General features: G+C 45.4%; 3 protein-coding genes and 1 long non-coding RNA gene across 11 annotated transcripts; 2 read left to right on the top strand and 2 right to left on the bottom strand.

The window, feature by feature from the left end:
• Window positions 1–9,680: 9,680 nt before the first annotated feature.
• ACACA (acetyl-CoA carboxylase alpha) lies at window positions 9,681–136,356 on the top strand. 8 transcript variants are annotated; one of them, XM_051635482.1, is made up of 56 exons: window positions 9,681–9,740; window positions 13,899–13,945; window positions 15,514–15,766; window positions 27,206–27,338; window positions 28,147–28,285; window positions 28,517–28,626; window positions 29,084–29,165; window positions 29,596–29,694; window positions 30,267–30,373; window positions 30,902–31,012; window positions 31,462–31,671; window positions 32,203–32,373; window positions 34,650–34,811; window positions 35,111–35,274; window positions 36,087–36,237; window positions 36,707–36,810; window positions 37,212–37,293; window positions 38,437–38,582; window positions 39,524–39,674; window positions 41,011–41,145; window positions 41,974–42,120; window positions 42,628–42,816; window positions 43,144–43,244; window positions 43,802–43,890; window positions 45,252–45,376; window positions 49,842–49,955; window positions 51,414–51,527; window positions 52,137–52,226; window positions 52,633–52,751; window positions 60,078–60,101; window positions 62,725–62,868; window positions 63,495–63,591; window positions 64,926–65,033; window positions 67,222–67,278; window positions 67,584–67,628; window positions 70,505–70,546; window positions 71,137–71,352; window positions 71,871–72,026; window positions 73,827–74,030; window positions 76,444–76,599; window positions 77,195–77,341; window positions 89,193–89,462; window positions 89,822–89,919; window positions 91,120–91,240; window positions 91,678–91,788; window positions 104,313–104,456; window positions 105,211–105,331; window positions 107,692–107,788; window positions 111,420–111,516; window positions 112,209–112,344; window positions 118,077–118,254; window positions 118,840–118,952; window positions 128,482–128,636; window positions 129,349–129,519; window positions 132,426–132,562; window positions 133,817–136,356. In XM_051635482.1, exons 3-56 carry the CDS (start codon window positions 15,540–15,542, stop codon window positions 133,941–133,943), a joined length of 7,044 nt encoding a protein of 2,347 aa, XP_051491442.1. In that variant the 5' UTR covers window positions 9,681–9,740; window positions 13,899–13,945; window positions 15,514–15,539; the 3' UTR covers window positions 133,944–136,356. The 8 variants fall into 8 exon arrangements, with proteins under 8 accessions (XP_051491442.1, XP_051491436.1, XP_051491437.1 ...); XM_051635476.1 differs by lacking the exon at window positions 9,681–9,740 and adding an exon at window positions 9,781–10,904; XM_051635475.1 differs by lacking the exon at window positions 9,681–9,740 and adding an exon at window positions 10,952–11,198.
• Window positions 136,357–140,397: 4,041 nt separating this feature from the next.
• On the bottom strand, window positions 140,398–192,867 carry AATF (apoptosis antagonizing transcription factor). Its single transcript, XM_051635467.1, has 12 exons — window positions 192,773–192,867; window positions 190,204–190,383; window positions 189,110–189,550; window positions 188,334–188,471; window positions 173,676–173,790; window positions 173,126–173,330; window positions 172,227–172,391; window positions 171,373–171,456; window positions 161,079–161,146; window positions 159,065–159,145; window positions 156,203–156,274; window positions 140,398–142,107 (listed from the first exon to the last, which is right to left on the bottom strand). Exons 1-12 carry the CDS (start codon window positions 192,855–192,857, stop codon window positions 142,044–142,046), a joined length of 1,698 nt encoding a protein of 565 aa, XP_051491427.1. The 5' UTR covers window positions 192,858–192,867; the 3' UTR covers window positions 140,398–142,043.
• A 7,259-nt stretch (window positions 192,868–200,126) lies between these two features.
• On the bottom strand, window positions 200,127–206,322 carry LHX1 (LIM homeobox 1). Its single transcript, XM_051635473.1, has 5 exons — window positions 205,538–206,322; window positions 203,976–204,202; window positions 203,481–203,758; window positions 202,682–202,847; window positions 200,127–202,256 (listed from the first exon to the last, which is right to left on the bottom strand). The coding sequence occupies exons 1-5, from the start codon at window positions 205,705–205,707 to the stop codon at window positions 201,877–201,879; spliced, it is 1,221 nt and encodes a 406-aa protein (XP_051491433.1). The 5' UTR covers window positions 205,708–206,322; the 3' UTR covers window positions 200,127–201,876.
• Window positions 206,323–206,896: 574 nt separating this feature from the next.
• On the top strand, window positions 206,897–214,745 carry LOC127392049 (uncharacterized). Its single transcript, XR_007891172.1, has 2 exons — window positions 206,897–206,972; window positions 214,182–214,745. It is a non-coding gene; the product is annotated as an uncharacterized LOC127392049 (long non-coding RNA).
• The last annotated feature ends 25,708 nt before the right edge of the window (window positions 214,746–240,453 follow it).

Genomic DNA, 240,453 nt, shown 5'->3' with positions numbered 1-240,453 from the left:
GGTGGGAGGAAAAGGAGAGGGACCATCGGCTTGTAGGTTTCCTGGATGTTTGGTTTTGGATCTTTTCATGTAACGGTTATTTTGCCTCTGTCTGGCAAAGGAAGAAAAAACATTAGTGAGCAATGTTGAACAACCCTGTTCCTAAAGTCTTAGACCAGTGCTGGCGTTCTTCAGTAACCCCGCACTGCGACATCTCCTGGCTGAGCTGAACTGAAGCTGCAGCGAGCCTGGAGCCTCCTGGAGGCAGCAGTGACATAAAAACTCTTTTGTCTTAAGTCTGTTTGAATGGTTTTCAGCTTAGTAGAGGCCCAAAGGTGTCACCACCTGATGGCTGTTCAATGGCTTGTGTTAAATGGCTCTTCAGGGTCTCAGTTCAATTTCTGAACCTCTCGCTGTAGCACATTTCTCACTACAGTTACGCTCCAAGAAGATCTGAGTAGATAATTTGTAATGAGTAACGTGCTCACTTGCTGCCTTTTTCTGCTCAGAAGTTTTAACAAATGAGGTAATTTTCATTTGCTATTGGAAATTACTTACTGCTAATTTCTGCAAATGAAATGCTCTCAAGTGGTTTGTTCCATATGTGCAACATCCAGAGGGCTGCCCTGAGTGTTGACAGGGCTGAGCTCTCCAGTCTCACCACAAGAGCCTTGTTAGAGCTGGGTGACAAGAAACAGGGTAAGCTGAAGTTAAGTGACTTGATCCCAAGTCACAGTGAAAGGTGGGAGTAGAGTATAACTGCTCAACCTCAGCAGTTCACTTAATGAGGTAGGAAGCAAAAGATTGACTCATTTCTTTATGAAAAGGCACCTTAATAACTCAGGGTTAATTAATTTATTGAGGGGGAAGGGACAGGTCTATCTTCAAGCACAGTAATTGTTGCCTAGATACACCTAAAACCAGGTTACCCTGTGAAGAGCAGAATGGATGAGCCCAGGCTGGCCCTGTCCATCCTCCCCAGCTTCCCTTCCATCTGACTTGGCTCCCTCCTGTCCCTGCTTGTGGCCACGTGCTGGGTGGGCTGTTTGCCCAGGAGGTACTTGGGGCTTGTCAGATGGCAGGGTGGGGACAGCTGAGCCCACCCAGCTTCCCCTGAGGACAGATTTGGCTGTCCCTTTACTACCTAATCAGAGTTTCATAGGAACTTGTGAGTTCTGCTGTACCTTGGTCTAATCTGGTTGACACCAACCTGGGGAAGGGAGGCTCAGACTCTGATAAAAGATTTTGGAGGCTTCTCTTCTGTGACCTTCAGGGAGAGGATTGATGCTACAGTTCCAGCACTCACGGGGACACAGGCTGCAGACCGGCTGCTTCTGCTCCGTACAGTGGTGATCGAGGCAGGGCACTTGGGGAAGAAACAAAAGCAGTCTGGGGTGTGTAGGGGATGGTGGGGACCACCAACTGTTCATAACTAACAAAAGGTTGTTTCTGGAGGGGCCGTGGTACATGTGGCTTTACAGAAGGAAGCTGAGATGTCACAGCCCCTGATGCTTTTTCTTTTCAGTATCTCTCTCTTGTGTATAAACCTTCCACCAGCATGCTTAAATAGTTAATCTTGCAGTCTAGACAACTAGAGGTTACCAGTCCTTTGGAAGTCTTGCCTGGTCTTTTCCGACCCTGAACTGTTCTCCGTCTGGCATCAGGGGTACCTCTCCCAGCTAGCCAGCAGAAGCCTGTGCTCAAGAGCATGATGTTGTTCTGGGCTGCTTTTTTACAGAATTACCTCACATTGACAGTAATAATTTGAGGAGTGGTTGATTGCAGCCAAAAATCAGATGTGCCTCTCATAAAGTAGCTGGGTTGACAGGGAGCTATTAAGTTACTCTGCTGCTAATCTCTGCTGAGAAGAGGCAACAACGTTTCCTCCAGGAAGAGCTGCTCATTTATCAGCAAGTTTGTGAGATGGCTGCAGTCATCATAGTACAGTCAATTCAGGAGGTTTGCAAATCTCAGACTGTCTTTTTCTTGTGTCACTACATTGAGAACACAGCTTCTGTTCATATCTGTAAAGACAGTTCTCCCTGACAACTTGGTAAACATATTTCAGCTCCTCAGCCCCTACTACAGGGCTGTGTTCTGGAGGAGTGTGGGGCATTGAGAGGAAAAGCTGTTATGTTCAAAAACTTACCAGGGGGAGAATGTAACATACAATAAACAGGATACAGCCTGTCACGATGGTGAAGATTAAAATGTCTGTGACAGCTGTTACCATTTGTCTGGTCAGCATATCTTCAGAAATTGTGCATGGAATTCCCTCTGAAATAAAATAGAGAATCATATTTCAGATGTGTTGTCAAGTTTGACAGTTCAAAATTTTCTTCTTTTTGGTTAGTTTGGGCTAAGTTAGGTGGACCAGAGCGGAGGAACGATCCAGAGTCTTCTTTAGGCTTTCACAGGAAGCTGTGAATGTCTCTAGATTCTCAGAAGCTTTTGATTTTAAAATATTTCAAATACCTTTCAGTTCCTGCCTGGTCCCCAGATTAAATTGGTCTGTAAGCCCAGTCCCAGTAGTAAAGTTTGCATCTTCCCACTGAAGTCAAGTGAGGTTTCTAAGGGAAGCCAGGATCCTCCGTAGAGCACATCTCAACATGGGGAGCATCTGGTGAAAGTCACTGCTTCAGTACTCTTCTCATTACAGCCATGGATTCACCAAGCACCTGGGCCAGTGCAGTTCTTGGTAGAGGCAGTACTGCTATTCAGAGAAGCTGCTGCTTGGGGGAACTCATCCAAGGAGTGTGTGTGAAAGCCAGTATCCTTTCCTATCCTTTCCTATCCTTACACCTGCCCCTGTGCTGCTTTTGTGACCCTGGAAGGAGAATTGATACTTACTCCCTACAGTTTGGTTTTCTTGGTGCACATGCTGGGAAGTCAAACCCTCTGCAGAAACGTTCAGGTTGGGAAGCTTTGCTTTTAGAACACAATTTGATATCTCTGTCAGAAACACTGGAAATAATAACAAAAAGAAAAGTTGTAATACTAGATGTTTGTTTCTGTTTAAACTGGAGAACCAGAAGCAGTTGAAGACCAGACTTGCCTGCTGACACTGTTGGCAAGAGGTGGCAGTGGGCCTGGCAGTTAGTAGTAAGGACAGGTAGTTTTCTTGCTGATGTGCAATTTACCAATGCACAGAATTTTCAATATGTATTAATATTGGAAACTATATTTGCCAAACTCCTCTGGCCCTCCCAAAAGAAGGGATAAAACCACCATAGAATTGTTCCAAAACTGGAAGATTTCAGTATTGCTAATTCTGGATCATTACTTTCTCCTAGTGGTGTGGTTTTTTTGTTGGTTGGTTGTTGGGTTGGGGTTTGGTTGGTTTGGTTTTTTTTGAGGGGGGATTGCTTTGTTGTTGGGGTTTTTTTGTTTTTGTTTTTTAGTAACTGCTTAGCTGTCATCTATATGAAATTGGAGACTACCATCTTCTGACATACCTAAACATATATTTGCTACATTGAACTTTACCTTTTTCTACATGAATAAATGTCCTCTGAGACTTTTTGCTGCAGCGTGTTGATAAATGACAGCTGTGGCCAGTAGCAGGTTTGCTGTCTACACTGGTACTGACTTTCAGGCTCTGCAGGATACTTTTCTCTTCTCTCCTTTTTCTCAAATCTCCATGCATCTTCTCCAAATACAAATTTACTTGCATGAGGCTTTGAAGGTGAAAGCATTCCAGAGTGATGACTTTTTGGGTTCTGCTTAAGTTCCCATGGGTTGCTGCTGTCCCTGGAAAAGGATAAGAAACTTTAGAAGTGGCTTCTCTTAAATTATATGCAATGCTTTTTGCAAAAGGTTCAGGCCAGCGGAATTAGCTATGAGGGGACTGTAAAGGAGCTTCAGAGATAGCTCACTGGTCAGTTATAAAGAGGAAAATTCAAGCAGGTTCTCTATGTGTAAACCCTGCAGTTGTTCTTTTTTTGTCAGGCTGACATTTTTCTTAATGCTAATCACAGGAAGTTGTTAAACTCTGGGGGACAATATCCACACCCTCTAATGTTATGGTAACATGTGGGCATCTCCCTGACTAGGCAACAGCCAGACCCCCTTGTTGGGATCCCTGTTGCCCTTGGGGACTCTGAAGGCTGTGTGGGAGCTGAGCCCTTAATTGAGGTGCTTTTTGTTTTTAGCAAAACAGAGCTAAAATTTTGCATGACCTCTGGAATCCTTATTGTTCAGATGGCTGAGGAATAGCATGTGAACCACCCCAGGATGAGCAGTGACAGTTTTCCTCCTCCATTGACTTCTCACCTCGCAGGAAGATGTTCAGGGTTCTTATGCTTTCTGATATTTCTGTGGCATTTTCCACGTGACACTTGTAGTCTCTGGGATCTGAGAGAATGCAGTGAAGGATGAACCACTTGCAATGACAATGCACAGTTCAGTCAGCACTACCCTCTTTTAGCAACTGATTTGAAATGTCAACATTTTTCTGACAGCAAAAGTGGAAGAATTAGAGGTGAGGGTGTTTAGATTGAAGACTTAGTTCAGCATATGATAGAGGAGGACAACATATGAAGACATATTTATTCCTAATATTACATAAGTTAGTCTTAAAAAATCCTTCTCTTTAATCAGTTAGAACTTGCAAGTGTGTGAACAACTCACCTTTTATGCTGAGGTTGTGCACAAATACTAAGCTAAATATTAATACTGTGAGCATAATGATATCTTATCTTTATAATCTTGAAGCCTTTTTTATCTTTACTGCTTCCTTTGAGTAATGGTGTCAAGTTGTTTAAGCAGATACTGAGCTGATTAGTAGAGATCCTTTAATAGCTCTGTAATCATATATTCCTGTTCAAAACTCCTGCACCTTTAACCTGGACAACATATGGAGAGTTTAAAGTTAGAGCCTTAATTCGCTGTAGATTGTATTAATTACTAGTTTTGGTCCAATCAAGAGGAATGTGGAATATGGTAAAAAATGGACCTGAAAAAAATCTTACCTGTTGATCAAATTTCCTTTCAAGGGGTGTGTCACAAACCAGCTCTAGTCCTCAACACGAGTCCCCGAGTTAACCCCTGAAAGGGGTGAAACAGGAAAACGCTGTGTCTTGTGGGAGAGGGGTCTGGGCACCTTGGAGTCCTGATACCAACTGGTTGAGCTCCTTTTAGAATGGAGCCCCATGGCAACCGTTGCTGAGGGGCAAACAAAACTGAAGCCTCCCCCCCGGTCCTGAGAGGGACCTCAGCAACCTTCCTCAGCTGGGGGGGGCGTTGAGCCTCCCCAGGCCCTGAACAGCCTTGGAGCACAGGGGCGGCTAAATACACCCTGCTGGGTGAAGGGAAACCAGCACCTCATACTTCCTCAGGTGGCATCGCCTGTCCTGGCAGCTCTTCTGTGAAGAGGAGCCTTCCCCCTGGCCTAGGGCAGCTGCCAGCAGGGGCAAGGACACTGCTGTGAAGGGTCACAAACACTGGTGGGGTTTTTCACCAGAGCTCTAGCACAGGGAGAAGTGATGGGAAGCTGGCTGGTCCCAGGCCATTCCAGGCTTTTTAGATTATCGATAAAGTCTAAAACTGCTTAGGAGATGAAGGCAGCCTGTCATTACCTGCTGGTCCTTGGTGCAGGTTGCTCCCAGGAACTGGGAGGGAGCCCAAGCTGAGCCCCATGTGCTACTGGGTGAAATGCAGTAGCTTTCGGGGGCAGCACCCTAACCCCCAGAAAATTCAGAGGCAATGCATAAAGTCCAGAAATAAGCGGAAAAACTATGAGGCTACTGTCTGCAGCTTTAATTAAAAAACTCCCGGCGCTGTTTCTTTAAGCTGCTTGGTGCGGTGCGAGAATTGGCAGTTTCTGTGTTAGACACGAGGTGGCGACGGAAATCACTTGTTCCTCCAAAGCCACTGGCTTGAGGTGCTGGATAACCACCGGTTTATGTCCCCGAGCACAGAAGGATAGAATATTGTTGTTCAGTCAAAAAATAACACCCGACATTTCAAATAGCCGATACTCTAAAGTCTCCAGGAAACCTTTCCATAAGAATTGATGGTGCCGGAAGATGTTTAAGTTTAAAAAGAGAGCAAATGGAGTGGTAAGGGCTTGCATGTCAATATTTATTTTGCATGCCTGTTTCATTTTGGTATTCATGGTGGGTAAGGATGGATTTTATTATAAATATTTAATATTTACAATCCATCACGTGGTATAAAAAACAGATTCTCATTGCAATTGCTTCTTCTGCAAATATGAAGACTGTGTTTTTTCCTTTACTGTATTCATCTGCTTTAGGTGAATTATTATTTTTTTCAATTAAAGTTGAAAAGTCGATAGTAGAATTATAAAAAATCCCAAAACAAAAACCAAAAACCAGCCCACTGTGGTAAAGGTGTGAAAGGACAAGGTAGTTCTTGCATTTCAAGTAGCATGGTTAGCGTGAGGAATATTTTATCTGCTCCATGCCTGAGAGGGCTTCCTGATAAATTTCTGGCCCTCATGTATATGATTGTGTTTATTCATAATTAACATCCAGGTACCATGAACTGCAACTTAACTCCAACCATAAAGAAAGAATGTAGCATAAAGACACCAGGGTCAAAAAAATGAGAAGTTGAATCTTCCTGAGAAGTATAAAACCCCACACAATTCCCCCTCCTTAAGTGTAATATAAAGAACATACAGCTGCAGATCAACACATTTAAATGGTTATCCAGTTGAATGAATCTTTTATTTTGGAAGTAGTATACTAATGAAAAAGAAAATAAAAATGTTTACTCACCTTGCTTGTGAAATGCAGTGCATAAATCTCCAAGGGAGACCTGTTGGGATCCTTTATAGATAGGAGGATGTCATCAGCTTGTCAATGAACAAGCAGATTAGAAACACTTTTGTGTCCTTTTTTTAAGCTGTATTTCCACAGTCGATAATTTTAATGCAGCTTTCTCAAGATAGAAATCGTTAAGAATCAAAAATTCCTCAGCCTTCAAATAAAAATTCAAAACTATTGGGAAGAGAATGAGTTGTAAATACTTTCAAACAATGACGTTTATTTTTAATGTGCTTACTCATTCCATCAACAGTGCTCAGTTTTGCTTTCTGATGAGTTCTGCTGCCTCTCTTCCTGGGCTGGGAATGCCAAGAGGACCCCAACTTTGCAGTCCTACCAGACGATTTAGGGCTCTTCCTGAGGCGATGAGAAAACTTAGACAACAGCAGCAACTCTTGTGGAGCGAGTCAGCGATGGCAGCAAGCCTGCTCACTGGGGAGATCCAGGTATTTTGTTAGGGATCATCCTTGAAAACAGGCAGATGTTGTCAGTGTTGTAAGGATTAACATTTCGTTTCTGATGTTTAAAACTGTCTGTAATTTTTCTAAACAGCTGTAACATGATTTTGGTTTAAACAGCCATCTGACTTTTCTGTTTTCCTTGCATGCCAGGACATGAGCTGTGCCAGGATGGATGGCGTCACTCACCCCCCTAACCTGGGATGATCTTTCCTGTGTTTGCACTGGTGATGTTATCAGAGCCTGGAGAAGAAACGTGGAACCCTAACTTGGCATCATGAAAGGTAATAACATTTTCCCTGTTATTTTTTTATTTACTTGCATGATTATGGCTACACTTGCTTTTTGGAGAAGATGGGAGGGGCAGGGGTTGCACATGTGGACAGTGCATGCACCTCTCAGTCATGGAAGAGTAAATAATGTTCTGTGTCCAATTTCTGAACATAATAGAAAAAGACATACATGTAACCACCCCTCTCCCCCCAAAGCAGAAGTACAGACTTCAGTTCCAAATCTGTTAAAACTATTGAAAAGTATGTCTGGACTTTGTGGAACAGTATGTTAGTACTAAAACACACATTATTGCTCCCCATGATTTGAAGCTTGAACACATTTTTAATCAGTCCTTTGTAACTACTTCAGTTTAGAATTGAGGGAAATTTTGTACCCATTTCTGCTCCGATGTAAGTCACAGCAAAATTCACCACCTGTCCTAACTGCAGGACTTTACCCATATGGGCAATAATAATTGCTGGGTATTCCTTACCCTGCAGTGTATTCCAAATCAGTTACTGTAATTCCTCCCAAATTGTCTTCCCTTGTAAAAAGTGTCCCACCAACACTTGTTCATAACGGGGCAGGATATCCTTGCTGGCTTCAGTGGATAAGAGCAGGTGGGAAAAGATAAAAAGCCCAAAGCTTTTATTTGCTTGTGTAAAATTCACAAAATGGAATGTTTTGGGATCTGTGAGATATGTATATAGGTTGTTAACGACTGTCCTTCTGTATGATGTGCCCTAGGAGCCATCTGTGACAAAGCCCAACTATTAATGTGACAATGACAAATGAAGTGCTGCTCTAAGGCCATCAAAGCTGAGGGTGACCCGGGGCTGTTATTACGATTTAATTTCAAAAGTACCTTCCAAATCCATGTTTATTGTCCAGGTTAATGTATTTCATTTTCTATTTCCATGGGTTCTTTTCTCTCTTTGCCCTTGAATGGGAGTGTTGCTACAGGATTTAATTACATGTAGCAATCACTCCTCCAGCAGTATTTGAATGGTATTTATTAACTGAACGGATGAAATGGGCAGGGCAGACAAGCAGTGTGCAGGTTTTAGCATGACCAGAGTACTCAGAACACTAGGCAGGATGAATTAAACCCTTGTCGTAATCTCTGGTTTTGTAAGATGAGTGTATAGTTATTATCAGTGATTTAGGACACGATCCCTCGGCGTGCCAGGCACTCCCCCTCACTTCTGCCTGAGCCGGGATTCAGTCCCGGCTGTGATTAAGCCGGGGCTGATCAGCCTTCTCGTTCCCCGCGTGGGGAAGGCCAGAGCCGTGCGGGTGCTGGTGCGGGTGCGGGTGCGGTCCCTCTGAGCACCGCGGGAAGGTGCTGGCGGTGGGGCCGGGACGCAGCGGACCCCGCGCTGCTCGGGCAGGTGTGTCCGCCGCAGGCACCGCTCCCAGCGGGACCGGGGGCTGCCCGCCCCGCTGACCAGATCCAGCAGCATCAGGAATTCACCTTGCGTTGCTTAAACAGCAGCAACCCCGGGTTGCACTTTAAATCTTTAAACAAAACGAGTACCAAGAGCAGAAGGGCTGATTCTTCAAACCATTGTCCGGCTACGGAACGATTGACTGAGGGTCCGGACGAGCAGGGGGTGTCCTGCCAGGCCCGGGGGGCTGGTGCTGCGGGCCGGTGTGGGGGTTCAGGGGGCGGGTGAGGGGGCTCAGGGAGCGGGTGTGGGGGTTCAGGGGCTGCCCGCGGGTGTCCGGCCCGTCGCTCGCACCAGCCCCGCGCAGTTTTCCCTCAGCTCCTGCAGTGTCGGGGCAGGACGGTGTGTTGGGGTCCTGGCGCGGCTCGGGGGCTTGAACGGCGGAGGGGGCGGGCGCGCGTGCCCGTGTGTGTGCGCGCGTGCCCGTGTGTGTGCGCGCGTGCCCGTGTGCGCGCGCGCCGAGCCGGCCGCTCAGGCCACGGGCATCTCCTCATTGGCCACGCCCCCCCCCGCGCCTTCTGATTGGTCACGCCCCCCCGCCGCGTTCCCGCCGAGAGCCAATGGGAGCGGCGCGAGGCCGGGCCGGGAGGGGCGGGGTTAGAGGGGGCTGACCTGAGGTAACCTCTCGCATCACCCCACCGCGGCGGCGGGGCCGTCCCGGGGGGGCGTGGCCAGGAGCGGGGGGCGTGTCCCGGGGCGTGGCCGCGCGCTGGGGAAGGGGGGGCCGCGCCGCGCCCACGCCCCCGCTGCCCGCGCCAGCCCGGGGCCTGCGCGCCCGCCGGCACCCTGAGGTGAGAGCCGGGCCCGGCTGCCGCCGCCGAGCAGGCCCGAGGGGCGCGTGGGGGCCGGGAGCCACCGGGTGCCGGTGCTGGGCGGGGCCGGGCCGGGGGAGCGCGGGCCGCGCCGGCGGGAGGAGCGGAGCGCCGGGCTGAGCCTCGCGCTTTGTCAGCGCCGGGAGTCCCGGCGCTCCGGGGCCGCCTTGGGCTTGGGCGAGGCGGGGGCAGGAAGGGGGTTTGCAGCGCGGGGATGCGGCGCGGGCAGCCCCTGCCCACCGGAAGAGCCGCCGGTTTCCTCCGGTGCCCGGCGGAGCGCGGGCCGGGCCAGCCCCGGCAGCGGGGGAGGCCGCCCGGGGACCCGCCGTGCTGCCCGTCCCGCCCCCTCGGGGCGGGTGGTCCCGGCCGGTGCCGAGCTGGTGGTTCGGGTGGGCTCCCCGGCCCGCCCGGGGGTGCGTGGCTGCCGCTCCCGCGCCGAACAACAAGTGGGTGGCGGCTGCGCCTCGTGGGGGAGAGTTAAGGCACAAAAAATAAAGCCGGGCGTGTTGGAGCTGGCGGGTCAGCGCAGGGCTGGGCGTCAGGCGCGGGCTCTGCCGGCCCCGGCACCGCTCCTCACGATTTGCATCCCTTCCTCATCGCCGGTGGGTTTTCAGGATCTTCAGGGAGGAGTTTGGGGCCTGGTTCTCAGAGGGGCTTGGAAGGAGCCTTGGGAATGCTCTCCCGGGAATGTCCCCCGGGAGGTGTCATGGGGGGCTTGAAGATAATAAAGGGGTAAAAGCAGATTTGCAGAACAAATCAAATTATTATCCTTGCCTCTCCTTTTGTGGTGTCTTTTAAATCTTCTTAAGAAAGTTTTAAAATGAAATAACAGCAGCTGTAAGTACTAAGCAAAGTGTTTAAGTTGTGCTTGATACTCTCAAAGGATTTAGACAGTCTTGAGTGTTTTAGCAAATAAACTAGCTGTAGATTTTGTCATTTTTTATGTCTTTATGTTTTTTTTGGAAGTGACAGATATTTTGCCTCAGGAGACCTTGGAAGCCCATATTCCACTTGTACATTTAGCTTCATGTGTCTAGTGTTGATAGAGTGAATCTGAAAACCAACTAACCAGAACTTCTGACCTGTGGACGTACAGTTGGTGAAGAACCTTTCCGTCCATTAGAAGCAAAAGAATTTTGCAGGGTAGGTGGTATTTGCTGAGAACGTTTTCAGATAGGAAGTGAAGCAATGCCCAATGATTAACCCGGAGGTAGGGCTCAGGTGGAGCAGGGCTCAGGTGGAGCAGGGTTTGGGTCGTGGCCCAGTGGTTGCATAGATACAGGTGGTGAAGTTTGGAGAGTCTGGCAGAGCTGCACAGCTGGGCTGGCTGAGCCAGGCAGGAGCACTGCAGGTGGATGGTTTGATGCTTGGCCCCTCTTAGTGCAAGAATCATCTCTTTGGCCTGTCCTGCTCTGGAAACTCATGTCCTGGTTGTAGGTGAGCATGTTGCTGAGTTTTTGTGTTTAGTAAAAACAAGCAGTCAACTTTATTTGTACTTTTTTGTTCCTTTGTTTTCTTGTTACCTGGGTTCATTCAGTTAGAGTGGTGAAGTAACACCTCCATTTAATTGTTTTAAAATTATTTGTGTTGATGAGCAATACCACAGATCCCTGGGCTTTAAACAGGAGGCGTTTCAGTGAAACTGGTTTTGTTAATTTCCTTTCTCTATGACTTAGTATTGTAGAGGTTCTATTCCAACTCTTGGAAAGAACCTAGAACTCCTTTTTGCTGAAATATGAATGTCCTTTTTAGTAGTGTAGTTATCTTCAGAATGGGGTGATTTGAAGAAAACCAGAAACTTGATTTCCAACTGATATTGTGTAAGTTTTCTGCCTGGGTGTATTTTAGGATAATAACAATGATCTTTCAAGCAAAACTGTTATTAAAACTTCTAAACTCTAATATTTTTACATGTGCATTTCACTGTCAAGCCAAAACTTTTACTAATGACAGTAGTGGAGCTCTGGGGAAGTGAATTGGTTTTGTTTCACCTCAGGCAAAACCTGGATTGCAGAGTTTTCATTGTTTGTAGCATGACCATGATTTGGGTCTTAAATACCTTGATACTTGCAGAGTTGGGGTGTTATGAAAGTGCTATGTATCTTCAGACCTTCAAGGTGAGCTGATCTCAGGAGGGAGGACAGCATGGCTCAAGTTCTGCGAAGATTCAACTGTGATTCAACCCTTCTCAGTCTGTCTCCTACCATAAATTATTCCTGTTTTTTCAGTCTCTCTGCCAAAGTTAGCTGGTTGGACAGGCTAGTGACACCTGCAAGTATTCTGAGAAAGTATAAATTTAATTTCAATTTATTTCAGACAACGCTGCAATTATTTGAAATAGGAGTAATGAATTTTAGCATGCTGAGAGCAAGCTGAGCTTCTAAGTCCATGCAGTGTTGAGTTGCCAGCTGATTGCAAAACATTAGTGGAATGCATGACTTTGGGACTGGACTACAAGGAGTTGGAAGCCTGTTGGTAAATGGACCTGAACAGGGCTTCATGGTTAATTAACTGCGTTTGGATGGAGCTGTGCAAACAAGATCTTTGAGTCCAGTTCCTTGACCATGGCACTGGGGATCAGGAGCCTTGGTGTTGGATTGGTGCTTTCTCATGGAGCATTTGAGTGAAACACTTTTGCTGCCTGTTCCTCTGTTTCCTTCTCTGCTTAGAAAAAAAAAAATAGCCTTGAAACTCACTCATTAACATCTAACTTTTGAAATTGAAAAAAGTTTTTCTTCATTAAGAAGAAGCTGAAGTTAGTTTGGCTGTTTCCTAGATTCTTCAGCGCTGATAATTGTGCCTGCAGTAAATCTGTCTGGATGAAATTCTCTAGGAATGATCTGATGCCAGGATAAATATATACATAAATATTGTCTTCATGTTTATGTGTGCAAACAAAATTGAATTCAGCTTTGTGCTGTCAGTCCTGCCCAAGCACCTCTGTTAAATAAATCTTCCTGTGTGGTTTAATTTTGGCACATCACAGATAGGTGTGCAGACTTTACAGTCGTGCTTCCCTTTTCCATCTCTACCCTCAAAATGCAGAGTGATCTGCCCTTTTGCTGCCTGTGTCAGATAGATGTTTGTGGCTTTTCAGTCATAAAATGGTTAAGTACATCTCTGTAAAATGAACTGCCCATGGCCTCAGTGAAACGAGTTTGTGGGAGTAGTGATGTCAACACAGGGTTTGATCTAAATAATTCAGTCAAGTATATTCATGGTAAAAGTGCATAAGCCAGTTGGATCAGTTTTTAATTCTCATTGAGATGAAAAGAAGGAGCATGGTGTTCAGGGATTGCACAGGGACTGTGCCTCTCTCTATAAACTCCTTGTTTGTGCTCTAATTAAAACTACGATCTTGTCCCGTCTGTGTTAGAACATTGTCCAGTTTCACTTGTGCACCAGATGAAAGCTGTCATGTTCATATCAACCAATTATGCTGCATCCCTCTACTTGGCACTATGTGGCTATAATTAGCAGGACTGATGAGGTTTTCCCACTGGTTTAAGATGTCATTGTGGCCTGAGAGCTCAGGGTATCAAAACAGTCCTTTCTGCCTAGTGAGGTACCTCTGGGGAGAATGGGACCCTGAGAGAAACGTCCCCTCATCTCCTCCTTGTCTGTATTTCTGTATCATAGTTTGGTTTACACAAACTATTCTGGTTGTTTTCATGTAAAAACGTGGTCTATCAGCTGTGTTTTCTAGCCAGCAGTTTTCCATGAGAGCTCTAATTATCATTGGGATTTACTCCTGACCATTAAATTCAGCTGAGATCAACCCAGCAGATTCAGAAGCTGATAGAGCAAAGTAGACATAAGTAGGCAGCACTGGCACAAAATGTCATTTCTTTTAGAAACAAAACTAAAATACAAGTGGGGTGATGAGGTGTGTGCTAATGCACTGCTGAGAAGGTGCCAGAATGATGGACAAGCAGGAGGTGCCAAAGCTTGGCTTGGATGTTGCATATTCAGTTCCCCCTTTATTCTGTGACCTGGAGCAAGTGACTGAGTCTCTTTTTTTTACCTGTAGCTTTTTTAGAACGGTTTTGTGTTAAAAGACTTTTATAGTTGGGAAAACATGCACAGAATGTTGTTTGAAATAATAATATTTACTTTGTTAATTCTTTTCTTTTCCAGTTCATTTTGGAAGTGGATAACTGCTCAGATTGCAAGGATAGCAAGAGGTTAGTGCATTCCTAATTTGATGATGAAGTGATTTCCAGCTGTGTGTAGTTATCACAGAATTGCATCAAAGTCAGGCAGAGCAGAGTAAATCAAGTGTTTATACCCCTCCCAGCTGCCTTTGTGCTGTGAGGTGCTCCTTTGTTTTTTTCCACCTGTTGTGCTCTTTTTCAGTTGTAATTATTATTTAATTTTTAAGAAAATGCATTCATTCCATGTTGGGACAATGCTGAATTTTTGATACTCAGAGTTCCCTGTATTAAGAGATTCTTCACTATATAGATAATGTTTTTTTAAAGTGGAAAATGGAGACCTGAAGTTTTGGATTTTTCTCTGACAATTCTAGGTCATGCCACTAAGTTTCAGTATATTGCCATAAATTAGATACTATCCCTTAATTTATATGGATGATCTGGGACTAAGAGCTTAAAGTCAGGTGAAGTTACAGAAGATGGCTGAGCCAGTCTGACAGTAAAGGGGAGGTTTTGCTTCTGTCCCCATCATCCTTTACCAGTATTTTCCCATCCTCTCTGCCTTTGCTGCTTCAAATCCACTTGCTAACCTCACAGGAATTTATCTTGTTTTGTTGGTTACAGTTCTGGTGGTTTTGTTGAGTCAGATCAGAGGGTGGTCTGGAGAACAGCAGAGCTGGTGGGGAGTGGGCAGCATGAGCATGTAGCTGGGGAAGAGCTGGGCAGGAAGGGGGTGAGACCTTTGACAGTGGTGGAACTGGCACCAAACAGTATGTGAAAGAAGTTTAAAATTAATTACTTTTTGTGTCATACCTGTTATATTTATAGAGAACTTTTAGATAATTGGTTTTATAAGATACTCTGTTAATCCTGTGGTTGTTCCAGGATCTGTGGATGCTTTTCTTCAGTGAAAAGTTAAAAATTAATCTCTTTTCATGCCATTAAGCCCAGGGGTGCCAGTTGTGATGTGTTGTTGAGCTGTTTTTGAGCTCTTGGCATGGGAAGCTGAGATCATCTTTTGGGGAGGCAAACTGTATGTTCAGTAAGAGATAATGTGTCTTGCACCTGGCAAGGGCTGGGAAAAGGCCATTTTTGACCAATCAAATCCATCATTTGAATATCAGTAAATAATGTTATCTGCAGTAGCTGGCACCATGAGTCCCAGCATTCCCATGCTGTGGGAAGACAAATTTTTAATTACAGAATGGCTGAGGTTGGATGGACTCTGGAAATCATCTGGTCCAATCCTCTAACTGACTAACCAAAGAGTAATAGCAGAACAAAAATGTTTTATTTCCAGTTCTACGTTTGTATGTAGGTTTTTTCTTTTAAGTGGCTACTGCAGCTTTGTCTAAACTAGCAGATCAGAATGGCCACCTGCTTTGATCTCATAGTCCTTGTGCAAATATGAAAGTCAATGATTATTGCAGAAGTAACTATTCTTGATCCTGGATGCCTGCCTGGGTTCAGCTATGGTGCCTTAACATTGCGTTTCCTATCGGAAGTGAATCTTCCTTTGTCCTGCAGTAGCAGGGATTCACCTCAGGTTTGGGGTTTGTTTGTTTTTTTTTTTTTTTGCTTTCTTTTGTCCCTTACAGTGCTGAGAGCCCAATTTGTAGGAGCCATGGAGGAGTCTTCCCAGCCCACAAAACCCCTGGAGGTGAACCCTCACTCTCGTTTCATTATTGGCTCTGTGTCAGAGGATAACTCAGAAGATGAGACCAGCTCCTTGGTGAAACTTGATCTGCTAGAGGAGAAGGAGAGGTCCTTGTCACCTGCATCTGTCTGCTCAGATTCCCTCTCAGACCTAGGACTTCCTAATGCTCAGGATGGCCTGGCAAGCCACATGAGGTATGAATAAAATAGTACTCAGATTCAGTCTTTTTACCCCCTCTGTGCCAAAGATAACCCAAAGACTCAACTTCCTATCTAGGTTTGGCTTCAAATGTTTTTGTTGTGCCAAGACATCTTCCTGCATTCTGTTTCAAAATGATCTCTTGTATGTTTCTTTGTATCAAAACCTTCTGTTTTCCATCGGTTTTAATGAAATATATGTGCCTAAATTCCTTGAGCACCTTTCAGACACCTCAGCTGTTGAGTGTTGTGATGGGCTTGCTTGTATTGCCTCTCTTGTCCCAGCTTTCAGAAAACTGATGTGCTGACTGAGATCTTCATGGTTGTGTAGGTGTTTCAGATGGGCTGTTTTTGTTGAGGACAAAGACTTTACTTGCTTCTTTTGTCTTTGTATGGGATTTGCTGCTTTCTATGTAACCAAAGAATTGGCAGGACCCTGGGTAAGATCAATGACTCCGTATCATTTGGAATGATTTTTGCTTTGGATAGAGAAAATTTTGATGATAGTTAAAGAAAAGATTGATATTCTGCTAAGTGGTGATAAGGCTTAATATGGTAGTTGCTGCTGCAGCTCAGGGAGATGTTGGTCTCACAGCTGGGAGAAGGGCTGTTTCACTCCTGCTCCTAATTTTTTGTGGCTCAAATGAACTACCAAGTTGGGATTTTGAGATCATGGTGTTAATATTGCTTGTCAAAACGCCCCTTTAGTTTTCCAGTGTTGCTGAGTTGCATGCCCCTGGTGGGATGTGTCCATGGGACCTTCTCTGTTACAGGCTTGGTGTCTCGTACTGCTCAGTGTGTTCACAGGTCACAGTTTCTCTGTGTCTGATCAGTCTTGCTTCACTCTTCCATGTCCCCTTCATTTATCTCCCATCTTCCAGGAGGTCCAGTGCCCAGAGCTGTACACAGTGCTGTACTTGAGGCCTGGTCAGTGCTGGGTACTGACTTATCACTGACATCTTCCAGCTGGATACAACTTAACACCTTTTATGTCTGCTAGTTCCTTACAAATAGGTTCTGATTGTTCTGATGCCTTTCAGCCTCAGGTTCTCCCAGGACGTCCTCCCAGTGATCAGAAACAAATCTCAAAGAGATTTCTCTTGATTTACTTTTTCTGCCTGCCTTTTTAAATGTGTCATCCCATTCCAGGAACATACAAGACAGTCTGAATCCCACTATAGTTTTTACTGAGCAATTCCTCACTATCTTTGTTGTGTTGCTTTTGAAGAAATGGTTCCAAAAAGGTTCCTAACTTTTACTGACCAGCAGTAGATGTTTAAACGACCAGCTAATCCTTTCAGCTTGTTCTCCTGTTTTGCTGGGTTCTTTGCTTGTGTAGATGAAAGAATTTTAATCTGTCCTTTTATGGGTGCTTTCCTTCCCACTTCGGGGAGACAATCAGGAAACAAATTGTAGCAGACTCTTGGGGTTGGGGCAGAAGGGAGATAGTCCCTGCCTGACTGAATTGTTAAGGTTATACTGATGGGCATGTTTAGCCAGCTGGCAGTGGTAAAACAGGTGTAAAATCTTAATGCAAATTACAAGGGGATTACCTTTCCAGTGACTGCCAGTTGTAACAATTTGGCAGCACAAAAGGCAAGTTTGAAGCAGGAAAAGATCTAGCCCTGTAACTGCATACATTTTAGGGACAGAAGAAATTGAATGAACACACAATGGGAGAGCAAGAAAATCAAGCAACTTCTAGGACATTGCCTGACATCTGAGAGCTGTAATGCAATAGGTGTGCAACCTTGACCACCTCTGTTGTAACTTGCTTACTTTGGCATCCTCTTTGGAGGGTACTTGACTTTCAGTTAAACTGGAGTGAAATGCCAATTCAAATAAAAATGTTACGGCATTATGGGCTGTTTTTCTAAGATAAAGTAAGATGAATTGAAAGAGTTTTCCAGGATGGCAATCCCTTTCACCAAAAGATTTCCAAATCATGTTTACAGATGGAGAAACTGAGACAAAGACAAGTTCCAACAACTTGCCTGAAGTCACTCTGTGACAGTGAGTTAATGGAACACAGGTATTCTTGCTTCCAGCTTCCTTTTGGTAATCACAAGGGTACAACACTTTCTGAAGTGACAAAGAGAAATTATTGGGGAGTTCAGAACAGTTTGACTAACGGGTCAAGCAAGGTGTGGGTCCAAGGGAGTGTGTCTTTCTGAAGAAGTTGCCAAAAATCTTTCCATTTGCTGGTTAGTTTCACACAGGAAATTTTGGCCAGCTAAAGACAGAGCTTGTATTTGAGGTGAGGGGCTTGCTGCAGAGAAGTCCTTCTCAGGGAACAATTGTGTCTAAAATCCAGAAATCATTCAGCTGAAAAAGGCTTTGGGATTGTACCTGAACTATCCTTTTACTCTTTGTAGAGCATGGCAAGTAGTAATTTTGTTGCTCTGATTGTAAGAGAAAAGAGATTTCTCACAGCACAGGACAGCTGGGAAGCAGGGGTGTCAGCCATCTGATCTACTTGTTTTTTCTTCTTGTGTTCTCTGTGACAGAGGTTTAGATAGTAAAACTTTTTTTTTTTCCTCTAAACCTCTTTTTGTTCCTTTGGGGAGATTGACTGTAAGACTGTCTAGTCCATCCCGTAATATTCAGTGTCAGTGGTTGTTTGCACCTTTGTGCAACAGCTGTTCCAGCACTTATCTTTACATCCCAAGCAGATTTTCAGCCCTCTGGGGAGCACTGTGTCAATATTAAAATGACTTTGATAATTAGAAAGGCTCTTCCTTGGTCATCAGCTCTCCTGAACTGTCATGTTCATGCCACTTTATAGCAAACAAGCTCATTCTAGTAGAGGCCAAATGAGCTGTGTTTGTGAAAGATGCTCAAGCCTGTGATGCTGGGGGGAGGTCTCGTGGCAATTGTGCCTCACATAAAATCTGGTTGCCCTTTGCTAAGAGACATTGCTGCTTCCCCTTTGCTCTTAGACCCCTGTAAAAAGCAACATCCCATTGCCAGTTCACGAAGCACAGGGAGGCCAGTTGACTGACTGGTATGTGTTCAGTACCTGAGAGCTGGGGATGTCCTGTCTGAGCTGGAGGTGTCCTGTCTGAGCTGGAAAACATGCTGAGCCTTATCGCACAAGGCGCTGCGATCGATACATCCTGACCCAGCCTCGGGCAGGGTGTTTCTGCCAACTCCTGCTTCTTCATTGGGGCGTGCAGGGGGTGTGTGCCATGCTATCCCCTTATTGATCCTGTTAAGTGTTGCCAAAGACAGTCTTTCTGGGACAGGTTGTACACTATAGGCTTCCATACCACTAGAGATCTATGAAGACCTTTGGTTGTGCCAGTTGGCTACTGCTGTGTAGGATTGAGAAAGCCAGGCTCTGATAATGAACTTTAAAATTGGTGTGTGGTGCATCAGCACTTAACAGGAATTTTGTGTTGGAACAGTTAACCGTGCAGATTAAAATGTTCTGAAGTCTTTTCATGCTTGTAGTTGTGCTTTATTTAAAGAGTATTAGTAATAAAAATAATGTAAATGTCCTCCTCACTCCCTTAGTTATAGCCTCTAACATTGGAAACAAGTGTTTGTAAGGAGAATATTCTGCTTGTGTACAGTCTACGTCAACAATTTACTTTTTTGTGTTTTGAACCTTTAGATATTGAACTAAACATACTATTTATTTTTTTTTAAGTCTTTTTGCTTCCAGGCATAGTTGTGTTGTCTTTGAGTTCAGAAATTTCCATCAGCACTTCCAAAGGCAGTAGTCCTATTGGGATACAGTTATTGCTTGTTGTGTAGTGAGGTGTTAGTTGCTGTGCTCCTTTCTGAAGTTTTAGGCATAGATTAAATAACTTCTCTATAAATACCACTTGGAAAGTACTTTGGGTCTGTTGGTTTCGTTCAAGAAATTGTTCTTGACTATTGCTAAATTTAATTCCAAGCTTCAAAGATGGCATCTTGTGTCAGATTCTTTTTTAAAATAGATTAAATCCTTCTTGTCTTCTGGTATTTATACATCAGGGCTCTGGTTTCATAAGCAATGAAATGGGTGGATGAAATCACCTGACAATCCACTTGCATCAACTGAAAGCCAAATTTTTTGGAAGCAGCTCAGCTGTTACTGCTGACACTAAGCCCGCAGAGGCTTTAGCCCTTAGTGCCTAATAGCATTTGGACTTCTCAGTAAGTAACCTCAATAAATTATTGAAATCCTAAAGAAGAACTCATCATCTATCCAAGTAATTTTGGAAGAACACCTCGATTTTAGCCAGGACAGTACTGTGTGAACACACTCAGCCTGGCACTGGGACAGGATGTCTGCTTAGAAACCGGAGGTAGAGTAAGTGCACAGAGTGCTGAAAGAAATAAAGGATCCTTTTGAGCTTGTTTAGAATTAAAAAAAAATTCCAGTCCAGCTGTTTGTGGTTAGGAGGTCACACTATGGAGCATTGATCTTATAAAATTACGAGTGCTGCTGTAAGTTTATGCACAGCTTTGTGCAGAGAAATAGCAACGTGTTCTAGTGTCTGCAAGGCTGATATTTTCACTGCCGTGTCCTGGGCTGGCCCAGCTGCACCAAAACGGATTCCTCCTTTCCCAAGCGATCCCTTCCCCTTCCCGGCTTTCTGTGTGCTCCCGGCTGTGGGGCTGCTGCTGGAGCTGAGGGCTCCTCCTCTTGCTCTGTTGTCTGTGCTCTCAGTTGCCATGGAGCTGCTGAGGTTTTTGTGTAGGGCGACTGGCATGGGTTTGCATCTCACTACCAGAAGGCTGTTAATGAAACTGGACTTGCATGCTGCTTGCTGAGACGTTTTCCTTTGGGTATGATCAATTGCTGTTGGCTCAGAGATAGGGGAGAGTGACATTGTCACATGTTTCCACAAGTTATTGAAGTAAAACTGTGCATCTTCAAGGAACCCCTGCCAAAACAAAGGATTTAGTTTTGTTACCACTACTGGCAGTGAGTGAGTGATGCTGTGATTTATATTTTGAACTTCATCCACCTGGAGTGAAAAATTTCATTTCTTCCTGTATCTGTTGAAAAAGAGAAAGCTTATAAGGTGTTTTGGATTCCCAGCTGTTTCTGGTTATACTGATAACCTGTGAGTTACAACTTTTTTCTCCTCCAAAAGCTACTCTGTTTAATGAACAAATATGCTTTAAAGGACTTTTCATCTGTATGCCTCTCAAAAATAGTGTTCTTATTTTGGTGTAACAGATATTTTACTCCCTTTGACCTCAGTTAATATGGAAAGCATCTCTAACTTCAGTAATTTATAAGGAGATTTTGCGAAGATTGGCTGGTCGAGAGACCACAGTGGTGACAGTGCTTACTTGCTTGTTTACCTGGTATTTCTAATTGAAAAGATAATGATGATTCCCAGCGGTGTCTGCCTTCAAGCCAACTGTTCTGTCTCTTTAAATTCAGAGCCAAAAACTGCATTTGACTAACTCCAGATTGCTGCCTCCCAGTGCCTGTTGCCCAAGATGTAGTGAACTATTTACTCCAGCTGCAGATTCTTCATTGCTTGCTGGACCACAGAGATGCTCACTCTTCCTCTGCCTCTTTGTGAAATAAGTTGCAAGGACAGATCTAAAACCAGAGCAGACCTTACAGACACTTCAACTGCCTTTAGTCCTGCCGCCCAGATCAGATATATGTTTGCATCAGCACATACATATTTACAAAACATAAAGCCCAAAATGATGATGAGAGCTGCCCTCTCTCCACACTCTTTACAGACTTAATACAGAGGAGTAAAAAAGAAATCCTTTCTCGAGGGGAGTGTGTGTGTGTGTATGTGCTGCAGTCTCCTTCAGGCTGCCTTTCAAACAAGCCAGCTAATGCATCACTGCCTCTGGAATAAGCTGCAACGTCACTGATAGCACTTGGCATGTTCCAGTGCTGGGATCAATGCAGGCTCCTGGCTGTGATGTGCGTCAGGTACGTGTCCGCAGGGAATGCTTTTCTTTCTTGGAGGCTACACCAGCAGGGAGCCAGGCAGGCTTCCCTTTTGTCTGACAGCAGGCCTGGAATGCAGAGAGGGGGGTGGCTTCCGTGTGATGCTTGCCATTTGGGTTCTGATAGTGTTACATTTAGGAAGTTAGCTTTGTGGGGGGGTGTGTGTCTGTGATGGTAAGTATTGTATCAGTGGGACACATCCTTGTGTAGCCTATTTTTGTAGGAATGTTGTAGCAAATCGTGTCTATTTTTTTTCATAGAGCAGTGAATGCAGCTGATAGAAGGCACAGTGAATATTTTTAACCAGTGCTGAAGCTGCTCCTCTAACATCAAGCTGTGTGTAGCTGCAGGATTTGTTTCCTTGCAGCTACAGAAACTGTTTGGATTGGGGGCTGTGGGTGGGATTTTTTGGAGCACAGGCAAATATTTGGGGAACTTTTCACAAAAACTGACAAGTATAATTTCAGTTATACTGTGTATATATTATAGTATCAAATTAGGATGAAAACCAAGGAAATCTAATGGAATCATAGAATGTGCAAGTACTTTATTTTTTAAATGATGGAATATTCCATTTTCTATATGAATACATATCCAATAGAGTCACTGAATGTCTGTTGGGTTTTGCTGGTCTTACAAAGTGATGGCCAGAAGAGAAAGTGACCCAGATTTTATCAATGTCTGTAGATTCCTGATTCTCTACCCTTATGATAGCTTGTTTGGAACTGGTGAAATGGTGGGTTTGTGGAAGCCTGCCAGAAGGGAAGTAGAAGCCTGAATAATCTGGGAGAGCAGACCTCCATGGCTGGGTGGGAGGATGGGACCCAGAGTTTGCTTGGGTTGGCTGGGAGCAGGGATCTGCACCACTGCTGGGTAAGTGGTGTGGCAGGAGGCCTCTTGAGATGGAGCCAGTGCTGGAAAATATTTCAATACCAGCTGCTTTTCCTTACATACTTCTGTTTTAAAAATGGGAAATGTTCAATGTACTTGATAGTTGAGTAATTCTTCAAAGTGGAAATAAAGTCTGACGGGTGAGAGAGGCATTTAGTTATTAGGTAGATTTATAATGTGTTTTTTTGGTTGTTTAAGCTCTGTTCTTTCCCTGCTGTCTCTCGTCACTGCTGTCTGGTCAAGAGATTTCCACTGTTCTGCCTTCTTCACTGCCGCAGTGTGTCGCTGTCCCCTGTCCCCTCCTGCTGACAATGCTTGAGGAAACTGGATCTGCACAGAATTGTTTGCCTGCACTTTATCAGACACGTGGCACTTGCTGCTGGTTGTTGCTCATGTTGCCTGCACTATTCTTAGTTCCCTGTCTCCTGCCGTGACCTCACCTTGCCCTTTGGGGCTCAAGGTTGCACGTTGTCATCATCTTAATATGACACTTTTCCTTTGGATACTGTTTTTGAGTGATCCTCTCCTAGATGACTGCATGGCTTTTGCTCAGACTCTTGGAATGTGTGTCTATCAAATAAAAGCTTTGCTACCTGGGTATGGCTCTATGCTAGGACAGACCCAATGTCCTCAAATTTAAAAATGTAATCTAGGTGCTGTGTCTAGTTCCAATCCAGGTTTGAGCATTGCTGTAGTTGTTGCCCTTGCTTATCCTTTCCCTACCCCAAGATTTGCCATCTCTTTTTGCACGTGCTCGGTCCTGAGCACTTCCCTTTCTCCAGGGATGTTGTTGGACTCTGCAAGGCTGCAGCACTTTGCTTGCGAGGACACTTATTCTTGCAGCACTTGGAGTGATCTCATCTCTGCTGGATAGGTGGAGAAACAGAGGCACAGAAAACTAAGTGACTTGTCCAGGCTCTCTCAGCTTCCAACCTGGTGTCCGGTGTGATCTGTTGTCTTGTGTCTGGATCACCACTGTGCTCTGTGTCTGTGCCTCTGACTTTCTTCTCCGCAGCCCTGGCAACGCTTTCCTTGTCACCTCCCCACCCACCGTGAAAATCTGGCATTAAATCCCACATGTTGCTTGAATTCTTCGGGCGCTCTGGCCCCCGTAGTCGCTCCTTCGCTGCCGCCCATCTGAGGAGGAGCTCTCCCGCTCCCGGCGTGTTGCTCGGCCAGCGGTGCGCGGCTTCCCGGGATGCAGCGCCTGGGAATCCCCGCAGCCTCGGCTACCTCCCTGGATCCCGGGGCTGTGTGCTGAGCCTCATTGCATAACCTGCTGATCATTTTCTCTCTTTCTTGATCAGCTGCTTTCCTCTGAATGCAGAAGAGGGAAGCTGCTCCCCTCTCTCTGCATGCTGCGTCACAGGAAGAGTGACTGGGAGAGAGGGCTGGTGGAAAGCAAGGGACAAAGGTTAAGAGATTGAAGCAATCTGGGAAGTGCCACTGCTTCAAGGAGAACCGCATGAGTGCAAGAGGCTCTTTGCAGCTTTCTCCTGCTGGGCTTTGAGCTGCAATATTGAAAATAAAATAGCAGCAGCTACACTAGATGAGTGATAAGCAAGCCCGAAATTGTTAATTCCTTCACTGAGCCAGCATGGAGGATTCTGCAGAGCAGAGTCAGGAAATGAGATACCACATGCTGCAAAGGTAAGAATTATAGATATGATTATCTCTGCATAGCAGCAGCTGTCTTGGACTGAGGCAGTTGGGCACTGTATACTGGAAATGCATACTGATATTTTTCCATGTTAATTTTATCCTCTGGAACTTCACCAGTGCATGTGAGGTGTCTGTGCCTGCAGTCTATAAGAAAGATGCTAGAATACATCTGAGTTGGGGAATCAGTGTTAAAGTTTGAGATTATGCACAACTTCTGCCCTCTGTAAACTGAGGGATAGATGAGCATTTGGAAAGTTCCTGTGTAACAAAACGCTGCAATTGTGACCTGGTGATCAGTAGGGATGACTGTTACTAACTCAGCATTTATTCTGTTTTGTTTAGAGCTTGCTGCTCTTTCTTCCTTGCTGCCCAACTTCTGCTTCATCTTACCCTGCAAAAAAGAAAAAATCTCTCCTGTTTTGATTATAATGTGCAGCCTGTAGTTATTAGTAAATAAACTTAATGTTCTTGGTATGCTCACTGTCACACATTAAACAGAACTATACTTGCTTATAAACGAGTGTTTGTGCATTATTCTGGATTATGATCCACTGGTTTTGTTGACATTTTATCAGCAGTATTATCTTTATGTGTGTAATAATTTCTACTTGGCAGCATAGTTCACATTCACACATGTTCACAGATTCTGATCCCAAGATTTTTATCTTTTTCCTGTTTTTGTTGAGACTGCTCTCAATAAACCTGCAATAAATAAACCTGTCTCACTTGTTGGACTGTGCTCCTTCCTTGCCATGCCATAGATTCTCACCCACACTTAGTAGAAGTTGAACCTTAACTACACCTTTCCTCTTTTTCTTGTCTGTTGGCTCCTGTCCTTGAATTCCTGGGGTCAGATAATCACTGAGCCACTTGTGAACTCTTACTGATAGGAGCAAGTTTTAAGTTCAATGACAACATCTATCTCTGAAGTGCAGCTTGCTGGAAGAAGGGAAAGTAGTCAGGGGAAGAATTTCTACAGACAACTTTTTCCTGTACCCTTCTCTGGGTATCAGCTAGCAGATATTTGAGACAAGGAACTAGACTGGAGAATACAATTGATTTGACCTAGTACAGCCACTTACATGTCCCAGAATATCACTGGGAGATAGGCATCTGTGCTTTTAGCATGCTTTAAAATCACCCTGTTTATCACATTTTTCCTGTTGCCTTTGCTTCTCCCACTCTTGGCATCATGGATTGCTTCAAAGCCTTTCTTACTGTGCTTAGAACTGGCTTTCACTTCTCAGTTAATCTCAACATTTGCAAGACTGTTACCTGAAGTTCTCCATGGCCATTTGTCATGGTACCATTTCCTGTGTGGAGGAGAGAGAGCAATGTGTTAATGCACAACATGGGACCTGAATTTCAAGTGCTATGAATGTCTTGCTGTGCTGGAAAGCCTTAGAAAGTCGGTGTTGTTCCACAGTAGGATGTTGCAGCCAAAGTAGATGATGTTCACAAAGACAGAAGGATCCACTCCATCCTGAGTGTGGGAAATAAACATCTTTACGGCGAGGCCTTGACACTCATCTTGCCTTACCTGAAATGTCTTGTTCTAGTACAGTTTCTGGCTGGTTATACCAGGATTTGGCACAAACCTTTTTGAATAGGTTGTGCTAGATGATATGGGTCAAGATCCTTCCTGTCCATGTCTTGCAGAGCACGATGTGGTCTGTGTTAGTGCCATGAGTGTTCATAAGAAAGATGGGTAAAAGAATCTGGATTTAAACCAGATATGAGTTACAGTTTGTCCAGGGCTTCTTTCATCAACAATGTTTTCAGTCAAAATCCTGGTCTGTGGTGCTGCTGTTCTCCTAAGGAAGGGTTAAGGAGGGTCTGTGTTCCAGAGGGCTAGATCTTCATAGGTCATAATGTACTTGTGAGGGGGAATCTGTGTGTTTCCTCTCAGGCTGTCACCAAGCACCTCCAACAGCAGCTTGTTCAAGCTGGGATGCTCCAAACCTTACATGGGACAGTGAACCTCACAGGTGCAGCTCTCAGGCTACCTCTCTTTGGTGGCTGTGTTTAAAAGGTGACCTCTAGGTGTTGTACATGACTCTGCTTTTCCTTGGGTTGTTCCTTCTTGCCCTCCCCCAGTAATTCCAGTCACTTTCTGCTACATCCCATCCCATTTCCCAGTGGAGTTGCTCAATGGTATCAGCACTTCAGCAGTCAATGAGGCCAGAGGTTCCTGGTGGGTTTCCCATGGCAGAAGGGCAGCCAGCAGGGCCTGCCTGGCTCCTGGGGACACATGCTTGATGAATTTTAGTAAATCAAATGCTCTGGTGCTTGCAAAGGCTAAGGGTGATTTGTCTGTGTGTCACTTCTGAGAAAGCTGAAGCATAAGAGAGGGAGGTGACTGTCCCATTACTGCACAGAAAGGCAGTGGCAGAGGACACGGTTGATCTTGTCAGACACGAAATTGGCTTTCACTGCTGGTAGTAGAAGTAACATGATCAATTTGTCCTCTACCTCTTGGAACTTTTGATATTTACAACTGGATGGTGGAAAATTCTTGTAAAATGATAGTGGAGTCTCTCACTTATGCTGGAGACTCATTTGCTGTGGTTCCCAAGTAGGATTTCCTGCAGAGTCTAATCTTAGTAGCTTGGTTCACCAAAGACATTGCTGTCGTTTCCCAGCTCTCCTAGATGAACCAAAAGCAATGTGGTGGAGTAGTGCTGTTCTGTGTTGGGCAGCACACCACTTAATATATTAACATAACCAGAAACTCTCCAGATAACCTGGCTTTTGCAGGGAGGTTACTGGAAGGTATTTGAAAAACAAAGCAATCCCTTTAAAAGCTGAGGACCGGGTGCCACAGCGGCCTGGAGGCAAGGAGTGGATCTGCTTGGGAAACATGGTCAAGGGGGGAACTTTATAAATTATTCACATGTCTTCTCCTACTCGTATACATCTGCACTACCAAGTTGTTATTTTCTGTCTCCTGCAAATTTCCTTAGGCCCAGTATGTCTGGTTTACACCTTGTAAAGCAAGGCCGGGACAGGAAGAAAGTTGATGTGCAGCGGGACTTCACTGTGGCTTCTCCAGCAGAATTTGTGACTCGTTTTGGAGGGAATAAAGTTATTGAAAAGGTAAATTGCTGAGCTTTTTGGCTTTAGCGTGTTGCATCTTGTTCCTGTATCTTGATCTGTGACTTCTCTCCGTATAAGGCTGTACGTTGCAGATGTCAAAATATTAGTGTTCCTGAACTTGGCAGTTGTACTTCTGCACTGGAACAGGCTGCCCAGAGAGGTTGTGGAGTCTCTCTCTCTGGAGACATTCAAAACCCATCTGGACACATTCCTGTGTGATCTACCGTAGGTGATCCTTCTCTAGCAGGGGGGTTGGACTAGATGATCTTCAGAGGTCCTTTCCAGCCCTGAAATATCTAGGACTCTATCACTCTATGTGATCTTTGTTTCTATATTGTTTTATGTGAGCAATAAACATCCCATTGTTTTAGCCTGGTGTGACAGGAAAAAAAAACAACAACTGAGTGAGCTAGAGCACTTCTGCTGATCCAGGAGGATTTGTGGACAGAGGCAACAAAAGTAGGCTGGAAAAAACACTAAACATGTATATAAAAAAACACACAATCATTTAATGGATGAGGTCTCTTCCTCTCAGATATTGAATGTTTTAGACACTTGTTATCCCTATTCTTGTGTGTCCTACTGCTCTTTAATCCAAACAAAGCATGATTCATGAAAATCTTTATGGTTGAGCAAGATCTGACTTGCGAATTGAGTGATGGGCCATTAGATGTTCTTGCTGGATTGAATGAAACTGCACAGCCTCGAAACTGGACGAAGAGTGCAGGGAAAAAAACCCTGTTTTAGTGATTGTTTAGTGGTTTGTGCTATTTAGATTCATCTCATCTTCTGCTTCTGCCATCCTCAGGTCCTGATAGCAAACAATGGCATCGCAGCAGTGAAGTGCATGAGGTCCATCCGGCGCTGGTCCTACGAGATGTTTCGAAACGAGCGGGCGATCAGATTTGTTGTCATGGTGACTCCTGAGGATCTGAAAGCAAATGCAGGTGGGTTGCAAAGACTGTGAGGGGACAAAATCTCCTCCTTCCACTGATCCTTGTGCCCACAAGGATGTAAGAAGTTGAATGTATGTTTGCTGCATGGTGCATTGTTCTGTCAAGTAACAGATTTTCCTGAGAGAAAGTTAAGTGCTTCCAGTACTGTAGATTTAGGCACTTTTAGACAAAGTACTATTTATTAGATTTGCAGTCTAAGTGAGACCTTCTTTGTGTTGGCAGAGTATATTAAAATGGCAGATCACTACGTCCCAGTTCCTGGAGGACCAAACAACAACAACTATGCAAATGTGGAACTCATTCTTGATATTGCTAAGCGGATTCCAGTGCAGGTGAGAAGTGTCAAAGATTGTTTTCAAAACAGGAGGTAATACTAAGCAGTCTTCTCTCCTTAGGTAATGAGCTGTGTTTGGGGAAAAAGACAGGTCAAAGAAATTGAAATGACACACCTACACTAGCACCAAAAGGCAGTGCCTGTTACAGTGCAGTGGCTTTCCCAGTATTAATATCTGCAGGAGATAGAAGGTTGCCTGCACATTTTCACTTCCCTGCACTTAGTTCTTTTTCAACAGCTTGCTTTGGCAGCCTCCTTTGACTTGCCTACAAGATGCAAGACACTATCCCTTTAAACTAAGCATACCATGTAGTTCAGGAGACTGGTCTGGCTTATGAATGTTATGAGGCTCTTTTCAGTGAGGAAGATAAATACTTGAAGTATCTGCATGCCTTCTATTTCTGCTTGCTTGTTTTGCTAAAACAAAGAGTGAATCATGTTATTTTCTTCTGCAGGCTGTGTGGGCTGGCTGGGGTCATGCATCTGAGAACCCTAAACTACCAGAACTTCTTCACAAAAATGGAATTGCTTTCATGGGTGAGGAGATACATACTCCTGATCTAGTGTCTAGGTGGATGGTTTTAATGAGATAGAAAATTCTGGGTCTAAAAAAGAGCCAGGAGGTTTACAAGTGTGAGGATATGTTCCCTGCAGCAGTCAGAACAGCAGAATAGGCTGTCCAATGATGTAGTCTGTTTCCAATTGTTGAACCTAATGAAACTAGACAAAGTTTGGACATCTGCTGGGAAATAATTCTTGTTCAGGAGAAGTTTTGAGTTCTTCAACATTCCTTCGAATATAGTGTGATACAAAATCAGAAAAGATTCCTGTTAGATTGTTTCAAAAGCTGAATGTTTTCAGTGTTTATTTATCCCCCTTACGTGGAACCCAAATCAGAGTTCTGGCCATTTCCTTAGTGTCTCGTATCTCTTGTGTCTCTCTCTTGCATTGATTTTGCTCTTTGCAGGTCCTCCAAGCCAAGCAATGTGGGCCTTAGGAGATAAAATTGCTTCTTCAATAGTGGCTCAGACTGCTGGCATTCCAACTCTTCCTTGGAGTGGCAGTGGTAAGAAGGAAATTGTTGCTTTTGTCAAGATCATTCTAATCTTTTTCTCTTCAACACATCTAATCTTTAAGTAGTGTCTGTGCACAAAAAGGCAATTGAAGAAATGTTCCATCTGTTTAGGGTTTCAAATTTGTATTATCCAAGGCTTAGACATAGAGACTGTGATATATATGGATATGTCAGGCAAAATGTACATGTTGTGTAACGTGCTGTTAGTCTGACAGTGCAGCTGTAATGTCTGGTATTTCTGCAGTCTTATCTAGTGTGTAGTTTTGGAGCACACAGCAAATACCCTGCTTCCATGGAAACTATACAGTTTCAAAAGACTGTAAATAACCTGTTTCTCAGAATTGCACAAGGTAAATGAAGGAGGATATAATTTGTTGGATGAAAAGATCTGCTCCCCAGAAAACAGCGATGTCTGTTTACATTCTCCTTTTCCCTTCTGTAAATGCTTCCAGGCTAGCGCCTTGTGGAGATACAACTGCTGTTTGTTTTGCCAGTCTCTGGTGTGTGAGTTCTTTCTGAGCCTTGCAGCAGAGTGGACTTAGAAGATGCTGCTTGTGTTTCAGGTCTTCGAGTGGACTGGCAGGAAAATGATCTTCAGAAGCGTATCTTGAATGTTCCTCAGGAGTTATATGAAAAAGGCTACGTGAAAGACGCCGATGACGGCCTGCGGGTTGGTGACTGGCACTGGGGGGTATCTGAGGTCTTGCTGCACGTACAGCTGGAAAGAGCTGGAGGTTTAATTTCTTTTTACTGGTAGTGCAGACTAGAGCTAGACTGTCAGCCTCACAGAACTGAGTCTTAGAAGGTGATCTTTTCCGTATCGCCTTTGGGCCCAGTCTGAAGAATTAGGTGAGAATTAGGAGAACAAGATAAATATGGGAACAATGTTTCATTAAGGGCTTTCTGTATTACAAAAAAGCTTTTTGGTGACTTCATACATTCAATGGCATGAAGCATGGACAAAAGATTTTGTGGTCGCTTTGAGAAACTAGAGTTCTCTGTAGACACAAAATCACGGCTTGTTTTTCCAACTATTCTCAAACTGGAATATTTGGTTTCTATCCCATTTGTGTCTTGGTTGCTCAACAGAGTCAGAGAGGGAAGCTTGGACACGAGTCAAAAGGGAAATAATGATACCATCAACTTCATTTTGCTGACTTTTTATACTTACCCATGTTTTTCTGCCCAACTTGATCAGGCTGCTGAGGAAGTTGGCTACCCTGTCATGATCAAGGCTTCTGAAGGAGGAGGAGGAAAAGGAATCAGGAAAGTTAACAATGCAGATGACTTCCCCAACCTATTTAGACAGGTGACTTTTTCCACTGATTTGTACTGTCTTGTTCTAAATGTTCAGGTTGAGTGATTCTGAGAGCACTGAATCAGAAATGCTTAGGAACTGAAAACGTCTGCATTACGTATCAGAGCCTGTTTAGCTACTTTGAATTATGTGTTCCTGTTCTCTCTGCTCTGCATGTTGGTAGGATTTCAATCATAGGAGATGCTGAATAAATCCAAGTAATGGAGGGCAATTGTAGTGTAACTCAAAAGTGTAGAGGGACATAAGCCTTTATAGGTTAGTCAGGAAATCCAAGAGGGATGAAAATGTCACTTTAATTATATACAAGTGAACACAGGGTATTGTCAACCTCAAGTGGCACAGGGGAAATATTATGCATGTTCCTTGCTTCAAAGATGAAGGTGGGATGATGATGGCTAAGGTTGTTAGCAAAAAATGATCTGCCTCTTTATCTGCTGTAGGTTCAAGCTGAGGTCCCTGGCTCTCCAATCTTTGTCATGAGACTAGCCAAGCAGTCGCGCCACCTGGAGGTGCAGATCCTGGCCGATCAGTACGGCAACGCCATCTCTCTCTTTGGCCGGGATTGCTCCGTGCAGCGCCGGCACCAGAAGATCATTGAGGAAGCACCTGCCTCTATTGCCACTTCCGTGGTGTTTGAGCACATGGAGCAGGTGAGAGTGACTCTGCAAATTCTTCCTGGTGAGACTCCAGAAACAGGCAGGACTTTTTCTTTTTTTCCTCACACCCCCAAGACGTTTGCATTGTTGCACCTTTTCAAGCAGCAATATAGGGGTGTGTGTCTTAAACTGCTTTGTGTGGGCAACCACTCACATTTCCAAAACTGAGCCCACCGTGTGTTGACAAACAGCTGTAGAGCTCCCTTCAAAAATATGTGCACTCCCAAAATAGGAGGGAAGTGTGTTTTAAATGTATATTGTCACTTCATAAACAAATTGTGCAAGTTGTATGAATAGTCTGATGCTGAGTATTATAAACATCTGCCTTCTATAACTTGTAAATTAGCTAACCTGGAAATCAAAACTCCTGTGCCACGGGCTTTGCTTTGAGCAGTTCTCAGACCTGTTAGAAGCTTTTGAATGTTTCAGAATGCCAGCAAAAAAGTCTGCAGTGGGTGGGGTGGATGAACAGGTGGTAACTGAGCATGAAGTCTGGAAATCAGGTATTTTTTTCCTGTATCCTAGTGTGCAGTGAAGCTTGCCAAAATGGTGGGGTACGTGAGTGCAGGCACTGTGGAGTATCTGTACAGCCAGGATGGCAGCTTCTACTTCCTGGAGCTGAATCCCCGCCTGCAGGTGGAGCACCCCTGCACTGAGATGGTGGCTGATGTCAACCTGCCGGCAGCACAGCTCCAGGTGAGTCAGTGCCAGACCCAGTCGGTGCTCCTGGAGCCTTTCTGAGCTCCTCAGACTGTGCTGTGTTGAAGAGGCCTGAGCATGAAAAACCTGTTCTGCTGAAGCTGCAGTGAAATAGAGGGGCCGACTTTTGTCTGAGTCACAGTCAGGGTTCTGTGTTAAAACTGAGTCACATGCTGATATTATGCAGATGACTAGATGTTGTTGCTGATAGTGGAGAGAATATAAAAAGTGTTAGAGAGTTCCACTAAATATGGCCTATATCCTCATGTACATATAGGTGATACCTGGCTCCCCCACATTTCCTGCTCAACAAAAATGTCTCATAACTCAGAGGCTCATTTTGGTACTTTCTCAGCTTTGGATTTATCTTCTGTGGCTGGAGCAAAGCTTCATTTAGTATTCCAAAATATTTATGGATCTTCTGTTACAACTCTTCCACTAAATTTTACCTCTGCCATTTGGCTCTTTCTGATTTGGAAAGCAAAGAGAGGTTATTTTCCAGGTGTTTCTTCTGGACTGCTCAGGTAGACCTTCAGTTAAAAGAAGTGTGAAGGGAAGCAATAGAGGAATAAAACATAGAGGTAGGAAAACTGATTTAAGGGAAGGTTGTGCGAAAAAACCTGTCTGAAGATGCTTTAGCCATGAGTAGTTCAACTTTAAGCTCTGAAATTATTTTCTGAAGCAAGTTGGTTTCTGAGGCTAGCAGTGTGCTCCAGTGCTGTGCCAGTTCTGAGCAGCACATTGCCCACTCTGCCTCCAAGTGGCAACAGCCTCTTCCACATTTTCTAACGACAAAAGGAAGGGTAAAAAACCTAAACAATTGAATTTTTCATCTTTGGGCAAATTCAGCAGTTGTTTGAAGTTTCGGAAAGTGACTTGAATCCTTTTAATTTTGATGAGCAGTTCCTGACTTGCAGAGCAATTTTTTTTCACTCAAGGCTCTCACACATCACAGATGCTTCCTCCTCCTCACTGAGGTCCCTGCTTCTCAGCCTGTCTACAAAACAGGATTTGTGGTTAATAATTAGGTGTTTGAATAGATGTGGCAAAGTGATAAAGAATTTTGATTTACTGCTTTTTCAAATGGAAGTCATGAGAGTGAGTGACTGTTACGGCTTGTGTGAAAAAATAGGCTTTTCATTGTTCTGATCTCCAAAGGTGTGAGGGAATCCTTCACATGTCCTGGAGGAAGCATTTGTTATGTATGCTGTGGCTCATCTGTCCCTGTGCATCCCCACTGAGCTCCCTTTATGCTCTCATACCATCTCCCTCTTCTCAGCCCCCACCTTTTCCACTTATGGATGAATAACACGGTGCCCTTTCTGTCTTGCACCACATTAAAGCTTCTAGTTGTTTTCTAGTTCCATTTTCTCAGCCCTCTCATTCTAACACTTTTGCTTTCTTTCTGGTTTCTTTCTTCTCCCTGCTGTTTGCATTTTGGAGTTTATTGCATAGATGGTAGAGGAAACAAACAGTTGAACAGTAACATCTTGTCGGCAGCTCCGGGGGCTGTTTGACTTTGGCCTGAGCCTTCTCTCAGCAAGTGGTTCTAGTAGCTCTATGTCTGTATTTGCCAAGCTTGGTGAGTTTTGTAACTGGTCAGATGCTCTCCTCATTGTTTGGGCACTGTTCTTTCTATTGCTGTGCTAGGTACAATGTCACAAAACGGTGCATTGATTTTGTAACCAGTTTGGTCTTTTGTCTCTTGATGTCTGGCTGAGAGACAGCTGAAATAATTTTTTAAGCTAATGCTCAGTCTTTTTGAATTGTATCTGTAGAAAAGTATCCCAGCTAACAAACAGAACAAGTGGGACTTTACTCCAGAAGGATAGAGCCAGCAGCCAGTTCTGCAGGTTGCTCTCTCCACAGTTTGTAGCTGCAAAATTCCACAGTCTCCTGTAACCAATTAGAGACCTTCTCTCTCACTGGGACCTTAGTGTATTTTTAACAGACCTAATGTGTGGCCATCCTCAGCTGACCTGGCACTGGCCAGCTTTCTCTGGAGCCTTTTAATCAGTCAATGGAAAATACTGGCTGAAGGGCTTAAGGTGGATATTGCACTGAGCTTGGCTGTCCTGGGAAATACGAATGTTCCTAGGTGTGCTGATGGGGAAGACTCGCATCAGAAAACAGGCACACATATTTGCTGTACTAGAACTGCTTCTATAGAGAACTGGTGGAATTAATTCTGAAAGGAACAGGTTCTCTGTGTGAGAAGAGAAACTTGCTTAGTGGTGGCTTCTTTTATGATTTTAATTATTATTTTTCCTTAGATTGCCATGGGGATTCCCCTCCACAGAATCAAGGATATCCGGGTGATGTATGGTGTGTCTCCATGGGGAGATACATCTATTGATTTTGAGAACTCAGCCCACGTCCCCAGTCCACGCGGCCACGTCATCGCTGCCCGTATCACCAGTGAGAATCCTGATGAAGTGAGTGTTTTACATTCTATGGGTACTGACCACAGTCTGATAACTGTAGGCTTTACACCTGGGTTCAATCCCTGCTGCTGATCCTGAAAGTGTTGGCAGCAAATTTAAAATACTCTTCCCTTGTCTCACTTAGCTGATGGTTCTGTAGCTCTGGTTAGACACAGCTTTAACTTACTCATGTATTTATCATGCTGCAGCACAAAGAGGTTCTCCAGTCTTCAGAATTCTAATAACTTCCCTAATTCTGGACTATTTACTTTTTCATTAGGATGTATAGCAATGTCTGTCTGTCTTTACAGGGATTTAAGCCCAGTTCTGGTACAGTTCAGGAGCTGAATTTCCGCAGCAATAAGAATGTCTGGGGCTATTTCAGTGTTGCTGCTGCAGGAGGGCTTCATGAATTTGCTGATTCTCAGTTTGGTCACTGCTTCTCTTGGGGAGAAAATCGTGAAGAAGCCATCTCGTGAGTAGTCAGAAAAGTTATAGAACCTTGGACATTGCTTTGTTTTGTCCTCTTTGATCCAAAGTGCCATGGGTAAAACAAGACTCCTTAGTTCTAGGAGTTTTATGTGCAATTTCCCTCTCTTTACCTTGTCCACATAGTGATCAGGCTTCTCATCCTGTCTTGCTTTGCAATTCCCGTGTGTTGCACCTACATTTCTACACTTTTTGCTTACTTTATTTTTTGCCATTCTGTTTCGTTCCTGCCTTGTGTACCTGCTGTTGGGTATGATACAGCTACCATTGTGTATTTCCCTCTTGGAAAGCATTCAGGTGGAAGGCTTCTAACAGGAAAAACATTGATAACTTGTTATGCCAGTTCCTTGTAGTGGTTTATAAACCATTGAGTGCCCTTATGTGGTGTGGGATGTGAAAGCATCTGGTCATAAGACAGGACTGTCTGACTTGTCATTCATGCTGGTTTTCATCCAGAGCCTTTCCTTTGTTCCATTCTGGGTGGGATGGAGACCATGTCAGTCTGTCATGTAGTTCTGACATGTGGTGGGTGCCAAGATGATGATAACAGTGGGAACTCCTGATCTCATAGCTTGTGCTGGCTGAGCTGCTTTTGTTCATACCAGCAGCAGATTGAAGAAAATCAATATTCTTTCATTCCCAAGCATGTCATGTAGGATCTTGCTCCAGTGCACATGCTCTTCTGCTATTACCTTCAGCCTGTTTTTTCCCAACGGCTCATGGGGAACTATCTAGAGTTACCAGCCTGCAAATTACTGGTAGTATGGGACAGATAATAGGTATTATTTTCTCTTTCAGAAACATGGTAGTGGCTTTGAAGGAGCTGTCCATCCGAGGGGATTTCCGAACCACTGTTGAGTACTTGATTAAACTGTTGGAAACAGAGAGTTTCCAGCAGAACCGCATCGACACCGGCTGGTTGGATCGGCTCATTGCCGAGAAGGTTCAGGTGCGGCTGCGTGGTCTACAGGGCTGCAGGCAGGAGGGGAGCTGGCTGAGGGGGTGGCTAATTCCCACTTGCCACTTTATTCATGAACATTTCCACTGGCCTTAGTTCTTATTTATATCAAAATCCTAAGTCATCCCTGTCAGGGAAAGCTGGTCTTAAAGTTGGCTAGAAAAGCATCTTGGTGTAGATGTGACTTAAGGCCTAGTATTGTGGTTTGCAGTTTGGGAGAGATGATGGTGGGAAAGTAGGTGGAGCCTCAAGATTTGTTCCAGGAATTAAAAAAATGTGGTCCTCTTATCAGGAGTTACAAGGGTTATTGCCTCTATATAGTGTTTGCATGGATGCTGCACCAACTTAATTTTAAAGAGGGGCTGACTGGGAATGAAATATAGAGCTGAGCCTTTTGACTCTGCAAGTGGGTGTCCAGCATGGACTGAAGCTAAAGGAGATGTGTACCCTTTCTTTCTAGGCTGAACGGCCTGACACCATGCTGGGGGTGGTGTGTGGAGCTCTGCACGTGGCTGATGTGAGCCTCCGAAACAGTGTCTCAAACTTCCTACACTCTCTAGAAAGGTAAAATTCCAAGCTGCTCTGGTAGGTAGCTGATAAGCAGATGGTAATTAGTTTTGATTTACAAGTTTTGTACAGTCCAGAGATGCACAGAACTTGTTACCTGCTGACTGTTCTCTGGCCCCGGGAAGCTGTTTGTCTACTGGCCTAAGAAAATGGGCAGATTTCTGTGCATCTCTGCAAAATATTCTCTGCTGTTTGAGCAAATTGATTTGGTTTCTGGCAGTTTTGGCAGAAGTTTCAAGAGATGGCTCAGAAATGTGGAGTTGCTCCTCTCTGTGGTGCCAGGGAGTCTTGAATCACCAGATATTCTCTTCCACCTGTATTGAGGACTGATTTAATTTTCCAAATTTGACATAATTTTCCAAATTATGGGAAGACCAATTTTGTACTTCTCTTTTAAGGGGCCAAGTCCTGCCTGCTCATACTCTGCTGAACACTGTGGATGTGGAACTCATCTATGAAGGACGGAAGTATGTGCTGAAGGTACGATGCCCTGTGGGGGATCCTGTCCTCTTGCCACTTTGAACTGGAAATGTCTGTGTTTCTGCTCTGACTTAATCTTTGTAATGGGTGTAATTATTGGAATTAAATCTGTGCAGGATTTATTTTCTCTGCTTTAATGGGGTTAAGAAATCAGTACAATCTCCCTTATGGTAATACCTCACCTCGTCTTTCCATTGCAATATTTTTGTGTATCTCTGTAAACATTTTAACCTTTCAGGTTCAAGAAATGCTCTGCAGAAGGTGAAGAATACTTTGTTGTAGGCAAAGACTAAAACCTGTTTGTTGACCAAAACTTTAAGTTGATGTTTCTGAATATGTAGATCTGATCTATTGGGTGTTTGAGCCCAGTTTGATCAGCATGACAGAATTTGTAACCATTTTCCCCTTCTGTTTTGCTTTTTCTTTGCTGTGTGAAAAAAAAAAAAAAAAAATTAGAAATATTGTTTAGAGGTTGTGAAATTTAGCATTAAAAAGTTAGGAAATACTAGACTTAAGATTGCCTGTGCAATCTTAATTAGCTTCCTCCGGCAACTGTATGATGGTGAAGCTTTTAATGACAGTTTTTTGCAGCTCTAAGTATACTCCACCTCCATGGTTTTATCTTGGCACCCCTTTGATGAGAAATAGAGGCACTGAACAGCAACCAAAGTGTGCTTTAGGTGGTTTCCCCAGCTTTAGGTAGGAACTCTGGCAGGTACTGGGATAGGGTGCCTTTTTCCATGCATCCAGGAGACAATCTCTCTTCCCCTTCCCCCTCCAAACTCTCTCATTCATTATGCAATTCTAGTATATGACTGTGACCTGTATGTAGATTGCGGTGAAAAAATGCTATATGGTTGTATAATTGAACCTATACAATTAATGCATAGGTAGGAGACGATTACATCAAAGTTGATGGTCAGCATTAGTTTTGGCATCTCTAGACTGCTAAATCCTTGGCTTTGTGATCCCAGGTTTTTTGACATTGTTTTTTTCCATCTGCCATGAGAAGAAATGGCTCTGGTCCCCTTCTTTAGTTCCCAGTTCTGCAGTGTTTGGAAAACTCTGCATGTTGTGGCAACCAAGACACTACTAATGCTGTGTTTGTTTCATGTGCTGTCCACCATTCTTGTGGATCCACAGGTGACCCGACAGTCTCCCAATTCCTACGTGGTCATCATGAACAACTCGTGTGTGGAAGTTGATGTGCACAGACTGAGTGATGGGGGGCTGCTCCTGTCCTATGATGGGAGCAGCTACACTACCTACATGAAAGAAGAAGTGGACAGGTGAGCAACCTGAAAAGATTCATGTTTAACATTTAGATACAAGCCAAAAGTAGGTTTATTGGTAACTTTATGTTTCCCAAAGATCAGCTGGGAATGGAATTCTCTACTAGGAAGAGGTTATGAGATACATTATGGATGAGTTTAAAGGGAGAAGTTGCCTTCGCCTGAAGAACAGATCTTGGTGATTGTTAAGAGAAATATCCGAACGTGTTCCAATGTGGAGTCCTGCTGGTTCTTTAAAAGTGCCCTTTTGGATTATAATAAAACTCAAAAACCAGAAAGTGACAATCTTTAAAATCCTTGAAACTCCATAACTGCTTTAGGGATACGAGATTTACTACTTCAGTGCAATCCCTCAAAATTCCCGGCAGGGATCATAGCAGTGAAGTCAGTAAATCTCCAGCTTCTGGAATGTGAAGCACTGCCCCCTCTGCTGGTCTTTTCTGTGGCAAAGGTAGCAATCCTGGCCAGGAGTGCAAAAGGAGTTTGGGTAACCTTCTGGGTTGGAAGATGCTGTAAAGTCTCAGCCTCTCTGACTGCCACACGGGCACATCCTGCTCTTTTCAGCTTTGCTCTGCATGCAGGAGGATTTTGCATGAGGTGGGCGGTTTGGTTAATGCCTTGTGTGTTGTGCCTGGCAAGTGTAATCTCCCCTAACATCAGTTTTTGTTTTATGTGAAATATTGGAAGATAGATGGTTGGAAGAACCAACTTCATTGGTTCTGGTTCTGACAGTGAGTGATACCTGTTGTAGAGAAGAAGCCCAGAAGTATTACACATACAACCTTGCTAATACACATACAGCCACACCATTCAGCTCCTCAGAGTTGACTGAGGTGATTTTGTTGAGTTCTGCTTTGAAGTAGAATAAGGAAAGAGAGAATGGATTTTCCCTTCCCACAGGACATGCTGCTGCAGTGATTTGCCCCCTTCTCTCCTAGGTATCGCATCACTATCGGTAACAAGACCTGTGTGTTTGAGAAGGAGAATGATCCCTCCATTCTGCGCTCACCTTCGGCTGGAAAGCTTATCCAGTATGTGGTGGAGGATGGGGGGCACGTGTTTGCAGGCCAGTGCTTTGCAGAAATAGAGGTAAAAAAGTCTTAAGAACTGACCTGGCTGCAGATACTGAATCTGCCCAGGCAAAAACTGGGGGGCAGGGGAAGGTGAATGCTTTGGAACTGGGAATTCAGTGTGAGGGATAATTCACAGTATTTCCTTTTCCATCTTAGTCTGTGTTTTAAACTGGACTAATGCAGGAATCAGCAGTGAGACTGGTGGGGTGGAGAAGAAATTACTCAACAGCTGAAATTGGAGTGTTAATGACTGTAATACCAAGTGATGAGCAAAATTTCTCATCAGTGAGACTGTGCTTGTCGTCTTGGTGTGATACTGAGGGAGAGTGGGATCCATGTGTACTATGTTTTCTAGCTGTGGTGAAGACCTTCTAGTTGTACAGCACTACTTAGTACTAACACAGACTCAGAAGCTGAGATATATGCTAGGATTAAGTAACAAATTAAGACTTCTATGATTACCTGATCTTTTATCAGGTTGATTGGATGAATTAAGTGTCATCTTCTCCCTGGGAAGTTACTTAACTTTTAGAGAGGAGGAGGATGAACAATTTCTGCATCACTGTGAGGAAAGCAGAAGAGGTTGTGTAGGAGTGCAAGGCTCAAAACAGATTTGAGGGAGGGGAGGGTGTGTTGACAGAGGGGCAATTAAACCCATTAGGGACAATGTGTACAAGAAAAACATCAAGCCAGAGATCCAGGTATTTTGTATAACTCATTTTACACTGCAGCAGATCCATGGCTAAGAAGAAAGCACCTACTCAATTTCTCTGTTCCCGTTTATGGTGCACAGTATAGCAGTGGTAAAACTGGGCTGCCTCCACTCCTACCAAACTCTTCTGCAAGAGCTTCCCTGTTTGATCTAAGGAAGCTTGTGAAGAGTGTTCTGAAACCTGTGACCTCTAGAAAGTAATCCTAGCTCCCTCTGCTGGAAGCCATTGCTTTCAGCAAAGGCTAAAAATGTGCTGCTGTAGCTTTTGAGCGTGGCCCTCCCACTTGCAGCCTTCATAGTCCAGCAGCTGCAACAGTAAATTGTATCTTCTTTGTTCATTGTCTTGAATGTGGGGCCTTCTTGAGTACCTGTGGGTCCGAGCAGTGTAGAACAGGGGACCTTCCTGAGGATGGCCTCCTGCTGTGCTAATTTGTGGCCTAGTAATTTGTTCTACAGTTCACTGAAGTGCTTGGGATTTAATTCCCAGTGTGTGTGCTTTAAGCCTTTGAGAAAGCCTGAAAGCAAAAGGTGCTCGTGCAGGTCAGTTTGTCTGTGGTAGGACACTGGCTGCTGGCTGCCAAAACTGGAACCATTTGGCAAACATGGCAGCTGTGTGTGTAACCTGTTTTCCTTGCTACAGGTGATGAAAATGGTGATGACACTAACAGCAGGAGAATCAGGCTGCATCCATTATGTCAAACGCCCAGGGGCAGTCTTGGATCCAGGCTGCGTGATTGCCAAGCTCCAGCTGGATGATCCCAGCAGGGTTCAGCAGGTGAGAAGTTGCAGGAAGCGCAGGTTGTTTGTTGTGTTTTTAATTGAGGAGTGATGTTGAGAGTGGTATGATCTAGTCCAGTGTACTGAGCTAATTTCAGATTTGTGCATGATACTGGAATTGTCATTTAACCATTTATTTGTCTTACTTGAAGACTAGGACTCGGGTTATTGCCTCTTTTTCTGATTCAGGCTAAGCTTATGTACTCTTCTTGTTCTCTTCTTACCTCAGCACTCTTGTGGGTGCATGGCTGGCTAGAATATTGCAGGTTGGCCCAATTTTTCTGTCTGCTTTACCTCCTGTGGAAGTTTATTTAGCTTCTTTTTATCTTGTGTTCTTTAAGTGACCCCCTTTGGGAGGATGGGAATTGATAAACCACTCCAAGAGTGGGACCAGGTGAAAGCAATTGTAGCAAATCTGGAAAAAAACCACAACAAAACATAGGACATGGATCTTTTTTTAGGTGAAAGGCAAAGACGTATCGATTTAGGGATAGGAGTCTGGCACGTAGGAAAGCAATTGTCAGCACCAATCTGTTGGCTTTTCCTGTGCTTTTCTTGGAGATTTTTGGTCATCCTAGTTCTAAAAAATAAGATCAGCCATAAAGTATTTGGGAGAGAGGCTGGAAGCTTATTTTGTGGGTGTGCAACATAGAACTGTTGGAGATCCAGCTTATAACTTTTCTGTCTCTCAATCCAATGCACTTTTCACTCTGTGAATTCTTCCAAGTTAAATCTGAGCCTCCAGTCAAGGGTAACTGGATGTGACCAGCCTGGATGATGGCAGCCAGGAGGGTTAGTGCCACTGTGCTGGTCTCTGTGTTTCCAGGCTGAGCTGCACACGGGCGCTTTGCCGCAGATCCAGAGCACAGCGCTTCGAGGTGAGAAACTCCATCGCATCTTCCATTATGTGCTGGATAACCTGGTCAATGTGATGAATGGGTACTGCCTGCCAGAGCCCTACTTCAGCAGCAAGGTACTGGTTCTTTCTTGTTTCAGACTGCTCAAGGGTAGGGCTGGCTCATCTGCATGTCCCAGCCAGAGGACCAGGAATGAGAGCAGTGCTACCCTGCTAGTGCCAGCTCAGCTCCGTTTTGCTTCTTAGACTTTCTAATAGTCACCAGAGAGTAAGATGAGGGAGTCCCACCTAAAACATCTAAAACAAAGCCAAAGGCAAGGAGTTGAGCTTGAGCTGTACTGCTCGTGCCTGCAGCCTTGTGCATGGGAGCTGCTTGCACAGCTAGCTGTGTGGTAGAAGTCTTAGAGGGAGGAGGAAAGAAGGTGGACAAATCTGATTCAGTTGTTGGCACAATGTAGCACAGCAGCTTGGACATCTACACCAGTTCTTTCTTTTAGTCCCTGGACTAACTGTGTGATGTAACAGTAGTGGAGAAGACTACAATGATAAGCTTTTCCTTTTCTCCCTTCTTGCTGCTTACTCTTTTCCTCATGCTTATCTTCACACTGCCTTGTCTCTCTCCAGGTGAAAGGCTGGGTGGAGCGACTAATGAAGACACTGAGAGATCCATCTTTGCCTCTGCTGGAACTTCAGGACATCATGACCAGTGTCTCTGGACGGATCCCACCCAATGTAGAGAAGTCCATCAAAAAGGAGATGGCCCAATATGCCAGCAACATCACATCAGTCCTTTGCCAGTTTCCCAGCCAACAGGTGATCAACCACACTTATATAGAGGAATAAAAAACAATTTGTGTTGGAACAGAGAGAGGAGGTTGCTTTACATTCTCTGGAGGTCAGAGTAATGAGATAAGGTAATGAGATGTTGGAAGATGTTTTCTCCAGTATATGATACTTCACATTCATTTTTTGTATCATGATCAGGACATTAACTTCCTTAGCATTTTAAGGCTTTGGCCTTTGCTGGAAGATACTGAAATTCTGGTCTGATCTGTCTGGAAGTTCTTAGCTTCCCTGCTGGTTGTTCAGCCAGATCATCCCATCCAGGACTGGGACTGCCATGTGATTGCTCTCTTTCAGATTGCCAACATCTTGGATAGCCACGCAGCCACCCTGAACCGCAAGTCGGAGCGCGAGGTCTTCTTCATGAACACACAGAGCATTGTGCAGCTTGTACAGAGGTGAGCCATTTTCAGGGCTGCCCCCTAAGCCTTTTTGCTGCTGCTTCGAAGACCTGAGCCTGCTTATCTTTAATCAAATGGTTTTATTACAGTTGAAGTCTAAATCACCAGGAACAAGCCTGCATGCTTCTCTTGGAGGTCAACAGCAAGGGACTGTGTGTGTGCGGCCCCTGGCTGCCTGTGTGAAGGACACATGCAGATCCTTCCCTTTTTTTCCCTTTGCCATATGAAAGAAAGATTTAACTTCTGTCCTGACACTCACATCTTGGCTGTTTCACCAACCCACTGGTGTGCATTATGCATTTTGGTGTCTAGACTTTTGAGTATTTTTAGAAGAAAAAGGATGTTTTGATGCAAAACATCGGCCATGCTACCCCATGACAGTAATGGCAGCGTATTCACATAACAGCTGGGATTTTCAGGACTAGGTGCACTTCTTTTTTAACCAAACAGGCTTATCCTGCCACTCATGTTGAGTGCTGTTCACCTGCAGGTCTCCAGAAGCAGCGCTGTGCCCATCTCGCTCAGTGCTGGGTTTGACTTCCTTGCTTCTGCAGGTACCGCAGTGGTATTCGGGGTCACATGAAGGCTGTGGTGATGGATCTGCTCCGTCAGTATCTGAAGGTGGAGACTCAGTTTCAGCATGGTGAGTCTAAGCACAGCAGGAAAGGCATGGAGCTGTTGGAGAGGGTCCAGAGAAGGGTCACAAAGATGACCAAAGGGCTAGAGCAGCTCTGCTATGAAGACATGCTGAGAAAGTTGAGGCAGTTCAGCCTGGAGAAGGGAAGGCTCCAGGGAGACCTTAGAGCACCTTCCAGTTCCTGAAGGGGCTCCAGGAAAGCTGGGAAGGGACTTTTCACCAGAGAGGGCAATGACAGGACAAGGGGTGATGGTTTTTAACTGAAAGATGGGAGATTTAGGTTAGACATCAGGAGGAAATTCTTCACCGTGAGGGCAGTAAGGTGCTGGAATAGGTTGTGGCTGCCCCATCCCTGGAGATGTTCAAGGCCAGATTGGATGAGGCTTGTGCAGCCTGGTCTGGTGGGAGGTGTCCCTGCTTTTATGGCAGGGGAGTTGGAACTTCATGATCTTTAAGGTCCCTTCAAACCATAACGATTATGATTCTGTGAATTTTCTGAATGAGCAATATTTGGTCCACATGGACCCACTTTAAGACAGAAGTGTTCCCTCACTGTGTCAGCAGTGGCTGAGCATTGGAGAGCTCCCTCACCTGAGTGTTCCAAGTGTAGAAACTTCATATTAGAAGGCTGATTTTTATTTCCTGATTTCTTAGCATTTGCAGAAAAAAACAGAACCAGAACAACTGTTTAAACTCACCACATGATTTAGTTGTCTTGGCTGTTTATTACATTCTATAGTAAGAAAGTCAACTACAGTAAAAAAAAAAATAAATGTCACTGAGTATTTGTAACTGCTGTAAAATACCAGGAAGCTGTTTGTGGTTCTTATCATGAGAAAAAAGCTCAAACAGCCTGAAACAGAATTGAAATAAATGCATTGCACTCCTGTGTCCAGGCACAAGATGGCAATGAAGCACTAGCTGATTTTGAGGCTCTGGTTCTTCCAGGTAGTTCAGATTTAGTTCTACTTTTCTTTTGTCCTGTTCCAATACCTGCACCCTGCTAGTGGTACTGCAGATTCATTTCCACTTCAATTTGCTGGTAGTAGAGGATGGTGCAAGTCTTTCTGCTGTTATTTTTTGTCTTCATTTGAATGAGAGGCTGAGCCCACCATTCCTCTCTCTGCGTTCCTTGCAAAGGCATATTTGATATTGGAACTGTTTTAGTAACAGTAGGATGCTTGAATTAAACTCCAAGGGGGTGAGAGGGAAATGCTTCCTTCTCAGAACTGATTGTGTGGACAGTGAAGTAGATTCTCAAAACGTATGTGTAAAAATATGTTTTAAAAATAAAAGAGAAGTCTAGTTGTGTGTTACATGCCACAGAGGTGTGGAGACTGGAAAAAAATGTGCATTTGTGATTGCAGGTCACTATGACAAGTGTGTCTTTACCCTTCGGGAAGAGAATAAAAGTGATATGAATGCTGTGTTGAACTACATCTTCTCTCATGCTCAAGTCACTAAGAAGAACCTGCTTGTTACAATGCTCATTGTAAGTTGTCTTTTGGTGCTCTAGAAATTTGCATCTTCTTACCGTTGTATGTTTCATGCTTTGAAAGGTGCTGAATTGGCAGCTCTCATCTTTAAAGAGAGAAGCCTTCTAGCTACAGAAGTGGTGCCAGCAATGTGGAGTTTCCTCACGGGTTCATAGGGCATGTAAGCCACGTGCTAAAGGAGACCCAGAGTGTACTGTTCCTCTCAGTGTCTGTGCACCTTCTGGGTCATGACTGTCCTGCATTGATTGCCCATCAAAGTGCAATGAAGGCTTATTATGCAAGTGATTTGTGAGCATCTGTGGGGAGATGAGAATGCAGACTTAGCTCTTACACTGGGAGAATGCTAAAGTTGAACTTTCTGACACTAGGCTGTGACTTTATATTTGGTTTAGTTTGCTACTTCATCTTCAGTGGTCTCAGAGAGGTCCTGTCTTTGTATAGCTCCTGGTACTCAAACTGGAGTTGCTTGGAAAGCAGAGCAATATGCTACTAGCACAAAAAGATGATTATTTTGTGGTAATAATTCTATGATTGCAGCATTTTTATGGTCCTTCATTACTAAGGAGGGTGACTTCCTGGTAGTGCATGGTATTAGCCAGCCCATATGAAGGCCCTTGAGGGGCTTCATGTGTTCTTCCTCAATGAGCCATAGTTTGGTCTTACAGGCTTGGCAGTCGCTCACTCAGCTTCTTCCTGGTTATCATCTCAGAAATTCTTCTGAGTTCTGTAGTGGTGCTTTCAGGCTGGCTGCCCTCTGGGCTGCATGATGAAATCTGACCAGGACTCAACATCTCAGCACAAAGCTGGTCACTCCAGATGAGGCCTCTGACCCTTGGGATGGTGTGCAGTTGTCCAGGGGTCTTAGAAAGTGTTGGGGGATCTCCTGGGGTGGGAATTCCTCTTGGACAGTAGAATTTCCACCCTAGAAACACAAATGAATCCTCATTCCAGGACCTGCCATCACCTTCTTATGTTCTTCTGATCATGTTCTTCTTCATGATCTCAGTTCTCATTGAATTCAGTCCCACTGAAATGGGTAAAACTCCCAGTAAATTACATTTCCAGGAAAAAGAATTAAAAAGGAACAATTGAGCTCTGCCTCTTTTTTCCTGTTTCCTAAAAAGCCTCATGAAATTCTGTCCCACATAATGCTTTGAAGCAGAATGAATGCCCAGCTTCCTCAAGGCCGGATGAATTTAACTGCAACATGATTTTCAAGAGACTAGAGTTAGGAATCCTGCTTTTTAAGAGGCTAATTACATTACTATCTCTCTCCCACCCACTTTTTCTTTTTTCTTTTCTTTTTCCCCCCTCCTTCCCCAAACATAATGAAGTCTGTTACTGCCAAAAATATGTCCAAAGTAGCCGTCCACAAAATAACTCTCAAAAGCTGAAAAAGAGTCATAATTGTCCTAGGCTGAGGCTGAGTTTCTTAAATTCTAATTTGTAAGATATAAGGACCCTGGCATTCTTTCTTTCTGGCTCTCCTATTTTTTTTTTCCTTTCCCTTTTTGGTGTGTGGTGTGATTGTAAGTAACGCTTGCCTTAAGAATCTCATTATTTGAACACGGAGCCATATTTCCTCTGAGAATTCTGGAGTAGCTTTGAGCCGAGGCTGTTCATTTCTCAAGTAATCATGCTGGCGTGATGGAGAGAGAAAATGGCAGCTGTTCTCAGCTCAGGCCTTCAATTTTCTTCAGAGTCCAGTCACTCAAGTGTGTAATTACACGGGGGTGCCGGGGAGGCGTTAGGCCTTGTCAAAGAGCTGGTTTGAGGCTTTGCTCGCTGCCTTTGCCAATCAGTGCAGGCAAAAGCCAACGCAGCGCCAGCTACCTGCTTTATTTTGCTGTTGTCATCCTGATTATTTCTTGCTAAAGTAGGACTGAAACTTTTTTTGTCTAGTTTTTCACCTCCACGCAGGCTGAGCCTTGCTGGGGCTGCACGTTGGCTGGCGCAGTGACAGGCTGAGGGAGTGTGGGGTGTGCTGGGAGATGCAGAGAAGCTGCGTGTGGGTGTTCTTCCCACCACTCTTGGTTGTTTCCTCGCAAGTAAAGGCTGAAATACCAGTTTGCCAGAATTCAAAATGTCCTGGAGGGCGCATCCTGCACAGGGAGGAAGAGCAGGTGGGTGAGGAGCAGGAGGCGGGAGCACCATTTGTGTGGCCTCCACCAGCGCCGTGCATGAGGCCTTCCCACGGGTGTCTGTCCTCACATGAGCACAGTGTCACAGGGACTTCTCAGCTCAGATGGGTAACGGGGGCTCCAACGTGCCTTTGGTCACAGTGTCATCTCCAGCAGGGCTAAGGATTGCTATCAGGTGAGCTACGGGCCACACTGTTAACCAAAAGGCTCACTTCTCTTTCTTCCCACTCATGTTCCCCTCGTGTCTGAGGGACCCTGTGGCGCATTTGGTGTCATCGTGGTGAAGGCTGTGGCATTTTATGGGTTGCTGGGCTATTTATGTGGGATGGTTTAAGTTTGTCCTCCAAGGGCACACGTCATGTCAAAATACTTTGATGTTTATGCTGCTGTTATTGATGTATCCCTAGGAATCCATTATTAACAAGGGACTCTGAGGATGGTTCTAGTAATAGTGTTATGCTGCCATCATTCACCTTTTTTAGCTAGCAGGCGTTTAAGGCAGGATGAGAACTACTTCATCCTTCATATATTTGTTGAAATATAGTGTGATTTGAAGTGTATGTTCATTTTATGTACTTAACTGACTGTTGTACACTCATCCTGGCCTTAACTGGACAGAATTGCTTGTGGCATGGCAGATGTCCTGTGTTCTATTGGATTTTTGTTACCTTGAGCAGTAACATTACAACATGCAGGAATTTGTATTTCAAATACGACAAAGGCAGTTCTTGAGTTATTCACTGTGAATTCACTCAGTGACCTGGAGTGGATAAATGTACAGAACTTTATTTGGGAACAATCAGTGTAATGTTTGCTGGACCAAGACTGGTTAGTAGGGGGCACAATCCAATTAGAGTTAGTAGCTTAGAATTTTTTTTATTTTTTTTTTAATAAAAGTGATTTGACTGTGGTGTCTCTCCCTCGGAGATGTACACCATCATTCCTGGAGTGGCATGGAGCTTGAGTGGAGTTGGGGAGAAAGGGGTCAAGAACAAAACCTATTTAGCTTTGGAATTGCCTGTAGTGTGAGCTGTTATTTGTTAGCCTATGGGAATTGTTTATTTGTTTCTTGTTTTTTACTTTATTTTCCCTGGAAAGCTTACTAATCTAACCTGCTGTTCAGATGTTTCCCCTTTTCCTTTTCTGTTCCTTGGATCTTCAAAGGGCCTTTTCTGGACTCTTAAACTTTAAGGCACAAGCTCTCTTTCCTGTTGCAAATCCCTGTTTCATCTCCCAGTTTTCCTCCTATGATTCATTTACCAAGAGAAAACCTGTTAAGTGCTGAACAAACAAGTGCTGTTAAAGGTGCCTAGAGGATTTCCATCTTGGAAAGAGGGAGGGAAGAGGCTCACAAACCAGTGTCAGTAGGAAGTCTGTGGGATTATTCATGGAAATAGAAACTATTTTTGGAAGAAAGTCTTCCTGAGAGTGCACCTCCTCTGTTCAGGAAACAAAACACCTTGAAGTCTTTACTGTTAGCATTCCTTTGAATGGCTGAATCTAAAGGAATTTTGAAACAGCATTAACACTGAAAATGATGGTGTTCAGTTGGATTGTTTTATCCAGCCAATTCAGACAGTGAAGTAGGCTAGTGAACTTCCTCAGAATCCAGACTGTCTGTTTAGAAGAAATATTATGGAGTCAGTCCTGTAGTGTGGCAGGAAACATACAATTTCTGGGTTTACTTGGCTTTGCTTAGCCTTGTTAGAGGAATGATAGGATTTATTTTTTTTTTCCAGTGTTGCTGAAGCTGTACAGAGCATGTGTATGGCTTGGGGTTGTGGAGTTGTGAGGTTTTTTGGTTTTGAGAGTTTTTTTTTCAAGTGGACTTCAGGAGGTTCTCCTGGCAGTTAAACTCTTTCTGTTTAGTCACATTTCATGGTGAAAGTTTGCTAATCTTTGGATGCTACATAAGGTATTTCACTACAATTAAATGTTCTTTGAATTTTGCATTGATGCCAGGGGAGACTTCTGGTACAAAGCTGAAGTTGGGTAATGGGAAATGTTTTACTTGAGTCTCTCTGACAAGGCAGTATTCTTCATGTGTTTGGATGCCAAAATACATACTACAAATAAGAAAATGGGTGATGGTGCCAATCCCTTCTTTCCTTTATTCATATGTGTGAAATTATTGAAAGCCTAATACTTGTACCCCTGTCAGCACAGAATTACAGAATAATTTAGAGCAAGAGCTCTAGAGGTGTTGTGGTCCAGCACCTGAGTGCACGTGTGTATGTATTTCAGGTTTAACCTCCATTGTAGGAGGACAGAAGATGGTTTTTTCTCTGTTCTAAACATTTTCAGTTCTCTTTATTTTTAGGACCAGCTATGTGGTCGTGACCCCACCTTGACAGATGAGCTCATTAATATTCTGACTGAGCTGACCCAGCTCAGCAAGACAACCAACGCTAAAGTGGCCCTGCGAGCACGGCAGGTAAGGGAGCGTGTTTAGCAATCCAAGCTGATCCCTGCTAGGGACAGACTGTGTCATTGCTGATCAATGCTGTTCCCACTCAGAGCTCTCTTTTGGAAAGTCTATGCCTCTTGATGTTTATTTTGATTACTATGCAAATGTAAAGAGTAGTTTACTAACCAATTATAACCCGTTGTGACAGTCTAACAAAGATTGCAGTGGATTCCCAAAATCTGTAACGTAAAGATTACATTCCTTTGTTCCTTCTCCAGGAAATTTTGTCTGGCTCATAAAGGAGTTAATTGACAGTAGCCTATGTGTGATAGAGGAAGTCAAAATACATGGTCACTGTGCTTCCTTCTGGCATTATAATCTGTGACCCTGACAAGCACAGGCTGCCTGGAACATGCAGTGGAACAGGCAGCAGTGCAGTGAACAGCCAGGACATGCTCTCCGGGCTCATCAGCTACCTTACAGTTGTGAAGCAGTGTGTGCAGAGAAAAAAGAGGACAAGATGTTCTTTGCAACTGCTAAGGAATTACTGCAAATAATTATGTTGGTGTTTGCAGGGTTTCTTCTAGCTTTTTGAGTTGTGTTCTGTCTATTTCTTTTTCAGATGAAATGAGTTGAAAAAACTCTTGATACTGTCAATTCCAAGAGTCTAGTAGAGATAATAATTTGAATGTCAGATATCCACCTGGATATTATTGTGAGCTTCCTCTTTAGCAATTAGTCTGTAGATAGGAAGGAGTGAGAGAGCATAATCCTTTCACCATGATGCTGACCCTGTAGTCTGATCACTCTCTCACTCCACAGTCCCTTTGGGGTTCTCTCCTTTTATTTCAGACCTTGATTGTTCAAAAGGAGTGGGGTGTTTGAAGCTGCTCAGTGACCTTATGTTTCCTTCAGGATTGTATTTGTGTCCTTGAACCATTCTGTTATTGAACTTCTCAGCAGCACGCTGGGGATGGTGCTGCAGTCCTCCTGTATGTCTTTATGTTGCTCTTTCACTTCATTTTCCCCTTCAAGCTGCTTCCCCTTCCTATCTCCATGTCCTTCATGTTGGGCATTTAATACCTGGCACCAGTGTCTCTTGCTTCCTCTGCTGGGAAGCTGTGAAAGGCAGTCTCTGTTGCTGGCCTCCCCACAGCTGCTGCCTGCCAGATCTGCTTTCCAATTAACAGCCGGTCAGGCAATCCCCAGGACTAGCAGCTCTGCAGTGCTAAATCACATGCACTGATGGAACTTGATTGAAGCTGTTCCTCTTCTCCATGGGGAATTGCCAATAATACAAACCGAGCAGATACACAAATGAGGCTGGGGAGGGGAGCATCACCCAGGTGCCACAGAATTCACAGGAGAAACCAGTCACCTCTTCTGGGATGAAGCAAACTCTTGCTGCCTTGGAGGTAACAGCCTCCTGCTGAGGGCCCCACGTAGCTCCTTTCACTGACACTCCTTGTGTTTGCTCTTTGCCAGGTTCTTATTGCTTCCCATTTGCCATCCTACGAGCTGCGTCACAACCAGGTGGAGTCCATCTTCCTGTCTGCTATCGACATGTATGGACACCAGTTCTGCATTGAGAACCTGCAGGTATCTACCAAACTTCTCTCCTTACTTCCCTGGTTTCGTCTCACTGCTCTTAATGTTCCTGTATTAAATCTCACCTGTGGTCCCAAAGTCTCTGTGGCTTAATATGGTATTTTTCTGGTTTCTAGCTTCCCCCTCATTTTTGTTTTCATTCCTGCACTGATACCACAATGACCTCATCATGGTCATGTTCTTCACTGAGAGAGTGGTCAGTCATTGGAACAGGCTCCCCCAGGACGTGGTCATGACACCAAGCCTGTCAGAGTTCAAGGAGTGTCTGGATGATGGTTTTAGTCATATGGTTTAGTTTTAGGTAGTCCTGAGAGAAGCAGGGAGTTGGACTGGGTCATCCTTATGAGTCCCTTCTAACTTGAGATCATAGAATGATAGAGGTTCAAAGGGACCTCTGGAGATCAACCCCACTACCAGAGCAGGATCACTTAGGGCAAGTCACAATGTTCTGTGATTGTGTGATTTAATATAAAAATTGTTGATGAACAACAGGATAAGCATGGAAATCAGAACTAGTGAGGCTTGATTTGGGGTTTATTGCCTGACTGTATTTGCAAGACAGGCAGTTCTCAAAACTCTGCTTAATGTGATCTCTTCTAGAAACTCATTTTGTCTGAGACATCCATCTTTGATGTGCTACCCAACTTTTTCTACCACAGTAACCAGGTGGTAAGAATGGCAGCTCTGGAGGTAAGTTTATTTCCATTGAAAATCTAAATATTTTAAATTTTTCTGTGTGTTTTGTTTTGAGCACTAATGTCCTGCAAGATTAAGAGAGCTGTAGGTTGTGCAGAATCTGGCATTTAACAGCATTAATTGTCATAGTTGACTGAAATTTCAGATTCAAATTGTCTTTTTTGCTTGAAGAAGACTTAGGTGGTTGAAATGATTGAAAGTGAAACTGCTGTCAGAGAATGTGATCAGCCTGCCCTGCGTGCCTTGTGCTGATGGCTGAAAATTCTGGTTGAATTACAGTTGTAATTTGGAGGTATCAGTTTGGGTTTTAATATTTTTGATGTCTCTGGTGCATTGTGTCTTCTTTCTCACTTTCTGCTTCCTTAGCACAGTTGAGCTGACTGAGTTTCTCCCTCACCAGGTGTATGTTCGAAGGGCATATATTGCCTATGAACTAAACAGTGTCCAGCATCGCCAGCTGAAGGACAACACCTGTGTGGTGGAGTTCCAGTTCATGCTCCCTACCTCCCATCCAAACAGGTCAGATCACGTGTTCAGATGCCTTTGGAATCAGAGGGGCTACATCCCATCTTGGCAAAGAAAACTTGTAATAGAGTTGGTGGAGAAAGGGAGTCCCAGTGCCTCAGATAAGCACAAACCATTTTGGATAAATCCCTACATTATCCAGTTCCTTTTAAAACCTCAGGACCTGTGGGTAGTTTGTGCAGTTTGGATTAATTGACATATGATACAGTTTTCATGTATTTTCTGATTTTGAAGTTCACCTTCTGTAGTAACATTCCTCTAGAACTTCAGTTCTAGCTGAATCCCAAGCCTTCCAAAAGATACAGTGCTAGACAGGATAATGAAGTACTTGGAATCTTAATGAAGAGCAGTCGAACAGTCTGTGCCCACTCCCTGCCAGCCCTTTGTAACTGGGGTTCTCTCTTCTTTCAAACTTGGCTTTATGGGATAAGGTGAAATCTTTTCTAGCCTGTGTTTTTCTGACTGAGGAGACCAAGATGCATGTATGAGTGTATCTTATACACAAGTGCTGGAGTTGACAGACTTTGGTTTTCAGTCAGTGTGTTTCACTTCTCGTGATTGCGACCTAAGCACCACCTACTCGCTTCCCTGTCTTCTAGAAGAGCACATCTCCTAGGGTGTGCTAAGATAATTAAAAAAACAAACAGCAAAACACAAACAAACTTAATTATCAGAACTTTTTCAGCATCCATCAGGTTAGTCAGTTCCTGTGTTTTTTCCTTTGCAACAGGAGCTCAGGAGGGTATTTTAGACCCTATTTTCTTGTCCCCGGCAGCGCAGTGTGTGCTGGAGCTGAGAGGCGCAGTGAGCTCCGTGGCCACCGGGTGCCACTCTTGGTCTGTGCTGCTCTGGCACTGTGGGACCAGTGCTATTTTTCTCCTTTGTTTCCAAACATCTTTTTCCTTATTTTATTTTTGGTGGGGCTGGGCGGTGGAGTCCAGTCTCGCTTCATTGAGAATCCATCAGTACATTATATGAAATGGTTTTCAGAATCTGGTTTGCTAGAAACGAATGACTGTCCTCAACAAGCAGCACAAAACACTCATGATACAAATGGGACATGCATTTGGTCTCATCTGTTTCCTACATTTCTAGAATATTTGTAAATAATTGCATACTATTTTTAGTATACCCCTTTATAATACTCCCTCCCTGCCCTCATTCTTTCTCCATTTCTTCTCTTTGCTGGTTTCAGTTACCTCTGTTGCTTGGGGCTTGTTTGGCCTGCCCGTGCTGACCACTGCTCTATTACTGTGCACAAACTTAATTGGACAAGGTCGGCTGGAAGAGGATAACTGTTACCTGCTTGGGGAACAGCTTCTTTGTCCTGAAATCTCCTCTCCCCTTGAAGCTGAATTTGCTGGGGCAATGTTCTGAAGCTCAGTTCTGCTGACTGAAAATACATCATGGTCCTTGCGCGGAGGCGAGCAGGCTTGGGGACAAATTCCTTGCTTGAATTCAGTTCCTTTGAGTTGCACCTCCATCTGTTAGTGATGAATTTGGCTCCTGTTGCTTGGTGCAGCTTCTTGCAGTGTGTACCTACTTGTGTGGCTATTGTGTGGCTGGGTGCTGAAGCACAGCCTGTAGCAGGATACTTAGGAGCTTAAAATAAGCACCAAGTGGGTAGGTTTAAGCTGACTATAAAGGCAGGCCTTAAGTTCAGACCAAGACACAGAAATTTCAAAACTCTGACATTGTCTTTCTTGAGTTGTCTTTGTTGTTTTTCACCATGTTCTACGTCCATCGTATGTTTTTCGTACGTAGCATTGAGATTTTAGACTGAAAAGCTAAAATTGCTTTCCAAGGGCAAGCCCTAAAGCCAAAATATCCCAGGTGACCAAAGCAAAACGTCCCTTTGAGGCTTTGCAGGGTTGGGTCCTGGTGAACCAGGAGTAGATACCAGAGAGCATTGTTTCTTGGAGCTGGTGATGATTGTATGATGCCACACATTTTTCAGCACTTTATCAGATATTTTTAAGCCCTTGTCCCTTTTCTGTCTGATTTCTGTGAACATTTAAGGGTCTGAATTTTACTGGAGCAAATATTCATGTAGAGAAGATAGTAACTGATAATTGTGGCTATATTTAAATTCTTTTTTATTGGTTTTTAACCCTGGTATGCCTTTACTTAATTGTAATAGAAACAATCACAGTCTCTACTTCTGATCTGACTAGTCACAGCTAGACACTCAGACTTTATATTTTTGGTCACTGAATGATTGCCATCAACTACCCACAGGAAAGCTTTACATGGAAGCAGAAAGGAGAGCAAAGCTGTTAAATCTGCTAACAAAATCATAGAAATGCAACCTGCTCCTGGTGGGTTTGGCAGGCAGAAACTGTTTTGGGAATTATTTGTTTAAATTAATAGAAAGCATCCTGTTGTAAGAATCCCACTGATTCTGGTTGCAAGGGTAAGACATAGGGAGAAAAACTGCTTCTAATTGAAACCGTAGAGAGCTTGATAGATCAAACCCAGCATTCCTTGTTGCCCAGTGCATGGCAGATGAGGAGTACAGTGTAACCATCTGGTGCCTTTTGCAGCAAATGGAGTTTGGAAGCCCTCTCCAAGCAGAGGAGTTGGGGTAATCCAGTCTGGAGGAAGCAATCCGAGGGTATCTATGGGATGCTGATGGCTGTGTGCTGCAGCAGGGTACTGCAAACAAACACTTCAGTGCAGAGCCCCTTGCATTTGGATAACCTGCCTCTTTCAGTCATCTAGAGTCCTGGTGAGAAAAGATGGGAGAGAGAAATGAGCCCTGTTCTGAGCTGTTCTTTGCTTCCCTCTTGTTCAGACTGCCCTGCTGAGATGGGAAGCTGGTGGAATATTGACTGGTGTTTAGAGAGTTCAGCTTCCTTTGTGAGAGTGGCAAGCCAGGTGACAGACACTGAAAGGCCTTTCTGAGGTGTTCAGCACATGAAACAGTGCTTGCCTAATCTTAGCTTAAAATCTTCTGTTCAAAGAAACATTGTGTGTCTAGTATAGAGAGAAGGAGAGGGAATTATAGTGCTTTTTTCAAGTCAAGATTTTTTTTCTAATAATCCCCCTCTCCTGCTTTCCAACAGCCTTTCTTATGTTTGAAGCTGTAAGGTTTAAATTAAACTGGGACATTGTCTGCTGTAGCCAGCTTTTGGAGCCTGCTGCACAATTGTGCTGCTGCACTGCTTCTCCTAAAGCATCCCCATTTCTCCAGCTCCCTGCATTCCCTCAGCCAGGTTCAGCTGCTCTCCTGGTCTTTCCTTCCCCAGTAGCAGATGTGCTGGAGGATCAAAAGGGAAGAATTCAGAGGTAAATGTGTTTCCACAGAACAGATCCCTCTGTTTTACTTAGAGGTAAATGTATTCCCTTTGTCAGAAACTTAAGGCAATTGCTGACAAGGGTGACCTAGAGATGCTGGATATATCTTTATTTTGGGCTATGGCAGTGATATCACAGGGCTCTACTTTCTGAATAGATTAAGCCACAAAGGAAACCGAAATGCAACCCAGACTGTTTTGCTCATTCTGATGCCTTAGCCATGCCTTCCCAATCCTCCCAGGTGCCACCCCTGACTGCCACACTCGGCCTTGAGAGGTCCTGGGAAGTGTAGAGTCAGGATGTACCATTGGGAGGTGGAGGTGAAGGAAGGTTTTAGCACTGCAGATGAAGACTTTAAGTTTTGAGAACTGGCTTAATACCTTTAAAGCAAGTGTTACTTTTGAAACTTGATAAACAAGATGTCTGATACTGGCTAGCCCCAGTCACCTTTGGAGCTGGGAATGCACACAACTTAGCAATCATGGACACAGAGGCAAATAAACGTCTTACTTAGACTCGGCAAGGTTGAATTCATTTTTGGGACTTCATCTTGCTGTCTGTGATACTTCCAAGGGTAGAATTCAAGTCACTAGTTGCTTTGTATTTTCAAGGGTATCAATATAAATGCCTCAACTACCTTGTGCTTGGTTTTGCCCAGTATCTCCTCTTTCTGTTCCTGTGGATATGTGTTTGACCCTACCTGGACTTCGATGTTGCTGATCTCAAGGCTTAAGAGTGATGCATGATCTCTCATTTGCTGTCTCTTCATGTTTCATCATCTATGGAGTATTTTGGCTGTTCTTTTTTTGTCAGCCTCTTCTTTAGCTTACAGGTAGAAACCATTTTGAAGTGTGAAAGCCAAATTAAATATTGCTCTTTCCAAACAGTGCTTTTTGCAGAAGAATAAGAAACCAAAGTTCACAGTTAGAGCAGTGTTTGTAGGTTCCTTCCTACTGTCCTTTTACAATGATATAAGATTTTAATTTCTGACAAAATGGAAGTGTTTTCTGTGGACTAGAATAGTTGCTTAAACAGCCTCTTGCATCTGTCTTTGGATTGCTAGTGTTGAATCAGTGGTGCTGCTTTGGACTCTTAACCATACCTGCCTGGAGACCTGAGTGTATAACTCGTAGCTTATCATTAGGTAGCCTGAGGTCCCCTCCTTGTTGCGGGAGACTGGCTGATATCAGGAGGGAGGAGGGGAAAATGATTCCAGGACACCTGTAAATCCCTGCAGTTTCATGCTGAGGGTTTGATGTTAATTAGACAGCAGGCAGCAGTAATGTGTTGCAGTTCCCTTGGCTTGCCTGTTTCAGAAAGGGCAAAATCTTCCAACAGAGCAAAGAAGGGGCTGTTGAAGGGGCAGCAAACTGAATGGAACGATGATAATTTTATGCAAATTGGACTTCAGTAGCAGATTCAGCTGGGCTGAATCACAGAGGGAGGAGAAGAATAAGGAAAGAAAGAGGGAGAGGAAAAACCCAATCAAAATGTATGGTTTGAGGCATGTTTCACAGCCTTCTGTTTAGATTCTTCTACAGAAATGAAGAAACATAAGAGGAATTCCACTGGTCACAGCCAGTGGAATTGCTCTTTCTCCTGTGGTACTGCTGTTAATAACTACAAGTGGGTTATTCAGCCGACCTCTGCTGATTCCGCTTTGCTGCCTGATTTCAAAAGCTTTGCCCTGCACTGTCACTCAATCATAGCTTGATATAACCAGTGGTGCTTTGCATGCATTGCCATCGTTTTCATAGGGAAGCACTTATGCTTAAAAAAAAAAATAATAAGGGAGGGGCAAGGGAAAACAGATTCAGATTCAACCAGGAGGTGCAGAGGGGAGCTAAGAGGATTTTTGCTATCTGGAGCAGAGGGAGTAATCGTAACAGTAGAGTTTGCATTGGTATGGAGCAGATTCCTAGGGAGATCAGTTTCCCTGGTCAAGAAACCTTTTTAAAAGTTCAAAAGAGCCAGGGAGAAGGGCAGGGGGCTGGTGTGGTGAGAGGGTTTGTGATCCTGTGCTCAGCCCTGTGGAGCTGGCTGTGGAGAGCACTGTGGGTGTGTGCTCCATCGGCTGGGCCTTTATCCACAGCCCTGGTGCTGCCGTTGCCACCAGGCCCAGCAGGCTGCCCTGCAGCAGAAGTTTTTCCAGTCAGAGCTGTGGAGGTGTAGCTTAGGGAGTGAATTGGATTGCCTTTTCACAAGGCTTGGTTGGGCCACAAACATTAAACCTTTACCTCTTAGTGCATTTTAGGGACAAGTGACAATCCAGCTCATGATGCAACAAAGCCCTTCACAGCCACAATGAGCTGGAAATGCAAAGCCAGGCCTATAGTGTGCAGCTTGAGATGATTCCTCCCTTCTTTTCTGACATCTCCAGCCACTGGGTCTTCTGTTTTCCTCATTGTGATTCTTGCCATAGTCTCTTCAGCTCTGTACTATGTGCTGGAGGGCAGTTCCTGGAGCAAAGCAACAGGGTGCTTTTTTTGGGACAGAAAGGAACATTTGTTATGCCTGTTTTTTTCCTGTCTGTTCTCTGAAAGCATTCCAGTGGCCACTACGCAAGTGTACCTGTAGGAACTGCCAGTCCTCTCCAGACTATTTTTTCCAACTGAAGTAGATCACATGCAGCTTTCCCACCATTTGCCAAGCTAAAAAAAAAAAGTCTCAACCCTCTGAGGCCTTGTGGCCCTTTTGGTCCTACCTACAACCTCTGCAGCACAGTGTCTCTCCTCACTGCCTCCCAGTGGATAAATTGTGTTGCTTACCATTGAACAGGTACATCTTTAGGCCATTTTGTGCCATCTTCTGTACAGCTTAAGGAGATCATGGGAACTTAATGTGCCTCTACCAGTAATGCACCAGACCTACGACCTTGTAGTGAATATGGCTCTGCTGTGACAAAACCAGTTTGGGAACAGGACTAGGTGCAGTCAGTATATTTAGCAACGTGACCATGGAAATACATTGGTTGTTAACTATCAAGACTTCATGCCCAGTAAGCTGGGGTCTTGCCTGTGATCAAGATTTTAAGAAAGTCTGTGGTTTGATCTCCTACAGCTTTCTTCAGGGAAGTGGAGGGTGAATGTCCAGTTACATGCTCCTTGAAGCTTTGCTTTCAATGTTTTCATGCTAGCTAGTCCCTTTGCACAAGCCTCCTGTGTGCACTTTTTTTTTTCCCAATTTAATCTTTACTATTTTGTATGTCACATCACAGCAATTTCTACATCTTGCATGGAGCAATACACTACCTTATGCTTTCATGAATGTAGCTAGGAGGGGCTAGACTGTGCTGTTCTTAACCTGGTATGAAAATGTGCCCACCACCACCTTTCTGTGCATCACTAAGCCCTTGTCTGCATGAAAAATGTGAAGAGCTGGACTGATGTTATGAAAGGAACTGTAAAATTTTCTTAAACTTAGCTTGAAGTTCTCCTTGTCCTTTTTGGTATTCAAGGCCTTGAATGCTGAAAATGCAAATATGACATGGTATTTATGTGTGTGTTTGCTTTGTTACTGCATTGTTGTGGGAGCCAGCACGTGGGCTGCAGCTCAGCCAAGAGGTTTGGCAAGGAGAATTTGGTTTGCTTTCCTCAACCTGCTGCAACCTCCTGTGTGATGTGGCCACTTCCAGCATCTGGGCTGTTTGCCTTTCTGTCAGGGAGTGCAAGCCCCCTGCTCTGCTCTTGCTTGTTTATGCAAAGGGCTTGTAGGGGGGTCAATAAGAGATGCTGTAGAAATGCAGAGGACCTTGCAAATACAGTGTGTTTTCCTGGGGGGTGTTATTTGCATGTTTTGCCTGTGGTGTGTGCTCATTCCCATGGCAGCCGTGGCAAGTGAAGTCAGGTGGTGGGTGCCATCTCAGGGTCAATGAAATTGAGTTTTGCCTGATACCCGATGGTTGACAAATTTTGGTTTAGTAAATTGTAAACTTGTAGCTGGTCAGTGTATCAGCTTAATGATAGTTCTTTATTATGGCTTTCACTAACCAATCTGTAACTAACTGTGGTTGTTTGATTACAGAGGGAACATCCCCACGCTAAACAGGTACGGTACTTGTCATCTTTTAAAATTTGAAAAGACAGACTAGAAAGAAGTAGCCTAATACTTAATGTTTTAACATGTTTTGTTTGAATGCCCTTACCTTTACTTGGGAAGCTCTCAAACATAACTCCTTCCCTTTTCCTCTCCCTTTGTCTAAAACATGTTTTCAGCTTTTCTTTGCCCTTTAAAAAACCTTTGCATGCAGCAATTCTTAAAAATGAAATTTGCCAGGTGGCTCAGCTCATCTGCAGTATGGTACACAGTCAACTTTTAGCAGAATGCTGTTTCTAGGGTCTCTTTTTTGGAACTGGATTCCCAGCTGTTGACCCTCTGCTAGGGTGTCAAAATGAAACAGTCAGTTATTCCTTAGCTGATAGCAAACCTGTTTGTTGCTGCTCTGGTTTCTTGCAACTAGTTTAGAATCTGTTGAGGCTGTCTCACCTCCCTCACACCATAGATGAATCTACATCTCAAACAGCTGACAGCATGTTTTGTTGTGTTTTGGGTGCTAATTTTTTCTCCCATGTCTCAGTTGAAAAGTATTTCTTGTTTTAAATAATACATTAAAAATGTCTGCTGTCTTTTTTGTTTAGTTACTGTTCTGTGGTATTTTTTGTATTAGTTGTAAGAAATGTACACCAAGGCATGTCCTGAAAATTTTTTCTCTTTCAAAATATGAATATCTATTATTTATTACTGCTTACAAGCCTATTTAGGAAGAAATAGTCAAAATGGGCTTGAAAGTCTCATGGCTCTTAATCAGAGATAAATTATGGAGACATAGAGTGACTTTAAACATGGAGAGCTATTAATCAAACTGATGCTACTTGAGATGTGTTAACAATATACTTAGGACCATATCACAGTGGTTTTCTCTATGAGGAAAGAAAGAAATCTTAGTGAAGCTGGTAAGTAGCAGTGTCAGAAACCTGCAGATAGGTCCTGGTTGTGTGGGCTGGGCCCTGCTCTGCCCATTGTACCACGGGTGTCTGATCCAGCGTGGCACCTGAGCAGCTCTTTGACTTTACAGGTTGGAAATAAAGCACGTGCTGTGCTGAATCAGTGCCCTGATTTTTTTTTTCCTCCATTGCCTTCTGCCTCCTGTTGTGGCACCAGCTGAGGAGGACAGAAACTTCAGTTTGTTACTGTCTTCCCAAGCCCAGGGGAGAGTGAAGCAAATGCAAGTGCACTCACTGTTCCTGGGACACACAGCACTGCCAGGCACCAGCTCAGCATTCCTGTCTCCTCAGAGCAAGCTTGAAGGGCTCACCATGGTGCAGGGAGATTTGGAAGTAGGTCCTTCAGTGAATGAAGATGACTCTGTAGCACAGTTCAGGAATTGTAAATGATTGCAGAGAAGACAAAGCCCAACTCTAGTAGCTAAGGAAAGGATGTCTAGCTAGTTTCATACTTTTTGTTCACTGTGTGAGAAACTTCTGCTAGTCCTCACCATAACATTGTGGGTCTTTAAAAAAAATTATAATAACCCAACTCCCCAAAACCACAAGCTATGTCACAGCTGGTGTGTACTGCCATAGCAGTTGAACTGTGTGAGAACTCAGTAATACTTTAATATATTCAGGATGTTGCCCTATGCCAGGAAGGAATGCTGACCTTTAGTGCAGGGTGCTCCTGCTTTAACCACAAGTGTCTTTCTTAGTGCCTTCCTCTGATTTTGTGTGGATCTGTTCCAGCCCTCCTCACTTGAATAAGGACTTGGTCCTGTGTGGGTGATGTGTGTACTGGAGTGTAGCTCAGTGCTTGAACAGCAGACACCAGGCATTAGCATGGCAGTAGTAAGTGTCTGGAGCTCTGCCTTCTGTGCTCCTTAAGATAGATGCATTCTGTGGCCAACTGCTTGGATTTAGCAGCTGCCACCTTTTAGTGATAAAAACTAAGCAAAATCAATGAGTAGGGGGAGTTGCAATGTTTTTAAAGTATGGATTAAATTAGATGGAGGAGCACATTAATTTGGTCAGCAGTAAAAGTGGAAGGCACTGTAGGAAGACTTTATTTAGGGTAGGAATAGTGGGCTAAGACTAGAAAACCCCACTTCCAATGTAGGATTTCAGAGAGGTCACTGTACCACACTGCATTTGAGGAGCATAAATTATAGTAGGACCAGAAAAATTGTGGAAGCAGTAAGAAAATATCGCTTGGTTCAAATCAACTTGATTTGTAAAAATTTACTAAATCCTTCAAGTGTCAAAACTTAGAATTATTGCTGTTTATCCTAGCATTCCACCTGTAAAGAAAAACATATGTACAGGAAGAAAGATACATTCCTTTGCATAGTCATAATTCATCTGTCATTTCAAGAAAGTCCTTAGGAAATACTTGTTTAAGAGGGTTATAACATTATTTTGTAACTGTTCCTCCTATACATTGGGACAAGGTCCAGGTAAGGGCATTGATGGCACCAGAGGCTGCCAGCATTGCAGGGACTTTGGAGGAGACAGCACAGCAGGTCTCTGCTGAAGAATCTACCAACTGATGTAACAGTTAAGTTGCATAAACAGCCACTCTTCAAGTGGTCAGAGCACACCTACCTGCACAGATCTTTTTCCAGTGGTAATCTTATCTTCCTTGTCCCTACTGACTGTGATCTTGTTGAATTGCTGTTTAGAATGTCCTTCTCTTCCAACCTCAATCACTATGGGATGGTCCATGTAGCTAGTGTGAGTGATGTACTGCTGGACAATTCCTTCACTCCCCCGTGCCAGCGGATGGGCGGGATGGTCTCCTTCCGCACCTTTGAAGATTTTGTCAGGTATGTGGGAAAGGGGGATGTTTTTTTTGTGTGTGTGTTGCTAGCTTCCTAGGTGGGCCCAAATGGAACTGGACAAAATCTTTGCCTTGTCTAGAGTCAAGTTTAAACTGGTTCTGAACTTGTTTGCTAAGTTCCTGGAGTTTCAGGTGGAAGTTGGTTTAGAACCCCTTGTCTGTGTCCTTGAGGTAGCTGAAAGTTTCAGACTGCTGTGAGAGCAGTTTGCAGGTAGAAGGATCAGCATCTTGGATTTCTGCCGATTGGAGATCGTTTGCAAATGTGCTGATTTCTTCTGACACTCTAGTTCATGCCTATCTATGTGGGAGGATGTGTTCTTTACGCTTTCAACCTTCTAGGCATAGGCAGAAAATCTCAGCAGAGCCCAGAGCAGTCTTGAGGGTGGCAACCATAAGATCTCTGACAAATTTTAGAAGATCCAGGCCCTGCTTTGATTTGAGGGGTGGTGAGGTGTTGCCCCCTCATCTTTTGAGTTTCAGTGCTGCAGAGTGAAGGAGTCCTTTTCTCTCCCTTCCCTCCTTAGTACCATGATTTGTGGATTTCAGTGCTGTATGCTTCCAGTGTGCTAGCAGCAGTGTGTTGATGACTAATATTACTCTGGTGTATTTCAGAATCTTTGATGAAGTGATGGGTTGCTTCTGTGACTCTCCCCCCCAGAGCCCAACCTTCCCTGAAGCTGGCCATGCTTCCTTGTATGATGAAGACAAGGTACAGTGGCTTTTCTCTTGAGATTGCTCTCAGGTTGTAAATAGAAGGCATGCAGAATGCTGCAGTGACTGCAGGCTAGATACTTTTCACTAGTTTGAGCGCTGGAAGCAGGAGTTAAAAGCTTTTTGTATTTTATGGATGTGATTTGTTTACTTGTTCCACAGCAGATGATTCAAAGTAGGTGGCCATTTTCTAATTCAGTTCTAAAACTGTGGCTAAGTCTCTTACTCTCCATATAAATTTAGTTTGTACCTTTTAACATCAGCAGAATTACTGGATCCACAGTGTAACTAGGAGTTTAGGCCCATTATTAGGTTTCCAGACCTTCTCTGTACATTGGAGTATTGGAACTGCTTTTCAACTGCCTTTAGCTTAAGTCTGACTTGCCACATTTTCTGTCTTGCACCCTTCCTAGTCACATTGCATCCTGATTCTTCCCTCTGTCCTGCCCCTTAGAACTATTTTTAGGAGGAAAAGATGAAAGGAACCCCTCAACTTTTGCATTGGTGTGGAGAGCAGGTGCAGGGGAAGCAGATGGTTTATATCCTTAGTGACAGAAGACCTGTTGCCCTTTGAGACACAGGTTGCTGCTCCACTGCTCTGTCTTGACCCCAGCAGTAGGAAGGTCTTTTGGAATACAGGTTGTGTCCAGAATAGGGCTTGGTTTTAAACTGATCCGTCAATCTTGATGTCTGTGAGTATTGTAGCTGTGTTCCAGAAAATTACTGTCAACCTTAATGTCCTAAGATCTCTCTCTTTACCACCCCTTCACATAATCAAGGATGAATTCCTGTGCATACTCAGTTTTTCACAGTTAACCACAGACTCTTAAATACTTAATTTGTCTTTTCTCAGAGCTCTAATTTGATTTATGCCTAAACATTTATTTCCTGTTGTTGTAGATAGGAACAATATCTACTCATTGTTTTGCTCCTATACTTTGATTTTACTTAATTTCATTACTTTTCCTGATGCCAAAGTCCTCTATTGCATCTTGTAAAGAGAGGTCCTGGCCCTGCATTCTTTCTGCATCCACACGAAGCACACTTGAGTTAACCAAGTCAGGTGTGACTGTGTCAGAATTGGATTCTTCAAATGAAGGTCCTGTTTGCTATTTGTGGACATGAACTCTTATTTCTATGAAATTACAAATTCATGAGGCTGCTTGGTCAAGGATTTTCCTCCTAGTTTTCCCTGGTTTACACATGCTCTGCTGAGGTTATTTTTTTCCAAGGGCATCTGTGTGTTAGAGGTATATTTGGGGAGCCTCTTTTGAGAATTCCCAGATATTAGGTTAACAATTTATTTATGGAGGATGTTTTCTTAACTTGCAGGCTGCCCGTGAGGAGCCCATCCACATTCTTAATGTTGCTATTAAAACTGACAGTGATGTTGATGATGATGGGCTGGCAGCCATGTTCAGGGAGTTCACACAAAGCAAGGTAAGTTGCCTTGATTCTCTCTCTAGAACTGAGTGATTGTTCAGGATGGTTCTGTCTGCTTTGGGAAAAGTCAGTATGTTCCTCATAGATTTTTTGGTTTGTTTTCAAAACAAATACATGCAACAGTTGCATCCTTAATTTATCCCATCTAAAACCTTAATACTTCTTTGACTGGATCTAGCTGCACCTTTCTGAAGCCTCCAGGTCCTTGTTTCTCTTTGCTGATCTCATTCTGATCCATCAGGTTGGGATTTCTTCTCTTTAACTTTTGATAGGGTAGAAAACCTTTAAGTTTTTGAACACATCAGATCAATCTTCAGTATCTGTCTCCAGATGCTCTGAAAAATGTGCTGTATCCCTCTCCATGGTGGTAAAGTTGTTAGACAACTAGGAGAGGCATGGAAAGTGACATTAAAATGGTCTGTATCTTCTGTATCATGATTGTCTGAATGCGATTAAAATTTGTTCTCCTTGTTATGAGTGTGCTGGAGCATCCACCTAGTGTGATATTTCTGGCACAAGGTGGAATTGGTTCAGTATGTTCTGTTGGTCCTTCATAAGGGTGGGATACACTTTAGACTTACTCAGTGTGAGTGCACTGGTCAGCTGGGAGACACCATGTGTTGGGGGTGGCTTTGTGTCCAACCTGGTGCCTGCCTGCACTTCCTTTTCTGGTTGGTGTGAAGATTGCCTCAACTTGTGGGTGTGAAGAGCCCATCAGGCACTGGGGCTCTGCTGCATCTGTGGTACCTGCAGTGACCTGAGCTAGTCACTTCTTTGTTTACCAGTGTGTGAGGTGGCAATACATGCTGAAAAAATGAGGGCTTCCAAAATGGGGCTGGTATCCATGTGACTGCAGCAGCTTCCTGTCTCTTTGAGCAAAGGAAAGGATCAAATATAAAAATTAAAACTAGTTTTGCTTTTCATCTGCTTGATCATGCTCCAGGCATTTTATGGGAGGGGATAAAAGGAAAGAAAGAAAAAAATTCCAAAACACATTAAACTATCAAATAGGTTGATCCAAATTGTCCAAATAATCTTCTAGTCCCAGCATGTTGTGTGTGGGTTTTTTAATAGAAATTAGGATCATATACTTGTAAATGACTTGTGGAGGAGATTGAGGCAGTCAGTGTAAATGGAGTTTCTCCAGGTGCTGATGGCTAATCGCTCTGTAATAGCTGTGGACTTGCTGTGAGACCCACATTATTACCATGTAATCAGAATCCTGTTGCTATGCTGTTATTGTCTGCCACTTGTGGAATTTTAAAAGCAATAACAATTTTTGCTTTTTAAATCATGGCATTATTAAAGTTATTTTCTTCCTCTTGCCACGAATATAGTCACTGATGCTCATTTTCAAAGGGCTTAACCTTAGTAAAACATTTCAGTCTGTGCTGAAAGGGATTGTTTTGTCCCTGTTGTAGTTGAGTTCTTGGTTTGTTTTTTTTTTCCTTTGTCTTGTTTCCTTTGCTTTTAAATTGGAAAAAAAGGAAGAAATGAGAAAGTTTTAAAAAGAGGAGCAGAATTCTGACATCTTGACAGTTTAAAAGATCAGTGGTTTGGCAAGTACTGATGGCAGCAGTCCCCTGAAATGTGGCTTAGTGCAGTTTGATAAAGAAGCTACTGGAGTGGATATTCTCTAATCTATTTGAAAAAACTAAGTATCACCCATCGTTTCTCACCTTTGCAATATTGATACATCTGCCCTTGGGTCCTGCTGGTCTATGTGTTTATTGTGGCCAAATGAAGTGTGAGCTACATGTTTCTTGGCTTAGTTTCTTTAAAACTCATTTTCCATCGTTTTCCGTGGCCTTACCATGTTTACGCTGTGTTCCCTTCAGAAAGCAACCTTTGCAAAACAGACCAACTTGCTTTGCAGAAATGAACAAGAATATTTCCTGCAAGACTTGTAAAAGACTCTTCTGCTTTCCTTGTTCACAAGGCTCAGCTGGAATACTCTGTTCTTGGGATTTGGTTACTAATGTCTTCAGATTTAATGTATTTGCATGTGTGCTCTAAGTTGATCATCAGATGAGGAATTTTAGCTGTGTAGTGGACTAGGAACTTCCAACAGAGCTGCAGAAGGATCTGTAGAGCTTTTCAGTTCATAGAAGACAGTTCCCTGGCTTTGTTGTGTTCTTGTTCTGTTAATTCAGTCACCTGATTTCATCCTTGCCTCTTTTTACAGAAATCAGTCCTGATTGAGCATGGGATTCGGAGGCTGACTTTCCTTGTAGCACAAAAGGTATTTTGATCTCTCTCATGCTCTTCAGAACTCTTGGATTTCTAGCTCACAGTAGCATTCACAATGTGTTTTTTCTAAATTAAATGCTGTATTAACTATATTTAGTTTTCTCTTCGCTGTTTTTAATCTCTAAAATTGGAGATGGTTTTGATGAATTTGCTTAAGAAAATTAATTTACAATTGTAAAAAATCTTGGCACCTCTTGTATTCTTGAATTAATTAATTTTTGATTTTCATCCTAATTGGTAGCTTTCTTCTGCTGTTTTTTTTCTTGTCTTCCTGTGTTCCTATGTTTCGTTTGTAAGGACTTCAGGAAACAGGTCAACTATGAGGTGGATCAGAGATTCCATGTAAGTAAAAAGGGCCTAGAACATGGTGGTATTCTTGACCTGAGGCCAGGAGGTCACAGAAGTGACTCTGGGCTTCTCATTTGGTTCTTAGTCAGGCCATTTAATGCCAACATTGGTGTCAGAGTTGAGTGAAGGATTTAAACAAAGGTCTAACTTCAAGAACAGGAGTGACCTTTTGCATTCGGGGGGGCCATTCACATGCTGAAGTCACTCTCCTGACCTGGCTGAGCTCATGGCTGCCACATCAATACAGATCTTGTTTCAATATTGTTTGGTGTTCCAAAATCTAATGATACAATTAAGTTTTTTGTATTTCTTGTGTTGTATGGTGATTTCTTTAGGTTTTTCACTGATTTTAAAGTAACTTAGAAGAGTAATTGAAGTGACTTGCTAAATTTTGCACAATGACTTAGTGATGTGGAAAACGTTTGATGCTCTTACTGCTAAGGATTACTATTTTTCCCAGGGCTTGGACATCAGCAAGGGCCAGGATAGCCCTGTTTTCAAGGTATTAAGGTATTTCAAGTATTTCAGGGTGGCAATGTAAGGCACAAACCAGATTTTTATCCCTTGTGTATCTACAACTCTGGAAGTTATTAGGGGTCTTGAAAGTGCAGGAAATTCATCCTGTGCTCAACACAGCTTGTTTAGCAAGCAAAAGGAAAAGGAAAGGAAGGAAAGGAAAAGAAAGGAAAGGAGAGAGAGGAAAAAGAAAGGAAAATTAATTTACAAATCAGCAAAAAGTTATAACTGAATACATGTGGGTATCACCACGTGGGAGTCACTGCCCACAACACAAATACAGACATGTATCCATCAACAGCTCAGGTAGGAAAATTGACTCATTAGAGAGGTGTTTGGACCTTGAGCAAGACAGTCCAGGCTTTAGATTGTTTAAAAAAGCAAGTTTAAGAGAACTGAATTGATACTTGGTGAACAAAATACAGGAGTGTATGAATAAGCACTGTAGCATGTGTCAGTGGTCAGAAAAGAGACATAAAGAATAAAAGGAATCATCACAAAAAGTTTGCCCTAAGCTGCCATTTGGAGCAATGGACTGTTAGGATGCTCCTGGTTCCTGAGCCAGAGGAGGCAGCATGGTGTGTCATCTGTTTGCAAAGTTTGTAGAGTACCTCTGGGATCGTCTGTGAGTGTCAGTGTTTATTACTATCTCTTATTCTGTTTATTACTGGACCAACTATTAACTTAGCCAGGGCTTGGGCTTGGGTTTGTTTTTGTTTTAATTACAGTCTATATAATTAGTTCCCAGCATGTTGAGGTAATAGAGAGTTGCTCCAGCAAGCTTCCAATTTCCTCATCTCATTAGGTTTTTAACGTGATTATTAGTATAATAATCAACTATGATGATTTCTGTTGTAGCTTTTCACATTCTGCAGTTTGCAGGGTGTCTTGATTGGCTAATTTAGGCAAATTATTTTGATTGTCTTGATGATGGTTGGTTGATTAGAACACAGCAGGGGTATAATTCTTTTGCCTAGGAAATGGAGCACTCTTTTGGATTTTGGTACCAGAGCACTGAGAATTTTTGTGTGTGTGCACATCTAATTATTATATTTGCCCACAATGCTACTCAAATGCCTTGGAAACAATTACATTAGTGATAGAATGAGCATGGATGATGAGGAGAAATTGGCAGCGTGCAGAGGAGGGACAGGTAGGAGGGATTTGGAAGTGAGGAAACATGGAAGTGGTTGTTTTCTTAGAGTACAGTTGATGCTCATAGGCTCACCTGATACACCCATTGCCTGAATATTCAGGCAGGATTTCCTGTACCATTGGTTACTCCAGGCAAACATAAGTTATTTTGCTCAACTGAGAGTCATCAGGTGAAGTTCTGGGGACTGTTTTTTATAGGAGGTAAGGAAAATGACCAGCCAGAAGATTACTTCTAGCCTTAAAAGCTGTGTTGCTCAGTGGAGCCTTATGCTCTGTCACCATGCACTGGTGTGCTGGATCAAGCTAGGGTTGCACTTCCTTATTGATAGTGATCCAGAAGTTCAGTGAGTCCAGGTCAGATGCCTTCTTTTTTTTCTTAGTAAGACAGCCCTGGCAAGTTGTGTTTGCTCTCTCAGGTCACCTTTAGCATAAAGGCTGGTATTCTCATGGTGGTGCAAAGCATTCACCAAAGTTCCTCTGCCCAGTAAAAGTGTGATTCCACAGAAGTGGGTGGCTTTGCTCAAATGGAACTGGAGGGGTAGGTAGAAGGATGGGTTCAGTCTTTTTCTATTCTAAGACGTGCAGTGCACCCCGAAAATGTAAATCCCATGTCATTTGTAGGGTTTTATCTATAACAGAGAAACCTAATAATATTTGGGAGACTTTTGTAGAGAACTATTTAAGGATAGTAAGGATATTGAAGGATATGTAAGGATAAAGTTAATTGATTACAATTCATTGTTTTCCTTGGGAAAAGAGTATTTCTAGCAGTAATAGTATGAAGAGAGCTATTGAATAGAGACCATTGTTTTGTGTGCATCTGCTTGCATAATGGAGTGTTAATATCCTTGTATGGCTCCCAAACATTTCCACAGTAATCATAATAATTCTAGAACTAGAAGAAGTTTCCCTCTTCTGTCTGGACAGTTCCATGTTATTGTCTGTTAATAATTGATGACAATAAAAAAAAGCCAATCAAGTAGCATCTGTTGCATTAGCAGACAGGTTTAAATGACCTCTGCTGCCTTCTTTAGAGGAACTTGATTTTTTATTATCCTTTGTGATGTTGACAAACTAGCTTGTACCAACTTCTGTCATCTCTGCTGTGGTGCTACCCCAGGTCTCGCCTGTGAGCACTCTGCGTAGATCAGATGTCTTATTTTTGAAGGGCTAACAGCATTGCTTTTATTTTCAAACAGAGGGAGTTTCCAAAGTTCTTCACATTCCGTGCCCGGGATAAGGTAAGTTGTATATTTTAAATATTTTTCTGTTAAGTGTTGCCTTTATCCTTCTTTCACGTAGCTGTTCCTTGCCAGTCCAAGAGGATGGGAGGTACTTCAGGCCAGCTTCACATGGTGTTTTCTGTTCCCTCACTAGGCCAGTCTGCACACACAGAAATTTGTCAGTCACAATGATGAGTCTTTGATACTTGGGGATGATGCATTTGGAAGCCTGACCTGAAGCTCCTGTTCATGTAGATTTTAGTCACAGTGTAAGAAAGGAGCTCTAGAAGCAGTAAAATGATCCAGTATCAGACTTTCTGGCTTCAGTGAGAAAGAGGGTTTTGGGATGAGTGAGCTTGAGATCTTGCTGTCTTGCAGCTTGTTTTCTACTTTCAGTATTTCAACAATTTCAATGCAGCTCTTAGTGCTGATGACTCTGCATGAGACAGGAAAACCTGGGCTGGATTAATTTGAATTTTTAGTTTTAAAATTACATACGAAATTTCATAAGGCGTGTTGTCTAGTTCTCCCCATCTTCAGTTTCGGCTTCTTAACCCTCCCTCCTCTTTTACACCCTTTTCTACCTGTATGTTGCTGGGTGCCTCCAGTTTGAGGAAGACAGGATTTACCGTCACCTGGAGCCAGCTCTGGCTTTCCAGCTGGAGTTGAACCGAATGCGCAACTTCGATCTGACTGCCATTCCGTGTGCCAACCACAAAATGCATCTCTACCTGGGAGCTGCTAAAGTTGAAGTGGGAACAGAAGTGACAGACTACAGGTTCTTCGTGAGGGCTATCATAAGGCATTCAGACCTGGTTACCAAGGTGAGTTTGGTCACCTGTGCAAGGTGTCTCTTCTTCAAGTGTGTGAAACACTGCAAGTCGTTCTAAGAACGTGCGGACGTGTTGGCTGTGTGGAGCACTGTGGAGATGTGCCTGCTCTTGCTGCTGTTGGCTCTGCAGAAGCATGTCTCCAAAGCCCTATTCTTCATATGCTTCAAGGAGATTTTTCTGTGGCCCGAGTGGATAGTCAGAAATCTTTGCATTTTGAGGCAACACTTGTTTCTCTCTGTTTCTCCTGCACTACTGCAGTGGTGGTTTGCCCTGTCTGGTTTTGCATTTGTGCTGACCTAAACGAGGGCACAAGTCAGCTGGGTGTGTGAATCCAGGCAGTGGGAATATTGGCTCTGTGATTGTGATGGATCTGTTTGAGGGTTGCACATCTCCTGAAACTAATGTAACCTATTTTCTCAGTCAGGTCCTTATGCAGTTTTTCAAACACTGTATTCTTGGGCTGTGATTTTTGAGTAGAGAGTAAATTATATGTTGACAATATCTGGCAGGAAGCCTCCTTTGAGTATCTGCAAAATGAGGGAGAGCGATTGCTTTTGGAAGCCATGGATGAGTTGGAGGTGGCGTTTAATAATACCAACGTGCGCACCGACTGCAATCACATCTTCTTAAATTTCGTGCCTACTGTCATCATGGACCCATCTAAGGTATGATCTTTTTCCTAGCTCTGAGCTGTTTGTTTTTTGTGGGCTTGACCCACCAGAGTTAGATGGTCTTTTCTTGCCTTTTTATGCTATGGAGCTGCACCTGGTCATTGATTACACTTTAATACCGTTTGGTGAATGAGAGACAGTTTCTACCAGCAATTTTATAACAGAAAGCTCAAGAAATTGGGGACCATTATTAGAAGTGGTAACACAAGGGTCAGCTGAGTTATCCTACAAATACTGGGGTTTTGCTTTTCAGTAAAGAAAGTGGAATCACATAACTAATGGATGTCTAACTGAAGATTGCTTGTTGAGCTGGTAGAGCAACTTATCTTCAAAAGCCAAGAGAATATATTTTAGATAGTTAATGCAAGCAAGTGGTTTGTTTCACATTAGGAACCTGTTTGGCAGTGAGAAAGGAAGAAAGCTTTGTTTATTATTCCAGTCTATGAAGACTTCAGAGCTAGCAGAGCTCACATTTTTAGTGGAGTAACAGAGTCCTTCAGGCTGTGCAGCTCACTTCTTCTCTGTAAGCTAAGGAAGTTTATTAAAAACAGGTTTTGTGTTTGTAACTAAACTTATTTTTTCATTGTGTGTTTGACATAAACAATTGTAATAAGGAAATAGCTTTAAATGCTCTTCTCTTTGTTACAAAAGTGCAGATTCTATCCAAATAAAATGTGAGATAAATAATCAACTTGAAAAGAATTTGTAAGTTCAGCTACAAAAAGAAGTACCTAATTTTCATTCTCTGATACAAAACCACAGAGATCAACATTATAAATAAATGAACATTAAGCTTTGTAGATGCATAGATGAAAGTGTTTAGGCATAAAGCATGTTTCTGGTTAGCAGAACCAGCACAAAGAAAGTCCCAAATAAACTGTAAAGGCTGCATTTAGTTGGAAATCAACATTCTGTTCATGGTTACTGAAAGATGAGAGCTGACCTTTCCTTACGAGAATAACTGAAAGTTTAAGAAGATGAATTGGTTATCAAAATAAGTATCTCTTGCTTGCTGACTTTTAAATCATGATTAAGAACTGGTGGCTTAAATCACTTTTGAATAAATCCTCTCCTGGCACATCTAAAATCTTTAGTTCCCAGGAAGTTCAGAAGAAGCTGAGATATTCAGCCGCTGGAAGTTGGGCTGCCCTCAGATGTGTATTGTGAATTTTCCCTGAGCTGCTGTGGAAAAGAGACATTTTATTTTTTAAAAGAATGTTTAAAACAACCTATAAATTGCCTTCTTTTAATATGCGCTATTTGCCAATAGTAGTATATTATAAAGTGTAATAGAACAGCAGAGGCCGAGCTCCAAGTAGTAATTGCTTTGTTGATTTAAAGCACCATACCTCATGTGTGGTGAAACATGATTATTGTGCATATAAGTGCTATAAAACTGTTTGTCAAGGGTTTCACTTTCCTGCATTTTGTAGCTCTTAGCTGTGAGCTGCGCGTGCAGGAGGGGTGGCAGATGGAGGGGAGGCAGTGGGCACCCTGTGCTTGGCTGGGCTGTGAAGTGCCATGGGGGAAAAGGGAATCCTTGTCCCTCTCCCTCAGCAGTGCCCAGGTTGAGTTCAGTTCCTGCCTGTCCCAACGCTCTTTAGGAGGAGAAAGATGGACCATCAAGGTCCTGTGACAGCACTGAGGATGTGCTGCTACTTGGTGCTTCCCTCCCTTTTCCTCTGGGATGACATGCTGGGGTACCCCTTTGAGCAGGACCTTGCAGGGTGGAGAGGTGACAAAGTGGGGGTTGTGCCCAGAAAGGTGAGGGGAATTCTTCTTCTGTGTTTGCAGATCGAGGAGTCGGTGCGGAGCATGGTGATGCGCTACGGGAGCCGCCTGTGGAAGCTCCGCGTCCTCCAAGCCGAGCTGAAGATCAACATCCGCCTGACTCCGACTGGGAAGGCAATTCCCATCCGTCTCTTCTTGACCAACGAGTCAGGCTACTACTTGGACATCAGCTTGTACAAAGAAGTGACAGACTCCAGGACAGGGCAGGTATGGCTCCTTATGGCTCCACAGTTAGATGAGGAAGTTACTTGGGGGACACACTTTACACCTGATGAAGCTCCTGGGTGGTTTGGGGTGTTCTCAGGTAACATAAAATTGCTGTTCGACTTTGCCAGAGGAAGGAGGATGCACAGATCATCTTGCAATAGGCACCTGGGTGTGCAAAATGTAATCAGTTATGTAAAAGTGTGTACCTCCTAATTGTTTTGTACACACCTTCCGTCATTTGTACATCTGTTTTCCTCTGTGGCAGAGTGCTCAAAAAAGTAATAGAAAAGGGATCCGCTGTTGGTGCTCATCCTGAAGGTTGTAATAAAAAATATTATTAATTATATGTTTCCTTGAGTAGATAGAGAAAATCTGTGAACTTGTCTTTTAAATTCTAAAGATATGGGGAATGACCTGGGTAGTAGGATATAAAATTATTAAAGGTGCTTTTATATCATTTTTATGAAGTATAATGGGCTTTTTTATAATGGTTGTGGCTGTTCTGGTATTTCTGCTTTTCATGGCATAGGAATAGTGTGGTTAACTGAAATACCTACATATACTAAAATACATGGAGCATAGGATGCATGAAAAATATTTGAATACAGAAATGTTTACATCTCCCTCTGCAATAATCTCTCTGCCATGCAGTAACAGCAGCAGAATAAATCACTTGGGCACTGTTAATGTTGAACACTAAGTGCTGAGTCACCTTTTCTCCATCTTCTCCATTTACATTTTTCCAGCAAGCTGCCTGGCTGTACAATTTGTCCAGTTCTGGAGATCGTAGAACAGATAGTGTCTGTATGTTTACTTCATTTCTGCCTTTGAGTGGAGGTGAAGAAAGAAAAGAACATTTTTAATAATCTCCAGTAGCTGAGCTTAACACTTGAGATTTTTTTTTAGTAATTTGTGAAGGTCACCTTTCCTCCTCAACTCTGTGATGAACTTTATTTTTTTGAAGCTAGGGGAATGTGCTTTTGTCTGTCCAGCCTTGAGTAACTTTTCCAATATTGTATTTTTTTAAATTTGATTTTTTTTTCAAGGACATTAAGCTAGCTTCTATTACAAAAAATTGTACTGATAGGAATTCTTTCACTTAACTCTTTGAGTAGTTGAGAGGAAGGCTTGTCTTACAAAGCTTGAAGGTGCTGATTTTCAGTAAATCTTCCTCCCCCTCACAATGCAGGTTTATAGGATGGATTCAGATCTGTGTATTTTTTCCTGTGTTTTCAGAGGGTAGTTTTGAACTTAGGTAATTCTTTGAAAAGAATGCAAACATTACTGATGTACTGAGTGCTGGGCACTTTCATGACTTCTGAAGAAGGGAAAAATAGATTCATTGTGAGAGAATGACCCTGATTGCTTGATTTGCAGCTCCTGCAGTCATGAGTGATGATGCTCACTGCTGACTTCCCAGTTCTCCCAGTGCTGCTCAGAGGCTTTCCAGAGATTTAAGGAGAAGTGGGCCCCTGGTGCAGTAACAGATCCTAACACAGGCTGTGAGACAAATACTTGTTACCCTGAACAAATATTTCTCCCATTGAAAAAGCTACTTCACAAACCAACATTTGTGAAGACTGAAGAGAGCACAACCTACTATTTTGAATTTCAAAACAAAAATAGGCTTTACTTACTGAATTGTGTCTTTAGTGCAATTATTCAGTTAAATAACCTTAAATCAGAGAAATATCTGCCATTTGCCCCATCAGATCTGATCACCATGTTATTAAAAACAGCCTGATCATGTTGCTGTTGTCAGGCACATTTGTGCTCAGCAGCACTTGTGCCGTGCTGTCCTGGCCAACAGTCCTCCTGGTGTTCCTTAGTTGAAATAGATTTCCTTTGGAGGCCTGGCTGGGTGGAATATATAGTGCCATGAAGCATGGCAGCTGATAATTCATGTTGCTACTCTGGGAAAATCTTTTAAACTTAGAATATCAAAACTTCAAGCCAAATGACATATGCAAGTCTTGACCTAGCTTCCATGATCAGTCAGTGGAGATACGGATACCGCACTGTTCGACTACATAAATAACAGAGTTCTCCTCTCTGCTCCCAGCTATCACAATCCATCGGCATAGATACGGCGTCAGGGGAAATACTGGTGGATGTGAAGTCATCTAAGTCACAGGCTTTTTTCTGTGGGGATGTGGCTCTGTTCACTTGGCTTTCTGCTGTGATGTGGTAATAAGTCAGCGATACTCCGATCCGTGCAGTAATGGTCCAGCGCTGTCTCCAAAGGGCAGTAATGCGTGATGAAGCACAGTGTTACAGGATGTGCCAGTATTAACATATTTGTAGGGAACAGAAACAAGCCTGGGATAGCCTGATGATTTTGTGTAAAATCTGGAGGAGACAGGTGTATGGAACAAGTGGATTAAACTGTAATTGGTCACGTTTTGTGCTGCAGATTATGTTCCAGGCATACGGGGATAAACAGGGACCACTTCATGGGATGCTGATCAATACCCCATACGTGACCAAAGACCTGCTTCAGTCCAAGAGATTCCAGGCACAGTCTTTGGGGACATCATATGTCTATGACATTCCTGAGATGTTTCGGCAAGTAAGTGTCCGTAAGGCCTGCTGGGTTGTTCTAAACTTTTGTGCCTGCAAAGCATTTCTATCAGTTACCATCCTTGCTTGGCAGGGAAACAAGTGGCCTGGAGTGGCTAATAATGGTCCCCCAGGGTCTACACAGCTATGGATTGAGACTACTTGGAAAGAAATTAGGACTTCTGATACACTGTTGTTGTAGTTCCATTAATAAGTCAAACAGTAAAAGTTGAAATGTAAAAAAAACTTGTGCTTCTTGGTTATGTTTCTTGTGTTTTCCCACCGTGTTATCCAGCCTTCATAGAGGGTTGGACAACATGGGGGGGATAGTTCCTGGGACAGGGCTCATACATCATTAAATGTGTTAATGAGTTGCAGAGCTGGTTGTATATCTGATTTGCTGGGTCTTTCCTGAACTGCATAATTTGAATAATGCTACTTTGTGTTTCATGGTTTAAATTCCAAAGTAAGTGATATTCACTGAATATTGCCAGTCAAACTGGAAGAATGTTTCAGAGTGTTCTGTCTTGAGTATTAAGTCACAGTGGATTGAAAAAAAACTATTTACAGACGATATAACAAAAATTTATCTTTCCATCCACCAGTCTTTGATTAAACTCTGGGAATCTATGAATGAACATGCATTCCTGCCAACACCACCGCTGCCTTCCGACATCCTAACATACACTGAATTGGTGCTGGATGATCAGGGCCAACTGGTGCACATGAACAGGCTGCCAGGAGGAAATGAGGCAAGTTGCACTTACTTTAATGCTACTTTTCTTTCCATGTCCTGTGGTACATTGTGTTTTGGACTAGGTTTGACAATTGTAATGAAAATTTACCAGCCAGGCACAAAATCTATTCATTCAGGCTTTCACAGATGAAATCTCTTTCTTGAAAATGAGATTTTTGTTTCATTAAAAATTAATGCCTTCCATACAATGGGTATTTTAACCTCCATAGTAAATGATGATTCCATTTCAGACCTGTGCCCATGCTGGTTTTTCTTCATAATTAAAAAGTGCTCATTCAGCTATTCCAGGTAACTGGAGTTTGTATTTGAGAAAAATGTTTTACAAGACTAAACAGAAATGTTTTCATTTGCTTAAAAAATGAAAAAACAATTTTTTCCTTCCATTTAAATAGTCACCATGCAGTGTTTGCTTAGCACACTGGCAAGGTGTGTGCAACATCCCCCTCTAGTGAATTATTTACTTGAGAATAACAACCTGCTCATGCTGTTGGGATAACAGTTACTCCTTCAGCTCAAGCCAGGAGGAGGTTGTGCTGTTGTGTTTGGCTTCTGCTGGTGTGTTATTAGCAAGCCAAAGATGGCAGGACTTCAATGACTGGAGAATGAAACTAACTTGTAGAAGATGTGTTTATTTCTGGTTTTGCCTAGGCTAGGTGGGATTCAGTAAGTGAACGTTGCTACAGTGATTTAAATTTAAACAGTTCTAAGTGGTGGTATGATTTTCTTTTTCCCTTGGCATCATTGAACTAGATGTATAACTTTAAGATTTGTAAAAGCTCTGTTCAGAAACATTAGGTCTAGTGATGAGAGGAACTAGGATTTCATCACTCTTTCCTGCATGTATCTTGTCAGGGGAAGGTTTTGAACATGATGTTTTCAAATTGAACCTAATCAGTAAATGGTGACTCTGGGAGCACTATGTCCTTGTCTTTTGCTGGCCTATAGTAGAAATGTTTTAACTGGTATAATTAAACCTGAAATGAGCTATTCCCTGTGTTCTTGGGGAAAGCTGAGGCTGCAGTGCTGTGGAGGCTTATGCCATCATCTTTCTCTCTTTCTCTGCTCTCATTCAGCGTTTGAGTGGATGGTGGCTGGGGAAATAGCAAAGTCCCTGAGGGACATAGCTCTGTTCTTTCTGAAATTACAAGCACAGAGCTGCCTGGGCATGAACATGTAGTGTTTACTCTGCCAGTATGAATACAAATAGTCTTATTATATGAGATTCTGTACCCAAAGACCACCAAAAAAAATTAGGAGATTTTTTTAACCCTTCGTGGACTTAGTTGTGATCAGTCTGAAGAAAAATTACATGGCTGTTGTGGTGTGTGTGGTGTTGGTATCTAATGCTCAGGTTCAGGCCCTGCCTCTGTGTCTGTTACACTGAGGGGTCGAGTCACTGGAAAGTGGGAAAAATGAGGGGAAAATACAATGTTCCCCCCATTTCTCTGGCTACTGAAGATCGCTTCTTGGGGAGGTATGGGGCAGACTTGAACTTGCTTTTTAATGAATTCCCAGAACTGAGGTGAGGGTGCTGGCTGCAGAGATGAAATCCCAGCCCAGGGCTCAGTGTCCTGGGCAGTTCAGGCCAAGGAGGCAGCTCACAGCTGGGCAGGCTGAGCTGGCAGCCGGCCTGGCCACAGCTGGACACGTCGCTGCAGCTGCAATGAGGTTGGAAGCATTGGGATTGAACTCTGTTACCAATAGCCATGGCACACAATAGTGCTCATTCAGTGGGGAGAGCAGACAATCTGAGGAAGACGTTCCAGCAGCAGTCTGAAGGACAGGTGACGTTCAGGAGGCGACGAGCTGCCAAACAGATTCATTCCTCCGCGCTGCGCTTTCTTTATCTGGATGAGCTGACTTTAGGCTTTTATGGTTTAATTTGTTCAGCCGAGGAAACAAATCTCCACAAACATGTGCTCAAGTTTCTCTTTCCAAAGAAGATGGCTGCAGGGGTGGAGGAGGAAGAGACAGGATGCTAGATAAATCCAGAGCATAAGCCTTTTCTTTGTTAAGGCTGTAAGTGGTTCCATTCTGTTTTTTATGAGAATCAGTCTGCATAGCGTCAGGGCACAGAAATACAGCATCTTATCTGCCAGGAACCAAAGATCCTTGGGGTAATCCATCTATGTGGCAGTAGCTGGTAGTATTGCATAGGAAGAGGAGACATGCCACAAGGAGCAGGAGAAAATGTTAATTGGTTCTGCACTTGTTCTGTGTGTGACAATGGTGAACTGTTCTTGGAATATGGCACATTTCCTTGGCTCTCTAAACTTGTCTGAATTTCTTAAGGAAGAGTTTTGTCCTCAGATATATTTGAGTTCAAAATGCCAGAAGCCCTTATAAGCTGAAAATCATGTTACAGGGGAGGAGATCCCTAAAGAAATTAGTACAAGGGTTCCCAGGCTTTGCAGGGGCTTGATTGGTAGCTTTAGTCAGAGTTTTCACTGCTTCAGTTTGTTCATATCCTAATAAGACGGGATTGCTTTGGGGTGTTTTCAGGATGAATTAGACAAATGGGTATAGTCTGTACCCCAGAGCTCCAGAGGTGTGAGCTGTTTCCAGTTCAGATGGGTGGGAGTGCTTGGTAAGAGCTTTCTAAGTAGGTGTGATTTTTAATTTTTTTTTTATCCAGCCAAAGCTGCTGATTTTCTGAATCCAAAGTCTTTTGAGAGATTGTACATCATGCATTTTTTTACTGAAGAGGAAATTCTTGTTGAAAACTTTTGACTATAGTGAATATAGCTGCTGTTTTGTGCATTTAGGTTCCTATTACTGTTTTGTGTGGTTTAGATGAGACTCCCAACACATCTCTTCCCCCACTGCAAGTGAGTGCCTTGCCATCGTGGTATCAGCTGTTCTGAGGCAAGGCTTGTCTTTCCTGTTGGAGCTGTGCTTCACACTATTAACAATTACATTTTCCTCTATGTGAAGAGGGGTCAAGACACTCGTCCTCTTAAAGCATTCAGCTGAGCTGAGTGTCCTAATTGTTTTAGCTAGCAGGTGAAATTGAGAAAGCAGCATAAAATCACGGAGGTTTGTGGTCAGCTGGATATCAACAACCAAAGTTGCAATCCCTGCTCTAATACAGGGCAGAGCAGGAGCTCTAAGCTTAGTTCCCTCTGCCTTCTCAGAGTTTGCAAGCAGCATTCTGAGCTAACCTGACTAACCTGACTTGTGTTTTCAGGAAATCTGTGAAATGGGAATTCTCAAGAACTTCCACAATACAAGAGGTTTTTCTCTGATTAGTTTGTGACCACTTCATGTAGCCCACCACCTCATTTGGCAGTAATTATCTCTTTGCTAATTGTCTCAACAAAGAAGCCAAGGACTTAATGGACCATGAAAATACAACTTGCTCTTTATTCCTGGGCAGTGCTTGCTCCTTCTGAGCAGAGGATCCTGTGTTGGTCGTGGCCACGCGAGGGAGCTTGCAGTGCTGCTGGCCCTGTTGCCTGCTCTGGCAGCACAGAAGACATTGCTAGTGCAGGGCCTTTTTCCATCCTCTTGGTCACACACTGCACCCAGAGTTCTCCTGAAGCATATCTGCTCTTCCTTTGGACTGCAGATAGAATCCAGAATGTTACCTGGAGCTTTCTGCTTGATGGTGTCTTGTTCTGGATCCTTCATGTTAAGCTCATGAACTGTGTCCTGGTCTCAAATTACTCCTGTTTTGTTTAGTTCATTGGTTGGGGTTTTTTTGTGTGTCCTCTATTACTAGTCAGGCTGCTTTGACACCTCTGCTCTCTTCTGAGACTGTACAGATGAGCTCTTTGTGCTACCATAGGATTTCAGTAAGCCACCACCCTTGACAAGGCTGAATCTTCCACAGTAGAAAAGTTGAGAACAGTTTGTAAGTAATTCTCAGAGCCTGTAGGTATAGAAGAAAGCTGAAAACTGCAGTCCTTTATCAGCAGAATCAAATACCAGTAGATAGCTCCCTTCTAGTGCTCCTGAGGACAAAAGGGGTATAATTTATTGTGCAACTGTGAGCACATCAAGAACTAAGCACCAGAGGTGGATGCTCAGCCTGACACCAGTCTGACCCTTTAAAAGAGACATGGACCATCGAAATGCACAGAGTTTATATAGAAGGGAGGAAAAAATCCACAGGTAGTTTTTTGTAATCTTATGCATTTTACTCTAAAATGTCTTTAAGATGAAAATTTTAAGTTCATACCACAGCCTGCTTGCTTATCTAGATTATAACACCAGACCTTTAACATTTCTGCTTTTAAAAAAATATTTTTAAACAAGTAGAAGCCTTTTTCTTTAGTGTAATGTAGTGACACCCTCTTGAAATGCCCATTGAAGGTGGCTTTGTTCTGAAGATTAGCATATTAGCTGAAATCTTACTGTGAGAAGGTAATTCCTTCAGCCTCTTGGATAACTCAATGTATTACTTGTCATTCTTGAGCTGGGCATTCTGATGTTTTTCTATAGCACTTTATGTAGTTTAACTACAATTTACCATGATCGCCTGGCACTAGAACTGCACCATCTGCTGATAAGACCCAACTGATCTTCAAGGACAAGGAGAAAGTGAGTGTAAGGATTGCCTGCAGCAACACCCCTCATTGCCCTTCAGCCTCACGCAGTGTCCCTCTAAACTCTGTCATTTTCCCTATTGGCACTAGATGTCACAGTTTTTCTTTCTCAGTTGTGTGTGGATCAGAAATAATCCATAATCGGAGCTGTTTGGTGGTGCCTTGGCAGGCACCTTCAGCCTTTCCTGGGAGTGTGGGAGGGTTTGGCCAGGTGAAATCCAGGACAGCAGTGGGCAGAGGGCTGCTCAAACTCTGCTCCAGCAGCTCCCTGGATTGCCTGGGGCTGAAAGGTGTAGCTAATGAATATTATACAAGCAAAGCTTAATAGCTGAACTGCATGCTCTGCTTTGTCATCCCATGTTCCTGCATTTTATGACAGGTACAGGGTACTAAAATATCCCTGAGCTACTTCTGGTGGATGGTAAGGACTTGAGAAGAACCAGAGAATGGGTGATGGCAAAGTCAGAGAATTAACATGAAGGTGAAGGAAAGCACCCGTGCATCTCTTCCCCCCTGCCCACAACCCCACCACTTTTTTCCCCAGAGATTACTGTAAAAATTCTTGTTTCTCTTTGGATTTGCCAACCCTCCTTGATGTGTTCTGGGAACAATCCCTACCTGAAGGCTCTTATGGCAGTAAGAATGGGTTTAAATAACAGGGAAACTGGACAACTGTTTGTGCTGCACAGCAAGTGGTGTCTCCTCATCTGCAGTCATCGTGATGCAATTTCAGAAGGTGATCCTCCGTTGGCAGGATAATTTCAGCCCCTATCAATGAGATGCTGAAAGGTCACAGTGAGATGTGTGGGGGTAGGGATCAGGGCAGAGCATGTTTTTGTCCTGGACTGAAGAGTGTTATTTTTAGTAAAAGGTGGAATGTCTTGTGACAGGCGGGATATAATACAAATTAGAAGAGGGTCCCCCTAGCATCACTGAAAGCTGGTTGGTTTTTTGCTCACTTACATGCCTAGATCATTTAATGTAGCTTTAAGAGTAGAAGGTGTGTGCATGGGAGGATGGGACTGGTGGGGGGTCTTTTGAACTCTGTTAGGGCTGGGGTGGATGAGTTGTCTCCATGAATATGGAGCATCTCCTCAGCTGAACAGTGGTTGTACAGTTAAGCAGGGGTATTCTGCAATACCTTGAATTGTTTGAAGGGCTAATGTTCATGCAGATCAGTATCTTCACTCTGCTGTTTCTAGGACTTGTAAACACAGTATCTCCCATGGTCTGATTTTTGAAAAGGTACCTGGGTGCAATAGCAATACTGGATGTCCAAGATCTGAGGTTTTCCTGGCAGAACTGAAAGGTTATGAACCTTCAACATATACCCTTGAGTTAGAATGTATTATAATTATTTAAAAGGTGAATTTTTGGAAGGTTATAAATACATTATTTTAACGTATATCATCAGATCTGATTGATACATTTTATAATGCTTATCAACCAAATACAGAATTGTAATTTTGTTACCTTCCCAGTAATTCTGACTTTTATCAAATGTTTACATTTTAGTCACACCACTAAGTGTCTGTGATACTTTTAAACACTTGACAAATGTTGCACTCTTGGGCAGAAAATAACCCCACACATCACAGGTGAGGGTCTCGGAGGACACTGAAAGCAGTGACCACCCAAATCATGTCTTATTCAGAGAGCAACTAGAGCTCCAAGTTTCTTAAAGGTTTTTAAAATCTTCAAATCCAAGCATTGCTAGATCAGAAAGACATGGTGGTGCAGTTTTGTTCAGTAGTTTGATAGAATTTTGTATTTTGAAGAAAGTTCTTGCCTAGGAGAAATTTTCCAATAAAGCTTTTCTGTCACTCTCTGTAATACATCTTCATCTGTCTGTAACTTCACCAGCTGCAAACTGTTTCAGCTGAAGTTTTCAAGCCTTACACTCTGCCTAGGGAGAAGTTAGTTATTGTTTAGTTTGGGAAGTGTCATCAACCATGCTTTTGTTTTGGTGCAGAAGCTGGCAGTGTTGCTCACCGTTGACTTTGTGGGCTTGCAGCAGGAACTTGAATTTGATAGAGAATTTGGTTTGGGTTCAGCATTGATGCCTTTTGCTATCCCCCAGGGACACTCTGCAAGCTTGTTAACTACAAAACTCAGTAAAATCTATTTCTACACTGTCTATAACTGGTGTTTTTGAGCTTTTCTTTTGGTGTTTTCTGTGTCTATCTGCTGTTCCTGAACATCACCAGCCTTTTGCTGCTTTGCTTCCTGGCTCACCACTCGGGTGCCTTTGGTCTAGTGCAAGGAACCAAAACAGCACAAATTCACATCTTTAGTCCCCTGTGCTGCATGGAGCCTTGTCCTGAGCAAGCCTCTGTCATGTCTCATCCTGGAACCATTTCTTCCCATCTCTCCTCTGCTTGGCCATGTGCTGTTCAGGAGAACTGTGCCAAGGTGTGCTTGGCTGTGCTCCCTGCCACCACGGCTTTGATCGCTAAGTGACACCTTTTCAGAGCCAAGATGGGAATGAAGGAATCCTACGTTTTGGCACTTCACCCTTGTCAAGGCATCAAGTCTGAATGCCTCTAGCAAACCATGTGCATCATGCCCTTGTTCTGGGAGTTGATTCATGCTGAAGAGCACATTTTTATGGCTTTTGGTGACAGTGTAAGTGCAGACAGCCTCTCTTTTACATCTGAAGTTCCAGCCATCAGATTAGAGTGATGTAATACCAAAATTATTGTGTCTGCATCAGGTACAGGTTTTGAGGATGTCTTTGTTCCCTCTCTAAAACACACCTTGCCCGTGGCAGTGCAGCATCCTGGGGTCAGTGGACATGGGTTTACATCCAGAGCAGGCAGAGGTTGTGAAGGGGGAATAAAGCACCTGGCCCTTGATTTGACACTGCCAGAACGTGCCTACACAGCAGGGAAGAAATGTGCTCTCAATAATGTTCAGCTTCAGCATTTCCAGACTGCTACAACTGTTGCATTTCCTTTCTTAAGACAACTTTATGTAATAAATACTAACATACAAATGTATTCATGTTTTATATGTATATACTTTGTGTATAAAATTTACATGTGGTACAGATGCAACAGAATGGGAGCAAGACAGAAGTGTTGTCAGGGTTCTGTAAGTTCAGTTGTCCTACTTAGAGATTTCGAGACCCACATTCAGGTTTCCATATGTAGACATAAATAAGATGAAGCATGGCATAAAGTACCTGGGCTCAAGCATCATCCTTGTGAGAGAAGCAGAATAATCCAACACAATTGGCATGGCTCAAGCGTAGCCACTGTCACATAATAAGCTGTTCTTGTTTACATCAGATTTTCTGTCAGCTCTGCTTCTCCAGGAGTTAGAGATCCTGCTAGAAGGAGACTCAGGAACTCTCCCTGCCTCACCTCCAGCCGCCATTTCTGTTGGCTTCCCTTCCTTTGAAGGCTGTTCTGCTTTCAGGAGGAAGACTGGGATCTGTTTCTTTCCCACTCCCCTCTTTGCCTGTTGTCAACAGCTCTGGCTGCCACTAGCAGTCAATTTGTAACTGCATCAGTATGTGTATTACTGTTCACATCGATAGTGCAATTAATGTTGAAGTCAATTTTGGTGTTAATTTTAGGCCATGATTAGTGTTGACACTGTGTGTCAAGCTAACGGCGTTTATGAGCACCATGAAAACGAACGTTAGTTAATATTGTGTTTTTACTATCTGTTAATGGTTACATTAAGGCAAAGATCTAGTGGGAGAAGGTGTGTATAAAATTATAGATATGGAACTTGTGTGTAATATATGTGTGTCATGCAATTCTGCATTGCTGGTGCTATTCAAGGAGCAAATGACATCTGAGCACTGAATCCTAATCACAGTTTGGAACATCAGAAATAATGATCACTTCTGATCGGAGGCTGTGAATAATTCATCTGGTTTGATTTTCCCGTTCTGTCCAGTGATACTTTTCAAACCAAATGTGTTCCTACAGGAGAATAATGGTCCCACTTCTTATGGAAATACTGTGGCACAAATCATTTTGCCAACATAAAAACAGTTAAATAAGACGGGTCCTGCTTTTATTTTTTTCTCCATCTCTTCTTCATTCCTGGGTGTGCTGCAAATAGAGCTGTGGCAGGAGAAGCACCTCCAAACTGTGCTGGCCCTTAAAGAGCCTGTTTTGAAGCCACTGCTGCTAACCATCACCCATTATTGTTCTGACAGTGCTCTTAGGTGATTAGCTCTGCCTGTCTAATTAACCTGTGAACCCTCCATTTTTTTGGCATGCTGCCGTTAACTTAAAATTATAATGATTTTTTTTTTTCCTGAAACAGAAAGCTGTCCTCCACTGCCTGTAAATTTAAACAGAATCTACTTTGTACATAGCAAAAAAAATCCTTAGTTGTGCCCTGTGATTTTTATTACTGGATAAATGGCACAAAACACGTTCTGTATTGGGGAGGCAAAGACACACAAGTTAGTAAAGTGGTGCACTTCAGTCTTTCTCAAACTGCAGATGGTTGCTCCATCTTTATCAGCTAGAAACTATTTCCAAGAGTTTGTGTTTACTGTGCCCTGGATAGAGAGCTTTCCTGTTCTACTAGTGAGCACTAACAGAAGGGGTTTTATTTGTGTGGAGGATACATGATCCTGTGTTAGGGAACTATTCCAAAACCTCTTGTTACAATCTGAATTTTCTAAATAGGAAATGCTTTTCATTTGCCTGTTTTCTGTACTGTCAGAAATCATCGCGCTGATAAAAGTGAGGAAAATCACTCACATTTTGATAGATGAGACAGTGTGGGACCAGTCCGGGGTACTAACCAGGATTAGTGACTAGTCCTTAAGCCCTTGGGCTCATCTGCTTCCCACGTGAGCTGAGGGTGCTGGGATTTTGCTTCCAGTATGTTGTGGTTATTGTGGAGGTTTCTGGCAGAGTCTTTGTGTGTTTCTATCTCAGACTTTACTGAGCTGACAAGTATTCAGCAGATACAAAGCCTGAGCGTTTCTCCACTTGCTCATGTGGCTTATGGTCATCTAATGGTGCTTGAAGCTTCCTGCTGTGGTTCTGGCTGATGGGATCAGTGTAGCTGTAAAGAATTGACTACTTAGGCAAAAACATGTGCATTAGTGTTACTTGTATGCTATTTTGGAAGAGGCTTATGGTGCAGTTTTAAAGACAATATTGCCTCAACTTCCTCGGGGATTTCTATCAATAACTGTAACTGGTTTCTGAGGTGGTATCTGAAAGATTTGGTAAGCACCCATTTAAGGAATTTTAGTTATGGCAGGCAAAAAAAAAATAATGGGTAAAGAACTGAGCTGTAGCAGGTGACAGGGTATAGATGGACATCCCTTGTTTCTTAGAGGCTAATCTTGAAGCCTTTAATTTTGAGTTTGCAGACTTTTTTAACCTGCTGTTTCTAATTGCAATCATGTCCACAGTGAAGAGTTAGTACAGAGACACAGTATCCAGCCCCTGGCATCTCTTTTCCTGCAGCAGTAAGGTCAGAAGGACAGAGCAAACTGTTCTTCTCTTTTCACCTTTCTTCTTCCTTTTTCTGCTCTGAAAGTCCAACAGTAGAAGAGCAGTCCAAGGAACCCCCTCTGGCTGTGTAGGTTTGTTTGGGATGAATTAGGTTGCCCTTCCAAATGAGACTGGTTGTCTGTGTGACCCTGGTGTGACATTTTTGGTCTGTGTGCCTGACCAACAGCTGCATCCACTTGTTTTGCTGCATTACAAGTTTTCCCTGATAATACCGATATTTTAGCAGAGCATCCCGGTGACTTCTAGGGATTTGTGCTCCTGTCTTTCAAACTGCTGCAGTATCTCTCTCTTCCAACCACTGCAGTTGGATTCTAAGATGTAACTGTAAATCTGCAAATCACAGAATCCTAGGGGTTGGAAGGGACCTCAAAAGATCATCCAGCCCAACCCCCCTGCCAGAGCAGGGTCACCCAGAGCACATCACACAGGAACGTGTCCAGGCGGGGTTTGAATGTCTCCAGAGAAGGAGACTCCACAACCTCTCTGGGCAGCCTGTTCCAGTGCTCTGTCACCCTCACAGTAAAGAAGTTTCAGAGGCAAACAAATTAATCCCTTACGAGTCAAAATAGCAGTGGATGAAACTGAGACCAAGGAGAAGGTGAACTGAAGCACCATCATTCTGTTAACTTGCAGTCTCAGCTCTCAAAAGGGGAGGTGGATGGGAAGGATCACTCAGTAGCCAGTTGTAATATTTTTTGGATTGCTGCCTGCTTTACTTCCAATGGCCCTTTGATTAATTCCTCTGCCTTTTTTTTTTTTTTTTTAATGAGCCTATTAAGGCATATCTTATTGCAGATGCTGATTGGATCTCAACTGTGTATTGTGCCATTTTGATTTGGATTAAATGGCACATATCTGTCTGCTGCTTCTCCCCTCTCCCCCTCCCGCTTTAGTTCATCATGTTCAGAATTCAGAGTCTCCACAATGAGAGTTTCAACCCTCCTGATTGCAGAGGATGTGCAATCGGCTTGAGGAATGTGTACTCAGAGCTTATGATCCTTGGGCAAGCAGAGACTGGGTGATGCATGTGGCTTTCAAGGGACACTGCTATTTCCATCTGTTAATGGCCTTCCAGGATGGCCAGCTCTCCAGCGCAGCGCTACGTGGCAGCTGAGGGATGGGAGATGCAGGGTACAGATGTTGCTGATCTCCATAAGATGGGCCAGAGGAGATCATCTGGTGATTTTAAATAGAATAATGTGCAGCAAAAAACATTGCTTATCCAGGCAGGTTTGGAAAGAAATTGCTGTAATATTTGTGAAGGAAAAAGGGAAGAGCCAAAGGAATGAGAGGACAGGAAAAAAAAGAAAAAAAAAAAAGGAATTAATTATGAAACAAAAGGATTATTAAAATGAGGGCAGGGTGTGGGAGAAGCAGGGTGACGAGGTTCTGGGGTGCTGTCTGGATAGCCTAAGCAGATGGTCAGGAGTCCTGTACAGCAGCACATCCATCCTCACCCTGGGAGCTCTGGCACACGGAATAAACACAGCACCCTGCCAGAGGGGCCTTTGCAGAATGTGTTTTGGACTTGTGACAAATCTCTGAAAAGGGAGGGCCAGTATTGGTGCCTTGGGTGCAAAAGGAGCGTTGGAGGATGTGCTCCAGTGAGTGTGGAACGGATCAGGTCCTGCCAGCTGTGCTCCACACTGGCAGTGCATGTCAGAGCTGCTGTTACTGGAGTTCCCAAAGAAAATATACAAAGTGCAGCACACATAAGAAAAATGACCCTTGTGTGGTTCCCCTCTTTCACATCTTGAAGATACAAATTTGATTTTTGTTGTTCTCTGCTTCTTGATTGCAGATTGGGATGGTGGCCTGGAAGATGACTCTCAAGACCCCTGAGTATCCAGAAGGCCGTGATATCATTGTCATTGGCAATGACATTACGTACCGGATAGGTTCTTTTGGGCCTCAGGAGGACGTGCTCTACCTGAGGGCTTCAGAGCTTGCTCGAACACAAGGCATCCCCCGTGTCTATGTGGCTGCCAACAGTGGAGCCAGGATTGGTTTGGCTGAGGAGATTCGGCACATGTTCCACGTAGCTTGGGAAGACCCAGATGACCCATACAAGGTAAGGAGGTGCAGGAATTGAAATGTGAAACTGCGCAATGTCATGGAATAACCTGATTTTTATACTGCCCCTTTTAATAGATGTGAGGGTAAATACTTGCCAGATCACTGGGTCCAAAGTTCTTCTTGGAATTGGATCTCTCAGGCAAGCAGGATTGGTATCCAGAATGAGTTAGTGTTAAACTCTGAGAACATCCCTAGATTTCACTGACCTCAGGTGGAGCACCCACATTAAGAGAGGATGTTCTTACTGCTATCTGGAATTAAATTGTGCTCCCTTGAAACTTTATTTTTGGACTATTGGGGATCAGGAAGGGACTACAGAAGGGAATCAGATTAATGAACTCTTTTCCCCTGCAGGGATACAAATACTTGTACCTGACTCCTCAAGACTATAAGAAAGTCAGTGCCCTCAACTCAGTTCACTGTGAGCATGTGGAGGAAAATGGAGAGTCCAGGTAAGCACAGATGGGTCAGTATGAAAAGCTTTCTGTTCATCCTTGGGTATACAAAGTGATGTGTGTCATGTCCTTGTCTTCAGCCAGGACATCCTTTAGCATCCAGGTATGTAGAAAGCCATAGCTGTCTTTGGTCAGAGCAGGAAACAGCAGAGTTAAATCTTGTATCATGACATGTCTTGTTTGAGGTAATGTCATGTTTACTCCTGCTGTCTGGGGTCCCTGGTCATGGCTGAGGGTCCTGCAGTGGTAAGCACTGAATGACCAGGACAATGGTTCCTGCCCAAAGGCTTGCAGTCTAAATTTTGAAAATTGCTTTTCTGCCAGATTCTGTAGAAAGGATAAAAAATTTCTGGAGTGAAGACTAAGTTCTTGGTGCGTTTTGAAAGGTTGGGCTGCAGTGATTGTACTAATCTGCTTTATAGCCTATAGTTCTCCACGTGTCTACTCCAGGTGTCTGCATCTTCTCAGCAACATCCCAAAGGTAGCACATCTGAAGATGAGGTGCTAAGAAGCTTTCAGAACTACACTGTAGCTGTAGTGGTGCTCCTGGGCAGAGTTAGGAGGATGTGCTTAGAAAGAAAAAAAAAAGCCAAAACCTAGTCTGCAGACTGACAAGCTCTGAAAGAACAAAGGGATGGGGCTGGGTGCAGGGATCTGAGCCTCCCTGTGTGTGTGCTGGGGAGGGTAGTGGCTCTCTCCAGAGAAGCACTTAAGCATGTGCTCAAGTACTTTGCTTAGCAAGGGCCTAGTGGAAAAGATAGAAACCAGCCTGAGAGCTCTAAGAGGGGACCTTGCTAGGGAAGGAATGCGTGAAAGAAGAAAGTAAAGGTAAGAGCCTCATTATAGCCTCTTGTTTGGTTTCTTTTTCCTTTTGGCTGCATTCTCTTCCTTTATTGCCCTTTTTCCTATAATTGGCCTGTTCCTCATGTCTTCTGGACAGAAGAACACTTTCCATGGGCCTTCCTTTCCCTTGGTGTTTCCTCTCTGGAGTGGTGCTTTGGCTGCTCATATGTAGGACTGTTCCATGGTGTTCAGCAAAGCTGCAGAATGAGCCCATGTACAGGTCCTGGCCAGGTTTTATGCACATTACTCTTTGGAGCCTTAATGATATTTAGTCACTTTTCATTTTCTTCATAGCAAACTGATTCAGCAAATCACTGGACCTTGTGACTTAAAGGCTGTATGTGTTTCCCTCAGGTATAAGATAACAGATATTATCGGAAAGGAAGATGGACTTGGAATAGAGAACCTCAGAGGATCTGGCATGATTGCTGGAGAAACGTCTTTAGCCTACGATAGTATTATCACCATCAACTTGGTAATCCCCCACTGCTTTCTGTTCTTCAAACTGTTGTCTATTTCAGCTAAAGATCCTGTCATGATATCCAGAGGGTACATCTGGGATCTGGTTGATGTAAACTGCCTCCTGTAGGCATTGAGCAGCACTACTTGCATCATTACAGGGTTGAGTCCTTTCAAGTTAAATTTAAAATGTTTTTAGAAGACAGTCATTTGACTTCATGTTTGATCAGTCTATAAGTTACTGCTTCTCTTTTTAAAAATCCAATACATACATGTTCATGTCGTGTGTTTTACGAAAAAATAGATTCTGGAGTTTTGCAGTGAGAGTAGATTTTATAGCCTCGTAATCCAAACATGTCTGGTTTTATCTGCATGTTTGAATCAATAGGTTTTGGCTGTTTGGTAGGACAGAAATCAATGTGGTTTCCTTTCTTTTCCCTTTTTTTTCTTAAGGTTACATGTCGGGCAATTGGAATTGGGGCTTACCTGGTTCGGCTGGGGCAGAGGACTATCCAGGTTGAGAACTCTCATATAATCCTGACTGGCTGTGGAGCCCTCAACAAAGTAAGTTCTTGCATTTTGGTCCTCAGAGTTACGTGAATTGAACTGGTGTTTCTGTGAGTTCTGCTGGAGACTCAAGGAGCTGCGACCCCTGTACCTGTCATTGCACATGGTCTCTTTTGCTTTCTCCCTTTTCGAGCTCCTCCTGATGGAGGAGAACTGACACAGGGCAGCAGCTGTGAAATGTTCATGCCTTTGCAGTCTTTTTTCTCTCTGCTCAGTCCTTTCTTGCACCTGGTTTTCTTGACAAGAACATCATATCGACAGCCAGAGGCGCTATACCAGGCATCCTGGTTGGAGATTGACAGGGGACCTAGGCAGAACTGCAGATTTAAGGGCTTGAGCATGAACCAGGTGAAGGGGAAGAGGGAGCAGCAGCTTTTAACGTAGGTTGTGTGCAATGACTAAATGCCAAAAGTGGAGGAGCCCACTGACTGGGCAGCATCTTCTTCCACCCACTGTGTGCTGTGACAGAGCAAATGGGGCTCTTTATTGGGTCTGGACAACCGTGTTTCAATATATGTGGGCCAGAATCACCCTGAGCCTGCAGCCATCCAGAGCATTGCATTAGCACTGGGGGAGCACTGAAGCCTGTGAAAGTGTGTGTGGATGGTGATTTTCCAGGGGTCAGACCTGCTGGAAATCTCAGCTCTGGGGGCAGGGAGGAATAACTCAGCTGTAAGAAAACTTACAGCTTTCACTCCTAAAGTGGCTCTTCTTTTTTTTTCCCCACCAGAGGTGGTTTTTCTCCCTTGCTGCCCCAAGCCTATTAATATCACAGCCTCCAGCTCCTTGTCTGTAGCAGACATGGCTCGCAGCCGACTCCGCTCTTGTCCCTCTCACTGAGGGCTTTGTTTATGTGGGAGTTGGGATTGTGTGGGCACGAGTGCCCTTCCCCATTGTGCAGCTTTGTTCTCAGGCACTCTCCAGCACCTGGGGTGGTTGTGCTTCATCGCAAGCTGCGTTTCAAGGAGTGCCTGCCTGACAATGGGAGATAAAAGGAAAATAGTCTCTCGTTGAATTATTCCCCTGAATAAAGGGGGCTCTGCAGAAAATGAAGCATTGATCCTATCAGCTCTAGGATACAGCACCCTCAGTGTAGATCTCTTACACACATAACACACCTGCATCAATGGAAGGAAAAGAGGCATTTGAAGATCCATCCTTTAAAAAGAAATTGAGTCAGTTTAGTGCTTGCTGAAGTGGAGTAAGTTGCCTGGTTCCAGCTGTCATTTATTGGGGATCGGGGCCCTGTGGAGTTTCCCAGATGGCAGAGCCAGTCTGTTTAGTCTTCCTCTTCTGCTCTCTTCTTTCCAGGTTTAACTGCACTCTCTATCCGTGGAGTGACTGTTTGTTTTTATAGGACTAGATTAATCTCACTACATTTTAGACACTTAAAAATTAAGGATTTAGTCTAAATGAAGCACCAGATGTCTGTCAGCAGGTATAGGCTGAAAGAGATGCTTTCTGGGGGTAATTTATCCCATTCCAAGAATTTCAGTGGGCTGAATAATCCCATGTGTCCTTTTCTCTCCTCCCTGCTCTGTTGGGAGGGCATATATTGTTATGTAGACACTGAACCTCTGCCTGCCTAAAGGTCAGGCAAAGGAGGAACCTATGGCATCCTATCCAGCTTTCCCAGTAAAACAGCTAAGCCCAGACCCAGCAGTAAGTTTGCTAGTCCTTGAATAGTGAGAGACTTGGATCAAAACTCCATAAGGGTCTCATGGTCTTCATGGTGGAAAACTATTGTAATTTATCTCTGTGGAGTGGGTTAGCCTTGCTGCTTCTGGCTCCCTTTGAGTAGATGGTGAGAAGACCCAGTTCAGCAAAGTCATTGCGTTGCTTTGTGGAGATTAGAATGTCACCAATCCAGCTGGCAGGGACTTGAGGAAGGATGATGACTGAAATAAAAATGAATGGAAACGTGCCTTACATGACAGTTGGAATGGAATGGTTTCTAACACAGTTACATACAAATATTCCTTTAGCTTTTCCCAATTAGTTGTCAGAGATTTAGGACAATTTTTTCTGTTACTGACTTTTAAATGTTCTCTTCACAGAGGATGCTGTACAAAGCTTACACGTAGTCTCGTGTCTGCATACACATCTTCAAAATGTCCTCTCTCTCCAAGAGGAGAATGTGCAGTGCAAAAATGTTTCTGCAGCAATGGAGACAATTAGGCTTTCAGAGAGTGGGGAGGTTTGTTCTGGAGAGTTGTTTGATTATTTTTTTTAATATATTTTTTTTTCCTTGTGAAATACCAAATTATTTTTAATTTACAGGGGGAGCAGAGGAGGACTGTGACAAACATTGCATTTGCAGCAGATCTGTTGCTGCTCTTGTTCATTATCATTATGTAAAACCAGCCTGAGGGTTTAGGTGTAGAGGGAAAGGTCCAGCTGCCAAAACCAGACTGTAACCTATAACTTAGATGATGAGCTCAAGGTCGGTATCATTTTGAGCTGAAGCTAATGTTTGGTTCTGGGGGTTGACTAATCATGTGCTGGCTGTTCACTGTGTCCGTGTCACTGCTTTGTAAGTAGAGAGGTGTATTACTGTAAGACACCTGATATCAGGCAGGTTTAAGGATTCTCTCAGCCCTGTTGCCTGTCAGGGGTGACAAGAAACTGCACAAGAGCTGTACGAGGTTTCCCTCTGCCCCTTATTAAGCTGTCTTTGTTTATAGTCCAGACGGATGGGCAAGGGAAGGACCTGGGGAGAAGGTGTGATGCTCTGTGGTGGGGACAGTGCTCTGCGTGTGGGGGGCCAGGGCTGCATTTCATCTGTACCCCTTTTGTCTCCACTGTTGCATTTCAGCAGGGGGTGGAGAGGTGGAAATGACATTTCATTCCTCTCCTGCGAGCGTGTGCGCGCGCCTGTGCTGAGCCCGCTGACCCCCCTGAAAATTGAAATAATGATAATGCGCGTCTCCTGACTGCATCAAAGTATCAGCACATCAAAAGCCAGGAGGCATGAAATGCAAATGATAAAGTGAAAGCAGATGGATTGTGCATGATCGCCTGATGCCCAATGAATTTTAAAAGGTGCCGGTTCACATGGGGAGAGGGGCTGAAATAAACACGTTATCCCTGCAATTTTTTTTTGTTCTTGCCGCTCACTCCTGACAATATTTTTTCACACCCCAGCGAGCAGCCACTCCATCTCTCCCTCCCTCCCTCTCCTTCTCTTTCTCTCCCTCTCTCTCTCTTTTGCTGTCTACCTCACACACGTCTCGGGTCATGTCGCTGCAGCTCCGGTGGAAATAATAAGATATAAACCACGAGGTTGTTATTTGCATAGAAATAGCATGGAGCCCCAGGCAGCATGGGAGAAGGACACAGAGATCATTTGTCTAAAATTTTAATGAAAACTTTTGCTGAGGCAGAGATTCTTTTTTTTTTTTTAACTTAACCTGCCTCCCCCCTTTTCCACCCTCAAACCTTCCTCCACCTCCCTCGACTCCCTTTCCTTGTCGTAAGCTAAAACAGGGTGATTTCACATGAGGTGGGTGACATCCTGCCACCAAGCACCAACATTTCCATTGGTTTTCTTTTTAAAAGAAGAGAAACTGCAAAGCCCAGCATTCCCAATTTATGCACTACTTGTGTGGTTCAAGCTTCCAGGACTACATTTCATTTCAGTCCTCACAAGGATGTTCCCAAGTCTGTTGCCAACTTATTTTTAGTCAGTTGGCTCCTCCTGGTCTTCGTGTCTCAAAGAAATCCTTGTCTGTAAGCTTGTTTTGTTAATGTAAACAAGTAGTTGCTTGCAGTCACATTTTCTCTACATACACGTGTTCTAGGCTTTTTCTAAGGGAAAACAGATTCTGCAGTGATTTTTCAGGAGCTGCTGCTAGCCTGATAAACCTCAGTTCATTATATAGATGTTGAATCTGGTGTCTCAAACAGTTCATGTTCTGAGCCGTGATGAACTGTCCCACACACTGGATTTCACAGTAGAACATCTATAGTGGTCACTTCCAGAGGTGAAGGGATGAATTGGTAGATTGTTCTGTTTCTTCTCCCTCCTGTTTAGCTCTGTTTCCCCCAAAACTCTCCGGGCTTGACCTGCCCAAATGCTGCATCAACCTGCCCTCCAGTGTGCTTGTCCCTGTGCCCCCATGGCACTGTGCTTTTGGCCTGGTTTGTCAAGAACATCTCAATGTACCAAGCATGAGCTTGACAAATATCACCTGCCAGGAGTATGTGTCTATGTGGGGAAAGGGACAGTGAAGATGAAGCAGCAGAAACCTCTAAAATAGGAGATGTTCAATGCCTAGATGAAAACCAGAGCTCCTGGCTTGATTTTCCAGTCTGCAGCCAGCTGCCTGTCTGCCTGCTGGTGGTCTGGCGTTTTTTATCATAATGGGTATAAAGGCAGGTACCTGCTGACAGCTTGGGCTTGAAACCTTAGTTTATTTATATTTGCAATGTGTTTTTTGAGCCCATGAGGTGGGAAATACCTGCCAGTGGTGCATTGCCAGGGCAGGTGACCCCATCCTCAGAATTTCTTTCTCTATAAGTTTTTGCCTTCAAAATCATCTTAATTTAAACAATGTGTCTGCTTCTGTAGCCTATTCTAGATGTCAGAGAGCTCAGAACCCAATTTACCAGATTAGCAGTTCACTGCTTCTGCCACTGTGAACTGGTTTTTTTTAGGGGGAGAAGACATCTTTCAGGAACAGCTTTAAGAGGAGCATTTGTGAGATGAACTGATTAGTGGAAGCTTGATGGCTTGCTAATGCAATATGTAAATATCTAAGGGCTTTCCAAGCCAAGTACCAGGAAATGTCTAGTGACCTTTCCTGAGTACCTCCTTCATTCATGCAGGCCCTGCCTGTGCATGGTGAAGACGTTAACGTGATGGGTGCCAGACTGTGTCAGGGCAGCCTGGTGTACATGTCACTCATGTGACGGTGGATGGCTCCCTCAGGACTTGTTGATACAACAGACCATAATTGCTGCAAGGATCGTTTTGACAATCTGCATTTAAAACTAAACAATCTCTTTGCATGGGGCCAAAGGAGAATATCCTTGTCTTTTAAATTCATCCCTGAATTGTGCCGACTGCCAAAGCCAGCACTGAGCTCAGCTCCTGCTTTGGAGGAGGTTCATGGTTTTGTTGGTGTAGACCTGGGGTAGGTTTGCAGCTGAACTGTGGGAGCTGGACTGTTAATGTTTGGGGGTTTTACTATAAAATACCAAATGTGGAAGGTCCTTCTTTTTTAGATTCAAGGCAGGGATAGCTCAGTATCTGCTCAAGATGACTTCAGTCTTGGGATTAGATCAAAGCAGTCATGTGAGAGCAATCATGTGAGTTAGAACAGCAAGTGCCATCCCTGTCATTCAAAGAAGCATTATAATTATTAATGCATGATATGAATCTTTCTGTAGTGGCACAGCAAGACTATTAGGAAGATACGTATGGGCACAGGGTGTTGGAGAATGCTAATCAAAGAGGGGCTAGGAAATGTCAAACAGAAACTGACACTTCAGCAGCATTCCTTGTCAGGTGGTTCCTCATGTGGATCTCACCAAGGTTACCCTGCTCTGGGCTCCAGTGATGGCAGAAGCAGGAGGGCCTGCTGTGTTGTGCCCTGGGTGGTTATGGCAGATGATGTGGAGAGAACAGGGGTGGCCTCATGGGTGGAGTTTGTTTCCTTCAGCTCTCTTAGAACCAACTCAGGACCTTGGTGTTGGTGGAGGCCTCCCTGGTCACCACCACTCCCAGCTCAACAAAGCCAGTCTGGTTTGAGAACCAAGATGAGGTTAGAGCTCTTGTAGGTATCAGTCTCAGTTTAGCCATATTTGGCAATAGGAGGAGAGCAGAATTCATTTCTTTTAATGCCAGCGAGAGGCATTGGCTGCTGGGGGTGTCTGGTTGGCGGAAGTCTTGGCAGCACAAAAGTCTTTGCTCTGTGTAAAGAAATTAATGTAAGCAGGATGGATGCCTGGACTCCAGACGAGTGCAAATAACCAAACACCGCCCTCCATTTCTGCATTTTATTTTTAATTGCCTTTCTTTAAGTGGTGATATTTGTGTATTGTTCCCATTAGAGACAATTTACGTTCCAGGCATTGCATTATCAGTCCCTTTATGTTTGCTTAGGGAAGAAAGTCTAATAGATTTCTGTTTACTTTTTCTTTTCTCCCTCCTTCTATCATTTTTAATATGGATCTTGATCAGTTTATCTATGTGGATGGTGCCTGTGCTGTGGGGGCTGTGTGTGTATTTATTCCTGCTAGAGAGGAGTTTAGCACAGTGGCCTGTATTTTGCCTATCTAAATCTCTTCCTGCACCTTCCAGGGACACTCCTGCATATTCTAAACCCTGAATGTGTTTCATGTAACCAGGATTGTATCCCAGTTCCTGGTGATCCTGCAGGGTATTTGTTACTGGAGTATTAACTCTAGAACAGAAGGCACTTTTCAAGCATGTCCTGTAATAACTGTTCCTGATCTCCCCTCTCATGGGGGTCCCCAGGAGGATATCAGGGTGACCTGCTTGTGGGTCTTCTCTGCAGTGAATTGCAGGGAAATTATCTACTTGAGTGGGAACTCTAAAATTGGCATTGGAGAACTGTCTAATCTCATGATTAACCCGAAGCCCATGCTACAAAGTGAGCAGAAGTTTCACTCTCCTGTGGAAGAGATACCTGCACTGCAGCCTGTTCCCATGGATGGTCTCTGAAAAGGAGGGTTCTGTTGGGGTCCAGAAGGTGACCAAGAGAATGACCAAAACAAGAGCTCTTAAGTGTCATGGAGACAATCATTACTGTTGTTCACAAGGCTAGTGTCTAGATTAGGGAACCCTTGGCTGAGACAGGTGGGATTTATGAGTGGTTGCACCATGTAAAATAGGGGGCTGTAATTTTAGTTTGCAAAGTATGTTGAGTCCTTTTGATTTGCCACTGACTGATGGAGTGACCTTGAGCAAAACATCCAGTCTCCCTACACAATTCCTAGGCAAGAATTTTTTTGACAAGACATTTTTCATTTGAAAATGCCAGTTCACTGAAACTGGGGCTCTTCAGGAAAAAGTATCATTTTTGATGGATTTCTCCTTTAGATTTTTTTTTTTGGGGGGCGACAAATAAAAAGTTGGGGGGTTTTGTTTGGTTGGTTTGCTTGTTTGTTTGCTTTTTTTTCCCCAGCTGACTTCTCTCTCAAAATGTTTTTTTATTTCTAATACCCATAACAAATGTTTCAGAAATCAAACCCAAACATCCTGACCCTGTTTGGTGTTTGTTCGGAACTCAGAAATGCAGCATTTTCTTTCACAATCCAAAATTTTTCAAAAATGATTGCAAGATGGAAAAAACTGTTTCCTGTTGCCATCTGGAAACAGAGAGGAGGCCTCTTTTGCATCTGCTCAGCTGTGGAGCCCTGCTCCCTTTGTATTGGTAGGGTGCTTTGGGATCTCCAGGCAGAAGGTGCTGTGCAAAGGCCAGCTGCAGTTGCAGTGTCCATCTGGATGCACTTCCCCTGCTGCCTCTGAGGTGAAGTGCAATTGCTTTTTTCCCCCTTCCCCCTCTGATCTCACCAAATTAAAGCAAGAAAAAGACCCCACCAGCAAGACCTGCTTCTGGATTTGCAGTCAGTAGCCATCTCCAATAACCGTCAGGCTGTCAGCTTCCCCCCCACCTCCCCCTACCTCCCACCTCCCCCATCACTCACCAAAGGAAAAAAAGAGCTGGAGCCACAGCTTGAAATATATCATGCAATAGTGTATCATGAATTTCTTGTGAATCACATTGGTGAAGCAGGTTTATTTATTTCTGAGACTTTAAATCAATACAAAGTAGGTCTCTTAGTTCTGAAGCTGGGATGGAGTGTGAAAAAATGAGCCCATTGTACTCTTAAAACTTTGGGGAAAGGAGATGACAGCTATATAATTCCATTTACCAGGCACTAGGGGCTTTAATGTGAAGGTGACAGGGAGCTCTTTGTGCATTTAGAGCACCATATCTTCTAAATAAAAGATCTGCAGACTTGATAGTGGAGTATAGCTCTGACTTTAATAATCTCCAAGCATTAGACCAAGCCAATATGTTCCCAAGTCAGGAGGGTCCCCCACCGAACGCTCGTAAATTAAAAGTGCAGGAACTGCACAACGTTCCAGGATTAGAAATGCAAGAAGTGCTGTCGGTCTCCAGGCAAGGAGGTGCCAGCCTTGCAAAGCAGGCTGAAGACCTGGGAATGGGGCAGCTCAGCAGCACAGCTCTTCCTGGTGTCCTGCCTCAGCTTGGTGCTCCTGTTTGATGTTGCTGCTGTTTTACCTTCTAATGACATGATATGTGTGGGGGAAGAGCTGAGTGATAGGGATGAACACTCTGAGGCTTGACTGCACATAATAACAGTCAGGTTTTAAGTTCCTACATTGTGTTTTCTGATGAGACATTCATTCTGATCATTTCTGCCTGTTTATGAAAAATAGGCTATTTATAGTATGTGCATGTGCCTTTTCTGCTTCAGGTTTCTGGCAGATAATATAAATTGTGGGATAGGAATTGCAATTATTGAAATTATTCAGATAAAAATCTGGCACTTATATTTGATATAAACACATGATATGCTCTGAATAATAACAGCACTTATGTTACATAATGATTCCCATTCAAGCCCTCTGCTGTCATTTTTTTCAGATCTTTCCTCTTTGATGAGACATATGAGCCAATCCAGTTTGCAGCCAAACCAGCTTTGCAGTGAATGTCTTAACTAGCTGGCAGCTCAGTTTCTGAAAAGGAGCATACAGAAAGCAGCTGGTCATCATGGTTTTGAGTGCTGGAAAATGATTAATATGCAGATGACATGCCTATAAACCTGTTGAGGACGGCCTTTTGAAGGCTGAAAAGGCTGCTAGAATTCCTGGCTCTCCTTTGTACTTGCCAAAAGATCCTCTGAAGTAAAAAGAAATGCGGGTTCCTGTTGCTGTAGGGAGAGGGGCTTTTGGAGCACCAGATGAAATAAGTGTTGACAGTTGCTGCCTGTGTGTTTTGTGAGCATATGGTAGCAGAGGTTGCATTCTCTGGAAAGTGGTGTTAGTGCAGTCACAGGCTGAGCTTCAACACAGGCAGTTCTAGAGCTAGTGTTGCCTTCTGGCCACTTCTCTGCTGGCCTCATCCTTTTGTTGAGAAGGGGGAACAGAGGAAGCAGTTTGCTTGGGAGGTTTGTCATCAGGAACCAAGGAAGGGGAGACTGAGCCAGCTCATCCAAATCCAACCATGGTCCCTGGTGACCAGGAGACTGGTGTCAAATGCACAGGTGGTGCGTATCACAGGTGGTGATAGCATGTCAAACTCCAGGTGGACAGAAACATGGCTTCTGGGTTTCTGTGCTTTCGTGGGGTGGAAAGAATTTGAATTTAAAGCAAATTTTCTGATGCCAGAAGCTTGCTGTCTGGTGCTTTGCTGTTCATGCTCTTTTTTTGTCTGTTTTTGCCATCAGATTAAGCACAAGCTCAGAGTTCAAATATTGCCAATATTCAGGTAGATGTGTATTGTGTATCTCAGCTTTAAAATCCTGGAACCTGTTCTTTCCTACCCCTCTGGCTGGACCTTTCTTGATCTCTGGTCTACACAGCTGACTCTGGTAGCTGCATCTTTGACTGTTCCCTTGGGTGCTAGTAACCTTTCTGCTAGGAAGGGGCTGCTTTGCAAATTTAACCCTTCGTGCACATGTTTGCTTGTTAAGCAGATGCCTTCTATAAGCTGAGAGCTAACGATGCTTTCACTTCTTAACCTCCTGCTTCCTGTGCCTCAGTGGACCTCCCTGCTGGACCCAAATTCTCAGACTTTGATGTTTACCGTTTAGGCAAATCCTGGTCATATCAGATATAGGTTTTAATCCTGTGCAATCTTTTCTCCCACAAGTTTGTTTCTAGCATCACCTGTCTAACTGATTTAGCAACATTTCTACCTCCTCTCCTGCCTCTGCTGACCATGTGTCTTACTGAGGAACATCTGAATCCTTTAATTGCAGAAGCATCAGGTTTGGATTTCTCCAGCAGATGTATTCTCTTTCACCCTTGGATATTTTCCTGCAGAAACATTTATACAGCAATATGCATTGCACCATTTAAGATTGTTAATTGGAGATTGAATTACTTGTCAGCCTTTAAAAATGTAGTCCTCTGAGGTCAGAGATGAGGTGGTTAGCAGAGCTGAATGGATGAGCTATTGCATTCATTTTTTTCTCAAGCCAAATGATCATTGTCTGTAAGCTGGCTAGCCCTTCAGTGCCTTTTCACCTCTGGCACCCCATTCAGTCTGCAGCTGCATGTGTGGAACAAGTTGGCAGGACCTCTGATGGGTCCTGAGAAGACAGAAGAGCACACGGTTAGGGGACCAGCACCCAGCCTGGCAGTGTCCCTGGAAAACAGCCTTTTTAACCCCTCAGCTGCACCCTGCACCAGGGAGTGGAGCAGTCTGCTTTGCCTTTGAGCTGTGCTGAAGTCAGGGTCTGATTTAGAGCTTGTGTGTGCCCATATTACATATCCCTCCTCCTGCTCCCAGCCCAGGTGCAGGTGCACATGTGTGGACATATATGTCATACAAACGAAGGCAGCCAGAGGTCGGCCCTGCAACTTTTAAATGCAGCTTGGGACTGCCTTGCCACTGCTGACAAACACTGACAAGTAAATACTTCTCTGGCTCGGTGCTACACAGGGATTTCATTTGCACAGCCCCTCACAATGCTCTGCCACTTCACTGAAATGTCTGGAGCACTCGGGAAAAGGAACTGCATATTTATCTTGATCTCCAAAAAGGGATTTAAGGGCGAGAGCAGGCGGTATATTAGACTGTTTTCATTGCCTGTCAGCAGTGGTAAACCCAAGCTGTCTACAGTGTCTCTAGATAAGCAGCAGCAGAGGCCCATTTTGCATGTACATATGTTTGCATTAGTTCATAGATGGGGAGTTTAAATCCTCTTTATTTTTATTTTCCTCTGTGGAAAGCATTTAGCTGGGCTTGTGCCTGGCATCTGGAGGCCTGTGCTTTTCTTTTCCTTGAATCTAAATCTACACTGCTGTCTTTTCTACCAGGCCTTTTCATGGCACTGTTATTATTAGAGGAAGATTAAGGTGTTTGAGCTCAGAAGGAAGGCCCAGGAACACCTCCATGCAAAACCACAGTGCTGACATTGACTTCTAAATTTTTGGGCTAGTCGCACAACTTCTGGGCCTCTGTTTCTCCTTGTATGTAAACCTTGACTGACATCTGTCTCATGGAGAGTTTTGTGAGGATCATCCAGTGCTTGTAACATGGAGAGTTTTGTGAAATGCCAGACCACCAAGCCTTTAAAGGAAAATTAACTTGAAGTTAGCAAATGCCACTGGTTAGGCAGTGCTTAAGACAGGCACAGCAGCTCCCTGACCCCAGCTCTCATTAACTGACGTTGTGCAGGAAGAAAAACACTTGGTCCAGTGTAGTTTTATATCCTATCTTTGTATCCCTTTAGCACCTTCTTACTTTCAGCCCAAAAAGTTAAATACTGAGAAATGTGGAGCTCCTCTGTACGATGGGGAAGAGGAGTTATGTCCTAAGTGCCCATTGTAGGATATGGAGATGAAGATGAAGTCAGATCCAAACATCCCTTCTGTGAGGACCAGATTGCCTTGGGCTCCAGCTCCTCCTCTCCTGGGATAGCCCTTCTTCCTAAACCGAGCTGTACTGGTTGTCTGGTGGGGGAGGCAGGTTGTTTGTGTGTGTTTGAGGGGTTTTTTTAAGATCTAAATGAAGCAGGTATGTAATGCCCTCTGTCTGTTAGGAAGACTCAACCCATAAAAATAACAAACGGCGTGTATTTGCTAGAATGTCAAAGTTATGAGTTTATTTTGTAATGATGTGCTCCTGCCTTCATGAGGTAAACTGGCCGTGGCAGAGGTGTTATTAGTAATATGGACTCAGTGGAGCAGAAATCTGAGTGACCGAGAGATCAGTGTATCAGTCAGTGAGAGGGCAAATGGAAAGAGACAGGAGGAGAATGAGAAAAGAGCCGCTGTGCCTGGGCTGAGATTAGAGATGGAGCCGTGCAGGAGAATAGGAAGCCCAGCAGTCAGAGTCTTATTCTTTCTAGTCTCTCTAAGGAGCTGGTGGGGCTTTGTCTTTGCTATACTCAGCTGTACGCATGGTGTTGATTTTTTGCCCAGTTTAGGGTTTAAATAGGTCCACCTTACCACTTGTCTTCGTTGGAGCGATTTTAAATTCATGAGCTGAGCTGAGGTCAGCACCCAGAAGACTTGGTCACTTATCAGCCCCGTTTGCTGCTTGGGGAAGGGCAATTCTTTTGCCCCTTTTCCTGCCTCAGTTTCCCCATTTGTATCATTCCCCTTGGGCATCACTATTCATAAGCTATCACCTGCCCATAGGGCTTGGGAAGGTCTGTTGTCAGTGGTTTGCTCCACCCTTTGGTATTAAAGTGATGATGACTTGCTGCAGGGAAGGGCTTCTGAGTATCTTCTTAGCCAAAACCCCCTTGTCACATCCCATCCTCTGACAGGTTTCCTGTTTTTCTTTTGACAGGTGCTTGGACGGGAAGTTTATACCTCCAACAACCAGCTGGGTGGGATCCAGATAATGCACAACAACGGGGTGACACACAGCACGGTGTGTGATGATTTTGAAGGAGTCTACACTGTTCTGCAGTGGATTTCCTACATGCCAAAGGTAATTCCTGGCCCTGCAGAAGCTCAAGGTTGCCATTACCTATTTGCTTTTTTCACAGGGTTCTAGGGGGTGGGGGACTCTCTGCACCTGTGGGTTTTTTCTGTGGTTGGATGGAGCCAGCAAAATGGTTTAGGCTCATGATGGAGGCTGATGAGCATTGTGGTTCTGAAGTACACAAAACAGTTTTGTCTTCAAGTGCTGGAGGAGCTGGGATGTGGGGCAGCCTGGTACTGCCCGGGTCACATTCACATTGCTCCCCTAGTGTGCTGCCCTCATGCCTCTGGGCAGCAGGATGCTATGTACCCCATGGATTGTCTCATACTGAAGAGACTCAAAGTTCCCCTCTGAGGGGACTTTGTAGGAGTTGATGTATATGTGTAAGCTGCTCTGAAGCCAGGAAGGCAGCAACAAGAACAGGGAGGTCACCTTCCTTCAGGAAAGAGTGTGTAGAATAAGTCAGGTGGCCTGGTCACCTTTCAGAAATTAAATTGCAACCCCTCACTAATGCTGGCTATGCCTGAAGTTCAAGAGCAGATGAAGTACAATGCATGCCATGTGAAGCCAAAGGAGGGTTTAAGAGAGTGTATGGAGCACACTGAAGTTTTCTCAGGCTCTTGCCAAGTCTCTGGGATCCCATCATTTGAAGGGTTGTACAGTGTGGGGGACAGAGGACTCCAACCAGGACCTCTAGAGGTGGTGTTTGGTGCAAAGCCATGCAGGAAAATTACTTCAATCATTCTTCTTTTTCTCTTAGAATGTATCCAGTCCTGTTCCTATCCTCAAAGTCAAGGATCCTATAGACAGAACCATAGACTTTGTTCCTACCAAAACTCCCTATGATCCTCGCTGGATGTTGGCTGGACGCCCAAATCCAAGTATGTAGATCTTTGGTGGCCAAGACACACGATAATGCATCTTGTTTCCAGACTGTCCAGGCTTTATGTCTGCAATCCATATGTATTTCAGAGTTCATAAAGTAGATAGTTCTCAATAATTTGAATATAATATATTAAAATAGCTTGTACATTCTGATTGCTTGAGGACATTTAACAATTATTAGTTACTTTTATAGATTTTCCTTTTTTATTTTATGGTTCAGAGGGAAGTCCATATTCCTGCTGATTTTGAAGGATAATTATATTGGAAACGTTTCCAACCATTGAACCTTTTAGGGTTGAGCAGCCTGTGTACATACAAGCTGCAAACTGGGTGACCGTTGTGCCTGCTGGTATGAATGAGTTTGGGAGGCTGAAATGAGATTTGTGATAAACTTAAGTTTTCTGGTTTTGGATAATATTTTTTCATCATCTCTCAAGTAATTCATTCAGCTGTCTGAGTGCAGCCAACACTGGCTTCCAAATCGAGTGACTTCAGATTTTAATTTAGTGGAAGCGTTAAGGAAAGCAGATGATTCCCTGTGATAAGTTAAAGCAGATATCTCCTAGGTGAAAAGTTAAAGCCATTTATTAGGAGAGATATTGCCGTGATATTCTTCAAAGTGACGCCCGACACGAGGCCAGAATCTAAACGATCAGCTTTGGGCTCACGATAAAGAGATAATTTTGAAATGGATGGTCACATTTTACAGTGGGGCCACAGAGGCAAGGAATGTAGAACACAGTAATTACAAGTTTGGTCTTGATAAAACACTCTCCATCCTGTTTAAGTCAGCAGAGGTTAGCTTGCTTAGATCTCCACTTTTAATTGGTTTTGGACTTGGGTTTGCAGAAGCAGAGGTGCTTGTTCAGATTAAAGTATTCCTTAGAAGCTGTGTGCCAAGGGCTAAAGCTGGGAAGGATTTTGAGTGGGGGTTTTTTGCAGAGCTTGGTGAAGCCCCAGTGGAAAGCAGGTGCCCTAGAGAATTGCTGTTTCTGTAGTTGCGTGAGGGGAGTATCTTGATGCCTTGACTTTTGAATAAGCAGCTCATACAGGCTAGAGGACTGGAGAAAGAGAGCTGGCTGGACATGTTCCTCATCACCAGGGGGTCCAGTGTCAGCAGTCAGCCCCTGTAGGGTTCAAGCTGAAATATAGGAAAACCTTCCTGCCATGGTCTTCCAGTCTGGAGAGTGGAAGCAGTGCCATGCCACCGTGCAGGTCAGCATCAGGAGACTTGCCTCATTCGTAGTGTCTTTTTTGTCCAAGTAAGGGACACACGTGGAATGTAGAGAAATACACTGTAAACTGCTGCCCTGCTTCCTGTAGGGGTAATTGTTATCCTCAGCATTTTATGTGAAGGAATGTCTGTGGGTTGCTAGTGTATAGATGTGTCATCACATCTGTGAGTGGAAAGGTACAGTCGATATGTTGGAGTTTGTGATGTAGGAGAAGCCCCAAACTTGACACTGCCCTGGCTTTGTAAAGAGCAAATAAAACTAGTTGATTGTTGGCATGATTGGGATAACCAAGCCCTTTGTACTTCAAGGTAGAAGCTGCAAGGGTCAGGAAAAGTTTATTCTCTTAGAATTGCACAGTCATCTTGGTAATGTGCTTTTTGGGAACAGCTGGATTTCTCCCAGGCATTCAGAAGCTACTGCCTTCTTTGGGCAAGGGAATAGGTCTGAGAGTGTGTGGGCTGATCTAGGATAGGAACTCTGGAAGCAAGTGTTAGTTTAGAGGGAGCTGCATCGTCTGGTGTCTTTGATGGTGCAAGCAGGCTTTTGCTGTCAGAGTGTTTCATTTCAGTTTGTCCAAAAGAATGTGTGAATCATGCTCAGACGTGTAGTCTAGTTTTAAAATACCACAGCAATTTTTAGATTTAGTTCCTGAATTTCTTCAGCATTCCTTCTTGGGCAGAATCAAGAGGAAAAAAAATGTGAGAAAAGTTTTAAAATAGAAAGAGGCATTTCGAAAAACATCTTTAATGACTTTACTGCCTTTTGACAAATGTTTGTAGTGTCTTGAAAAAAGAGTTATTTATTTAAAAGCGTGTGAAGTCCCTCTGGTATCTGAACCCCATCGTTTAAGAATAAATGATGCTTTTGCTGATAAATGGCTGTCTTTATGTAGACTAGCAAATGAAATAAGACATGATGGCTGAAGGCAGACAAATGCTCAGCTGTCTAATGTTCCCTTGTATTATAATCGATTTTAAAATAAATAAATAAAAAGACAGTGCTAAGTTCTCCAGTTGGCATTTTTAAGCAAATTTCAGTTGCTCCTTTTATAGTCTCTCTTTCTTCCCTCCCTCCTCCTGCCTCTGATATTTCAATTTTTTTTCCCCTTTCTTTCCCTTCAGGCCAAAAAGGACAGTGGCTAAGTGGTTTCTTTGACAATGGCTCATTCCTGGAGATCATGCAGCCCTGGGCACAGACAGTTGTGGTTGGCAGAGCAAGGTAAATTCAAAGAGGCATTATAGACATTTGTAGAAATCAAGTTTTGTTATGCTTGGTGTTTCTCTAGAACCTCCTTTGAAAGTTGATGGCTGTAAGTAAAACTAAGTACTTGAACAGGATCCTTCTTTATCACAGGAATGAAGCATAGTCTGATTGTTCTGTTTTGCTTGGAGCTGACAGCTTTAACATGCACAAAGGCCAAGAAGAGAGCTACTATTAAAAATTATGGCAGACAGTGTGTGGTTCCCCAGGTACATGGTTGCAGAGTGAGGCCTGCTTGCAGCTCTGACTTAGTTTAAGAGGTATTACACAATTTATTGTTTTGCAGTCTCATTTCACTTGCAGGAGAAGTTCAGCTAAAACTAGAGCAAATTGCAAGAAACTCTGCATACAGAAGAGCCTAACATTGAGGTTTGTGTGGAACAATGTGCAGTGATTTCCAAACCAGCAGCCACCACATCTGATCTTAGTTGTTTTTTATGATGCAGAGATTTGAAGCTCCAGAGACCTGTGACACTCACCTCCCCCCAAGGGGTGTCCCTTCCTCTTACTTTGCTGCCAGGTGGCACCTGTGCAGAATTCTAAAATGTTCCTTGTTGCCTTGAGATTTAGATCCTTGTCTTGAAAATATTTGCAGCCTGGGTCACTGTGGCTGTTGCAGGTCTGTGAACTATCAGAGCTGGCAGGAAGCAGGAGCCTGGACACAGAATCCTGCATTTTGACAGAATGCAAATCACAGCTGGGCTCAGAACCCTCTGTCACCTCTTTTCTAGTTTCTTTAGTTTTTTTGCCCCCTCCAGAATGGCACTGTGAGTTTTGTGATCTGATTGTCTACTTCCTCTCAGAACAAAGCCATTTTGAAGAGTACATTTATCTCCCTTGAGTTTCCACCTACAAGTGCTCGAGCTGTCCAAAGGCAGCATGCTTATCCTCTGTCACTCCTCATTCCTCACACTACTGCCAGCTCTCCTCTCCAGACAGTTTCATCCTCTTGCCTCCAGCAGGCTCCCAGCTCCTAATTGATGTCAGTTTTGGTTAATTGTCAGCCTTTTTTTGTTTTTTAAATTTTATTTGAGAGGTAAAAATCCTGAAGTGCCAGAATAGAATCCTGCAGGCTTCAGGTGTTACTGAGATTCAGTCATTCCTGTGAAGACATAAGTTCAGAGTGCCTTAGTTCCTAGGAGAAGTCTGCATCAAAGAAAAATCTTCACCTCCCATATTGCTGGGATCACAGTGCCAGCAATCCAGTGCCAAATTACCTGATCATGCTAAAATCTCCTGGAAATCCTGTGGCCACCCCTGGGGTCTGGCTCCAACAGCCTCTGGCTGCACCAAACACAAGGACTGACTGTAGCACCAGGGTATCCCCGGGATGCTGAATTTGATTTCCAGAGCATTCAGTGGGAGACAGAACAAGCCACCACTGTTCTGAAACATGGCACAACTGGGATGGCCAGCTGGGCTCCCAGCCAGCGTAGCCGTGAATCAATGCTGCTGCTTATCTCCATTATGTTGATCACACACGTGGGTCCGGAATATTTGCCACTGGGAGCTCCCATTTCTCTTTTAGACCCTTTAAAGCCACAGCTCTACAGAGTCCTCCTGATGAGGGCCAGAGAGGCAGACAGCAACACTTGAGGCTTTCACTAGAGCTCCCGTGCGGCATCGCAGGGGATTGTGTCTGTTCTGGACATCTCTGGACATCTACCACATCAGGAGCTGTGGTAATATGTTAATGAAGGAGACTTCCAGATACAAGGGCATGCTCAGCAAAATATCCCTCTGCTGCTCTTTTCTTAAGACTTTTGGGGTCTTAGGAAAGCTCTTGAGCTGCCCAAGCCCAGCTAGAGACAAGCTGCTGCTGAGCCAAAGGGATTCCATGTGCCAGGGCTGCTCAGCTCTGTCTTCATGAAGTGCCACATCTTTGCCCACTGCTGGTCCCAGGGCTCCCAGTGCTGTTACCCCTGCAGATCCTTTCCATTTAGAGTATTGTCTGATCTTCATAAATTGTTGAGAGGAGCCAAACATACCTTCTGATTCCACTGCTAATTGCAGCACGTAACCTTGGGATGTTGTGTGATCTTTTGATACACTTTAATACTTTTATCTGCCATCCTATAGTAATTTAAAGGCTTTTAGACTAAGCAGTATAACTGGGAGGAGGAAGAGGGGGGAAATCAATGTATGGGCAAAGCTAGAAGGTCCCTATCCAGGCCCTAGCTCAGCTTTACTTGCAGCTCCTTTCTTCTGACAAATTCCAAGTTCCTTTGGACTCTGAGGTATATATAATACCAATGAAACTGACTTCTTTCAAAAGCAGTGGCATTTTGAAAAAAACAAATATGAATGTATTCTTCTGGGATTGTTACTGTAAGTGCTGCCAAAACTCATCTTTTGTATGTATGTTTGGAATATGTGTGCTGTTGGCTGTAAATTGTCTTTTATTATTCTATGGCAACTTGTCCAGGGACACACTATAAAACAAGATGTAGCATCTTCATGTGCTAGCCTGATAAAATTTATATGAAGTATAATGGAAAACAGAAGTTGTTTTGAGCTGTTTTCAAGTTCAATAAATAACTGTAATACTTGGATAAAGATGTTCTTTATTAGGTCACATGGGCCCTAATATAGAAGTTATAAGTTACCGATTTAAGACGGCTTCTGCAATTACAGGTTTCTAGGCAGACTCTTAATCATAGTGAATGGGAATATTTTCAACCCCCTAGTGCACATGGGCCTTGTCGCTTTCTCTGCCTGCAGCACGTGTCATCCAGCTTGAGGTGGTTGAGGAGAGAGCTGGGACTCCTGTCCTGGGAGTAAGCACTTGTCATGGCAAGTGAGATGCCTTTTGTGTCAAGGAGTGGTTAGACTCTGCAGGAAGCAGAGCTGAGCATCCTCCCTGCACTCCCTGCTCATCACCCCATCCCTGCACCCTTCCAGCCATCCTGCAGCTGTGAGGTTTTCGGGAGGAGGCAGATGGACAAACCCAGAACTTTCCCCATTGTTCACCCTAACCACTTGGGACTCACCATCCCTGGATGTGTTCAAGGAAAGGCTGGATGTGGCACATTGGTCTAGCCAATGTGGTGGTGTTAGGTCGTAGGTTGGACTTGATGATCTTAAAGGTCTTTTCCAGACTTGGTGATTCTATGATTCTATGTGTGAGAAGGAGTTTTAATAAGCTGTGGATGTTCAGGGTGGCCAAGACATCAGCGTGGCTCAGAGATGCAGCCCATGGGTGTGTTTCATCAGCTGACACTCCTTGTCAAAACAGGGCGTGGGAAGCCTTGGGTCTCCATGGTTATTTTTAGTGGTCAGGACCATTGGTATCAAAATCTGTGTGGTAGCAGGTGAAGGGTGGTGGAGGTGTAGCTGTATCATTCAAAATTTGGGCTTTGGTTTATTCTGTTTAATTTTTAATGAGGTGTGTGTTAGTTTTTAGACCTAGATTTTGCTTTGAGAGCAGATATTTAGCCAAATGCCTTATAAACTCTTCAAAAAGGCCAGATTGCTTCTTCTGCCATTTGCTGCATTGTTTGTCTCTCGAGTATTTTTATGCAAATTGCAAAAATAGTCTATTTGTGTAACAGTAGAAATATGAATTTTGATTTGTCTTGCATGGTACCAGGCTGGGAGGAATACCTGTAGGAGTAGTTGCCGTAGAAACGAGAACAGTGGAGCTCAGCATCCCTGCTGATCCTGCAAACCTGGACTCAGAGGCCAAGGTAGGTTGGATGTGTGCTTGGTTGCTTGTTTGTCCTCTGGGAATGTCTCTGTGGAGAGAACACTTCTTTTGATGGGATTTTTTTTTTTTCCCCCAAGTGTGGGACAAAAAGTGTAGCTGTTCCTTGGGGGGCTGATGCATGGCAGCTGCTGGGAGGAGTGAATGGACAGTTGTGTTGGCCATCCCTGCAGGAGACCCATTCCCCTGCAGTCCTGCTTCTCTTGGGGCTTATTTGAGGTGCAAGGAAGGGAATCTGGCAAGCAAAAATAATTTCCCTTCCCTTTGGCAATGGCTGTAGTGTTTCATGTCCTTTCTGCTCTGACATTTTGCTTTTTTCATTCCTGGTGTCACAGTTCTGGCCCTACATTATCCTGGGTCTTCTCCTTTCCATATCTTTTTCTCTTCCTTCACCTTCTTGCAGCATCAACAGTATCAGACTTCCCATGCCATCTCTCTTCCTCTTCTTAACTGAATCAGTGGGGACACTCCTGTTGATGTTGGTGACATCCCAATTGGATCTGTTGGTGATTGTCCTGATTTTTCTGTGGGCAGACAGATCCCAAGCATTCCATACGCTGCATTCCTCATTGTTAATTCCACATCACAGCTCTTTTTGTGTCCATTTCTTTATTTTTATGCTAACTCTTGTATTAATGTGTTTCAAGGCTTAACAGTCTTTTCTGTTCCCCCCAGATAATCCAGCAGGCTGGTCAAGTCTGGTTCCCTGACTCTGCCTTTAAGACTGCGGAGGCTATCAAGGACTTCAACAGAGAAGGGCTGCCTCTCATGGTCTTTGCTAACTGGAGGGGCTTTTCTGGTGGAATGAAAGGTAACCATTGATTTGGATGCCCTTGCAGTGTTGTCTCATAGAGTGCATTGTCTTCTGCTGCTCTGGGCATGGCTGCTCTTCCCTGCCATGTCATATACCCAAGTGGCACCAAGCTCCTTGGGTTTAACATTCTGGAGAGGTTCTCTGGGGCCAGGCCAGCATGTGGTGAGGGACACAGCAATGGAATTGTATTTGTATATGTACCCTCATACAGTTATAGGAACTGGCCAGCTCATCTGCAGTGAGAACAGTGTTAGCAGTGGTCTGACAGAATTTGCAGCTCCAACCTGGGCTGATTGAACACTAATCTCAGGAAACCCCTTCTGCTTGCAGAGCATTATATCCTTCTGCCTCAGCTTAAGGGGGCCAGAAAAGCCAACATTATTGCATATCAAAAATGTATTGGCATCTTCTGTCAAGTGGAAACATTGTGTCATTGATGATTTTCCCCACTGTAATATTTTCCTATCAAGGACTGTCTCCTAGTTGACTCTTTTGGTGCTAGTGATGTTCCTGTGAAGAGAACAGTTATAAAACTGCTCAGTTAATATACCAGCAGTTACATTTTTGCACCACATATTGCTACTTTAAATTTTATGAAGTACCAAGAATGTCAGATTGATACTGTAACATTTAAATACCTAAAAGATTATGGCCTGTTACCTGCATGTGGCACTTAACAAACACAGAAGAAAAGTTACAGGTGCACTAACAGAGTAAAAGTTCCTTGTCTGGAAAAGCTGACCAGTGATAAAAGGTGTCCTGCTCTGCTGTCTCATCAGCTGGGTGGGAAACAATGCCATTGAGTGTGCAGAGGCAAAGACAAAGATGGCAAAATTCTTTCCTCTGGACAATCCCTTTACCTTTTAGGCGGGGTTTCTCCTCCATGTGCTGTTACTTCTCTCCCTTTGTGATTTGCTTTCCCTACTGCAAAGCATAAGGGAAAGTTGTTGATGTCACATTACCAAGCAGTCGTGCAATATTAGTTTGCCTTCCTGTGTTGAGATCTGTTGGCTTTGCTGGGTTCCTCAGAAACTGAGTTAAGCTTTGGAGTTGGGACCCAAAGCCCAAGGTAGGAAAAGCACTTGGAGGATGCTGGTATTTATATCACATATCCCCAGCTGGTAGCAGGAGGAGGAGAGAGCTGCTGCAGAGGGGGGGAGAGCACATCCATTGCAGTTTGCACCTTGGACCCTTCATTTCACTGCATCTTGTTTGCTGGTGGGGCCAGCAGAGCCAGCGTTGGTCTCTCCTGACGCTTTCTGTGTCCCTTGGGGAGTTGTTTGCAGTTTTGGTTTCAGTGCTGGCTGGGGGATTATGCAGGGAAGGAAAATAAACAATTATGCCACCCCTCAGTGCACACAAACACACTGCCAGGAGCCGACTGCACTGTGGGTAAAATGACTCCAAAATTGTGTGTAATGAGTAGGAAAAGATTAGAGACAGCTCTTGCTATGCTGAAAATTGACATTAGCAGAGGGGGGAAAAAAACAAGAGAGGGAGAAAACCAACAACCCTCTCTTTACTAGTCGGCCTAGGAGGTCTAATTCAAGCTGTAAAATAAATAAATAACTAACATAAATAAAGGCATATCACAATGGTATTGGTGGTTTCCCCAATGAGCTCTATCTGGCCGGGAGGCTATTCAGCATAATGCAAAATTAAATTATAAAAACTGGCTTGAATATTTAGATGGAGGAGCCATTTGGAAGTAGTTTATTTAGGCGAACCGGCAGTGACCCACGACGGGGAGACATCAAGCGTGAAATTTACTGGAAATTAGCACCAGGGTCTTGGACTCGGCATGAATAGTTTGATAACATGCAAATCCTCACCACATTAAGCTGCAGCACTGCTTGTGCTACAGGGTCACTCGCAGTTGGTTTTTCATGTTTTACTTCTGATATTTTTTTCCTATGACAGGTTATAAACAACAACAACAACAAAAAATATTCAGCCGAATGAAAAGACTGTTTTAAATCTCTGATTACCTGGATGTGGAATGACAATGTTGCTTGTATGTAATGGGTTTCTGAGGGACATGATGTGTCTGCAGTCACTCCGTGCCTGGTGTTTACCTTCAGGTCCTATCTGATAATCCAGCCAAGCTGATGAGATCCGTTCCAGCTTTGGAGGTTTCAGGGCAGGCTGCCCGACACTATGGGAATGCAAAAAGCTGTCTGCAGCCTCTCTAGCATGCTTGATGCATCTGACTGCCAATATTTACACACACAGTGTAATGATAACAGCTTCTAGCAGATTTCATGTCCGTGTTTGCAGCTGCTGGTGCACACTGCAGCTGAGCAGGCAGGGAGCGGGCAGTGTGCTGCGAACGCCGCTGCCCGACAAGAACCAACAGCTCTGCTCTTCCTAGAGGTCTGCTGCAGCATTCCTCTCTTGCAAGCAGCTTATTATGCTGAGCTTTAAATTAATACAGGAATTAAATTTGGCCCAGAAATGTAATATTTAATTTTAATTTATCCAGTATCAACTTCTTTGCAAGAGCAGTTGTGCAAACAGCCTGATCTTTAACTGTGCGTGGTGCTCTTTGCTGCGCAGATGATGATGGAAGCAGTTAGGGTTTGTTTTAAACATAGTGTTAGTTACAGTAATATTAGTTTATAAAGTCTGCACCCCACCAAGGCACTGGAGCTTCATGGGGAGCTCCAGCCCAGAGTGGTGGGCACCATGGCACCTGCAGCAGTTACATTTCCTGCAGTTTTCCGTTGGTAGAGCAGAGAATGCTACAGAACTGCACATAAGGGGCAATAGTCACTATGGCAAATGTTTCATAGTTTCACACTCAAATACAGTATTAAAATAAATCAGGGAGGTTGTGTGTTCTGGTGATTGGGCACAGGGACTACAGGCAGGTGTGTTGGGCTGTCTTGGTAGCATTTTTATGATCTTCATCAACTCTACTTATATTTTATCTCTTAGAAATACACATTCATTAGGAGTTCCCACTTTGCTGACATGGTAAGTGTAGGCAAATTGAACCATTGAGGTGGAGGGAGGAAAAAACCCTGCAGAAAAGCAGGAACCCTCTGTAGCCTGTGGACATTGCAGTTCCCCTTGGCTTGTCTCTGGAGCTCAGCAGCTTCCATGGAACTTCCATGGCCTGGAGCTGTAATGGCACTGTGGGGATTCTGCAGTGGTGGCAGTCAGGTTGATGGTCTTTTCTTAATTGAGCAAAACTTGATCTCCATTAGTGGAATTCTTCCCCCACAAGAAAAGGGGAAATCCTCTACAGCAGAGGAGTTCACAACCAGATCTGAAAGTACTAAGGTGTGTCTGCAGCCCAAGAGTGCAGCAGCAGCTCCACTGACCTCAGGGAAGTTGTGGGTGTGCAAGAAAAGCCAGCAGTTGATGGAAATCCTTATCTAAAATATCAAACTAAGGCTGCTGGGATGTTCAGGAAAATGAAGTGCTGTATTGCTAGATCCCAAAAGGAGTAATTGGGTACAGAACCACATAGCAGTAAAGTCCATGCATCTGGACAGCTGCTCTGACAGTCTGATCCTGAAGGTCTCAGAGGCACAGAAACATTTCCCTGACCTTGCTGATGCCACTTGGGAAACCTGAAAGAGATTTGAAGCACAGAAAAACATCAAGTTTCTCTCAGTTTCTCTGCTCCATCTCCCTCTGCCTTGTTCAAACAAGTAGCTCTTCTTTTTTCTACACTTAACCTGAGTAAAATATATACCCTTGGCAGGAGTGAAAAATCTATTGCTAATTACACAATTATTTTATTATGTAGCACTAGTAAAAAATGTCTAGTAAAGAATTAATTCAGTTAAAATAATTTGAATCAAGCAATTATTTTCTTAACACTAGAATTAGCTGAAAGTACTTCAAGTGGTTTATTACTAGCACTACATAATAAAATAATTGTGTAATTAGTAATAAATTTGTCACCCCTTTTAAGGTCTTTTTCTTTGCTCAGGACAAAGGAGAAGGTTGGAGTTTTGTTTGGTTCTCAGTCCCCACTGTCTCTGCTAGAATTTATGTTTATTTGCAATTAGAAGAAATAAATTGTTCTTCTCTTCATCAGCTTTTGACATTTCTTAAATAGCATGAAACTCTTTTTCCTGAGCACTTGGACAATGACCTTGCAAATGAGCTAGAGAAATTACATCAGTGCCTAGGATGATTTTTTATATATACACACACACAGACTTTATATACACCTCTCTCACTTGCTCCATAGATGTTATTTTGTGTATATATATGTAAGAGTGTGTGTATATTTCCCAAATAATTAAATGCTTAACTACATTAATTTTAGTGCTTATCATTAGACTGGGGTTAAATGACAAGGGGACCTGAGCTGGCATCTCTTTCTTCCCCTGGAAATGATGGCTTGCTCAGGTGGCTGTAAGGATTTTAGATGATTTAAAGTGGCTCAGACTTTCAAGACTGTTACTGAAGGCAGAGTCTGTGTGTGGTACATGCATGAAACCCACTGAGTTTTTCTCCACTATGCACTGGTATTTTAATGGTCAGAAAAAATTAGGCAAACTGGGAGGTGCTAAGTGGAGAAGGAAAATTATTAAGGGGGTTGAAAATACTGTCCTGGGAGACATGAGAAATGAATACCTATAGTCTAAGGAAAAAAAACCAAACAACACTGGAAAGCCCACTGGTATTTATAGCAAGCCCAAAGGAGTGGAGAGATTATGTAGGGTGATGTAAGGAGTTGTAATATGAAATTAATGTGGATGGGGAAGGAAGGGACATTTGGCTGAAGACCGTGGAAAATTTCATCTATTTGGCTGTAGAAATGCCCCTAAAGAAGGGACAGATTTATTGTTTGGGATTTCTAAACAAAAGCTTTAAAAAGCACTGAGAAAAAAACATTTTGGAGTCAGTCTTGTGTGAACAAAGAGATGGACTAGATGATCCTAATAAGTATTTTTCATTTATTGTATATATTATTTGATACTTCTACATATAATTACGTGTAACAAAATATATTTATTTGAGGGTGCCTGTTTCCATTACAAACTATATCCATTATAAACTATATCATCTCATATAAATTCTTTTTGCCTTCCTTTTTTCTCCTTGATTTAAATCACCTTTGGAGCTGGTATTTTCAATGTACTGCCTTTACACAGTGGAGTTGTTCTTATTAATTTTGGGCAAAATGCCTTAAAAAATTTAATGCAAGAAGAGAAGAATGCTATTTCACATCTGAACCCTTCCCACACACTAATTTTTATAAAGATATGCAAAAAGGTCTGCTGCTCTTAGGTGTGCTGGGCACATTACATTAATCTTGTTACAGGTACTATCAAGAAATTGGGCAGCTTGTATTAAGTACAGAAATACCTGACCTGATTTCCAGAACTCCTGGAATAGTTGTTGGCTTGGCTGGAATGTAAGAGATGGATTATCTCCAAGACACATGGTGTAGGTATGGCTGGTGTGAGCTGAGAACCCTGCAGTCCCTCTTTGTGAGTAGATGTGGTTGCAAAGCAAGTTACCCAAAACCAGATTTCCAGAGTCTGGAGTCTGTCCAGGAGCAGGACTGAGGTGGGATCATCTCTGTTCTCAGACCATCTTGCCATCTCAGACCATCAGATAACACCAGCCAGAGCTTGCAGTACAGTAGCAGGACATGGTTAGATGAGCTGAATGACACTATTTTTTTTCCCAGCTTGGCCAAGCATGGCAGGGCTGAACCACTGACGTGCTGTGACTTCAAGCGCTGTGTCCTTTTCCCACAGACATGTATGACCAAGTGCTCAAGTTTGGTGCCTACATTGTGGATGGCCTGAGGGAGTATCGTCAGCCCGTGCTTATTTACATCCCACCCCAGGCAGAGCTGAGGGGAGGATCCTGGGTTGTGATTGACCCCACCATCAATCCTCGTCACATGGAGATGTACGCGGACCGAGAGAGCAGGTATGGCAGCTTTCTCCTTTCCTCCATAACCAGCTACCTGAGGAACAATTATTTGGCTGAGTGAGAAGCTCCCGCTTCAGAGTGTGGCAGTTGGTTACTGAAAGGGGCTGGCCACCTCCCAGGGTGGCCACCTTCCACCACTCACAGCTAAAGACTTGTAGTGATTTGATTCAACAAGCCCAAGTTTCAAATCACGTGCTTCTCTGTCTTTGGCCTGGGAACTGGGCAGGATCTTTGATGACAGTGGCTGGTTAATTGGTTGGTTTCATAAAGCTTGCCTAGCTTTTCAAAGAGCTTTCAGGTCACAGCTTAAATGAGACTGCTGAAGAGCATTGCTTGTAGCAGGCTGTGCTGCCTGCTGGTGGGTAGCTGTGGTTCTGTGAAACCTGGTGTGCATTTGTGGCATTGGATAAACAATAGCTAAGATTCTTTCTTTCTTCTTCTCTCTTTCTCTTTGTTTTGTCTCTCTCCCCCACTTCTTTCTTTACATACTTTCTAGATAACATTGAACCATTCCATTTTGTGTTTCCCCTTGTCCGATGACCTCAAAGTGCCTTTCTTTTCTCTTTTCCCATCACTGATCAGAGGAGGAATCCTGGAACCCGAGGGGACAGTGGAAATCAAATTCCGCAGGAAGGATTTGGTGAAGACGATGCGGCGCGTGGACCCCGTCTACATCCGCCTGGCTGAGCGGCTGGGTAGGTCTGCCTGGGGCTGGTGGAGCAGGGGGCCCTTGGCTGCTGGCTAGTGGGGGGGTTGAGAGACCTTACAAAGGGGCACTGGGGCATTTAATCAAATTCATGATCATTTTTGTTTACTTGGGGAGAAAACCAGCTGAGACGAGCTGCGTGTTGGTATGTGAGAGAGGTGACGTTGATGTGCATTTAACACACCAAGGGGGGGTGTGATATAGACAACATCTTTTTCAAATTCTTTTTTTTTTTTTTAATTGCATGGGTCTTTCAACAGTGTAGTTTCCATCTCAGCAACTGCTCAGCTCACTAAAGGTTTGTGGGCCAAACCCCCTCAGCTGGTATCATTTGGCATAACCAAAGAATTTGGTCAAAGAAATTTTGGGCTGCAGGACTTAGTTTTGAGTAAATGAGAGCTCTCTGCACTTTGGATTCAAGGCAAAAAAACTAGTTCTTCACCTCTTCAGTAAAATATGGGGTGATGTGCAGTGCTCAGTGGCTAGGACATCACTGCCTATGTTGTATTATTACTGTGCCTTTTGCTCCAAATGATCCCAGCACCTGGGATACACCCAACAACCCAAAATACAGAGTGTTCAGCAAAATGCACTTAATATCAGATAGGTCTCTCAGGGGAACTGACTCTTTAAATAGTTCTTTACTAGCTCTTACTATAAGAGTATAATCTTACAGAGCCTCTTTTTACCTCCAAAATTGACTACATTTCAGTAGTGGAAGAGGAATGCTATGTGGGGATGCTTTGAATTTATAAAGCCTTTTGGGATCCTTCAGGAGGAAAAGTGTTCTGCAAATGACTGATAAATCGTAGCTAATTCTGCAGTTAGGTTTTATTATTTGGCTTTTTTTAATTTATGAAAGTGCAACAATTTATATACAAAACAACCCTTCTGATATACCTTGGGAAGAGAATAATAATTGTAAAGGGTGCAGAAAGTGTTGAGAATCAGACTGCTGAAAACCAGTTACTTATTGATGGCTTTGATAGCTTTAAAGACATTTTCTCTCTCTTTTTTTTTTTAATGATAGTATTTTGACACTCTCTTTAGTTTTCTCTCACTGTGGCGATTGCTCTCTGGGCAAGCAGCAGGTTGGCAGGTGGTTGAGTTTTGCAGACCCCACAAGGCAGCAGTTTGATCAGCCTTCAGATCTTGCTCCCGTACACGACATGTTGCTGCGTGAGGGAGCGGGCACAGACGCCCCAGCGGAGGGATGTGGTTCTGTCTGCCTGTGTGTGGTGGCATTACAATCCAGTTCTACTGTTTGTAGCTGCAGCATGGAGATTCTCTTCACAAAACCTCCCTTTTGACCTGTGTTAGGCTTGATAGTGTCCCTTTAGGAGCACCCGGGTAGTGTGACCACACCAAATCGTGGAGACCCAGCACAGAGTCCCAGCCCGTGCTCTCCTCAGGTGTCACCCGTCCTGGTTTGAAGGCTGCAGTTGAGCTCCTCACACAGTCAGGGCTCTCAGCTACAGCTCCTGTGGGTGTTCCCACCTCTGCTTCAGAAGCAGGAGAGCTGCATCTTGGTGCACCAGCCTCCGGGGGAGGGAGAAATGAGATGTGTGGTTAGAGAAGGCAAAACGCTGAGCAGTCAGCTCCGCTCCATGCAGATAAATGGCACTACGGCAGGAGAGCTGCTTCTCAGAGTATTTACCTTCACCCTGCCATAAAAAGGACTGGCTCTGCAGTGAGCAAACCAACCTGCTGCCTCTGCAAAGAAACAGAATCTTCTGTGCAATGACTGCTGGATTAATCCTTTCCCAGGAGCAGTCACTGGCTGTGGACAAAGAGGGCTGCAGGAGAGCTGAAATCCTGGAGCGGTGGAGGAAGGGGTTGAGCAGAGCAACACAAGGGTCCATCACGCTGACTGGGTGCAGGACACCTGCAGAGCACCCTTGAATCACACCCCTGGGGCCCACACCAGCATCCCTGGAAAAAAATAGAGGGAGAAAGAGAATATAGTTTTCTACCAACAGTCAAAAATCCAATGCCGCTATGTCAGGAGACAGGAGCCTGTTCAGATTTTTTTTTCCCCTCTTCCTCTACAGGGTAATTACTCCCAGCAAACTCCATACACTTTAATTAAAATGACTGCAACACAAGAGCAAGTCACTTACAACTGTACATACAGAGAGCTCTAAAAGCTTCAGTCACTGATAAGCATCTCACTTAGATGGTTCGTAATTGCTCCCAACATCGGGTGATCATTGCTGTTGTTTTGCCACTAATTCCTACCATAGCAGGAAAGCCAAGATTGCAGGACACACTGAATTGCATAATTTTTTTTTTTTCTATTTTTTAAAAAAACTTTTTTTTTTTTTCTGGTTTTCTTTCTGGCCAATTTAAAATTTGTCAAAGTCGGTCTTCTTCTGGATCACTGCCCTTTGATATTTCGCGCACTCCATTTGCCACAAACAAGCCGCAGGGCCGCAGTTCATGCTGACTCCAGCAGAAGCAGAGAAAGCTCCATTTATCTTACACTGCCTGCTGAATTCTTACTCATTAGCTGGGGGTTCACTGCCTCTCTTTAACCCCTGAATGGCTGTCATCCCTCCCCGGAGCTGCTGAGGAACCAGGAGAAGGGAGATGCTCTCCCACGTGCGCCTGTTGCCGAGGGGTGGGGAACAGGGCGATCACAGTCTCACTCCAGGCATCTGGAGACATTGGGGTTGGACTTGGAATTGGGGAGTGTGAGAGCAGAGAAGGCTGGCAGATATTGAATAATTTGACATAAATCTGTTCATTATCAATTCTGCAGCGTTATTGCTGAAATGTTTATTAGCCCCATGTTTTATTAAAACGTCACTCAAGAGTTGTGTTATTACAAACCTGCAAGGAGAGCAGGGCAGAGGGCAAGGGAGGAGATGATGGCCCTTCCCCAGCTCTGGAGCTCATCTCCACATGGAGTGAGTGTGCAAGGAGAGCAGTGATTGCCTGGAAATGTGAGAAGGGTTCAGACTGTAAGCCTAAGGCTGTGGTTACAGAGCTTCAATTCTATTTTATTTATTTATTACAATTAGAATATGAGGAGTGGAATAAAACTTAGCTTTGTCATGCAGATTCAGAGCATGGAATGTGTCAGATGCTTGGTGGAATGTGACTGAAAGGAATGGCAAAATGGCTCCAGTTGGAGCAAGATGGAATATTATATTTTCACTTCTCACCTGTCAGGTATTTAACACGTAGTGAAAAGGAAGCACTTGCATGTCACCTGATATATGTTGTCATAGTGTGAGTATCCTCAGCTGCTGGTCCTATGAAATAGTTGTCTGTTTGCTGGTCTGCATCTTTCATTTTGTTTGCAATGATATGCCCATCTTGATATGCCTGGGCAAGGGGCAGGAGGGAAGTGTCCAGCACTTTGGGACGTGGCAGGTGGTGGGTGTTTTCTGCTCAAACACTGATGCTATGGACAACCCTCAACTTCCCACAGTTGATATATATTACCAGACTGTCTGTACTGCTGGATTCTGACCTTCTTTGCACTTTATTTGGCTAAAGAGCGTGCAAAACCTGTCTTAAATTTCCAAATAATGAGTGAACACTGAAGTGTTGAACCTGTAACTCCACTTCAGCAGAGCAGTTTCTCTCTGAAAACAAACGTGCTGGGGTGTGGCACCAGGATTGAACCCATGGGTCCCTTTTGGCCCCAGCTGCTCAACTTGGTGAAGACTTTGCTGCTGACCTGGGGAGAGCTCTGAGGCAGCCTCGTTTCTTGAGTGGTTGAAAACTTCCATCCTGTGACCCCTCTGTTCCCAAACTTTAGCTTGGAAAGTTAAATTGCAGCTCTGAAGTCTAGTAATTCTTTTCTGGGGGGAACTGTTTGTTCAGTGTTGTAATTAATCAAAATGCTGGTGGTCTTCTTGAGCAACAATGTAAGAAAAATGCTGCCGTTGTGATTCCATCTCTCATGAAGTCCGGGACAAATGCAGTTGAAACTTTGTCTCTTCAGGCAATGCTGATTTCCAGTAACTGCTCCAATCTGCAAGTGCTGCTGCATGTAAATTGTTGTTAATTCCCAATCATGAGTCTAGAAGAGCAAGGACTGCTTTCTGTCACCTCCTGCATGACAATATGTCTTCCCCAAAATAGGAATGTTCTGGAATTACGTACCTGCCACCCTTTGCCTGTTTGCTCTGATGCCATTATGAGGCTTCAGGAGCCAAGAGCTGGGGAGGACCAGGATGAAACATCACACAGTGCAGTTGTACAAGGATATTTCAAGCCATGTCATGAGTGTGTGTGACCTTCACTGCTATTTCATATTGCTAAATCCTACTGAATATTTAGTGAAGCAATTACAAGCAGTGTCATTTAAAGAAACAAGTGACAATCCAAAAATGCCTGTCTCTCTGGGGATGTGAGAGGCTCTGAGTGACCTTTCTTCTCCCCTCTGGAGCAGTTCCCTCCAGCTGGGGTGGGAAACGTGTTGCCTGGACAGCCCTCATGCTGTTGGCATTCCTGCTGCCTTTGCTGATGTTTTGTCTGGCAAGAGCTTTGTTAAAGGCAGAGGAAGAGAGGGTGAAACTCAGGTGGGAGGATTAGTGTTGTAGGTGTGGAAATTAGGTGGGACAGTTGTAACCAGGGTTAAACTGGACATTTAATTGTCATTGGATGCAGAGCAATTAGTGTACTTCTCCAGAGTTCATTTCCTCAGGACCCTTCCAGCACATGCTGCTGTGGGATTTAACTGCTTTACTAAAAGAGTGGCCACAAGCAGGTGAAAAGATAAATTGAACTTAATGTGGGGGGGTTTTTGGTGGTACCTGGGGGAAAAAAAATTCCCTAAATTTGCCTGTAGTAATTGTAACACTGAGATATTCATTATTAATGCTCCTCTGTAGTCTGGAGAGACAGCTACTATTGGTGTTGTAAAAGTAATCTTCGAAAATTGTAGGTATGGGGTAATTTGCCTGAGTCAAACATGTATGTGAGCAGCTGAGGCCTGGCTGGAGGCACCAAGGAGGGTCACATCAGATCTCTGCAGGGTCATGAGCACATCCTCAGCTTGTTGTTCAGAGGAGGTGGCCTGCTGCCATGGCCAAGGGGAATCCGTGTCTTGGGTACTGGTGTCCTGCCATGTCACTGGCTGGGTGTGACAGTTTGGGGCCTGGGTTGGAGCCATCTCCTTGGCTCAACACAGCGTGTGGAGCCTGAGGGCAGTCATGGAGGTTCCACAGGGCCAGGGGCCTTGGTGCTGGGCTTTGCCCAGGTCTTTGAGTGCATGTTTGTGGAAGAGGCAAGAAAATGGACATGGCCATGCTGAGACTGTGTGCCAAGAATGAGAAAATCCCACATTTCAACAGTTTAGAAACCATAAAGCATCAAATTGATTCAGAAGCTGCCTGGCTTTCTGCAATCAGAGGGAACCTACAGTAACATTTCTTCAAGTCATTTTGTCTAACCTGTTAAACTGGTCATATTTAAAAAAAGCACTTTGCTACTAAATGTTATGGGAAGCTGTGATTCATGGTCCTGCTGAGCCATCTCCATCTGGCAGGAACTCCATTAAAGGAAGCCCCTGCCTGGCCTCTCCAGTGGCCACATCCCTGCAGGACACGTGCCGGCCGCTCTGCCGGGCACACGCAGCCGAGCGGTGCTGGGGGACCCTGCCTGCTTCACAGGAGAGTTTGTCTTTAATGGGGCACAAATCAAAATAGTTTAGATGTTGCTTTCCTTGCCGTGATGCTTTCTCTTAACTTTTGGAGAGGAGTATAAATTGATATTGGGTATCAGAGCACTTTACAGGAAAGGTCTCTCCATGGATTTATTGCGGCGGCTTTTCCATTTGTCTGCGCGGGGAGGGCGGCTCCTCTGAACCTTCCCCCAGATCTGGGCTGTAAAGCGCATCTGCAGGTCCCTGAGGCAGCTTCCCTGCAGGGTGGTTAAAGGGCTTGTTCTGGCAACCAGAGGCTTTGGCATTTACTGTTCTGTGCCCTCAGGGCACTGAGAGCCCCAGGCTGAGGCCTGGGGGCCTGTTGTTCATGAGGAATGTTTCTAGGATGAAGGGCATTTTGGCAAGGCCTCAGCCGCTGCTCTTTTGGCCTCTGATCTTTGTGGTGCCCCACTGCTATTGCTTTCCCAGGGCATTTTTTCAGACACCCTAGAATGCAGAGGTCTTGGTGTGTTTACTACTGTGGGCTTTAAAGGTGTGTAGAGCCAGATCCAGACCTTCACCTGGCCTCTCTGATCATGCCCAGGGCTGGGATCATACCAGCACTATATATAGATCCAGGCGAGACTGCAGAGCAAACTGCAATCCAAGATAAATGTGACATTTTACAGCACTTAGAGCGCTGCCTTAGAAAGTGTCCTGTGCTGCCTGCCAAGTGAGGAAGGTCACTCATGTTCTTCCTTCCTTTAAATTGTCCTCTGGTCTTCCCTGCCTGCCCCAGCTGCGTGCCAAAACCCGCTGCGCTTTGTGTTGGTGTTGGAATGGGGCTGTTTCAAAGTGCTGCTGCTTTTGTTTCTCTATCGATTAGCAGCCAATCCATACCTAGAGGTCTATAATGTTCCTATGATTTAAACTTTTAACAATTTCATTAACTGTCAAGTACCTTTAGAGCAAAGGAATCCCATATTTTAACTCCCCTCTCCTTGCCAGCACAAGATTTGTGGAAGGCAACTTCTTTTCCCGAGAAATAAATAAATAAACCCCCAGCTTTCTGAAAAACCCCGAGGCCTCGAGATCTGACTAGGAAAGAAAGAAAACCATTCCAAGATATTTAATTGTACAGGGGGCTTACAGGATTGATCGAGAGCTTAGCTTTTTACAATAGTCCAGTGAATAAGAAATGCTCCTGACAAACGATCGATGATGGGATAATCACTCTTTATCCCCCCTCCTCATTGTTACCTTCTTTCTTCCAGGAGAACAGGGTTCAGAAGTCAAAAATCTTTATAGACGCTGCTTTTAAATTAAGCAGAAAATAGACATTGACATATTTGTTAATCTCACCTAAATCATTACTGGGCCTGTCTGGTTTGACTGTACACAGTGAGGGTGGCAGAGAGGCCAGAATACGTGAGTATTCCTGACTCTGAAGTGCACACATTGCCCTGTAAAACAGGGAGGTGGAGGAGCCTGTGAATGTAACATGGATAAATACAGATAATTTTTTATTCTGAAGGTTGTAAGGGTAGCTTCTCTTAATTAAAACCTTCTTAACTAGCAATTGAAAGGCTGGGTAGCATTTGTATTGGTAGGCACGTAAAAACATTCCTTCCTTAGAAAGTACCATTGGATGGCTGGCCTGGGGCTTGGAAACATGGAGGGGGGGTGTTCAGACCTTTCTGACTCGGAAGAGAAACTCCAGAAGGAAATGTAAACACAGGTAGTGTGAGATAGAAGAGAGCAGGGCCTGCCTGCCATGGGGGTGAGCCCTGTGTCAGGGTGCTGTGCATGAGCTGCTGTGGTGCCGCACCCAGCAGTGAGAGCCACTGAGGTGCCCAGCCCTTGGGTCCCTCCACCCTGGATCATCCTGACAGTGTAGGTCAGCTCAGAAAGAGCAGCAGCATCATGCAGATGCAGTGTGGTTCTTTCCCCAGGGTCTCCTCTCAAGCTTCCAGCAGTCCTGTGGTTTTGGAGGCTTCCTGAGAACAGATTCGTGTCTGCATCTTTGTACTTAGAGGCCTGTGAGGGACTTTCTTGTGTGAATTTTGTCCGATTGCTTTCTGTGAGCCCATGTGCACCTCTGGTGGCAATGAGGCCATTTGCTTTTGCAGCTGTGTGAAAGTGTTCCCTCTCGTTGGGGGATTGCAAAGCTTTTGCCCACAAATTTCATCTGGTTTTGTTGGGAGGGGCTTGGATTCCTTTGGCTTCCTTCTGCAATTCCAGAGCCTGCTGTTGTCAGACTGGGCGGTTGGAGCTGCTGAGGATGCCCAGTGCTCACCTGTCCTCCTGCCTGTCCCCAGCCATTGCCTCCCCTGTCACCCAGCTGGGGAGCCTGGCAGTTTAACAATAGTGTTGCTGTGATGGTAGATGTTGCATTTAATCCCTTGACTTTCCTTTGTAAATGATAAAGATTAAAGCAAACAAAAAAGCTTGATGGTGTTCACACACCTCAGAACACGGTTGTGGTACTTGGGCTACAGGAGAACAATGCAGGAGCAGTGTCCTCTGGCTGAATCAATGTGCCAGCTTTTGTTCCAGGTTCTCCAGTTGACTTCTTGTGTTACTGGGCAGGACACCTCTTTGTTTTAGGTCTCAGCTCCCCTCTGCACACTGAAGAGCAATATTTTGTCTCTCCCAGGCTGTGGGTGGTTACATTAACATTTGAATGGAAGGTGCTGTAGGACAGTTGAATGTTACAACCCACCAGTGCTTGGAGCAAGACCTGGCCTCAGATTGCCAATGACCTCTGCTTTGAAGAGGAGGCGGGATGGGAGCAGCTGTCTCTGAGGCCATGAACTTGCAACCAGGGCTTCTGGTGTGGGTGGGAGGTTAAAAAATGGCACAATTCAGCAGAATATCCAGTACCGTATAATTTGGTTCAGACCGCAATCTTTGCTTAAATTGAGCTAAGATTGGCTCTAAATACCCCGGCTCTGCTCAAGGGCCTCTTCCACATGTGTCGGGGAGGCAGCGTAGGAGAAACATCGACCTGCTTCTGGGCCAGCTTTGACCTCGTGTAAATTACTGCAGGTTCAGTGGAGAGTTGCCCTTGTGATTCCATTTCCTGTGGCTTGGTGCAGGGAGAAGAGGGATTTTACATTTGTGGTTTGATAACGGGGCAGCTGCAGGAAGTGGTGGGAGCTGCAACGTGTTCCCCTTGCCTGGCTTAGTCTGGGTCAGGCAAGTCCAAAATGAATCAGAAATGGTTTAATGCATGTTTTTGTTTTAATCAAAGTTAATTTTATGTGAGCTGAATGCTTTAAAATGAATGAAAAATTCCGAACTCCACAGGACACTTATTTTCTTGACACAGTTTTATTTTCGTCCATCATGGTAGCCTGGGATGGAGACTAGTGTGTACTGATCACTGGTGAACTGCACGTGAGTGGTTTTGGCATCTCAGGCGTAACTGGTGTGTTTTCCTTAACAAGGCAATGCCTCTAACAGCTACTGGCAGGAATGAGCCTGCAGGAGAACTTGAACTTGTGTAGGTGGTTTTACATTGTCCATGTTTCTCGCTAAATGAACTGTGTGTTGGGACATGACTCCTTTTTAGGAGCAAGTCCAGTAAATGTCACTTAATGGAAGGCTCAGCTCGTTGGCATTTAAATGGAATAGAGTTTCCATGGTGAAAACTCCTTCAGTGCTCTTGCCTGAATGTCAGTGGCAGGAAATCTGGGCTGGAACAGCAAAATTTGACTCCAGGCTTTGCTTGGCATCGCTGGGAGCTGATGGTCTGGTGTTTGTCCTGGCCAGAAGCAGGCTGGGTTTCACCTACATGCAGGAACAGAAGAAACCCCCCTTCTCCCTCGGGCCCTTCCCCCCTGCAGCAGTGCCCTGTGCATCCGCCCCAGTGCTTGACCCCCAGAGGGCTCTGACCTGTGGCTGTGCCTGGTTGCAGGTACCCCCGAGCTGAGCGCTGCCGACCGGAAGGAGCTGGAGACCAAGCTGAGGGAGCGGGAGGAATTCCTGATTCCCATCTACCAGCAGGTGGCCATGCAGTTTGCTGACTTGCACGACACACCCGGCCGGATGCAGGAGAAGGGAGCCATCACTGTGAGTACTAGGGATCTTTCCTTGGGGACTTCATTGGAGGGTTTGGCACATGGGGAACAGCAGTCTCCAGTGGGACAGGCTGCTGCTGGAGGCAGCCTGCAGGCCTGCAGATGAACCCCTGCCACCGTGACGCTTGCCACAGGAGCAAACCCTCCCCACCCACCAGCTGTTTTCTGGTCCCAGAACACAAGCACATCATGTTTTCTAGCACCTTCACCTGATCCATGTCCCTGTGTGACCTCACATTTTCTGGGCTTCACCAGTAGCTCATGAACAACCACAGCAAAAACCCACGGAGCAGCCTGGCCTGGCAGAAAGGGGAAGGGGTGGTGGTCTGTACCCATGGGGACCTGCATGGTGGGCAGGGCTGCAGTCATGTCAGGGGTGGAACCCTGGCCCATTAGAGCATCCTGGTTCCCTCTCCTGGATGTCAGTATCTTGGGCTGTGCTGCTCATCTGAGGAGCTCTGTCTCCCTTTGCAGAAGGGAGCAGATCTGAGGAAACAGAGGCTGGTTGTAGCTTCTGATGCCTGAATAGTATGACAGGGTGGAAGTCCTCAAAGCTCAGACAGGGGAGTCTGTATGTCTGTTGTGCAAGTGCTGTAACTAAGTATAACTAAGCAAGCCTGGTTTTGCCCTTGGGAATCAGGCATATGTATTTCTCCTCATAAATGTTGTCATTCATTTCTCCTCTCTGCTTATGTCTTGGGCAGGACATTCTAGATTGGAAAACTTCCCGTACTTTCTTCTACTGGAGATTAAGACGTCTTCTTCTGGAAGATGTGGTCAAAAAGAAGATTCATGATGCCAACCCTGAGCTGACTGATGGGCAGATCCAGGCTATGCTGAGACGCTGGTTTGTAGAAGCTGAAGGGACAGTGAAGGTAAATGAAAAAGCAGTTTCACCATAGCCTTAAAGTTCAGAGGAGTTTGAGCTCTGATTTTTTAATGTGCAAAAACATCTTAGGTGATGAAAGAATTTTTGGGAATGTTCCAGGTCATGAGTTGTTTCATTGAGACACTTTTTATAGCAGGGCAGAAAAGCACAGCAGGTTTTTTCCCAAGCATGTAGCACCATTGATAAGAAAACCTGATCATCTCACAAGGAGGAACAGCTCAAGGCAGGGCAGTGTGCGGGACAGAGGCTGCAGAGGTGCTGCTGCCTGGCAGAACCAGCAGCAGAAAGCCTGGGAGCCACCACATGTGCTCTGTACACCAGCCCCGAGTGTCTCCATCTCCTTGTCTCAGTGCTCAGTGTCTAAACTAGCACCATGGGGCTACTACAGAGGAGCAGGCCTAGCTGTGCAGACCAGCCCCTGCAAACCCCGGGGCCCTCTGTGATGTGAAAGTGGGATTTTTTCATTATTCTTACTGAATAAAACCCTCAGTCCTGCTCTGTCCCCATGATGAGAAGGGTGTGGGGATTCACTGCTTTTACCCAGATGTTTTGGGGGGCAGATGTTCAGCTGGCCTGCCTCATCCACCCATGCTGCTGCTTGTGGAGCAGACCAGGGCTGTGCTGTCCCCCCTTTCCCTGGGTGGCCCCTCACCTGCCTTCCCTTTCCTTGGGCCATGAACTTAGAGATGGTGGGGACAGACCACATGTGCCTGGGGTCACCACTGCCACATCTCGGGCCCAGGAGCCTCTGCCCTTCCTCCACCGAGTGTCCCATGTCCCCTGGGCTGCACAGCCCCTGAACTCCAGGTGGAGCTGTTTGCTCCAAGATGTCACTGCCAGGGCTTGGGGTCAGGGTGGCCTCATGTGACGTTTTCCTTCTTTTAACTGTGCGCCAGCTCCACAGCTGGCAACCTCTGCAGAGCAATCTCTGGAGCTGCTCGTGGGTTGTTTTTGTCGCAGTCCTCCAATCTGAGTTCTTTATTTTTATTTTATTCTATTCTATTTTTAAAATCATGAACAGTCAGGGGTTCCAGAAAGGGGGGGTTGTTCTCTGGAGGGCAGCAGGCTTTCCAAGGTAGTGTCTGAGTGTCTTTAAAAGCAGGCATCTCGTTAGCTAATACATTACACCAATCAAGGAGAGTTATCTTAAGCCACAATTAATCTGCTCCCTGGCATATGTTGATAGGAAAGCATCATGCTGTTTCTTAATTAAAAGCAAACGGATTAAAAATGATTAATAAGAGTATTAAATATTCTCCTAAACTAAAAGCTTTGGGATTCTTGGGTAAATCTAGCTTTATGCGGGTCTGCAACCGTAAGGCAGCTTCTTGGGGTGGGTGGGTTTTTTTTTTCCTTTCCCTGAAATCTTCCTAAATGCCCTGCTTTGTATGCAGGGAGCATTGCTGGTGTGTCTGGGGGCAGCAGCAAGGAGCAAAACCTAACGAGTTTTAAAATAATAAGAGAAAACAATGAAATAAGCAAAATCTTCAGGCTGAAATGACATCACTGACTTAGGACATCTCGTGGGTCGTGGTGAAGAAAAAAAAGAAATATCCTGGTTTTATAATCAAGTGTCAGGCAGGAGTGACAGGGGGGCTGCAAGAGGGGCTGCACGACCAGGGCAACGCAGGGAAGGAACGTGGCTTGTGAGAGTCTGGGGAAAAGGGAAATGGTTTCTTGGACTTCAGGACCTGGTAATTAAATATACAAAGCAAGGGTGAGCAGTGAGGGGGCTCGTGGGTGCAAGTGCTGCCTTTGCGCTCCTCTCTGGAGCAGGGAGGGAGGAAAATCAGCTTGGAAGGGGCTGGGGGCTGCTGAGGGGAGAGCTGGTGGAACCCACTGTGAGCCAGGAGGGGAGGGTGCTGCTGCCTTCACTGCTGCTGCTCCAAGGGCCTTTGCAGACCCCCCTGCTCCCTGAGCAGCCCCTGAAATTGTCCTGCTGCAGCCAGAGGCAGCACGAGGAGCAAAGCTGTGGAAGGTTCCCCGAGCAGGGGTTGCTCTGGGGGTGCTGGGGGCTTTGCCCACCCCAGGAGGGTGCATCGGTGCTCTGAGCTCATTGTCATTCTGACTTTGACTTCGTTAGTGATAACAGGGAAGGATAGTGCACCTTTAAATGACGAACTTTGTGTTTAATTACCCAAATAAAATGACATAAATATGAATGAGTGCTAATGGTGGGACTTGCTTTTCCGGAAACCATTAACAAAACGATTCTTAAATGATTTGTAAAGAAAATGAGAGGAGAAGAGAGGAGCGAGAAGGCTATTAGGCATCTAACACACTCCTGAATTATTATGTAGTTGACTACCTAGCAAATATCAGGTGAAATTATCTTGGGAAATAAAAAAAAGGGGTTTGTTGCCAAGGCTTTTCAGGTCTTTGGAGGCCCCAACCTCAGCTGTGTGCAGACCTGCTGAAGGGATCCTGTGAGTTTTTGGGGAACACTAACACTGGGTCAGTTTGTAGGTGACAGGGACTTGTGGGTCCCATGACAGCTTAGCACTGGGAGAAGGCTGAAGATCAGCTGTTTCTCTGACCACCCTCACCTTTTGGGCAGTCAGGTCTCAGCAGAAGTTGGGCATCTGAGCACAGCAGGAGGCTGGGGTTCACCTGGGACAGCTTCTAGGGCCGGTGCAGAGATCTTGGTGGCATCTGCTGCCCCCCTGCTTCCCCTTTAGTCACATTTATGGAAGGAAATGCAAAAGAAATGTATCGTTTGACTTTTGCTAATTGTTAGTTGTGTTTATAAAGCCACACACACTGGGAGAGCTGCCAATGTCCTCTACCCACAGCTGCCAAGAACTGCAAGTTAAATTTTAGGAACGGTACGCGGGGATGGGGAGTGTGCCCAGCATGGGGACCTGCCAGGTGACACTTATGGTTTGTTGGCAGGCCTACCTGTGGGACAGCAATAAGGACCTGGTGGAGTGGCTGGAGAAACAGCTGACGGAAGAAGAAGGCGTTCGCTCCGTTGTGGATGAAAACATCAAGTACATCTCCAGGGACTACATCCTCAAACAGATCCGGAGGTGAGCCAGCCGCGCCGCGCCTGCGGAACGGGGCTTTGCTGAGTCCAGGCTCTGATCTTGGCCATGTGCACTTCCCAGCTCAGGGAAGACATTTCCACACGCACTGCACATTAACTGGCAAACATACAGGGTGTGGAAATGCAGTTTCCTTCAGAAATGCAAATACGGGAGCAGAAGTGGAGCTACTGTGAAAAATTCTCCATCTCCTGTTCTCCTGCACAGGCTGTAGAGCCTGTAGAAGCCACAGAGCAGGGCTCTGCTCCAGCCCTTCACCAGAACGGGAGCTGAGAGGAGTCAGGGCACAGACACTTCACTGCTAGTGGGTCTGTTCTCTATTTGAGACAGAGAATTGTTTTAGAGGGCTGCATAATGCGTGAAGCAGGGAGAGAGAGCAGATCTCTGAGCCGGGCTGCTATCAAAGTGGTGTGTTGACAATGCATGGCCAGAATACCCTTAAGGCTTCCTTCCCTTTGTTTTTCCAAGCCCCAGTTTTCCCAGGCAAGTTAACTAGTGTCTTTGTTGCTCAGTGTTGTAATTTGCCCAGTTCATTTTCATTGCAGTTTAGAACTACACCAAATAACCCCCCAAACACTAAAACAGGTGGAGTTTCTCTTCCTCCTGCCAGTAAGAGTTCCTGTGCACATTTGCAGACATTCATCCAGCAGAGCCACTTAAGCCTCATCAGCCAAAGGCTGTGCTAGATGTGAACTGATCTAACTCTGATCATTTTTGTCTTAGACTGGAGGTTTCTTACAGCAGCTTTGCCTCTGAGATAGCTGGGGGAGGGCACTGAACTGTGGAGTGAAGCTCCTCTGGTTTCCATGTCCCATGTCTGACTGTAGGATGTCTTCCCACCATTCCCACCAGTTTCTCCATCTGTGCTGTGGCAGCCAGGAGTGTGTCATCTGGGAGGGGGAGATGTGGGTGCTCTCAGCAGCCCCTGAAGGTGCTGCTGGTGGGATCAGGGCACATGCCAGCTCTTGGCTTCCCCATGTCCATGCTGTGTCCTCACGCTCTGGCCTCTCAGGATTTCAGCCTCTATGGTGCCAGAGCTCTGCCACCAGCAGATGTCATGCCACCAAGGCCCGAGCTGCTCCTGAGCTGCTCCATCAGCTCCCACAAGTGCCCGCTGCCTCGTCCCATCTCTTACAGGCCCTGTATTTGAGTCCTGCCCTCCAGGGCCTGACCAGGAGCTGTCAGACATGCTCTGGTGCAAGTGTCAGGGCTGCTCACTTAACTCTTGCCTCTTTCCAGCCTGGTCCAGGCCAATCCGGAGGTTGCCATGGATTCCATAGTGCACATGACCCAGCATATATCACCCACCCAGCGAGCTGAGATCGTGAGGATCCTCTCCACAATGGACTCGCCTTCTTCAACATAAGAACATTGATTTCCCACACTCCCCTCTGCCCGGTACAGTGGAGGAAAAAAAAAAGCAGCTCAGAATTGCCCTTTGCTTGACTGTGACCACTATACCAAGACGGGGAGGCTCAGGGAAACACTGGCAGAGTGACATTTTTATTTTTTCAAATCAAGACTGACCAGAGGAAGCGTGTTCTTTGGCTGGAGACACAAGGAAAATGTATAAACACAAGCGCCTGCAGAACTGAGTTACAGCTGTCTAACTACCTTATTTATTTAACAAAGCATGACTGGACCAAGGCAGCGGTTTGCTGTTCGGCTGCCACCCGAGCGCTGCAGCCAGGCAATGAAGGGTGCTGCAGCACCCTGAGCTCTGGCAGTAGCAGAGCAGGGGCTCATTTAAATTACACCCCTGTGCCCCTGCCTACTTCTCTGTTCCCATCCCTACTGACAAGTGCCAACATCACCCCCTGCGAGAGAGCGGCTGCAGCCGAGGATGGGCTCTGCCTCCCTGGAGTGGGTGGGAGCTCAAGGTCCTCCCACCTGGCTCGAGCCCCTCATGATCAGCCCTCCTGTCCCTGTCAGCCTGGTGCTGAGCTCTATTTCAAATGTCTCTTGTTACTTACAAGTAGAGGAAAAACAGTGTGTAAGCCAGGGTGGCCAGGGCTGTCCCTGTGCCTCAGGGGAGGCTGCAGGGAAGGCTCCGGAGATTCCCAGCACTGTGAAGGTGGCTGTGGTAGGATTTTGGAAGCTAAATCCCTGCTTGCTTTGCCTTTGTGCCCAATTGCTGTGCAACAGGTCAGTAAACTGTGTGAAAGACCCTTCTAGGAAGATGTAAGAGGCCAAAACGCAGCTGCTCTTCCTTCCCTATGTATTTTGGGGATAACAGATGTGGGGCAGCCCCACTGCTGTGTATCCCCCACGTCAGTGCTAATGCCTTTCATGTGAGTAGGTAATTGGAGACAGTGTTTGCCAGGGTAAAGGATGGAGTCAAGTACCCTGATGGGGTTAGAGCTGTGAAAGGAAACCTCAGCCTGATACAGCTGAGCAAAGCTTCCCTCCATCACCCACCTGTGTGCCAGAGCTGGCTCCAGCAGAGCTGCCTGTGCTCTGTGTGTGGTCAGGAGGGAAGACAGAAATGTAAGAAAGGTTTATTTTGGTATTTCCCTGCCTTAGCACCAGCTGACTTCTGTAGCCATTCCAATGGGTGCTCTTTGCAGCCAGTGAGGATTAATTGTCTTCAGTTTGGCCAGTGAGCACAGCGCCGGCACTGAGCCAGGCTGCCCAGGTCGGAGGGGTGGCAGCAGTGCAGGGCACTACAGGCTGACCCAGCCCAGGTCCCTGGTTTATTCCTACACTTTTTTATTTTCATGGGCTTCCTGACCATGATCAAAGATGAGAGGAGATGAAACTCTGAAGGGAAGCACAGTCAAACCCTAAGCCACAGATCCTGGGATGGAACTTGGTATAAGCAGTACTGGAGAGCTTTCACCAATGATTGGCTTTAAAGTATTTCAGATTTTACAATTCCTTTTCTAGTAGAGCATGACTCAGAAGGGATGTTTTTATGAGAGAAGTAATTAATGATGATGCCAGTGCCTCACACCTGTATCGTTTCCTTCTGCACTGCAACACAGCCCCTTGTGTGTGGTGCCAGAGCTCCTGTGAGATCCCAGTGCTCCTCCCCAGTGACCAGCAGCAGCACTGCAGCCCTGCCTGTGGCCAGCGGAGCAGTGTCCTCCAAAGGACTAGCTTTTTTGTAATAGTTAAGAACCCTAATTTGATTTAAAAGACATTTTTCCCGCTAGAGCTCCCTGAACAATCCCCAAAGATGCTTTTACTTATGCTGATGAGGGCCACAGCAGGACAGAGAACATCTCAGCCAGACAGGACCATTCTGGGGCATCGTGGCATGGGTGATTCGTCAGGTTCCTCCTCTGTTGTTACCAGGATTTCCTACATGGTGGTGTCATAGATCAATCCCTTATCCCAGACGTCTGCAGGTGTTACAGGAAAGATCCCTGTGCCCGATCCTTCTGCTGGGGGTGGGAGCTGTTGCTGCCAAAGTCTCTTCCCTGCTGGGCAAGAGCAGACCCCCTGTTTCACTGTTACAAGCGCCAAGTTCGGCGCCACTTAATTAGGGGGTAAAGTAGCTCCAAAGAAAGCCCAGCTGTAGTTAACGCTGGAGCTGGTCCAAGTCTGGCACTGGCCCTGGGAGCCCTGTGGAAGTCAGTCCTGGTGGGAGCATCATGGCAGTGTCACCAGTTGCTGTCCCAGCCCCAGTGGTCGCAGCAGCACTGGTGCTGCAGGCATCCAGGTTGGTTACCACGGGGCAGGGATGGTGGAGAAACCACCCTCTGTTCGTACGGTTCTCGCTGGTGCTGAAGTATTTCATTTACCTCAATTTCTTTTAATAAAAAGAATGAGTTACACCTCTGTTGCCGGGAGTGGAAATCTGTACCCCCTTGTCCTGAGCACCCCTTGGGGAGCTCTGCTGCTCCTTTCATGTGGCACCTCTCGAACAAGGTCTGGTGGCTGCTAATGCCAGAGCATGGAGCTGAGGTACATGAGCTGCCCAGGCTCTCACCAGGCCCCTAGTGCTGCTCTTGTTCCTACTTGTCATACAAATCAGGTGAGTCTTCACCTTTCTCCAAGCTTCATTACAACCACTTGGCATCCTTGGTGGCAGGAGGAGCTGGATGGCCATCAATGAGCTGTGGAGCTGCAGGGGCCAGGGCAGAAGAACCAGCATCTCATCCCACCTCACACTGTGGTCTCTGCCCAATGCTCTGGATTAACCTCCCAGCCCACAACCACCATCCCAGAGAGTCCTGTTCCTCCTCCATGGATTTACTATTGTCTTTACCATTACAGTGACTGAAGCAAACAGACAGGAAAAGCCCAGCACAGTGATGGCATCAGGGTGGTGGAAGAGCTTCCACAAATCTTCCCCTGTGCTGTTCCTGTAGGCAGGGACCCAGTCAGCAGGAATCCACCAGGAAGGAACAACTGGGACCTTTGGGTGAGGGCTGTCCCCTGTGCACCCAGAAGCTGGGGAACACACCTTCAGATGTTCCCCACATTAAAGGTAAGTATTAGTGTGTGACACGTTAAATACCAAACACAACTCCTGCAGTTACTTTTAACGTGTTTCTCAAACCAGAATCCTGATGGTTAAAACCAGAAATGACTTTAACAAACAATACAATTGGGTAGTGGGGGTGAGGGGAAGGACCCTAATGAATGCCAGAAATTCCTTTAAAACTCTTTAGCCTAAAAATATCTACATATTAAAATGCCAAGAAAAAAGTACCAAAGCTGTAAGCTCTCAAAAGCCCAAGATCAAAGTGCCATCATCTTTTAATGTAAACCTTTTGTTGCATCAACAGTCTTAGGAGGGATGAGAGACATCAAAATAAAAACTGAGACAAACTGTGGCTTTGTAGCTGTTTTTTGTTTTAGTCTCTTCTCTCAATTTGGGCCATGAAATAGGTCAGCTCCATTACTGATCAGCCTGCCCACAAATATTTAAAACAAATTGAATTGCACACCCAATACCCATCACAATTACGCCAGGCACAATAACTAAATTAGCAATTCAACAAAATAATTGGAAATGCGATTCTCTCTATTCCACAGCCTCCCTCAGGGCTTTGGCCGATCTATGGGGGGAAAACTCTGCTTTACTAATTCTGCAGCTAATTAGAGAGACACTTGTAAATGAAGTTGTTTGTCTGAAAGTTGAAATTCTTTGCTATTGTGGGGTGTGGGGGGGGGAGAAGCTGAACACAACCCCTCTGTTCCCACCCCCAGTGAACACATAATTCCCCAATACACCGTCTAGTCGCTGGGCAATGTTTTGCAAAGGTATTTTGCCCATTTGTGTAGGTTCTCATTAGCAGCTGTATGATGAATTAATAAAGCCTTAATATTATATTGGGAGGGGTGGGAGAAAATACTTGCTGTTAACTGGCAGTATTAGGAAAACTTACGAGGAAATCATCCTGGTTATCTGTGCCCTTATTAAAGAACAGACAAAGCTCCTGCCTGTGCCACAGCCCCAGCCGGAATCGCCCTGGAGCTGCCAGAGCTGCCACTGGGCCATGGGGTTCACCTGCCCTGGGGGTGCTGGGGTGTGAGGCACAGTCCAGCTGCCTCCTGAGCACATGGAGTCCATTCCCCAGCTTTTGTGCATGCAGGGAGCTGTGAGGCCTCAGGACTGTCCCCAGGGCTGTGCAAGGTGCCCACCATCACGGCTGTGTGCTGGGGAGCCACTGGCTGGACACAGGCACATCCCTGCTGGAGCCTCTCTGGGCACTGCCACTGATGAGCTCAGGGATTACACAGGCTGCACTTGCAGCATCCTCAGCTCTAAGCAAGGGACCATTTTCATGCCAGGAATAAAGCACTGCCCTTAGCAGCAAGGTCAGCAGATGAAACAGGGGCCTCAGAAGCTGCAGCTGCTGGCCCAGGTTCTCCCCGGGTATCACACTACCCAGGTGGTGGGGGATGGCGGGGAGAAAAGCCTGCTTAAACACTGATAAGTAAATTCAAAAGCATGCTTAGCAGGGCTTTGACTCTTATCTCTTCAAACAATACAAACGAGAAGTTATCACATTTAAAGTGTTTCATATTACCCTTTTAACATTACATCCAGCTCACTCTCAAAACCAAAAAAAAAAAAGGAAAAAAAAAAACCCTGAAGTGCCCTGGTGCTCCAGCGTTAAAGGACACAGAAGTCAAACACAAAGGGGGTGGCAGAACTGCAGCCTGTTCTAGCAGCCCTCAAGCAAGGCTGGGCAAACCCAGCACAGCCAAGCCTGGAACAGGACAGGGACACAGCACTTTCCACTGAAAATCCTTAATGCTGGCTCTGACAGCGCGCGCAGCATGAAGCCATTCCACTGACACAAACTTTGGAAGCAGCTAATTTACTCCCCCTGATGTCTTTCAGAATCGTGGTTATTAAACCATGAGATTTTAATGATGTTCGACAGCCACCCAGCTCTGCTGCTGCTCAGAACATCAGCACAGGTACAGCTGCAGGCGTGAGGACACACCTCAACTCTCAGCAGGTAGATTGGACCAATATGGCATGGTGGAAGGTGCCATCTCCTTATTGCTGGGGAGCTGGAATTATCAGCAGTGATGGAAGGAGGGGACAGAACATGACATTTCCAGGATTTACCATGGGAGATGGGTTACACCTGGAGGACTATAAAAGCTGGCCTGTTGGTTCAGCCCTCTGCACTGGAGCACACTGATGGGCATCACACTGAGCTAAACAAATTGGCATGCTAACAAACACAGGATTGCTCACCACACCGGGAGAGGTGTCTCAAAAAAATAAATACCACCATAAACCCATCCCTGCCCCAAAGCCCTGGAGCCTTTGGGCCTTCTCCTCATAGCTCCTCAGACTCTGCTTTGCCTCCCACTCCTGCAGCCGGTGTGAGCTGCCCTGAGATGTGCAAGGGTGGCTGCTGGGCTCTTCCCTGTATGTGAGGGTGTTTGTTGGTGGGACCCTAGAACAGCAAGGGCAGCAGAGAGGAGCCAGTAGTTACATTTACTGTGTTTCCACCTGGCAAATTTTGACCAGAGAGCTACAAGTCAGAGGTGTAACAGGAGAAATCAATGCACTTCCCCCGAGAGCTGCAGCTCCCACCTCGCTGCAAGCGCGCTTAAGGATTTATTCATCTATGATACACACATTTTCTGCACAAAGTCAATACTCACCTTGGCACTTACTTTCTAAAGCCAAGAAAATGCTGCAGTCTTCCATGAGGCAGGGAGCCTGCCTCTGCTGTGCTGCTCCCCACGTTGAACCAGAGGGGCAAGGCCCAGCAGCAGTGAGAAACCATGAAAAGCTAAGTGACGATGGCTTCGTAGAGCTGCTTTGTGCAGGTGGAATCTAGCCAGACTCACAGCTGTACACTGTTGTGCCTTTTTTTTCTCCTGCTTTTAAACCCATTTTTTTCACACTTGCTCAAGCCAACTCTCTACAGCTGAGCTGGTTCTTCTGTTCAAGCCAACTCTCTACAGCTGAGCTGGTTCTCCTGCTCAAGCCAACTCTCTACAGCTGAGCTGGTTCTCCCTCTGTGGTGGCCTCTGCTCCATACAACACTGAAAGTATTGGGAAGCTATTTACTGAAGCAGGTGACTAGAATGGAGACAAATCTGTAATGATGAGGTGCAAAAATGATTAATTAGTATCAGCTCTGCAGACAGCTCCAGGGACACAGTGAAGTGAAACGATGCAGCTACAGGGAAAGTCTTCTAAGAAAAAAAAAACAAACCACAAGGATAAAACTGTTGCTGCTTGTCCTGTTCAAGCAGCAGAAGCAGAGGGAAAGGGGTGATCACCACTGGGAGATACATGGTGGGACCATCTGTCCCTGCACTGGGCCTCCTCTGCTGAGGAAGCACAGGGCATGGAGTGCGCATCCCTCCTTACACTCTAGCCTGTTTCATACTTTCAATCAGAAATTGTATTTTTATTTAAGCTTCATAAGAAAAAAAATATTTTAAAAGTAAAATTCAGCTGCCCACTGAAAAGCTGACTTATGCAGGGTAACCCCTCCCCCCCCCAAAAAAAAAAAAACACACCACCAAACAACAACCCATCAGTTCAGAAATGGGGCTTTTCAGTTGGTGAACAACTGTTTCTTGCAAACCTTTAGATGTTTGTGATGTTGTGCTGGGTGTCACTGAACCAGCACCCACTGCTGAGTTGCCTGGAGGGAGCTGGGCAAGCCGCTTAGTGGAGATGAGCCCCCAGCACACCATGGACACTGCAGGCCCCTGCAGCAGCTTGTGTCACGAGTGGGACCTCATAGGCAGAGGGGTTTGTTCCACCAACACCCTGATCCCTGAGCTGTACCACCTTTGGAGCCCCTGCTCACCCCAGGGACTGCCAGGGGATGAGTTTCCAGCTCCAGTCCCACAGTGCTCCAGCCTCTCCATCCTCAGAGCTCCCTGAATGTCTTGGCCACTTGCACCTCGTGCAGCTCTGGCTCTGTGCTGACACTGGAAACACCTGATAAAGAACATGGTGCTGGTGGGGCTGAGAGAGGCTGTGCCTGCTGGAACCGTTCCTGCACTGATCCCACTTGGACAACCCCTCTACAAAGCATTTTAATTAGACTGCAGAAAACACCGAACAAAGATGGGTCACAAGCAACAGCCACCTAAACACACATCTATATGCACACATTGTATACACAAGATATCCTCCATTCCAGGTTGATCCCTGCAGGCTAATACCTTCTCCTTATGGGGATTTAATCTCTGGCCTCTTACCTTTGGCTATAAAAATCCCACAAACCCCCTCAAGTGAGTCATCTCCTCTGGCCACTTCACATTTGTGCTGGCATCTCCCAGCACTGTGTCACAGTGATGGTGAAGGCAGGATGGCTCTGAGTCACCATCAGTAGAAATAACTAGGTGTGCAGAATCAATATAGGGCTGAAAAATTCACCAGTATGTTCTAACTGCAGAAATATCCCCACGTTGTGCTCATCACCAGTCAGGAAATGTCCCTACATGCAGCGAGAGCTCAGACACGGGAGTGTGAACTGGGAGCTCTGGCTGGCTGCAAGGGACAGCACCTTTTCTCTGTTTTAAGGCCATGCTAATTATGTAAATGATATTTAAATCCTCTTGACTTGGTGAAAAATAAAGTCACACATTCCAGATATGCAGCCATCGACCAGAACAGCACACTTAAACACTCCCCTCCCAATCCCCCAAATAATAATCTCTCAGGATTTAACACAAACGTGGGTGACCTGATTGCAGGGGGGGGGGGCTGGTGGTCCCTGCTGGTCTGAACTGCATGTCCCTCCCCCCAGCAGAACCCTGTGCCTGTGCTGAGCAGACTGCAAAATCAAGGTCAGGAATTTGAAGAGAATAGTTTAAAATGGATTGTCTTTAGGAGGAACCAGAGTTCATTTTAAAACCAGGGAGGAGGGTGTTTAGCCAGGCTAAATGTCTTCCCCTCCCTTCTTTCTGAGCCTGTGTCATTTAGCAGTAACCGTATTTGATGTTCCTTCAGTGAGGGTTTTAGAACAAACCAGCAGCTGCTCAGGCAGAGGAGATGTCCTGGTGTGAAGGCCTGATGCTAATTCTGCTCGGGTTCTTCAGGACCTGTGATTTTTCCAAACAGCGAACGATAAAGCTCCGTCCTGGGGATAAGAGGAACCAGAAGGAAAAGTTACTTTTCAAGATCAAAACTGAAGCAAGAGGCTGCCAGCAAAACCATCCACTCCTTAAAATGAAAAGGCCCTAATTAAGAATGCATTCAACAATCTTTATTAATAAATAGAGGCAAAGGGGAGAACTTGCACAAGACCAGTATCACACACAGTACAGAAATATGTAAATATTTCAGTGTGGCTGGATATCGTGTCTCCAGAGAATGAGGTTTTCTGTAAGTTTGCCCTTTACAGACAGGCTCTTCAAGTAAGAAAACAAGATTGAATATTTTAATAGGATGTATGAGACCACAGAGCCATAAGGAGGATTCAATCAGACAGTCTATGTGGGACTATAATTTAGTTTTCATACATTTTCTTGGACTTGACAGTACTTGAAAAAAACCCAATGAAAATGACCCAGCAACAAGATTCCAATTAATATCACATGCAACAATTCTGATAAAAGGAGCGTGTTTCCATTAAAAAAAATAGTAATTGGGCTGGTGTTACTTATCTAATTTTAAAACCAAAGGAACCTGAGAGATGGGGGAGAGAACATTTTTATAAATCAGGCATTTCTAGAAAGCCAGGAAAAGCAACAGGGGAGCCTTAGTTTTCTACATCTGCACTTTCTAAAGCAACAGCCCATTGTGAGAGGATGGCACACACAGAACAGAGTGTTGGTGACACAGAGGATGGACCTGTTCCTTCAGAGCAGGGTTTTCTCATCAATAACCAAATGATCCCAGCACCAGCATCTCGATGGCTAACAATATGGTGGACACCATGTTTTGTGTGCAAAGCTCAGCTGACCCCAGGAACCCTCAGATTTCACCTGTGCTACATCAGGAGTGTGCACGAACGTTTGGGCAAGTCTAACACAAACACAAAATCAAAACACTTCTGGAAAACAGAACTGATACTTGAAAAGCTGAAAACTTTGGCATTTGAAAGAAAAAAAAAAAAGATGAATGTCTTAGCCAAGCCTATATTTTCCATCTTTCCTGACCATTAAAAGATAAATAAAACTTGCTTTTGCTGTTTTAAGTGAGAAATCAGGTGGCAAATGGCACAAGGACATTGCAACTTTGAGGCTCTGTCAAGAGATCAGAAGGACAATGCTATCTAGTCCTCCCACAATCACAGCCTTCCAGCCCTGCTCTGCCAGCTCCAGACCCATCACTGCCCTCAGCAAATGTTTCCACTTGCACTGCAATCCTGGGGAAATTCCCGGGCAGTGCGCAGCCGCTCCCATCCACAGCCGGGTTCATCTGTCGGAGAGAGAGGGGAAGGCCAAGGCTGGTGTTTTGATGGGAGATGATTTCACACTCAGGTGGGCAAAGCTGACAAACACGAGCCTGAGCGACGTGGGTACTTCCAACAAACATCACCCGATTTGTCCTTTCTCCCCTCTCCCTGTTATAGGCCTCCTTTTAAATGGGGCAACTAAATTGCACGGAGGAAATAAACCTAAGGAAGAGAAATGACACCCCCAAACGCAGCAACTGAGCGGGTTTCCAGCCCATAGTGGGAGCAGCACGAGGCCCCAGGCAGCTGCCAGAGGCAGACCCGGCCCAGTCCCTCTGGTGCCACAGGAAGTAGCTCCATGAGACCAGCCCTCCCAGCAGTCAGCAGGATCTTGCCACTGTTCTCAGGATTGTTTCCATTTTCCCTTCCACCATAGGGATGCTGCTGCTGTCCCAGCTCAGGTCTTGAAGCCTCCAGTCTGTGCAGCTCCTGCAGTTTGTTTGTTTCAGTGCACGTGCTGGGCACTGGCACCAGCCAAACTCGATTCTCAGCTGTAAATAACACACGCAACTCTCACACCCAGACTCACTCCCAGCCCTCCCTGCTTTGCTAAGGAACACACGGTTTCTGCACATTTCCAGTGCTCCACAGGTCCTCCAGTACAGCTTCATAGCCTAGTTCTGATCCATCCTGTGGCTCTGCACACACAACCGTTGCCTGGGAGGATCCACTGTTTGCCACACACACACACACGCACCTGCCAAAGGCTCCACTGCCCCCATGAATCCTCCTTTGGAGCAGGTATAAGCACTGCCAGGGACACGGATCCACTCCCTGGTAGATTCTCTTCAGCCTGACCACGCACACACTGCATGCCAGTCTTCTCCTGCTCCTCTGCCACACCTTGGGGCCAGCAAGCAACAGAAACAGCTCTTTTTAGCCCACAAGCCCCACTCAGGTAACAGATTTCAAACCTTCTGGCTGCAAGAGTTTCCATCATTTCCCAGTGATCAGGCAAAAGCCAGAAGTAATGTTTCTTTGCAGCCTTCTCCCACACTGGTGGAGAACCAGTCCCTGCAGATTTTTGTCTTCATGTTTGTTTTTTGATAGTCTTCTGATGGGTATAAGAGTTCAGGGGTCAATGCTGAAGTTGCTCCAATCCTACAGATTTTAAACAAACAGTCATTTTTCAAGCAAGCAGAGCCCAGGGAGACTTGAAGCGAGAATTTGTCTTCCTTGGCAGAGAAATGTTGCCAGCACTGACAGACTCTGACATTCATGCCCCAGGTTTCATGGGTGCAAGGAGCAGCTGCACCCACAGCTGTGGCCACGCAGGTCCCGCACTGCCGAGCCCAGCACCCCCAGAGCCCCCATCCTGCCTCTGCTGGAGGAAAAAAATTCCAGTGCAGCTGTTTGGCTACTAACACAGCATGGGTAGACAACCTGGCAGAGTGACAGGAGAAGGAGGGAGATCAGGTAACCCCACCACCCCCAAAACAGAACAAATTTTTCACATTTTTTCACCCTACTAAAAAAAACCACAACCAACCCAATCTTTTTTATTTTCCTCTTCTCATCATCTAGGCTACTCTTCTTGTACAACACCACCCCTCAGCAGGATTTAACCATGCAGAGAGTAAAACTCATCAATCCTCCAGGTTTAACCTTGTCTCTGTTTCAATTCACCAGGGTAACTGTGGATTTTAATACTTGCAGCCCCCTTAAGGCTACGCATAATGAACCTGGATTTTGGTTTAAAAAAATATGAAACTTCTCTCCTTCAACCACTTATATTAAACATCAGTCTTGAGCCACTGAGTTGAAACAACCCACACCACTGCAAGTCCACTACCTTCAGGTGAAGGAAAGGTGACTTTAGCAGAGAGGCACCAGTCTCAGCAATGTGCTGAGGAATAGCCTATGTGAGTAATTAACAGCACTTGCACCTCAGGTAGAGGCAGAAGCAGGTCGGTACAGGGGTCTTCCTCGAATTAAAATTTAACTTACCCTTTATTGCAACCTACAAAAGCAAGTAATGAGCACTAACATTTTTATTTCTTTTAAACTGTCATTTAGGCTGTAGAGGGGATAATTACCTATTTCCACTGTAGTAAGGTTTTATCACCCTTAGTGAGGCATTTTCTAATTTAATATTTTTACTATATTATCATAAAACCTGTTTCTGGAAAAAATGATCACGAACCACACAGCCATTTGCCATAAAACATGTGTGTGTAAGTACCTCGGCTTAATTATTTATGCCTCTCTTCTGAGCTGATTCGAGGCAGAGGCTGGAGTGGGTGCTGGGTCCCCCAGGAATACTGTGCCCAGGCATTCATCCCTGCCCAGCTCCAGGCCAGCTCCACAGGCCTGGAAGAAGTTTTCACAGCCCCTTCCTTGAATGCCCCAGCAGTCTGAGACAAAAGGTGTTTGTGAGGGAGGCATTTTGCTCTGCTCTCTGCACCCGAACCATTAGAAGGATCCTGTTTCCAGGGCAATTTCCAACTCGGTTGTGACTACGCTGCTTTTGTGGGAAGAGCCAGGAAAGGATGCAGCCCTCACCACCCCAGCCATGCTGCAGACCGCGGGGCAGGCATTCCCAGTGCAAACCCCAAACTGCTGGACTGTCTTCCCATCTGCAGCTTCCCACTCACACGGCCTTGGCACGGTCACAGCCGCGCTCTGCCTGCCCCACGCCCCTCGCAGCCACAGGGTCTGGCTCCCCCTCAGCAGCTCCTCCCTCCATGCACACTGCTCCTTTCATGTCAACAGCTTCATTTTTAAAAAAACTAAATAAAAGGAACAGTTACTTCAGACAGTGAGCTCTGTGTACTAATTGACAGTGGCCTTCACCGTCCCCCCCAGATCCCAGGTATTGCTGCTACACTAATTTTATAGGCAAAATCCTTGCAGCAGAGAGCAAGGAAACATGCACGCAGTGGGCAGGAGTGCCCTGGGAGCATATTAATAGCAACAGCACATTTGATAAATATCTGAACCATCAAAATATAAATCAAAACCTGTTAAAAGGTCCGCAGGAATCTACCCTGCCCATCTGTAGTAGCACTACTCCACCAAATACACAAAGGGGAAAACTAATATATATCTGTATATGGGAGGGGAGAACAGCTGATGCTGTACTATTTTCTGCAATTATAGTCATATTACTATTTTTTTTCTTGTATTGTTCTGTAAACTAGTAGAAGAACAACATAAAGGGGGGGAAAAAATTAGCTTCTGGTGTTTTGGTGGGTTGTTTTTTTTTCAGAGCGCTATTAATACAGCAATGCTACATGAGTCACTTCTTAGCTGTGTTTATAAAAGCAGCCTCCAACAAATTTCTCTGCTTTTCCCATGTACCTTTTACTTTTTCTCTTCTTCCAGGGCAAAAAAACCCCAACCAAACAGATAACTAAGAATATGCCCCAAGCAGTACAGAAATAACTATACCTACCCCATTCCTACTGACGTCTTCCATTGGGAACAATGAATTTTTAATTCACAAAAGATGGTGAAACATGCAGCATGAACACCCATAGAGAAAGGCAGGATGAAAGACCTGATGGAAACTGAAGCTGGCTGTGGAACAGGTGGTTGATAATTTTCTTGGAAATCTTTCTGTCTGTGTCCTAAGGAATCTCTTGCCTACCAGTGTGAAATTCAGATTACTAGGTACCCAGCAAGCAGAGCAAGTACCCAGGAAGAGAAAAACAAGCAGAAACCCTTTATTTCTCAATTTCTAATCAAAGGCATTACTCTAAATCAGCACGTGGGGTGTGGGATTTGGTTCTGTGTTCACATACCTTCCAGCACACATTCCCCGCTCTGGAATTGCTGCAGTGACAAACCCACGCTCCGGTCGATGACAGGGAGCCAAAGGAGCAGCATCAATCAGCAAAGTAGAGTTAAAATACCCACGTTTTTTGAAGTGAGGGGCCTGACATGCAGAGGAGAGGGCTGCTGGGTGCCCTGGAAGCAGCCCCACGAGATGGCACTCTCTCACTCACTTCCCCACCACAGCCCAAAAACCAGAGCGCTCAACTCCAGCTATAAATTACCCAGCCAGACGGCTCTCATCACCATGCCTGGTGCTTGAAGGAGATCCAGAAAGGTCTGCTGCAATTCCCTCTCGCTCAGGCAGGTCAGGATTGGGTCCTTCAAGTCCTGTGCAAATGCTTTTAGCCCCACGGCTTTAAATTATGAAAGGTGACATGTGACCTCTGGTTTGTCTCATGAGACCAGGCACAAGATTTATAAATATTTCAGAAAGCTGGTTCTTGCCCTAAACAAAGAGACTAGGCACATTTTGTGAGGCTGGATCTGGGGATGGGGAGCAGGAGGACAGCAGAGAGAGAGGAGGGCTGCTGCTCAAGGTGCTGTCCCCCAGAGTTAACTAAACCTAGGGCTGAGACCTGCCACCTCTGTCACGGACTCTGAGCATTTCCCCCTCACACCAGCACACACCTGCCTATTCACCAGCCTTGAGCTCAGGGCAGCATTAATGGAAACAGAGATGGAATTTCTCTCATCCTGATTTTGGTGCCAACAGCATCCACGTTTTTCTTAACAGCTTTTACAGCACAAAGCATAAAAGAGGTGGACAAATTGCTGGAGTAGTAGCAAAACCGACGGAGGTTGAGAAGCCTTCAGCTTCCTCCACTGGCACGCTTTCCAGAAGCTTTAATTTCCCCATGAAATTAATAAAATGTGGCTTTCTCAGTCTCTGTTTTTAGATGGGTATTTGAGCAGAGCAGCCACTGAACTGCTGCATGTGAAGTGCCCCGCACAAACATGCACACAAGCACACGGAGGAGACCATTCTTTGTGTACCTTAACATCCCATATTCCTAGGATGATTTCCTTCTTTCACAGCTTGCCTGTTTTATAACAGATTTGATGCAGGAGAAGACAAATTGTCTCACAAAGGAAGGACGACAAATCATCTCGCAGCTCTTAACAGGTTATTTTTTTTTTCCCTTTAAAAAGGAAATTTCCATAACAGAGGTGTCTGTCTTCTTACTAGGGATGTCAAACATCAAATTTTGGGACACGATGATCTCAGCCCATTGGCACTAACCAGGGTCACGTACAGCACTTCACTGCTGCCAGCTTCAAAACGTACAAAAACTCCTTGTTCAAATACAAACCCCTCTAACAACTATGGTTAAAAGTGATGTGGGACACTTAACTGCATCTACATGAGCTGATGTCTAAGGCTAAGTCAAAGGTTAAGGGGATAAAATCCACCAAACAAACAGCACACAAAGGGCAGAATAATACCAAACCCATGGTGCCTCAGGACCAAAAGTCCATCCAAGCAGGTTTAGTTTCACAGCTCAAAACGTGGTTGTATCTTGGCCCCCAGTAATGCTCAGGGATAAGGCCCCCACTGAGCACCAGCCTACCGAAGCGGCCAGCTCAGGGTGGCAGCAGGTCAGACATCCCCTCCACAGGAGAGTCCCCACATTTCCCCTGAGGGACCCAAAAGGGTCCCTGCCATGCCAGGGGGCTCTTCCAGAAGCCATGGAGCCCAGGTGGGCAGCTTGCCCTCCCACCCACTTTCCCTAAAATGTCAGAGGCTGCCCTCCACATTAGCGCTACTCCCTTTTTTTCCCAAAACAAAGCAGCGCAACCTTTCTTCCAGGCTGTGCCTATATCCACTTGGAAGCATTTTCCTCACACCAACATGGTCACCCAAGGTTTGTGCTCTGCAGCACAGATGCTGCTGGTTCAGTTGCTGCAGAAAGAAAGAAGGGCTCTGCCTCCTCTCAGGGACTTCTCTCATGGTGAACATACTGGACTGACAACCACAGAGCCCAAATTCCTCCATTAATCTAGTCTCATGGTGTTTTAATACCCAAAGTACAAAGTGAGCTAAGTTAAAGGCTGCTATCTCACCAACTTTAAAAAAATTACTATTTTTTAAAATATTAAACTCTTATGACATATAAGAAAATTAATCTTTTAATACCAGGATTTCCTAATACATATCCCCCTCTGCTTGCAGCAAGACACACTGTGACAAAGCAACTGCACTAAGCCCAGGAGTGAGAATGCACATTGGGAAAATACACAGCGTCCTGGCTGAATCCAAGGGATACACTCTAATCCAAACCTCACTGGCAGCTGGATAATCTGTGTCTTAATTCAGCTGCCCAGCAGGCACTGGTCTGCTCGTCCAAGAACAAGAGTGGGCTGGATGCTCTTCTACCAAACATGATCAGAGGCCAACAGGACTGCTGGAGTCATGGGCTTAATTTCTTGCACTTGGCTGTGGAATTTCAGGCAGTGATTCCTGCTGCCATGTCAGTCTGCACTTCCGAAGTCAAACACAACTCCAGAAGTGTTGAGAGACAGTTTATATACATATGTATGTATCCAGAGGTATCTATAGAGTAATGCTAAGTAATTACCAGTGCACTGGGAATACCTGGTCAGGACTTGACCACATGCTAAAAAGGGTTTTTTAAAAATGCAAAAGAAATGCCCTGTGACCAGCCCTGCAATGCCTGGGCAGTCCACAGGAGCTAGGAGGCAGGGACCAGCTCAGTAACTGGTGACAACCACAATGCTGAAAGATCTGAGAAGAGCAGCAGCAATTTCCCCAGCTCCTGGAAAGGGTTCTGTGCCTCATGTTGGGGGTGGAACTGCATTGTTTGACACAGTCCCATTATGGCCATCTTCTTCCCTCTCATTTGGCTCACATAGGATGCTAAGTCCTCCTCCATAATGAAGAACCATTTGTTGAGGTAAAAAGCAACCTACTCAAAAGCTGGTATGTTCTCCCTCACCTTCACCCAGTTACAAATCCTCATTTTGATTTTCAGCTTGCACTTGAGAACACATCTCTTTTGTCCTGCCTGACTTTACTGCAGAAAAGGCTCCTTCTGCCTCCCATTTCTGCACTGGGTGCCATCTTTAATGATGATGTATGGGTGTCCTTTTCCTCAGTGGTGCTGTGGTGAGGGGGTCAAACATGTGACACCACCAGCATGTGTATCAACAGCAAATTATAAACCATGTCAATCCAAGTTAATGCAAAGCTGTAATCCTCTTTAACAAGAGATCAAATCAGTGCCATGAGTTATGTTCATTCTGTAATCTGATAAGAAATAGAGTGAGCCTCTAATAAAAGAGTAATGAGAGCCCTTAATGATGCTGTTAAAAGGTAGCGCCAGTTAAAATATTGCTGTTGTTCCAGCTGATTAGATCACTGTTGCATATTTGCACAATCTTGTTTTACCTGTCAGAATAACCTGAGTTGTCTTGGGAGATAAAGGTGTTTGGACCAACATCTGTGTCCCTGAAGAACAGCACTCCTGCAAGTTGCTGTCCTCCAGAGATGAAATAATGATGTTCATCAAACTTAGCAGTAATTTGATATGATACCTTTTTTTGAAGTGTCTGTGTTTAGTCTCTGTTCCCCACACACACGTACAGTGCAGAGATCTGAAGATCTATACATCAAAGCTGACAGAGAGATATAACAAAAGCAATATCCACACACGGCTCTTCCCAGGAACACAGACTTTACCTGACCTTGTCACAACTAGGCTATTTATAGGACCCACTCCCACAAATACGGCATCTCTGCACGTACTGAAAACACTCTCACTTGCCTCAGGACCCACAGGCCTTCAGCAGGAATCTCCACCCTCTGCTTGCCCGTGAGCTGCCCAGCACCAGAGCTTTCTGGGAGAGCACAAATGGCTGACCTCCTAAAAACGTCAGGCTGTTGAGAGCTGGGCCAGTAACGGCGACTGCACTAAACATCTGGCTTCGACTACAGCTTTAGCCCAGCCCTGCTGTCCCACCTCTGGCAAGTCACTGAGGCTCTTGACTCCTGGATTTCCAGACCCAAATGTCTCTTGAGATCCAGGGTATTGTTTCTCTGGGCCTTGTTTCCTAAAGGGTAAACCAGAGAAGACTGGTATCTTCCCAGCTCTGATGCACAGGCTGGTACTGAAGGATGATGACATTAAAGATTACACTACAATAGATAGGGGAGCAATGGGATTAGTGAGGCACCCTTGGTCATGAAGATGGGAAAAGTGTATTACAAGGGAAGTCCAAGAAGTGGCACCCACATGATGCCACCCTCAAGCCCAGGCAAAATCACAACCAGGGAGAGATCAACGCTGTTCCAATCCTGGGTAATTCATGCCTACTGTCTCCTCTGGACCACAACCACAGCACACTTACACTCGAGCCTTTGCCTTCAGGATCCTTGCTTTAGGGCAGGCCCATTTACACAGCAATGACCTTGGGCCGATTAGAAAAACCTTCGCCCAAGAGTACAATAAATGTATTTAAGTATATAAACATATACCCCGAGATAACCATAAAAATCACTTTCCAGTGTATGTTTTAAAATACTACCAAAGAGGGGTTAAAATAGAGGAGGGCTGGAGGCCACCAGTGTCCCACACATTACAACATAATATATGTGAGCACAAGGTTAAACAGCCATGCTCATGCGTAGGGTGCATGAAAAACTGGCAAGTGGAAGATTAATTGCCTGCACAAATGCTATTATTCCAACCAGCAGCAAGAATAGGAAGGAAAGTGGCAGTGATGTTGACAAAGGCAGTTATTACACTTGTAGGTTTCCTTTCTCAAAATCAGGCTGTAAAAGAACTCTGGAGTGACTGTTCATCCCTTTCTTCACGCAGTGCTCAGGCTGTTTCTCGAGATGGATTTGCTCTTTGTTTCCCCAGCCAGTTGTGGTGGCAAGTGATAAACTTGATGCGCCAGATCCCTGGAAGTCCTGGGTGTCCCACAGCCATGAGAACACCACACAAGGACCTCCAGGCGAGTGCTAGGAGTTCCTTGTGCTATTTTAAGGTCTCTGTGCACAGTCAGTTGTGTAAAATGGCTTAAAGGTACAGAAGAATCAGGTCCCACATGTATTCCTAGGCTGCATCAGCTACTTAAATATACAGAAACAGCAAGGTATTATAGTGCTGCTCAGACTGGTGCCTTCAAAAGCACTTAAGAGTGAGCAAAGGAAGAAAAAAGTCACAACTTCCCTCTGCTTTTGCCCCAGTGACAAAGGCCTTGAGCAGCTCATCACAGAGAGTGAGGACCTGGCACAGCTGAATAAGAACCAGAACTGCTCCACCCTGTGCACCCCCAGACTCTACACCATCCCCCAAGCTTCTGCCCATCCACATCTGCAAATACGTATTTATTTACTGGCATTTTCCAGGTATCCACCTGCTACTGTAGCCACTGGTAGAACGGAAGGGGACTGTTCTGCCAGCTCTGTTTCTACAACCCTTTTTTATATACAGCTCATTGACACTTTAAAATTTCTCACATTACAACACAGAGCACCCTGTTGTTCAGATGTGTATTTATTTTGGGGTCATGTCTTTTAAGTGCCTGAGGAGAAAAAAAAATGGCTCAGAGCATGATCATATCACTGTGAAGTGAATACTTGCATTTTCAATCCAGTAATTCACACTTGCAGACAATAAAATTACCTCCTTCTGTCACAAAGGAAAGCTGTTATCATTACTGCTTCCCTCTCGTGGCGTCCAGGACTGGTCCTTTCTTTCTAATTCACCTGCAGTTTTAAGGCAGATGTTGAATTCTTCTGCCTTGCTCAGTACAGCTGTGTGCTGTTAGGGAGGTACTATGGCCCATGCAAGGGCATTTTAAACAGGGATATGAAGTGAGCCCTGGAGAATGGCTGTGATTTTCAAAAAATAGACTGATAGCAGCAGATATCTTCATTTTGGGAGAGCTGACCCAAAACACCTACAGAGATGTAATTTTTAGACACTGGCCACTCTAGTATTTTGGATATGTTTTATGTCTGGATGCAAACACAAACGGTGTAACCTGGGAGGGAAGGAATGAAGGTAAGCTGAGCAATGCCCAGGCTTCCAGTGTGCAAAGCAAGAATGCCCACCCAACCACGCTGCTGCAAAGAGGAAGCCAGAATCCATTTTTAAAACCCACATTGAACAGGACAAGAAATAACAGGCCTAAATTACAGCCAAGGGAAATTTAAGATCAACATTAGGACTAAACAATGCCAGAGCTCATCCCGTGGGGAGGAAGCTGCAGAAAAACTGCTTAAAGAAGACTGTAACGCCTGCACTAGGCAAAGGTAAGGCATTTTCTTTGTGTTACAGGTAACCAACCAGCAGGCATTTTGTCAAACAGTGAGGAAAGCTTAGGCCCTCTATTTGTGTATCTGATTCTTGTCTGAAACAACAGCTTTCCTGTGTATGTTCAGAAATTAAATACTACTGCTACTACTGTTACTAAACTGCTGCTTTTTCCAGACACTTCTCAGCAGCAGATCTCTGTTGCTCAGAAAGGGAATCAAGGGTCACAGAAACACAGAGTGACCTGCTCAAGGTCATCCACGAAGCTACTGGCAGACCTAGGAAAAGAACCTGCCCAGCCTGCTTTGGCCATTACCCCATCCATGTCCAGGGGTTGCTTGAAAAAGCCTGATCTTGGCAGAATGGGATCCAGCTGCCCACATGGTAGGATCCTCAGGCACACTTGCTGGTGTGCAAACCCATCAACCACCACTCTCACTCTAGATGGCTGAACCAACATCAGGAGGTAAGTGACTAAAACACTATTAACAGCAAGTATGGCAGGTCTCCAAAGTGCCTAATAAACTTAATGTAAGAAAGAAGTTCCCGCAGTCAGACAATGAGCAGCAGCAGCTGCTGCCACCAAAGACTCAGTAAAACATGCAAGTGGTGTAATAACCCACTCAACGCAGAGAAAACCCCTGGGAGACACTTTCAGGAAACCAAATGTCAAACGGTCTGTCCCTGCCCCAGTGATAACTGTGTCAGCATAGTACAAGGCAGACAGCATCCCATTAGCTGGTACAGCTTGGAGGGGCAGCCAGGCCCCTGCAGCCTGGGGTGGACTCAAGGAGCCTCCTGAGAAACAAGGGGAATAAGGGTTACGACGATGGCAGCCCAGAGCAAGTGTCACTGAGGCCCAAGAGGGCTGTTATGCAGAACCCCTCCACTGTCCCAGCTGTTTTGCTGCACTTCACATCTGCACTGACCTTTTAGAGGATTCCTGCTCACAGAATGCATTTTCTATGCAACTTTTGGAAGGTGGTGGCAATGTCACCTCTGGGGAGAGCAAACGTAATGTAACTCCGAGATTATAAGGATCAATCTCACTATTATTTTTCACCTTCCTCCCCTCCCACACAGCCTACACCAGCTGAGTTTGCCTTCTTTCTGGGGACAGAGCAGGGGTCTGTACACCTGCCTAACCTGTAGGACATGGCAGTAGGTATTAGAGACAGAAAATGACAGACACTTCAACCTCATTCAAAATTCTCAAAGCAATACTAATAACTAGTCAACTGGACATGATGCCAAGATGAAGAAACACAGGAGTTAAGCGTATTATTAATGCATAGGGTGTGAACTGGTGCTTCCCAAACATACATATGGCCACCTACAAATTACCCTCAGTCAGGAAGATGTGGAGAATAAGCAGCACATCCCAGAACCATTTCTACCAGATGGTACAACTCTACTAGGAATGTGTATCTATCCTGCCCCATGTTTGATTTGGGACGATCTGAAACAGCAGACACCAATTCCATACAGGTAAGGAGGTGCTTGACAGCTGGGAAGCACAGGGAGTTGTTAGTTCAGGCCCTGCATATCAGGAACATAAATGCACTTGATTTAATTGCCAGATAGAGAGAAGCGTGTATGTCTAATCTCACGGTGCCCAGGCCACTTCTGTCCCTCTCTTCCTATGACTCAGGTAAGGGGGTGGAAGAACTAGCCACATGACATGGCTGGATGCATAACTTTCACCCTACACATCCAACACATTTATTTTTGTGGTGAGAGGATCTAGAAAATATTTAGAAATCAGAGAAGTTTTCTCTCTTGGGGAAAAAAGAAAAAAAAAAAAGGAAAGAGTAAAGGAACCATGAGAAATGTACGATGAAACAGCACAGGTCCTATTATGGACACAAAATGTCTCAGTGGCAGCTCACCGGAGAGCTCTCATCCAGAAGGCTGTGCAACACTCTAAGAACAGCAGGTATTTGGTTTCCATTTCACAAACAGACAAATGGCATCTCTCTCTCACAAAGCACAAACATGTTCCACAACCCAGGGGAAAGATGTTTCTCAAATCTTCTACATCCATCCACTGGAAAAATTACTCTACCTCTTTCCCACAAAAAGATGAGTATTTTTAGATTTAATTTAAAAATGTAATACTTAAGAAATATGGGTGTATTTGTAGAAAAACTATGATAACTATGCACAAAGCTTCATTGATATTTTCTTTACTAATTAGCACATTAAAACATTATAATCTTCCAATAGCATTCTTCACTCTTAAAATAGACATAAATACAAAGAACAAGTAGTTCCTGGGTGAATCTTGATTGAACTATTCCAATTATTAACTGATCTAAGAAAATGTCCATTAAACACAATTTAAAAGAGTGGACATTTCTGTTAAAAGACAAATTCTTTGTAAATTTCTATTGTACCTAAAGACACCAGATAACTTGGCTGTCTATTTCCAAAATAATTCCAGAAAACCAGAAGATTTCAAAATCAGAGGAGTTTTAAAGCAGGAACAAAATGTAAGTACTGAGATTTATGAAAATTTCTTGTTTGGTGTCTCAGTAATTACAAAGTGAAAGCTCAGACAGACTGCCTGGACAGATGTGGCCAAGACACCCAGGCTATGATGCCAGTGACAAATGGTTAACTGATAAGAAGAAATGGAGGGGGCGACAGACTGAAGAACAGGTCAATATCATGCTGTCATGAAGCCATTTGAGAAACATAATTAATCTATTACTCACCTGGCATCATCATTCATTGTACAGTGGTCAATAGGTGCCATGAAGCTCACCAGCTTGCTATGGACATGATACCTGAAAAGTGCAGGAAATAAGCAGGCAGCACATTAGTAACTACTAATGAAAGGGAAATGTTGCAGCTTGAATAGAAACATACCAGTCCCTGAAATGCAAAGCATTGGCTTTCCTGATGGCTGATAACTAATGAGTCACTAGTTGTAGCTGGCAATTCCCCCTCCCTTCCCTCCTCCTCCTTTCTTATAACATGGACAGAAGAATAATCAGATGATACAATGCACTGAATAGCAAGCAAATCCTTTTTTATCACAGCTAGAAAGAGGACATCCAGCATCCATTAATTGTGTGCAAGTACCTAATCAGACTCCCAGACAGACAACCCTGAAAAGTCAGAGACAGAGAACTCATTTTCAGCCTTCATTCAGCTGGTGTCTTAATCACTTTCTGGAATTTGTGCTCAAAGACAGCAGAAGCATCAGACCTTCTCAAGCATCCATCTGCTATCACTTCTGCCATGCTCTGTGGTATCCAGGGCCCTAAAGAAGATCAAAATGCCACTCTGCTAGCCCATAGTTGGAAAGTCTAACCCTGAATAACTTACAAGTGGAGCACGTAAAAATGAAGCAAAGGAGACAGGAAAAAGGTCTGTGCGAAGAAGAGATGGGGCATGTCCCAGGTGATACAGTGCTGCACCTATCTCAGCTTCTGGTCCAACAGAATATTTCTGCAAGCTGTGCTGCACCTTCAGAAATGGGTCCCCTTTCTTGTTTCCACATGGGCTAGGAACTTGCAGTAGCTTTTCATGACTTATATTCAAGGACCTGACATATAAAATTTATCTACAGTACTGAAAAACTGAAAGAAAAGGTGTCTTTAAACTCTAACATCTAAGGGCAGGGGATTCCAACCCACTGGCTGTTGGTGTACAATACCATGCTGCCTACCCAAGTCTGAAATGTTTTATCCAAGCTGCTGCTATTTTTAGAGCTTGACAAATAGCAGGCAAAAGGATTCACAAGCCTTTGCCCAGAATCACCTTTCCACTCTATCACCTCTGCACTCCCTTTTGTTTGCTTATGCAGGAACATTCCCTTGAGGGGATTTTCAGCTCACAAGACTATTTCAGAATAGCTTTTCAGGCACAGCACACACTCACCCTTACACAAGGACTTCTCTGCACTATCATGGAAGCAACTGCCCTGGTCTAAGGCCACAATGACCAGGTCAGGGGACAGACAGAGCCGTGCAACCAACAGCAGGTCAACAAAACAGTTTGCTTATGATTTTAACAACTGATGGGTTCATACAGATCAGAGCCTGTACATCCAAACATGCTACAATATTGAAGGTTTGCTAAAGGATTGCTAGAAAAGGAAGAATTATGGAGACAGATGAAACTTAGTATTTGATACTTTGCTCTCTAGGATCTCAAAGTCCTTCATGAAAACAAATCTAAGCACTGCTGCCCCAATTTTAGAGAAGGAAAAAAAACAGAGAAGTGATCTGCCTGGGGTGACACTGAGTCTCCCAGTGGGAGAACCAACTATCTAAAAGGAACCATTTGGGCTCTACTGGACTGTCCAGAAAAGATGCTGGAGCTTAACTGCATGTTAATCCTAAACAGAGACAATGACATTTCTTTCTTTTATTGATATTTTCCCTGCAGGGTCAGTGCAACTTTTATTTAAAGCAGGGGAAAAAAAAAAAATAAGAAGGCACCTAAGATCTAAGAGGCAATTGACTTGGCAAGATAGCTGATATCTCAGGAATGCTGAAGCTCACAGATTGCACACAATGAGAGACTTCCCCATTATTCCTGGAGGTTTACGAGTCTGACTCAGTTGTGTGATGTTGTCAGTAGTTTTGACTGAATCATGAATATATCCAATTATGTGTGATGCTGACAGAAAAGAATATTGATAGTCAATAATTACAGGCTTTTCAGGCCAACAAAGTAGCTCTTCCCTCTTTTAATAAATTATCTTATGACATCTATCTTAAAAATTGCTATGCCAGGCCTGACCCAGACTGACTCCACTGACTTTCTATCAGATGCCATCTAAACTCAGGATTTATAGTTTACTCACAAAAGGATGGTTAATGTTGCGGATTTTTCAGGAAGCAGTGCAGCTTTTCAGCATGCCTCCCTGCCACAAACACCTCCTCCCCTACAAATCATGCAGTCATGCTAAACTCAGGGAGATTAATAGATCTGCTCTGCAAAGGGGAAAAACAACCAACCCTATCCTCTCCAGACTGCTTCCCTTTCCACCCTACTGTGTGGAAGATTCTTCCACTGGAAACACAACAGGAGAGATCAACCTTAATTAGTGATCCAGGAGTCACCATGTGAAATGCTCTGAAGCTAAAAGAAAGCTGTGAAGTGTCTTAAAAATAAAGAGAGATTAGTCACCAAATTCCAATTGATAGTCAGTGGGAAACAGACATCTACCTCAATGAGGCATCTCTGCACATCTTCCCCTAAAGCTGCTAGCCACATTTTAGTCAGCTAAATATACATTGCACAAGAGGTGTTTAATTGCTTTCACTGGGAATTACGGCCCCAAATCGCTCAGGGACACTTGAGCAGCTCTCTCCAGGGTTTCCTGAGACCAGTGAACACTCTGGCCAAGACTGATCTGGGCAATGCGCACAGGCTGCATCTAACCAAGCCCTTATTTTAAGCTCAAATAACATTAAAATTCCCCAGTGTATGCCCCAGGGCAAGGCATCTTGCCCTAAAAGGCAAGAATAATCCTATCAATGCACCCCAGAGCCAACCCAGAGCAGTCAGACTTCATTTGGCAAACCCAGAACTCCTGATTGCTTGCAAAAACTGTCACACACCGGATCCTCCTTCCTTTGCTGGCTTTTCTGTCCACTTTCTTCTTTATTTTGCTTCGTAACTTCTGGATGGTCAGCCACTGCCTAAGGAATGCAAAATGAAAGTTATACAATTTTTAGAACCACTTGGCAAAAGAGCATTAGGTAACAGTGGGGTCTGAGGCCCTTCCCAGCCCTTCTACCTATTGTATTTACACAAGTGAAGGAGATCAGAACCTCAGGAAAATAAGTATGGACCTTCAAATGCCAAGGTACTGCTTCACTCCATGAATATGGCATTTAAACAGCAAGCGTTTCTCCTGACTCCAGCCACAATAGGACACACAGACCAGACCTGCTGATCCCAATGAGACAACTGCTGTTTGGTGAGAATATTCCACCTGCAGGGAAATCTGTGGAGGCCATAAGCTTGGCTCCATTTTTTGTATTCTTTCTTGATTACTGATGGGCTTCTTCTTAAGGATATTTAGAATTAAAAAGAAAATCTTTACAAAATATGTTATAATCTGCAAGGAAAGTGTTTACAGTTACTGCTTTTTTGTTTCAGCCCTGATTACTACAATGACTTCTATTTTGCATACAGAAAGCCTGTAACAGAATAGAAGATCTGCCACAACCCAAACTGATTCCTTAAGTGAGACAGGTTATGCTATCAAGAACAGAATTCCCATGATGCAGTAGATGCTCTGAATTTATTTCCTCCCTAAGTTTTGCAAAGTATACTGAAAATTATAAGTGAGTATTTCTCCCCACCATCTCTGACTCAAATCTGGCAAATCCAGCAAAGGCCCAGTATAACTATTACTATTACAACACAAAACTACAAAAGAGAGAAAAACAATAAACACTTTCAGAAAGTGCTGTCTGATCCACTGCTGTAGTATTTAGAAGGGAGGCTTCAACACTTCAAACAGAACTTCATAAAGTTAAGTAAGTTTTCAGCAGGAGAAAACTTCTGACAGTTATAAATGCTTTTTTTACAAAACCAAATGTCATCTCACCTGATTTATACAAGGAAAACTCGGCATCAGGGAAAAAAATCTAGCAAAATCCAATTACTGCAATCTTAATATAATCTTAATTACTGTAATCTATTTTATTGTAAAGTCAGATAAATGTACAATGTAATCACCACTTAAAAGTAATTTTGTCTATATCATGTTAAATTATAGTGAATAGCTTTCCATAATATTCCAGACACACACAAAATAAATTTGACACATTGCACTAAAATTTGGGTAATATTTTACAAGAATAAAAGTTATTTCACCATCACAAAATTTCCTGATGCATCTTCTCCCCATACACATAGCTCCACAGCACTTTTTCAGTGGAGAGCCTTACTCCAGCATTTTCAGCCTTCTTCTGCTTTTACACTGTCCTAAATTCTAGTTCATGGCTATTCAAATGTACATTGTTCATTAAATGGCATTTGGAAGTTTCTTTATTTTTTAACAGTAGAATTTAACAGTGAAATAAGAGCTTCCCTGCATGGAATTATATTTTACTTCTGCATGCAGGAAACATTCCTTGATATTGTTTAATTGTATAGTATCTTTTCTTACAGTGGGGAGAGAGAATACACAGGAATTGCTTTAACTGATCTCAGAACACGTTTGCTCCTCTAAAACCATGACCAATCAGAGGTCATCATGAGAAAAGCCAGATTTCAGCAGCAGGTGGTCACTTTGTCTAGTTCCCCCTTGATAGGGTTGGTTTAGACACCCTCTATGGATTCACTTAGTGCTGCATGAACCATTGAGAGAAATATCCAAAGTCTGGAACAAGCCTTTGACAACTGGAAAGTATCTTCAGGGGATCACAGACAGACAAGGCACAGGTCAAAGCCTAGCAAACTGGGAGTCAGCCAGTGTGATCCAGGATGGCTTTCTGGCTAATGTCCTACTGGTTTTATTTGTTATGCATGTTCTTACATCCAGATGCTTTCTCCAGAGTAATTAAAAACCTTGCAGTGCTGAGGTGAAGCTAGTGATGTTACAGACAAACTCCTACTTACCGGCCCATTGCTACCTGGTCATTGGGGTCCAATGAAGTGGTTTTACGTTCTATAAGTTCTCGAAGAAGCTGGAAGAAAGACAGCAAACCCATTTAAAAGCTCAGTAAAGACACCTTAATGCAAACAGGCTCATGGGTTTCTCAGAAGACTGAAGAAATTAGCTGCCAAGTTCCCAAGGGAACCTGCATGCCTCATTTCTTGAAACTTTCCAGAAAAGCCCAAACCAAGAACCAAGGCTTTTCAACATTTCCTCTGCACAGAAGTTTTCCAGGCTGATGGCTCTGAACAGGTTCAAGCCAGGAAGCATAACCCTATGTTAAAGTTTAAGTAACTGTAGATCATCCCCCTCTTCCAAAATCATCTCCATAGAATATATGGCTGGAGCAGGCCAGTTCAGAGAGTTTCTGTATGTAATTTCAGGTGAGTCTATGAGTGACATGTAGCCTTGTGTCATTTATCTGAAGAGAATCTAAAAGGTTACGCAGAGCCAGAGGGGTAGAACTTTGCAGTATCATGGACCAAGCACAAGTAGCCCCACACGGGCAAAACAAACTAATTATTTCCAATCAAAGCAACAGCAAAGGACTGGAATCCCAGGGGTGCTGCAAAGCCCCTCTGGGACTGTCAGACGGGCAAACTATTTGGTAACTGCTGGTCCCAGGAGCCCAGAGCAAAGTGTAACAGTCCCACAGAGGCTAAGTGACTAACTTGTGGAGATTTGACCATCTGAGCCTGACAGAGATGGTGGTTTCTCCCCTAGAGGGGCAAAATGAAGAACTCAGTTTGTATTTCTGAGGCCAGTGCTGTTCTTTGGGCTTTGGAAGGAGAAAAAAGGCTGGAGCATTCAGAGGTTTTGTGTGCACAACTCCTGTGGGCACGAGGCAATGTTCACAGGCAGCTCTGCAGTAAGACCTCTGGCCCCCAGGACTCGCCCTGCACTTCGAGAGGGAAGGGCAGGGGGGAACCAAAACACTTCACCAAACACAAGTCAAGCATTGCTGGGCAGTAAAGCTCACTCTGAGGAACAGCACAGCAAAATATTTTTTATAGCTAAAGCAGGAATGTTCAAGCAAGCTTTTCTATTTCTTTTCATGACCTGAGGGTTGGGTTTTGTCCTTTTTGCTTCCTGCAGCCAAAGAATATTGTGAACAGCCTTTTTGAATACTTGACCAGTACTATATGTTTATCACCACTCACTGTGAAGTGTACGTGCTGTGCCTTGGGTATCAGCCAACATATTAACACAAAGAACAGAAATAAACCCTCCAAAACCAAGGGGCACAGGCTGCCCTCTGATGCTGACATTTCACTGACTAGCAAAGTTACTGCCTCAGTTCAGAAGGGGCCTGAAACAGACCCTCCAGGAAACTGGGAATACTTTCTCATCTTAAGTACACCACTGGAGTGAGACATGCACCCCACAAAAGAAAAATGCCATAAAAGTAGATGGGTATAATTTTATTACTCTTTTTTAAATTTCAAATAAGAGACAATAAAGCAACAGCAGAGACAATATTTATACCTTTCTACATCTTTCCTCTCCTTGAGGCATACAATACATCATATAACGAAAAAAAAAATGATTCAAGCATAATTAAAAAGCTGCCATGGCTTTTTTTCTTTTTGCTTGTTTTTGGAGATTATTACTGCAGCAATTACATTTAAAAATTCCAAGAGAGGCCACTGGTTTATTATCACTAGAAAACAGCAAGCTACTTCTCTGTCCTGTTTATCTGATTGATTCCCAACATCTTTCTGGCACACAATCTATCAGTTTATCTCTCCCACTTCATCACAGTCACTTCTGGCAGCTAAATACAAGATCCAAATCCAGTGTTACACAGACATATGACATAGTAAACCTATGTAACACCGCCACTCTGTAAACAGCTGCCCTTAAGGCTAAGCAGAAATGGGATTTTGGTTTCTAGTCAATATTCTGTCAAAAGCAAGGTGGGAGGGAAGGTTTTAAGAGCAGCAAGAAATGGTGCAGCAAGGTTTGAGTGGTTTCTTCCTGTACTGGCAATAAGGTGTGTTTACTGTCTCCTCTTATCTTGCCTCCTTGGCACGATGCAGAAAAAACTGCTGAGTAGCAATGGCAGAGGCAAAGTCCAAGAAGACAGTAATGTCCAGATGTCCTACACCCTCAGAGAACTAAGCAGCAAGACATTTTCAGCAGGACTTACTCTTCCTGGTGGCCCACCAAATCTGCAGATTTGTAGATCAAGGAGTGCTGCCAAGGTCATAAAACGACATTCCCACTGCTCAGAATGAAGCATTTTTAGGGCAGGTTCCTAATGCTACACCTGGGAAGTGGGCAGGATCTCGTTGGGCAGGATCACTCCCCTTTTAGCAAGGCATTCCTTCCTGTGGCAGCTGTGAAGGGCAAGGAGCTGAGCTGCATGACATTTAGCAGGGCACCAGCAGGAATCCCATTATTTGCTGGGGGGCACAGTCTCTCCTCTGTGTACAAAGGAGCCTCTCACCAGAACTAGCAGGGAAAAGCTTTGTGCAGCAGCAGGAAACTAAACCCTGCACACAGTCACCTCCTCTGCACTAACTAGGCCACCAGCCAATCAGCCATTACTTGAGGCAGAGATGATTTTGTTGACCTTGGGGCTGACAGTGCAATGTTCTTCCAGTGCAGTGTCAACTGCAGGACTGGGAACACTGCTGGGGAGAGGAGAGGGAGATAAAGACAAGGGGGAATTAAGAAAAAAAAAAAAAAGGGCAAGAAGAAGGAGGAAATTAGGAAATAGAAGTAAAAGCTGCAAAGCATCTTATTACGTCTAAATAGTGTATGTCTTAAAGCTGAAGTTATAAATCATACTAACAATGGTTACAGTAAAATAAAAGTGGATGTAGCCAGAGGCTACCACTGAAAAAGTCAGTCTAGACCTGCCTCGCTGCCTTTGGTCTTTAAGGATTTGATTAGTTTTTCCGCTTTCTAGTTCAGAGTCTTGCATTCAGCCCATGCTCCAGAGCCAGCTACGGCTCCGGATACAGAATGAATGATAAATTCATTTACTGAATGAAGCAACACTGTTTTCACAGCACAAGACTTAAAACACTTCTGAAGCTATAATATTTCATTAAGCTTGGCGATTCTGGTTAAAATTTATTAGTCAAAACAGAAAACTCTCATCAGACCCCATATATTCCATTAGGAGTGATATATGGTGTCTCCCAATGTCTAATTATTAACTAGGAAGTGTAAGTAAATCACCATCAGCATTAAGCCCTGACATGTGAAGACAGAGTTTGAGTTAGGCAATTTCAGCATCAAAAGGCTTTGATTTGAAACATATCCTTTTTTGCTTTCCTTCCTTCACCTCTTCACATCTTCCCTGAACTTCAAAACCCTAAGCTTGGTCTCCCACGTAAATGAACACAATTGCCTATCTGCAACAAAGTGCAACCACATCCAGCAGCCTGAAGCAAAACTGCCAGCTCCAAGCTTTCCCTACCAAAAGCTGGAACCACAAGAACAACCTATGTGCAAAGCAGAAGAAAGTTGCTAATTTAAGTTTTACTTGTCTTTGGAACAAAGCAGTGATGCTTGCCCCAAGTGCCCCTGCATGCAGGGGTTTCTGAGCTCAACAAAGTTCCACAATTAAAACCAGCCTAATTGGACTCCCTAGTCAAAGCCAAGGACTACCAGCCACACAAGTGATGAAAAGCATGCAGAGGTGACATGGATAGCCAAGGCCCATAAGCTGTGTTCACGGAGGGCTGGGAGCAGGCAGGAACTGACTTCTTTCCTGTGTCCTGAGCACACAAGAGAGCTTAAAACCTGCCCCTGCTAACAAAGAGCAGGGCAGAGTTCCCTAGGACACGTCCAAAGGCAAGAGCTTCAGAAGTAGTTAGTAGTCTCCTCACCAGTACTCCCCTGCCCTTGCCAACACCAAAGATACTATTAAAATTTACACTGTAGTCAATGCTGTGTGTGCTTTCTAAAGAATTCACCTCGAAAGGACTCCCCTCTCTAGGCTACCTACAGAGATGCACACAAAGTACATGGTACAATATTAGAGGGATTTAGAAATACCATCAGGGTGTTGTTCAAGGATAACAGAGATTCATTTCTCATTTTAGAGGTCCATTTTCATTTTAGACGTTAGGTCTCATTTTCATGCGCTATCTATCTGTGTTTCTAATACAGTTGCTGATCATTCTGATTTGCAGACCCCTAAGAATTTTCAGTTGAGACAAAGAGCTATGTACAGCTGAAATAAGCCTCGTGTCAAAAGGCTCTTTCCTCAGCCCTCACACACCAATTCAAATAAACACCTCACAAAGTTGCTCTACAGTCTGTCACAAGAAACAGTTTAGTTTACCAAGCTTAGAAATACCAGAACAAAAGAAACACTTTTTCTCTGATGTTATTAAACTCTTCAGAAAAGCCAGTGAAGACACGGGTCATCTCTGCTACAGTGCATCAAAGCCAGCTCCTCTGCCTTCCAAGTGGCACTGCTGCCTTTGAACTGGAATTTGAGAGGGACTGGCTGCTGTATGGGGAAGTTGAAACAGTCCGACTGGGCTCCCTGTGCCAATAATAATATCAAACAAGAGGCCAGTGATGTTGGAAACATGTTTATAACAACTGGAAACAACGGAAAAGCAGAACCTTGCACCATTTCTGACATCTGAATCATTTGCTGAAAGCAACAGGAAAAGATCCAGCTATCTGTGGATTCTGAAACAATGTGAAAAATGTGAGAAACACAGACTCCAGGTTTACCAGCAGCTGCTTACCTTTACCAGAACACTCTGTCACCCCTTCTGCTAAAACAATACTCAGTTTGCTAGTGAGGAACTCTAAATATCTGCAAATTGCCTTTGTGGGCTTTTATAGCTGAACTTGTATTTACTAGAGACAGTAAACAAACAGCTACTGTGGTGTGAAGGTCTGCTAAGGTTGCTCCGCTGTATCTTAACACAGAATCCTTTCAAAAGCTCAGACAAATTATCTTCATCCTACCCTTACAGAGCCATGGCATGTCACATTAAAATAATCTGTTATTGTTATCTTTTAACAGTTTAAAAAACAGTTTAACAAAATCACTGGGGGAAGCAAAAAGAGAGAAGTGATGTACAACTTGCCAAGTCCAAGTAAAGATTACAAACACTAAATGCATTCCCTCTTTCCTGCTGAAAATGCAAAGTCATTCCACTACTGAACAGAAGTTTACAAAGCTGCGTTTTGTCACTAGTTTCAATACTTCCTAATTTAACTTTTTTCTCCTTTAGTCTTTGGAGAAACATGGTAAGTCAAATGAATTTTTCCTTCTGTTTCATATTTATACACCACACAATCACTTAAAACAGCACAAATGATGAAAAGGTTGCTTCTAATCCAGGACTCAACAGCACAATTTCACACTGCATTCTGCCTGGATGGAGAACCAAGTTGTTCCTTTTCCTCTTTCAGGCTCCCACACAGTAGTACCATAACACCATTTGTATTTCTAACACCAGAGAAACTGGTGTTAGACTACAGCTGAAATATAATTTTTAAATCCCTGGAAACACCTAAAAAAAAAAAATTAATTCTCTGCAAGCTGCTTATAATGTAAAAGCCTAAGCTGCAAGATTAAATCACTGGCCAGCCTCATTTTAAGAAACATTTTACTAAAATTCAGTTTTGTATAAAATAGGCATTGACTTACATATTTTCTAATAACCCATTAAGAGAAGTTTCAAATCAAGCTTTAAAATGTGTTATTAACCATCTACCCAGCCATTTCAAAGATACATGCCTGTGATAAGAGTATTGTATTGCCATTAACCTGTGGGATGGTTTGAGACATCTCTTATTCACACAAAACTATAAATGCATCTAATTAAAGCCACAAGATCAGCTGTCCATATTAATCACTCACAAGTTTAATTAAGGTAAACCAGCTTGTCAGAAAGCCAGTCTGCTTTCTATTCTTCACCATTATCGACTTTTAATAGTTCGCTGGATTAGTAATTACTTGTTTATGGCATTATCAAATACCTGGGAGAGAAAACCAGTATGTGCCCAGGAACTTCTTCAGACCAACTCTTGCTTGGGACATGGAGAATCTAGCCCATCAAATAAAGTTTTTGAAAATGCCATACAATGTGATTTAGACACAACCACAACCCAGAAGAGAAACAAATCGAGCTACAAGTAACTTAACAAGATTCAGACTAGGAGGTTCATTGTGTGGTTACTCCTATTAACACAGGCATTTTGAACACTAAGTAAAAAAAAGGAAGTGAATAAAATCTCTTGCTCACCTGTAAAAACCAGATCTGACATACAGAGTGTCAGGAGTGCGCAGGCACATACAGTGCCACTCCACAAGGGACAACAATAACAAGTCCTACCATTAAACACTGTTCTCTACAGGATCAACTCCCTTCCTAATTAACGTGGGGATAAATAAGAAAGGTAGCAGGTCTCTTTCTCCCTCCTCAAGCCAGTTCCTTTCAACATTGCATTAGCTGAGGGATGACAGTCCTCTCCAACCTGCTGGCAGTGCTGCCTGGCAAACTGCTGCCATCTCTGCTTGACCACTTCAGCCTCCTGTTCAATGTTCCCCATTCACTCTGGCCCTGCTCAGGCCCTGGAAGTTGAGGTGATCACAGATAAAACTGATGATTGCTGATTATGGTGACATAGAACACAACCAAAATCAGGGGGAGGAGAGAGCAGGAGAGCAGAGAAAAAAAAGGGATTATGCATATTGCTAGTTCTCCTTAGGCATACCTGCTGCCATCAATGATGAACATTTGTTCTGGGAAGAGCTGCTACCAGTGGAACACTTAGCATATGAACACTAACCTAATTCCTGTTGGAAATAAAGCAATTTCCACTCTCTCCTTTACTAGGGGAGTATTTCAACCTAATAATAAAATCTCCACTGTAGCATGTCAGGCCAGCAGCTCTCTGGTAGCCGGCTGGAATTTTAAGTCTTAATGCTGCAGTATCAGCTGTAATGAATTCTACGTAAATATAACTTCTAAAAATAAAAAGCCTTTTTCTTTCCTTAAAGCCATGTGTGAACGAGAGCCTAGAAGAAGCCATTCAACTTGGGCTACTCCAATAAAAACTATAACTGCTTATAAACAAGTGAAGAATATTACAAAAGGCAAAGTGGGACGAAAAGGACAAAACTAAAACCTTAATCACTGTAAAATTCCACCAGCCCCATATGGTGAATTCCACTGAATATCAAGACCTGGACAAGAAAATTCCTTTTCCACAGGAAAAACAGATTAATTCAAGAGTTTTGTAGTATAATCTATAATAAAAGAGTACAGCTACTTATTCTGCAATCATTAACTTGTGCATATTCATCAGATCTTGTCTATTTTGCTTAATTTCACACTGAAATATACAGGAAGTTGGTTTCCAGCCTCCTTTTTTACCCTTAATAAACCATAAACAGTAATAGAAATAAACTAATCATTATAAAATGTTATTTAGAAAAATGAAAGTGATACTAAAAAAAGTGATACTAAAAAAAAGTCTGCCTCTAAAATTAAATACAAAGAAAAAATCACCCACTGAAATGTACATACAGACTTTGCAATAAGTATTATGCACAGAGGTCAGAGTTTCCGAGCAACCTGAGCTTCAACAACCGGAGATGTTACTGCCTGTTACTCTGGAAAAAAACGGTTCCCCTTCTACATTTTATTGATACGTGAACATCCACACGTGCAATCTCACATGCACACAAAAGCACTGCACAGTTATGACTCATCTGAAAGAAAACACATTAACCGTATTGTCAGCGCCCCATTGTAATGCACTCTAGCCTTTCTGAATGCAATGTTCAGCTTCAGCTTACCACCCTGACAAATAAAGGAAAGCGCTTTATGAAACCAATTTAATTGGGAGGTGACAGAAAACATACAGCCATTTTCTTTAGCCTTATCACTGAATTGGCTTCAGCTCCAATCTCTGCCAAATCCCACTCAAGAGAAGACATTAACCAGGTCAGCGGAACAGGTGCTGCACGGTGTCTGGCAAGGGGCTGGCATGCCCACAATTACTTGCACACAATGAAGCAGTAATCTTTACAGATCATCTCTCCCAAGAAGCATATTGGGAATGGGAGGAGAGGAGAAGGGTGGAAGCGAGGGAGGGAGGGAGAGAGAGAAAGAGGGAGGGATAAAAAAAAACCACAAACAAAAAGCAAGAAAGGAAAATGAATGTGTAGCTGCCTGGCAGCTCAGCAGATGTCTGTGCGTGATGTACGAGGCCAGGATGAGCTGTCGCAGCCCGCTGCCAAGGAGTGGTAAGTGATTAAAGCCTCCACCAGGCTAAGCACCATATTTAGAGTCTATGGGGTTTCACAAGTTGCACCCATTCCTTGCTGCTCTGCCAGATGTTGTTGGCTGGTCCTGCTCCTGTTTGCTGTGCGCGGGAGGCGGCAGTTGGTACAGCAAGGAATGCAATCTGGGATGTTTCCGGAGGTGCTGTACATTGAACCGGTGTCACCCATCCTTCACCTCTACCCTGTGCTGAAACAACTCCAATTTGCTGCCACTTCCCTCTTGGGAAATGGCCAAGATACAGTTGTGCCTGGCAGACCCATTTGTTTTACTCAGGTGGTTCTCTTCCCTCAATGACCTCTATTAGTTTAAGTTTTAATTTAGATTAACCCCGGCACCCCAATTAACCAGGGAGGGGAAAAGCTAAGCTGTGACCAGTCATATTTCTGAAATCACGATTTATCGCAGTTAAAGTTATTAAAGGGAAGACAAGCCATTCCTCTATCACTATTTTTCTTTTAAAAATGTAACATTTTGTGGCCAATAGCACCTTCTCTGCACAGGTCTACGTACTGTCAATCACAGCTATTTCTCCTCCACCACTTCACAGTTTTGTTACACTAACTTCATTTGTTCAGTGTTCTTGGGGACCACTTGGCCCTCAATTTCCACCTCAGGATTATCTCATGGCGTTACAGATTTGACCCCTCCAACCACTGCTCCCAACAAGACAGGCACTCTCTGATCTCCATTTTAGAGCCTACACAGATGAGCCTCACACCTTCTTCACCTGCCCAAGTGATGCTGCTCAGCTCACAGCAATAGCAGCAGAGATGCTCTTACAATAAGTACCCAGCCTGAAGAGGAGCTAGTTTGAAACATATTCCTGGTTCTGAGCCAGGCTGCCTTGAATAGATCCCTAACAAACATTAAATATTCAAACTGACCCAATTCTCCAGTTGTTGGTCTACTGCAGATATGTGCTTGGACATCTACAGCAGTAGGGTCGGAAGGGTGTTGAAAACCTTCTCAGAGGGAAAACAAGGCAGCTTTGAAGTTCTCTGTATTTCCTATCCATAAAACACGGATAAGAATTACCAACTTAATACATCCTTGTATTCATTCTTAGTCCTGGCTCTGTATATGAACACCCAAATTTTGAAAGTATTCAAGTGCTTCTGGTTAAATCAGAGCACAAGCACATGGCAACAGCTCTCCTCCACTGCCATAACACTTCACTAGCCACTCTAATAACCATTCAGATCAGAAATTTCTGCCTTTCTAAGGATATACTGATATTTGTTTAGTCCTGAAGCTAAAGCTCTCTGTGGATCATCAGAACAAAACTAGATTTTCATGCACTGGGGACAAACTTAAGAGTGAATCATACTCCTCAGTATATGGCAATTTCAGTATTTCATAAAGCTGGCACTGTCATTTACTGACTAAAGTACAAAACAAGGTTCCCCTAAGCTGCAGCCTCCATGCAGATTCCTTGTTTCTAAGAATTTTTCAAATAAAAAAGAATAACTGGCTTAAATCCAAGCTGGCACAGCTCCAAGAAAAGTACTAGAGAAGCCCTGCAGCTTTTCATTCTGTAGGTAGATGAGATGATTGAGGTTGAGATGTGAGTAACTCAGGTGCTTTTGAGGATCTACGAGAATAATTTTTCATAATGGGACTCTACCCACAGAGAACAGTCACCTTCAGAGAATGCAGTAATTTTTCTCTTGTGTAGCAGTGTTCACCAGGGAGAACTAGAGGCACAGACCTCATCCTGCAGCCCTGGCTCACTCCAGTACAGCAGTGCCAGTAACAGGCAACAGTTTATACCCACAATGCAAGCTTAAGCTCACACAGCTCGATATAGAAAGTTGAGAGTAAAGTTCTCTGAGGTATCTACAGAGATATGAGATGTTAAAACAGGAAATTGAGTTTCACTGGTAAGAGAAATTTAGAGCACAGAACCATCCACATTAGTTCTCTAAGTATTAAAAGCCAGTTGGAACCATAATTCTAACACAGATTTACCATCACCTACCTGGTGATAAAAGTCATCATCATCAAATATCTCCTCATCTATGTCCTTCAGGTGCCTGTTGGAATCTGACTGAGGGAGGACTTCCTAGAAGCACAAAAGGAACACTGAAAGCTCACGTGTGTGTATTTCTGTCCCCAACTCAGACGACATCATGTGCAGCAGCTTGTAAGCACACTTGAAGATATGAAAGAATGGAGAAAAGCTCCCAACATAACAAGCTGTTAAGGACTAGGAATACATTTAAAGGCAAGGCAGAAATGCTGCCAACGCCAGAATAGATTTATGATACCTTTACTGGGAAATAAATAGGACTGTACAAAGTCTTTCTGGCAAAATACTACAGATATTTTTAATGTAATGGCAAAAATATATCTTGCAAGTGTAGTAATTCTACATGATCTCTCAGAATTGACTATTTATTCATTCTTAAATACTAAATTAATAACACACATACTACTAACATATTCTGTAGGTTATATGCAGTATGATTTTAGAAGTAACGTTCTGCGCTAAAGATTCTAAACTACAGAGTAAAAGCAAAGTTTTTTAGCTGCTACCTCAAAAAGCAGATTTAGTGAGCATTAGTTCCTAGAGCACAGGAAGGGAACAATCACAGCCCAAATCTTGTTTTCCCCTGTCAGGAACTGGCACATGAGATAATACAAACACCATAAAACTGGAACTGAAATGTCTACATCTTTTTCTCAGCCATTACGTTACAGGAATCAATGCTCAGAAATCTTTCATAAATCTCTCACAAACAAGAATATTGCCTGCTAAAGGCTCAAACTAATTGTTTTACAGAGAGTTTCACTGCTGCTACAGGATGAGTAATATAAACAAAATACCCTTACCGAATTTTCAGGCAAAGATTCAGGGACTGGATGAGATTCCTCTTCCTGCTTTCCCAGCACTGTGTACACTGATCGCTTGGTCTGTGTCCGCCGTAGCAATCTCTCTTTGTCCATCATAATATGATCAATCTGAGTCAAGATTGAACGCTCAAAGGCACCAAAACCCTGCAACAACATTAACTAGTATCAGATAATGCAGAAAGCTTTTCCTCAAGGCAGCAGTGTTCCTCTATCTTTCCATGTCAGTGGATAAGCAGACAGCATTCCATGAGAAGGGGGTTTGGGTTTCAACGCAGGGATTTTTGCTAGGATTTTTTATTTGCTTCTCCCTCTCTCTCCCTTCCCAACCTGAGGCAACCTGACGCCTGCTTAATAAAATGCCTGTGCTGTTCTGGTTCAGATGAACTTCTCAATGATTAATACTAACTCCCAGATGTCAGGAGACCCTGGATTTTCGGGTGAAATTACTACCCATTGTATTGAAGTGCACTTGATGGAGAAGGGGAGCCACAGAAGCCCCTAGCTGTGGTATAAAACACAAACAGCTTGTTCATCAGCAACAGTGTCATTTTCATAGAGCTTTCTTGTTGCTGGAGATCGGCTATGATGACATCTGGTTGGGAGAACACCAATACTATCCAAGAGGATGGAAAAAAGTCTTGGGAAACCATTTTCCCCTGAAAACCTTTTTCCTGCCCATGTGCTCAAAACAAAATAAAGCAGTTTATGCCTTTGAAATTTGAGGGCTAAGATTGTTTCAAAACTCCTATAAGGTTGAGGAAAAGTGTGTACCTGTGTATTTAACTTGGAACATCCATGATATAAAACTTTCAAATCAACTTGTTCCACAAATCTCTGCTAAGCAATAAGCATGTCAGCACACATAAACAAAGACTTGCCTTTCCCATTTTGCCAGATGCCAGCTTTGTCTTCTCATGCCACTTCTGCAAGACGTTGTTCCGGTATGTCCTGAAGTCAACATAACGTTTGGCTATGAACTCTGGGTAGTCCTCCAGCTTTAGCTTTCGTTTGGGGAGGCTCCTTCTCTTCTCCTGAGCCTTATCCACTTGCTCTTCATCACTACTGCTAGGGATTTCATCATCACTAGAAAAAAACACAGACTACACACTCTGCACACAGGCAACCTGTGTGAACTCTCAGTGGCCCGAACACTTCCACCCATGCTTCTTCCACACCATGGGGATTTTTATGCCAGAAGACCCACAGTTTAGCCCCTCCTAAATGATCAGAAAAATTACAAAACAGACTTCCCACACTGACAGAGGGAATTCAAATGGTCATTTGACCAGAATGTCTGTGACCCAGATCCAACAGCAACTGAGAGAACAGCAGAGACTGAGTATGGTCAGGAAGACAATACGCTGTCCTGTTTGCTGGAGAGCTGGAGACCGAAGGATTCTGAAAGGTCTTGTCTGATTTTGTATTTACCTCTCAGTTTTTGATTGCTTTCCATCTACCAGATGCCTTGTGCCTGGGTATCGATAAAGCAGCTCATCCTGAAGTTCCACTAATACTTTCAGCAATGCCTCCAGGGCTTTACAACCTGCAGAACAAGAGACACGAGTGACCATTTCCCACTGACCCTTGCTTCTGCTGAAGACACAGCACTGCACTGCTTAGTTTCTCATCTTGCATCTGAATTTCTGCCCCAGCTACTGCGTGTGCCATTAACTGCTTTTCTCTAACCAGTTCAAGATGTGGTTTTATCTTCAAACTGATTTATAGCTGTTAATGTCAAACAGCACCACCCTGGGAAAGAACACTTCTTTCCTAAAGAGAGAGGGAGGACTGCCTTCTAAACATCTGTCTGGCTGCACATGGGGAGTATACTGATCTAATCTTTCATGGACAAACATTCAGGCTGCAGAGCTAAAGGATTAACATGTTGAAGAAGCAAGTGCTGTGTTCAGAAGTGTCTGATGACACTCGCATATGACAACAACCATTTTTGCTGACTAACTCATTTCTCTGCTGGGCTAAGTTCTGCAGCACAGGCCAGCTTCAGTTGAACAGTACAAAGCAACACAAGGAAAAATGTATATATATACATCCCATCTAAACTTGACCTCTGACTTGTCTTTCTTGTATATAATGTGCATGCTATAATGAGCAGAAGGAGGTAGGGCAAGATGAAAAACTGAACTCCTGCAGGGCTGTGACTACTGCTGGTTTCTATGCCGCTGTGCTCACCACGCAGGAGGTATAAGAAATTAGATTATAAGTAAAACTAAATGTAGCAAGATCTGATCTATGGGGGAAACTTAAACAATGACCTGGCAAGTTTAAAGAGAAGATTCTGATCAGAAAAGCAGAACTGCAGGCCCAGAGATCCTTAGAATGAAAGTGAAGAAAAGACTGGGGTGGAGAGGTGTACAAAAGGATCAATAAATGGTGTGAAAGTAATTTTTAGGGGGATAACTTGCAGACACAAATCCCAAATGGAGATCTGATGCTCTGTATCCAAAGATGTTCATAGCTGACAATTTTCCTGTAACTATGCAGATAAAACTCTCTTTTCCAAGGGCCTTACATTCTCCAAGGACATACAGTTGCAGCTGACTCTGGGAAGGGTTAACAGCACACTGTTGCAGCATCTGTTCTTTAAAAATAGTTCTTTTGTGGCAACCAACAAGCCTCCCTGCAGAGCGCTCTGATATAAAACAAGTGTTTGTCTAGGCCTACACAAACTCTCCCTTTGTACATTATTACACATCAATCACATGGCCAGCTCTTACAGGTGAAACACTTTGTATGCTTCTACCCAAAAAACCTAAACTGAACTTTACACACATTCATTTATATTTACCTGACACTTTTACAGAGGCACTACAAAAAGGAGAAAAAATGCACTGCCTGGAGGAACACAGCACACCACTTCAGGATCTGTTCCCTTGCAGGATATGTTCACACAGGCTTGGTTTCCCTCTCCACACCCTCAGAACAGGCATCCTCACAGGCACCACTAACCCTGGCTGAATGACCAGGTGGATTTGTCTGGAAGGCAGGAGGAGCACTGCAGTGGGAGGACATTCTCCAGAACTTCCCCTGGTGCCTCCTTCTCCCAGATCCTCCACTGACATGAAGTCAGAGGGACTGTTTTCCTTAACTCCCAAGCCTGTTTCTTTCTTTTGAGTTACCACAATATAATGCAGGCAACTTTTCACCACTTGTTTTTTTGCTATTTTTAAAATGGAGGACACAGAGATCATGGGTAGAGTGAACAGCAAATCTTCATCAGCCAGACAGAAACAGTGCAAGCAGGAATCAGCTCAGACATTCAGAGCTCTCAATCTCCCGCACGTTACCACTGTGATATTGCTCGGTTGTCACCATCTTCAGATAAATTACAGCCTGACCTCAGTACCAGGAAAGTCAAGGAGAAGATCCTTTAATATTTTTGTGGCAGATCAGCTGTTGGACTCATGCTCCTCAGCCTGTGGTTCATTATAGATACATTCCGACAACTCTTCTATATAAACCTATTAAGGGATTAGGTTTGCTGTACTTGTAAAACAGTTGTGTGTTAGCATCAAAACAATTCCACCAAACACACAAAAGCCTTTAAAAATGCATTTGTTGTATCTGTCTCCAGCTAAAGCATCAATTGCAAAAGGAAAGTGCCCCCACCCTAGCTTGAGTGCACAGCTTACAACAGCAAAATCTTTCCCACTGCCTGCAACACAGCTATATGTCCCCAGAGCTTCCAAAACTGTTTATTTTCTCCCCGCTGCCTACCCTCCAGCAGCAGTGCTAATGCACCCCAGGCAGCTTTGATCCTGTCAATTACAACTGGAGTAGCACTCCAGCTCTTCTGGGCTATAGCAGGGCCACGGCAAGCACGCGAGGAATAAAGACAGGCTCAAGCTCCCCCAGGCTGAGATATGGACCCAAACAGAAGTGGGGATGGGGAGCAATTTTATTTGGAGTTAAGGGGCTGGAGAGGGCAGGGAAGACAATGACCCTGCGTCTAACCAGGTGGGAGGGCTAATTATTCCAGACAGTGGCTTCATCACGAGCCTCTTACAGCCAGGGTAATTTCCCTGCTTTCAGTTCTTTGTATTTAATAGCGTTACTGGATGGCATTCTCATTGTTCCTGTTGGTTGCTTAAGTGTGCTGTAAACCCAACTTCAAGAGCCAAGTGTCACCCTCCCCTGCCCTCTTCCCATGCAGCCCTACCCTACCCATTTCATGGTTAATTCCAGCAGGGATTGTTTTCTTCCCAGTCTCCTCTCCCTCTTAATTTTCTTTTCCCTCTAATGCCCTCATCTGCCTTTATACCATCTGCTTTGGGGTAAATACTGAATCCATTTGTGAATGAAGGAAGCAAAAAACAAAGCCGACACCTTTAACACTGGGCCATACACCATGAGAGAAAAAACTCCAAATTACAGCTTTTTCCAGGAATTACTTTTGCATGCCCACCCTGTGTTTTTTGAGGACAGGTGGACCAAAAGTAGCTGGATCCCTTTATGGCAGTTCAGTATGAGTAACTGAAATCCCCAAAACAACAACTCACACTCTGTGTGTAGGAGAAGCCAACTAACCCCAAGACAACATGCCACCCCTCCTTCTATTAAACCTTTTCAAATTTGCCCTTAGGGAAAGAAAAAAAAAAGATGCGGAGTGGGATCCATCTGCAGCTGCTCGAAGAACAGAACAAACGTGGTTTGAATATAACTTCCAGCTTAAGTGGGACTCAAGAGTGTCTGTGGTGAGATGTTCACTTGTAAGAGTCTCTTCTAAGAGTCCATGGGAGCCCCTTCATTTTGTGTACAGGAGTGAGAAAGTTGTTCCAGATCCAGCAGACAGCATATCAATCCACCAAGAAAGCTGGGAGCCAGTATCAGTAAATCAAAGAGTGCCTTTCTGTTAATACTCTCTCATACATTCTCATTTTATACATCCTTTCACCCAGTCAGGAAGTAGCCCTGGAGTATTTAGCTGCATTCAGGGATAGCACTGCCATGTATCAAAGTGTCAAGAGACCCACCAGAGATGAAATCTGTCCTACTGCTCTCAAATCACAAAAATCGATGTTGTCAATGCCAGTGGTTATGGACAAACTGGCTGTCCTGCAGGCATCCCCTTCTGCGTGGGGTGGCTCCTGGCTGCAGGGCCCCCACCCCACCAGGCACTCCCACCACCACTGCACCTCCCACCTTCTCCTCTACACCTTCACTGCTGCTGAACCCCCAGCACTGCCATTCTGGGGACCTGTAGGTACAACAGCTTCTGTGCTCACCCAATCTAAGCTCAGCATTTCTGAAGCAAGGCAGCTTCCTGTGCAGAAAAAAGATCTGTGCTCTTTTTTCATGACCTCTAAAAATGGGGTCTCGTTTCATCTTCCGAGGCAGCTGTGGAGAGCAGCAGCTGGTGTGGAGCAGCAGGGAGCGGCCTCATGCAGGGACACGTGAAGTCTACGGGCAAAAAAAGCCGGCGCCTCAAGGCCAGGCTTTCAGAGGTATTTACAGAGAGCCAACCAGGGGGATTCCCTAAACTGCTCCACCAGGCAAGCTCCTCCCCACCTTGCCCCGTGCATCCATCCAGCAGATTCGAAGTACGATACTCCCCATTAAATTGGGGGAAAAAAACCCAGGATTTTCACGATATTGCTGTATGTTCCTGGCACCTCAGAGGGCATGACGGGCACTGCTGTAGCAGTGCTTCCCCAGGGAGCAGGGCCTGCTTGTCACTGGGAACACACCACGAACAGGAGCATCATCCCCTCGATGTACCAGCACGGAACACCGCACGCACAGGACACAGCTGAAATTCAGAGCCCACGCCAAAGCTGGAAATTAACTACTTTTTCCCCTCAATTAAATCTGAGGATCTGGCATCACAGGAATAGCGTCAGCAGGCAAGCTTTTAATTTCCCATGTACCTCCACAGGCTGTACAAAGTACTCACACAGAAAAGCTGGAACGCTGGTGTTAGAACAACAGTATGCAGAGCAAAAGCTGAGCTGCCAAGTATCAGGAGAGTTCCCCCTGCCACCGTGGAGAGCCACCCTGTCACCACTGCGTGACCAGGCGCAGTGCCCAGCGTGCTGATCACATTATGCAAATCAAAAGGAGAGGAATCAAACCTCTTTTATTTTAATAGCTGTACATAATGAAAAGTATCTTTATCAGGTAGGCACATTTATCCCGGCATTCAGATGAAGAGGGGAAATTTTCACTCCTTTCAAATGACTGTGGGACAGGAGTTAAACTACAGGTCAAAATGGCACTCAATACCCTGGCCTGAGAACAATACTTCTCATTCAATTCCACAAGCCAGCCACTTGCACTAGTCATCCCCAGCAATTAATCCCCCAAGAAACACGTTTGATTAAATCTTTTCAAGCAAATCCTTTGCTTTGCTTTTGTTAGTTCACTTCTTGTCAACATCTATTAAAATATGCCTTTAATTCTCCCACAATCTTAAAAAACACCGATTCCACTGTCTTCAACTTTAATCAACTGTATGGCCGGCATTTTTCATTTCATAATAATGTGCTGTTTGGAATTCAAGAGGCAGGCTCAACATCAATCATTCGGCAAGAATTTTTCCACTGCAATAAATATGCAAATGAGGAAAGCCAGTCAGTCGTATTTCAGGCCCGACTTGCTAGTGTTTTAAAAAAGACACAAATTTATTAATTGCCGTTGGCCAGCGGAATCCTATTACTTTGGGCATTGATTACAAAGCTGTGTGAGTGATTATTGTGCAACTCGCAGGCTATCCAGGCATGAGGAAAAATTATTAAAGCAAGGCAGAGATTATCAACTCAGAATAACAATAAGCCTTAACATTTTAGGCCTCTAACTTCTTCAACAAAGAATTACACCCCAGCTCCAGTGTATCATAATTCTGAAGTCTGTCAGTATTACTTTTGGAGCTTGCTCTATATTCCCAACAGCAGAGGAATGTTACCAGCCCGCAAAAGGCGGGGGGAATTCCTCCAGGTATTGCATCTTAAACATGAGGCTTTGGACAACAGCTTTTCTTTAATTCCCGCTGCATCACTAACTGTAGGAGGAACACTGTGGTGCACTCAGGACCTGCAATGTCTTCAGATTTGCACTCCTGTATGTCCTGGTGCCCCAAAAGAAGACAGCACAGAAACAAAAGGGTACTGATAAGCATAAGGCAGAAGGTACAAGAGCTTAGGCTAAATTACAGGCTAGCTGCAAGCCCTTTGGCAGCAGAGTGATCTGATTTTTTTAGAGGTGGTGTAGTTATGTACACAACTCATGGATTTCAGCTGAATCCTAGCACAAAGCACTTGTAAATCCATCCAGGTTATTTTAGGAAATGACAGGTGTAACATTCCCTTCACACTTCCCAAAACACTGAGCTCCTGGAATTTTACCAAATGGCAGTAGGAAAAAGGGTGGCTTTTCTGCTGATTGCAATAAAAAGGTCTGCTCTTTACCCAAGGCCCAATTTTCTGGTTCCATTGGAATGCAAATGATGCAAAAACCTTTGCAGAGGGGAAAATTGTATTCCCTCAGCACAAAGGAGCCAATGCTGCAAACCCCTTTCACACAAGCAGTTCAGCTGACTCCCAAAGAGTTACAGAACAGACTCAATTTAGTCCTTTCACTCTAATATTCCTGCATTTGACAGTAAGGACAACAGGATCAGACATAGATGAGTTTGCTAAAAGTAAAGAAAATAACTAGATGCAACAACAGAATAAAAAGGCTTGGTATTCAAGGATTTTATTAGTGGGGACTGGAGAACGGGGAAAGCTGAGAAGGGAAAGAGAAACCCTTCCATGAAGTTCACGCTCTACTGATTCGCCTCAACCGTCATCTTTTGATATCAGCCCAAACCAGGGAGAGGACGGGGCTTGTAAAAATGAGATTTATAAAAACTGATGTTTTACATTACTGTAAATGTAAAGAAGCTGACAGTATGCATTCCCAGCTCTGCCAGGCAGGAATCCCCAAGTACACATGCAAGAATGAGAGAGGAAGAGGAAACGTGAAATTTCATAGTTATTTAGATATTAAGGCCAGAAGGGAACATTAGCCCATCTAGACTGACCTCCCCATATAATACCAGGCCATTAATTACATTTATCATGACAAGCACTGAGTTTCCATCTCAAGGTAACCAATTGCCAATTAATCCAAGTTAGCTGACATTTGCACGTTTGTCTGGATGCTTTGCAAGCCTTTGTTTCCCTGCATCTTGTTTGTGGAGTACACAGACTAACATGCACAAGTATTTAGCTAAACTTAATTTAATTAGCTATTCATTATCTTGGGAAACTCAAATGTACGCAAACCTATTTGATGTGCTTGAAGTGTGGTATAATACCACAGTCCAGAGTTCAAGTGTATCAGGTCAACAACTACAGACTCTCCTACCATTTCTTGCACAAGAATTTAAGGCAGCTTTAAAATAAACCTCAAATGCCAAGAGGGTCCAGCATTTCAATTTTACCACAGCTATACAAGAGAGGTAGACAAAAATTCTGCTCAAAAGGCCTAAATACCACAAGCTAAAAGATTTGGCCCTAAGAGGGGAAAAAAAACCCACCCAAACAAACAAACAAAAAGAAGCTCGAAATTGCATGTTAAAGAAATATCCTGTAATTCTGCACTACCTCCCACATAGCATTTTTGAACAATTCACAGACAGTAACAACAAGCCACAAAATATTTGCCTGGCACCTCAGACAGCCCAAATTCTGCACATGCACAACATCCCACAGCCCCCATTACCCAACTCCACATGCACGCAAACTAACAGAGCTCCAAAACCACAACCTGTGTCTTCGTCTAAAGCTTCTCACTTTGTATCTCTTCTCTCTCACTTGCTGGCACATCCACAGAATGGTCACCTATAAGCCAGGGAGTTTCTCATCATTACTGACCTCAGTTCTTACCAAAAGCTCTCCACAGCATAGGATCATTACAACTAAATCTACAAAAAAGGGTCTGCTTGATGCATTTATTTCAGTTGAGAGGAAAGTCTTCTTTAATGTCAACAGGCTCTGTCTGGGTCAGTCCCAAAAAAGAGCTGAATAGATTCTTCATTAGATCAGAGAGGAAAGGTGAAATTTGGGGACACCTGCATCCACATCAATTTAAATCAAATCCAGCCCTGCATGACTTGACAAGCACAATGTTTTTTGTATTCATAAAGTGTCGAGACTAATACAATTCAATTAAAATGAACTACCAGTTTTAAGTGGGCTAGATCTGATCACAATAATTTACACTCAGGCTTGAAACCCAGTTCTGCTGTCACACATTTGTGCAGGTGCCCAGTAAAATCTTCAAAGCAAGAATATATTTAAGTCCATGATCTTGCCTAGCACCAATTAATCCTGTAACTGCTCTGTGTCTCTGGAAACTGTATAATCTGCCTGTGTCTCAGCTCCTCCCCCACTCCCCAGTGACACCTACCCTGCTCTATATTAATGCATTATCACCTCCAGATGTACATATGGATACATTTGAGTTTTAGAAGTGATCCATGAATAGAGATGATAACAAAACTATGAGGGAATTATTGGCAGCTGATTCCTGCAGGCTTCTCCAAAAAATCCCAAGCCTGTGTCAATAAAGCCCATTTCATCTGACAGCTTTTCTCTGCCCAGATGTGCACAGTGACAACCAAGTGCAGCAGAGGAGCAAGGCAGAGAGTGAGCCCATCTGACAGAGCACACTGCACAACCGGAGAGCAGGACACTTTGCCAGACACCCTTTCTCACAGGAAGAGGAACAGGTTCTCCAGTACCTAAAGCAAACTGGATCTTATTCAAAGTTAGTCAGTGCTTAATCAGCTTCTTCAACATGACTTACCTGGATGTTGCATAGGATGTAATTTACTTTTTTAAAGATCAGGAATCAGAGTAAGAGAATTCAGCAAAATTCCTCTATCAGAAAGACACTGAGACCATACAAACAAACATACACCAAACAGAAAATAAATAATCTTTCCCTCTGTCTTGAGTCCCTTTTCAGCAAAAAATTACAGAACTAAGCCAGAAGAAAATATAGATATTCAGTGTGAAGCATTCATACAGGAACGTTTAATATGCAAGCATGTAAAGCCAGAAGACACATGGCATCTTCGGAGGTCTCCTGCTGGCAATGAATGTAAGTGGGATTCTTAATCACATCCTAAAGAGCCCCTGTCCAGAAACAGGCTGTTTAGTCACAAGCCACAGATACGTGTCACAGAAGCGGTTACCAACCTGGTGTACCATCAGACAATGATTATAAAGGTCCATGTAGCTGGAGGCAGAAGCACAGTCCTTTACCACCACACCTACCAGAAAGGCACCCGTTTCCACTTCAGAAACAGACATTTCTGGTCAGTCCAAGTGTTTGGACTGGACTGTACTTTCTAGGAGTACCAAACACCCAGCCTTGCACAGTCCCAGGCAAGTCCTGCAAAGTTTTTTAAGTGCTCCTTTACACTCTGGAGGGATTTCAAAGGGGATAATATAGAAATTATAAATGAGGGCGGAGCCAAGGTTTCTTCTGGATAATATATCCTCCTTGAGCACAAGGAATACAGGAATTGTATCCTGTGCATAGATGCAATGCCACTAACTCATGGCCACAGAGAATGTGCATGGTTTAATCACCTAGAGTAACATCACACTGATTAGGAAAAGAAGATACAGTTCACTATAGAAAATATAAATTAAAGCTCAAACATCACTGTGAGTTGAGAATTCCAGTAGAATTTTAAAAGCTGTACACAATTTTGTAACTACTGGCAGCAGACAAGGCACTGTGCTGAAAAGTTCAGGCTGTTGCTGCTGCTCCATTAATACATTAATAACCCAGGCAGGTTTGGGGATAATGGCCTTGCGAGCACATGGAGCATTTAATTTGATTTTTTTTTTTTATCTGAGTCACTTTATGCAGGTTTATTTCCTTATTGATCACAAACCTCCGTGTAACTTCTCCACAGCTCTACAAAGTGTAAATAACAGTTAATATTTGTTGTCCCCACTTTTGCCCCTTCAATGAGCAAATCCATTCTTACAGACCTGCATGTCTACCTTGTACCAAAACCATTTCTCAAAAAACCCTCAAACTTATATTGAGCTTATGCTGAAGAACAGAAATGTGGGATTCCAGCATTTGCTCTTAATCCACTTACAGATGGAGTCAAAGCAAAAAACACCAGAAAAACTCACTGGTAGTTTGCATTTCAGGGACCTACTGAACTTTTGGAAAGTGAAAACATATACATATGAAAATATATACAGCTACTCAGCTCTTTAGTCTTTTGGTTTCCATTAGCATCTTGCCTTCTGCAAGAGCCCCAGCTGTGTTGCTATGTTTTTAATTCCTCATCTTGCCAACTAAAAACTGAAAACAACATATTGTACTATTGAAAAGTTGGAATTCCCAGCTCTTTTTCGTGAAGCAGAAATTATTGCTGTCCAACTGCTACTCACTGAAACATTCCGAGCTCAGTATTTTGCAGAAACATTGTAAAACTAAAGTAATACTTTTAATTTAAAGAAATTAAAATAGCAAGAAGAGAACTCTATGACCATATTGGGAAACCCAGCTACCCAGGGCTCATCTAACAACAGATTCTACCCTCTGTTGATTGAGAAATGTAATTTCTAAAGCTCTTAGTGCTCCCCAATTAGCTGTGGGGATTTTTGTCACTGAATCAAGATTTAACATAACAAGTCCCAAGCCTAGGAACTCTAATTCCTGACACTGGATGTTGTTGACTAATGTTGCTTTCACCTCTTCTTTGGCTCTTTCTTGCCCTTGAGGTAATTTTTGGTGACATTTTCATGACATCCACTTCTAACCTTCCCTCTCCCTTGAAAACATACACAGAAATATGAATGGCAGGCATGCAATCTTTGCGGAGCCACAGCACAGAAACTTGCACCTTGCACGCTTTTTCTATGTAAATAATGCAAGGATCCTGCGGGAACATGCCAGGGATTGGAATTTTTAATTAATGGGTCTCTTTAATGTGCAAATCAGGAGCAGATTGCAAATTCTGACTTGCATTGATTATGAAAAACATTAATTGAACGTGCAAGACCCCAAACAGAGGCAACATCTCAAGCCCTGGACTAGACTGGAAGATATGGTGCAAGAGAATACAAATGTATCTTAGAGAAACAGACCACTCCAGGCAGCAGCACCTCAGAAAGGGAAGCTGTGGGAGTTCACATGTGCAGTGCATTAAACATTAAACATTTGCACTGCATTCACAACACAGCCACTCTGATTTCAGTAGTAAAAACCACTCAGACTTTCTCTGTGGATGCAAAACAGGAATAAACATGAGCTCCATGACCACAGTTTGGGTCTCTAATTTGTACATAAAAAGGGTGACAGAAAAAAAATAATCTGGAATATAATTAAAGATTAAAAAAAAAATATGAAAGAAAAAGTAAGGCAGTGCAAACAAAGCAATGCTGTCTCTTTAAACAGAAATTCATCCCATATAAATTATGGCCATAAACTTTTCCTGCAGTGCAGCCTAATTAATTCTTGTTCTATACACAAAGGGAAATGCTGGGTGACAAATGGGTGTGAAGCCTGAAAGCTGCCAGGTCTGCAAAACATTTTCTACTTCAATTTATAAGCAATTTTGCAGTAAATCATCCACCAGAACCTGAAATCTCAGGAATCCAAGACTGTCCAAGGCACGTTGTATCATTTAAAAAACAAAACAAAAAAACCCCCACATAAAATATTACAAAATAAACACTTGAGGTTTTGTAACCATCAACCTCAAAATCTGGAAAACAAGCATGACCTTACCATTTTTTGCTCAGATTTGGCCTTAAAACTGCAAGTGTATAAAAACACTGCTGTCTATCTACTCTTCAACACAATTATAATCAAACCCTTAGGGAATTTCACTACCACCACTAGCAGTACAGAGGGTTGTCACAAGTGGGAGATAGCAAAGCAGCAAATACATGAAGGATCACTTCCCATTTAAAAAAAAATCATCCCTCCTGGGAGCACAGAGCAGAGATTTCATGAGCAATGGAAAGATTTGGGGTAAATTGTGGATAACATTCTGTGACTGCTTTCAAAGATATCCAAGGGACTTGTCCAGGACCTCAGAAGCTGAGAGCTCTCTGTGCTCTCCTGCCCTCAACAGGCTACAGTGTACACCCAGCCAAGATTTTTGGCACCAACTACTTTGTGCAATTTGAATACCAAATCTTTTTGCCCTATTCAATGACAATAATTAAAGCAAGCCAGACTTCTTCTGTGGATTTGGAATGAAGTGCTGAAGCTCCTCTGAAAGGACAGTATTATCCAGTCCAAAACAGTGTCAATGTCATGATTTTCCCAAATCCTGTCCAAGACTGAAGAGCATCACATACAATGGAACCACTTCACCATTCAGTACTGTCTTCCACTCATCTTTAAAGCTTTCTCAGGCAAAATTCTTCTGATTTTTCCTGTCTGGGGAATGGGAGCCCATCCATAAACTGGTAACAAAATTGGGATGAGAACTCAGGAGCCCAGAAATGTTTACCCAGTCCACTACACCCACTGTTCAGAACCGAGCAAAAAAGTTTATTTTAATAGAAGCCACTAAACTACTTGATCAGCTAAAATTAGAGCTTTTATTGGAAGCTGATTTATAATAAGATTATTTCCCCCCTCATAAATCAAGGCACATCAATTAACAAAAGAACTTTAAATATATTCTGATGTATATTATCAGAAAGGACTGAGTTTCACTTCCTGGACTGACAGGTCACAGCCCTGCTACCCTGGCAAAAGCTCTGTGAAGGAAGATGTAACATAGCTCAGGCTGCAGAGGTAAACATGAATCCCTCTCAAAGGGACAACACAGCAAAGTGAGAGGGAAATGGGTCTCATCCCTAGTCTTTCATAAGATCTTCATGTGTAAGTTTACTCCTTATTTCATGCTCAGCACTTTCAAACTTCTGGAAAGATCAGTTTTTCAGGGCAGTGAAAGATAGCTGCCTTGGACTACAGAGCAGCTTTTCAAAAATTACTAGCTACTGAAACCTACTTGATTGCACTACTACAGATCTTGCTTTGAAAACCAGACATAAAAAAAGGAATAGAACTTTGGTCCCTTAGAGAACACCAGAAAACACTAAACAAGTGTAGTAGTAGTAAAATGTTCCTAAATTGATTACTTTCTGTCTGCTTCCCCTGCTAACTTTGCCCAGGTCACTTCAGCTATATTTCCTTCCTGTCTTCATAGATGAAATACAGAAGACAAATTCAGGCTATCAGGAGTATCAGCGTGCTACTGCAACTGTCCTGCTCAGATTAGAAAAAGAGGGTGGGGAGGGAATCACTCAACACTTAACAGTGGATTTCCCTTTAGCATTCTGGGCAACTGAAAGATTAACCTCTCTGCTGTACTGCATACAGTGTTATACTCCATGTTCCTGGATGTATTTTGCTATGGGAAATATCAAAATGTCAACCTTTGTTTCTATTAAAGGTCTTTAATGATACTGCATTTTAGACCTGTAATGAAACATGGTGCTCAGTGCAGTTTGTAATGCATCTCATTAAATACATTAATAACATGCATTTCACTGAAAGGTCAGCTCAGTATTGTCGGGAGTTTGCCTTTTTTTTCCTTAATCACTTCATTTAAAGCAGCAGAGCTAACTTTAAAATATGAAGTACCTCACCTGCTGTAACTCCAGATAAGCTGATTAGCTACCATGTTGAGATCAGGTATAAAATCAGGTATAAGCTGTAAGATGACAGTCAAAACTTGCTGTAGGGGCAAGATTCAGGGTCAGGTTCAATGATGGTGGAAGTTCCTAATCCAGTCTGAACACGACTCATGCCAGCCTAGCCCAAAATTTTTCAGTCCAGCATGAATAAACTGGCACGTGGTGTGGCTGAATGGATACACAACCACAGCAAACCAGACGTGCAGGTGACATCTCTGATGTTTCATGTGAACGGCTGCAGACACTACTACAGTGTTTCCAATGACTGGTGCACACAAAGGGGTTTCATGGGATCCTCCATGGGGTGCACACATGTGGAGCTGAAACATTCTGGAAAGGGAGCAGTATCTCAAGATTGGGAAAGAAGAAACAGAAGTGAAAGGGTAACTAACCTGGCAAGCTTTAAAATGCTACTGGGCTTATCTGTATTATTCAAACTCACTGGGAAAATATCCTATAAGGTTCATTAATTTCTGATTAGTGAGATTAGGAAAGAAGAACAATCTGTGCATAAACACTGGCAGCTGTGGAGGTTTTGACAGCAAACTACAAACATGTCAGGGAGAAAAGTACACAAACTTACACTTGCAGTAGTCTGCATTTATTCCTAAGGGTAACATACCAGACATTTTCTCTCCCTGTGCATTTATCTTACGGCCAGTAAAAAAGGTGTCTAATTCTAAAAATTAAACAGATCCACAACACTCTGAAGTTCAGTACTTTGCCCTTATCAGCTGGAGCGTGCACATTATATTTGCCATGTTGGAGAATCTTCAGCAAATCTCATCAGATCAATATCATTAATAGTGATCCTAAGAAACAAACAGATGAAGCAGCTCCAAGCTGAAAAGATATTTGCTGTTGATTTAACAGTGCAGGGCCTCTCCTCTCCTCTGTGCCTCATTACTAGTGGTTAAGGTAGTATCTGCAATCACTGACCCAGCACAAAATTGGTACCACAAGGTGTCTCTGGACAAAGCAGCATCCCAACTCTACACCAAACAGCAACAACCAAACCAATTATTTCTAGGATCCAGCATGAAACTTTGATCTGATAAGTGAACTTCAATCCCCACATGAACTAAAAATAGCAGCAGGACTTGGGCTGAGTCTTACCAACATCAGGTAAGTGACAAGAGACCACCAGCAGAGATCAACTAGGCATCTACAGATACGGGTCATAGGAGACGTTTTCTCTGCCTGAGGTAGGAAACACTTTCTGGTTTCTGTTTGCACAGTGGCTGATTAACGATTAAGGCAATGCAAACCAACAGCTAATACTACAGACACATGCAACTCAAAGCCCTCACTTTGCCATTAACACTTCCCCACACAGGCAAAACATACTGGCCACAGCAGTCTACCCCAAGAAGAGAGATTGAAGAATTCTTACAGTTCTGGACAGCACTGTCAAACTCTTGTCCACCTTCCTTCCTGAAGAGTGGGTAAGTATCTGGCTGTGGAAGCCGATTGGCTGTTATGAGTGCCTTCTGCATCTTGATTCTCCCTTCCAACAGTTGATCACACAAAGCTTCATAACAAAGAGAAAATAAAACAATTATTCAGCAAGCCACTGCATTTGCTCCTTGAGAAGGAGCTGCTGATTTCACAGCACAGGCCCTCTCCTTTGTGCTCCATTACTCCTGCTTAGGGCAAATCTTTGCATGCACTGACCCAGCACAAAATAGGTACAAACAAGGTGTCTCTGGAAAAAGCTGCATCACATCCTATGATCCAGAGTGTAATTCTGTAACCCACCCAAAAAATCATCCCTTTCCTTTACTGTTTAAAAGGACATTCTGCAAATGGAGGTTTGATAGTTTAACAGGACAGGTAGGAGTAAACTGCATTCAGTATTACATTTTGAAAACAGAAGCAGTATCAGCATCACTGCACAGCACTACCAGTGCAGAAGTCCCCATCCCCATCAATACTACAAGTATATTCAGCACTGGTTCAATTAAGCCAGTGGACAAATAACACTTCATAACATGAGCTTTTGTACCAGCAGTGACACCAGTTTGTATAGATTTGGCAGAACATTTGCAAATCACTAGGGCTGCTGTAGCATGCACACACTGTATGTTAGCAGCATGTTAACATGCTGAACTTTCTACGGTGTCAGCAAGGTGAAAGTCTTGTCAAAATACAAAGCAAATGTGCACAAACCTAGCTGGTTCTTCACAGCTTTTCCTTTCTCTACTTCTTCATCCTCTTGTCTTTTTGAGAATGTCATCACCCCCCCATCATCTTCACTGTCTTTAGTTTCCTCTATATTGTTCTGGTTTTCAATCCCATATTCCTCCTCTTCATCACTTCCTTCTTCCATGCTGGCATCATTTTCATCATCATCATCATCATCTTCATCCTCCCCTTCGCTGCTTCCTATGTCATCCATACCCTCCGTAAATCTCTCAAAGTCTGTGATATTCTGGAAACTGAACTTTGGTGCCTTGGCCTTGACAGACAGATCTGTCTCTTCATCTTCTTCTAAGTCATCCTCCTGGTCACTGCCAGCACTGCTGGGCTTCTTCTCTGTTTTACTGCCTAAGCTGCCATTCTCTTCTGAATCTTCACTGCCGCTGTACCACTCATCTGATTCTTCTTCAGCTAATAATTAAAAGACAAAAAAAGTTATTTACTTACCAGTAAAATGTGGTTCTTTGCAGTATGTATCATCAATAGCTCCTGGTTTGGGCTATCCCAGGTCCAAACTCTGTTTTACCTGTGTATGATGTTACTCTTTGTTTTGGCTAGATAATGGAACTGCAAGGCCACAGCCACAGTAAGATCCCAGCTCACACTCCCTGTGGCAATGACTAGTGAATCCATGGCTTAGCTTTCCCATGGAACAATGACATGATGAGCACACAGTGTACTCAGAATTGTTTATACAGATTTTTAAAATTACAATCTTTATAGACTAGCAGTCCCCAAGATATATTGGCTTCAAAATGGGAGCTGTTTCTTTTCCTCCACAGGACGTTCAGTCAGCGCACCGAACCTCACTTTACATTCAGTCACACTTGTGCCTTCATTCGGAAAAATGACCTCTCCTCCAGGATTTCCCCTTCCCTCAAGCCAAAAAACGTGGCTTGAATTTCAGAAAGGCACTTCAAGAAGGTGTCCAACTTAATTGTACCTCTTTATTGCCTGCCCTGTAACAGGGACCTGAAGTTTGTCATCCCAGTTCTGATGGCACGAGCTCACTAACATCAAATTTTGACTTGTCTAGTGAAAATGGGAAAAAAAATAGGTCTTACCTTCAGACAGAGCATTTCCCCAGAGCTCTTCTTGCAAGGCTTTGCGTGATGTAGCTTTTCCAATGTACCTTTGATCAGCTTCCAAGAGAGAGGCTGAAGTTTTTTTCCGTAGATTACCAACAGGGAGAATGTCATCTGCAGTTTCATCCTCAAATTTATCAATGACTTTAGCAACTGTAGCTGTGGGGGGAAAAAAAAAAAAAAGAAAAAAAGAAAAAAGAGGAGGCATGTTTATCCTGAACTGAATTTCAGATTAGAAGTAGCTGCAGGACGGAGCCATGGGAAACCCCTCATGCTCTACAGATTAAAATATACCACAAAGGTGAGCTGGATGGCAACCCAGGCTCACAGAAGAGTCTGGTTTTTAGGCTTGGAGGGGGAACAAGGCAACTTCCCTGAGTGCTGGGGAAAAGCCTCATTTCTGCAAAGGGGAAAAGGTTACTGGGGGACCTAAGTCAGAAAAGAAGCCTCACAGCTGGGCCCTCTGATCAGCACCAGTCCTTCCTAGGAGCTACTGCGTACAGTTAACATTTAAGATCAAGCAGAAGAGATAAGACAGCTCCAAGGGTATTTTTCAGAAAACATCCTGTGACTTCTCTGCAGCCAGAAGAGTTCTTCCAGCTGCCAGGTTACCTCTGCAGGAGGAAAGAAGATGTTACATGAACTGAACAATTCCAGCCCCCTGTCAGTACTCTGGACTTCACCACACACAGGTTTGGTACTACAGGGCTCACCTGCAATACAGAGGTGGATGTTACTAACAAATATGAGAAATCCTGCTGAGTAAGTTTTTTAATGAACATTGCCTACATCCAGACTTTCTTCCCTGCCTATTCTTTACTTCAGAGAATCCACACAAAGCACTAGACCAGGTAAGCCTACCCAAGCCCTTCCACAGATTCATGAGGGTCTCACGAGAAGTGTAATCCTCCAGGTGGAAGACTGTGAAGCTCTTCACTCCCTTCACCCTTACAGACTAAGTAAGAAAAACTCCAATTCAGATGCACTTTGGCCTCTTGCTATATATACGAGCCACATAAATACAAACATTTTAGAATGGCTGAAGAGAGAAAATTTCACTGTGGTTAGTACCCTCTTTCTTACCTACCTTCTCCAGGACACATAACAGAGCATTCCAGTAAAGAGAAGGCACCTACCATACTCCCTCCTTATTTTCATTCATGTGTAAGACACCCTGTATGCAAAATTACAGGGTTAGCTTTGTTCAACCAATTGAGTAATCCAAATGGCTGAACATTGCTAAGTGCTCTTTTAATGTGTGTTTGGAAATGTTAATGCCTCACATATAGTGTTTACTTGAGGCAGGGGGGAAGCAAAAAAAAACCACCAAAAAAAAAATCTCTTGCTCATAATCAAAGCAACAAAATCAGCTGTAAATATAGTCACTCCAGCTACAAGATGATGTCAAGATGCTCAGCACCAAGGAATGACTGGGCAAGAATGACCTGTTGCACTCGACAGATCTGGTGTTTTCTCAGCATCACTAAAGCATAAAGTCTGAAACTAATGATTACTAAAATAGGAAAACTCCTCTGCTGATGGCATTCATTTCCTCAGTGGGTACTAAGATGTTGCCTTCAAGATACTATTGCTCTCACATGCACACACTTGCACAGAAGAACCAGGCTAGCTGGCACAATATTCACCATGACCTCCTAAAGCCAAGCACTGTCAGTATGTGATGGTTAACTTGCTATCTGGAGAGATCAAGTGCAGGAACTGTGTGACAGACATGCCCCAGAGATGGATGTGTCCTGCCCCATGGTCTACTGACAGACCGGTGGGGGAGACTGCTCTGGAGAGGCTACATCCAAGAAATGGCAAGCACCAGCCTGCAAACTTAGAAGATGACACCACCACCTACATGTTACAAAGAAAAGGATTAATGACTCCAAAATCACAACTAAGGCAAAAAAACCTTGATTTAAAAGGTAAGTTGGTAACTCGTCACTGGCAAGCATCAAGCAAGCTGCCCAGCGTGCTGCGGCCTGCTTGAAACACCCGGTGCGCCGGAGGGGGGAGGGTTTGCGTCTCCTCAGCCTCCTCTCGCTGCCTCAGCCGCACCTGCCGCGCCTCCCCGGCTGAGGCACCAGTCCTGCCCCAGCCCCGCGAGTTCACGTCTCTTTTTCTAGAAGTTTCCAGCCGGATCCGCTCCCCAGCCTGGCTTGGCACACTGCGGCCTGTGGCGGGGCCTGCACCGGGGCAGCTGGGCCTGGGCAGCCTTGAGGGAACTCGGCGCGGAAGGAACTCCAGCCCCGAGCTCTGAGGTAACGCTGATCCCGGAGGGAGCCCCAGTCTCTGAAGTACCCCCGGGGCCCTCGGTTACCTCAGCCCCGAGCCGTTCCGGCGCGGCGGGCCGAGCACCGCTGGCCGAGGGGCCGCCCGGAGCGGCGGGCACCGCGGGGAGCGCCGATCCCTGCGCGGGGCCGGGCCCCGATGTGCGCGCAACCCGCCACGTGCGGCCGGTCCGGCAGCGCCCGATCCCACCCCCTCCCGGGGCCGCCCCGCCGGCCGCGGGTGTTCAACCCTCCTCCCGGCCCTCCCGCACCTTCCTCCGCGTCGTCCTCGGGGTCCCGCAGGCTGGGCCGGGGGTCGAGCAGCTCCTCCAGCTGCCGCGCTAAGGGCGCCGCCATCTTCTCGAGAGAGGAGGGAGGGAGGGAGGGAGGGCGGGGCGGGGGCGGGGCCCTGCGGGGTCCTAGCGCCCGGTCCCGCCGCCGGGGGGGGGGCTCTCGGTCCCCTCCAGCGTTGAAGGGTAATAATTAATACAAATAATTTTATACATCGGAGTGGTGCTCCGAAGCCCGGAAGCGCTGGGATTGCAGCGGAATAAAAGCCCCACTATATCATGCAAAATATGACGGCAACCTCTCCAAGTCAGCATCACACTCTTTCTTTGGCACCGCTGAACTGAATTAATGCTTTTCCTGCCCTACGCGTTAAACACCTCGTGGTGTTGAAGCCACGGGCCCAGGTGCTTCCGTCAGCCCCAGTCCTTGTGCACAGATGGATCCTTACACCGTACTTACACCAGACAGATCCTTGAACCAGAGTTACACCAACCTCAGCAAATCCACACCAGCACCAAAGCTCCCAGGGCACTTTTGCCCCACTCTGGCCTAGAAGCAGCAGCACAGTGTTACAGAAGTGACCTGCTGAGAGCACTAACAAGAACAGGTTCTCATGGGTTTGCCTGCTGACGGCTTCTCCTGGCACCCGGGGTGGGGGGGAGTGGTGTGGCCCCAAAACCACAAAGTTAGACATGGAATCAGGGAACGGCAACACAGGTTGGAGCCTATTTTGTTACAGGGAAGCAGGGACCCAAATCAGTTCTCGTATCAACATTGCAGATGTAGGTCTGAGCTTCAGAGCCCACAGCGAGCTGCTACAGGAGGTCAGCCTGGACTCCAGGATTTTGGTTTTCCCACAGCTGGCGCTGGGATCCTGCCTGGGAAGGGGCCAGCAGCAAGCTGCAAACTCGAGCTGGGCACCGGCTCAAGCCCAAGCTCAAAGACAAATGACACAGGCTGCTTGTTCATCCCCTTCTCGTCAACGCAGGACTCTTCCCTCCTTATCTGTTTTGAAATGCTATAAAAATGAATCCAGCCACGATTTCTAATTGGAAGGCAGAAGGGTGCGGGCCCGGCGCAGCGGTGCTGGGTGCAGGCAGGCAGCTCTCCTACAGAGGGCAGAGGAATATCGCTCATCGCCGCCGCCTCCAGCAGCTTCTGCGCCTGCCACCAGCTTGGGAGGGGGCCTGGGGGTCCTGAGGGGCACCAGGGATGGAAGCGTCCGGGAGAAACCCAAATACCTCACCCCCCTCTCAAATGCCCTAAGACTGTCCCTGTAAAACTGGGTGATACTGTGCGGTGTGCAGACAATATGCTGTTCAATTTATACAAAAACTAATGTTTACTGAAAATGCACATTGTCATTGCAGGCAAACTCCTTGGATTTCAGGCTGTTGAGTATTTCAGTCCTATTTCAACTTTATTTTGTAGTTTGTGTTCATTTTTTCATAGCATGATCGACAGCTGTAATACTCTGCATTTCTATATCATGTGGGTTGGCCATTGCCCCAGCAATATGAAACTAAGCACATTTTTTTTCCCCCCGTAAGATACGCTTTTCTAAAACAGGAAGCTTACAAAGCAGGAGATGTGTACAGGGTGTCTTCCCTGCTTTCCTTCCCGTTTGTTTTTGTTTTTTTTTTTCCCATTGATTTTGTAGGTATTTTGCTTCCAGAGTAAAAGGTGCCATTATAAACAAAGGGAGGAGCCTGGAGAAATAAATCTATAGAAAACTAAGTAGCAGAAAGAAGTGCTTACCTGAACAGTTACTTAGCAGTAACTAACCACTCACCTAACCAAAGAATTAGTGCCAAGACCCCCCCCACATTATTGCATTTTCAAACCTCTGCACTCTTGCAGAGTGAAAAAGAGATGGTCTCTAACCTAACAAATAATAAATGGCCCTGTTAATAAACACAGAGAGGCTTTTAGTGGTGGTTAAATAAAACATACCCAATATAATTAATAAAAAATACACAGTGAGTTGCATTAGATCTTTGGAGTAAAAAAATGGGCTTCTTGAAGTCAACAGCATTTTTGCCGCTCACACGGGTGAGATCAGGATTTCACCCACTGAGACTAATGGGACAATAGTTTGGTATAAATCCCAAATCCAGCAATGCATTAAAATTCACATGTGCACAACTATAAACTTGAGGGGTTCTGACAGAGCTTAGGGACCAGTTTCTTTTCTGTCCCATGTCCATCACATCGGTGCAAAGCAAACAATTTTTGATAAGGAGATTCAGTCAATATAAACCAACATCAAACAGAAAATGCTGTATATAAAAGTCATGGATTGTCAAAATATTTCACCAACCGAGTCTCCTTCGTCACTGTTTATTCTCTCTCTCTATTGCCTTTCACTTAGCCGGGTAATTAAAACAGACTCTCAGGCTTGGTTTTAATTTCTGGTTCACATGCCCTCAAACCATGCTGCTGTAGTTTGGACTCATAATCATGTGGGGGAATATTTGTACAAAAATGATATAAATACATTTTAATTTAAGACAATCATGGAAGCCTTTTTTTGCACCACAGTATGTTCTGTAAACTATAAGCAGAAGCCATCAAACTAACTGACTTAATGTCTCTGGCATTTTTCCTCTTAATTTTACTTTTTATTTATGTGCTTATTTGCTCAATTGAAAACAACACCCTAAACACAGAGCAGATAAACAAGTGAATTTTGAATAGTCTGTACTACAAAAAAAAACAACCAACCACTTTCAATTTCTCACACTCAGCTTCTTTTGCTCCTGTTTACTTTTGGAGCTTGTCATCTTTTAGGAAATTGTTAGATTAGATGGTGGCTTTGGCAGTGAAAGACTGTATCATCCTTGAGTGTCTGCGTAATTACAGGTTATTAATAAGAATCTGTTTTTCAGAGCATTTCTTTACTTAAATACATCAATCAATGTGTTGGATCTCTCAAGCCATCCGGACACGCCGGCCGAGTCACTCGCTGCTCCTCGGCACAACCTGCGCTGAGCAGAGCCAGGTCCCTACGGCCGGAGCGGGCTGGGATGGGAGGCAGGAACCCGAGTGCCCGGGATTCCCAGGGACATCCACGGGAATGACACGCGCCAGAGTCGCCTCGACTGAATTTAATTGAATTGCATTATCAACGGCAGAATTTGACCCACATACAGAGGAGTGCATGCTATCCAAAAATAGCTACAAGCCGGCGCTGAGCTTATCTTTCTAACACTTTGGCTAGCAAATGTAATTTTCCAAACCAGCCTTTTTCATTTCAGCCATACTATTTCATTTAAAAATCTTCTTTTTAAATCAGCAACGCAATTTGCCAGTGAAAAATAGAAAAAAAGAAAAGGAAAAAAATACGGAGAGAAGCAGGAAAGAGCACACATAAAACCTATCCACTAAAACAAATTACTTAGCAGGAAATTTAGATTATCTACATTAAAAACCACACTCCTTATAAATATTTATTACTATTTTTCTTCCCTGATTTTATTTACTTAAGTATTTCTGATATTCCCGATCCGTCACTCATTCAAAGAACACAATTGTTTTAAAGATTTAATCAACCCTAATTGTTCTTACATCTAAAAATACAGTTAATACAGTGTGCCTGAATAGATGCCCAGCCCAAAGATGCTTCCAGCAGATAAGAATTTTAACAGCCACCCAGAGACCATAAAAAAACTAGAAGAAAACTATTCTTGGACAGAGCAAAAAAATCTGTTTTTCAGCCACAAAACAACCTCCCTGTGCAACCCTGTGTGCCCAGAAGGCCTGGGCAGAGCTGCTCCCGCCAGGCACCGGGTGCCGGCAGCTTCACTCCGGCCATTCCCCGCCACACCTCGCTGTGCCTCTTCCCCTGCTCTACATACATCTGGAGCTGTTTTCCAGCTCATCTGTGCTGCATGACAATGCTCACACCATACAGGGACCTTTCCACAAAATCCCACCAGACCTGCCCTGCCATCCTTGGTGAGCAGAGCTGAGGATTTCATCCCAAACCATAGGAGACACCGCCAGCCTCTCTAAAGGCTCATGTTCTGCTGGAAACAAGCTGGTATTAAAACCAATCCAGAAAAAAAAAAATATTAAAAAATACATCTCGTTCTTAACGTTTCCAAAAATGCTCTGGAAACTGAACCAAATGCCATTGAGATGGAGCTGTTCCTGAGTCTGAAGACAGCCTGTACCTAAAGACCGACAGGAGAGCAGCTGCGGCCCAGCCCCAGGAGCCTGTGCAGGGCCAGGGGATGTTCCAAGATCCCAACCATCATCCAAACAATAAAAGCAGGATGTGCAGCAGGGGCAGCCATCCCAGGCACAAATGGTGACAATGCTACAGGAAGATGAGAAGCCCTACGAGCAGCCATACCCCTCCAGTCACAATCACCCCAGCACAGAGATGAGGGCAGCTGAAGGTCACCTCACTGTGAGGCCACGTTAATTCTGCAGTTTCTGCATCACAATTCTGCATTTAGGGGATTAAAAACTCTCCAGACAACAAAAAACTCCACTTCCTAAGCATCACCCCCTGCTCGAGAGCTAAAAGCACCACAAATGCTATTGACAAAGAAACAGAAGATAGCAATCCCAGAAGGATTTCTAACCCAGATATATTTATAATGGTCGCTTTAATTTCATTTATAACTTCATGGGTATTTTGTTGGCATGAAGAAAGCTAAGCACCCAGTGCCATGGCAGACACAAAGATCTTCCAGAACCTGCTCCAGCATCCTAATTCCCTGATCCCAGATAAGTGAACATCAACCACATTTCAGGATATGTCGCAATTGCTTAATCTTAACATATGTGAATTTATCTACTGGGGTAGTAACAGAAAGGAAGACTGCAAATGCTTATATTGAATACTGTAAGAACATGCAAAGCTTAAATACAACCCTCTTGTTCAGGGAAAAAATCCAGACTATGGCAAAAGGAATCATTCCTGAGAGGACACTGCAACACTTCCTAGGATGGCAAAAGCATGTAAATCATCACTGATATTTTTAAAGCATATTTATTTATAGATTTGTATCATGTACCCATCGCTCAGCATCTGGGTACACATACATATATTAAAATAATATGTATAATTTTTCTAAAAATTGTAATTTAAGTACATTCTTACTCCTAGGATACAGACTTTTCCAAATCCTGCACCATGCCCCAGGCAAATGCCTGAGTGATCAGACACTAGCAGTGCCCAGGGCTGAAGGGGAAGGGCAGGGAGAGCATAGCATGGTGGCAGCACAGGGGAGGGGACCCTTTGGGCCAAAAGTGGACTTGTTTGGATGCTGGAGAGTCACAACATTTCAAAGACACTTTGAGCAGCCTTTAAAATATCTCCTTCAGGTAGATTAGCTCATGAATAATACTTACGATGTTTGTCTTGGAGGAGAGTGGTCTGACAGGTGGGGTTTGCACAAGCTGCCGGTCTCGTACGTTCAAACACGGAGCCTCCCTGGTCTGTGCTGGGAGGGCTCGTGCCGCTCGCTGAGGCCACGGGTACCATCCCAAACTGGGAGCAGCACCCGGGCTGCACCTTCTGCTGGGACACAGCCACAAGGTGAAGGTCACCGAAACCAGCAGCAGTCAAGGAAGGGAAGATCAAAAAAGAGTTGTTACTTCTAGAAACGCTTTTGCAATTGCGTCGCACACACGTGCAGATGCGTGTGGCACGTCCATGTCTCTGCAGTGAAAGGAATTAACACGTATATGTAAAATCCACCCAAGCAGCACATGTTTTTTGAGACCCTTCTCCTGCAGACCTCTATTCACCCAAGTAAGGCTGCTGAAGTCAATGGAAATGCTCTTGTAAACAAGGACTTACAAGAACCCAACGTGACAATGATTTCAAAAGGAGTTTTGACTGTGCAATTGTTGGTGGATTAGGGTCTTCAGAAACACCCAGCTCACTCTGAAGAGCACAGAATTCAAATCTGCAAAGTGCTGGGGCCTCCGGAGCGGATCCCGGGAAGCACTGAAGGACATGCTGAGCCTTAAGCATGGGAACAGCTCCTGGGCTCCTCCCAGAGAGGGGCAAAACCCCTATGGAAGGGATGGGAGCATTGAAAAAATACAGGCTCTCCTCCCTGCCTTTTATAAACCACTGACCTAATCTGAACCATATCACATCACTGCCTAAATTAACAGGGAACAAAGTGTACAAATACCTCCTTACCAACAACAACAAAAAAAGGAAAAACAGAAAAAAAGCCCCAACCACTTGGCAGACACGTTTTCTACAAAATAAGCTTATTTGGTGAAATTCTCATTTAAAATAATTGATTCAACAATAAACCAGCAGCACAGACCAGAAGTGCAAACAGCAATATTTATCAATAGCACTTGCCCAGATAAGTAAAACTTTGTAATAAATAGATCCCCCATTACTTTGCTTATATAAATGCAAAACAGAGCAACAAAACATGGCAACAATACAAAAGACAAATAAATGAGTTAGACACAGAGCCCAGGAGTTTAAGAAGTCTCCCCTGTATTTAATAAAGCATGATTTTTTTTAGAAACACTAACAGATCCCTTGCAAATAGTTTTTAACTTTATATTATTATATAAGACATTCTGTGTTTAAAGTGAACTATTGCTTCATCTAGATGGCCCCTCTGCTGGGCATAGAAACTAGGCTGTGAACAAAATTAAAAAAAAAAAAAAATCACCATTGAAAATTACAAATCATACAACTTTAAAGCATTTTGATAATTTTGTCTTTCCCCTCAGTACAAAGACAGAAATAACTGAATCGCTAGGAATGTAGAAGTCTGTGGTTTAGCGTCAATTTCTGCATCTATAGAAAATAAGAAAGAAGCCAGACAGAGTCACGAGTAGTTGAGAGATGGAGGAAAAGATGCAATTATAACTCATCCCATCCTATTAGCTCAGCAGGTGGAAAACATTTAAACCAGCGAATTTCAGAACCGAACCTAATTCTCTGCTTCTAACACAGGTCAAAGTCCTCTTGGAACCAGTGAGACCTTTCCTTTTCAAGACGTGAATATTTGGGATTCTGCGATCATTTATAATTAAAACATTAAATCTGTCATTTCACAAGGTTCTGGAATTTTTTGTTTTGCTTCATTTTTCTCCAAGAAAATTAGTATGTATCTAGTGCAAAGCACAATATTCTCCCCGCTGCCCTTCAGAGATCTCCAGCTACACCAAATGCTATTAAACAATTGACTTTGTATCAGCTCTAAAAAAAGATTAAAATTACTTTCACAACACTGAGATTCCAAACCATCCAATTAGGAAAAAAAACATTAGAAATTACCTTTGGAGAATTAATTTACCTAAAAAATGGATCAATTAAAAACGGCACCTTTTTTTTTTACGTTTACAATACATTTTTGTTTCTGCATAAAATAAGCATTCTGAATCTGTTTCAGTACAGACCAAGAATAGGTTCATATATTTAACAAGTTGATTCCAATTTTGAAATATAATGTACAGTTAAATTGTACTTCAACAACGGATGGAAAGAAAGGCTGGAGCTGCCGCTGCCGGTATCTGCATCGACACCAGGGTTTAGGCTCCCACCAGAGCAAAAGAGCTAGACAGGATTATCAGCAGAGTGGATCAGTCTTTCTCAGGGCTATTTTACTCAAGAGAATCCATTTAAAATTGCTTAAAACATCAAATGAAACACGAGTTATCTAAACATCAGATTTTCTAATTTTATTAAAAACGCACAAATTTTATCCAACATGTTTTCTTTCATACAGTGAATGGTCTAATATGCACTGGAGGTCACACAAGCTTAGGTTTATTAGAACAATAAAAGACATATGAGAAATTTAATATATAAAGAAAAAAGTAGCAGCTGTTGACTGCATATTTGACCATAAAATTTAAATATTTTGGACTTTTATTTTAAAGACACAAAAATAAAACCTGTGTGGGTCTATATAAGTCATATTAACAATTCCATGAATGTTCAACAGGACTAAAAATTAGCAAATATGTTTGTTTGTTTTTTAACCTTGTAACACTTTTTAAACACCTTCTCGGGTTGCTGGTGCAAAGCACCTTACAGTATTTGTGCTATATATTTACTTTATTTGGCAACTGTCTGGGTTTCGTGGGTTTTTTTCTTTGCCTTCTGTAAACAACACCTTTTACAAACTAGCACAGTGAACCACAAGCCCTGCAATCTGTTATAACATCTACAGAAAAGAAAAGGAACTATTTTGGTTGGTTGCTCAAAATATTTTGCTTTTGAACAAGAGGTTCTAAAACAGGATTTATTAGTAAAACATTGAACTCCTGAATTTAACATTAGACGTAAACAGTTGACTGTTTTTAGTTCAATAGAGTCTTTTTGTTTAGCTTTTCTCTCTCTGTGAAGGTAGAATACTTTTTGTTTGCTTGCTTTTTTCAAGTCATTTTCGTTAGAGGTCTGGGTGGTGACCTTTGCTAGGATGAGGAGGTTTTGTACGAGTAGCTTTGTGAAGGTAGAAGAGTTGGTGCTGAGGGCTTAACATTTAGTATTTGCTATTTTGGAAAACAAAACAAAAAGAAAGGAAAAAAGAAAGTTGTCCCACCTGATAGTCAGCAGGCTGAAATGGCTGAAGCTAAAAAGAGTTTCTTGTTGTCGAACTTTCTGAGAGACAAAAATTAACAAATAAATTCATAATGCCAGAACCATCCTTAACCGGGAACGCTAGAGTTCTTGAAGCTTTTTTCCCCCTTTTCTTTGACCTTTCCTTCATTCAATTATTTTTTTTAATTACTTTTTTGTTTGTTTTTAAATTAGAAGTTTCTAAGGATTGTGGCTCTTAGGATGACATCCAACAGGGCAATCACACTTATGCCATCCTACAGTATGGCAGCACTTTACTGTACAGCTTCACCAGTTTCTCTGTCAACGGTACAAAAAAAGTCCCCTTGCTTGTTTGATACAACCATAACAGGAAGATTGTCCTGGTCTAGAGCAAAGCTTGCCTTGGAGCGATTTGGATTCAGTTCATTCCCAAGGTAATATTGTCTTAGGACAGGAGAGATGTTATATTTATTCATTTCTGTACACCATAACAATAAGCAGACTAGATGATCATCACTTACTTAGACCCAGTTTGTTTTAAAGCTACCACACAGCTGCTTCGTTCATTTCTGGTGGATGGGACAAGTGATTGCCATAGTTAGCACCACCGTTGACGGATATTGAAGAAAAAGGAGGACTGGGGCCAAAAACTTCTGCGGACATGGAGTGCAAGGACCCGGGCAGGTTGGGTTCGGGGCTGGGCGAGTCTCCTGGGGGGTGTGACATGATGTCAGTGAAGCGCTGAGCCTCACTGGAGGGGTGATGTCCGGGGAGGGGGTGATCCAGGGCCCCCAGGGGGGTGCCTGATGGCCCCGAGGAGGGCACGAATGGGAGATCCACGGGGGTCTGCGCTTGAGATGATGGAGGTCCTTGCGGAAAGAAATCGTAATTGCTTCCAGGGCCGTAATACTCGCTCTGATAATCTGGTGGACAAGGAGAAACAGAGGGAAGGTAACGCACAGGCAATGCAACCGAGTGGAAAAGACACGAGTGCGTGCTTCAACGGCAGTGCCTCCAAATGTCACCCAGAGCTCGCTGAACTCAAGGGGGAAACGTGCCAGCGGCTCGGCCGGGCTCTGGCCGATTCCCGGGGATCCCCTTCCAGCGGAGCCCGGAATGAAGCACCGAGATCAAACGGCCGGGTTAAAAAATGCCGGCGGCTCAGCAACAGCACCGCGGGCGGGGAACCTCCCCCGGCGGGCTCCGAGGGGCGAGGAAACCCGGCTGCGGCCCGGGGGGGAGAAATTACCCCGGCTGTGGGGAGATGGCCCCGGTGTCGAGCGCGCGGAGCGGCCGGGGGTGCGGGCACCCCAACACGGGGTGTCGGTGAGGGAAGCGCGTTACCCACCTCCGTAGAAGGAGAAGGGCCCGTTAGGGATGAGCTCGCCGGGCTCCAGGCGGTCCACGAGCGGGCGCATCCTGCGCGGGCTGCGGAAGAAGGCGTGTCGGCGGGCGCCTAGCGCGCTCAGCTGCTTCATCCGCCGCTCCTTGGAGCGCCGGTTCTGGAACCAGACCTGGCGGGCGGCGGGAAAGGTACCGGTCACGGGAGCCTCGGCCCCGGGGGTCCCGGTCACGGGAGCTTCGGCCCCGCCGCGGACGATCCCCCCACCCCGGTTTCCTTCGTTCGGCCCCGATCCCGCTCCTCCCGTTACAAACCGGGCCGAGTGCTCCCCGCCGCCCGCAGCTCGCCGGCTGCAGGTCAAGAATGATTGAGTTAATTCTTATTACCCTGACAAGATTACTCCTAATTACCCTCACACTGAGACTCTCCAATCTAACCTCGTCTTTAATGGTCCTTTAACCCCCCATTACCCCCAGCGCTGCGGGTTTATAAACCTTTTAATAATTCCGGCGCATTGTCATTCTTATTTATCCATTAACTCCTCACATTTATGGTTATTAATTTCGATACCATTTACAGCTTCTTGAGGACTTTTTCTAAAACTAACCGACAGCTCAGCCACCGCCGACCGGCTGGGGTGCCGCGACCACCATAATTTAAAACGACGGCGGGGCTTTCCCCGGCCCTGCAGTGCGGGGGCTGCCGGCCACCAGTCCCTCCACGGCTCCGCATCCCCAGAGACGGCGGCGGGGCCGTGCCCGGTGCCCCGGGGGTCCGCGCGGTACTCCGGGGGGGGCCGCGGTACCTGGATGACCCGCATGTTGAGGCCGGTCTCCTGCGCCAATTGCTCCCTGATGTGCCGGGTGGGTTTTGGGGTGGCCGCGAAGGCGGCTTTCAGAGTCTCTAGCTGTTTGGCTTTGATGGTGGTGCGGGGTCCCCGCCGCTTGGCCCCCAGGTTCTGGTCGTCGTTTTCGTTGCTGCCCGTTTCCTTGTCGGAGACGTTGGCGCTTTCCGAGTCCTTGGCGTCGTCCTGGGAGGGGTCTTGGGAGTCGGGGGACAGGCTGGGGTCACTGCCGGTGGTGGCTGGGCGAGGAGAGGAAACCGGGTCACGCTCAGCCTGGAGGCGGCCGGGGGGAAACAGCGACGGCGGGGGACGGGCCGGGGGAGAGGAGGGAAGAGACCAGGAAGGCAGAAGAGAAGGGAGAAGGCAAGCGAGAAGGGAAGGACCGGCTCTCAGCCCGCGGAGGACCCGGGGCTGAGCGCATCCCCGCCCTGCAGCGCCCCGGCCGCGCTCCCTCACCTGAATGCAGGCTGTTTTCTTTGGCAGTATTGCTGTTATTTAGGTAATCTTCTTTGCAGACAAACTTGTTTTCGTCTATGATGTAGAGCTCCTCGCCGGTGGAGAGTTGCTTGTTACACATCATACACGTAAAACAGTTCAAGTGGAACACTTTGCTCCGCGCCCTGCGGACAAGGTCGCTGGGGGAGATGCCCTGGGCACAACCCGCGCACTTGGTCCCAAAACACCTGCGGGGAGAGACCGGGCAGGGGGTCAGCAGGGCCCGCCGGAGCTGCAGGACTCGCCGAAAGCGGCCGCAGTCCGGCCCCGGGGCCAGCGCACCCGCCGCGCCCCTCACCGCGGCCTCCTCCCGCCCCGCCGGCCGGCACCGCTTGGACATGCAACATGAAATGAAATTAAATAAAATAAATGTAATTAAACGAAATTAAATAAAGCAGCCCTCCAGAGCGTTCTCGCTTCCAAACGAACGAATGCCGGAAATCATATCTTTAAAATATAAAAGACTCGATCGGCACAGAGGACAAAGTGCTGCGGGATTAATTAAACACCGGGGCTGCGGTGTCCAGGATTCCCTCTCCGCGCCTTGGCACATTGGTTAAAGACACTCTAATAAACATTAATCAGAAATTCTTATACGTTATTAATGGGTCACGGCCGCGCGCTGGCTAGAGGAGCCGCTGGTACCGGCTTGGCCGGCGCTGGGAGCCGGGAGCCAAGAGCCAAACCCGCACCGGGGTCGGTGCTACCCGCGTTCGGCACCGACCGGGGCTCCGGTAACTGGGCCCGGGGCAGAGCTGGGCGATGCTATGTGCTCCGTGACGGGCTCCGTGGCCATCCCGGGCCCGAGTCGATCTTTGCCATTATTGCCGGTGTGCTGAGGGCCCCGGCCGGGCACGACATAGGGATCCCTGCTCCTAGCCCGAGATTTATTCCGGCATGCGCGGCGCACGCGGTGGCGAGCGGGTGTCGGTACCCGCTCCCCTCTCCATCAACCTGCCGGGGATGGAGCGCGGTTCGCTGCCTTATGCGGCGGCCTCGGCCCGGTGTGACGGTATGCGTTGGGCCCGCAGAGCTGCGCACCGAGCCACAGAATACCGCCGCACCGGGCTCCGGGAACAACGCCGGGCTCACGGCAAGCTCACAGCCGCAGGATGCCTCGACAAGAGCCGCTGCAACGGGCCCGGGACTGCAACGGGGCCCGTGCCGCACCGCCCCTGCTCCCGCTCCGCCGGTCGATAGTTTCGAGGCAACTTTGGGAACTCGAGTTCGGCCGGTGCCCGCGGAGAGCGGCCGGGCCTCGCCTTGCGGGCCCCGACGGGGCACCCAGGGGCCCTTTCCTCGGGCCTGACCCCCGCCCGCCCCGGGAGATCACCTGGAGGAATAACAACTGGTTCGGGGGTGTCTGCGTGTGCACGGAGAGGGAAAACAGGAAGGAAGAGTCGTTTGTAGGTCACATTGAACAAGGGGAGAAAACAAAACAAAAAATAAAATAAAGGGGAAAAGGGAGATGAAAAATGGATGCAAAGGGGCAATGGCTCCGGGCAGGGGGGTCCGGTACTTACCGAAAGAAGTCGTTTTTGCAGTAAAGCTTGCCTTCTCGCGAAAAGCATTTCTCTGTCAAATTGCATTTACATTCACAGCACTGAACACACTTCACATGCCAAGCCCTGTCCAGTACATTCAACAAAAACCGGTCCAAGATTGGCCTTTTGCAGCCTGCACAGTGAACCATTGTCTTTGGTTATTTCTGAGAGTGGGGGGTAGTGGTTTCCCAGGTGTCGAGCAAACAAAAATAAATTAAAAAAAAAATATTAAAAAGACGACAACACCGGCGTAGGTTTAAAATTTTTTGTGTGTGTTTGTTTGAAAAGCCTTGGAGAAGTGAAGGAGAAGAAAAAGTAAGGGCGGAAGAAAAATATCTTCGTTCGAGTGTCCTAGGAGGGATACACAGGAGAAACCACCCACTGCCCGAGGAGACCAGCGCTTCGACACAACCGCAGAATCCCGGCCGCTACCAACCGCGACAGCAACAACAATAATAATAATATTTATAATAAAACAACAACGACTATAAAGATTTGCACTCATAAAATTTAAAAAATAAAATAAAAACAAAAATAAAAAACCAAACCAAAAGCAAACAACGCCAAAAAGCGAGCGTGATGAGTTTTTCTCAGGTCTGAGGTAGAGCAGTCAGGAGTCAAAGTGCTTTTCCCAAAGAGAAATCAAAAGAGGGGGAAAAAAAAAAAAAAAAAAGAAGAAAAATAAATAAGAAAACGAGACATGGAGACCCGGCAGCGGTCAGACGGGCTGTGGCTGCTGCCGCGGCGACATGGCCCTACGCGCCGCGGAGCGGGCCGCCGTCCTTACGCGGGGGGGTGGGGGGGGACGCTCCGCAGCTCCTGGCTCCGTGTTCTCTCTCTCTCTCTCTCTCTCTCTTTCTCCCTCGACGTCTCGGCGGTACCGTCGCACCCGGCTCCTACCTACCCCCGCGCACCGCCCTGCGCGCTACCCGCAGCGGCCGGCCGCGTTCCCGGCATCTCCCGGCGCTGCCGGCTTTTGTTCCGCCTCCTGTGCCGGGCCGGGCCGAGCCGTGGTGAGGAGGGCAGGGCCGTGCCGGGCCGTGGCGGGGCCGGGCAGGGCAGGGCAGAGAGCGGCCGCCCGCACTGCCCGCGCCGTCCCGCGCTGTCCCGCGCTGCCCGCTCCGCATGTTCCCGGCAGCCTCGCGCCCGCAGCCTTATGCACCGCGCGCACACGTCACCGCCCGCCCCGGCCAATCGCCGCCGCCGCTGCCGCCGACCCCCCCCCCCGCCCCCCCCACCCCCGCCGACTCGCGCCCGCCCGCGCCGTCGCCGCCGGACGGGGCGTCCGCGCCCCTTTATAGAGCCGCCGGGGCGCGCCCGGCCCGCACCGCGCCGGGACCGACGGACGGACCGAGGGACGGACCGAGGGACGGACCGACAGACCCACCGACGGCCTGGGAACGCGCCGCAGAGGGTAGGTGTGTCGGTGCTTGGGGGGAGAACGGGGCCGCTCGATGGGGTCTGGCACCCCCACAGGGTGACGCATCCGCTATAGGGACCCACCGACCCCTTCCCGCCGCCGGAGCGGTTGGCTGGGAAGAGTCGTCAAACAAAGTTCCCGGTTTAGTGTGGTTGCCCTCTCCCTCATCATAAACGGCAAGCCCCGAGGGCGGGTGGCCCGGAGACCCTCCGTGGGGGTCTGCCCGAGGAGCAGCCCGCGACGGCTCTCCTTTCCCGCGGAAAATGTGCCGATGGGCCGGGACCGCGGCCCGCGGTGCTCCGACGTGCCCGAGGGGTTCCGCGCCGGCGGGGAGGGGGCGGCGGGGCACGGTGCCGCCCGGCCTCCGCGGGCAGAGGGAAGGAACCTGTAACGTTGCGGTGATTCCGTTACCGGCGCTCGCAGTGCTCGTCTAGGGCCGATCGGCACCGGCTGCCGCCGTTGTATTTTTTTTAATATTATTATTTTGGCAAATAAAAACGCATTTGCTTTTACCTTCCAGGGGCTCGGTCGGTGGCCGGGGCGGTTGGCAGGGACGTGCTTTTTCTTTCCTTCGCGCTTTGCTGCCGCTCCCGGGAGGTGTCACCGCCCGGTAGACGCGGACCGGGCCCCGGACCCCTCCCAGTCCCTCTGTGGCTGAGAACCCGCTCTCACCCTCCCCGCGGGATGACTGATCCCCTGGCGGGGAATTAGGAGGGAAAACGACGCATTAAATATCCTGAGCGTGCCTAAAGGTTGCTTACACACAGGACTGCGAGCCGGGGCCGGTACGGCGGGGCGCGCACCCTCCGCGGCCGCGGGGGTTGGCAGAATCCCCCGCCTCCCGCGTCCTCACCCACCGTTCGCGCTTTTACGTCTGTTTTCCTCGTCCTTTAGAGGAGGGGAGTTAGGGAGGGAGAATGAGGGACGGAGAAATATGAAAATAAAATTGAAAACCAAGGCAGGAAAACCCTCTTCGGTGCCGGGGCTCGGAGCTGCCCTGAGGAGTGCGGAGACTGCCTAGGCCGGGGGAGCCTGCGGAGCTGTCCCCGTGCCGAGGTGCTCCTGCGGGTGTTTAAAAGCCCCGTGGCTGGCTCCGCTATTTGTCGCCCCCCTTCCCCACGCACGTCTCCGTGTACGCCTGGAGCCGGCCATCCCCGCCCCGTCGGGGCCGCGCAGGGCTCTCCGCGTCCCTGCCCTCCCCGCCCAGCTGTTGGTTTTGCTTTACCGCCGCTTGCGGGGATCAATAGACCCCCGGGCACCCCCTGCCCGCTCGGGCCCCCCGCATATGGGCCGCTTCTCATGCGGGGCGGAGGGGCTGAGGGGGCGCGGGCTGCCTGGCTCCACCGCCCGGGAAGGCGACAGCTGTGGGCTGCCGTCAGGGGACCGAGGGGACCGCTTCCCTTTGACCGCGGGCCCCCAAGTGACATGTGTTGGTGGGGATGAATGAGGGGAAGGAGATGAGCATCTTATGTCCATCAAGCACCAGTTTTTCATAGCATTTTTTTTCCCCTTTCCCAGGCGTTAGCTAAAGCATCTGCTTGTCCCCTGCCCCCTCCCGCCCTGCAGGGCCCGGGGACGCCAAGGCAGGCACAGACCGCTGTGTCCACCCCTCTCCCAGGGCTGCGGGAGGGGAGCGGAGCCCGTCGGCCTCGGGTACCCGCCGCACACTGCGGTGGGGCGGGCAGCACGGATTTCCCGGCGGGGGTACCTGCCCCCTCGCCCCAGCACACGCAGATCTGTCAGACCCTCCGCACAGGAGAGGCAGCAGCGCAGAGTGAAGGGAGCTGCTTACCCGGGCGGTGGGGACCGTGGGGTGTCCCGGGTCCGTCTCGCCCCCAAAGGGCGAACCCGACTCAGCAAGAGGCAAAAATGCCACCGCTGTTTGCGGCAGGCTCTGAAAATAACAAGTCGACAAGCCCGAACTCCCACGGGGCTCCTCTGCCCCGCGTGTCCCGGCGTGGGGCACCCACGGGCCGGAGGGCCGCGGAGCCTAAGGGGATGGGGGGAAAAATCTCCCACAGCCCCCGGTGATGAAGGGCACGGCAGCACTCGGCCTGCCACCGCCCCTTCCAAGGGCAGTGCGCCTAGGTTAGTGGTTTTTGTTTTGGTGTTCATTGTATTTTGTAATTCGCCCGGGCCCGTTCCCGGCAGCGGCCAAGCCCCCAGCCCCGGGAGAGCCCATCCGCGCCCGGGGGGAGCCGGCCGGGATGTTTCATAGCCAAGAAACCCTGACCGGTCCCAAGGCTGGAAAAGGGGGAAATTAGAAGAATAAATAAAAATAAATTAAAAACAAATTAAAAAATAAATTTAAACTCCCTCCAATTTCTTTTAAATGTAATCTAGAAGGGGGAAAAGTCCCTTTAAGGTGAGTTGGAATTTGCATTTTATTGGTGTCGTTCCCGTCTTTTTAGTTACACATCACCCGGTTTATCATCAGCCTTTCTACACCGCTGCGCTCGGTAATGGGATTTCTCTCTCCTTTACGGGGCACTCGTGCTGTACGAACACCGGAGCCAGCTCGTCCCCATCGTCGGTGCTGCCGGCCGAGCTCCGGGCACTGCGGTGCATCCCCCCAAGCACCCGAGAGAAGCCGAGAAAGAAACTTCCCTCTCACCTGGGCACAGGCACTTTCTTTGCCGTGTCCGTCCCCCGGCAGCACTTAAGCTTTTTTATTTTATTTTTCCCCCTTCGCAACGCTGCACAACGACCGCGCCCGGAATCGGTGATGTTACCGGCTATAAGCGACCGGCGGAGCCGCTTTCGCCCACGGCTTCTCGGTCCCTGGCCCCTCCGTGGCCGGTAGCATCCTCGACGGGGAGGGTCGGGGAAGGCAGCGCCGAGCTCCAGCTCCGACCCTTCCGCATCCCCCCGCAAGCGCCGACCGGAGCGGTCCCCGCCGTCCCGCTCAGCGCTTGGCAGGGGTGCCAGCCCGTGGAAGAAGGTGGGGGTCACACCTTTCCCCCCCCTTCCCACCCCCGAAGTTTTCCCCGGTGAGCTCCTCCGCCTGATGAAATATATATGCGGCTAATGCAGTAAACAAATACTGAAGTTGCGATGTAATTAAAGCGGTAGAACAATCCCCCCGCAATGAACCCATTGCTGGACGGGATCCATCCCTGCGCCCCGCGCCAGGTTTGTTTTAAGAGAGCTTGGGAAAAAAAAAAAACACACAACAACAAAAAAACCCAAACCAAAGCAACAAACAAAACAACCGAAAAGATCTGTAAATTATGTATTAGTGGGTCCCAGTTTATCCTGCCACACTCGGGTCGATGCTGAGGGTAAACACGCCCGAGCGATCCCGCACCGTTCCCCCCCCAGCTCCGCTCGTCTTTTCTTATTTATTTTTCTGCCCCTCCTCCCCGCCACCCCCCCCTTGATTAGCCCCCCTCCGGATTGCTTTACACGTCGCTAAATGTTGTCGCTTACATTCAAAGCTCATGCATTGTTTATGGGAAATATAGTTAATAAATAATTACAAATCTGAGGTTTCTGCGTTTGACTGAGAGCGGCCGGCAGAGACGGGAAAACACCCGGGAAGGGACCGGGGCCGAGCTCGCCCGGGAGCGGATCCCGGAGCGGGGGTCTGGGGTTCGGGCCGGGCCCGGGCAGGGGGAACCCGGCTGGGGGGCCCGAGGGTGTGACAGCTGAAGGGGTTTCTTCACGTTGTTCAAGAGAGAAAGGACAGATAAAAGACGAATAAAAGAGGAAAAGAAAGAAAAGAGGTGGCGGGGGCGGGGGGAGACTATAAAAAAAGAGGGTGAAACAAACCCCAGGAGGATGCACCGATCCCGGCTCATCCATCTTCATTGTCTCCGTGTGTGCAAAAGCAACTCCAGTATAAGGAAAAGCCACTATCAAAGCCATGGCTTTATTTTATATCCTATAGATCAGGAGGGAGGCAAAGCTTTATTTTCGCCCAGAGACAGATATTTTATTTCTCTCTTACGGTTTTATGTGTGAGAGATGTCAAAAAGGTAAAATAGATTGCTAATGCATAGGCAAAACGAAGCTGTTTTGGCATGCTCTGTGTCAGGAGGTCTCCCAGGGAGAGCAGGCTGGGGATTTAGGACTGATGGGAGACTCGGGGGGATTTCTGCTAAAACATCTCTCTCCATAAATTCAGCCGCGTGGTCAGCTCGATAGGGAGAAAGAGTTTTAAAGGGGAAGAGTTGGAGCGCGGCGGAGCAGAGCGCAGCCCCGCGGTGCCCTGTCTCGGCCCGGCCGGCGGGGGAGGACCTGGGGCGGCTCCGGGGGGTCACCGCGGTGGGGCCGATCGCTTCTCTCCGTGGCGCTGGGGACCCGCCTGAGCCGCTCCCGGCTCGTCCCGCCCGGCAGAAGCGCCTGTGCGCACCCAGCACGCTCACAGCTCCGCTCCTTACCCGATTTTAAGGGTTTTTTTCCCTTTCTTATTTTTTTCCCCAAAAAAAACAAGCCCCCCCGACGGTCGGTGTAAACTCCGCGGCTGCAGAGCGGCAGCCCCCGGCTGCCTCCGCTGCTCCGCATCTGCCTCCTCACCGAGCCCTAACAGCGGCTTTGCGAGGATCTTTTGCAAAGTTAAAATATATCTCCCCAAGCTGCAACAATTTTCATACTTTTTGACCTCGGGGATTTACTTAGCCCGCTAAGTTCAAGGCTCAGAAGCCCAAGGCTATTACTCATGTAGGCACTCCCACCACCACCACTTTTCACCACATATTTTATCATTTGACTTCCTGGCTTAAATTCATGTTATGGCAAATAATGGATGGTAATACTTTCCCCCTTCCCCATGTTAATTGTCTTGTCTGACAACCTCTACATTTGAAATGATTTAAAGCAAACAACCGGGAGACAAACCAGCACAAAACATCTGCAGGAGCCCTGCAGCTCCAGCTCTTCCCTTGCAAGTTGGTGGCTGGATCCAGGGACTGGATTCAGGGCCAGCCCCCCTCAAAGCATCGCTCAGCTCTTGCTGGGGTTATGGTGGTGCTGAGGAGGCTTCTCCCCAGTGCTCTGCAGCCCCCCCCAGCCTCCTCTGGCTTTGCTGCCCAAATTACTGCTCTTCTTTAGGTGGCTGAAATGGGGAAACAAACCAGAGTGCTATTTGCAAATTAAAAAAAGCAAGGTGTAGTTGATTAGCAAATTAATTATTCCAGTACCCCCAGGATTATATTGTTTTTCTAAGTTCTGTGGGCCTGTGTAATTTACTAATTTCACAGTCACTGAACTTCCCTGGGAGTAAGAGTCAATCTCACCCACCTATCTAACACGTCTCTCTGGCTGTGTGCAGAGCCTGTCGGCAGCATCAGAAGGAAAAAGGGTGTCCAGACCTTTTCCCCTGCTCCTGCCCTGACCTGCTGCATGACTTTGGCCAAATTCTTTGTTTTTTCTTATTTCTGAGGGTGGACAATACCTTCCTACCCAACAAGAATGTATCTTCCTGCTTAGAAAGAAGTAACTGCACGGACTTCCCTCTGCTGAAGGCTGCCACTGGCTTCCCACATGTGTACAGAAAAGAGCTGCTGCATTATTTGTCTTTTACAAGCAGTTGGAGAAGAGGGTTCCCAATGTAAGAGGTTTTTTTTGTCATCAGCTTGTGGTGTCTCACATCACCATCACGCAGAGAGTCTGAGAAAAATAACTGAAATTAAAAAAAAATAGGACCATCCCAGTAAAACATTGGGATAATGCACCTACATTGATGGGAAACCAGCACTGCCCTCTGCCTACCTGCTGCAGGGGCAGGAGCAGATCTCAGGTCAGGGTGATAAAACAGCATCACCAGGTATCACAGCACCCCAAACTTCCCTCTCTGCATGTGAAAACAAATCCAGAGCTCCTGGCTGTATTTATATCTGTCTGCTTAGTCCCAACCTCTGATTAATCATCTTCTATACATAGATTCTGTAATTTGATACGACATTACTATATAATATCCTATGTCACACCCTATTTATATAGGCTTCTATTTTAAGGCTTCTGACAGGCCGCAGAGGCTCTGGCCAGCGTGCCCTCTTCTCTTCCTGCTTTATCACATGCCCACAAATAGAGGCAGATGCCTTCATGCTGCTGGAGGTGTCTGCAGCTCAGCACAACATTTTCTTTGCCCGGGCCAGGTGGGCAAGAGCCAGGTAAAAGGCAGAGGCTGCGTGGGAGCTGGTGACTCAGAGTGCTCACACATCCCTCCCTCCCTGACGGGGGTCACTGGCCCGCACCTGACAGGGCTGGTTAGCACTGCACAGCACTGCACTGCTCTGGCACCTGAGCTGCTAACTGAGCAGCTGGTTTCTGCAGGGTCACCACTGCGCTGCCATCAGTCTGGGGCACTGCAATAAGGAGATGTGGTCAAATGTTATTTTATTTAAAAAACGCACGTATAAAACCCTGGTTCCCTTCCCCTTCTTTGTACAGCAGTGAGTGACAGTCTGTGTTTGGCTGTACACACGTACAGCTCATTTCAACACTTCAGCAAGGAGATGGCATGCACAGCCACAAGCCCATTACTCTGAAATGCATCAATATACCATTTCCAAGATGAAAACCCCAGATAATTTTGTTCTAGAACGTGAAATTTCACAAGTTTCAAATAATTTTTCCAGGAGAAGCCAGGGATAGAGCTCAGTTCCCACCAGGGTCCTACCCAATGGGGCTGTCCTGTCTGATGGTGCTCTCCTGTGCCCTGCTGTGCTCCAGGGCAGGTCCCTCACATGGGGCAGAGCGGCACACCAGCATTACCAAGGACCAATTCTCCATGCTCAAAAGTTGACTTTAAAAATTGCATATAGTTCTAAGAAATCACTCCTCAACATGGTTGTCTCCAGCTGCACTTGGAGATCCCTGCCAGAACTGCAGTCTTGGTGAGGCATGGGGCAGGGAGCAGCTCATTGAGGGTCACCCAGATGATCAGCACAACCAACATCTCCCAACTCTCACACAGATGCACTGCACCCTTTGGATTCCATCACCCCTCAGCTCCATTCCTTGTTGTGTTGCCTGGTGGATGTAGACCCCCGTTTCATCCAGACCCCATTTGCATTGCCCTCCCCAGGGCGCTGCTGTCGAGGGTTGGATGAGGCTCCAGTGTTGGGCATCACCACTCCCCTCCTTACTGATGGCCTGTCATAACTTGTCAGTGAGTTGGTCACTCACAAGTTACCAGGCACTGAAAACTTTCATCAGCCCTAGTTCCTGTGTGCTCTTCTCACCTCTCTGTATCCACAGGTGAAGGTGGCTCCAGGGAGCAGAGGCTGATGCACCCAACCCCAACTCAGCGCCACCACAAATGCACAGGAGCTGGTTCTGCCTACCAACAAGTAAACCTTGGTACAAATGGAGTGTCCCTATTTACCTACACTTCCTTCGGGAGCAGCCCCAAACCCTAGTGGACAGTTTTACAAAGCCTTTCTCTCCTGACTGTGAAATGACATGATTTTCACTGCTAACAATTGCTGAAGGAGCTGTTCTGTGCTCATCTGCCTCGTGCTGGGAGCGCCATGTCACGTGCGTATAAGAACAGAAACTTCCTGAGATGTTGGGACTCAGAAACTCAGAATTCCCTACCAATGTTTTTTTTTTTCATTTGATAAAATAAGATCTCGATTGCTGTAATTAGTTAATATTTGTAAAGCCTGTAAGATTCCAGAATAAATGTCTGAAAGCAACTCAGATGGCTATTAGAGAAATGTGTTAATAATAATGAGGATGGCTGGTGAGAAGACATCACTCCTAATGATGTATGATTTATTTCCTTAAGGGTGTGCTAATAAACAAAACTCATTTTTAAAATCTGGCACATTTATTCCACATATGCTCTCACATCAAATAAGTTACCCTAACTACAGCAGGGTCTTCCCTCTTCTCCCCTCTCTGAAATTTCTCATTAACTCTCTGGCTGCTGATTACAAGGAAAAGTGCATCTTCCCATCTAGCACCCTAGCTATTAAACCTGGGTCCTGGGCTACCAGCCTGCCTGCTGCCAGCCAGAGGGACCTCCCCAAGGGTCCCTTCTCTGCTGTGAAGGATTTTGGGTGTCTGTCCTCATCCCAACCTGAGCTTTGCAGGGAGATCCTAGATGGATCCCTGAGTCCCAGACCAACTCCCAGACCAACCTAAACCCCACCACATTTTGTCTGTAGGCTGTCATGACTTCTCTTGCAAAACTAGAGGAGCTCCTCCATGGCTCACGAAGTAAAGTGTTTCCTTTCCCTTGGTGGGGTCAGCCCATGGTGCTGTGACAAAGTGAAGCACAGCAGGTGAGCAGAGTCAGGCTCTGTGGGTGCTGAGGGAGCTCTGTGGGTCCTGAGGGAGCTCTGTGGGTCCTGAGGGAGCTCTGTGGGTGCCTGCCATGCCCTGCATGTCATCTACTCACTGCTCTTCCCTCACATGGCTTTACACAGAATCAATAAGGTGGTAACTCAAATCTTTTCTGCAGACGTGCAGGAGATGTGTGCCTGGCAGAAGAAAGCACACGGAGCAGTTCTCTCCCCACCTCTGTCACAGCCTGGCTGAGCAAACCCACAGGGCAGAGTCCTCTGCTGCTGCAGGATTCCTCCAAGCTTTGAGAAATGGTTTGGGACTGTGTGTGCTCTGGGAAGACCACTTCCTACTGTCACTTTTAAAACCTCAGACTGATATTCTACAGGGCTGGTTCTTTACATGGGAGGGAAATGCCATTTCCAAATACTGATAGGGTCTTCAGTTCCCTGTTTGAATCCAGGTATTTTCATACCTAAGATTCTGACTTGTTTAGCTTTATAAAGGACCATGGAAAACCTTCTCCATACCTCCAGTGTATGCACCACCACCACAAAGGGCTGTGCCAGCAGGCAGGGTGGAAACACTTAAAACAAGTCACCAGACAGGGACAGTCATGTTTGGGGACCTGATGCCGTCCAGGACAGCAGGGTGGGACCTGGGGTAACTTGCTGCAGAGCCCCAGGAGGCCAGTGGCCATTGCTTTCACTCTCCAGAGGAAAAGCAAGTGATGGTAGGCACCAATAAAAGATCCTGAACTTTCAGTTTTGGGTGGAAATCCCTGCCTCGGACACCCCGGGGATGTGCTGGGGCAGCTGGACATGTCTGTGGAGCCAGGCTGCTGCTCACCTAACATGCCATTATCAACTCCGAGTGTTTCAAATTTAGAAAGAAAGGAGAGGAAAAATGTTTTAAAACAGCAGTTTGAGAATTAGCAGAAAATACCCTTTTCCTTGGAGGACATCCCCTGCTCTGCCAAGCTTCAGCTTGGGCCAGGGAAGGGGCCAGGCAGGTCCCCCGAGGGGCTATCACCTGCAGCAGCCTTTAGAGCCCAGGGTAAGAGAGAGGGAAAATTGCTGCTGCTTGCCCCATGCATCTTGAAAATACACATTTTTCTTATTACTACTACAGTCAGAAAATCCATCTTTGGGGGTGCCCAGGCTGGGTCTGTCCAGGCTGTGGGGTGTCCAGGCAGGGACCCCCAGGCTCAGAGGACACATTATTTATCCCACTAACACTACAGCAGCAGTGACAACACGCAACAGCATCTGAAATCCAATTCCAACATTCAAAGAGGAGGAGAAGGAAACATGCAGGAAGAGAAGGGCAAGAAACATCTTCTACAGGGAGAACCGAGGCTGGCTGTGAGGCTTCTTCATGCAGCGGAGGACAAAATGTGATGGGTAAGACTATCACACCCCCGGTCTGACAGTGCAGCACACACAGCACAGGAGTGATGAAAGATTAAAATAAATAATAAACACTTCCAATAAAGAAACTCAAAGACAAAGAATAAAAATGATCTGCAACAGAGAGCCATTTGAAAACGTGTGCATCTTTTCCTGCACTTCTTTGTTGCTGATTTTTTTCTTTTTTGCATCTGAAAAAATCAACTAAACTCCAGAGTTTTACATGAAAACAAAAAAAACGAGTTATAACACCTCTGAAATGGTCATACAACCAAAATATATGTATTAGATGTTAGACCTTCTATCAGAGAGCTCAGCTGGATATATATATATATATTTAAATCTGCAAAATATAATTAAAGCGGTGTTGTTAAAAAAAAAATAAAAATGATAGCCCAGTCCAAACCCTTATAAGGATATTTCAGACATGCTGAGGTTCCTTTTCCATAAATGTTAAGCAGACATCTGTAAACATAATTGGAATTTACTGCACACGTGAATAACTGCATATAAATTAGCCTGTATCATTGGGGTTTAAGAAAGGGCTGCAGGTGCCCCCACCTTGTCGATAAGACGCCAGCGTTTCCAGCACATCCCAGCTCAATTCCAAATGTCAATTTTCTACATTTTAATTTTTTTTTTTTTTTTTGCATAACTGTTGCCTTGTTCCATTTATCACAAAGCCTCTACAGATGAGCCATTCTGCTGAATTTTGTACAGTTCCAGGTTTGTTTACCAGGCTGATAGTTATTCTTTTGGAAAATGCAGAGTGGGATTGCCAGGGATTGCTTAATATTGACGATGGAGACCTGAGCATCTGAGGGAGCTGAACGAGCACAACCTCATTTCAACACTCCTCTTTTTTTCTTCCCTATTTCCCCCCCCTTTTTTCCCTGTCTTTACCTTCTCCTTTGTTAAGGGCAGAACCTCACAAGCCCTCCAGCCCTTACCCTACAGGGATCTGAGGGCAGGTCCTCGCCAAGTCAATGAAAAAACTTCCAACTTCCATGGGTCAGGATCAAGCTTTTAAGAACCCACTTAACTTGATGCATGAGGGCTGAGAAGTACTAGTTAAGTTGCAGTGAGTCTGCACCAGGATGGGAAGGAGCCTCCTCCTCCTCATTTCCTTCTCCATCCTCCTGTTCCCACCCAGGTTCAGTGAAAAGTCAGGAATCCCTTACCCAGAGCCCTGGAGAGGGCAGGATGGGCTCAGGCAGCCACACTGGCTGTGTCCAGCATGAAAAGAGGTGTCCAGATCCTGGCAATGCAGCTAAACCAAGGATTACCTCGGGTTTGTATTGAGTCAGGCAGGAGCAGGATTTACATGGAGCCACCTCATGGAAAAGCACCATTTTACGCACATTTAGTGGAAACAGGGTTGAGGCACTTTCAGGGACATGCTGACACCCAGCTTCTATCAGCTTGGCTTTTGAAGGTGAATTTAAAGGAGCAAATTCAACAAATCCTACCAGTTTTAAGCAAAAATGATCCTGAAAGCACCTCTGGCACATGGACCTACACATTCCCAGGGCCCTGTGGCTGCGTGGAGAGAGGTGAACCCAGGAGGAGAAATTGCTCCGACTCTGGGATAAACCACTGGATCAGGCTGTGCCCCTGATCCCAAATCTGTTGAATTCCAGGGAAACCTAAACACAAGTGCCTCTGCATCAGGCACTCCAGGTTGGTGGGGCCAGGTTTGGTGGAGCTGGATGGATGCCACATGCTGATAGCCATGGCTAAGGGGAAACACCAGTGGTAGGTGATGCCACCGGATGAAATTCCACACAGAAGAGACAGCTGCACCAGCAGTTTGCATTTTAACGATAGACACCCCAATTAAGGGGAGGTCCATCAGTGCTCTGTGAGTCAGCCCCAGTCAGGTGGGCAGGGGACAAACCCCCTGTGGCAGGGGATGGTCCCAGCTGCAGCCTCCCAGCCCCCGGCATCCCCCTGCCCCTGCCACGGCACCATCACAGCCGTTCCCAATGGTCCTTTCTGATAACAGCATTATCAAGTGTGCCAACGGAGTAACCGGGTGATTTATGTCATTGTCACTCTTCAAAGGCGCATTTGTTTGCCATCCATCTCTCACCCTCAGCTTGCCATAAGCTCTGATTGCTTGGAGGGGGCCAGGGCTGTGACCCCCCCGGGGGAAGCCACCCCTGCTGCTGTTCTCACCTTGACTCCGGAGTCCGTCGGGCATCGGCAGCGTGAGGATCCCTGTGGCTTTCCAAGGGATACTCGGCAGAAACGTGTGACTGGGGAGGGCTGACCTGAATTTAACCTTTCTCTGTGCCCCCCGTTTGGTGGGGAGGGGAGGGATGCAGCAGCCTGACCAGGGCTGGTGACAAACTTCTGGTGGTTCCTGGGCTGAGGCAGATGCCAGGGGGGGGAAGACCCACAAGCCCATCCCACAGAGCTGCCCCGCAGCTCAGGGGGGCTTTGAGCCACACTATTGCCTTTTAATAATGAAGGTGTGGTACCTCACTGCTCTTTAGGGAAAAATGGAAGAACCAAGAAAACAAAAATGAGCAAAAATGAAACAAAAAGCTTATTTCCTTGCTGTTTTTTTTTTCTATAAGTAAAAAAAATTACAGATTTTTAATCCAAACTCGCAAGCCAATCTGGCCCCAGTCTCACCAGTCATGATTTTTAATGGTGCCAGACCCAAATAAGCAAGGAAAGGCTCCAGCAGTGCCATTCAGGCAAGGATCTCAGATGGTGGAAACCATAAACCAGCCCAGACCCAAGGAGCTGTGGCCCCCAAGGACACTGCCCAGGTCACTGTGCCCGAGGTGCCGGCAGCACTTCCACCAGTTACGCACCAAAGTGGATGGAAGTGACGGGGAGGAGGAGGAAGGGTGTTTGCACCATGACTGGGAGAGACAGCCCAGGGGACCCTGCCCCACGCCTGCCTGCCTGCCTGCACAGGCAGCACCTCCTCCCTGCTTGTACCTTGCACCAGCCCCTGTGCAGGGGTTGTCACCACTCGTGGTCAGCACCAAGCCTCCCTGGCCACCCTCCTATGACACAGTGGTCACTTTGTATCTCAAAATTATTGACTAAGCATTTTTTTCCGGGCCACTCCAATCACTTTCAAACACACCTCTTTGATTTTAGTGTCAAAGAGACTTTCTCTCTATCTCAAGCTGTTTTCACTTAAAAAAACCCCAAAAAGCCCCTGGAGCACCAGACAGAATATAAGCAGACTCAGTATTTAGTCATAGAATGACCTGAAATTTCTCTGAGGAAACACATTTTTCACTTAAAAATATTGGAAAAAAGATTTATGAAAGTTTTTCCTTGGCATTTTCTTGGTTTAGAGGAAACAGGACAGCAATTTTTCCCCATCACTTTCATAGTTTGTTATTTTTTTTCTCTCTCTCTCTACTCATCCCCAAGAGTTTCCTCCAGGATGGCCAGTCACACAAGGAGAGAAAAATTAGTGTGATGAACAAGGCAACACCTTAATTATTGTATTTTCTTAGGTAGCTGCTGCTGGCTGCTGCTGATCTGGATTGGGTATCCACTCCCCAGATTTAAAGCAGGAATCTGCTGGAAATGCTGGGCTCTCACACTCACATTTTGCTGGTCTTTGAGGACCAGTTTTTACCTTGGCACGGCACATGCTGAGGCATCACACCACAGGCAACAGAATGAGAACCACCTACATTGCATGGGAGAAAGTCCAGCTCAGCTCCTGGCCCCTGGGAACCCACATCCAGCTCCCATGGGAATCCAGCTCCCAGCGAGTCACCCAGCTCATGCTGGGATGCTGGTCCCCACTGAGACATGTGGCTGAGCCAGAAACCAAAACCAGCTGCTTTTGTCTGGGTTTTTCACACCCTCCTGCCAACCAAACATCGTGCCAATTCCATGTATTTAAATACATGGAATTATCTGTTACAATGCTTCAATATTTATCACATAGACTTCGCTTTAACTGCTTTGTAAATCATAGCAGAAATAACAGCCTTCCAACTGAGAGTCATATGCCATAATCAACCAACAGAAAGTCAAGATTGTAATTTAAAGTATGTATTAAAAAGTCCTTATGTGAACATTTTGTTTAAATTAAGAGACGGGACATGATTCAAACAATGAGGCCTCACCACAGATAATTTTTCCTAGCAAATCAGTCAAGGGTTTAGAGGAGGCTCAGGGAGTGCGAAGGAGCAATCTTGACCTCCCAAGGCTATAAATATTTTTTGTTGTCAGATGATTTGAACAGAAGACTCTGCCCAGCCAGCGTTGCCTGTCTCCAAGCAGCACCTCGGAGGTTTTGGAGCTGTGTTTGCCTACCCGGTGGGGCCAGCTCAGCAGAGCTGGACACCAACCAGCATCCTTGGGCCATGGCCAACCACCCCCAGGCTCACTCCCGCTCTCCAGCCCCGTCTGTCACATCCGTCCCCAGCCCTGACTCGCTCCGTCTGCTGCCCCAGCACTGGGCAGCTCTGGTTCCACTTCCTGCTGCCAAGCTTCCCACTCACCATCACAAACCCTCTTCTGCTGCAGTATGAGGGGCCCCCCAGGTCATGAAGGACAAATAATTACTGGAGAGAGTCCAGTGCAGAGCCACTAAGATGATGAGGCGACTGGAGAATCAAGCATATGAAGGAAAGTTGAGAGAGGAGAAGGAGACTGAGAGGGAATCTCATCAATGCTTATCAATATCTGAAGGGTGGGTGTCAGGAGGATGGAACCAGACTCTTCTCAGTGGTGTCCAGTGACAGGACAAGGGGAAATGGGCACAAACAGGAAACAGAAAGTTCAACCTAAACATAAGAAAAAACTTAATTACTCTGAGGGTAACAGAGCACTGGAACAGGCTGCCCAGAGAGGCTGTGAGGTCTTCTCTGGAGACACTCCAAACCCACCTGGACATGTTCCTGTGTGATCTACTCTAGGTGATCCTGCTCTAGCAAGGGGGTTGAACGTGGTGATCTTCAGAGGTCCATTCCAACCCCTAAATCCCCCATTCTGTGATTCTGTGCTGTTGTGTCCCTGAGCTGTGCCACCACTGCCACCAAACCCATGGCAAGGTACCCAGCTCCCCACTACCACCTTGCCATGTCACACTGCACACACCTCCCAGCCCTGAAGCAGAGCCCTCCCTGCCCAGGGACTGGCAGTTCACTGCCTGCCCTTCCCACCCACAGAGGACCTCTTGGATACAACTGCCATCACCATTTGAGGAACAGTGCAACCCTATGGCGAAGCAGCCAAAAGTCAGGGTACATCATCCTGGGGATGCCCTAAGGACCTCATGAGTAGGACATCTCTGAGAGCCTTGTCCCGGTGAGTGTGAGAGGTTTGCAGCCCAGGTCCATGCAGAGATCACCAGGCATTTATGAGCTCAGTTCTCCTCACAGATCACAGTATTCCAGTATTTATGAAGCCTCCTTTCAATAATTATCACGCTGTTACATTGGTGAGTTTCTTGATAAGTTATTAAATCATAATTTCTAATTTAAATGCCAGCTTTTGGCGTGCATGCCTGCTCAGGATAAGCTCATTTTCATTTTTATTAAACATCACCTATTAAACACAAGGAGAATTTTCTTAGGAATAACAGAAAGCACCACAGGTGCCTTATTTCCCAGCTCGTGTTGTTTCAAATGGTTTCAAATAATTCCCCAAACACGTAACCACAACAAAGGAATTGTTATATGGCTGGGTGAGGACTGACGTCTGCAAACACCCTTCTCTGGCTGAGTGGGTGCTGGCTGACACCTTTCCTTGGGTTCTCCTCTTTGCCAGCCCTGGGAGGTGACAAACCCCCACAGCTGCAGGCTTTGCATCAGGCCACAAAGCATCTCCACCTTCCAAAACCAAACCAACCCCTTCCACGTTCTAAAACCCAAGAGCACTCAGAAAAAACCACAGGAAAACTCAGGATATTTGAGCTACAGTACCCAAAGCACCCAACTTCCCCAGATATTTCAGAGGCTTGGGACATGGCAGTCATACTTCAGTGCACGCAGGGCTTGGCTTTTCAAGCAGATGGTCAATTAATTATGCTCGTTTGACATTTATAGTGCCTGGCCCGGGCCTCAGTGTCCAAGCCACATACCCCCCCCCCCACCACAGGAAGGACTGAATGGTGATGCCAGCTCCATCCCACCCCAGGTTGTCCGCCCCACCCCAGGGTATTCCCCTCACCCCAGGTTATCCCCCTCACCCCAGGTTATCCTCCTCCCCACCCTTGGTTGTCCTTCTTGCTCCGCTGAATTTACAGGGTGAGGAGCTGCGTGTCAGCAGCGCCCAGCACTGAGTCCACAGTGTGTGGCACAAACCATCCAAAATGGGGACTAGGCAGCTGTTTTCATCTGAAAACAGGCAGTCAAAGGAAAATAACAATGCCAGTGCAAGGGTGAGATGATCTTCAAAACCATCCCCTGGGATGAAGGGTCATGCACTTGGCTTAGCCCTTCTCTCTGGGCTGGATTTTGTGCTAAAATGCTGACTTACTTTGGGGCTGATGGGAAAGGAATTATCCATTTCCCTCAAATGATTTCCATCTCCAGACTACACATTCTCTGTGATCAGACTGATTAGTTAAATAAATCATCCTTACCTGAAGATAATCCATTTATGCTTTTTAATTAAACACAATTATGACAATTTGTTCTGCTGCCTGCCAGCTTGCATGTGCAATTGAAGCCGAGGGCAGGAGACTATTGTGGTTGTGTTTACCACCTGGCTAAAAAAGAGCAGAAAAGTACCAAGAATGCACCTTTTGATGATGGTGCTGAAGATTGGGGGTGAAAAAAAACAAGGGGAGACCGAGGAATTAGTCGAGATGACCAGTGTCCTCTGGAACAGCCTGGGCTTCTCTTGAGCCATGCCTGCTCTGGAGCATTGGGCTGGATCCCTTCCACACTCCTGATGGGCACAGGAGGAGCTGGATTTTGGGGCAGCACATCTCCCCTGCCAAAAGCAAAACCAGGACTGGGCACTGACATGAACATGGCAGTTTTCTTGTAACAGTGCCGTGTCCTTTTCACAGCCCAACATGACAAGAAAACACCTCCTGTTTATTCTGCCAAGGGCTTTTATTCAGATCAACTTCCCTTCAACTTGCTCGCACCGAGTGAGAGACAAAATAGGACCTAACGAGCCAGCTTAAATAGATGTTAGAGACCTTCCCGTTTTTAAAAAGCCCTCTGTGGTTCCTCTCTCTTCCCCTTGCCATCATGTGCTCAAGTTCAACTGCAAGCAAGTACAGCAGACTATGTGCTGTTTGTTTTGGGTTCAATGGCATCTCATTTACACGTGTTAATTGCAACTAATTGGCACTAATTGGATGAACAGGAAACCCTCTGGGAGCACTCATACCTTTAATTTGTAGTAAATATCATTAATTAACATATGCTAATTAGAGCCAATTAACATTGATTAAGGGTTGCCAGCTACTTGGAAAGTACAACTATCCATGTTGTATGAAGTCAGCACAAAATATGATGCATGCTTGAAGTATAAAAGAGGAGGGAGCAAACATGAGGCCACGTCTGGGCTTGTTGGCTGCTGGCTGGACACAAGCAGTAGCCGGGGCACGCTGAGCTTTTGCACCACTCCCACCACAGCCCCAGCACCCTGCAACCTCCTGCAGCCAAAACCAGGGGAGGGGAAGAGCGTGCTGCCCACCATGTGCTGTGCTTCACACCTCCAGACGTGGAGGAAGATGAATTGCATCTCCAAAAGGAGTGGTCACTACCCAAAATATGTACAAATCAACATTTGGGGGAGCCAGGGAAGCTGGACACCTCTTTGCAAGTAGGTCTGGTAAAGGGATCTCTGCCTTCAGAACAAAAGTTAAACCAGCACTTCTCCTGCCTATGTCCAATGGGTACTGACAGTTTTGTGGGATTCAAGCCCAACACATCCCACAATGCTGGCCCAGATGGAGCCACAGGCCTGGGTGCACAGAGCAGAGCAAGGGCTTTGCCAGCTGGATGAAGGAAAAGGGTCCAGCTGCTGTTGGGTGCCATGCCACATCTCTGTGGGGCTGCTAGGAGAACGACAGCAGTGCTGTCCTCAGAGAAACCCACCTCCTCACTGCGTAGAGCCCCAAGAGGGCTCCTAAGGGATGCTCCTGCCTGCCTGCGCTTGGTAACCTCTCCCTTCCTCCAGGTTAGGGACCTTATGGAGTGTTCAGCCCACATATTTGCACAGCCACCAAGCTGGATTCCTGCTTCGACCAGTTCTAGGGACAGACGGGTGTGAAGATGGCCTCAGGCCACTATACCTTACAGCAGGGCTTCTGCTGAGCACAGCTATTCCTATTCCATCCAGGCAATGTGGGTCACTGCACTCCTGGGGTCTGCAAAGTGCCAGAGGCTGCTCCATGCAGGGTTCAGCCCTGCTCGGTGCCAAATGTGCTTACCCAACAAAACCTGGAAGGTATAAAATAACACAGCAAAGCTCCCACAGGGTCAAATCCTGCTGCTCCTGCATCAGCTGCATTTTTGGGTACAGATAATGGCAGCCTTCAGCCAGGGATGAAGCTCAGACCCCAGAAATACCAACGATGATACCATGGTACCATGGCACCCACTGAGCCCCAGCACCAGGACAGGATGCTGAAGCCAGGACATCCCCCAGATTCCCCTGCAGATCCACTGGGACATTGGTGCTGGCATGGCCAGGCCTTTGGGAAGCACCAGGGGAGTGCAGACCCCTTCCCACACAGACCATTCTGCTAATTAATGAGCAAACCAAAAGAATATGTGATAATGGCATTTTCCTGAGGGGCAGGTTATTTCTAGCCCTACTTTTGCCACTCAGAGAGCACCACTGGGCTGTAGTGCCAGTGCTCAAGTCCACAAATCCCAGAGAAAGGCGGAAATCCTGGATGCAACCATTGGCTCTTACAATTAGCGGAGAGGAGCAACCTGAGGGGTGTCCAGACATGGCTGAGTCAGTCACAGGAGACTGAAGTTCAAATACCTCTTGTTGCCCTAAAGCTTTTGCATTAAAATTATTACCAACCCGTTTACTCTGCTATTTACCATTTCATTATCTGATGAAACAACTGCTTATCAGTTTGGGTAAGACCGAGAAGCAAAGTGCTTAATCTTAACAAACACCAGGGAGGAGACACGATTCAGGCTGACACCAGGCCTGCTTCCCAATTTCCACGTTTCTAAAAGGATTAGCTTTTTACATTGAGAAAACAGAGGCCAGGATTGAGCCACGGCCAGGGGAAGATGCACTGCAAATGCCTTGAATTTCGTTGTTTGGCTCCAAACTGCTTTGTTGGCAGAGTGGGAAGCAAGAGGTGCTGGTGGAAGTGACTGCGTGGCCGCGTGTCCCCGCGCCTTCCCTTCCCAGCTCCTGCAAATGTCGCTTGTGCAGGATGGGAGCTCTGCCTCTAATTGCAAACTGACCCTATAATTTGAGGACTGTAATTAAAACATAGTGTTTGAGGCCTCTTTCCAGCACGGGTTTTCACTATTTATGTCGCTGGCTGCCACAAGAAAAGGTAAAAGGACAGGAAAGGGATGGGGAGATGCTGCAGCCCAAATCCCGCTGCTGGAGGCCAGACCAGGCCCCGAGAGAATCCAACCCAGAGCGGAGCAGCAGGCCCGGTGTTATCGCTCAAAGACCTTTCCCTGTCCCCAAAGGCCACTGCAGAGCAACACTGCTGAAGAGACAGCAGGGTTTATGGCTGTATTTTTTTCAAGCCTGTTAACAGGCACAGAAAGGTGAGTGCTGGGCAAGCTGTGCTGCTCCTCACAATTCTGGGGGAAACCTCCCTGCACCAAAACTCCCCATTCGCTGGGAATCATTTGAGGAAGTGTTAAAAAACTCTGTCCTCAGCCTGGACACAGAGCTGGGCTGACATGAGGCCTTGGGGAAAAAAATAGGTTTGTGTGTCTGAAAAAGGGCTGTAAAAATTCAGAAAACTGCAAGCAGAGGGGAAGCCTGAAAACCCAAAAATGTGTTTTCCATGAGTTCAATAAAAACATCTGTTGGAGAGGAGCATCGTTGACATATTTAAGGAAGTACCAGAAAGCTGATAAGATAAAACCCTCAACATCATACACACACACACATATATATATGGACACATAACCTACCCCTCCATGAGGATGTGCTCAATAATCCAATAGGTCTGTTCCACCTCTAATTACAGTGATCCCACAACCCAGTATTCCTAACCAGGGCTTTAAATCTGAGCTTACAGTATTTAGGAAGCATTGTCAATAGTGTTTACAGTGAATTAATTACTGAAGTGATTTTAATTTATTTTCATTAATGATAATCTTATTCACCAATTAATTAAATCCAAATACAGGGTGCAACATTGTTTGGTGGTTACACCCTGGTAAGCAAACAAGCAGCAGAATGATGCTCTCAGCAAAGCAAAGCAGTGATTAGGGAGGACCTGGGACACCAGGTGGATCCTTCCAGGGGTTGGATATTTTTAGGGTGCTGCTCCCTGCCACTCCATCCCACTCCTGTTTTCTCACCAGGCACTGCATGGCTGGGTAAAACCCACCTAACACCCACTCAGCTGCAGCAACAGTTTTGTTTTGTTTTTTCCCTTGGGACTCCCTGAGACATTAAAAACTTCATTCAAACACCCTCCCCCAGAACTCCTCAGTGCTGACCCATTGCTGTTCCTCACCCCTTATCCTGGCAATACCCACAGTGGGAGGGCATGAGATTTATACAATCGTGGCAAGAGAAATTCAGGATTATTTGACAAGATACAGAGTGCAGATTCCTTGGTGAAACGACACAAGCTGCATGAATGACTTAACCACTTGCAAATTCAAGATCTTGTTTTGGTTTATGACCGCCTTAGCATCCAGCCACACATGGATACAACCCCCTTCAACAAACATTATGCACAGGATTTATTACAGATGTATACTATTTACTAGGGTTTATAGTGATATATAGTCTCTCTTCATCATTTGAGCAGTAAAGTATATTGTTCTGACCCTTCTACTCCCTCCATTTGCCTAAGACTCCAGCCACTTGATATTTTTTCAGTTCTGACATTTCAAACATGCAATGCCATATGTATTGCCACTTTCAGGTAATTATCACGTAAAATTAGGCTAGTCTTGTACATGAAACTAGCAATTAGCCAAGGATTGAAGGTCAAAGAGATCTCATTTATAGAGTCTCTAACAAAATGTTAAGTGTAAATTTGTGTCAGATGGTCCAGGATGCCGGATTATATGGGGTCATGACAACGGGTCTGAAGTGTCATCAAGCACGATGTAACCAGTCTGTTGGGCACAGCAGTACAATCTGGGACTTATCTCTTTCAGCCTTATCAGAACCTGTGCTAAATCTAGGACATGGCCTTAAAGGAGTTTCTGCAAAAAAGAGGAAAATGAATCACAGCCCATTGTTTCCCTCACTAGGACTTTGGAACGAGCTGTTCTTTATTACAGCGCGCCATGCGTGACCAGCCAGGTCCTCATCTTTCCAGGACGTGTGTGTGCAAGCCAGAGCGGGACTGTTGCTCCCATTTGGATGAGGCCAGGTTTAGCCCTGACCATGTGTAAGGAGGGGCAGCCAGAGCTGCTGCTGAGGAGGTGAATGGGACAGGGAACATGCGGGGTTGGCTCCTGCCCCAAGCTGTGCCATGGTCCCCATGGTGCTGTGGCTTGCTCCTGCATGGACACTGTGGGGCTGCAGGTCCCACGCCAGCTCCAAAGGGGTTCTGCCGGGAACAGATCAGCTACCAGCACCTACCCATCATCTTTTAATGTCATCAGAGTGGGGTTATCCAGAAGCCTGAAGGCATCTGCGACCTTAAGCAGGTGCTAATTTGTTCAGCCCTTGTGAAGGGCCTGATGCAGGGTCTCATCCTGCAACACTTGGGAAGGCACAGCAAAGCTCCCAGGGACCTCGGAGCCCTATAAAGTCCAGGCTGTGTAGAGAACTCAGGGATGCTTTCATGTCCATCTTCTATGAATTTTATTTAGGTGTTTGTGGCTGAAATCTCTCACAAACCTGATCTCCCTCTTTGTCCCTCCCCTGTATAACACTATCCCACTTTCCAAGTGCACTTGGGCCAAAGGGATGGAGCACAAAAGACAAGGCAGCAGCAGAGGCCTGTGCCAGGACCATTGCTGAACGAGAGCACCTCCTTCTCCAACAAGGAAACCAACTGCACATGAATCAGGGCGTTAAAAAAAGCCTCCTTGCATAATTTTGCTTATTTTCACCTGTATAAATATTTATCCTTTCTTTCTGCCACTCTGAAAAGGAGGGAAATAATTAAAAAAGTAATTTCTTCAATAACCCAATATGCTTTCCAGTGGGATACATCCTCCACCAGTCCTGCCAACTACTCCAGGTCCTTGCTGTGTGTCACCCCTCCCCAGCATTAAGTCCCTGTCCGTGTTACAGGCAACTGTTACATCTCACCACACATCCCACCGCATGTTGGTGGGGATCGTGGCAGATGCCTTTCATGCTCTTTCCCCTCGAAGGCAGGAGAAGCAGAGGGCTGGCAGCATTTTGCTTCCAAGTTTTCCTCCCCATCTCTTCCCCATCCCTCTGTTCCCCCCCCCCCGTGCTCTGGCTGCTGTCGCCTCCTTTGCTTCTCCTCCCCTCTCCCGCTCCGCTTCCCAGCCCGCGCCCCTGCTGGCTCTGTGCCCTGACTACCAATGATGCTCCCAGCCCTGCTCTGTATTCCGGCCGGAGGCAGAGGTGGGGACAGGCTGCCCGCCCTCCCCTCGCCTCCCGCACAAATGCTGCAAGGAGAGAGATGAACGACTTCCCCATTTGATCCCAACATGGCGCCAGAGCTTTTCTAATTGCACGGGAAGGAGCCCACAGGCACAGCCACGACCCGGCGGCGAGTGGCACAGCCTGGGCCCTCCCTGTCTCTTTCCAGCAGGGAGGAGGGATGGATGCTCCATGTGCCAACACACGGGAGTGCAGATTCAGCCCTTGGTTTGCCATCCAGACCCATGCCTGCCAGCAAAGCCTCAAACTTCCCCGTCTCTTCCTCAGCCCCGGCAGCCCCGGCTCTTCACCTCCTTTCTCCTCGCTGAAGCCCAGGTCTTAGCGGCACTTCGCTAAATTCTGTAACTGCAAACAAAGTGTGACAGCTTTATTTGTAATTATACTGCATTTAAAGGAACAAGATGAGCTTAATGAGTTAATAAAGTGGCTGCCTGTCAAAGCACGGGCTGCTTTGCATAGGCGCCCGGGTCCCTGCTCGGGGCTCATGCATATGGAGGTGCAGGAGGTGCCGCCGGCCATGGCAACGCGCAGGTAGCAGCCCCCGGCCAGCTGCCCCCGTCCCAGAAGACTTGTCTGGAGTGAAGACTTGTGAGAAGGGAGCATTTTGTCTCCGCACACTTGACAAAACAAAGACAACTCACTCCTCTGGTTTCATGCCACATTTTTTATTCATAAACAAGCTGTTGGCTGTAAAGACATGATAAAACTCGAGCTCAGAGGAGGCTGGTGAACATTTGAATGCAAATCCTCAGCTGCTACAAATCCGTCCTATTATTCAGCCGATTTTTTTTTTTTTCTTTCCCCATTTTTGTCTTATGCTAAGCTAGGCAGGATCCCAACCAGAGATATGTGATAAACTCTGGTCAATGCAAAGAAAGGCACTGGCATAAAAATTCAAAGTCTTGCCTGGGAGAGGGGAGGCAGGCAGGCTCTGCGGGGCCAGGGAGCGCGAACAAAGGCCACCGTGCTGCTGGGGGCTCTTTGGCGGCAGTCAAAGGTTTAGCTCAACATGCACAATATTGCCCGTTGTGATCTTTTTTCACCTCTTTTTTTTTTTTTTGCTATGGTTAGGTAGCTTTCTCCCAGAGGGTGTGTGGGGAAAACGTGGTGTGGGGAAGTGGCAGGGAGGGCTGCTTGAGTGCTGCAGTGCTGCATGGAGGGGCCCCAGCCCGAGGCAAATACAGCAGCAAACCCCAGCAAGCAACAGGAATATCTCACGGGGAGATGCACAGAGGGGAAGCTAAAAGACACAGTACGGGTTATTTTTTTTGAGATAGGAAAGGCACAGTAATGTAGTATTTTCCTCTTCCACCCCCAAACCTTCCAGTGATGCACACCTGCTACAACAGTGCTCAGACACTTTGCACATGCAAACCTCCACGCATGGGATGAGTCTCTGTGACCAGCACCCCTGCCGGCCCCAGCTGCACTTCTGGGCTGAGAAAATCAAGTCCCAGTTTTGTGACAAGGCTGGTGAAGAGCAAGGATGGCACAGCAGCCAAGCCTCAGCATGCAGTGCCTGGGACCTCAGAATAGAACTTAAACCCAGATGTTCCAGCACCCCAAAATGCTGCATCCCCACTGCTTTCCATCCAGATATTTCACAGAGCCCAACTCTGAAGCTTGATTGCTTTTAGGTTGGACCTGACCTGGCTCCTGTGCAGCTCCCTTCCCTTGTAGACATTTTTGCAAGTGTTTTAACCTCCACAGCCCGTTTTCTCAGCAAGCAGGGGGTGACAGCCCTCCTCTCTGCAGACCCTGCTGGGGTGAGAAAGGCTTGTGGCCTTTTGCTGAAACATGCCTCGCCAGAGCCAGCAATGCACCCAGGCTTTGCCCTTGGCCATCACAGAGGGAATTTCCTCAGGGAGAAGAAAAAAGTTGAGAGGAGATACAGCTCAGAGAGATGAGTTTTGCATGACAATTGGAAAATAAAGAAAATAAAAGTTAGGAGGAATTAATTTGCATGAGAACGCAAATGAAAAAAAAAAAAAAAGGCAGATTATTTCTTGCAGCCTCTATCTAATAAATTATTTTGAGAAGAAAATGCACCAGAGGTCGAGAGAGCAAGCAGGAGGGCTGGGGGTCACTCAGGGCTGTGGTTTGCTGCTCTGGATCCTGGCTGATAGGGATATTTGCATTTCTGGGGTAATTCTGCTGCACTACCAGATCTGCTATCACAGCATTGCAAGACACCACGAACCCTCCGCAGAAGCAAAACAAGAAATCATTCAGCCCAATCCCTTTGCCTCTCTGCAAAACAGAGCTGACTGATGCCGTGTCCCTAGCTGTGTTTCCAGACTGAGCTAATTTGTGGTGGCACTTACGAGCCGTGCCCACAGTCGGGACATCCCAGTGCAGGATGTTTTTGCTGTTTGTTCAGCCACGTGGTATGAGGTAGATGCGGAACCACAGCTGAAATTATAGCCAGGTAAAGTGCTCACAGGAAACAAGTGACCCAACAGAAACAGTTTTTCATTCTCTGAGACAAATTACAAGGCGCAAACTTTGATTTTTATGAATGCAATCCTTATTCTTAAGCATTCAAGTAGGTTTTGGCACGTGATGTCACCGTGTGGGCTGGTGGCTAATTGAAGCCTGTGAAGTGGCCATCACTCATGGCAAGGCTGGTAGCTCGGGAAGGTTCGGTGTCCCCCAGCTGGTGGGCACCCCTAAACACTTCCTGTGCTGCAGCAATGTACAGACATGCTCCAAACACCTATGGGTAGGGGTCCACAAACAAACCTTGTTCCCCCCATCCACAAAGGCAAAAATCCTGCTGACTTGAAAGCTGGTGGAAAAGGCAAAGCAGGGTGGGAACAGGTTCATCTTGGAAAATGATGGAGGACGCGGGGAAGATATTGGTGGATATTTCTGCCAGCTTCCTTGTAGCTGGAAGAGGTCCCAGTGCTTCGATGTTCATTTCACCTTCAGCCCGTGTTAAACCACAGCTTTGACTCCCTCTATGCTCCCCTACCTGGATTTCTTAAGGTACCACTTCATATAAATCAGCATCAATGCTACCATGTTGGCTGGGGGCCTGGTTCCACAGTGCTGAGCCCAGGGAGCTAAGTGATGGCACCTCCCAGCTGGGCACGGGCTCCAGCTCTCTCCCTGCCACTTTGGGCAAAGCCCGGGTTTCTGGCGCTTGCAGCCCGATCAATGCAGGGCCCCTGGTTGTGGACAAGAGGAGAGACTTAATTCTAATCTGTATTGACTGCTCACTGCTTTGTCTGCCAATTTGCATCATGGACTTGTCTTAAACAATGATGTGGGCCTGGCAGGTTCTCTCACAGTAATCTATACCAGCAGGTCAAAATCTCTGAGCACTCGTTAAAGTCCATACATACAAAATGTACATTTAACTACTGGAAGGATACTGAGGTGCATCTGTCTCAGTATTTATCCACCTTCATCTGTAATCCGCTTCAACCCCTGGAATGGTTTCAATTTTTAGCAGCAGAAAGAGGCCACTTTATGCAGTCAAGAGCATTTCTATAAGTTTTTATTCTAAAATATTTTGCCATGCTACCTCACATCCAAGGAACAGGTCAATGGAGGTGGATGGTAAGGAGGGAGGGATGCCCAAAGGGAGTGAACTCAGTCTCCTGCTTCCCACAGCACCGTAAGTTCAGCTTTCCCCTATTTCCACTCTCATGTTTCCCCCAGTTGGTAGCACAGGGGACTGGGGAAGGGGGTGTCCCCAGGTTTGGCTGCTCACGGACCCCCCAGATCCACCTCCAGCCACCACTGAGCTGGAGAAAGGCTTTGATCTGCAGTGCCAGACCAGCACCACTACCCACCCCATCTTGTAAAGGCCCTGACTCCTGACGTATGGAGTGGGGCCAGGAAACACTGGCAAGGTTTGGGGTTAAATATTGAGCTGACAAAGATGTCGCTAAGCTCCAACGCCCAGCCCGGGCGTGCACTTCCACAGATTTTGATAATGCAGCGTGTCAGCAGCCGTGGAGATTGAGTGATTAGGCTGGGGACACGGACACTTGTCTGCACTTCGTTTGAGCTTTGCCACTATCTGCCTGCTTGTCAGCGGAGGTTTAGGGCTGCAGTGAGGGGGCAAGTGAGCGTGTGTGAGTGTGCAGACCACTATGCTTGTCTGTGCCCTGCATCCTGGCTATGACTCCAGAGCCACTTCGGCTTCTTCACATTTAGGTGACAATTTACAGCCACCATGACCCCGGCCACAGTGCTGCCAAATGCTGTGTCCAGCCAGTGCTGCCTAGCCCATGACTGCGGCCCATAAACATGATTTATAGGCAGCCATGAGGGAGAGCCACTGCCTCTCCCATCATCTCATTGCTCCAGATGGACTGTCTGCTACTTCAGTGAGGGGCTTCAGTGGCACTCAGGTGACCAGGGCACTGCCCACCTCCCTCCATGTCCTAACTAGCTGTTAGATGGGGTTTACTACCTGTCAATAGGTTTCTGCTATTAAGAATTACAAAATACAAAGCATTCAGCTATGTGAGAAAGAAAGGTCTGAGGGGAAACAGCCACTTTACTCGAGAATAAAAATAAATAAATAAATAAATATTCCACTTTGACCTCATCCCAGTGACACTGGGGTGGCAGGACTGCCAGGGACAGCTGCGCCGCTGGCACTGCCACCTGTGCCAAGAGGGGCCACACTGCACTGTGGGGATCCCTGGCACGGCTGGTGCCTCCTGCTCTCTGCCTTCAGGCCAACCTGACATTTTCCCCATAGCTTGGCTGTCACAGGCCCCTGCCCACATCCCCAGCACAGGCACTGGGGCTTTCTGGGGAGCCTCTTGGCAGGATGGAGCTGGCACGGTGACGAGGCAGCCCGTGGCCACCCTTCCCGGCACGGGACGGCAGACCAGAGAAATACAAATATGTAAAATAATGTTTTCCCCAGCTACAGTTTTCATACTCCAGCGTGGAGAAATGGGCTGCTCATCCAGCAACCGTAGAAAATCTCAATTTCCCACATAAAAATATTAGTGGCTGGCTTAAAATATTAACATGTGGATCGCATTGCCCTCAGAAGCTGTGGGATCGGAGTTTAGCATCAGCAGTTAGACACAGATATGGAATTAAAAATGTAAGCAGTGGCTTTTCAGGCCTTCTTACTGTGGTGGGGAGGCCCTGAAGGATGGACTGGGAGGGAGAGAGGGAAGGAGTGCAACGTGGGGCTTCGTGCCAGGGCTTTCCTCTCCTGCTGCTGTGCCCCTGGGCTAAGTGGAGCTGATCCCACCCAATGCTCCCAAAGCTTCATCTTGTCCTTGTCAGCAGACCCAGGTTTGCATGAAGTAGCATGAGCTGTCTACAGGTGGCACGATTTTATGGCAAAGGTGCAGGAGGTGAGGGTGCAGGGCACAGCTCCAGGGAACATGTCCCAGCTCTGTCCCACAAGTCCTGTGCCACCTGGGCATGTCCTGCATAGCCCCATCCTTCCTGCTCTGGCACCCAGGGGTGACACCCCATGCTCTAGGGTGGCTGTAGGGACATACTACAATTTGACCCAAAGTAAGGAGTGGCTTTCCAAGAGGCTGGGTGCACGGAGGGGCTGAGAGCAGCCCAGGGGTCAGCACGTGTCCCCCTGCACCCTTGGGACATTCCCTCCCACCCATGGTGCAAGTGCAGCACGTATCCCCACACCATCGCACGGGGATCCAGCCCTGGACCTGGCGAGGCCTCTAGGGGCTACTGTAATACAAATAATGAATAATTACAATAATAAACGGGTAAACTACAGATATTCCATGAGGCCTGCACATAACAACACATGTAAAACCCCTCCTGAATAAGGAGACCTCCTTCCCTGAAGGTTTGGGCTCAGTGGGTCTCAGATGCCAGTACCCACAAAGATGCCGGAGCCAACCCAGAAGGTGCCCGAGCGCAGCTGCTGCTGAGCTGCCCAGGGAAGTTGGGAAGAGCAGAGTTTGGCAGAAGGTTAGTGATGGAAACAAAAAAACTGGACTAAATTATTATTCCACCCATAGCCTTCACAAGGAAAATAGAAGCAGCAGATTGAGGCCTGTTTTCATATTTGATAGGGAACCAGATAAATGGCAGGCAGCTTGCTCTGATAAGGCCTTGCTCTGGGCATAACCTCTTTCTCTGAAAGCCTCTTACTATGCATAGAGTCAGGCTATCTGTGCAGCTGCACCTTGACACAAATATATCTGCACCCAAGATGAACCAATTCCCCCAGAAATTACAGGAGTGGGATTGCATCTGGGGAAGGGGCTGCAGCCACTGCTTTGCTGCCTTCTTTTTTTTAACAATACTTTTTTTCCCCCCCGAGTAGTTTCTCAAACATTTTTCCCTTGTTCTCCTGTCTCCCTCTGCATCGCTCAGTCCCCTGTGCCATCAAAGAGGCTGATGGGGACACAGTTGGGTGCAGGGTGCTGGAGCTGGGTGCTCTCCTCCATGCTGGGGATGGCAGCCACAACAGCACTGCTTCTGTGCCACATCACAGGAAAAGAGGTTTAATCCTCCTGAGCAATCTCACACTGGGAAATCACCCCCAAATGTTCCTTATTATGAGGGGGAGCAGCAGTTGAGGTGACATCAGTATAACCTGGAAGTTCCCAGGCTTTTGGAGGGCATGAACAAATGTGTGCTGCAACACATCAGCGTGCCCACCACCCTGCCTTTGGCACTTGCATACTTCCCAGACTCCCTCCCTGCCTGACCACTGAGCACAAACCCCTTCCTTTTCAGTGGCACTGCCTCTTACATACCAAATTACTTGGGGAAACAGGTCTTGGCTCCAAAGGCATCAGAACTTGATTTTCTACTGGTCTCTGCTCAAGACAGAAGCCATCCCTGTTAATATCCAAAAACAGCCTTAAAGTCTTCTGAGTCTTTGACAACTTCCCACTGCTGTACTTTAGGAGCCAGAACAAATGTGTTTTGGTAAATATGACTGACAGCAGGGAAGGAGAGCTGGGCCAGGGTGGAGGGGCTCCAGGACCCAGAATATTGAGGCAGGAAAGACTTTTCTCGCCTCTGCAAGTGAAACCTCTGCCCTCCAGCACAAGTAGAAATATCCTGAGCACCTCCAGTTCCTCGGGAAACCACAGGAAGCCAAAAGAAAAGTTGGTTACAAAAAAAGTGGAGCAATATCACAGGAAATGGCCAGGCTGAGTATTGAGCAGCTTATGACCAAACCCATATTAATTTCCAGCTGTTAATGGACACAAGTAATGTCCCTGCTACCAATACAATTTTTATTTTATATATATATACATACACATATATATTTATTTTCATTTTTTTTTTAAACCAGAAGGGACCGTAAATTACTTTCCCAGCTGCACAGCCACCTTAAAGACTTTATCCTAATGTTCTGTTTTGCGGTGACATGAACTCGATCATCGTAAGAAGAACAAATCAGCAATTAGTCTGCGAGAGGCATCGCCACGGAGGTAGAACAGCCCCTAGTCAGAGGGAGAGGGAATCCTTTACAATGAAAGGCCCCTGGGAGAGCCAGGACCGGGACCTCATGACGATGATTGATGCTGGCACTGCAGAGACGCACCACACCTCCCCAGAAAATTAAAAGCCTATTTGGTACGGTACTAACAACACATCACATTGATACAGTCTCATTACCCATCAACACAGGGTCCTTGTCTCCCCATTTGTATGTTATTTGGGAAAAAGCCCCACAGGACAAACATTTTTCCCCTTTTCTCTTCATCCATCCCAGAACACACTTGGAAAACAAGGAAGTGAAGGTTGGGAAGAGTCACAGCCCCTGCACCCTTCTTTGTACATAATGATAATCATATATATTTATGTTTCACCTAAAAGCTGAGGCTCTGCAGGGCTGGATGCAGCTCTTGCTCGCTGCAGCCATCCCTTCTCCCAGCCTGGCACAGGGCAATGCTGGCTCCAAGGCTGCAGATTAGAGCTGCCCATGCCAGCACCACTGCTGAGCACCACATGCCCAAAGCACCTCGGGGATTTGCATGTGGCCATTTGAAGGAGCTCGTGCTGCAGACAGAGCCGGGGGGAGTGAGGAAGGAGTGCTCGGGGCAGGGACATTGGGACGTATTTGCAAGAAGGGAAGATTTCATCCCAACACCCCAGTTGCTGAGGTGCAAGCAGCCCCGCTGCCAACTGTGAAGGGCCGTCAGTAAGCAAGTGAAATACTAGAGCTTCGGGGGTTTCCCTGCCCCCACTCCTTCCAAACTGGCATCTGTTCTGCATTGGGTTAGAGCAGCAGATGCCTGGTTGCAGCTAATGACAGCAGTAGTCTGTTAACAGATGCCACGTATCTCGCAACAGCCTTTGTCTGATCGAAACCCCAAGTGCTGATTTAGCTGTAAAGGCAGCGGGGCCAAGGCCCTTCCCTCCCTGCAGCTGATGGGGCTGAGCAGGAGCAGCAGACTTGCTCCTTCCCCTCCTCTGGCACCAGAAGTGCCAGGGCCTGGTGATAAGAGAGGAACCAGAGTGCCCAGACCTGCTTATCTGACACAGAGCATAGACAGGGCAATGGTCTCGGATGTGCAGTCTTGGTTTCTGGGTGCTAAACCCAGCAGAGGAGCGATGCAGGGAAAGCACTGACTGCAGCCACTCTCTTCCCACTTTCCCTGCCCTGTTCCCACTGGTGTTCCTGCCAGGGAGCCACTTGCAGAAGTCACAGCTGTGCCAGCTCTTCCCTGCCCCAGCTCTCTCCTTCTCACGCAGGACACCCAGCCTGGCTGCTGGCACATCCCCGCATCCCTGCTCATCCTTCTGCCAGCACTGCCATGGTAGGAGTGACATCTCCACCCCCATTAACCTGCTGGGAGGGCTGCCACTGGCCTCCTTGTCCTGAGCAGCAGAAGGGATGCCCATCTCTGCCCAGGACATTCAAGGATAGGGGTTTAAATACAGCATCCGTGTAGCACCTGGAGCCATCCCCCTGCTGTGACTATTGCTTGTTAATTCAGCTCCTGATGATGAGCAGCAAGGGTCAAAGTGAGATGTCTCAAGGGTGCTGGACGTGTGGCCAAAGCTCTGGGCTTGTGTGTGGGCTGCACAGTGTATCTCAGTGTTACCCAGACACATGCTGGGCTCCCATAAACCTCTGCAGGTGTTACCTGGAGAGAGCTAAGGCCCAGTTGTGTACCCATCGGAGTCCTGAGGGCTGTGAACAGCTCTGGGTCGGGTCCTGAGGGCATGGGCACAGGTGCTCAGTTTTCAAGGCTCACTCTGTCAGCCTTCCCATTTACATTCCCCCAGCTCTGCTGGAGATTAGGCCACATTAAACATCAAGGGGTCCGTTCTCCTGCCCATGGGCTTCTGCCTCTGCCAGTGACATTAATAGCAGTGACATCCTCGTATGCAGAGCAGAGGAGAGCCTTAATTGCTGTACAAATTACTTGTTTAAAATCAAACCTGTCTCTGGGAACGAGGAAAACACAGTGTTAGCCCAATGGGGAACTTCTGTGCTGCTTCAGAAAATATTTAAATAACAAGATTAATCCCCTTTCCTTCAAATTAGTTAATAAAAATTGATTTCTCTTGGTGCTCAATTCTTGTTTTCACCAAAGCTACCTTTTAGAGGTACTTGCAAACTCCCAGTACAAATAAAGCTTAAGGCCAGGTTAGATTTTTTGAGTCTTTTTATGCAAAGAGGTTTGTACTCCCTGGGGTTTCCGTGCTTTCCATGGACAGTCTGGTGAAAGTCCATCCTTTGCACAGGCCATTGCACTATATTTCTACATGGAAGCAAAGCATCCAGATCTGGGTACCAAAAGCACTGAATCTGGAGGTCAGCGGAGATGAGAGAGAGAGGCAGCTCCAATGTCTGCAGCACCTCTCCTTCGTGGGCACTCTTACAGCCACTCACTCATTGCAGAGGCAGAGAAGCCAAGGCAGAAAGCAGCCCCCTGCCCACCCCCTGCCAAGCATCCTTCCTTCTACATTGCTGCTTCCTTGCACTCAGCACCCTGCCACACCAGGTAGGCAAGGATAATACAGTGAAGAACCAAATGAAGAGAGTTTTTAACCAACACACAGAAGTCTAAAGGATAATTAAATGACAAGACTTATCAACCCCCACAGGGCATTTCCATTGTATAACAGATTAAAAAATGTTTCCTTCCCAAAGAAAAAAACAGCGGCTGATCTACCTTTTGCTGAATCTATTAGACAACTCATCTGAAACAAGTTTCACATCTTTTAATTCGACCAGCTGATCCAATCCCTTCCTTTTGATTTCCCCAGATGGCAGGAGCAGCTGGAATGGAAAATCCTTCCCCACCAGCACCACAGCATCACCTGGCCATCAGCAGCCCCACAAGCTCAGCGCTTTGCCTGGTTTGATCACAGAGGAAAGCGGCGAAGGGAGCAGTGTAAACAGTTTAAAATCTTCTGCTCTTCAGTAATCAGACAAACCAACCACTCATCCTCTTGCACTTCAACCCTATGGGGAGGCTTTAAACAACATAGGTCCATACAACAGCTACACCCTTGGAGGTGCAAGCTGGTTGCACAAGGAGGATTATGGCACAGCATTGTATCAAACAAAGTCAGACCAGAAAGGTGAGTCCAGCTGTCTTGGTTAGAAGTTTTTGTATGGGGAAACAGAGTTTTTTGCTAAAAGGATCTGATTTTTGCAGTGTATTTGCATTTAGCATGAAAAGAAGGTCAGACGTGACTGCAAACAGCCTGGCCCCTGCCCAGCCCTGTCATCACCTCTCACTGAGCTGATTAAAGTAAAAAATGAAAATAGTGTCAATGTTTTCTGTGGCAAAGGCTGCATTTCAGCGTGCCTGGCACAGTGGCCTGAAGCTGGTGCTGGTGCCCATGTGCTGTGTCAGGACCCCCTGGGTGCTGCATATACAATCAACTGCTTACTCGGCATCGGCCATAAATGTGCATTTAATTGGGCACCTTTGCTCCCTCTCCCCCCGCTCCTTCTCCAAGGCCTGTCTGAATGCGAGGGGGACCAGCCCCCGCCTCCACGCCGGGGTCCCTCCTCCCCTGTCACTGGGACCCACAAAAGAAAGGTCGTTCCTGTGTCAAGTGGGGTGTGGAGACCAGCTGAGGAGCTCAAGAGCTGAATTGTGCCAATTTGTGCAGCCAGCGCCCGCTGAAAAACTCCCGATCAGGAGGCATGAGCCGGCATATGGTGC

The sequence above is a fragment of the Apus apus genome, chromosome 18 (genome assembly GCF_020740795.1).
Source record: "Apus apus isolate bApuApu2 chromosome 18, bApuApu2.pri.cur, whole genome shotgun sequence".
Taxonomy (NCBI): domain Eukaryota; kingdom Metazoa; phylum Chordata; class Aves; order Apodiformes; family Apodidae; genus Apus; species Apus apus.
This window is presented reverse-complemented; position numbering and strand designations above follow the sequence as displayed.

Coding starts and splice junctions, on each gene's coding strand:
- AATF (XM_051635467.1), bottom strand. CDS start 192,857: ATGGCGGCGCCCTTAGCGCGGCAGCTGGAGGAGCTGCTCGACCCCCGG. Junction 189,551..190,203: donor GGGAAATGCTCTGTCTGAAG/GTAAGACCTATT, acceptor TTTAATTATTAG/CTGAAGAAGAATCAGATGAG. Junction 142,108..156,202: donor ACAATGAATGATGATGCCAG/GTGAGTAATAGA, acceptor TCTTATCCCCAG/GACGGAGCTTTATCGTTCGC.
- ACACA (XM_051635482.1), top strand. CDS start 15,540: ATGGAGGAGTCTTCCCAGCCCACAAAACCCCTGGAGGTGAACCCTCAC. Junction 29,166..29,595: donor AAATGGAATTGCTTTCATGG/GTGAGGAGATAC, acceptor TGCTCTTTGCAG/GTCCTCCAAGCCAAGCAATG. Junction 128,637..129,348: donor AGGAGAAGGGAGCCATCACT/GTGAGTACTAGG, acceptor TGTCTTGGGCAG/GACATTCTAGATTGGAAAAC.
- LHX1 (XM_051635473.1), bottom strand. CDS start 205,707: ATGGTTCACTGTGCAGGCTGCAAAAGGCCAATCTTGGACCGGTTTTTG. Junction 203,759..203,975: donor AGAAAACAGCCTGCATTCAG/GTGAGGGAGCGC, acceptor CTCCTCGCCCAG/CCACCACCGGCAGTGACCCC. Junction 202,848..203,480: donor TCAACATGCGGGTCATCCAG/GTACCGCGGCCC, acceptor GCCGCCCGCCAG/GTCTGGTTCCAGAACCGGCG.